At 44.3% G+C, this 245,006-nt stretch overlaps 3 protein-coding genes across 38 annotated transcripts; 2 read left to right on the forward strand and 1 right to left on the reverse strand.

The window, feature by feature from the left end:
- Nucleotides 1-10,760: 10,760 nt before the first annotated feature.
- On the forward strand, nucleotides 10,761-139,283 carry CDC14B (cell division cycle 14B). Of its 36 annotated transcripts, none has more exons than XR_010581662.2 (15): nucleotides 10,761-11,082; nucleotides 66,776-66,866; nucleotides 67,410-67,485; nucleotides 69,494-69,586; nucleotides 80,110-80,186; nucleotides 89,933-89,999; nucleotides 92,685-92,747; nucleotides 97,270-97,357; nucleotides 97,650-97,880; nucleotides 108,969-109,107; nucleotides 109,274-109,433; nucleotides 110,082-110,179; nucleotides 115,948-116,091; nucleotides 116,890-116,946; nucleotides 128,313-131,922. XR_010581662.2 is itself a non-coding variant. In XM_045372894.3 (15 exons), the coding sequence occupies exons 1-15, from the start codon at nucleotides 10,923-10,925 to the stop codon at nucleotides 128,347-128,349; spliced, it is 1,563 nt and encodes a 520-aa protein (XP_045228829.2). In that variant the 5' UTR covers nucleotides 10,776-10,922; the 3' UTR covers nucleotides 128,350-131,922. The 36 variants fall into 36 exon arrangements, 27 of the variants coding, with proteins under 27 accessions (XP_005582385.1, XP_005582382.1, XP_005582381.1 ...); XR_012424940.1 differs by lacking the exon at nucleotides 116,890-116,946 and adding an exon at nucleotides 122,256-122,372; XR_012424941.1 differs by lacking the exons at nucleotides 116,890-116,946; nucleotides 128,313-131,922 and adding exons at nucleotides 122,256-122,372; nucleotides 122,551-122,705.
- Nucleotides 139,284-140,771: 1,488 nt separating this feature from the next.
- On the reverse strand, nucleotides 140,772-182,214 carry HABP4 (hyaluronan binding protein 4). Its single transcript, XM_045372893.3, has 8 exons — nucleotides 181,730-182,214; nucleotides 175,526-175,688; nucleotides 167,207-167,368; nucleotides 166,927-166,995; nucleotides 161,353-161,436; nucleotides 147,617-147,788; nucleotides 143,996-144,181; nucleotides 140,772-142,278 (listed from the first exon to the last, which is right to left on the reverse strand). The coding sequence occupies exons 1-8, from the start codon at nucleotides 182,079-182,081 to the stop codon at nucleotides 142,222-142,224; spliced, it is 1,245 nt and encodes a 414-aa protein (XP_045228828.2). The 5' UTR covers nucleotides 182,082-182,214; the 3' UTR covers nucleotides 140,772-142,221.
- A 30,350-nt stretch (nucleotides 182,215-212,564) lies between these two features.
- On the forward strand, nucleotides 212,565-243,629 carry ZNF367 (zinc finger protein 367). The gene is made up of 5 exons (XM_065530865.1): nucleotides 212,565-213,296; nucleotides 230,724-230,874; nucleotides 234,658-234,777; nucleotides 237,053-237,191; nucleotides 241,095-243,629. The coding sequence occupies exons 1-5, from the start codon at nucleotides 212,880-212,882 to the stop codon at nucleotides 241,315-241,317; spliced, it is 1,050 nt and encodes a 349-aa protein (XP_065386937.1). The 5' UTR covers nucleotides 212,565-212,879; the 3' UTR covers nucleotides 241,318-243,629.
- Nucleotides 243,630-245,006: the final 1,377 nt, after the last annotated feature.

Here is a 245,006-nt window from a genome sequence, read left to right on the forward strand (position 1 = left end):
TTTGAGACACAGTCTCGCTCTATCACCCAGGCCGGAGTGCAGTGGTGTGATCTTGACTCAATGGAACCTCCGCCTCCTGGGTTCAGCTAATTTTGTATTTTTAATAGAGATGGGTTTTCCCCATGTTGGCCAGGCTGGTCTTGAACTCCTGATCTCAGGTGGTCTGCCCACCTCGGCCTCCCGATAGAGAGAGTCTCACTCTGTGGCCCAGGCTGGGGTGCAGTGGGGTGATCGTGGCTCACTGCAGCCTCAACCTCCAGGGCTGAAGCGTTCCTCCCACGTCAGCCTCCTGAGGAGCTGAGACTACAGGTGGACACCACCACGCTGGGCTAATTTTTAAAATTTTTTTGTAGAGATGGGGTTTTGCTGTGTTGCCCAGGTTGGTCTCAAATTCCTGGGCTCAAATGATCTTCCAACCTCAACCTCCCAAAAGGTATGTAATATTTAATAATGCACAAACTAAAATAATTAATATATTAAATGTGAAAACAAATTGCCTTTCTTTAAATTGTTAAATATTCATTTGCTTCTATTTCTAAAAGATGACTGCCTAAATAAGGGGCCATTTCAGCCTTCTTCACTTTTTAAATTTTATATAGCCCCTAACTTTGGATAAAATAATTCACTGCTCACTTGAATCTGCATTTAAAAATGGAAAGAGGAAATTAATAGAGAATCCAACCTAATCTGCCCAAATGTATGCTCTGGTATCACTGAAGAGAGAAAAACAATCATGAATAGAGAAAAATGTCCCACCATATGAGAATTTAAAACTATAGATCTGTGCATTTTGGTCATTCCTGATCTCCTTTTTCCTAAGGAGAACTTTAGTTGAGAGTGGGAACCCAGCACGCTAGGATTTTGTCACATACGGAAGAATTTGTAACAAAAAGAAAAATGACCCAATATATTAGAATTGGTTGCTGGTTCTCTTCCAAAACCAGAAAAGTCATTGCAAGAAATTTTCTTTCCAGCCACAACAGGAGATAAAGAATATATTGCTTTTACCCTTCCACAACTACAGAAGTGACTTGAAATTGATGCCTTTAATTTACTTCTAATTGTGTGGATAAGGGGAGAGTCAGACAAGGATGTCTTTCTTGTCCTGAAATGATTGGAAAGAAAACCGTGTAGAGAGGATAAAGGAGGCTGTTAGCTACCTCAGATTACCTGATGATCTCCATTGATTATAGCTGTGAAGCAGGCTCTCTGCTGCCTTTCCCATTCCCCTGAGGGAGGAGACCTGGGGGGTGAGCCTGGCAGCGGGGGCCAAAGGCAGGGACAACTTGGATCTGTAGCAAATGTTGCAGAGCCCAAGAGAGAACAGCCAAGTTCTATCTGAAGAAGAGGACCAAGACTCCAGCCAGCAGAGCCTGTCCAACTCGGTCAGAGTAAGCAAGCCAGAGGTTTCCGGAGAGGTCTGGTGCCAAAGAGGTGTCAGAGATGGACAGCGGTGAGAGATGGAGAGACATAAGACAGATGGAGAGATGCCAGAGAGATGGAGAGCGGCAAGAGAGATGGAGAGCGGTGAGAGAGATGGAAATATGCGAGAGAGTTGGAGAGATGCGAGAGAAATGGAGAGACGTGAGAGAGATGGAGAGATGTGACAGAGATGGAGAGATGTGACAGAGATGGAGAGCAGCGTGAGAGCAACAAGAGGAGAGGATGCAGCAGGAGATAGTCAGGAGAGAGGGCTGACCAGGAAACCATCCTTAGCTTTGCATGGATGGCTTTTTTTTAAAAGGCCTGTTGCTCCTATATCTTCTTTTTGGACCGTGATTATACAGGTGTATATAATTTTAAAACTCATTGCACTAACACTGAAGATCTTTGCTTTTGTATGTCAATTATACCTCCATTTTTTTTTTTTTTTTTTTTTTTTTTTGAGATGGAGTCTTGCTCTGTCACCTAGGCTAGAGTGCAGTGGCGTGATCTTGGCTTACTGCAACCTCCAACTCCCGCGTTCAAGCGAGTCTCCTGACTCAGCCTCCCAAGTAGATGGAATTACAGGCACACGCCACCACGTCCGGCTAATTTTTTGTATCTTTAGTAGAGACAGGATTTCATCATATTGGCCAGGCTGGTCTCGAACTCCTGCCCTCGTGATCTGCCCGCCTTGACCTCTCACAGTGTTGGGATTACAGGCGTGGCGTGAGCCACTGTGTCTGGCCGAATTTTTGTAATTTTAGTAAAGATGGGTTTTCACCATGTTGGCCAGAAACTCTTGGCCTCAAGTGATTCACAGCCTCGGCCTCTCAAAGTGCTGGGATTACAGGCGTGAGCCCCTGCACCCAACCTGTTATACCTCTTTTTTTTTTTTTTTTTTTTTTGAGACGGAGTCTCGCTCTGTCGCCCAGGCTGGAGTGCAGTGGCGCGATCTCGACTCACTGCAACCTCCACCTCCCAGGTTCAAGCAATTCTCCTGCCTCAGCTTCCCGTGTAGCTGGCACTACAGGTGCTGGCCACCACACATGGCTAATTTTTGTATTTTTAGTAGAGATGGGGTTTCACCATGTTGGTCAGGCTGGTCTTGAACTCCCAACCTCAGGTGATCCGCCCGCCTCAGCCTCCCAAAGTGCTGGGATTACAGGTGTGAGCCACTGCGCCCGGCTTGCTGGGATTACAGGCGTGAGCCACCGCACCTGGCTTCTTTTAATCTATCACAAGTCCCCTCACCCACTTGGACAAATTTTTTTCCATGACATTTACTTGTTGAAGAGACAGTTTATAGAAAATCCCACATTCAAGATTTGTCAGATTGTTTCCTTATGAGTCATTTAACGTGTTCTTCCACCCCCTGTATTTCCTGTAAACCGAAGTTAGATCTCAAGGCTTGATTCAATTCAGGATAAACATTTTTGGATAGAATACTACTTTATAGGTAATCCAGGGTACATCATGTTGCCTTGCATCAGGAAGCATCATACCTCTCTTTCTCTTTTTTTTCCTTTTAGACTGCGTCTCGCTCTGTTCCCCAGGCTGGAGTACAGTGGTGCGATCTCAGCTCACTACAACCTCCACCTCCCAGGTTCAAGCGATTCTCCTGCCTCAGCCTCTCGAGTCACTGGGACTATAGGCACGCACCACCACGCCTGGATAATTTTTGTATTTTTTGTAGAGAAGGGGTTTCACCATGTTGCCCAGGCTGGTCCGAACTCCTGACCTCAAGCGATCCACCCTCCTCGGCCTCCCCGAGTGTTGGAACTACAGGCGTGAGCCACCACTGCACCATCCAGGAAACATAATATCGTGGTGACTCATTCTAATGAGGCAAAGTTTGACATAAGGTGGTGATAGCCATATTTTGAGTATTGTTGGAAAATAAAAATATTAAAATAAAATACGTATCATTCCTAGAAGCCTCAAAAATTGGTAAAATGTATTTGACATTAAAATAGATAAAACTGGCCAGGCTCGGTTGCTCATGCCTGTAATCCTAGTACTTTGGGAGGCCAAGGGAGGACTGCCTGAGCTCAGGAGTTCAAGTCCAGCCTGGGCAATATAGTGAAACCTCATCTCTACAAAAAATTAAAATAAAAAAAATAGCTGGGTGTGGTGGCATGGGCCTATAGTCCCAGCTACTCGGGAGGCTGAGGCAGGAGGGCCACTTGAGCCCGGGAGGTCCAGGCTGCAGTGAACCATGATTGTACCACTGCACTTCAGCCTGGGTGACGGAGCAAGACCCTGCCTCAAAAAAGCAAAGCAAAGCAAAACAAAACCATAAAACTTCTGTAAACCAATGTGAATAGAGCAGCAAGACAAAGAGTAGATATGCGGGCATTATCTGCAAAGGGTGAAGGGGTGATATCCATAATATATAAAAAGCTGCCATATATCTACAAAAATGAAATCAAATACAGCTGGGCGCGGTGGTTCACGCCTATAATCCCAGCACTTTGGGAGGCTGAGGCGGGCAGATCACCTGAGGTCGGGAGTTGGAGAAAAAACTTGAAAAAAAGAAAGCAAATACAAAATAGGCAAAGGGCAGGAATAAAAAATTCTTAGAAAAAATACTGCAAACATCTAATGAGAACTTTATAACATGCTCAACTTCACTAGTGATCAGGAAAATACAATGAAACTAATAGTGAGAATTTTTAATTCTTAAAACTTAAAAAATATTTGTTGTATCCAGTGATTTTAAGGATGTGGGAAAACGGGATTCCTTTTTATTTTATTTTGTTCTGAGATAGGGTCTTGCTCTGGAATGCAGTGGGGTAATTACAGCTCACCACAGTCTCGACCTCCAGGCCCCAAGCTATTTTCCTACCTCAGCCGCCCGGGGAGCTGGGACTACAGGTGCACACGGCCATGCCCAGCTAATTTTTAAATTTTTTGTTGAGTCAAGGTCTTCCTATTTTGCCCAGGCTGGTCTGGGACTCCTGGGCTCAACCCATCCTCCCACTTTGGCTTCCCAAAGTGCTGGGATTACAGGTGTGAGCCACTGCACCCAGCCAGCTCCGCTATCCTTAAATATTGTTGGTATCAATGAAAAATTAAAAAGTGAGTATATTTGATTCAGCAATTCCACCTCCTGTGGATTGCCATATGTTAGGGTATTCATTGCAGCACTGTACATAACAGCACTTTTCCTTCCATTCCCCATGCAACCTAACCATCCATCCATCCATAGGAAAAGAAAGGATGGAAAAGATACAAGGGAAAACTATGCAGCCATTAGCATGAATGAGGCTGGTCAAAAGGACTGAAAAGGAAAAATTTCAAGATTCGATATTAACAAATCTGGAAAAAAATGCAGTATTATGTGACAAAAAGCATAGAACAATATGCCAAGTATGAAGCATTTTATTTTTAAAAATCTGTTTTTTTGTTTGTTTGTTTTTTGTTTTTTCGGTTTTTTTTTTTGAGATAGAGTCTTGCTCTGTCGCCCAGGCTGTAATGCACTGAGGCGATCTTGGCTCACTGCAACCTCTGCCTCCGGGTTCAATAGATTCTCCTGCTTCGGCCTCCCGAGTAGTTAGGATTACAGGCACCCACAACCATGCCTGGATAATTTTTGTATTTTTAATAAAGACGGGGTTTCACCATGTTGGTCAGGCTGGTCTCAAATTCCCGACCTCAAGTGATCCGCCCACCTCGGCCTCCCAAAGTGCTGGGATTACAGGCGAGAGCCACCGTGCCCCGCCCCAAAATCTGTGTTTTTGTGTAAACACAGATCATTAGCAGCAGTTATCTATGAGCATAGGAGGATTGGGGTGGGAAGGTAAAGGAGAACTTTTAAAATAAATAAATATATGTATTTGTTTTTTACTTAAATTTTTAAAAAATATAATCACGTGTTCATGTATTATTGTGGGACAAAACCAAAGAGAAAAAAATTCCTTATGCACAAATCTTTGAAGTAAAATTACAAAATAAGACCTAGATTTAAGAAGTGAAGTCCGGGCGTGGTGGCTCAGCCTGTAATCCCAGCACTTTGGGAGGCCGAGACAGGCGGATCACAAGGTCAGGAGATCAAGACCATCCTGGCTAACACGGTGAAATCCGGTCTCTACTAAAAACACAAAAAATTAGCCGGACGTGGTGGCGGCGCCTGCAGTCCCAGCCACTCGGGAGGCTGAGGCAGGAGAATGGCGGGAACCCGGGAGGTGGAGCTTGCAGTGAGCCGAGATCTCACCACTGCACTCCAGCCTGGGCGACAGAGCCAGACTCCGTCACACACACACACAAAAAAAAAAAAAAAAAAAAAGAGAGAAGCGAATAGTGATGAGGGTGAATAGAGAGGAGACAGCATTCAGTAGCACCGGTGGAAACATTTAGCCAAGAGAGCATGAACTTGTGGAGTGTTGTTTCCCATTTCTCCCATATTATTAAATTCAACTCTAGAGACATACTGACTACCTGACAGTATGTAGAATGCACGTCAGCATCTTTGTTTTTCTTTTCTTTTTTTTTTTTTGACACAGGATCTCGCTGGAGTGCAATGGCGCGATCTCTGCTCACTCCAACCTCTGCCTCCCGGGTTCAAGCGATTCTCCTGTCTCGGCCTCCGGAGTAGCTGGGACTACAGTCACATGCCACCACGCCCGGCTCATTTATCAGCGTCTTTCAAAAGGTAACGCAAGCCAGGTGTGGTGCTCACTCCTGAGCTGAGATCGTGCCACTGCACTCCAGCCTGAGGGACAGAGCCAGACTCCCTCTAAAAAAAAAAAACAAAAAACAGTAATGCTAGAGGGATATTTGGGTATCATTCAGTCCGTTGAGGCTCAGGCCTCTTTGGCTTTCAGGTGAAGGCTACTTCGATCATACTCTGAACACAAGACTTAAAATAACCAGAATTCTCATCGTCCCCTACCCCTGCCCCCTGGGGTTTCATTATTATTATTTATTTTATTTACAGTCATGTACCACATAACGATGTTTTGTTCAACAGACCACACACAGGACAATGATCCCATAAGGTTTTAATACCATAGTTTTGCTGTAACTTTTCTATGTTTAGATGATGTTTAGATACATGAATACTTAACCACTGTTATAGTCACCTACAGTATTCAGTACAGTAACATGCTGTACCTGTTTGCAGCCTAGGAGCAGTAGGCTCTCGCGTACAGCCTAGGTGTGTAGTAGGCCAGACCATGTAGGTTTGTGTAAGTACTCTATGATATTTGCACAACGATGAAATAATCTAGTGACACATCTCTTAGAAGCATTCCCTTCGTTAAGACATGCATGATTGTAGTTATTTTTAGCAGGAGTGTATATAACCAAAAAACAAATTAACAGCAGAAATATTGTTTTAAAAATCTACAATACTAATCCCAGCACTTTGGGAGGCCGAGACGGGCGGATCACGAGGTCAGGAGATCGAGACCATCCTGGCTAACACGGTGAAACCCCGTCTCTACTAAAAAATACAAAAAAAAAAAAAAAAAACTAGCCGGGCGAGGTGGCGGGCGCCTGTAGTCCTGGCTACTTGGGAGGCTGAGGCAGGAGAATGGCGGGAACCCGGGAGGCGGAGCTTGCAGTGAGCTGAGATCCGGCCACAGCACTCCAGCCTGGGTGACAGAGCGAGACTCCGTCTCAAAAATAAATAAATAAAAATAAGAATAAAAAAATAAAAAAATCTACAATACTACGGTGTGGTCTGAGGTCCAAAGAAGTTCATCCAAATTGCTGACATTTTACACAACTATACTTATTATTTAATTTCAGAAACCCACCTGCAAGGAGGATCCCTTTAGACCCTGCTCTTGTCAGTGAAAAATGATGCCAGCCCCTCAGTACTTGAGCCACATGTGGTTCTGTATCCTGGGTTTCCAAACCAAACTGATTTAGTGACCTAGGATAACTGCCATGACCTCTCAAATGAGAATACCACGCAACAGGGCATGAGAATGAAGCCCCTAGCAGTGTCCAGTATTTGGTGGTAGCTCAACAAACATTCATTCCTTCCATTTTTATGGTTCTAAAAGATTTTCATCTTAAGGGGCATGAACATGGCAGACTTCAGATTAATGTTGGGATTGCCAGGATATCCAATGAAACAAAACCAACTCTTTTTCTTTTTTTTGAGCCGGAGTCTCACTCTGTCACCCAGGCTGGAGGGCAGTGGCACGATCTTGGCTCACTGCAAGCTCCACCTCCCAGGTTGGAGCAATTCTCCTGCCTCAGCCTCCCAAGTAACTGGGATTATAGGCACGCATCACCATGACTGGCTTATTTTTGTATTTTTAATAGAGACGGGATTTCCCCGTTGAGCAGGCTGGTCTCGAACTCCTGACCTCAGGTGATCTGCCTGCCTTGGCCTCCCAAAGTGCTGGGATTACAGGTGTGAGATACGGCACCTGGCCCAAAACAACTCTTTTTATACATGAGAGTGAAGACTTCAGTGTGTGCCCATTTTCCCATATGACTGACACCTAAGCCCTCTAGTTTTATGGAAATTTAACTTTTTATGGAACATACCATATTTATCAAATTTAACCTTTTATGAAATTAACCAACTTATGGAAATTGACTTTGTACAAATTATTTATCTTCACATAATTAAAACTGTAATTCACAGATTCTGAAACTTACATTATTTGAAATTCACATCACCTATCTATCAACCAGTTGCTACTGATTTTAGTGTAACATTTCACATTTTCAGAATATGATCTATCTGGAATATACATATAAGAAAATGTTCCACAATTGTTTTCATTTCAGGGTGAATTTACCTAGGAAAGAGGAATATTTTAGAGAGTCCCTCCTTTTTTTCTTTTCATTGTGCTGCCATAATGTTGAGAATCAACCAGATGCATCTGTTCCCTAAGCTCAGCAGTTCAGGAAAAGACAACCCAGATTCTAGAGAGTTTTGGTTCCCACTCTAGCCACTCATCTGGGTCCCCATGTCCTCACTGTGAAAGGATAGCCTTCGACCAAATATTGTCTAAGGAGCTTTCAAGCTCTAAAATTCTATGATGAGTTGTCAAGCAATGAACAACCAACTAATCAGGGAAGCAAACTAAAATACATTTCCTGTGGCCAAATTCTCAGAGCCCAGGGATCAACTTATCAAGAGGGGGAGGAGTCAAACTGTTCAAGAGCAGAGCCACACACACAAAACAAGTATCAGCTAGGAAACAGCACTTTTCTGCCTCTATCTAAACATGACCTAAAAACAAAAGATAAATAGGGTTTAAAACTTTAATGTGTATACTCAGCACACAGACTTCCTATTCACAAGAAGGAAAGATACTTCTGCATAATTACAAAGTCCTATACTTTGTCTGTTCATACTATACAAAGCATAAAATTATATACTTGCAAAGTATGAAAATATTTAAAATGATATAATTATCTGTATTTATGACACTTTTTTTTTTTTGAGACGGAGTTTAGCTCTGTCACCCAAGCTGGAGTGCAGTGGCACAATCTCGGCTCACTGCAACCTCTGCCTCCCAAATTCCCGACATTTAAACAACTTACTCTCAAAAGACCAGAATGTCATGGAGATATTTGTTTTTCTGTACTTCTAGGGAGCCACACGGACCACTCCCTTGTAATATCTATTCAAAACAAGACCCACTCCTTTAAAATCCCTGGTAGTCTGGGAAACTGGGTGGCTTTCCAAGGCTGAGCCCCTGGGCCAGTCTGAAAGGTCTCCTCCTCTTCCTCCACGTCAAAACAAAGGGCTGTGACCTACCGTTTCTGCTCTCTAAGACAGCCTCTCACTCTCTAGCTTTCTTGGCCGCCCCTACAGACAAACATGTAGACCTTTTTAAATTTAAGGCCTTCACTGATGTCCTTAGGGGAAACAGAGGAGGAATGAATAGGAGAATCAACCTTAAGAAAAAGTGCTTACGGAGCTGCTCATCTCTAGCTTCAGACACAACCCCCCTACTTCCTTATTTAGCAGTGCTTAAGGCAAAAGCCCACAACAATTGAAGTCAAAGAGCCCCTTCCTGAGGTGCTCTATGAAAATTTGCATTTCTGAGAGGCTTCCAAGGGGACTGACTCAAATTCATCTTTCTTTTCCCCAGGCTGGCAGTTAACTGCGGAACTGCAGGATAAAACGTTCAAGTGCTGGTGAAAAATAGGGACAGCTTGCAGATGTAAAATTGGGGGCCATGAAATCTTAACACTGCTTTCCAATCTTCTCACCCTTTTAGATGCTACCATGGACGTTTGTTTAAAGGCCCTCCAAAATGACAGTTTTTGGTTAAGTTCCAGGAAGATAGGGCATTATTTTAATCCAGTAGAAAAAGAAGAGGATATGACCCTACAGTGTGACAGATAAAAAATTCAAGGACTAAATTTGCCCCTTGCGTCAATCCTTCACGATATAATCGGACGTGTCGACACCTCGGTATACACAGCAATGAGTGTATAAAATTACTGAATTAATGTGGGTGCTGGATTCCGAGATGAGAAACTGAGGTGCAAACCACCACGGTATATTGTGGTTCCACGGAAGTTTTATCGGGTCCTTAAGAAGCCCTTGCTTGGCCTCTTTGAACATAGGTCGATAAATAGAGCGTAGTTGTTTAAATAGTTCTACTAAAGTTCTGCAATTAACTCTACTTTAAATGTATACAGCTGCAGGTAATGTACTCAGGCCATACTCTCCCAAGCAGGCAGCCATGGCAAAAGTCCCTTTCTCTTGGCGCGAATTACAAGGAAATTCAAGAAATGCTTTAAGATATATACATGCCAAAGACCTGGAGTTAAGTTACTAGGGTGGGGCTGTGTAAATGTTTGGTGACTCACTAAAGGAAGTTGGGATGTGGGGTGCTGGCACCCGGAGCACACTGAAGAAACAGAAGTTGGGGGGCTGGCGAAGGTCGCTAGCACACTTTATCTCTGATTGGCGGAAGCCCTCAGAGTTTTCTTTATGGCGTCACCGAGTACCTGCCTGTAGAAAGGCCCCGTCTCCGTGACGTCACGCCGCGCTGGCCAATGAAAGGCCTCAGTCTGCGGGCCCCGAGGAGGGTTGTGGGCCCTTTTTTGTGAATGAAGCGCCACGGAACAGCCCTCCTGGGGTCCCCACGAGCCGCGTCCGGCTGTGCCCCGGCGCCTACGCAGCAGCGCTCGCGGCCGCGGTGGGCACGCACGGTTACCCCGGGCAGCCCCAGCCGCCAGCGGCAGCCCAGTCGCCTCGGCCGCGCCAGCAGGCTGCGGGCACCTGGGGGCGGGCTGGGGGCGCCGGCCGCGGCAGGAGGCGCTGTAGAGAGGGCTGCGGCGCGGGTCCCGCGGCGGCCGCGGGAGGGAGCGGGGCAGGCGCTGTGGGCCGGGCTCCTCCTCCGGCTCCTGCGCGACCGCCTCCCGCCGGGCTCCGCCGGCGCCCGCCGTCCCCGCAGCGCCGCTCTGCGCCCGCCGCCCCGAGCGCCCGCGCGGGGCTGGCGGGAGCCTCGGCGGGCGCGCGGGCGCGCGGGGCCATGGTCGTGGCCCCCTGACGGGCCGCGGCCGCCTCCATGAAGCGGAAAAGCGAGCGGCGGTCGAGCTGGGCCGCCGCGCCCCCCTGCTCGCGGCGCTGCTCGTCGACCTCGCCGGGAGTGAAGAAGATCCGCAGCTCCACGCAGCAGGACCTGCGCCGCCGGGACTCCCAGGACGACGTGTACCTGGACATCACCGGTGAGCCGGCCGGCGGGCGCGCGGAGGGCCCCGGACGGCCGCACCCGGCGCGGGGCCCTGGCCCACCCCTCCGGGCTGCCCGGGGCCTCCGGGGCCGGGCCGAAACACTTTCGCCCCCACCCCCTTAAACGCCCCGGCCGCCACACCCCCTTTGGGAGCCTGGCTCCTGGGGAGCGCCCCCCGCCCCGAGTTTCTAGCTGCGTGGGCTGCGAGCTATAACTTTAGCCGGTGCACCCTCCTCCACCGGCAAGATGGACCGAGGGTCACCTTTCTAAGTTACAGGCGTCAGCCTGGCGTCTCGAACCTGCCGCTCCTCCCCGCGGGCTGCTTCTGAGTTCCTGTGGATTCCGCCTCCAGGGGTTGCGAGTCCGGTTGGCCCTCGGGCGAGTCACAACCTCTCAATCAGCCCCAGAGGATTCCCCGAGCGCGCTGACCGCGCCTGGCACGGGAGCTGCCCCTTTTTGGCGTTGGCCAAACCCCCGCTGCTCCGTAGCCTTGGGACCTTGGGGGCGCCGCGTTGCCGGTCCGGCGCGGAAGCCCGAGCCCCGCTCCCGGGCCTCCCGCGCCCCGCCCCCTAGCGCGCCCCCGCGCGCCTCCGTCTCCAGGGGTCTGCTCCCCGCCGGGGCCTCGAGAAGGAAGGTGTCACGTTGATGGCATTTGAGCCAGCCGGCAAGATGAATGCCCGGGTTGTCACTTTTGAGAAATCCCAGCCAGCCAGAGCAGGTAGCCAAGCAGCCCTTCGATAACTGTTCTGTTAGTGCTGATTCGACCGTTCTTGGAGACTCATATATCCAATTTGGCAGCTGTTAGGTTTGCTGGGATTGACAGTGACGCGTGTAAAGGCATTAAATGTGATGATGTATGTGCCAACGCTGTGTAAACAGCAGAGCTGTCCACGGTTTTGAGGGAATTGGCAGTCTGTTTTCAGTGGCGGGGAATGTGCCAACCTCGGTGCGTGGCGTTAATTAGAACTGTTTCCCGCCCCTAGCCTTTGATAAACCAGGTAAGCTGGAGTGGCGAGAACATTAAGTTGAAGTGTTGAGACAAACAGACGTTTAGGAGAAATAATATTCTAGGTTCATAGACACTCTGGAAACTAAGGTCCTTTTGAAATGAAGCTGAGAGCAGAGCAGGTTTTCTCGGCTTTCGTGGATGGCCCTTGGGAACCAGAGCGGGCAGAGGAAGGGGTTGCCCTGAGTACCCAGTCCCCCCCGCCGATAGCTACGGGGGGGTGTGCGGGAGGTGAAGCCTGCTGAGGCTGAGAAGCCAGGTCCCTCCAACGTTGTGCACTTCCCAGAAGAAGGCCTCACCGAGGACGGGTGGGGCTGGGAGCGGGTGGGCCTACACGTAGTTTCTGCCCGTTATTATTTATACCTCTTCAAAGGATCTGTGTTGAATGGAATTTAATTTTAAGACAATTAATGCATGTGCATGGTGCAGAACTCCAATTCTAAAGGTGCACAGGAGTACTTACAGAAAAGTTGGTCTCACAGCCTCCAAGTGTCCTTCTCTAGAGGCAACTACTCTTCCCAGTTTCTTGTGAAGCCTTCCAGAAATAGACTGTGCATGCATCTATATATGCTATATATTCTTTACCATACACGTGCGAGTAGCACACAGCATGTTGTGTTGCACATTGTTCCATTTTCGTAGTGTTTCTTATTAGAATGATTGTTCTGAGTTGGTGCATACAAGACTGGCTTGATTTTAATTACCGCTTAGGCCAACGTACATACGGTTTTATGAATGAAACCATTAACGAGTACGTATGGATTTAAATGTATATGTAGATTTAAATTTTTTTTAACCTATTTAGACAGTCCCTGTTGATGAACATTTAGGTTTTCAATCAGAAGGTTTGTGACGGCAAAGTCATTGGAGTAAATATTTCTCCTTGATGGAGATCAAATATGATGTGGCTAGCCTTTGTCAGGCAGTCACCAATTGATTAACTTCAGAAAAATATAACCAAGCAGAATACTGAGGAGAGGTGCATTATATGAAATAAAAATGCTATCAGAGGACGGGCAACCCTCTTGGGTCCCCTTCCACGCTGTGGAAGCTTTGTTCTTTCACTCTTCACAATAAATCTTGCTGCTGCTAAAAAAAAAAAAAAAAAATTCCTATCAGATTGCAAGCCCTAATAATGGAAGAGTCCAGCTTTAATGTAACGGAGCTCCAGGGGAGTAAAGGTTATAGTCACCTTTCCCTGTGACTTCTCTAGGTCACAGTGATAGTCCTCAGTGATAGTCTGCAGTGTGATATACAAGGCCAATTAAAGTATCTTCAGATACAGAGTTTAGATTACTTTTTATAGGGCTTTTGGGGGAAGGCTTGAGGCCTGTCCTCAGCAAATGGCAACTGGTCCTTTCCTTCCCAATGTGTTTTTCCCTCTATTATTGTTTTCTTAATTTAAAAAGCAGTGCATGCACACTTCTAAAAAGTCAAACATTGTCAAATGAGTTTTTTCTTTTTTTTTTTTTAGACGGAGTCTTGCTTTGTTTCCCAGGCTGGTGTGCAGTGGCTCAGTCTCGGCTCTGCCTCCTGGGTTCAAGGAATTCTCCTGCGTCAGTCTCTCAAGTAGCTGGGAATACAGGTGCCTGCCACCACGCCTGGCTAATTTTTGCATTTTTAGTAGAGACGGGGTTTCACCATATTGGCCAGGCTAGTCTTGAACTCCTGACCTTGTGATCCGCCCGCCTCGGCCTCCCAAGGTGCTGGGATTACAGGTGTGAACTTTCACCTGGCCTATCAAATGAGTTTTATGGAATCTCCCTCCCTTGGTAATGTTTTTCCTCCTTCAGTTTTCTGTGCACATTCAAGTTTCTGGAAATTGTGCCTTATCAGCAAGATTAGTTCTCTTTTTTTTGAGACGGAGTCTCGCTCCGTTGCCCAGGTTGGAGTGCAGTGGCGCTATCTGGGCTCATCACACCCTCTGCCTCCCAGGTTCAAGCAGTTCTGCCTCAGCCTGCTGAGTATTTGGAACTACAGGTGCATGCCCATGTCCAGCTAATTTTTGTATTTTTAGTAGAGATGGGGTTTCACTATGTTGGCCAGACTGGTCTTGAACTCCTGACTTTGTGATCCTCTCCAGCCTAGACCTCCCAAAGTGCTGAGGTTATAGGCGTGAACCACTGTGCCCGGCTGATTATCTTTTGATGGCTGCCATGTATGGCCAAATCATGATTTATTTAGTAGTAATAAATAGATGGTTATTTGGGAGTTTTCCAGTCCCTATTGCAAATGTCTGCAGTAGCATCAATGTATGTGTCTGTCTATATGTGTGACTGTATCTATAGAATGTATTTCTAGAAGTGAAAATGTCAGGCCAGAGTACATATGGACTTTATCCATTCCTCAGTGGACTTTTTGACTATTAGGAATAATGCTGCTGTGAGCATTCATATACACGTTGTTGCATGGACATGTTTTCAGTATAACACCCAGGAGCAGAATGGCAGGATCACATGGTATCTCCATGTTTAATGTTTTAAGGAACCGTCAGACTCTTTTTGCAGAGTGGCTGCACCACCAGCGTTCCTGTAAGCAGTGTACCAATTATTCCACATCCTTGCCAACACTTATTATTGGATTGACAAGATTCTTTCACAGTGGAGTAGGTTTGTAAAAATTAATGCATGTTGTCACTTCTGTCCACCCTGCCCTTCAATACATCATTTTTTAACTTAGCCCCTTGACATTTTTATTGCAGCCTATTTAATCTGTAAATTGAATTCCCATAGATCCCAGGATACTTCATGTGTGTGTATTTAATATAGGATGCTTAATGCCTATTTTTTTTCCTGTTGTCATTTGTTATATATCACTATTGTTTAGTATCTAGCCACCCACACCCCTATACTGGGCATTTACTCTTACTAGGAGCAGACTAAGGGGTTTAATTCTCATTCCAATCCCATCCACCTCTCACCGAGCCATTCATTCACCTCTTGCCATGTGCAATGACATGAATTTTTTTACTTGAGCTGTACTGCTAGTTCAGTTTCAGTCTACCATGAAAACAAAAGGTCATAAAGACAATGTAGGCCGGGCGCAGTGGCTCATGTCTGTAATCCCAGCACTTGGGGAGGCTGAGGCAAGTGGATCACCTGAGGTCAGGAGTTCGAGACCAGCCTGGCCAACATGGTGAAACCCCTTCTCTACTAAAAATACAAAAATTAACTGGGCATGGTGGCATGTGTCTGTAGTCCCAGCTACTTGGGAGGCTGAGTCAGGAGAATTTCTTGAACCAGGGAGGTGGAGGTTGCAGTGAGCTGAGATTGTGCCACTGCACTCCAGCCTGGGTGACAGATTGAAACTACACCTCAAAAACAAAGCAAAACAAAACAAAACAGGCAGTGTAAACTGTAAGCGTTAATGCTAAAAAGATGCTGAGTACAGATCAGAATGAGCTGTTACCAGTCTAGGAAACTGGAGGAAGTGGGGAGGTTGAGGAGGGTTTTCAAGGAAAAAATACTAGATTTTTCTATGAACCTCCTTAATGTCAGAGGTCTGAATCTTTTTTTTTTTTTTTTTTTTGAGACGGAGTCTGGCTCTGTTGCCCAGGCTGGAGTGCAGTGGTGTGATCTTGGCTCACTGCAAGCTCTGCCTCCCGGGTTCACGCCATTCTCCTGCCTCAGCCTCCCAAGTAGCTGGGACTACAGGTGCCCGCCACCACGCCCAGCTAATTTTTTGCATTTTTAGTAGAGACAGGGTTTCACCGTGGTCTCAATCTCCTGACCTTGAGATCTGCCCGCCTTGGCCTCCCAAAGTGCTGGGATTACAGGCGTGAGCCACTGCTCCCGGCCCAGAGGTCTGAATCTTTATCTCTATTTTCCCATCCCTTAAATAGGGACCTCCATTCATGGCAGTGTACTTTTTCCTTTCCACAGGAAAAAAAAATTGAAAGACTCTAACAGTATTGCATATATCTATGTTTGATAATTTATAAGATGTAAGAGTTGGTGCAGCACTTCAATTTATTTTACTATTTTTATTTTTTAAATTTCTGATTAGACTGGGAGCAGTAGCTCACGCCTGTAATCCCAGCACTTTGGGAAGCCCAGGTGGGCAGATCGCTTGAGCCCAGGAGTTCAAGACCAGCCTGGCCGACATGGCAAAACCCCTACTCCGGAGGCTGAGGTGGGAGAATCACTTGAGCCTGGGAGGTCAAGGCTGCAATGAGCTGTGTTCGTTCCACAGCACTCTACCCTGGGCAAAAGAGACATAGTGAAACCCTGTCTCAACAAAAAAAAAAGGAAAGAAAGAAAAGAAAAATTCGGATTAGTAAAGAATATTGGTGCCGGTGTGGTGACTCACGCCTGTAATCCCAGCACTTTGGGAGGCCAAGGTGGGTGGATCACCTGAGGTCAGGAGTTCGAAACCGGCCTGGCCAAGATGGTGAAACCCTGTCTCTACTGAAAATACAAAAATCAGCTGGGGCTGGTGGCGGATGCCTGTAATCCCAACTACTTGGGAGGCTGAGGCAGGATAATTGCTTGAACCCAGGAGGCGGAGGTTGCAGTGAGCCGCGATCGTGCCACTGTACTCCCTCCTGGGCGACAAGAGCAAAACTGTGTCTCAAAAAGAAAAAAAGAATATTAGTAATAGCTACTGGGTCTGCCATGATCTAACTTTTAAAGACTGTCTGTATTATCACAGCAAATAATTTTATTGGAGAAACACTAATTGAGGTCAAGATTGTCATTTTAAAGCACTGATTAATGGTGATATATTGGATACTCATCAAATAAACAAATACGGTGTTGTCTCCTCCCTCCCTCCTTTTTAGGATCTTTAAAATTCACAGCAGACATTAGACAGGGAAAATTTATTCATTAATTCAAGAAGTATTTATTGCATGCCTACTATGTAAAATAGTTATGCATATTCATTGCAGTGATGGAAGTATATTTTTCTTGATAGAAAAGGAATGCTGTTATGTAGAACACTGAGTCAAGGAGAAAAATTGCTTTTTCTTCAAGAGTTTTGGGTTATAGTAGATTATTCGGTTTCAGGAATCGAAGCCCGTCATAGTGTGTAGTGTGCGTTTTTCTTCTTGCCTGTGTCTTGGTTCTCTACTTACACTTAAATGTGTCTGTAATGTGAATTTGTTTTCTTGATTTCTGTGCTTGCTTAATTCTTCAGCGTCTTCACTTCTGATACTCATGTTAGTCATCTGCTTTAACTCTAATCCTTAGGCACTCCAACACCACATGCAGGCAACGATTTGACAGTTTCAAATGTCACTCCGTACTTAAGTGGACATACGGAGTAGCTGGGCGCAGACATGAAGGGCAGGTGGAATAATTGTGTTGCAGAAATGGCACTGATGCCAGGGAGTTGCCAGTCAGTGCAAATGGTAATTGCTCTGTGCTTTTGAATGAGAAGGAATGTCCCCGGTTTCTGTTAGGGTTAGGAAGAGCTGGACTGAAACCACACTGTGGATATTTAGGATGGAAGAAGGGCATTGGCGCACAAGTGACATTTCTTGGAAGTTTCTGAGATAGTCTGTGGGAATCACTGAATTGATAGGACAGATGTTTTGCTTTATAGGGGAAAGAATTTCAAGAGATCAAAACCCTCCACTCTCCCCTGTGAAGAAGCCAAAGGGCCCGAGATAAAATTGGGCCACATTGATGTAGTTTCTTTCTGGCAAAGCCATGGCTACCTGACTTTTACTGTTGCCAGCAGAGAAAGCTGCTTCACAGAGTTGTACATAAATGATTTATTGGACATCCCCTAGTTAGTCCCGTGCTACTTAGGCTAGGAGATGAATCATTACCTACTGAATTTTAGGAAAAGGAGCAAAACAAGTACATCATTCAGGTCTTCTGCAGGTCATGCTGTTTTCCAAATTGACTGTCATTAACAGCCCGTTTTCCAGATATTTTATTCATTCAACAAATGCATAATGAATTTGTGCAAATGAATACCTACTCTGCCAAGCTTTCTTCCCCCTTCAAATGCTAAAAATAGAGCACTGCTAGAGATAGTCCCTGCTCTCATGCAGTTTATGTTTCCTGTGTTAATTGGGAAAACAACACTGGGAGGGTCTGAGGGAGAACTAGCATATAGAGTAACCATGTCGCATATTGTGATTGAAATCTTTAGGGAAGAAAAACTTTACTCAAAGAGTTTTTGAAGAGCCAATTCTATGAGGCCAACTACGCTAGCTGCTAGACACGAGGACACCGTGGAAACCTGGTCTCTGCCCCATCCCAGGGTTGAGCACAGGCGGGTTATCAGGAGCCTTTTGGAGGCTCGATGCTCTCATGGGCCACAGATTTGTTGTGAGAATGAAGTGAAGGGGATGCTTGTGAAGTGCTTGGTTTGATGCCCATTGATGGCCAGGGCTGCATCAGTGTTCTCTCCTGTCACACGCGTGACAGCAGCCGCGAGGACAAAGGGCAGGCTGAGGCACAGTCATCACGCCTGGAAGGGTTTCAAACTAAGAAGCAAACATTCCTGTGTACTTGCACAAAAGGTCCAGTGAATCAGCACAGTGGAAATGCAATGTGTTCCTGTCTCTGCTTCTGAGAGCGAGCTCAGGGCAGAAAAGCTCCAGACGAGGCTGGCTCCATACTTGTCAGGGCAGCGGAGGAGGTTTGGCGCCGTGGTGATCATCTTTTCTGCCTTGGGAGAAACGTTACAGTTTCTCTTGAGAAAGATGCCCTATAAGAGGAGGAATAAACCAAAGCTGTTACTTCATTCTTGAGGCTATTGTTATGTATTTTCCTTCTCCTGAAGACTTATATTGCCTAAGATTAAATTGCAGCTAAGTTTATTGTTGGGGAGGTCTTCTTAAAGATGGGAGTCCCCTCTACCATGGGAGAGCCTGAGATAGAAAATAAAACAATATATGAAATTATTTACTGATAGAATATAAATTTTCAGAGTGGTTAATTTAAAAAATGCTGTTCTTGTATATGTTTTAAAATAGTGTTTCACAGACAATTATCCAAAAGATTTGAAACTGATGGTGCATATTATTGGCAGACAGGGCCTTTGTTTGTTTGTTTGTTTGTAAAACAAATTGCCTTTCAAAGGACGTTTCCATGCTTAATGTGTCGCAGAGACACAACTTATTTGGAAAGGTTGGGAGTAGGATATAAAGAAGAAATTAGATCTTTAAATCTATTTTTTATTACCCTGGGAAAAGTGAATTTTAGTAGCCAGTATTTTTTGTTTTCCTTCCCATCTTAGCTTCTGAATATTTTTATTACCTAAGTAAATCCTTCACATTAAAATTGTTATAAGGATTTGTAAGTTGACATGAAAACATAGCCTATTTGAACATGTCAAAGCCATGCCTCCTTTAGATCAGGCGCCTTTATGAATGAGGGAAGTAGGTGCGGGGTTGTTGAGGACAAATGTGGAAGAGATTGTATTAGAGACAAACAGACTAGTTCGCAGGAACTAACCAATCTTCAAATATTCTTTCTTTCCACTGTTTCATTTTTAGCTTCCAAAGTGAGTCATTTGATTTCTAGCGTTATAAGAAGAATTGACTTCCATATTAGGCAGGGATTACTTTTGAAAACTTTTTCCAAAATTGATGGTAACCTTCCTAAACTCAAGGATATTGAACTGGAATGTGTACATCTCATCTGGACTCTCTAGTTTATATGAAAGTTTTACGCCCTTTTCTCTCTTTTTTTTTTTCTATAGCTTTTCATGGATACTGCTCCAACAAAGGTATTCAGATCATTGACTACTTTGCAGTTCTTTTATATTACTTTAAACTGTAGAATTTCATCTGTTAGTTGTCGTTCTTGGTTCCGTGCTTTCCTGTTTGCTTGTCTTAATCTTAGGCAGCAGGTCAGTTTTCTGGAACTGTAGAGCAGCGTTGGCATGTTTATGACTTAAGTGGAAATCTGTCTTTATATGAAAGGTTTTGTTGGTTTCTGTGATGGTTAATACTGAAAGTAGTTTCTGTGATATTTTATTGGATTAATATGAATACCAAGTTTTGGGTGGTAGATATTTTTTGGTAATATTCAATTTTTCTTTTTAAATTGAATCTCACTTTTGTAGGCTCTTGTGGAAAGGGTACTCACAGTGAGTTGTTATAACTATAACAGCTACTCCTGATTTTTTTTTTTTTTTTGCGGTCATTTAGTTCTTTCTAGACATTTATTTGACTAATAGATTTATATCCTATTTACTGAGTTTGGCAAGAGGGAAATGTCATGAAATGCTAACTAGGGGAACAGGGTAGTGCTTCTGTATTCTTTTTTTAATTTACAAAGTATTCTTGCTGGGTGTGGTGGCTCATGCCTATAATCCCAGCACTTTGGGAGGCTGAGGCGGGTGGATCACAAAGTCAGGAGATCGAGACCATCCTGGCTAACATGGTGAAACCCCATCTCTACTAAAAATACAAAAAAGTAGCCGGCCGTGGTGGCAAGCGCCTGTAGTCCCAGCTACTTGGGAGGCTGAGGCTGGAGAATGGTCTGAACCTGGGAGGCAGAGCTTGCAGTGAGCCGAGATTGCGCCACTGCACTCCAACCTGGGCAACAGAGTGAGACTCCATCTCAAAAAAAAAAATAAATAAATACATAAAAAAGTATTCTTATTCACTTTGACTTTCAAATGCCTCAGATATGGGCAGTAAGCACAAAACAAATCTGAATGGGCGTGGGCGTGTGTGTGTGTGTGTGTGTGTGTGTGTGTGTATGTATCTATATATCTTTCCGATTTAAAACAATTCTAACTTTAATCTTTTGGTCTTTTATACAGTTTCTTTAATCTCAGCATTGTTTATATTCTAGAGGAGCAGTTCTCTTAGAGAATGCTTCATTCACCAGTTGGTTCACAAATTTGGTCCTATTCATTGTCTTTGAGTCTGAAAAGCTGAAGAAGCTAGGCTGGATAAATTAATTCTAGTTGCATAAGATCACATATCAACTTCATTTCTCAGGTAGTTCAGTTTTATACTATTAAAATTTGGTTGGCAGTGTACTTTTTACAAAATAAAAACATCTTGTTCCTGATGTCTGTGATATTTATTGTTCTTTCAAGTTCTCATTTGAAAGTAAAATTACTTTCTTGGCACTGCTTTGTGGTTTATGACGTTGATCTTTTTATATCCAATCCATAATGCAATACTATCATTACAGATTCTGAATTCTGCAAAGCCTTCTCTCAATTTTAGGACCGTGTCAGCTGAATCATTCTTTGGGTTTTGCTCATTTATTATTTGTATTTATGTGAATGGTGCTATAGAATTAATTAATGTATCCATTCAACAAGTATTTATTGAGCAACTACTTGAATTGGGCCAAGTGTTACTAAAGAACGGAGGGGAAGGGATGTGAAGATTTATACATGCCCCTTTTCCCTGAAGACTGAGAAAGAATACACTCTTAAATCATCATCTCAATGAAGACAGGTAATGAAAGAATTAGTCATTATGTAGTTTTGCTCTTTTCTTCATTTAAATAGCATCAGTTTGAAAGAATTGTGTGTTGGAAATGTCACTCGATCATTCCTATACAAAATGAATAATTTGGACTGGGCGCAGTGGCTCATGTCTGTAATCCCAGCACTTTGGGGAGGCCATGGCGGGCGGATTACTGTAGGTCAGGAGTTCAAGGCCAGCCTTGCAAACATGGTGATGCCCCGTCTCTACTAAAAGTACAAAATTAGCCAGGCATGTTGGCATGCACCTGTAATCTCAGCTACTCAGGAAGCTGAGGCAGGAGAATCGCTTGAACCAGAGGTTGCACTGAGCAGAGATTGCACCCTGCACTCCTGCCTGGGTGAAAGAGTGAGACTCCATCTCAAAAATATATATATGAACGAATAAGTTTTCCAATATCTGGTGAAAATAATCTGTCTTATGGTGTGTCTTTTCTTTGTGTGTGTGTGTGTGTGTGTGTGTGTGTTTTAACCTTTAAAAGAAACAATAGGGAAAAGGGTCATTTTGGTATGTAACTGATCATCTATAAGTATATGTTAATAATTCACTGAAAACCCTATCTCTACTAAAATATATCTAAAGGAAAAGGTCTACATTTCAATTAATTCTACGTCTCTAATTTGGATCTCTAGCTATCCCAGAGGATATAATTTAAAATAAGATTTCTTGTTTATTCTCGGTAAGAAGTAATTACAGAGCACCTTTAAGATGAGTATTGCTTCTTAAATTGAAGGCACTAAAGATAAAGATTGCTAAATATTTCGGGAACTAGATTTAATTGTGTGACTTGAACTGAAAAGCATTCTAATTTTCCATTCATTTATGGGTGCTGGGGAAGAACTGCTTTGACATGAATGTATAATAGAATTTGAATGTCGGTCTTAAATTTTGGGGAGTTGTTCTCAGTTTGCTCTTGGAATTTATTATTGTAATACTGTCATTAGGTAGCTTGTTGGAAGCAGCTAATATGTGAAAGTGAAGCATCTTAACATGTATCTCTTTTCTGACAATGAACTGTCAAAAAAGCTTTGAGTGTAGCTAACAAACACAACTGAGGCTGGGATTTTTTTTTTTTTTTTTTTTGAGACGGAGTCTCGCTGTGTCTCCCAGGCTGGAGTGCAGTGGCGTGATCTCGGCTCACTGCAAGCTCCGCCTCCCGGGTTCCCGCCATTCTCCCGCCTCAGCCTCCCAAGTAGCTGGGACTACAGGCGCCCGCCACCACGCCCCGCTAGTTTTTTGTATTTTTAGTAGAGACGGGGTTTCACCATGTTAGCCAGGATGGTCTCGATCTCCTGACTTCGTGATCCACCCGCCTCGGCCTCCCAAAGTGCTGGGATTACAGGCTTGAGCCACCGCGCCCGGCGAGGCTGGGATTTTAACTCCACTATTAATATATTCTAATTTTAAACTACTGTAACTGAAAGGGCGTACAGCACTAATTCAATCCAGATACGTTTGAGTGCGTTTGATAGTCTCATCCTTGCAACAGCTGCTGAAAAAGATGTGGTAGAGATTTCAGACTGGACCACTGACGTCTGGGAATTGACACTAGCACGCAGACTGGGTCAGGCAAGGTATAGCCTGGTGCCGCCAGCTGGTTTGCATGGAAGACCTTATCCGTGAAAGTCAGAGAGAGTCAAACAAGATGGGTGCCTCTGAATGAATGGGATCCTTGGAAAGGAGGTTTGAACTAGGTTTTAAAGATCCTCATATTTTCCCCTCCACAACCAGAAGGAACCGTTCTGGATCACAGCAACGTAAGAGTCTGCTTTCTGCTTCTCGACAGCGCCATTGCCCCTGTGGTGGCAGTTGTGTGGTGGGTGATAGCTGGGAGTGGGAATGGACTCTACTCCAGCATGAGGGAAAGATTCTTTTCCAGCTTCCCCAGATCCATCCCACATTGCTCTTGTATTCTGCCACTAACAAGCATTAAGATATCACATTAAACCTGAAGTAAGGAACAGCTTTGCTCCAAAATGAAAAAAAAAAAAATTTAATGAAATCTGTCTTACTGAGGAAGGCAGGAAAAGGACCTCAAAGCATCCCTTATCCATGGGGGCCTTTTCAGGTAGCATTGATCAGATTTTTAGAGCTTAAATTTATAGATTCAGAAGACAACCATTTCCTGCCACAGTGCTAACAGAATTTTTTCTTAATATGAGAGTTTTGGGAGTTCTGAAAATAAAGATATGTGGGATATTCTGAAAGCTAACCAGTAATTCCCAATAAACTCAGATCTTTTTTTTTTTTTTTAATCAAAGCTCTGGATTAAGAATTCTTATTTAAATTTTTTTTTTTTTTTTTTTTGAGACACAGTCTTCCTGTGTTGGCCAGGCTGGCATGCAGTGACACAGTCATAGCAGCCTCCATTTCCTGTACTTGTGATCCTCCTGAGTAGCTGAGACTACAGGTGCACGCCAACCTGCCCAGCTAATTAAAAAAAAATTTTTAGTAGGCAGGACACGGTGGCTCACGCCTGTAATCCCAGCACTTTGGGAGGCTGAGGCGGGCAAATCATCTGAGGTCGAGAGTTCGAGACCAGTCTGACCAACATGGAGACACCCCGTCTCTACTAAAAATACAAAATTAGCTGGGCATGGTGGCATGTGCCTGTAATCCCAGCTCCTTGGGAGGCTGAGGCAGGAGAATCACTTGAACCTGGGAGGTAGAGGTTGCGGTGAGCCGAGATCATGCCATTGCACTCCAGCCTAGGTAACAAGTGCGAAACTCCATCTCCAAAAAATAAAAAAAAAAAAAAAGCACACAAAAAAGCTTTTTTTTTTTTCCCCCTGAGACGGAGCCTCGCTCTGTCTCCCAGGCTGGAGTGCAGTGGCGCGATCTTGGCTCACTGCAAGCTCCACCTCCCGGGTTCACGCCATTCTTCTGCCTCAGCCTCCCAAGTATCTGGGACTACAGGCAACCGCCACCACGCCTGCTAATTTTTTTGTATTTTTTAGTAGAGATGGGGTTTCACCATGTTAGCCAGAGCAGTGCTGGGATTACAGGCATGATCCACTGCGCCCGGCCCAAAATAACTTTTAGTAGAGATGAGGTCTCACTCCGTTGCCCAGGTGGTCTAGAACTCCTGGGCTCAAGCTATCCTCCTGCCCAGGCTTCCCGAAGTGCTGGGATTACAAGCATGAGCACTGCACCTGGCTGGAACTCTTGGTTTAAAATGATTTCAGAGAACAAATAATATTCTTTTTTTTTTTTTTTTGAGATGGAGTCTTGCTCTGTTGCCCAGGCTAGAGTACAGTTGTGTGATCTTGGCTCACTGCAACCTCCGCCTCCCGGGTTCAAGCGATTCTCCTGCCTCAGCCTCCTGAGTAGCTGGGATTACCACATGTCACCACACTGGTTTATTTTTGTATTTTTAGTTGAAATGGGGTTTTGCCATGTAGACCAGGCAGGTCTTGAACTTTTGACCTCTGCCCACCTCAGCCTCCCAAAGTGCTGGGATTACAGGCATGAGCCACCATGCCCGGGTAACAAATATTATTTTAATATGGAGACTTATGAATGTAAATATTAAGTTTTGTCCTTTAATGGTATAAAAGCTATTTTTTAGAAAAAGCTGATTTTTTGGGTACCTGTTACACATCCCATTGAACGTAACACAAGCAGTGCTGCTTTGTTGTAACTATTTGTTTTTGAAAAAAAATTCTTTTTGAGGCAAAGTTTCGCTCTTGTTGCGCAGGCTGGAGTGCAGTGGCTCAATCTCGCCTCACTGCAACCTCTGCCTCCCGGGTTCAAACGATTCTCCTGCCTCAGCCTCCCGAAGTGCTGAGATGACAGGCGTGAGCCACCGCCCCTGGCCCTTGAAATATTTTACTGAAACTAAGTAGGCACATATATGTCTGCAGTCAGTGTCTTGCTTTGCGTTCCCCAGAACAGATGCTGAGTCAAGGGTCCAGTGCAAGTACTTCCTTGGGGAGTGATCCCAGGAAGCACTCACAGGGGAGTGGGGAAGTGAGATGGTAAGGAAAGGCTAGCCACAAATGGCTCATTATCAGGCAGGTGACTACTGTGGGAATGGAGTTAGAGGCTGCAGGGGAATCCTGGGAGCCAGTATAGGAGACATGCTGCAGAGTTATCCTCACTGAGGTGTGGGATATTTATATGCCAGTCACTTACCCCTGCTTGAGGCTTGGCTAGGGAGTGGGGAGTGATCATTTTCAAGTCCTGTGACAGGAGGCAAAATGGACTCTTTAGGCCAGAGGAAGCCCTGAAAGAAATACTGGTGCAATTGGAAATTGTGCTGCAATTGGGGAGGAGATAAGACTGGTTCTTAATAGCACCTGCTGCATTCCATTACGTTATTGTTATTTTTTCCCTCTGTGCTCTTAGTGCTATTATTGTAAGTTCTTAGCTGGTTCCCTCTCAACCATTATCCCTAAATTGGATGTGTTACTGTCACTATGTTGTGTCCTGGTAGGGCATTTTTGACAGTGAATGTTGAGAAAGCATATGCATGTGACAGGGCGGATTTGTTAGAAGCAATGGAAAGGTGAGTACTAAACTGACTGTTTAAAATGCAAGCCTCGGCCGAGCACGGGGGCTCACACCTGTAATCTTAGCACTTTGGGAGGCAGAGGTGGGTGGATCACCTGAGGTCAGGAGTTCGAGACCAGCCCGGCCAACATGGTGAAACCCCATCTCTACTAAAATACAAAAAAAGTAGCCGGGCATGGTGGCACGCGCCTATAATCCCAGCTACTTGGGAGGCTGAGGCAGGAGAATTGCTTGAACCCGGGAGGCAGAGGTTGCAGTGAGCTGAGGTTGCGGTGAGCTGAGTTTGCACCATTGCACTCCAGCCCGGGCAACAACAGTGAAACTCTGTCTCAAAATAATAGTAATAATAATAATAATAAATAAATGCAAGCTTCACGAGGCCTTTTCAAGGAAATGTTTAAGGAAACCAGGTAAAGATAAGTATGCAATTAAGGACTGTTGGAAGTTGTGTGATTTTTATGAAAGGCTTTATAAACATCACCGTACTTGGAGGTTTGACTAACAGTTGTGTGACTAGAATTATGGCCAGTGACAGGTCCTGACTTCAGTGAATGCGGAGCGACTGGAAAAGCTGAGCCATTGCCAGTGTAGCATGCCAGGAAAGGATCTCCACAGAGACTGCGGATTCCGTTCAAGTTCCATTTCCAGGAACTCCTCGTCCTCAGCTAGACAGAGTGTGTGCCTGTAAATTCGACCACTTTAAGTCTTTTATTTCGAACAAGGGCAGATAACAAATACTTAGGTACTCCTGGGAATGTTTCAAGGTGGATCTACTGGTTTAATTGTTTCAGGGTTTCTAATCTGTGTGTCACATGCTTACACGAAGCTAGGCAGTAGGGAGATCACAGGTTACCACGTGATATCACTCGGTGCTGTTTACTATCAGTACCTTTTTGGATGCTTTCCTCGCTATTAAAATCTTGTGCAGTGCCTTTTCATTTTTTCTTCAGAGATAATTCAGTCTGTTCTAGTGAAGGGGAAAAATAAGTCATACTGCTAATCTTGTAAGAAGTGGAATTTAACATGCTCAACTTTCACATGGGATCAAGATTCAATAATAAAAGCCTTGACATTGGAAGCATAATAATTTTAGAAATAATTTTTCTGCAGTTTCTCGAATGTCCGTGGGCAGCATTTAGAACGTCTTTGACTAAGTAGTGCCGGTCTTCCTCCCTTTTAAGCCTGCACTTGTGGTGCAACCAGGTTTCTAGTTTCATGACGCATTTATCATTGGCCTATGCCTGGCCCTTGGTTCAGCTTCCTGTATTTTTCAGACGTGACCAACTAGACAGCACTATACCTCTTCACCTAGAGTTGCTTTCTTTTTCTAAGTTTTTCATTTCATTTTATTTTTTTAATAGGTAATGTATGCATGTAGTTTAAAATTCAAAAGATTTACAAAAGAGTAAACAACATAGACTAAGGCACTTTCCTGTTTTCCCTCCCCATAATCTGTCAATATTACTAACGTCTTGTGTGTCTTACCAGAGATGTTCTGTGTATTTACGTGTGTACGTGTGTATGTGTGTGTGTGTGTGTATGTTTCCATCTCCTCAAATTACAGCACATAATTCTCATTGTTCTGCATCTTGGCTTTTTCACTGCTCTTAGGGTTACTCAGTGAGCACAGAATTGGAACAAAGGGAGATGGACGATCTTAACGGATGGTTAAGCTGCTGGTTTCCATCCAGTAGCTGGCTGGAGGCTGATGGTTTCAAGCTGCTCTAAGTTGAGATGTGGTGATAATAGCCTTGGTGTAGTCAGTGTCTCTTCAGTGCTAAGGCTCATGCTAAACCTGTGTCTCTCCCTAGCCCACAAATAAAGTTTCTATGATATAGGTGCTCATTACTTTTAAAAAAAGAACGCAGAGAGGAAAAAAAAAATCATCAGTGATCCTAATAGCATAAAATAGCTAACTCCAGTAGTTAGGTTAGACTCGGTTGTGTGGTGATATAGTTTGGCTTTGTCCCCACCCAAATCTCATGAATTGTAGCTCCCACGATTCCCACGGGTACTGGGAGGGACCCCGGTGGGAGGTCATTGAATCATGGGGGCAGGTCATTGAATCTTTCCTGTGCCGTTCTCACGATAGTGAATAAGTCTCATGAGATCTGATGGCTTTATAAAGGGGAGTTTCCCTGCACAAGTTCTCTTCCCTTGTCTGCTGCTATGTGAGACATTCTGCCACGATCCTGAGGCTTTCCAGCCACGCGGAACTCTGAGTCTGTTAAACCTCTTTCTTTTGTAAATTACCCAGTCTTGGGTATGTCCTTATCAGCAATGTGAAAACGGACTACTATATGTGTTAATAAAAAATAAGACCCCCAGATCTCAGCAGCTGAAAATACAAATGTAATTCTTGTTTTTTGCAGAGGTGCTGTGCTTCAGCAGGGAACTGTGCTTGTTGTGACTGCTTGGGGAACATGGGCTGATGAGCAGCATCTTCTCAGTATTACCGGTCCCTGTGCAGAGGGAAAAGAGCTGTGGAAGGTCTGGAATTAACATTTAGATGCCTTTTTCCACTCATAGCTCACTGGCCAGAAGTAATCAAATGGCTCCACCCAATAGGCAATGTGCCTGTTAGGTAGGGAGCCAGAAATATTTGGTGAACAGCACTAATGACTACCACAGTTAGGTTTTTTTTTTTTCTTTTTTTTTTGCGACTGAGTCTCGCTCTGTCACCCAGGTTTAAGTGCAGTGGCGCGATCCCGGCTCACTGCAAGCTCCGCCTCCTGGGTTCATGTCATTCTCCTGCCTCAGCCTCCCAAGCAGCTGGGACTACAGGTGCCTGCCACCACACCCAGCTAATTTTTTGTATTTTTAGTGGAGACGGGATTTCACAGTGTTAGCCGGAATTATCTCAATCTCCTGACCTAGTGATCCGCCTGCCTCAGCCTCCCAATTTTTTTTTTTTTTTTGAGACAGTGTCTTGCTCTGTCACCCAGGCTGGAGTGCAATGGCGCGATCTCGGCTCGGGGGTTTAAGTGATTCTCCTGCCTCAGCCTCCCGAGTAACTGGGACTACAGGCACCCGCCACCACACCCAGCTAATTTTTGTAGTTTTAGTAGGTAGGGTTTCACCATGTTGCCCAGGCTGGTCTCAAACTCCTGACCTCAAGTGATCTGCTGCCTTGGCCTCCCAAAGTGCTGGGTTTACAGGTGTGCCATGCCCAGCTCTTTTGTAAGTTTTTTTTTTTTTGTTTTTGAGATGGAGTGTCTTTCTGTCACCAGGCTGGAGTGCAGTGGTGCAATCTCGGCTCACTGCACCCTCTGTCTCCCGGGTTCAAGCAATTCTCCTGCCTCAGCCTCCTGAGTAGTTGGGACTACAGGTATGCACCACCACGCCCAGCTAATTTTTGTATTTTTAGTAGAGACGGGGTTTCACCATGTTGGCCAGGATGGTCTCAATTTCTCTACCTCGTGATCTGCCTGCCTTGGCCTCACAAAGTGCTGGGATTACAGGTTGTGAGCCACTGCACCTGACCCCACAGTTAGGTTTTTAGATTGTTCAGAGCATGTTTAGATACACAGCTATGTGTATAGAGAAATACACTTACTTTTTTTTTTGAGAAGTCTTGCTCTGTCGCATACACTTTCACATCAACAAGATAAATATTCCAAGTACTATTATATCATTACTTTTTTCCTATTTCATATAATGTAGTGGAATATTTTATTGTCATAAACACTTCTAAACATGGATATCTTTTTTTAGTGGATGCATACTGTTCCATTATATGGTTGCATAATAATCTATTTCCTTGTGTGTCCTCTACTGAGCAAAATGTACATAAATTCATTTGCATAACATTGGGTAGAAAATTTTAGGAGTTGTGGACACCATCCCTAGCCAAGCCATGGCTTGCTGTTACAGTTTATAGGTTATAAACACAAGCGCTAGGCCGGGTGCGGTGCCTCATGCCTGTAATCCCAGCAATTTGGGAAGCTGAGGTAGGTGGATCACTTGAGGTCAGGAGTTTAAGACCAGCCTGGCCAATATGGTAAAACCCTGTCTCTACTAAAAATACAAAAATTAGCCGGGCTTGGTGGTGCACACCTGTAATCCCAGCTACTCGGGAGGCTGAGGCGGGAGAATCGCTCGAGCTTGGGAGGCGGAGGTTGCAGTGAGCCAAGATCGCACCATTGCGCTCCAGCCTGTACGACAGAGTAAGACCCCATCTCAAAAAACAAAAACAAAAACATAAGCTCTGTTTAGAATACTCTCTCCTTATCCCATTAATCTCCCTCATAAGATACCTTTTAATAACTTTTTACACTTGATATTTTGGTAGGTAAATAAATTCACATGGTTCTGAGAATAAGTATAAAGTGAACAGCCTCTCATCAGCCCCTCCTTGTCCTCATCCGTCCAGTTCTTCTCACTCCTGCTATCCCTCACAGATTTTAAGTTTTCATTTCCCTCCAGAGTTTTTTTTTTTTTTAATGTATTTGCATAAAATAGATAATTTTTTTTTTTTTGTAGTAGAGATGGGCTCTTGTTATATTGTGCAGGCTGGTCTCAAACTTCTGGCCTCAAGTGGTTCTCCCACCTCAGCCTACCAAAGTGCTGGGATTACAGGTGTGAGCCACCATGCTCAGCCAAGATTCTTTAAAAAATTATTATTTTACCCTTTTTATTTTGGGATAAATTTAGATTTATAGAAAAGTTACATTTAGAAATAATGGCCGGGTACGGTGGCTCATGCCTGTAATCCCAGCACTTTGGGAGGCCAAGGTGGATGGATCACAAGGTCAAGAAATTGAGAGCATCCTGGTCAACATGGTGAAACCCTGTGTCTCCTAAAAATACAAAAATTAGCTGGGTGTGGTGGTGCGCGCCTGTAGTCCCAGCTACTTCGGAGGGTGAGGCAGGAGAATCGCTTGAACCTGGGAGGTGGAAGTTGTAATAAGCTGCGATCGCACCACTGCACTCCAGCCTGGCGACAGAGAGAGATTCCGTCTCAAAAAAAAGAGAAGAAAAGTTACAGAAATAATACAGAGAGCTCACCCAGTTTCCTGAAATGAAAACATCTTATGTTGCCATAGTGTATTTGTCACAACTAAGAAGCTAACATCATTGTGAATTATTAGCTAAACTCTAGATTTTATTTGGATTTCCCCAGGTTTTTCATTAATATCTTTTTTCTGCTCCTGGATACAGTCCAGGACACTACATTGCATTAAACAGATTCTCTTCGAATTGAGAGATAGCTTGTGCTCCACATGGCTCTGCACTTACTGTTCTCAACTGATGATGTCATAATTCATTGATTCCAAAATCCAATATAATGTTACTATTATTTTTGCTTACTTTTTTTTTTTTTTTGAGACGGAGTTTCACTCTTGTTGCCCAGATTGGAGTGCAATGGCGTGATCTCGGCTCACCACAACCTCCGCCTCCTGGTTCAAGTGATTCTTCTGCCTCAGCTTCTCGAGTAGCTGGGATTACAGGCACCCACCACGATGCCTGGCTAATTTTTTGTATTTTTAGTAGAGATAGGGTTTCACCATGTTGGCCAGGCTGGTCTTGAACTCCTGACCTCAGGTGATCCGCCCACCTTGGCCTCCGAAAGTGCTGGGATTATAGGCGTGAGCCCCCACACCCAGCTTTAAGTACTTCTAAGAAAGGAGAAATGCTGCCAATTATAATTGTAAGTTACTGGTTATAAGATATGGCATAATTTCAGAGATATTCAAATGTGAGAAAAGTACATTTTAGATTTGATGGAATATGATACATCTTGGAAAGATTTCAACTTTATTTCACAGAATTTTCTCATTATTTTTGTACCTACATAGAATTTCACTTTATAATATACAAAAGATCTTTAAGCAATCCCTTGTTGATGCTCATGTGGATTGTTTTCTGTCTTTAGGTATGAAAATGCTGTATTTAATAATCTGGTACCTATATGTCATTTCACATATATACAGATGTGTATCAGAGTGGCATTCCAAAAGTGCACTGCTGAGTTAGAGGTATATGTATTTGTAATTTTGATGGAAGATCTACCAATTTACAGTCCCACTAGCAATGTATGAGAGTACTTTTTTTTTTTAATAACGTCACAAATAGGCCAGATGCAGTGGCTCACACCTGTAATCCCAGCACTTTGGGAGGCCCAGGCAGGTGGATCACAAGGTCAGAAGTTCAAAACCAGCCTGGCCAAGATGGTGAAACCCCATCTCTACTAAAAAATATAAAAATTAGCTGGGCGCAGTGGCAGGTGCTTGTAATCCCCACTACTCAGGAGGCTGAGGCAGGAGAATTGCTTGAACTCAGGCGGCAGAGGTTGCGGTGAGCCAAGATCGTGCCACTGCACTCCAGCCTGGGCGACATAATGAGACTCCATCTCAAAAAAAAAACTTCACAAAGTGTGTTACCAAACTTTTAGATTTTTGTCAATCTAATAGGTAGAAAATTAGAGTCTCATTTGTATTTCATTTGTATTTTCATTTGTATTTCTCTTTTGAGTATAGATTGAGTTTCTGAAAACTGGCCATAAATATTCTTTGTGCATTGTTCTGTTGGGCTATTGGCTGTTTCCAATTTTTATGTTATTATCTGTGATGAATTACAAATGTATTTTCTTTTTGTCGTTTACCTTTTGATTTGCTTATACTTGGTTAGTGCTTCGTGTTTGCCACACAAAGTTTATAGCTGACTCTGTTACTCTTTTCTGTTACGGCTTCTGGATTTTAAGCCATAATTGTACTCAACAGATTTATTGAGGAGTTCCTCTATGTTTTCTTCCATTTCTCCCATCCTAGCCTTCACACTATTGTCCTCATGAATTTTACTTTTACATATATCATAAATCTGTTACTTTTGTTAATTACTTTTGTCAAAATAATCGTCTTTTAAATGAGGACAATACTTAAACATTTGTCCACGTAGTAGTTAGCATTTCTAGGGCCATTCATTCCATGGTATAAATACAGATTTCCAGCTGGCATTTTCCTTCTACCTGGAAGACGTCTTTTAACATTTTTTAGGGTGTAGATCTGCTAGTGATGAACTGTTTCCTTCTGAACATCTAAAAATGTCTTCATTGTGCCTTTGTTGTTGAAGATTTTTGTTTAGTGGTGAACTCTAGGTTGACATTTTTCATTTTTTTTCTTTCAATACTTTAAAGATGTTTCTCTCCTGTTTTTTTTGTTTGTTTGTTTGTTTGTTTTCTTTCCAAACAAGGTCTTTCTTTGTTACCTTGGCTGGAGTGCAATGACACAATCTCGGCTCACTGCAACCTCTGCCTCCTGGGTTCAGACGATTCTCCTGCCTCAGCCTCCTGAGTAGCTGGGGTCACAGGCATGTGCCACCACGCTCAGCTAATTTTTGTGTTTTTAGTAGAGACGGTTTCACCATGTTGGCCAGGCTCATCTCGAACTCTTGACCTCAGGTGATCCACCTGCCGCGGCCTCCCAAAGAACTGGGATGACAGGCATGAGCCACTGCACCTGGTCCTCTCCTGTCTTGTCGCTTGAATTGGTAGCAACAATAAATCTGATAGCCTTCTTTGTTTCCCTGTGTGTAATATTTTTTTTTTCTCTGACTGCTTTTAAGATTTTCTCTTGTTGGCTTTGAGCAGTTTGTGATGTGCATTGGTGTGGTTTTCTTTATGTTTCATGTGCTTGAGATTGGTTGAACTTCTTGGATCTGTGTGCTTACAGAATTCATCAGTTTAGAAAGCTCTCAGCCATTATTTATGTAAATATTTTTTCTGCCTCCTTCTCCTTAACATACAAATATCTGCTTATTAGACCATTTTTACGTTATTGTACAGCTCACTCTTATGCTTTTTTTTTTTTTTTTTTTAAAGATAAGGAAGGTCTCCCTCCGTTGTCCAGGCGGCAGTGTAGTGGTATGATCATAGCCCACTGCAGCCTCGACCTCCTGGATTCAAGTGATCCTCCCACCTCAGCCTCCTGTAGCTGGGACTACAGGCACACGCCACCACTCCTGGCTAATTTTTGTATTTTTTGGTAGAGACAGGATTTCACCATCTTGTCCAGGCTGGTCTCCAACTCCTGGGCTCAAGCAATCCTCCCTCCTTGGCCTTCTAAAATGCTGGGATTATAGGAGTGAGCCACTATGCCTGGCCTTCACTTTTTTGTATTGTTTTCCCCTCTCTTTTCATTTGTATAGTTTCTAATGCTGTGCCTTTAAGTTCACTAATCTTTTCTTATGTCTTATCTGCCATTAGTCCTATCCAGTGTATTTTTCATCTCATAATTGTAGTTTTTATTTTCAGAAAAGTTCAGTTTGGGCCATTTTTATATCTTTCATGTCTTTTTTTTTTTTTTTTTTTGAGATGGAGTCTTGCTCTGTCTCCCAGCAAGCTGTAGTGTCATAGCGCAATCTCGGCTGACTATGACGTCCGCCTCCTGGGTTCAAGCAGTTCTCCTGTCCAGCCTCCTGAGTAGCTGGAACTACAGGTCTGCACCACCATGCCCAGATAATTTTTGTATTTTTAGTAGAGACAGGATTTCACCATGTTGGCCAGGCCAGTCTCAAACTCCTGACCTCATGATCTGCCCCCCTCAGCCTCCCAGTGCTGAGATTACAGGCATGAGCCACTATGCCCAGCCTTTTTTCTTTTTTTTAATAGCAGCTCTAATTCATATACCATGCAGTTCACCAACTTAAAATGTATATTTCAATGGTGTGTTTGTTGAAAGTTATATTTTACATAGTATTCAAATGTTATTTAATTTTAAATATTTTTAAAGCTTTTTCAAATAATAGAATATTTGTAGAGTTGTGTACCTGTTACCATGATCTGATTTTAATGTATTTTCATTATCCCCTCAAAAATGCTTATACCCAGTAGCAGCTGTTCCCTTCCCCTCGCCTCTCCCAGCTAGGTGCAACTACAAACCTACTTTCTCTCACTACATGTTTCCTATTTTGAATATTTCATATAAATGAGATCTTACTATTTGTGTTCTTCTGTTCCTGGTTTCTTTTCACACAGCATGTTTGTGAGGTCCACCTATTTGGTAGTATGTATTAGTACTTACTCCGTTTTATGGCTGAATACTGCATTGTATGATGGTATCATATTTTGTTTATCAGTTGATGAACATTCAAGCTGTTTCTCCGTTTAGGCTATTATGACTAGTGCTGTTATGAACATTCACATGCAAGTTTTTATGTGGGCGTGTATAGGTAGATGCCTATCTTACTGAATATATGGAATAAGTTACAGTAACTTTTAGTGTGTTTCTCTGCTAATTCCAACTGTGTATCAGTTCTGTGTCTGTTTTGGTTGATTATTTTCTTCTTTACGGGTCATGCTTTTCTGCTTCTTTGTATGCCTGGCAATCTTGGATTGGATGCTGAATTTTACTTCATGGGTGTTAAATATTTTTGTATTGTTATAAATCTTGAACTTTGTTCAGAGACGTAGTTAAGTTACTTAAACAGTCTGATACTTTCAGATCTTGCTTTTGTGATTTGTTAGGCAGACCTGGACCAATGCTTAGCTGAGGGCTAATCTTTCTTTTTTTTTTTCTTTTGAGACGGAGTCTCACTCTCCCTCCAGGCTGGAGTGCAGTGGTGTGATCTCAGCTCACTGCAACCTCCGCCTCCCGGGTTCAAGCATTTCTTCTGCTTCAGCCTCCTGAGTAGCTGGGACTACAGGTGCCCACCACCACACCCAGCTAGTTTTTGTATTTTAGTAGAGACGGGGTTTCACCATCTTGGCCAGGATGGTCTGTGTCTCTTGACCTCGTGATCCGTCCACCGCAGACTCCCAAAGTGCTGGGATTACAGGCGTGAGCCACCGCGCCTGGCCAAGGGCTAATTATTATTTATTTCCTGAGCACTCCATCCAGTGCCCCATGATGACTTAGGAGTGCTGAGAACAAGCGCTTATCAGAGCCTGTATGATTCTGCTGTAATTCTTTCAGATGATTCTCTCCTGGGTTTTTTGTTTTGTTTTGTTTTGTTTTTTTGAGATAGCCTTGCTCTGTTGCCCAGGCTGGAGTGCAGTGGCGCAATCTCGGCTCACTGCAACCTCTGCCTCCCAGGTTCAAGTGATTCTCGTTCCTCAGCCTCCTGAGTAGCTGGGATTACAGGCATGCATCACCACACAGTGCCAATTTTTATGTTTTCAGTAAAGAAGGGATTTTTACATGTTGCCTAGGCGGGTCTTTTTTTTTTTTTTTTTTTTTTGAGACGGAGTCTCGCTCTGTCACCCAGGCTGGAGTGCAGTGGCCGGATCTCAGCTCACTGCAAGCTCCGCCTCCCGGGTTCACGCCATTCTCCGGCCTCAGCCTCCCAAGTAGCTGGGACTACAGGCGCCCGCCACTTCGCCCGGCTACTTTTTTGTATTTTTTAGTAGAGACGGGGTTTCACCGTGTTAGCCAGGATGGTCTCGATCTCCTGACCTCGTGATCCGCCCGTCTCGGCCTCCCAAAGTGCTGGGATTACAGGCTTGAGCCACCGCGCCCGGCCGCCTAGGCGGGTCTTAAACTCCTGGACTCAAGTGATCCACCTGCCTTGGCCTCCCAAAGTGCTGAGATTACAGGTGTGCACCACTGCGCCCACCCTCTTCTGGGTCTTTAGTAGTTTTCTCACTTGCATATTCTATGTTCTCTTGAATTCTGTTGGATACTTTGGACCCCTTGCAAATCTCTAGGGTTCTCTATTCTGTGCAGCTTTCTTCTCTTTGGTTACTCTGTCCTGGGAGCTCTTGCTGCCTTGATTTTCCCTGGACTCAGCTCCATGTCCTTAATTCAGGGCATCTGCCAGGTTCTGCCTCAGTTTACTCTCCGTGCAGCAGCGGTAAGCTGAGGCAGTTGCAGGGCTCACCTTTTTGTTTCCTGTGTCTCAGGGATTGCCTGTGTCCTTTGTTGCTTGATATCCAGTCTTGAAAAACATATAATGTATTTTGTTTTTTATAATTTAAGTTGCTTTTTCCGGAGGAATAGTAAATCTGGTTCCTGTCGCTCTATCTTGTCTAGTAGTGGAAATCTTGTGTTTTCTTATAGATTTTTTGTTTTTATTTTCTTACATCTAAATGTTTTCTTCATTTTAAGTGTACTCAGCTGTGAGGTCATAGAGTTACTTTATTTATCTTTTCAGATTGCTACCTGATACCATTTATTTACTTGACATCTAGTTTATCATCTTTATCATTTTTTACATTCCTGAATGTGTTCAGGTCTATCTTAGGACTTCTCTTGACTTCTCTTCTTTGTGTATGTCTGTCGGATGCCAGCAACTCTGTTTTAGTAACAGAGGCCTTTCAGTATCTTTACACATCCAGGTGTGCTAGCGCTTTTTAGAGTTTTTTTCCCCCCAGCTTTCTCTCAAACTCTTGTTTGTTCTTGCTTATTCTTCCATATGAACTTTAGGATCCACTTGTCTTCCATGAAGAAACACAAAATCCTGTTAATTATTTACATGAATTAGCCTAGGCAGAAAAAAATATTTATAATGGCTTGTGTGTTCACAAACATGGTATGGCTTGCCTTTTTTTTTTTTTTTTTTTTTTTTTTGAGACCACATCTTGCTCTGTCACCTGGGCTGGAGTGCAGTAGTGCCATCTCAGCTCACTGCAGCCTCTTCCTGGGTTCAAGAAATTCTCCTGCCTCAGTCTCCCAACCAGCTGGGACTACAGGCGCACGCCACTACGCCCAGCTAATTTTTGTATTTTTAGTAGAGATGGGGTTTCACCATCTTGGCCAGGATGGTCTCTATCTCTTGACCTTGTGATCCGCCTGCCTCGGCCTCCCAAAGTGCTGGGATTACAGGCATGAGCCACCACACCCGGCCATGGTATGGCTTTTTGACTGCTGAAGTCTTCTTTTGGGTCCCTCAGTAATATATTAAAATTTCATACCTGTCTTGCATATTACATGTTAAACTTTTTCTTAGATATTTAGGAACTACAAATGGGATTTTTATATTCTATTTTATTTCACGTACGAACCATTTTCTGAACAGTTAACTCTTACAGCAAACATTTTAATTTTATTTAACTTTGACTCCTCAGTGTTTGGAAATTAAAGACTGAGGAGTTATTGTAACCTCCATAATGCTACATTTACATTGTAGGTGAATACCAAATGGCCTTGTTTTTTTATTTAATAAAATTATAGGAATTAACCTTTCTGATCTTGTAGGTATTTTATCTTATTATAGCCCTTATAAATAAGACTTTATTAATATTCTTGTTTAGCGCCTGTTTTTTTGTTTTTGTTTTTGGTTGTTTGTTTTTGGTTTGTTTTTTGTTTTTGAGACAAAGTCTCACTCTGTTGCCCAAGCTGGAGTGCAGTGGCGTGATCTGGGCTCACTGCAACCTCCACCTCCCAGGTTCAAGTGATTCTCCAGCTTCAGCCTCCTAAGTAGCTGGGACTACAGGCACCTGCCACCATGCCGACTAATTTTTGTATTTTTAGTAGAAATGGGGTTTCACTATGTTGACCAGGCTGGTCTTGAAATCCTGATCTCGTGATCCACCCACCTCGGCCTCCCAAATTGCTGGGATTCAGGTGTGAGCTACTGTACCCGGCCGGCAACCTGTATTTGAAAGGTAAGTTAACAAAGCTGATGGTGAACATATTTCAGTAAATAGATTTCTTTGCTCGATAAGTACATAGGAATTTGCTCGAGAAGCAAAACAGCTTTTTAAAAACTGAAGGTTTGGCTGAGTGTGGTGGTTCACACCGGTAATCCCAGCACTCTTCCACACAGAGGCAGGTGGATCACTTGAGTCCAGGAATTCAATACCAGCCTGGGCAACATAGTAAGACCCCGTCTCTACAAACAATGTAACAATTAGCTGGCTGTGGTGGCATGTGCCAGTAGTCCCAGCAACGTTGGAGACTGATGAGGCGGGATCGCTTGAGCCGGGGAAGTCAAGGCTGCAGTGAGCTGTGATTGTTCCACTGTACTCCAGCCTGGGCAAGAGAGTGAGACCCTATCTTAGAAAACAAAAAAACCCTTAAGGTTTTACATTGCTGAAAGAAATTAAAGACACAAATAAATGGAAAGACATCTTGTTGCTTGTGAATTGGAAGACTTAATATTCTTAAGATGTTAATAACCACCTAAAGCTATCTGCAGATTGAATGCAGTCCCTATCAGAATCCTAATGGCATTTTGTGCAGAAATAGAAAAATAATCCTAAAATTTATATGGAACCCCAAAGGACATTGAATAGCCAAAACAACGTTGAAGAGGGGGGAGGGGGCGGGAAGCTAGAGGCTTAAATTCCTGATTTCAGAATATATTACAAACTCACAGTAATCAAAGCAGTATGATACTGGCATGAGGACAGACCAATGGAATAGAATAAACAGCCCAGAAATAAACCCTTATATATATGGTTAAATGATCTTTGGCAAAGATGCCAAGAATTTGTGTCTTCAATAAATGGTTTGGGAAAACTGGATATCCACCTGCAAGAGAATGAGGTTGGACTCTTACCTTACCCTATATACAAAAATTAATGCAAAGTATCTTAAAGACCTAAACATAAGACCAGAAACTATAAAAGTCTTAGACAAAAGCATAGGAAAATGCCTCATGACATTGGGTTTGGGAATAATTTATTGGATATGATACCAAAAGCACAGGCAGCATAAACAGAAATAGACAAGTGGGATTACCTCAAACTTTGAAACTTCTGCTCAGCAAAGAAAACAGCTGAGTGAAAAGACAGCCTATAATGGAAGCAAACCATATCTCTGATAAGGAGATAGCACAAGGGGCTAATGTAGAGAGTATACACACAACTTCTGCAACTTAGCAAACCAAACAAACCAATTAAAAAATAGGCAAAGGACTTGAATCAACAGTTTTCTAAAGAAGATACACAGCTGACCAACGAGCATATGAAAACCGCTCCACAGCCAGAGCTGTGGCATGCACCTGTATGTAGGCCCAGCTACTTGGGAGGCTGAGGTGGGAGGACCAGTTGAGCCCAGGATTTTGAGGCCAGGCTGGGCAAAAGAGACCCCATCTCTAAAAAAGAAAAAAGGTGCTCACTGACACTAATCTTTAGAGAAATGCAAATCAAAACTACACCTTTTAGGAAGGCTGCTGTCAAAGGAAAAAAAAAAAAAACAGGAAATAAATGTTGGCGAGGATGTGGAGAAATTGGAAGTCTTGTGCACTGTTCATGGGAATGTAAAATGGTGCAGTTGCTATGGAAAATAGTATAGAGGTTCCTCAGAAAACTAAAAATTATCCAGCAATCCTGCTGCTGTTTATAACACCAAAAGAATTGAAAACAGGATTGCCCAGTGGTACTTTCACACTCATGTCCAGTCTAGTTCAGCATTTTTCACAAGAGCCAAGAGGTGGAAGCCACCTCAGTGTTTATCAACAGATGGATGGAAAAAGAAAATGTGGTGTGTATGTAACAGTGGAATATTATCCAGCTTTAAAAAAGAAAGAAATCCTGTCACATGCTACAACATGGATGAAGCTTCAGGACATTATGCTACGTTCGTTAAGCTCGTCACAAAAAGACAAATACTGCATGATTCCATGTATATGGGGTATCTAAATTAGTCAGACTCCTAGAGACAGAAAGTAGAATGGTGCTTTCCAGGAGCTTTGGGGGATGGGGAAAAGAGGAGTTCTGTTCAGTGGATATAGAGTTTCAGTTTAGCAAGGTGAACAACTTTTAGAGATGTATTGCACAGCAGTGTACTTACAAGTTAACATTATTATCCTGTGCTCTTAAAATGGCTAAGATGGTAAATTTTATGTTGCTATTGACTGCAATTTAAAAACTTATTTATTTATTTATTTATTTTTTGAGACAGAGTCTCGCTCTGTTGCCCAGGCTGGGGTGCAGTGGTGCAGTCTTGGCTCACTGCAAGTTCCGCCTCCCGGGTTCATGCCATTCTCCTGCCTCAGCCTCCCGAGTAGCTGGTACTACAGGCGCCCGCCACTACACTCAGCTAATTTTTTTGTATTTTTTTAGTAGAGACGGGGTTTCACCGCGTTAACCAGGATGGTCTCGATCTCCTACCTTGTGATCCACCTGCCTCGGCCTCCCAAAGTGCTGGGATTACAGGCATGAGCCCCCGTGCCTGGCCTAAAAACTTACTGGTTTTCAAAGCTCAGTGTTACATCTATTTCTATTTGCACACTAATCTTAATGTTCTATTTGCGTAGCTTTTCTTTCCTGAATTACATTAGGCTCCTGAAGATCAAGACTCCAGATTTCAAAGAATATTTTACTTGTACCTTAAGCAAATAAGTACATACACCTGACAAATGAAAAGGTTACTTTTAGGAATGGAATGGAAATATGAAAGTAGAATTGTTTAGGACAATTTAGGCTGTGTGATTAAGCATAACAGAATGCTTGCATATTCATTCAAATTAAACAAAAAACCAAATATACTTACTAGGCGTAATTTTTCTTTTTTTTTCAGACGGAGTCTCACTTTGTTGCCCAGGCTGGAGTGCAATGGCGCAATCTCGGCTCACTGCAACCTCCACTTCCCAGATTCAAGCAATTCTCCTGCCTCTGCCTTCCAAGTAGCTGGGATTACAGGTGCATGCCACCATGCCTAACTAATTTTTTTGTATTTTAGTAGAGGTGGGGTTTCACTGTGTTGCCCAAGCTGGTCTTGAACTCCTGAGCTCAGGCAATTCATCCGCCTCGGCCTTCCAAAGTACTAGGATTACAGCATGAGCCACTGCACCTGGCCACCAGGGTACTTTTAATCAAAATGTTTAATACTTTATGAATTTCGTTCTACAGAAATATTTAATTCCTGCTTTCTAGTGGTGTTTTGTCTATTATAACTATCCAAGTGATACTACAAAATTTAAATCTATTTCATAGTTACAAGCTAAACATCACTTTGTTATAAAATAGATAAATATAATTCAGTATTGACATTAAAATTCCCAGATTTTTTCTGACTTCTTCTGAAACCGCCCTTTTCATGTAAGAAAAGGCAGTGTTTTAAAAACTACAAATTTGGCTGGGTGCAGGGGCTCACGCCTGTAACCCCAACATTTTGGGACGGTCACTTGAGTCCAGGAGTCCAAGACCAGTATGGTTAACATAGCAAGACCTTGTCTTAGCCAAAAATTCAAAACTTAGCTGGGTGTGGTGGTGTGTCCCTGTGGTCCCAGGGACTTGGGAGGCTCAGGCGGGAGCATTGCTTGAGCCCAGGAGGTGGAGGCTGCAGTGAGCCTTGATTATGCCACTGCACTCCAGCCTGGGTGACAGGATGAGCCCTATCTCAGAAACAACAAGAAAAGCCCTATAAATTTAAGTACATTTCCCATTCTGGATAAAACTAACTCAAAATTTTAATGTCAATTTGGGAAACTTAGTGAGCTTTTTGCCCTGAACATCAAAGTATAAGGAAATTTCTCTTAAAATCCTTTGGCTTCCGGTGGAGCTGCTGACAGGCTGTGCACTGCAGTGGGCTGCTGCAGAGAGCTGAATGTTACTGCTGTGCAAATGTGTTGTTGTAAAAGCTGGCTTGGAAGTAAAGGCAGCACACTCCTTTGCTGAAAGCCCTGCGTGGGTTTATAGGGGGCTTCCAGTGAACAGCCCACTCCTCCTGCGTTTCCACACAGTTCTGCTGCTTCCTGCCCCTTCCCCAGGACCCCCAGAGTGTTTCTTTTGTAGTATGGCAGCCCCCACAAGAAGCAAAGCTTTGAAGGGAAGTGAACCTTTCTATGATGTGAGTTTCAGGGTTTTTCTGGTTTTCCTTTCTGGAAAAGAAAAAATTAAATCTTAAAAGCCATATCGTATAAAGTAGGCAGTCTGGAAGTCACTTACCTGAGTCACTTAATTATTTTTCCGTAGGCTTTTCCTTGAAATAACACTATGATATAATAATGAGTAATTGTGGGGGTGGGGTGGGGAGTTGGTGCCCTTTAAAGAAATAGCTCTAGGGCAATTGTTGATACATGTGCTCCTTCATATTTGTTGGTTCGGAATACATTGGCTACCTATGTTCATATATCACTCTGTGGTCACAAGCCCTGTGCAGGCTACTTACTCTCCCTTGGTGCTGCCTCTTCCATTCATAACATTAGGGTGCTCAGACCTAGATCATCAGACTGGTGAAAGGTGAAGGAGATCACATGTGTAAAGTGCCTAGACTAAGATGTACTCCACAGAGCCCTGCCTCTGTGTTCATATTCACTTGTTTATGAAACAGGCATCAGCTGAGTGCCTGGTGTGAACTCAGCAGTACAGGGCCAAGCGTATCTGCCCGGGGGTGCTCTGATGCCTGGTGCTGGGATCAAGGCTCTTGGCAGCAAAGGCCCTCGAGGCAGAAGGAACACTATTTGCTCCTTGCCTCCATGGAGGCCTTTTGTCTGTCAGGATCCCCCTTGTCAGAGGCTACAGATGAGAAACTGCTGGGTGTATTTCCTCCATCTGTGCTGCCCGTTGCAGTGACCACTACCCACATGTGGCAGTGGCTCCTGTCCTGGACAGAGCAGGTAGAGACTTTTCCCCTCTTGCAGAAAGTTGTTTTAGATGATGATCTAGGTGGTGAAAGAGCTTGACCTAGTCACTGTTTTCTCTCTTTTTTTTGAGACGGAGTCTCACTCTGTTGCTTAGGCTAGAGTGCAGTGGTACAATCTCGTCTCACTGCAGCCTCCGCTTCCTGGATTCAAGCGATTCTCCTGCCTCAGCCTCCTGAGTAGCTGGGATTACAGGCACACGCCACCACGCCCAGTTAATTTTTATATTTTTAGTAGAGACAGGGTTTCGCCGAGTTGGCCAGGCTGGTCTTGAAAGTGATCTGCCCACCTCAGCCTCCCAAAGTGCTGGGATTACAGGCGTGAGCCACTGCACCTGGCCTGTTTTCTCATTTTAAATCCGGTTTATTTTTATTTTTATTTTTAAAGTAACGGGGTTGATAGAATATAGAGAATGGCAGATAATCTATTAAAGATAATTTAGGCCCTATTTCCATGAATTTTCCTTTGTGACAATTTTAGGACCTGAAGAGCTACCTTTAAAAAATTTTAAAATATGGGCTGGGCATGGTGGCTCAGACCTATAATCCCAGCACTTTGGGAGGCTGAGGCCATAAGCTTGCTTGAGCCCATCCTGGGCAACATGGCAAGACCCTATCTCTACAAAAAAAAATTTAAAAATGAGCTGAGTGTGGTGGTGCACACCTGTGGTCCCAGCTACACAGAAGGCTGAGGTGGGAGGATCGCCTGAGTCCAGGAGGTCAAGGCTGCAGTGGGTTGTGATTGTACTACTGCACAACATCCTGGGTGACAGGTGACCCTGTCTGTAAAATAAAATTATTTCAGTGAACAGTCTTTTGCAGACTGAAGAAGGATACAAATACTATTTCAAGAATCTTTGAAAGAATTTTTCTGCTTAACCACACTTATCTTTTCTGCTAGGTCTTTTAAAGTTGCAGTGTCATGTACTGTCAGCAGTCTCTAACAGATACTAAGGTCAAGATCATTCTCAATTATATTCTTTACAGAATACTTCATTAATTCTGTAGCCTTTTCATGGATCTGTTTCAGTTAAGAGTTTTTGGGTGGCCTTCCCTCCTCCCACCCCAGCTTTTAAAAAAAATCAAGTGTAATTTGCATACAGTAAAATGCATGGATTTATGTGTGGTTTGAATTTTAGCAAGTGAACAACTACACTAAAGTTCCCTGCGTGTTTCCTGTCATCCCCCTACCCCGAGCATCTGCTGTCTGATTTCTGTCACTATCGCTTAGTTTTACCTGCTCTTGAACTTGATGCATATGGAATCATAAAACATAAACTCTTGTGTCTGTCTCCTTTTGCTGAGCATAGCGTTTCAGGGACACAGCGTGTTCTGTGTGTCAGTACTTCACTTCTTTGTTACTGCGGAGCGGTGTTCCCTTGCATGAGTATATGTGGTCTCTCCATTGTCTTATTGATGTACATTTGGGTTGCTTTCAGTTTTTAGCTTTTATAAAACTGCTGCAAATACTCATCTGCAAATCTTTTTGTCGACACACATACTAATCTGCCTTAGGTATATACTTAGGAGTAGAATGTCTGGGTCGTAGGGAAAGCCTAAGTAACTTTGTAAGAAACTGCTCAATTTTGCCAGTGTCTTCGTACCGGTTTACTTTCCCATTAGCAGTGTGTGAGTTCTGATTGTGCTACATCTGCTCCAGCAATTGGTGGTGTCATTCTAATTTTAGCCATTTTAATGGGTGTGAAGTGGTATTTCATTGTGGTTTTAATTTGCATTTCCCTGATGTTGAATGCTTTTTTTTCATGGGCTTATAGGCCATTCCTATATCTGCTTTAGTGAAATGTATTCAAAACTTTTGCCCTGGTTCCCATTTTAAAAACTTTAATATGTACCTTACAATGAGAACAGGGACGCAGGGAGGGGAACGTCACTCACTGGTGCCTGTCGCGGGGGTCGGGGGCAAGGAGAGGGAGAGCATTAGGACAGATACCTGACGCATGTGGGGCTTAAAACCTACATGACAGGTTGATGGGTGCAGCAAACCACCATGGCACATGTATACCTATGTAACAAACCTGCACGTTCTGCACATGTATCCCAGAACTTAAAGTTTAAAAAAAAAAAAAAAGTGCCTTAATCCCTTCTGCACCATTTTCTTTAAAAATACAACAATAGTGCAATTGGCATGATAATGCTTTTTAAATCTCTCTGAGAAGTCGTTTTCTAAAGAAAGAATTACTTACTATGTTGAGTGGCCTAGAATGGTGCATGTCCTAAATAATGTTAAGAAGGATTTGAAATATCATTGGAGATAAAATATTATGAATAATATTTTGCTTCTGATAAAGCAATTATATATTCAAAATACGCACTGAAGTAAGTCTTGGCTGGGCGTGGTGGCTCATGCCTGTAATCCCAGCACTTTGGGAGGCCAAGGCAGGTGGATCACCTGAGGTCAGGAGTTCGAGACCAGCCTGACCAACATGGTGAAACACTGTCTCTACTAAAAAGACAAAAAAATTAGCAAGGCATTGCGGCACGCACCTGTAATCCCAGCTACTTGGGAGACTGAGGCAGGAGAACTGCTTGAACCTGGGAGGCAGAGGTTGTAGTAAGCCAAGATTGTGCCACTGCACTGCACCCTGGACGACAAAGTGGGACTCTGTTGCAAAAAATAAATAAATAAAATAGTCTGTTTTATTAACTGCCAAGAAATTTGAAATGATATAGACACTTGCTTATCTTTTTTCCCCTTTGAAATGCTTATTTAGATGGAAAAATTAGAATGTAACCTATCAGAGTTCTTGGCTTATGATCCTAGAAGAATGTCTGTCTGCTGAAAGTGAATGCTTTATTCCTCTGTGCCTTCTCTTCTCTGGGTCAGGAGCCTGACTTTCTTGACCATGATCCAAATGTTTTAGGGCATGTTAGTGATACCATTTATAATCTAATTCTTTGTACCATACTGCTGGAAACTGACCTGAGCCAATCTGGTCGTACCCCGTAGGACTTTTTGACAGGTTACAGTCACAACCAAAAAGACTTGAGGTAGATGGAGTTTAGCTGCTCCTGCACAACACTGCTACCAAGTTATAATAAAAGCTGGCCTCAGATGAAAAAGTCTGCCACTCAACAGTCATTTATTAAATGTGTATTTATTAGCAAGCAGGCACAAAACAGATGATGCGTCCTGTCCTGAAAGCTTAACTCTTGCATTTTGTAGGTACTCTGACCCCTCCTTTTATGAAAAGCTTACTTGAAGCACAGGTACAGGATTTGTCATGCTTATAGTTCATCCCAGTCAATCAGAAATCCTCACAATCAGGCCAGGCTTGGTGGCTCACGCATGTAGTCCCAGCACTTTGGGAGGCTGAGGCAGGCAGATCACTTGAGGTCAGGATTTCCAGACCAGCCTGGCCAATATGGTGAAACCCTGTCTCTACTAAAAATACAAAAATTAGGCGTAGTGGTGCGTACCTGTAGTCCCAGCTACTCTTGAGACTGAGGCAGGAGAATCACTTGAACCCGGAAGGTGGAGGTTGCAGTAAGCCCAGATCACACCACTGCACTCCAGCCTGAGCTACAGAGCAAGACTCTGTCTCAAAAATAAATCAATACTCACAACCGGTAGCTGGATGGTGGCGCTGGTTTATGCATCCAGACTGAAGTATCAAACACTATCCCTGAAGAACAGTCTCGTTAGATTCCTCTAATCTGTTCATGCAAATGTGGGGTGTATCTGTAAAATATTTTATGCAAATTTGCATATGTGGATGGTCACTCATTTCACCAATGAGAGCCCCTTTCTAACAGGGATTATTCTGATGAACACACCACTGATTTTACCAATAAAAATATTTTTGGTGCCCAGTATTTGAATTATAAATTTTCCAGAGGTATGGATAACCGAAGAGCTACTGTATTACTTCTGGAATGTGACTTCCTGCCTTAATAATGGCCATCCATCTCTGGAGCGTAAGTTTCTCATTTGAGCAGCTGCCGCCAGATCTGCCTGATCGACTCCCTGGTGTAGCTTAAACCAATCACATATGTTTTGTCCTTGTCTCTGAAGTTAAATTAATTAACAACCCAGGCACATTATATAAAATTAGTAAGCAGAATTCATCTGGATAGTCCATACTCTCTCCTGATCAATTTAATTAGTAAATCTGGTGAAAGTCTCAGATGATAGTTTAATTACACAGCATCCAGTGACAAAGGAAACTAAGGTCTTGAACTCTTAATTTTGCTTTTGTGTTGTTTGAAATGTTTGTTCCTTGGTGCCATAAAGAAGTAGCACTTGAACATTAATTTATTTTAGCAAGGCCATTTTTACTGCAGAAAGGGTACACTCACCAGCAGTTTTGCCACGAGAGTACACCCAACAAAGAAGACAGGGTCATTTATAACCTGACGGACCCACCCTGCTGCTGTGTCCGGTTTCCATTGGCTGGAGCCGTACCTTACATTCCGTATTTGTCCCGATTGGCTAGCAACTTAGAACTTTTTAAAAGAGGCAAAGGTAGAGTGGAACAAAGGAAGAAGGAAGTAACTTGTGGAATGCTGAGAAAGGTAAAAACACTTTTAAATAAGGAAGGGGAACAGGCTGTGACCTAATGCTTGGACCAGTATAAGCATGCCAGGGCAAATACTTAGGCTAAATTGTGGGAGCTAAACACATAAAGTATATTGATTTTTTTATTACGGCTAGCAGATATTTAAGAATGTTAGCACAGGTCTTTGGATAAATTTTGCTTCTAGGAGAAGTTACTATTCCTAATTAGACGGGGAGGAAAGTCTTTGAAGAGGAACCTCTACTTTACTTTTTACAGTGTCATATTGACGGACAGCATGTGGGATGGGGACTGGAGAGGTTTTTTCCAGTGACTTATGTTTCAGGGCCCCTTGTCGGAAAACAGAAGGAGAAGCAGAGAGCTTGCTGATGGAGCTGTCCCTCTGTTCTCCCCGGGAAGCGCACTGGGAGTCAGCTTTGTGTCTCCAGCCAGGGCTGCAGGGGATAACTAAGATAAGGAAGGATGATGATGAAAGGCAACTGGCTGGAGTTGTTATCGCATCTTTCCATTTCAGAGTGCTAGCTACCGATTCTGTGTTTAACCTTGTGTCTGTGCTGGGAGGGTGGATCTTGTCCTGGCAGGAAATAGCGGTTGTTTGACCACACTGAACAGGGATGCAGAGGACACTAAGGTTGAGGGGGACATAACTGTGAAAGGTGAAAGGCTTCCTCCTCATCCTTCCCTCACTCCCCAGAGGAATATATTTTCACTTATGAACTAACACCAACACGTTCAAACCCACGTAATACTCAAAAAGTGAAAGCTTCCTTCCCTGCCCCCAAATCCCAGTTCCATCTCCTTGGTAACCACTGTAATTCTTCGGTGGGGGCATTTTTCTGTTGCCTTTCTGTTTATTTTTTGATTAATTTAATTTTTTTAGGGATGAGGTCTCTATCGCCCAGGCTCGAGTGCAGTGCTGCAATCATAACATGCTGTGACCTCAACCTCCTGGGCTCAAGTGATCCTCCTGCCTCAGCCTCCCAAGTAGCTGGAACTATAGGTGTGAGCCACTGTGTCTGGCCCTCTGTTTATCTTTATTTTAGAAGATTGTTTATTTATTTATTTTCTTCTTGTCCTTCAGTGGATACAAATCTGTTATTTATTTTTTTCGTTTTTGAGACGGAGTCTCCCTCTTGTTGCCCAGGTTGGAGTGCAGTGGTGCAGTCTCAGCTCACCTCAACCTCCGCCTCCCGGGTTCCAGTGATTCTCCTGCCTCAGCCTCCTGAGTAGCTGGGATTACAGGCATGTGCCACCACGCCTGGCTAATTTTTGTATTTTTAGTAGAAGATGGGGTTTCACTATCTTGATCAGGCTGATCTTGAACTCTGGGCCTTGTGATCCTCCTACCTCTGCCTCCCAAAGTGTTAGGATAACAGGCATGAGCCACCGTGCCGAGCTTAAATCTGTTTATTTTTATACATATAAATTTACCTTAGAAATAAGGCTTAGTTTTGATTTATTTTGTTTACATATATCATGCAATTAGGTTTTTTAAATACTTAGTTGATCCTTGTATGACTGTGGAAAGATTACATATTGATCTACTTTATTAACTTTAAGTGATAGTATGACTGCCATAGTTTAATTATTGCCCTATTAATGACAGTTATTTCCATTTAGTCTTACTGCAGACACTGCTAGAGTGAACACCTGTCAATTGCTTCTTAGTACTCCTATGCCAGGATTTGTCTCAGGTCGATTTCAAGAGAGGGATTGGCTGGGTTACCAGTTAACAGGCATAACAGATTCTGCCAGATTGCCCTCCAGAACGCCCCCATCTATTTACAGCCTCACCGTCTTTGTAAAAAAGTGTCAGTCTAGCCAGGCACAGTGGCGCGCGCCTGTAATCCCAGCACTTGGGGAGGCTGAGGTGGGTGGATCACCTGAGGTTGGAAATTCAAGACTAGCCTGACCAACATGGAGAAACCGCATCTCTACTAAAAATACAAAATTAGCCAGGCGTGGTGGTGCATGCCTGTAATCCTAGCTACTCAGGAGGCTGAAGCAGGAGAATCGCTTGAACCCGGGAGGCGGAGGTTGCGGTGAGCTGAAATCAGGCCATTGCGCTCCAGCCTGGGCAAAAAAAAGAGGGAAGATCTCAAAGAAAAATGTAGCAATCTTCCCACAACCTTTGCCTAGGATTGCTATCAATATTTTAATTTTTTCCCAACTGGATGACATGAAATGAAATTTCATTATTTTATAATTTTCATTTTTCTCATTACTAATCAGGCCAAATATGTCACATGGTTTTTGGTCATCTGTATTTTCTGGTTTGCCTTTTTAATATATGATTATTTTCATTGCACTGTGTATAATTTTAAGATTTTTATAGAAATAGTTTTATATTTATATCTATTCCTTGTTATGGAAGCTACAAATAGTTTCTCCTAGTCAGTTGCTTTAAAAAAAACAAAAAAGCTTTTAGAGTTACAGAAAAGTTATAAGAATAGTAGAGCATTCCTGTGTCCGCCTCATGCAGTTTCACTTTTCTCTAGTGTTGTCATCTGTCTTCATCATCTAGGGCTGCTGTGACAGAATATACTATGCATAGTCTGCGTGGCGTAGACAACAAACGCATTTTGTCACAGTTCTGGAGCTTAGGACGTCCAAGAACAAGGAGCCAGCAGGATTGGCTTCTCCTGAGGACTCTCTCCTTGGCTTGCAGACTACCGCCTTCTCCCTGTACCTCCACATGGCCTTTCCTCTGTGCATTCAGTGGGGGAGAGTGCTCTGGTATCTCTCTCTCTCTCTCTTTTTTTTGAGACGAAGTCTCACTCTGTCCCCCAGGCTGGAGTGCAGTGGCACGATCTCAGCTCACTGCAACTCCGCCTCCCGGGTTCACGCCATTCTTCTGCCTCAGCCTCCCAAGTAGCTGGGACTGCAGGTGCCCACAACCGCGCCTGGCTCATTTTTGTAAGAGATGGGGTTTCACCATGTTAGCCAGGATGGTCTCGATCTCCTGACCTCGTGAGCCACCGCGCCCGGCCCGTATCTCTCTTCTTATAAGGCTGTCAGTCCCACCTGTATGACCTTGTTTGACCTTGATTTCCTCCTTAAAGGCCCTATTCCCAGTAGTCACATTGGGGGTCAGGGCCTCGGCATAAGAATTTTAGGCGCACAATTCAGTCCATAACATCATCTTACATTACTGTGGCGCTTTAAGAAACCAGCACTGGGCTGGGCGCGGTGGCTCACGCCTATAATTCCAGCACTTTGGGAGGCCAAGGCAGGCGGATCACCTGAGGTCAGGAGTCCAAGACCAGCATGGCCAACATGGTGAAACCCTGTCTCTACTAAAAATACAAAAATTAGCCAGGCATGGTGGCGCATGCCTGTAATCCCAGCTACTTGGGAGGCTGAGGCAGGAGAATCACTGGAACCCGGGAAGCAGACGTTGCAGTGAGCCGAGATGGCACCACTGCACTCCAGCCTGGGCAACAGAGTTAGACTCCGTCTCAAAAAAAAAGAAACCAATACTGATATATTATTATTAAGTATACTGTAGACTTTATTGGGATTTCACCAGCTTTCCCATGAACCTTTCTCTATTCTGAATTTCAATCCACATTGCGTTTAGCTGTCATCTGCCTAGCCACCTAAGGTCTGTGAAAGTTTGTCAGCCTTTCCTTGTTTTTCGTCATCTTGACAGTTTTGAGGAGAACGGGTCAGGTATTTTGTAGAATGTCCTTCAAATTGGGTATGTCTGCTTGTTTTCCTCATGACTAGACTGGATTTTTGGCATGAGTACCACAGAAGGTAAAGTGCCCTTCTATCACATCTTGTCAGAGGTACATGAAATCCACATGACATCACGGGTTAGTCACAGTCATTTGGTTAAAATCGTGTTTGCTAAGTTTCTCTTCTGTAAAGTTACTGTTTTTCCCTTTCCACACTGTATTCTTCGAAACAAGTCACCTAAGTCCAGTCCACACTCAAAGGGGCAGAGGGGCTAAGCATCACTTCTTGGAGAGAAGTAGCTACGTATATATAATTTGGAATTGTTCTGTGAGGAAGATTTGTCTCCTCTGCATTTATTTACTCAATCACTTATGGCAGTATGGATTCATGCATATTATTTTACACTTTGGATTAAAATCCAATATTGTATACTTATTTTGTTGCTCACATTGTTCTTTCTCTGACTGTTGGAGTTTTTCAGGTTGGCTCCAGTATCACACTTTTCTCCCACCCTGTTTTCTTTAAAAATATGCTTATAGTGTGTTCTGTACATTTAACAGTCTTTTTTCTTAATAACTTTTCCTTTTTGTGTCTAAGTTTTAAACCGTGTATCAGTTAGGCTAGGCTAGGCTATGTTGTGATGGCAGCCCCAAAGTCTTAGTGGCATGTGACAAGCAAAGATTTTTTTTGCTCATGACACATGTCCATCACTGGTTAGGTAAGAACTATTACTCCCGCAAACCAGGCTGGTGGAGCATGGCTACTTCATCTGTAACTTTTTATTGAGCGTAATGTAAATGAAGTCATATTTATTTTATAATACATATATGTAGATATATCTGTAATGTGTGATACATACACACACAGAAATGTGCACAGCTCTGTAAACACCTTGTGAACGTCCTGGGTAAGTAAGTAGCAGATGGATGGAGAAACAGGACATCACCATAGGCCTGGCACGATGGCTCACACCTGTCATCTCAGCACTTTCAGGGGCCGAGGCAGGAGGATTGCTTGAGCCCAGGAGTTCAAGACCAGTCTGGGCAATACAGGGAGACAAAAATTAACCAGGTGTGGTGGCACGCATGCCTGTAGTCCCTACTACTCAGGAGGCTGAGGTGGGAGGATCCCTTGAGCCCAGGAGTTCAAGACCAGCCTGGGCAACATGGTGAAACCCACCTCTACAAAAAATACAAAATTAGCCAGGTGTAGTGGTACGTGTTTGTGGTTCCAGCTACTTGGGAGGTTGAGGTGAGAGCATTGCTTGAGCCTGGGAGGCAGAGGTTGCAGTGAACTGTGATTGCATCACTGCCCTCCAGTCCAGGTGACAGAGGTAGGCTCTGTCTCAGAAACGAAAGTATCATCACACGTCAGGAAGCACCCTCTGTGTCATTTCCTGGTGACCACCCCCTTCAAGGACAAACACTACCCTGATTTGTATTGCCATAGATTTGTCTGGTTTTGAAATCTATATGAATGGAATCATACTGTATTTACTCTTTTTTTCTTCCAGCTTTTCACTAAATGTTTGTGTGCATTGGTTGTGATGTGTGTGGCTGTAGCTCAGGCACGCTAATTGCCATGTAATATTCTACTATAAGGAAGCACCCAGCATTCGATTCTATTGTTTCTAGTCATTTGGGTTGTTTTCAGTGTTTGCCTATTATAAATAATGATTCTAGGAGCTTTTAAAAAATACCTTTCTTGGTGAACATGTGTATGAATTTCTGTTGTATGTAAATCTAGAAAATCTAGAGCTGGAATTACTGAGTCAGAAGATGTGCTCTATTTATTTGTTGTATGTAAATACTGTCAGCTTTCTAAAACGGTTGTACTGCCGCTGTCATCTTAAATGCTGCAGGATAGAGGGAGAGTTCTGTGGGGTTTTGCACCATGGATTAGTGGTCTGGCCTGGGAGTAGCATTCTCACCTCTGTTCACTTAACCCTGAAGCAGTCAGCACAAGCAGTCCCACTGTGGTCTGGGATGTGGAGAGCCAGAACTATTATGTTCAACTTTTTAATCCAGAAATAATTAATTTTTTTGTAAATGGTGTGATAGAGGGAGACATTTTTAGACAAATAGTTTTCCTCAGATTTTTGTTTGCCTACGTTCCGTAGATTTAAATAAGAATTCTTACTGACATTACTCTTCAAGTAATTTGTGTTGAATTTTCTTTGAATGCCCCATTATTGCAAGGTTATTTAGAAATGGGTTTTAAATGTTTCCATATTGATAGATTGATAGATTTTTTATGATCTTCTCCTCTAAACTTTTTTTTTTTTTTTTTTTTTTTTGGAGATGGAGTCTCGCTCTGTCACCCAGGCTGGAGTGCAGTGGTGCGATCTTTGCTCACCGCAACTTACACCTCCCAGGTTCAAGCAATTCTCCTGCCTCAGCCTCCTGAGAAACTGGGATTACAGGTACACGCCACCACACCAGCCAATTTTGTATTTTTAGTAGAGACTGGGTTTTACCATGTTGGCCAGGCTGGTCTCGAACTCCTGACCTCTAGTGATCCACCCACCTCAGCCTCCCAAAGTGTTGGGATTACAAGCGTGAGCCACCGTGCCCCGCCAAAACATTTCTGTTATTGTATTGTAGTCATTGAACATGGCCCTTGTGTATGGTTTCTGCTTTCCAGAATTTGTTGAGATTTCCTCGTGACCTAACACATGACAACTGAATACCCTATTTGAAAAGTTTATGTGTTCTATGTTGAAAACAGTTCTATCTACTGGGTCATGCCACTAATTACTTATTTCATTTTTTTGAAGTGTGTTTAGTCTTCTATGATTATGGATGTACTAATTACTCCTATTTTCACTTGTTTTTGCTTGATAGATTTAAAATCTGTCGTTATGTGTGATGGTTATAATCTTTTGGTAAATTATATCTTTCTTTTTTTCTTTTTTTTTGAGATGGAGTCTCGCTCTGTCGCCCTGTTTGGAGTGCAGTGGCTTGATCTCAGCTCACTTCAGTCTCTGCCTCCCGGGTTCAAGCAATTCTCCTGCCTCAGCTTCCTGAGTTTACAGGAATTCTGGGATTACAGGTATTCCCCGCCACCATGCCCAGCTAATTTTTGTATTTTTAGTAGAGAAGGGGTTTCGTGATGTTGGCCAGGCTGATCTCGAACTCCTGACCACAAGTGATCCACCTACCTCAGCTTCCTAAAGTGCTGGGATTACAGGCATGAGCCACCACGCCTGGTGATTATATATCTTTAAACATTAAACACCTTTGTCTTTTAATTGCTTTTCATTGTGAATTCCTTTTTTTTTTTTTTTGAGACGGAGTTTTTGCTCTATTGCACAGGCTGGAGTGCAGTGGCGCTATCTCAGCTGACTGCAGCCTCCGCCTCCTGGGTTCAAGCAATTCTTCTGCCTCAACCTCCCAAGTAGCTGGGATTACAGGTGCCCGCCACCATGCCCAGCTAATTTTTGTGTTTTTAGTATTTAGATGACGGTTCACCATGTTGGCCAGGCTGGTCTCAAACTCTTGACCTCAGGTGATCCACCCACCTCGGCCTCCCAAAGTGCTGGGATTACAGGCGTGAGCCACCGAGCCTGGCCTCTGAAATCTGTTTTATCTGATGTTAATATTGCTGCTTTCTTTTTTCCTAGCAACTGTATAGCATACCTTTGTCTATCCTTTCATTTCAATTTCTTCTGTAAGGCTTTGTTTTTATTGCCTTTATTAAACATATAGCCTGAGGACTTTTTGGGGTTTTTTGGTTTGTTTTTGGTAGAGATGGTATCTCACTTTCTTGTTCAGATTCAGGGGATCCTCTTGTCTCGGCCTCCCAAAATGCTGGGATTATGTGAGCCCAGCTTAGCTTGAATTTTTTAAACTCATTTTGAAAATCTTGTCTTTTAACAGGTGAATTTTGTTTTGCATTGTAAAATGATAGCTTGTATGTTTGGACTGATTCCCACCATCTTATTCGGGTTTGTTTGCCATAATATTTCTTCTTGTTCTTGGGTGCCTTGCTAACATTTTCTCAGTTTCATTTTCTCTCTTGGTGTAGTGATTTGGAAAGTATGAAAACTTACATAGTTCTTCTAGTGCCGCCCTTAAAAAAAAAAACTCATTTATAAAGTATTTCAGAGACGCAAATGAGTATGGAGACTAACATAATGTTGGGGGAGATGTCTAGGGCTTCTGTAGATAAGATTACTTTTTTCTACCTTAGTTCCAGACCAGCTGATTGAGAAACACAGGAGTTAAGCAGACAAAGATTAAAATTACCACGCTTGGTTTATCTGTGTGGGCATTTAGATCCGAAGGCAACTGGAATTACTTGCGCAAGCAGTCACTGGCACGTCGGACAACCACAAGGACAAATTCCAGACAGTGCGTCTGCAAACGGGGTAGAGCCTTCGACACCCCGGATCCACGGGTGACTGTGTAGAATAGTGCCTCCTCCACCCTCTTATCTGCGGGGAACATGTAGCACCGGCAAGAAGTAAACATCCGTTATAAATCACATCCCTAAGATTTCAGGGTTATTTGTTGTCACAGCTTATTCTGACGAATGAACTCAATTCATCACAGGGTATAGAACCAGAACCATACTAATTGTAGGTTCGGTCAGTCTGAAAAAGGAGCAGAAAGGATAGTTAGCCTTCTTCATCTCGTGCATTTCTTATTTCACTCTCTGCTCACGGTATTGACTGGGGTGTTAGCTTTTTCCTCTTTGATGTATGGTGCTTTGTAAATTCTAAATACTGACACTTTCTTAGTTTTATACATTGTATGTTCTTCTCCTAGTCTGTGAGTTATGTTTTTAAATTTTGTTTCTGGGCTCCTGTGTTGAACAGAAATATTAAATCTTTGTGTGTGTGTGTGTGTGTGTGTGTGTGTGTGTGTGTGTGTGTGTGTGACGGAGTTTCGCTCTTGTTGCACAGGCTGGAGTGCAGTGGTGCCAGCTCCCAGCTAATTTTTGTATTGAAACACTAAATCTTTATGTAATCAAGTTTCTCAATCTATTACTTTACAGTTTGGGTGTTTTTTGTTTTGAGTAAAAAAGAAATCCATCCCTGTTTCACTAAGCTGAGTTATTTTCCCATATATTCTTATACAACTTTCATATCTAGGTTTTTAATCCACTTGAGGTTTTTTTTTTGCCTTTGGTGGGTAGTGGTGTATGGTATGAGATAGGGATCAAATTTTTTCCCTCCCCCACCCCCAACAACAAGGACACCAGTTGTCTCACGTGTACTGAGTATTCTTCATCCATCGATGTGTAATGCCCCTAATGTCACATGTGATGTTTCCATGTATATGTGGCTCTCATCTTTGCCTGTTATATCTGTGCCAGTAGTACACTGTGCCAGTACTGCTTAAATTCTTGTAAGTTTTATTTATTTATTTATTTATTTATTTTTTGAGATGGAGTCTTGCTCTGTCACCCAGGCTGGAGTGCAGTGGCCGGATCTCAGCTCACTGCAAGCTCCGCCTCCCGGGTTCACGCCATTCTCCGGCCTCAGCCTCCCGAGTAGCTGGGACTACAGGCGCCGCCACCTCGCCCGGCTAGTTTTTTGTATTTCTTAGTAGAGACGGGGTTTCACCGTGTTATCCAGGATGGTCTCGATCTCCTGACCTCGTGATCCACCCGTCTCGGCCTCCCAAAGTGCTGGGATTACAGGCTTGAGCCACCGCGCCCGGCCGTAAGTTTTAATATATGGTAGAGCAAGAGCCCCCTTCTTGTTCTTTTTTTTTTTTTTTTTTTTTTTGAGACAGAGTCTCACTCTGTCGCCCAGGCTGGAGTGCAGCGGCACAATCTCGGCTCACTGCAAGCTCCGCCTCCCAGGTTCACGCCATTCTCCTGCCTTAGCCTCCCAAGTAGCTGCGACTACAGGCGCCCACCAGCATGCCCAGCTAAGTTTTTGTATTTTTAGTAGAGACCGGGTTTCACTTTGTTAGCCAGGATGGTCTTGATCTCCTGACCTCGTGATCCGCCCACCTTGGCCTTCCAAAGTGCTGGGATTACAGGCGTGAGTCACAGCGCCCGGCCTTCTTATTCTTTTTCAAAATGTTTTTGGTTCTTCTTGGCCCTGTGATCTTCTGGATTAATTTATATGTATTAACATGTCATATTTAATGTAATTTATTACATGTAACATGTAAATTTATTACATTTAATCCATACATTAGCATGCAATTTACATGTATTAGCATGTCAGGTTTCATGAAAAGACCTGTTGAGATTTTGATCAGAATTGCATTTCTTTTGAGGGAAATGACCATCTTTATGATATTGAGTCTTCCTGTTGATAAACCTACTTTATTTCTCCAGTTATCCATAAGGGATATGCACATCTTTTTTTCTCTATTACATTTCATAATTGCTTATTACAAGTAGATAGAAAAGCTGTTGGTTTTTGTATTCAGAAACATTGCAAAACTTTATTATTTTATTTATTTGAGTAGTTTGCCGATTCTCATCTGTTTTTTTTTTTTTTTTTTCTTGAGACAGAGTCTTACTCTGTCACCCAGGCTGGAGTGCAGTGGCACGATCTGGTCTCATGGCAACCTCCGCTTGCCAGGTTCAAGCGATTCTCCTGCCTCAGCCTCCTAAGTAGCTGGGATTGCAGGTGCGGGCCACCCACACCTAGTTAATTTTTTGTATTTTTAGTAGAGACAGGGTTTCACCATTTTGATAGGGCTGGTCTCGAACTCCTGACCTCAGGTGATCCACCCACCTCGGCCTCCCAAAGTGCTGGGATTACAGGCGTGAACCACTGCGCCCAGCTTCTTGTCTGTATTTTTTAGATAGACAATCGCCTGCAAATAAGGACAGTTTTGATTCTTCCTTTCCAGTTTTCTCTGATTTCCTTTTTGTATCTTGATGTCAGCTAGCACTTCCAGTTATTACATTGTTAAACAGAGGTAATGATAGTGGGAAGTTTTTCTTGCTTTTTATTTTATAGGGATGCTTCTAAAGTTAAGGTATGAAGTGTGATATTTGCTGTTGCAACAGTCTTTATCAGCTTAAGGAAGTTCTCTTTTAGCTCCATTGTTCAAAGACTTAATTGGAAATGAGTGTTGATTTTAATGACTTCCTTTTCTGTATTTAATGAGATAATCATGTGACTTTTTTCTGTAATCTGTTCATGTTGATAGGCTTTTTTTTTCTTTCTACGTTGAATAAGATTAATTTTCTTTTCATATGCTGTTGACCGTTTGTATTTCTTTTCTGAATTGAGTGTTCATAGCCTTTCTAGATTTTTTTCTCTTGGGTTGTGTTAGGGAAAAACTCAAACTGTTTTTCTGCTGTCACACCAACACAGCAATTATCAGCACAAAATACCTCTGTAATATGTGTGGATTTCTGTGGCAGACACCAGTTGGGTGTCCTCCCATTCAATTTTGACACCATCTACCTGGAGATAGCATCAGATCTCACAGGTTGAGGGTTCAGTCCCCAAAACTACCCCCTTCTTCCCACAAGTCACAAGTCTGGGCCTCAGCAACTTCTGACTGACTGGCTTCAAGTTGGGGTTCCCGGGATCCCCTCTTTGGGTTCAATTAATTTGCTGGAGGAATCAGGGAAACTCGCTTACTAGTTTATTATGAAGGCTATTTTAAAGGATACAGATAAACAACCACAGGAAGAGATGCACCAGGTGAGGTCTGGAAGGGTCCCAAGTGCAGGAGCTTCTGACCCCGTGGAGCTGGGGTACACCACCCTCCGGGCATGTGGATGAGTTCTCACTCACCTTTCTGTCAGCCTCCATGGTTCAGCTCTCCAGAAGTCCTGTGAACCCTGTCCTTTGGGCCTTTAGTGGAGATTTCGTTGCTTGTCCATGATTGAAGGATGGGCAACTGTGTTGAAATTTGATTGGACAAAAAGGGTATAATCTACATGCAGCAAGGCCTGTCTGTTCAGATTCTTCCAGCCTCTCAGGGCAGCATGCCTTCCTCCAGGGGATGGGACGGGATGCTTTGTGGAATGAGGGTCTTACAGCTCACAATCATATTAGAGCCCTGCCTTGGGCTGGGGAGAGGAGAGCAGGAAACGGTCAGAGAGATTCTGTTTCCCAAGGCTGGCTTTCTGAGGTCCACAGCACCCAGCATATAACAAGATATTGTAACAAAAGTTATGGGAGTTGGGAGCTAGGATCTGTGGATCAAAACCAATAGGTATATAATTATAATATCACAGATGGTGATACTGCTTTGGAGAGACATTTTATCTGTTGTGATAATTAACTTTTATTATAGGTGTTTTCCCCCAAGGCTCTCCTAGTTTTCCCCTTTGTGACTTGTTTTGTGTCACACTTTAAAGTCCTGCGCGTTAAATTATAAAATCATTCATTGTTATGAATTACGTTACTTCCGAATTAGCCAGGACAAATAAGAGGAGGAAGATGAGGATTAAAATTCATTTATCTGGAATATTTTGTATGAGTTCGTGAATAAAACTTGGGAACCAGAAGAAAAATAAAATAAAATAATTCATTATAGCCTGGGCACGGTGGCTCACACCTGTAATCCCAGCACTTTGGGAGGCCGAGGTGGGCGGATCACGAGGTCAGGAGATTGAGATCATCCTGGCCAACATGATGAAACCCAGTCTGTACTAAAAACACAAAATTAGCCGGGCGCGGTGGCAGGCGCTTGTACTAGGGAGGCTGAGGCAGGAGAATCGCTTGAACCCAGGAAGCGGAGGTTGCAGTGAGCCGAGATTGCGCTACTGCACTCCAGCCTGGCAACAGAGGGAGACTCCGTCCCCCCAAAAAAAAATCCATTTTAATTTTATAGTTATCTGATAGCTTTTTCAAAATTATTTCCTCTGTGGTGTGTTTTATAAATATGTGATATTAGCATCTCATTTTCTTTTCATACGTGTAAACACCTGCCCCATATTGGATAAGGCCTTCTTTGTTACTGAATTGAAATAATCAGTTTTCTTATAAGTGTTCATATATGTCTGGGTCCAGATTGTACATTGCTGTGCTAAAATCCTATTGTTTTAGTTACTGTTGACTTACATTTGGGTGAGTCTTTGAGGCTAGGACTTAATCTTATGCTTCAGATCCAATAGCCTGTGTTCAGATCCCAATTCTGCCACTTCCCAGCAAGCTTTGTGACCTTGTGCAGGTTAGTCACTCCACCTCCTTAGGGCTAGTTGACCCTGGTAGTACTAACCTCACGGGGTATAATGAGCTGAATACAATACGTGGCTCTGAACTCTCCATCATCTGAACTCTCCATCATCGTTGGTTATCATTGTCATTTGAGTGGGTAATGCTGCTGCTGCTGCTTTGTTAATCAGTACTTTCATGAACATTTGTTCCTCTGCTCCCCATGTTCTTTCCTTCCCTCAAAAAACAAGCGACTAATACAGATGACAGCCTAATGTCTGTGGTCCTGTCTCTGAGGGGCAGTCTGTGTTCAGGTGGAGCCTGTTCTCTCCTGCTCCCTAGCATGTCAAATCTCCTTTCTGCCTGTCTGTGGTAACTTAGCAGAGGTTGACTTCCCCCAGCTGTAGGGAAGCTGTCCGTTTCTCCATTGGCTCTGCCAGGACCTGTGAAGGCCGTCCACCCAGTTCAAGGGGGAAACACAAAGTGGAGAAAGTCCACTGTGTCTCTAGGTCCAAATAGGGCTCTTTAAATCTTTCCTATTAACAAGCACATACTTTATTATAATTCCCACGAACTCCTACATATTTCTCTGTTTTATGGTTAATTATCCCCAAATACCTATAGCTATTATCCAGGAAAATGTTTTTCATTTCAAATTTAACAGATAGTTGCTAAAGGAAAAGGCAGTCAACCTGGAAGCCCAAAAGTCAAATCAAACCTACAGACACATTAGGCCCAAGGATGGATTTTAAGTTTTTTTTTTGTTTGTTTTTTGTTTTTTTTGAGATGAAGTCTCGCTCTGTTGCCCAGGCTGGAGTGCAGAGGCGCGATCTTGACTCACTGCAAGCTCCGCCTCCCGGGTTCACGCCATTCTCCCACCTCAGCCTCCCGTGGAGCTGGGACTACAGGCGCCGCCACCATGCCCGGCTAATTTTTTGTATTTTTAGTAGAGACGGGGTTTCACCGTGTTAGCCAGGATGGTCTCGATCTCCTGACCTCGTGATCCACCCGTCTCGGCCTCCCAAAGTGCTGGGATTACAGGCGTGAGCCACCGCGGCCGGCCTAAATATTTTTACCAACATTTTTAAATCATGAGATTTTGTTTCCTTCTCCCATATCATATTAGTCAAAGAAGCAGGAATGATGATGTGGTGCGACAGGGACGTATAGGCAAAAAGATGACTGCTGCTTTCTGTTTCTGACAACAGAAACATCAATGGGGGGATACATGGATTTTTAACAGGATTATAAAGTTAATCGTCAAGCTTTAAGCAAAACTTTGTAAAGAGCCCTATTTCGGCTGGGCACGGTGACTCATGTCTATAATTCCAGCACTTTAGGAGGCCAAAGCGGGTGGATCACTTGAGGTCGGGAGTTTGACACCTCTACTAAAAATTAGCTGGGAGTGGTGGCATGCGACTGTAATCCCAGCTACTTGGGAGGCTGAGGCAGGAGAATCGCTTGTGCCTGGGAGGTGGAGGTTGCAGTGAGCCAAGATTGCACCACTGCACTCCAGCCTGGGCGACAGAGCGAGACTCCGTCAAAAAAAAAAAAAAAAAAAAAAAAAAAAAAAAGCCCTGTTTCTGGTTCCAGGTCCTAATAAATGACCCTCAACCCAGCACCGTAGTTTCTGTAGTACTTTATTGGTGTGTTACTCTAACAATAAAATATTGGCATTATGTAGAGATAATTGCACATCAGAAATAAGTGATTTTCCCCTGCCTGTAATACATAAAATACTCCTTAGGGAATTGAACTTAAGGTTTGGGCTGGGAGGGAAAATTTCTTCCCTTTTCTATCTAGCTACTTTTCTAGTTTAAATTGGGCTTTTTGAAAGAAACTGGAATTGCAAGAGATAGGTAGAAACCAAAACATGTTACTAACCAGTTCCCTTGTTTAAATGCGCGCAAAGGATATTTTCCAGGTTGCCTCCTACTGTGCTCATTAGATGCTTCCTATCTTGATCAAGAGTCAGCTTTGGAAAAACACTGTTAGCCTGCAAGTTGACTTTTTTTTTTTTTTTTTTTTGAGACGGAGTCTCGCTCTGTCGCCCAGGCTGGAGTGCAGTGGCCGGATCTCAGCTCACTGCAAGCTCCGCCTCCCGGGTTCCCGCCATTCTCCTGCCTCAGCCTCCCAAGTAGCTGGGACTACAGGCGCCCGCCACCTCGCCCGGCTAGTTTTTTGTATTTTTTAGTAGAGACGGGGTTTCACCGTGTTAGCCAGGATGGTCTCGATCTCCTGACCTCGTGATCCGCCCGTCTCGGCCTCCCAAAGTGCTGGGATTACAGGCTTGAGCCACCGCGCCCGGCCGCAAGTTGACTTTTTAAAAGCGGTGTGATTTTGAATAGGTAATACATGTTACAATGCAAAAGCTGTAAAAAGGCATAAATCTCTCTTAACATTCCCTATTTGCTACCCATGATTTCATCTATAATCGTATACATGCGTATGTAGGATTTAAACTCACACATAGAAGTGGTAGTACTTAACAGTCCATCTTGGCTATCTTTAGTTTTCAGTTTTCAGTTTTTTTTTTCTTTTGAGACGGAATTTCGTTCTTGTTGCCCAGGCTGGAGTGCAAAAGCGTGATCTTGGCTCACTGCAACCTCCACCTCCCGGGTTCAAGCGGTTCGCCAGTCTCAGCCTCCCAAGTAGCTGGGATGACAGGCGTGCACCAACACGACTGGCTAATTTTTTGTATTTTTAGTAGAGGCGGAGTTTCACCATGTTGACCAGGCTGGGCTCGAATGCCTAACCTCAGATGATCCATCCGCCTTGGCCTCCCAAAATGCTGTGATTACAGGCGTGAGCCGCCACGTCTGGCTAGTTTTCAGTTTTCAGTCTTTAACATTTCTGCCGAACTTCCCATTTGTTGGCTCCATGGAGGTGGCTCAGTTTGTATTCCCACCCACAGGCGATGTATGTGAGTGCCCTCGACCTCCCGACATGCCGCAGCACCTTACCCAACTCTCTTGAGTTTTGCCCGTCTGAGGAAAAAGTAGTACCTCATAGTGGAACTTTGCATTTCTTTTGTGATAACGTAAAACTGAAGTTAGGTATCTTCTCGAGATGAATTTAAAATATTTTTCCAGTTTATCTCTTGATTTCGTTTATGTGTCTTTTGCTGTGAAAACTGCTTAAAAATGTGTTTGTGGCTTTTAGATTTTGTATCATTTAGCAAGGTCTTCCCCAGTTGGAGAGTATAAAAAAGAATTCATGGGTTTAAAAATATATTTTAAGAAGTCTTTGATCCATCTGGAATTGTAGAATAAGATTAGGAGGTATGCAGGTTTACTTTTGAGGCAAAAGTATGTATAAAGTAACACTTTCCTACAGAAAACTTGGGAAAACACAGGAGGGAATGAAAATGAACCCCAGTCCCAGCACCTTGGTATCTGTAACAACTGGGATCATGCTTATGCTGGATTTCAATTTTTTTCACTTGAGATTAAAATACAAACACAGGTTTAGAATATATTTTATTTAATGTTTAATTTTTGTGGGTACAAGTAGGTGTATATATTTATGGGGTGCATGAGATGTTTTGATACAGGCAGGCAATGCACAATAATCGCATCATGGAGAATGGGGTATCCATCCCCTCAAGCATTTTTTTGTGTTACAGACACTCCAATTGTACTCTTAGTTATTTTTAAATGTACAATTAAGCTATTGTGGACTATAGTCACCCACACCCTGTTGTGCTGTGAAATGCTAGGTCTTATTCATTTGTACTGTTTTTTTTTTTTTTTTTTTGTGCCCATTACCCCCACACTACCTTTCCCAGCCTCCGATAACCATCCTTCTACTCTCTATCTCTACAATCATTTTAAATGGTTGTTTAAAACGGGCGTCAACATTTCTGTCTTTAAACCATTCCAAACCGTCCCTTTAAAGGAACGCATGACCAGAGGGTTGCCTTTAAATCTTGCACAATTAAAAGAAGAGCGTTTTCTCTGAGGCAGCTGATCTCAGGAAATCTTGCACGATTTTGAAGATGCCTGTTTTCCATCAGACCCGGCCCTGCTGGGTCACTTGGCGGGTCTTGGCGGAGCGAGGGTGCGCTGGGCCCTGCTCCGGGAGAGCGCCCTGCAGGGGCCCGGGCCTGGCTCGGCTGCAGCACCTCCTGGCGGCAGGACTGCGGCGTGGGAGGAGCCAGGAGGCCCCCGCCCCGGCCGGCGTCACCCTCGGGTCTGTCCCTGGTCTGGGACCGAGCCCTTTTGCACGAAGTCCTTTAATCGCTAAGGAGCTTTCCCAGACGCTTCCCGGGCAGGCCCGCTGGCGTCTGACCCACGTCCCGTCTGCGGGGTGTTTGGGACTCGAGCCCTGGCAGGCACAGGCCGCCCCGCGTTCCCCGCTGGGGAGGGAAGGCGGGCGGCGAAGCGGCGGGGCGGGGGCCGGGGGAAGAAAGTAGGAGGTGGGGCGGGGTGCTGTCCCTCCCCGCGCCCTCGTCGCCCACCGGGCTGTTTCCAGGAGTGGGGGACTTCCGGGGTTGCGCTGTCGCGTCCGGCCGTTGGGCCGCCGAGGGGTGTCGCTGCGCCCGCTGCCCCGCGCGGCCCTTTAAACTTTGTTTTTTAAACTTCGGGGGTGTGGTCGCGGCGCCTCCCCTCTCCGCGGCTGGCCGTCCTTGCCTCTCCCCGCCTTCCAGATGCTTTGGAGTCATGAGCCGGGAGGGCGCGGGGGCCGCTCTGGTGGCCGAGGTGATCAAAGGTGAGCCGGGAGGGCGGGGGCTTCCCGGGGACTCAGGCACCCGCGCTGGGACGGGGCGGGCGGCGCTGGCCGGGAGGTGCCCCTAGTCTGGGCCCCGGCCGCCTCTGTCTCCTGCGCGTGGGTGGCCTCGGCACTTGTCCTCAGGCTCTGGGCTTCAGCGCTCGTGGGCGGCTGTGACCCTAGCGTGCCTGCATCTGAGCCTAGTAGGTGAGCTGCACCTCCCCACCCGCGGGAGCGAGATCCTTGGACTCTGTCACAGGGATCAAAGGTCCTTGTGGTTGGAAAGGATTAAGCCCTGTCACCCGTTTGAGTGTTTGTGGTTGCAAGAAATTTTAGCTGAGGAGTTTACAAGGAAATAAACGCAGCAGTTGCATGAGTTGAATTGCAGATCCAAAAAAAAAAAAGTTTACCATTTGGGGAAAGGGTGCCAGCTGGCTCTGCTGAAAGTATATATGTTTTAAAGGCTGTACTTGATTTTGCCACGTTGTGAGTGTATTTTCTTAGCACCACTAGTATTACTATTAGATATTGTGGATGATTTTATTTCACCCGAGGATTTTTAGGCAAGGAATAAGGGTGGAGCCTCCTGAGCCTTACTACTCATTACCATTCTTGCTAACCTCACAGCAGCCTAACTGCTTTTATGCAACACAGATTCATCTCAGACCCATCGTGCAGAAACCTCTCATTGCTTCTGTTTTAATGGTAATTTGTCTAATTGTAAAAATACCGAAGTAGTGATTCCAAGTTAGAAAGAAGTGATCCCTGAGAACAGTTGGAGAAACATATGGTTTGTTCTATAGCTGTAAGTGATAATTTTGAAGCAATTTTGAAAGCATTCTTTCTCTTTAAGAAAAAAAAAATAGTTTCTTACTGAAATGACTTTTTAGGATGTCTTGAAAAACGTAGTGAAATTCATCTAGAAACTTAGAAGGTTGATGCTAGCCATCATATGCATGCTGCAATTTGCTGAAATGTCTTAATCCAGGCGAGCTAAACTTTTACAAAAATAGGTTTGTTTAGAAATCATGTCACTACATGAAAATCACCACTTTTGAAACTTACGGTTAAAGGCAGTTTCTCTTTTAAAAATGTGCTCATTGATTATTACCCACCCAAATAGCCAGAATATTTTGTAATTACCCATTACCACTCCTACCATCTGAAACGTGCATGAAATAAAATGAAAAATGGACTTCATCTGAAAAGAGTTGTGTCATGATATATGAAACGTTTTTTGTAACCTGCAGGAAGGAACATTGCAATTTTTCCATTTCAGATCGCCTTTGTTTTGCCATTCTCTACAGCAGACCAAAGAGTGCATCAAATGTACATTATTTCAGCATAGATAATGAACTTGAATATGAGAAGTAAGTATTGCTCTTTCAAAGATTGTAACTTTTTTTTTTTTTTTGAAGAATCTAAAGGTATGGTTATAAATGGGACAGCCTGGGAAAATTATAAATCTGTTGGTTGCTAATTACAGGATACTTGTTTTTCACCTGTAGTAATAACATAAACCTTTAGAGTAAAAATAAAAAACCTCCCTAAATTTAAACTTTTAGATTTGCTAATCTAATATTTACACTACAATGAGATATAAATGTGTACTAAGTAAGATACTGTGGTTTTGCCCTTGGAAATGTGTGTGGAAAAACACCCTTTTTAATTTAGAAGGTATGTTCATGTTCATTGAGGTTACATATAGGCGTTGTAGCACTTGTGGTATTTTTGAATAGGCATTATTTACTAGAATAGTCTTCCACTAGTAAAACAGTACCTTTAAGTTGTATTGGCCCATAACTATTTGGTATATGCTTTCTCATCTTAATTTGATCTTATAGACCCAAAAAAGGCATTTATATTCAGAGCATCTAGAATGTACATCACATTTTTATTTTTCATTTTTAAAGCTTCTACGCAGATTTTGGACCACTCAATCTGGCAATGGTTTACAGATATTGTTGCAAGATAAATAAGAAATTAAAGGTAAAGTCTTTATTTAAGATTTGACTTAAGTAATCATTGTTAGCTTGATATGGGGGACGAAAGTAAGGAAAACATCTCTTTTTAAAAACGAAATGCCATGTTTTTCACTGCGGTGGTGTTTGGGACATGCATATGTTTTTTTTATTGTATAAGGTCACAGTGTATATATTTGTTTTCTAGAATTTTGAATGGACAGTTTGAGTCATTTGGTTCTAGTTTGAGTTAGTGATGCCCAAATACTTGAAAAGCCAAAGTGGGAATCAGTTAATTAAGTGAACCGTGTATTGTCTGACCTAATGGAACTGAAACCTAACAAGAGAAACTCTTCCCTTGCTCTGGCTGTTGTTCTTTCTGCCTTCATTTTGATGGGGAGTGATAGCAAACTAACAAGAAAGATGAACTCATCTTACTTTCTCTCCTATTTTGAAACTCCCGTGATACTGTACTACATAATCCTTCATACATACAATTAAGGGGCATGAGAATCTAGGGCAAATAGTACGTCATTAAGGCTGTATCACTGAGAGTTATGCAAGTATATTTGTATTGGTTTGAACTTGGACCACATTTGTGTATGTAAAACACTGAATTGTTGGCCATGCACGGTAGGAAGTTATGTATGTACTGCTTACTAGCAGTTCCAAATCAGTCACTGTAAATTCTCAACTAGAAAATACTGCTTTGTGGGACAGGCACTGAAAAAAAACTTTAATGGAGTACAGAGAGGAAATAAAATTTATTTTTAATTAGAATTTTAACATGCTTTAATTAAAAATTTATGGGTAAGGCAGATGTTTTTCTTTGACCATCAAAGCTCTGTTCACTACATATTGCTACAAAGCTGGAGACTCTTCTTTTTTGCCTTTCTTAAATAGGAGTATAACTATTTATGGCCTTGTGCATTTGAGTTCCCCCTCCTTTTTCCAGTTGCCAGTAGCAGGTCTTTTGTTTCATGCAGGGCTAGGAAGCTAAAAATAATTCTCTCTTCCCCCAGCATTTGTTCCTTTGCTTTAATTTTGGAAATTTTTTTTTTTTTTTTCCTGTACTCAACCATCTGTGGACTTTTAGTCTTTGGGTCAACCAAAAATGTTTCAGTCTATTTTTTCTTCTTCCTTTTCTTTTTTTTTTTTTTTTTCTTTCCTGAGACAGAGTTTCGCTCTTGTTGCCCAGGCTGGAGCGCAATGGATCATTCTGGGCTCACTGTAACTTCCACCTCCCTGGTTCAAAGGATTCTCCTGCCTCAGCCTCCTGAGTAGCTGGGATTGCAGGCGCGTGCTGCGCCACCACGCCCAGCTAATATTTGTATTTTTAGTAGAGATGGAGTGTCACCATGTTGGTCAGGCTGGTCTCGAACTCCAGACCTCGTGATCTGTCCGCCTCAGCCTCCCCAAGTACTGGGATTATAGGCGTGAGCCACTGCACCTGCCAGAAAAATTTTAACATATAAATAGAAATATATACACATCATGGATGTAGAGCTCGGTAAACTTTCACAAATGGAATATACATAGATGATTATCTTGATCACCAGGTCAGGAGCAGTGCACTGGCGGCGCCTCACAGCAGCCCTCCATGCTGTCTTCCAGTTCCTGTCTCTGCACATGCCTCCCCTGGTTATTCACTGCCCTGGCTTATAACACTGTAGACAATTCTGTAGACCTTTTTATTTTAACTTTTTAAATTTCTTTAAAAACCAAACAGAAGGAAAGGTTGTCTTTTCTATCACTCTTGCTTTGTTCTTTTAGAGGCAGCCCGTGCTTTAAGCATATGTCCATTCATGTCTCCTCCCCTCTTCTCTAATTGTATGTCCATTCTCATCCCAGAATGTGCCTTTTTATGGGAAGGTATATGGTATTTGTGGGTATCAATCTTCATCTTTTCAAAGGTCTTGCTAATAATGCGAATGGTTATACATTGTGGGATTTGGAATTAATCTTCATCACAAAATGAAATTGTGGAAGACTTGAAATTAAAAAGAAAATGCTAACAGCTATTTATTTTTATGCAGTCCATTACAATGTTAAGGAAGAAAATTGTTCATTTTACTGGCTCTGATCAGAGAAAACAAGCAAATGCTGCCTTCCTTGTTGGATGCTACATGGTAAGTATTTGTTTTCCTAATGTATTCATAAAAATGCACACAACAGTGCTTCTTGACATTTGCAGTCAGAATTTTGAAATCAAGATAATGTCTTGATTTCTCTCCAGCAAGAACATGTATTGCTTTTAAAAAATTGACCAACTCAAGGAAGCTGTGCTTATGTGGAAGGAGCGGGTAGATGAGAGATCTCCTGTACCTTCCACTTAGTTTTGCTGTGAACCTAAAACTGCTCGGGGAAAAAAGTCTATATTTTTTAAAAAAGTGACCAACTACTTTGGCCAAGGTTTATGTTATATGGCACTTAAGTGTGGAAAATCGTGCTGCAAAGCATTTCTATTCACTTGTGATCCATTTAGTGAGTTGTAAAATCATCTTACTGGGGTCAGGACCCCACTATTAATTTTCTAAACATTTTTAAGAAAATTAAAGCACATCACTTGAGTGCTTTATAAAATTTGAATCTAGGCATTTTTCCCCTAATTAAGGTCATCTCCTTTCTCATCAAAACATCTAGCAGGAGGCCATGGGATGTCAGTGTTGTCGGAAGATGGGTTACATACCGCATGGATTACATACACATGCCATCAGGTGCTCCATTTGGATCATTGGAAACGTGCTTGGAATAGCAGTATTTACATAAGAGTTGTGAATTTCATTTATTTGTAACTGTGATGGAAACGATTTGTTTTTTGAAGAGTCATATTTTGTTTGGCACCCAGTGGATTCATCTGCAGGGGCCCTGAAAGCTGCCATTTTCCAGAGCCAACTTAGAGTTCCTCCAGGGCAGTACCCCCATGTGTTTGGTGGTAGGAAAGCCAGCCACTCTGTTCAGTGGGGAGTGGCCAGGGGATATTTCTTCCGCCCCCACCCCACCATCAGTGGAATAGTTACTCTCTCCTAGACTTGAAAAAAAGGGTTGCTTTTGGAGCTCTTTAAGTTCTTTCTTCTGTACTTCTAGCTTGCTCCTTATCTCTGGCATGCCTTACCGGACCCTTTTAAAATTATTTTCTGGAGTACAGTTTGCTAATCTGGAATTTACAAAGACTAGTCCAAAAGTTGGTGATACTAGTTGAAATTGTACCTCAAGATTTAATAATTTTCCTTTTTATGTTTAAGGTATATCATTAACAGCAGTGATTAAGGTCTTTGTTTTGTGTTCTTATTTATGCTTACAAAAGTAGTTGAATTAAATGCTTCTGATTGGGAGGCCGAGGCAGGCAGATCGCTTGAGGTCAGGGTACGAGATCAGCCTGCCCAACACGGTGAAATCCTGTCTCTACTAAAAATACAAAAATTAGCTGGGTGTGGTGGCGCACGCCTGTAGTCCCAGCTGCTCAGGAGGCTGAGGCAGGAGAATCCCTTGAATCCGGGAGTTGGAAATTGCCCTGAGCTGAGATTGTGCCACTGCACTCCAGCCTGGGTGACAGTGAGCGAGACTTTGTCTCCAAAAAAAAAAAAAAAAAGTTTCTGAGAAAACTTCAAAATTTATTATCATCCCTGAAAGTATGAAACATAGGTTATAGATTCTGTCTATTAAAATTTGGTTTCATAAGCGTACCCAGATGTATTGGTGTTTTCCTTTCCCAGCCTCTCTTGGTGTTTCTTGTGCTTGCAGCAAAAGCCTGAAAAAAAGAAAGCTTTAGTAGTTTGGCGGGCGTGGCGGCAGCGCCTGTAGCCCCAGCGACTCGGGAGGATGAGGCAGGAGAATGGCTTGAACGTGGGCGGCAGAGGTTGCAGTGAGCCGAGATCGCACCACTGCGCTCCAGCCTGGGCAACAGAATGAGACCCCATCTCAAAAAAAAAGAAAAAGAAAGAAAGAAAAGAAAGAAAGTCTGTGTGTCACCCCAAGAAAGAAAGAGAGTATGGAGAAGTGGGTGTTTTAACTGGGACATTTGGTCTTATTACTTGGCCAGTCAGTGGGGAGAGGAGCCTCCTAGATTAAAATAAATCATGACAGCTTTATAGAAAAAGGGATTCAGCCAGAATTCTTGAGATTCATGAAATATTAAAGGGAACCCTGGAGAAGGGTCCTTGTTGTGACAGAAAAAGTTCCCTCCCTTCTTTGTGTGTCTTGCCTTTACACTGCTCTAGACAAAGTCTGGATGGCTGAAGTTCCATCTAAGTGCTCCTGAGCGGAACTCCAAAGCAGAGGGGCCAGGCCGGGCTACTTCTGGGTCAGTCACTGTCTCTGGTCAGATGAGATGTCCCTGAGATGGTAGCGTCTTGAGGAGCCAGGCACAGGGACTGCAGTGTGAAGAACCCCTCTGAAGGTGGCGGTGGGCATGGTGGCAACTCAGTCAGGGTGGTCTTAAAAACAGAAACAGAACATGTGATAAGTTTATGTTTATAAATAAGAACGCACTCTTTTTAAGTCTTGTTGCTGTTGTTTTTAAACTACTAGTGAACAAACCACAACCCCTTGACGTACTTACTGAAATTTTTTTGGCGTATTTGTTTCCAGTTTTATGTTGGCCTTTTGACTTTGTTTATGGTTGTATTTTGGCCCACAGAAGCTTATTTTTCTATAGTTAACATAGGTTTAGGTTTAGAAATCCTTCCAGAATTTCACACCTTCAGGTTAGTATTGATTTGATTGGTTAGGGAAGTGCCAGGTAAGCAAATTTGGATCTTCACTCGCATTTATTACTCTACCCAGTGAGGAGCTAGCTTGGCAGGAGGATTATAGCTCTTGGCTGTGACAGAAGCCTTTGCAACCGTAGCTGGCTGCTAAAATAGGAATTGGGAACTGTAGTGTTGATAGGCAGGGAAGCAGGAGAAAAACTTCCAAGAAAAGGAAATGTATTCATAGTAGAAAAGCAGTGTCAAGATAAAATATGGACACCTCAAAAGATAAAACATCAAAGCAAGTGAAGCTTTGATCTGGTTAAAATGTATTAAATCCTCTGGTTAAAGATTTGTAGAGATGAGTGACAGTTCCCTATAGATCGATCCGCATCCTTGCTAACGTTTTCTGGAGTTGTTGGGAATTTTGGAGAGTGTTTGACTTGGCATGGTAATGTTAAAACAAAACCAAAAAAATCTGGAGGAGGAATCTTTAGGAAGGAAATATTCCAGATAGACTGACTGTTTATTTTTATCAGTCCTTTTTACATTCAGGGCTTCTGAAAGGAACCATGTTTCCGTCATGCTTGTGTACACAGAAAGACCTAATGTGGGATGGGCAGAGAGTGTGAGATAATCCTTTATGGCATGGAAATAAAGTGTTATATTTATTTTTTATCTTAAAAACAGAAGAGGTGAGGCTTCACAAATGTGTAAAATATGAATTGACATGCCCACAGTCAGTCCTTTTGACAGACGGTCAGGCGTCACGTGTGTGTTACAAGAAGTGAGAAGAGCGAGTTGAGAACTCTTGTCTTTATTGTGTTTCGAAGTACTGCTCTTCATGTGGCCCGGTAAATGACTTTCCCGTTCAGCTATCTGAATGGTAGACTCTTAGGTGACAAATTAGAAGCTAAAAATCTTCTGCACCACTGTAAGAGCTGAAAAATATGAAAGATGACTTGAGCTTTTGTTTGTTTATTCACAAAAAGGTAAACATACTATATTGTTTTAAAAATAAGTTTGCTGCCCTGTTTAAGCCAGTGGTTGTGACCTAGCCAGATTGTGGGGTAATGATACTTAACCTGTCATTTCAAAGTAAAGGTGAAATTTTAAGGGGAAATTTTTAAGTGCTTTTCAAAACAAATTCATAATAAAAAAGATCCTTTTGGAAAGAAAAGTTGGAAATTTTGTTTTGTTAATTTTGTTGTAAAAATGTCATACACAAAATCCATATTTGTACTTTTGAGAAATGTAGAAAAATCTTTTAAAAAGAAGCTTTTATATTTATAGAAATAGGACATGTGCACGTGTGTGTATATGTACAGATGGGTGTTGTGTACATATATGTTTTATGTTTACATACAATTTTAAACTTTTTTATTGATACATAATTGTACATATTTATGGGGTACATGTGATAGTTTGATAAATGCATATAATGTGTGACAGCAAAATTAGGGCAGTTGTGGTATCCATCACCTCAAACATTTGTCATTTCTTTGTGTTGAGAGCATTTTAAATCTTCCTGTTTCGAAATACACAGTAAGTTATTGTAAACTATAGTCACACTACTGTGCTAACACTAGAACTTGTTTCTTTTAACTGTACATTTGTACCAACGAACCAACCTCTCTTCACTCCCCCTGACCACACAATGCCCTTCCCAGCCTCTGGTAATTCTTATTTTACTCTTGGCCTCCATAAAATCAACTTACTTAGCTCCTCCATGTGAGTGAGAACATAATGGTATTTGTCTTTCAACTTTGGTTACATCTTCCTGCCACAGCAGTTAGGTTTTCTGAAGATACATGGTATTCATCTCTTCTATGGGTTAAATGTACTTTTGAGGGCTAGCCTGGGAAATTAACCACCATTTCTAACATCTTTCTGTGTGTAAAATAAATGCCAAGCATTTTGTGTATAAAATAAATGACACAAGCAAACTTTTGGCACATAGCTTACAAATTTGCTTTCCTCTAATGTTTAATAGATTACTTTGGTGGAGCTAATTGTAACATGTAGGTTCCCTGTTCAGAATTTATCACTGCATATTATTATTTTTTATGTTTAAGCAGTTCGTATAGCTGTAAGAATGGCTTACCTTGTAAGCATTTGTGTTGAAAATGATGATACTAAATTAAATTTAAGAATATAGTAACTCAGCAATCTGTGAGTAGAATTCTAAATTGCAGTAAATTTGAGATTGCCTCTATGGTTATGATAAGAGCTCAAGGACTTTGTTATTTAATGATGATCTTTTGAATCTGTGGTCCCACTTTTTAAATGATTTTTCTTGGACTCAGAATAGCCAGTGCTGGGTTAAGCTGCCTGCAGGAGGAAGGGATCAGTTGGGAAGTTAAGACAAGGGAGCAGAGAATGAGGATCCAGACGCCTTGGCTAAGAATCCAGTTCAACAAACAGCTGCCCAGATGGGACAGCAGAGGCTGGAGGACAGAATGAGGTCATGACACCCTTCCTGGGCGTCTGTGAAAGGCAGGGCAAATAGCACGAGGCAACTGTCAGTAGCAGCCAGGCCCCAGCTAGTGTAAGGCGAACGGGCTGAGCAAAGGGAGGGCACAGGCCCTCAGTGGGAAGCTGGTGTTGCCTTGGGAACCGGCCCCGTGGGAGGCAGCTGGCTGCCCTGCTCACACTGCATCACAGTTTGACTTCCCTTGCCACCCGAGGGCTCCTGACAGGCGTTTGCACTGCCTGTGGTGCTCGCTGGGTGCTGTTAACTTGGGGAAGAAGTGAGGAGAAAAGGCTTTCTGACGGCTTCAGATCCTTGACTGCAGATCCGTTAAGCTTTCTGGAATTCTGGGTCCTGTCCTTGTTCCGGCCCTTGTTTTGGATAGGATGAGTTCCTGTCCATAGTAAAGCCCGAGGAGCAGGCCCTCTTCCAGCAATAATAGGCAGTGTGATCTTGGATAAGCAGTTGATGCCAAGGTCTGGAAAGTTGTAGCCTGCCAGTTTTATGAAACTCACAGAGCATTATAAATAGTTGTGGATTGTTTTACTCTATGGTTAAAAATTAGGAAATTTCATTTTTTAAAAAAATCAAGATTATTTACTTTGTCTTTAAAAAATGTCCCTACCACTCAAATGTGTACTAATACCCAGGGCCAATTCACTATTTTTATTAGCAGAGTTGGTAGATACGTGTTTGCTACTCTGAACTTCCAGTTTCATTTTGTCGAAATTGAGCATCATTATGCTAACCTACCGTATATATATATAAGTAAAAGTAATTTTAAAAGTTAAAACTATTGAAATGTAAGTTCATCCGAGGTTTTTTTTTTTTAACGACAGTTTTTTTCTTAACCAGTTTTGTGCAGGAGCTATGAAAGTGATTTTCTTTTATTTACTTTTTTATTCTCTGTGTTCTTTCCCCTGCTCACCTTTTTTATTGAGCAGTTGAATGTGTGAGCCTGTCTTCAACTTGCATTGATTTGCAAGCATTCTTTGTTAATCTGGAGAGAATGATTTTTTTTTTTTATGATCAATCAAATTCTTGGCATAGGAAAGACTGTATCATCTGGCTGACATGAAAATAGTCACAAGAGTCTTGAAGTGCTGGAAACATTGTGACATCTCTCCAGGATTTCCTGGTTACTCAGGCTGCCACATTTGTTGCTGGAATTTCAATATCCTTTGTGGCTCTCAGCTCTGGGATGCACTGACTTGTGTGACGTTTGGGTTGTAAATTGTACCGAGGCTCTCTAAGTATATAAATAAAGCTTCAGAATCCTGCACATACTAGTAGAAATAGGAAGCACATGTCTAATTGGGTTTCCGTGATTTGTCCTGTCAGCATTGAAACACTGAAAGGAGAAGTAATGCAGTTGGGATCCTTTTGCCTCAGTTGCTTGTTCTTCCATCACTGCTAGTTCAGTACCTCCCAGGTTTTGAAACGTATGTCAGTAATCAAGGGGTCCAGCGTCCTCACAGGGACTCGGGCGTGCAGTGCAGATGGTGATTCTAGAAAACGGGGGTGGTGGGAAGTCCTGGGAATGGCTGAGGTATTGTTCAGCAAAAAAAGAACTTTGTACCATGACTTTGAAAACCACACCAGTCTCAAGCATTTTCAACCATAGTATTTGTGTGTGTGTGTGTGTGTGTGTGTGTGTGTATGATATTTGCTCGTTCAAAGAGTCTTTATCCTAGAGAAACAAGGTATTACTGATGCTTCCTAAGCTGAGTCTCTGTGCTTACGCCTCATGTATTTGTTTATTCACTTTTAACAAATGGAAATGGCCATTTCCTTACTCACTGAGTGTGCTGCTGCACACTATTGCTGCCCAGCGAATTACCGCAAAACGTTGTGACTTAAAACGACAGTACACATTGTCTCAGACCATGTCTGTGAGTTAGGCATCTGGGAGTTGCTTAACTTGGATGGGTCTGGTCTGGTTCTGGGCCGTGTCTGGGCTGCACTCACCTGGAGGGTCCACCTCTAAGGGGGCTCAGTCACATACCTGGCAGGTTAGTGCCAGTTGCTGGCAGGCGGCCTCTCTTCCATACCACGTGGACTGCTTGAGTATGCTCCCAAAATAACAGCTTGCTGTACCCAGAGCGAGGGTTCTAAGAGAAAGCAAGACAGTAGCTGCCTCTTTTATGATCTGGTCTCCGAAACCACACCCTATTACTACAGTATCCTGTTCGTTACACGGGACACCCCGTTCGCTGTGGGAGGGGACCGCACAAGGGTGGACATGCCAGCAGATGAGATTCTCTGGGGTTGTCTGGGAAGCTGGCGATCACAACTGGTCAGCAGCTCTCTCGGTCATCATTTGTTGTTTCCTGTTCTTAACCAGCACTGTGGAATTAGAGTGGGCATTCTATATATATTGCTTCTCATGAAAATATATCAAAAGAATTTGAGAAACGCCAAGTGTCCAGACTGCCAGAAGCACGGTGATAGATCATAAGTTGCATCCATTTAGAGTTTACTAATCTGAGAATTTGTGTTAATGTAGGAGTCATTTACAGGATTCTTCTTTAGTCACAAATTTAGAATGATTTCATTTGGGAAGGCCTTTTGAATCGGCAAGATGAGTAGGTGTAAAAGTAAAAGTTACTTCCTTCATGCCTGGCCAAAAAAGAAAAGAAGGTAAAAGTTACAGATTGGCAAATATGTCTTCGATAGTTACATAAGTGGAATTATTCTGCATCTGTAAACTTCCTTCAGTTTATCTAATTATGCTTGACATTATTTTTTATGTGCAGGCATTCCCCAACTGGATTTTTAAATTACAGTCTTTTAAAGTTCATCATCAGGAATTTAGGGTTTTTTCCCCCACAGGAAAAAATGTTACATTGTTCTTGCGGTTCTTTGAATCAAACTAGTGTTCCAAGGCTAAACCACAGTCCTTAATGTATTAGAGACTATTTTTGTTTTGAAAGTTAGGAGAAAGTAATACCATTGCAGTTTTACTAATTAAAGAACCCAAAGAACAGCAATTGCAAGTAGGAAAAATTATCTTAAACTGGTGCTTAAGGAAAAATTTGTATAAAATTTGAGAAAAGGCCTTAGAAATTTAGAGAAATTCCTAAACGGGTCTCTAGATTTCATTTTAATACACAAATGAATCAAACCCTATTCTCATTCTTACTGGCTTCGAGGTGTTTTTTTATTTGGTTTTGTTTTTTGATTTTAGGATTTTGTTTTTTTGTTTTTGTTTTTTGAGATGGACTCTTGTTCTGTCCCTGAGGCTGGAGTGCAGTGGCACAATCTTGGCTCACGGCAGCCCCTGCCTCCTGGGTTCAAGCGATTCTCCTGCCTCAGCCTCCTGAGTAGCTGGGGTTACAGGCGCCTGCCACTGTGCCCGGGTAATATTCTGTATTTTTAGTAGAGACAGGATTTCACTGTGTTAGCCAGGATGGTCTCCATCTCCTGACCTCGTGATCTGCCCACGATGGCCTCCCTAAGTCCTGGGATTACAGGCATGAGCCACCACACCTGGCCGGTTTTAAGTTTTGTTTTTTTTTTTTTTTTTTTTTTTTAATCTGCTAGGAAGTCTTAGAATGGAGAAAATGAAAGACTTTACTGATGTTATCTGGTAAGTGTTAGAATAGGCATAGATGCATTGGAGACTGGAAGGGAATAAGGGAATTTGGAAAAAACAAGCTGGATTTTAAAAATATATTACTTTTCATGACTTACAAGCTGATGCTTAGAAGATCTGTGTGTAGGCCGGGCATGGTGGCTCATGTCTATAATCCCAGTACTTTGGGAGGCCAAGGTGGGCGGATCACCTGAGGTCAGGAGTTTGAGACCAGCCTGGCAAACATAGTGAAACCCCATCTCTACTAAAAATACAAAAAACTGGCCAGGCGTGGTGGTGCACGCCTATTGTTCCAGCTACTCGGGAGGCTGAGGCAGGAGAATTGCTTGAACCTGGGAGGCGGAGGTTGCAGTGAGCTGAGATCGCGCCACTGCACTCCAGCCTAGTCAACAAGAGTGAAACCCCATCTCGAAAAAAAAAAAAAACAGAAACAGACTAGTCATTGGGAAAATTTTCCGTTTATGAGTCTTGAGTCAGAAAATTGGTGAAATGCCCTTTGAAAGCTGAGTCAGTGCTTATGACTAGTTTTAGGATATGTCTGTTTCTCAGTTTTTAAGATCCTTGCTGGATCTTTGAGTTTTGAAAAATTTCTCTTAGTCCAGTGATACTTTCCCATTGATACCAACTTTTATTAAATATTTAAAATGTTCCTAACTATTGTAAGTAGATTTGGGTTCAGCTAAGTAAATCAGTGAATCAGATTGGTGTGTAATGAAGCCGTGAGACATGAGTCCCAACTTCAGAATGCTTCCCATTTGGTTGTGGAAACAGGTCACATGTATCATGTTAAATAATGGAGATAAAAAAGTTTGCAATTAACCTTTTTTTTAGTGATTTCTTTTTTTTGTTAGTGAAATTTAAAATCTATTTCCCCAAAGTAATCTTTGGAGTTCAACCTAATTTTGGTGATAATATAAGTGCCAGATTTAATGTTGTGTCTCCTCCCCACCACAACCCCCCCAAACTCCCACCTTCCATACATTAGTTGAAAGGGCCCTGCAGGAAGATTCTGAAGTCCCAGGCAAATATAACAGGGGGTAGGGAGAGGACTTATTTAGAGAGATGGTGGTGAAAGTCTCAAACTCCACATTTCTAGAACAAACAGGTTACTTGTAAGGAGCAGTCAGAGATACTTAGACCAGTAAAATACTTCTGTAACACTAGAAGTGAGAAGACATGGGAACATTATCTAGAAACTATCGAGAGGAAATGACTACAGACCAAAAATCCTACATGTAGTAGTCAAATAATAAAGGTCAAGGGGAAAAAAGGAATGTTTGGAAATGCAAGGAATACCAACTATAGACCTCAAATGCTGAAGAATATACTTGAGGTATTCTCCCAGATTAAAGTCAAAGCATAGCATACTTCTAAGGACAAAAGAAGTCAATGAGCGTCAAAAGCAAGGGCAGTTGGATAATCAACTCGTTCAGTATTGCAAGCCCTTACACCTCCATGGACAGAGTTAATCACGTCTGTGTTCTGCTTTTGTGTCTCTTTCCACTTCCCCCCATTCTAACCCTGCCCCCATCTCCTACACGCTGCTGAGCTGTCATTTCAGTGCACTTGCAGGAAGGAGGGGAGGTAAAAGCATGGGATCGGTCTAACATCTTGATTCGGAAAATCTGTTTTTAAAATACCGTGCGTCTTACCACAAAAGGTTGCTGTGAAGAGTTGTTGGTCAGGGCTCATGCTGCAAACAACAGAAACCAGCAATGGAGGATTTAAACAAAAAAGAAACCTGTGGACAGGATTCTGGGTGATTCCTGGGCTCCTGGGGAAGGCTGGAGAACCCGGCTCAGTTGGTTGGAAATTGGACAAAATTGACTTCACAGTGACAGCACTGTACCTTCACTTAGAAATAAATTGCCTTTTTCTTCTTTTTTCCAAACATAGGTTATATATTTGGGGAGAACTCCAGAAGAAGCATATAGAATATTAATCTTTGGAGAGACATCCTATATTCCTTTCAGGTAAATATAAGAGTGATGTGGTAGATTCAGGTAATCAGATCCTTGCCAGAAGTATCTTGATAGTTGTTTCTGAAAAAAGAAGATCTGGTAAATAGTCATTTTAGGAGGAGCACAAATAACACCACAGATCTGGGTGTTTCCACAGTGACACTGCTCACCTTTTGTCGTGGGGGCTATCTTGTGCATCGTATGATGTTGAATGGCGTCCATGGCTTCTGCCCACTAGATGCTGGTAAAATCCCCACACCCACTCTAATTGTCAAAACTCAGAATGTCTGCAGACGTTGCCATTTATTCCTGTAAGTGGCCTTGGGGGATGGAGAGCAAAATCTCCCTACATTGAGAACCACTGCCGTTGATGAAAACTAAGCTTTGGCTGGGCACAGTGGCTCATGCCTGTAATCCCAGCATATTGGGATGCCAGGGTGGAATGATTACCTGAGTCCAGGAGTTCCAGACCAACCTCGGCCACAAAGACAGGCCCCATCTCTACAAAAAAATTAAAAAAAAAAAAAAAAAAAAAAAAAATTAGCCAGGCATGGTTGCGTGTGCCTGTAGTCCCAGCTACTTGGGAGGCTGAGGCTGGAGGATTGTTTGAGCCCAGGAGTTCGAGGGTGCAGTGAGTGAGCTATGGTCACACCACAGCACTCAAGCCTGGGCAATAGAGAGATAACTTGTCTCAAAAAAAAAAACAAAAACAAAATCCCAAAACCTAGGCTTTGTACTCAGATGAGAATCCTGGGCTGTGGTACTCAAAACTCCCACTGAAGAGTGTGGTTCCTGAGAAGTGAAGAAATGTTTCCAATAATCAGTAGTTACTTTCTGGGACCAAAATGAACCCCTTTTTTTCTGGGGACACAGTAGAGACAGCCAGTAAGGTTGCTAATGCAGTACCACTTCCAGAAAAACCAGTCAAGTCCCTGCGTCCCAGAGGTGGTAGATAGTGATGTCTACAGGAATGGATGACATCCTCATCTCAAGCTTAGCATGCGATTGTGTTGAAGATATTTCGAGAAGACTGGTGCTTAAATCAAATTAAGTTGTAAAAATTTTTCTGCTTGTTTATCAAAATACTTGACATAGCTCTATAATGTAAATACTTGTATGGTAGGTACTTAATGGGTAATAAATGTGTGAAATAATTTTACTCATTGAAGACTTTGATATTTTCGAAACTGCTTGTTCTTCCATTCACAAATTAGTTCACTGCTTGTACAATGAACTAATAACTACTGCTTATTAGTTCATTGTTCAAACTAATTAGTTCATTAGTTTATCGTATTAGGACTGTTACATATACCACAAATGCCTGATTTTAAATGTATGGCCCTGACTGTAAAAAAGGAAGTTTGTGAATCTGACTTCATTTTAGATGAGCTTTGGCATAGGTACTTGGAATTATTGGCAGAATCTCCTTTTCAGATAACTTTATAGGCCCGCCTGTGGACTTACTCCATGAAATCACAATTTCTCAGGGCAGTCCGAAGACTTCAGGAATACACTGCATGAAAGATTGTGAAGATCGGTGATTTAGCAAATTAGAATTGGCTTGAACCCAGTATCATCCCTTTCTGCTAGGTCATGGCTCATCTTAAGTATTCTTTTATTTGAGGTGGGTAGGAAGAGAAGCGGGGAGATAAAGATTATTTTCTTTTTTTTTTTTTTTTTTTTTTTTTTGAGACGGAGTCTCGCTCTGTCGCCCAGGCTGGAGTGCAGTGGCGCGATCTCGGCTCACTGCAAGCTCCGCCTCCCGGGTTCCCGCCATTCTCCTGCCTCAGCCTCCTGAGTAGCTGGGACTACAGGCGCCCGCCACCGCGCCCGGCTAATTTTTTTTTTTTGTATTTTTAGTAGAGACGGGGTTTCACTGTGGTCTCGATCTCCTGACCTTGTGATCCGCCCGCCTCGGCCTCCCAAAGTGCTGGGATTACAGGCTTGAGCCACCGCGCCCGGCCAAAGATTATTTTCTAAGCTGGAAAATTCTTCTTCTCAACCTATAACATAACAGCAACCACATTCTTCCTTTAAAAGAAATGCTTGTATTTTTGGTCTTGAGTCACAGGCACCTTGGTCATCTCCTGATGTAGTGACATTTGTTCTGTAGAACTCTTCTTTATAATGATAATCCTTTGCAGTGCCACTCTTACATTTACAGCACAAGGTCCTGAAATAGGAACATGCTCACACATTTCACACAGTGTGGCACTGTTGATGTGAAAAAAGACGTTTTGAGTTAATTTAAATACAGGTGCCAAAAACAGAATAAGCATTGCTTACTGCCTTGCTATGTTTCAAATTATTGAAGTTTGGCACTGAGAAATGAAGTTAGTTCCTTGTGGTCTCAGAAGCATCAGTCAGTAATTCTCCAAAAGACAAGACTCAACTAGAAACCATTCAGGTTTGTGAAATTTGAATCTCTTCTATCATAGATACTAGGTATTTGATTTATCTAGACAGTTTTTTTTTTTTTTTTTTTTTTGAGATGGAGTCTTGCTCTGTCACCAAGCTGGAGTGCAGTGGTGTGATCTGGGCTCACTGCAACCTCCGTCTCCCAGGTTCAAGTGATTCTTCTGCCTCGGCCTCCCCAGTAGCTGGGACTACAGGTGCCTGCCACCACGCCTGGCTAATTTTTGTATTTTTAGTAGAGAAAAGAGTTTCACCATGTTGGCCAGCATGGTCTTGATTTCTTGACCTCGTGATCCTTAAGTGTGGCCTGTGAACTGGTGCTGGTCTGTGATGAGATAAATACAGAAGTTGAGAGTAAGATTTTAGAAGCATTTATAGGTTATTGAATAGAGCAATTTTATGTCTGTAGAATCAAATAGTAGAAGAAATTTGGACTTGTATTTTTTTTTTTTTAACTTTCATTTTTCTAGTAATTTATTCACAAAAATAAGATTACTGCGTTACTGGGTATGTAATAGTACAGTACTAATGCATTTCATATTTATTTTACAAAAGTGTCAACCTATGATTGACTTAAAGTTTTTAAATTTAGTGCTTCCTTACATAGTGTTCTATAGAACTTATCAATTAGAAAGTAGTCCAATCAGAATTAATAAAGCCTGATAATATTTTGATAGAAATGACATTATATTCTTTGTATCTTGCCACTTCAAGTACATAGAATAAATGTAACCAACAAAGTATTGCTAATAAGACATTGTGCAAGAATGGCATTCATTTATAGTAAATAAGTTATTTTATGTTACATAGCAATGTTTTATTTAATTAGATTTAATTCAACTTAGATCAAATTCTCTTTTATTTATTTATTTTTTTTGAGACGAAATCTTGCTCTGTCGCACAGGCTGGAGTGCAGTGGCACAATGTCGGCTCACTGCAACCTCTGCCTCCCAGGTTCAAGCAATTCTCATGCCTCAGCTTCTAGAGCAGGCGCCACCACGCCCGGCTAATTTTTGTATTTTTGGTAGAGACAGGGTTTCACTATGTTGCCCAGGCTGGTCTCAAACCCCTGGCCTCAAGTGATCCGCCCACCTTGGCCTCCCAAAGTGCTGGGAATACAGGGGTGAGCCTCGGAGTTTTAAAGTGCTTGTGTATATATGATTTCTTACTGAGTTATATTAAATATTTCTCTGTGTCTGGTCTGCATGATTAAATAGTATAAAATATAGTTTAATTTTTTTAAAATGTCATAGGATCATTGTTATGAACAGTGTGTGTTTCTGTTCTCTGGTATTATCTCTGCTTCTTAGAGTTTTTGTGTGAGGGGGCTTGCCTCTGCTTCCTGTTTTCTCGAGAGGTAGTATTGTGTTTTTGTTAATAGCTTGACTTGACATCAGATGGGAGTTTTGCTGTCAGCTCTGCTACTGATATCTCTGTGGTCTTTTACAGATTTGAGCCTTGGTCTCCTAGTCTTTAAACAGAAACAATAATAAAATCTCCCTGAGGGGGTTGTGAGGATGAAGTGACATCCTGCATATAAAACACATAGTATAGGCTGGGCATGGCGGCTCATGCCTATAATTCCACCACTTTGGAAAGCTGAGGCGGGAGGATGGCTTGAGGCCAGGAGTTGGAAGACCAGCCTGGGCAGCATAGCAAGACCGTTTCTCTTTGGGGGGAAAAAATTAGCTGGGCATGGTAGCATGTTTCTGTAGTCATAGCTACTTGGGAGACTAAGGCAGGAGGATCCCTCAAGCCTAGGAGGCTTCAGTGGGCTTTGATTATGCCACTGCACTCAGCCTGCACAACAGAACAAGACTGTGTCTTTTTTTTTTTTTTTTTTTGAGACAGACTCTCCCTCTGTCACCCCAGGCTGGAGTGCATTGGTGTGGTCTTGGCTCACTGCAGCCTCCTCCTCCCAGGTTCAAGCAGTTCTTCTGCCTCAGCCTCCTGAGTAGCTGGGATTACCGGTACCTGCCACCATGCCTGGCTAATTTTCTGTAGTTTTAGTAGAGACGGGGTTTCACCGTGTTAGCCGGGATGGTCTCCATCTTCTGACCTCGTGATCCTCCTGCCTCAGCTTCCCAAAGTGCTGGGATTACAGGCGTGAGCTACCACGCCTGGCCATTTACCTACATTTTAAAAAAATCACTGTCTTGGCTGGGTGCAGTGTTTCACACCTGTAATTCCAGCACTTTGGGAAGCTGAGACAGGCGGATCACCTGAAGTCAGGAGTTCGAGACCAGCCTGGCCAATGTGGTGAAACCCTGTCTCTACTAAAAATACAAAAATTAGCAGGGCATGGTGGCGCACACCTGTATTCAAATCCCAGCTACTTGGGAGGCTGAGGCACAAGAATCACTTGAACCTGGGATGCAGAGATTGCAGTGAGCTGAGATCGTGTCATTGCACTCCAGCCTGGGCGACAAGAGCGAAACTCCGTCCCAAAAAAAAAAAAAAAATTATCTGTCTTCTGGAAGATTCCCTCCTACCCCTTTCCAGTCAGTCATCACCCCCAGCTAATCATTGCTCTGACTTCTATCACTATCAGTTTTGCTTGCTTTTGAACTTCAGATAACTGGTATGCATTTTGGGGAGCTGGCAACTGGATTTCACATATGTAATGTCTATGAGATCTACCTGTGTTGTGGCAGGTATCAGTAGCTCATCCTTTTTTTTGCTTTTGTGGCATTCCAGTCTATGAATATACCACCATTTATTTGCCTGTTGTCCTTTTGATGGATATTTGGGTCATTTGCAGTTTTTGGCTGTGGTGAATACGAGCTGTTATGAAAGTTGCCATTCTTTAAAACTAGTATTTGACATTGTTGTGCAGTTTCCAAGCAGTGCGCCTTTATTGATTCTTATGTGTTTTCCAAATTTGTTAAATGATCTTGGTGACAAGGATCCCTCCCCACTCTCCAAGGCTTATAAACCGAGCCTCAGAGTTGCTGTTCTGCCTATTGGAAGAAGACTGAATGCTCGGTGGGAGGAAGATGTGATGTGGGTGTGTCTAAAATTGGAGGTGCTAATGAAATAAACTTGAGTGAACAAAGATTCTTGTCGTATATTCAGATTCTATGATGTATGAGGCAGGACTTCAGCAGGGCCCAGATGAAAGCTTGTGAAATCATCACAGATTGGAGTGGGGCTGTGCCCCACAGTAGGTTCTCCAAAAAAAAAAAAAAGAAAAGAAAAAAGAAAAGAGAAAGCGTTGAAGAAATTTGTCAAAATGTCACAGAGGCTGAATCAACACGCCTTTAACTTGATTGGAAAATAATTATCAGTAGGTTGAGAAGATAATCAGGCCGGGCGCGGTGGCTCAAGCCTGTAATCCCAGCTCTTTGGGAGGCCAAGGTGGGTGAGTCATAAGATCAGGAGATAGAGGCCATCCTGGCTAACAAGGTAAAACCCCGTCTCTACTAAAAATACAAAAGAATTAGCTGCGTGTGGTGGCGGCTCCTGTAATTCCAGTTACTTGGGAGGCTGAGGCAGGAGAATGGTGTCAACCCGAGAGACGGAGCTTGCAGTGAGCCAAGATCACGCCACTGCACTCACTCCAGAGGGAGACTCTGTCTCAAAAGTAAAAGAAGATAATCAGTCCTTCACAGAGGAGACATGGTTAAAATCATTGGCATCCAACTTGAGGGTTTACCCCATTTCCGTTGGTAATTTTGATTTGATTTAGGCTAAACTACTCCATTTTCCTGCCTTAGTTTCTCTACCTAAATGGGTTCTTTATTCCATGAACACCCTATTTCTACAAAACCAGGATTTGTGTTGATTTGTAGGTCAGTGGTTCATAAACTTAAACACAATCACAGACATCTAGAGGGCCTGTTAAGACACAAATTACCTGGTCCTACCCCGAGAACTTTGATTCGGTAGATGTGAGGTGGCCCTGAGAATTTGCATTTCTGATGGGTGGGGTGGTCCTGGTGCTGCTGGCCTGGGGACCACCACTGCAAGTCCTTTTGTTTTTTTTTCTTTCTGAATATTGCCAATAAGGTGTTGGGAAAGTCATGGTCTTTTAAGTTAGATAAAGACCTTTTCTAGGATGTAGAAGAGAAAATTTTCAATTCAGAACCTTATAGAACAAAAATGGTGTGTTCTAAGACCTTGTGTCGGCAGAACGCAGTGGCTCACACCTGTAATCCCAGCACTTTGGGAGGCTGAGACAGGCAGATTGCTTGAGCTCAGGAGTTCAAGACCAGCCTGGGCAACATGGTGAAACCCCAACTTTACCAAAAAACATAAAAACTTAGCCAGGCATGGTGGTGTGCACCTGTGGTCCCAGCTACTCCAGAGGCTGAGGTGGGAGGATCGCTTTAGCCCTGGAGGTCAAGGCTGCAGTGAGCCATGATTGCACCACTGCCCTCCAGCCTGGGCAACAGAGGAGACCCTGTCTCAAAAAAAGAAAACAAAACAAGACCCTGCATTCTGTCCTCATGAAGGTTCTCATAGCTCAGTAATTCTTTTTTTTTTTTTTGAAATGGAGTCTCGCTCTGTCATCCAGGCTGGAGTGCAGTGGTGTGATCTCGGCTCACTGCAAACTCCGCCTCCCGGGTTCACGTCATTTTCCTGCCTCAGCCTCCCGAGTAGCTGGGACTACAGGCGCCTGCTACCACGCCCGGCTAATTTTTTGTATTTTTAGTAGAGACGGGGTTTCACCGTGTTAGCCAGGATGGTCTCCATCTCCTGACCTCGTGATCCACCCGTCTCAGCCTCATAAAGTGCTGGGATTACAGGCGTGAGCCACCGCGCCCGGCCATAGCTCAGTAATTCTAAGCAGCTCAGTCAGTAACATTGAAGACGATTTTAGCTGAAAAGGATGCCTTTTCTTTCCCTCATTGCTGTATTCTTGGCCCTTAAGGTTTGAGCAAGAATTAAAAGTTTAAAATGTGGTTTAATTTTTATTCTAACATTTGTTGAATATTTATTTTTCCCCTTTTAAGTTAATGTATAACTTCACAGTTTTTAACAAAAACTAATTTTTTTTTTTTTTTTTTTGAGATAGGAGTCTCCCTCTGTCACCGGGCTGGAGTGCAGTGGCGCGATCTTGGCTCACTGCAACCTCCGCCTCCCGGGTTCAAGTGATTCTCCTATCTTAGCTTCCCAAGTAGCTGGGACTACAGGTGTGCGCCACCACACCCAGCTAATTTTTATATTTTTAGTAGAGACAGGGTTTCACCATGTTGGCCAGGATGATCTCAATCTCTTGACCTCATGATCCACCTGCCTCGGCCTCCCAAAGTGCTGGGATTAGAGGCGTGAGCCACCGTGTCCGGCCTCAAAAACACTAATCTTAAGTGTGCAGCAGTAAGGTTTTACATATATGTATGTAACTGCCTCACAGTAAGAAGTATTACAGTGTGAAGGCCCAGATAAGGTGGGGAATTAGTGATGGCTCCACCAGCAACCCTGTTTCCCCAGAAGCAAATGAGTACCATTCAGACAGGCACAGTTTTTCTGCACGCCTAGCTTAATCATAATTAAATTAATTTTTATGTTGCCTAATTCCAGAAAATTTCATCTTGTAATGGCTCAAGGTAGCCAAAAAGGAGAAGCAGGTAGGGGTCAGGGGTGCGTTATTTCTCTGGGTAAAACCTTACTTGATATTAAGAGATTCATATAGTAAGATTACTGCTATGTGTTGATGCAGTGTTTAGGTGGATGGAGTTGTCTGTAAAGTAATATAAGAACTTTCCCAAAACTAGAGTGATCCTGTGGAAGGTAGTTGACTTGTTAGTTCCTGTGGTTTCATTGGTCTTACTACTGTCCTTTAAGAATCAGGAAGAAGGCAGGGCACAGCAGTGTACACCTGTCATCTCAACACTTCGGGAGGCCAAAAAGGTGAGAGGACTGCTTGAGGCGAGGAGTTTTGTTTTTTGTTTTTTGTTTTAAGATGGAGTCTTGCTTTGTCGCCCAGGCTGGAGTGCAATGGCGCAAGCTCCGCTCACTGCAAGCTCCGCCTCCGGGTTCCCGCCATTCTCCTGCCTCAGCCTCCCAAGTAGCTGCGATTACAGGTGCCCACCACCACGCCCAGCTCATTTTTTGTATCTTTAATAGAGACAGGGTTTCACCGTGTTAGCCAGGATGGTCTTGATCTCCTGACCTCGTGATCCGCCTGCCTCGGCCTCCCAAAGTGCTGGGATTACAGGCGTGAGCCACCACACTTGGCCAGTTTTTTTTGGTTTGTTTTTGAGATAGAGTCTCACTCTGTCACCCAGGATGGAGTGCAATGGCGTGATTTCGGCTCGCTGCAGCCTCCATCTCCTGGGTTCAAGCAGTTCTCTGCCTTATCCTCCCGAGTAGCTGGGATTACAGGCACCCGCCACCATGCCTGGCTAATTTTTATATTTTTAGTAGAGACAGGGTTTCACCATCTTGGCCAGGCTGGTCTTGAACTCCTGACTTCGTGATCCACCTGCCTTGGCCTCTCAAAGTGCTGGGATTACAGGCGTGAGTCACCATGCCCAGCATAGGCCAGAAGTTTAAGACCAGCCTGGGTATCATAATGAGACTCCCTCTCTACCTTTAAAAAAAAAAAAAAAAAAAAAAAAAGGAAGAAAAAAGTTAACTAGATGCAATGGTACATGCCTGTGGTCCTTGCTACTGGGGAGGCTGAGGTGGGAGGATCACTTAAACCCAGGAGTTTGAGGCTGCAGTGAGCTATGATTACACCACTGTACCCCAACCTGGGCAACAGGGCAAGACGTTATCTCTATGAAAAAGTTAAAAAACCCGGAAGTTATCGAGTTACGTGGGTAAAAGTCTTTAGTATAATGATAGGAACAAAATGCTTATGACCTTCTACCTAGTGTTTTAAATATGACCTTGATTTCTCAATATTTCTGTCATACTTGGTTGGAGACACACACACACAGATGCGCACGTATACTTAGACACACATACACACATATGTTTATTACAGGATCAAAAAGCAGTCTTTCCCAGTAAGATTTTCGTATGGTATTTTCCAGTTTAAAGAAAAAATTCAAATGCTTTGCCCTTTTAGGGGGAGAGATAGGTATTGATTTGTTGAATTCAAGAAGGTAGCTCAGCTATTAGAGCCAAAAATAATCCAGAGAGAACATTTGAAATTTAGAAAGTGGTCATTATTGATCCAGGCCCATGAAACAGTACCTATTGGAATAGGTAGAAACTGCAGTGAAATTTGTAATTGATTTATCTTTTATTTAAAAAGTCAAAAGACAAGATTTTTTTCTTTTTGATAATGGTTCTGAGTATACCTTTGATTTTAAATTCTAGTCAGCTTTGTCTTAGGTAAGTGTAATTGCAGAAAATTAACTGATCTATATTTTATTACTTTTGGGTTTCAGAGATGCTGCCTATGGAAGTTGCAATTTCTACATTACACTTCTTGACTGTTTTCATGCAGTAAAGAAGGTAAGTGACATGTAGGATGCACCCAGTGTTGTGTTGAGGAACTAACATGTGGTCCAAGAAGACTAGGCCTTCTTCCCGAGATCTTTTTGTTAGCGTTTCTTCCAAGATGTATATGGTGACAGAGGTGTACGCATTTCCCAACTAATGTCAGAATGAGACCAAACCAGGAAACGGTTTATTCTGAATTTCTGAGTGCTTCTGTGTATGAGTTGGGGGAAAAGTCACTTAAGAAACAGGGAAAATAAGAGTTATACAACTAGGTTCTAGATCCAGAATTGGTTTTGAGTATATTGTGATCTAAAAGAACAAAAGTAAGGATGACTGGTTTACTGGTAATTTCTCTTTGATTTGTGTATTCTACATACCTGATTCCCGCCAATACGATTACCACAGACGTAACCCAGTCACTGTCAAACACTTCCTTTTTGTTTCCCCAGGCGTTCAGTTTCTAGTTCAACAGAATTTGAATGCCTCATTTAGTTTGTTATACGGTTTTCGATGAAACTAAGTGGGTCACGGCTGCTTTGTCAAACTATTTCCAAGTGATTTCTTGGGGTTATGACCAGGGCCGCTGTGTCGATTCTAGGGGACATGCCCATCACGTTCTACGTGAACAGGGTCCCCGGGGGTTACACAGTGCAGCAAGTCCTGGTATTAATGTCAGGACAGCACAAGAAACTAGAATGGTAAATCAGTAGCCCATAGATCAAATAAGCCTTTGACAGCATCTCAAGTTTTCTGTAACTTGTGCTTTTAGAGCCAAAAGGAACCCAGGTTTACTTTCTTGTATAATGAAACATGGTGGCTTGCTGGGAACTGTGACCGACATGTCTTAAAACGAGAGGACTAATCAGCATACAAATTCAGAAATAGTATACTTTTTTTCCTGTATCAATCAGTGAGGTATGGGAACATAATTTGTTTGGATTTGAATCCAGTGCCTGTGGGGTATGGAGCTGATTGGGGTAGTTGCCATGGGCTCTGAGGCGGCTCCATGGGCCCTCAGTGTGGGCAGGTATGGGCCACTAGTGGAAATGTGGAGACCAAAGGGCAACAGGGGTAAATGGTACCTTCTGGTTGCAGTTGCAGCCCCTGCCAGGTGGGCTCGTGCAGGTAGGTACACTCACCTTTAAAAAGAGAAAAGCAAAGCTTTGAGGGCTTTGGAAATGATCTATTATTATAACACCATATCGCAGCTTCTATTGTTATGTTTTGGCTTTTTTTTTTTTAATTGGGTATTGCACCCGAAGTCAATTAGCTGGTATGATAGGTCAAAGATTGCCCTTTTCCTACTATATTTTGGGTTTTTAAAATTATTTTTATTTTTTCTGTGATGCTTGGCTAATTTTTGTTTTTTTTTTGTGGAGACGAAGTATCACTATGTTGCCTAGGCTGGTCTCGAACTCCTGAGCTCAAGTGATCCACTCACCCTGGCCTCCCAGAGTACTAGGATTATAGGCGTGCACCACTGCACCCAACCACTATATTTAGTTTTATTTAAGGGTCACTAGCTTCTGATTTTCAGTGTCAACATTTTTTATTTGTGACTGACTTTGAATATTGCATATATGAAGAAACATGCATCAATGTAATTATGTTTTCAGCGTGATCCACTTCCAATAAGATCACCTCGTGAAATTCAAAGGAAAATAGGAATTCCTTATAAACTACTTTTTTATTGTTTCATTCTATCAGGAATAGCTGTAGTCCAAAATCATGAAATATATTGAAGTCAAGGAAATAAATTTTGTGATTGACTTAGTCTTGGGATTAGTGTTAAAATAACTCTATTAGATGAAGACCCTTTTAGTTGGTATTCTCGCCTTCTTATTTTACATTTGCATTTCAGTAGTTTACATTTTGAAAACTGGGTGTACAAAAGCCCCCTCTTTGAACCAAGAATACCTTGTGGATCAAGAGTTCTTGCTTCCCTGCTGTTTGTCTCAGTGATCAGCAAGCTGGGAGGACATTTCTCAGAGGCCGCCAGCTCTGTTTGTCCTTGTCTCAGAAAATAGACAGTCTGCTTATTTTGGTTAGCATACTCTGCGTGCTGTCACACAGAGTGAAGCTATAGGATAGGACAGAAAATGTTTTGTTTTATTCCTATGGAAAGAATAACTTTTTTCCTCAAAATTTTTTATTTTAGTGTTGATGTCAGAGCTGTGTTTAGTTTAGGGAACATTGATTAAAGACTGTTCAGAAGTTGAAAATGAAGATATGGATGAAGTATGAGGGCTTTGTTTGGGATAAACTAGCCCATGGATTCTCTCCTCTTTCTTATTGATGTAGAGACCATTGGGTTGTATATTATATTTGAATCCTAAACTTCTGAATTTTCAACCAAGGGTGGTGGTGATCTGGTAAGAGAAGAGGATTACTTTCAGGGCACGATTACTTAACAATGCATGGATAGGGTGATTGGCGAATGAAAGTAAAAAAAGCACATCTCACAAAATCCAAACAAAACACAACAAACTCATTATATATAGTTATAACTAATTGCCATATAAAAGCAGCATTTAGAAGATGCCTCCCACTTCCTTTGAAAGCTGTTCAAGGGAAAGTAATCTGATTATGACAATACTTTCTTGGGGGGGCCCCCTGATATTTAGTATTCTGAAATTGGATAGGAAACTGTTTTCTTACTTGCATCCTTGTTCTTAAAAGCTTTCTTTTGGATTTTAGGCAATGCAGTATGGCTTCCTTAATTTCAACTCATTTAACCTTGATGAATATGAACACTATGAAGTAAGTCTTCAAGGATCATGTTTTCAACTCTTTCCCGCCTCCCCCCCCAGCTTTATTGAGGGGAATAATTGACAAATAAAACTTACATATACTTAAGATGTACAAAGTAATGTTTTGATATATGTATCACCATGAAATGATTACCTAATCAAGCTAATTAGCATATTCATCACCTCACATAATTTAGTCTTTTGGTGTGTGGGATGAGAATACCTGAGAGATACTGTAGCAGATGTCAGGCATACAGTACACACATTAGATCTCCAGAGTTTACTCATCCTCTTATGGTTTGTACTCTGACCAAAATTTCTCTGCCTGTTTTTAATTTTTCTTTCTTAAAATTGAAAAAAGAGAGAGAGAGACCAAGTCTCGCTCTGTTACCTAGGCTGAAGTGCAGTGATGTGCATGGCTCACTGCATGGCTCCCTGCAGCCTTGAACTTCTGGGCTTAAATGATCCTCTTTCTTCAGCCTCCCAAGTAGCTGGAATCACAGGTACGTACCACCATGCCTGGCTAATTTTTTTATTTTTATTTTTGTAGAGATGGGGTTTCACTTTGTTGCCTGTACTAGACTCGAACTCCTGGCCTCAAGCACTTCTCCCACCTTGGCCTCCCAAAGTGCTAGGATTACAGACATGTGCCACTGTGCACGACCCTGTTTTTAGCTTTCTTAATCACCCGTTTCACTTACAGAAGCAATATTCTTGTTTTGTTTTAGATGTGTATAGAGTGAAAAAAAGTCAAGTCTTCATCTTCTTATCGCTATTTCTCCAGTCCCAATTCTCGGTGGGAATTTCTGCATTTGATGCACAATTCCAGAGTGAATGAGTGTGCCGCTGTATGTTCTTTATACTGTTCAGTTTAAATGTATTTTAGTATTGATGACTGTCGCACAGTGACTGAGATGCTTTTAAAACCCTTAGCGTAGAATATGATGAGATGAATAGTCATTATACACCTAATTATCTCTGGAAAATATCTTTGTCTTTACCATACCTTCTTTTTGTCAGGATGCTTCTGGTTGCAAGTTACAGAAAGTAAACACAAATAACTTAAATTAAAAAGGAAAAATTTGCCAGGCACAGTGGCTCATGCCTGTAATCCTAGCATTTTGGGAGGCCTAGGTGGGCGGATTGCCTGAGCTCAGGAGTTCGAGACCAGCCTGGGCAACATGGTGAAACCCCATCTCTAAAATACAAAAAGTTAGCCAGGCGTGGTGGTGTGTGCCTGTGGTCCCAGCTACTCAGGAGGCTGAGGCAAGAGAATCACTTGAACCCTGGAGGCAGAGGTTGCTATGAGCCGAGATTATCTCACTGCACTCTAGCCTGGGTGACAGAACGAGATTCTGTCTCAAAAAAAGGGGAAAAATTTACTGGATTACATAATTAAAAGTCCAGAAACAGGTTTGGCTTCTAGCATACCCCTTCAGGTGCTCAGACACTTAATCAGAAATTGGACTTGAAGCTAGTTTTATTCTCAGGCCAGCCTCTCCAGCAGTGGACAGATGGCCACCAGCACCTTTGATCTGCCAGTTTGGCAAAATGATCAGAAAAGTGTGATCTTAGCTCCATTAGAAGGCCCAGGAATGCCTCTCACTGACCTGACTTCCAGCGTGTGCCCATCTCTGCAGCAGCCTGTGTTCTTTGGCAGGGCAGGGCTAAGGAATACTCTGGCCAGCCTTAGTTCTCTGGCCATCCCAGGAGCCTGGGACACGGGGTCAGCGCCATCAAACCAGCCGGACCAAAAAAAATTTGTTTTCTAACAGATTTATTTTATTTTATTTTATTTTTCTTTCTTTCTTTTTCAGAGACAGGGTCTCACTCTGCTGCCCAGGCTAGAGTGCAGTGGTGCAATCTTGGCTCACTGCAGTCTCAACCTTCTGGGGTCAAGTGATCCTCTCACCTCAGCCTCCCAGTAGCGGGGACTACAGGCACACGCCACCATGCCCAGCTAATTTTTAAATTTTTCGTAGAGATGGGATTTCGCCACGTTTCCCAGGCTGGTCACAAACTCCTGCGCTCGAGGGATCTACTTGCCTCGGTCTCCCAAAGTGCTGGGATTACAAATGTGAGCCACCGTACCCAACCACACAAAATTTCTTAAAAAGATAGGACAGGGCCAGGGAGAGATAAGCCAGGCAAAACCACAGGTGTGTTCTATGTTTTTTAACATATATATGTATTTTTAAAAGAATAAGTAATTTGATTCTACAGCTTCATCCTCCAAATAGGGAATGAGTAAGATACTGTGCTAAAGGCCTGTTCAGCCCAGAGCAGTTGTAGCCTCCTGTCGTCTTAGCCTGCTGTAGTTACCCTGAGCAGACTTGCTCCCCAGCAATGGGGAGGCGATTCCTCAAACAGCAGCACTTCATGTAGCAGCATCTTCAATCCTCAGAGAACTCTTTTTCACAATGTCTGAAGTAAATATGATTTCAAACTCTTATGTATAACTGAACTATTTTTTCAATTTCAGGTAATAGTGACACTCAGTTGTTACTGTGATGTACCAAAGATGTAAGAATACATTGTAGGATTCATTAGGGCCAACCCTGTCTTTACTTCTGATAGCAGTCCATTTCTAAAGTGCAATGTATGTTTAACTAGCACCTTAAACTTACAGAATGTAGCTAAATTAGTAACACCTTTTTTGTGGTTGTCCTTTAAAATTTGAAACAAGTTACTTTGTCTAGGTAAGCAAAACTGCTAAAAACACTAGTTGGTATTTGTTCCTTTTGCAGTGATGCCTTTGTATGCTGTTAATGAATAATATAGGCACTAAGTAACTCCCCTGTCACTACTGTAGAGATTGGAGGGTCCGGGCTGGGGGGTAGCAGGGACACGCCACAGATGTCTTCACCTCCATGAAGCTGTGTGGTAACACAGGGAACTGTTCAGGTTCCCATACACCAGTTTTGTTCAGTTATTATAGTGTATTTAGAAATTGGGGATAGTGTCTTTCATTGATTCTGCAATGCCCATTTTTTCCTGTTTCAGCTCCTCCGAATTCAGGATGTATCTTAATTAATGGCATCAGCAATTCAGTGAAATCTAGTTGTTGCCAACAACTGATCACGAGTTTCTTATTTAAAAGTCCGGATTTCTGATTTCACTTTAAAATTGGAATATCTGGCAACAGCTGCCCTCATTCCTGCTTTGACCTTTTCTTTTCTTTTTTTTTTTAAGAGATAGGGTCTCACTATGTTGCCCAGGCTGGACTCAAATTCCTAGGCTTAAGTGATCCTTCTGCCTCAGCCTCCCAAGTAGCTAGGACTACAGGTGCACGCCACTGCACCCGGCTGCTTAGACCTTTGTATTATGGAACATGGGCTGACTGATTCCCCATGTTGATCATTAAGTCCAGTAAGCTGGTGTGGGGTTACCTGCCTGGTCCCTGAAGATATTCAAGAAACTCTATTACTTAACTCATTTTTAGGTACATGTAGAAACACCCCAATTGCAAAGCTAATTTATCTGTTGTTTTTAATCACGAGTTGTCTCCTTCTCCACCATAAAGCGTCTTCTACTTCCTGCTTAAGTATCTCTTGTCCGTTTCATTCAGAGAGAAGTTTCTATTATTGTTCAATTTGAACTATATCTGTGTTATAATAGTAATGGTAACTCAATCCAAAGGACCTAATAACAGGAAGTAACATGTCTTATATATCAGTTTATATTTGTTTTTTTGTAGGGACATACTGTGATCTCGGTGTAGTTGTAATTTTGAGTTTCCTGGTGGGTTTAGTGAATTTATTTATTATTTTTATTATTTTTATTTTTTGAGACGGAGTTTCGCTCTTGTTGCCCAGGCTGGAGTGCAATGGCACCATCTCGGCTCACCACAACTTCTGCCTCCTGGGTTCAAGCAAGTCTCCTGCCTCAGCCTCCCAAGTAACTGGGATTACAGGCATGCGCCACCATGCCCAGCTGATATTGTAGTTTTAGTAGAGACAGGATTTCTCCAGTTGGTCAGACTGATCACGAACAAATGAACTTTTTAAATTGGTTACCTTATTAAATAGCTAGGAAAATAGTGGAAAGACAGTCTCTGTAAGTAGGTAAGTAAGTAAATATTGGGAAGCCAGAAACCTAAGTAGTCTTTCAAAAATCCTTTGTTTGTGGAGTCAAGATTACTCATGTTGGAAACCAGTTAGTCATTCAGGAAAACAGGGAAGTTCCCAGATTCCTTATACTGGAAAAGTTTGCTTGCTTGCTTATTAATTAGCAGCAATGAAATGAGAATCGATTCAGATAAAATAGCCAAATAGTGTATTTGTATGACAGCAGTCAGCTCTGTATTCCAAGGGCTGATACCCTAGCAATGAAACACTGTTAAAAGAACGTGATTAGGACCAGGATATATGTCCAGTAGCAGGGCAAATTGAGATTCGTGTCTCATGGCAATTTGTAAACAGCTTTTCCGCTAAAGCAGATGAGTTTGAAGTACTTCAGAGACTTGGGCTTGAGTAGAGAGGTTGTGGGGAGATTACGTTTAAAAATGAATTGTGCTGGTCTTCCTCTTACAGAAAGCAGAAAATGGAGATTTAAATTGGATAATACCAGACCGATTTATTGCCTTCTGTGGACCTCATTCAAGAGCCAGACTTGAAAGTGGTATGTGAAATTATGGCATCAATCTCATTTTGTTATTGAAAGTATCTGTCCTGTATTTTCTTTTGAAAGAGTTACACCAAGCTTGACCAAGGGTTAATTATTTAAGCATACTTGGTCATTTCAGTACATCATTCTGACTGGATTTTAACTTTTTGTTTTGTTTTTTTACAGTTATAATCAATTTGGTATTTAATTCCCAGTCCAGATACTGTGTCCGCTCAATTACAGGTGAAACTATTAGCCATTATTTTCTTTATGTGTTTTACAAGATCTGGTGCATTTCTTTATGTAGGTTACCACCAACATTCTCCCGAGACTTATATTCAATATTTTAAGAATCACAGTGTTACTACCATTATTCGTCTGAATAAAAGGATGTATGATGCCAAACGCTTTACGGATGCTGGCTTCGATCACCATGATCTTTTCTTTGCGGATGGCAGCACTCCTACTGATGCCATTGTCAAAGAATTCCTGGATATCTGTGAAAATGCTGAGGGTGCCATTGCAGTACATTGTAAAGGTACGTTTCCAGGGGTGGTTAAATAATAGTATACGGTATGAGTATATGAATGTGTAGAAACAGACCATATTCATTTAGTTTATGTGTCAGAACACGAAACTGCCTTTATTTTTAGAGTGCCATTAAACCTTTGATTTAATATGAAAAGTATAGTAACTTATTTTCATAAGTAATTCTACAAAGACATCACATTGAAATGCATTTATTTATTTATCAAATATTTATTGGGTGCATACTATATAGTTAAGTTCTAGGATACATCAATGACTAGCGTAAACTGTAAGAGCCTGTCTTTATGGAAACTATTCTTAACAAGTTGCTCTGTTTTCAGCAATTATAACAGTGCCTGGCACTTAATAGATATTTTTCGAAGAAATGAATGACTATACAATAATACATGGTATGAAGGTAGTGGGATTTATTTAACTCTCTTTGTTAGTTAATTAAGAAACAAGGAGTATAGTTTTGTTTAAAAAAATCCAATATTGGATAAAAAGCTCAGCAAGCCTTGGGGAAAGGGGGAGACTGATCTCCAGAGTTACTGCTGTATTTGTAGTTTAAAATATAATGACAAAACATCACATTTCAGTTTTTATTGAAAAATCATAAGGTATACAAAGAAACAGGGAAGTATAGCCTACACAAAGGGAAGAAATACATCCAGGCCGGGCACGGTGGCTCACTCCTATAATCCCAACACTTTGGGAGGCCAAGTTGGGTGGATCGCCTGAGGTCAGGAGTTTGAGACCAGCCTGACCAACATGGTGAAACCCCATCTCTACTAAAAATACAAAGAAATTAGCTGGATGTGGTGATGGATACCTGTAAGCCCAGCTAATTGGGAGGATGAGGCACAAAAATCACTTCAACCCGGAAGGCAGAGGTTGCAGTGAGCCGAGATTGTGCTACTGCACTCTAGCCTGGGCGATAGAACAAAAAAAAGAAGAAGAAATAAATTCACAGAAGCTGTCCCTGAGAAAGATCAGATTGTGGACTTGGTAGGCAAAAATTTTTAAATAACCATCTTAAAGATACTCAAGAGTTAAAAGAAAATGTGGGAAAAGTCAAGGAAACAATCTATTAACAAAATGTTAATAACCAGTTATAAAAAGAACACCAAAAAGAAATTCTGGAAATGAAATGTACTATAACTGAGATGAAAAATTCACTGGAGGGATTCAGAAGCATATTTGAGCAGGCAGAAGAATCAGTGAGTGTGAAGCTAGAACCATTAAAAAAACTAGCAAGTCTGAGGAACAGGAGGAATAAAGAGCATAAGATAAAGACATCACATTGAAATGCATTTATTTATTCATCAAATATTTATTGGGTGCATACTATATAGTTAAGTTCTAGGATACATCAATGACTAGCGTAAACTGTAAGAGCCTGTCTTTATGGAAACTAAACAGAATCTAAGGGACCTCTGAGACATACCCAAGTAGACCAAGATACAGATTGTGGGAGTTCCAGAAGGAGAAGAGAAATAAAGGAGCAGACAGATGATTTGACTGAAAACTCCCCAAATGTGATATATGCAAGAATATCCAAGAAACTCAACACACTCCAAGCAGGATAAACTCAGAGGCCCACGTGAACATGCATTATAATCGCACTGTAACGACAGAGACACTCTTGAAAGCAGCAGGAGAGAAGTGACCTGCCACATACAGGGGATACATCCACTGAGATTGTCAGCAGATCTCTCATCAGGAACATTGGAGGCTAGAAGGCAGTGGGTTGATATATTCAAAATGCATAAGTGGGGGGAAAACCTGTTAAGAATTCTACATCTGGCAAAACTCCTTCAAAAATAGTGGAGAAATTAAGACAGTGCCCAGGCAATCAATTTGCCTTTCTGATAAAGGCAAATACATGGACCATTATAAAAGCTAGTATTATCGTAGCAAGGTAATTTGTAAAATATTATTACTGTGACTTGTAATTATTGTAACTCGCAAAAAACAAATAGAAAATCTGAATAAACCCCTAACTAGTAAGGAGATTAAGTAATCAAAAACCTCCTGAGAAAGCAAAACCTTGGACATAGTAACATCACCAGTAAATTCTACCAAACACTTAAGCGAGAGTTTTTCATCCCTAGATCTGACCTGCAAGAAATACTAAAGGGAGTCTTATAGGTTGAGATGAAAGCACACTAGACAGTAACGCACAGCCATTGGAGAAAAGGAAATAAAGATTTCTGATAAAGGCAAATACAGGGACCACTATAAAAGCTAATATTATTGTAACAAGATAATTTGTTTTTTTTGTTTTTTTTGTTTTTTTGTTTTTTTTTGAGACGGAGTCTTGCTTTGTCACCCAGGCTAGAGTGCAGTGGCCGGATCTCAGCTCACTGCAAGCTCTGCCTCCCAGGTTCACGCCATTCTCCTGGCTCAGCCTCCCGCGTAGCTGGGACTACAGGCGCCCGCCACCTCGCCCGGCTAGTTTTTTGTATGTTTTAGTAGAGACGGCGTTTCACCATGTTAGCCAGGATGGTCTCGTTCTCCTGACCTCGTGATCCGCCCGTCTTGGCCTCCCAAAGTGCTGGGATTACAGGCTTGAGCCACCGCGCCCGGCCGATAATTTGTAAAATATTATTACTGTAACTTGTAATTATTGTAACTTGCAAATATTATAATATGTAAATTATTGTAATTTGTAAAATAATTTGTAGTTTGCAAGTAGTATCATTGTATATTATTGTATACAAAAATTGCAAGTACTATATTACTGTAATTTGTAAAACAGAGAGTAGAAAACCAGTAGAGAAAATCAACAAAACCAGGGGTTGGTTCTTTAAGAAGAATAACAAAAATGATAAACCTTTAGCTAGAATGATGAAGTATAAAAGGAAGAAGATTCAAATTGCTAAAATTAGAAATGAAAATGGCGTTACTACTGATACTGTGGAAATAAAACTGATCAGTAGTGTAAAAATGTTCAGTATTATAGGACAACAAATTGGATAATCTACATGAAATGGACAAATTTCTAGAAAAACAAAATACCAGAACTAAATCATAAAATCTGAACAGACCCCTAACTAGTAAGGAGATTAAGTATTCCAAAACCTCCTGAGAAAGCAAAGCCCTGGACATGATAGCATCACCAGTAAATTCTACCAAACACTTAAAAGACTAAAACCAGTCCTTCTCAAACTCTTCCAAAAATGTGGGGGAAAAAGAACACTTTCTAACTCAATAAGGCCAGCATTACCCTGATACCCAAAACAGAAAGACACTGCAAGATAACTATAGGCCAGTATCCCTTACGAACGTCGATGCAAAAACCTTGAACAAAATACTAGCCAATGGAATTCAGCAGCATATTTAAAAGGGTTGTGTACCATGACCCAGTAGGATTTATCCCATGATTACAAGAGTGGTTCAACATATGAAAATCAATCAGTGTAATATACCACATTAAGGACAAAAACCACACGATCATCTCAGTGCACAAAAGCATCTGACAAAAGTCAATACCCTTTTGTGATAAAAAACACAGTGCAAACTAGGTATAGAAGGAGATTACTTCAACATAAGAACCATATGTGAAAAGCCCACAGCTAACATCATACTCAGTGGTGAAAGACTGAAAGCTTTTCCTCTGAGCCCATGAAGAAGACAAGGATGCTTGGTTTTGTGGCATCTGTTTAATACGGTAATGGAAGTTCTAGCCAAAGCAAGTAAGAAAAAAAAAAAAAAAAACATTGAAATTGAACAGAGGGAAGTAAAATTATCTCTTTGCAGATGAGATGACTTGTATGTATTATAGAAAACCCTGGGCCAGATGCAGTGGCTCATGGCTGTAATCCTAGCACTTTGGGAGGCCAAGGCTGGTGGATTGCCTGAGCTCAGGAGTTCGAGACCAGCCTGGACAACACGGTGAAACCCCACCTCCACTAAAATACAAAAAAAAAAAAAAAGCTGGGCGAGGTGCATGTGCCTGTAGTCCCAGCTACTTTGGAGGCTAAGGCAGGGGAATTGCTTGAATCTGGGAGATGGAGGTTGCAGTGAGCCAAGATTGTGCAACTGCACTCCAGCCTGGGGGACAGAGCAAGACTCTTGTCTCCAAAAAAAAAAAAAAGGAAAAACCCTCAAGATTACACACACACCCCACCAAGCCCCTGCTAGAACTAATAAATGAGTGCAGCAAAGAAGTGGCAGCATATAAAATCAACAAGCAAAAATCCCTTGTTTCTAAGCCCTGACAATAAAAATCTAAAAAAGAAACTAAGAGTACAGTTTCATTTGTAATAGCATCAAGAAGAATCAAATATTGGGGAATTAACCAAGGAGATGAAAGATTTGTTTAAAACATTTTTGAGAAAAATTAAAGAAGATATAATTAAATGTAATAACATCACATTTGTCCACTGGGTGACTTAATATTGTTAACATGTCAGTATTGCCCAAAGAGATAGACAGATTCAATGCAAGCCTGTCAAAATTCCAACATTGCTTGCAAAAATAGAAAAATGATTCTGAAATTCATTTGGGAATCTCAAGGGATGCCAAATGGCCAAAACAATCTTGAAAAGGAATAAAAAGGTTGGAGGATTCAAAACTTCATCATACAGGTTGGGCATGGTAGCTTAACACCTGTAATCCCAGTACTTGGGGAGGCTGAGGCAGAAGGATTACTTGAGCCCAGGAGTTTAAGACCACCCTGGACAACATGGCAAAACCCCATCTCTACTAAAAAATACAAAAATTAACTGGGCATGGTGGTGTGTACCCCGTAGTCCCAGCTACTTGGGAAGCTGAGATGGGAGGATCCCTTGAACCTGGGAGGTTGAGGCTGCAGTGAGCCATGATTGTGCGGTTGCACTCCAGCCTGGGTGACATAGTGAGACCCTGTCTCAAAAAAAAAAAAAAAAAAAGCTTGGTGCAAAGCTACATCAATCAAGATTGTGTGGTACCGGCATAAAGACAGATATAAAGACCAGTGAGATAGAATAGAGAGCTCAGAAATAAATCCTTGTGTATATGGTCAAATGACATTCAAGAAGGATACAGACACCACTCAATGGAGAAAGGACAGTCTTTTCAACAAATGGTGCCGGGAAAAGCTGATATCCACATGTAAAAAATAATACCATGTACAAAAATTAACTCAAAGTGGATCAAGGACCTAAATATAGGACCTAAAACTATAAAAGTCTTAGAAGAAAAAGAGGGTGAAAACTTCATGATATTAGATTTGGCAGTAATATGATACCAAAGGCACTGACAATAAAAGAACAGCCAAATTGGGCTATATAAAATTTAAAACTTTTGTGCACCAAAGTGTACTATCAGCAGAGTAACAAGGTAGCCCATGGATTGGGAGAAAATATTTGCAGATCACATCTGATGAGGGATTAACATCCAGAAGATACAGAGAAAACTCCTAAGAACTGCAACAAAACCCAGTTCATAACTGGGAAAAGGACTTGAATACACATTTCTCCAAAGATATAAAAGACCAGTAAGCACATGCAAAATTCTTAGCATTTTTGACTTGTAGGGAAAGTCAAATCACAACCACAATGAGATACCACTTTACACCCATTGGGATGGCTATGATCTAAAAGAACAAAAATATCACTACCAGAAAATTACAAGTGTTAGTGAGGATATGAAGAAATTAGAAGCCTTGTGTACTGCTAGTGGGAATATAAAACAATACAGCTGCTATGGAAAATGGTGTGGCAGTTCCTGAAAAAATTAATATCATTCAGCATAGGTGGTTATATGCCCAGAAACAATTGACAGCAGGGATATGAACAGATATTTTTACACCCATGTTTATAACAGCCTCCTCCTTCTTCTTCTTCTTCTTCTTCTTCTTCTTCTTCTTCTTCTTCTTCTTCTTCTTCTTCTTCTTCCTTCTTCCTTCTTCCTTCTTCCTTCTTCTTCCTTCTTCTTCTTCCTTCTTCTTCTTCCTTCTTCTTCTTCCTTCTTCTTCCTTCTTCCTTCTTCTTCCTTCTTCCTTCTTCTTCCTTCTTCTTCTTCTTCCTTCTTCTTCTTCTTCCTTCTTCTTCTTCTTCCTTCTTCTTCTTCCTTCTTCTTCTTCTTCCTTCTTCCTTCTTCTTCCTTCTTCCTTCTTCTTCCTCCTTCTTCTTCTTCTTCCTTCTTCTTCTTCTTCCTTCTTCTTCCTTCTTCTTCTTCTTCCTTCTTCCTTCTTCTTCCTTCTTCTTCTTCTTCCTTCTTCTTCTTCCTTCTTCTTCTTCTTCCTTCTTCTTCTTCCTTCTTCTTCTTCTTCCTTCTTCCTTCTTCTTCCTTCTTCCTTCTTCTTCCTTCTTCTTCTTCTTCCTTCTTCTTCTTCTTCCTTCTTCTTCTTCTTCCTTCTTCTTCCTTCTTCTTCTTCTTCCTTCTTCTTCTTCTTTCTTCTTCTTCTTCTTCCTTCTTCTTCTTCCTTCTTCTTCCTTCTTCCTTCTTCTTCCTTCTTCTTCTTCTTCCTTCTTCTTCTTCTTCCTTCTTCTTCCTTCCTCTTCCTTTCCCTTCCTTCCCCTTCCTTCTCCTTCCTCTTCCTCCTCTCCTCCTCTTCCTCTTCCTCTTCCTCTTCTTTCCTTCTTCTTCCTTTTTTTTTTTGAGATGGATTTTCACTCTTATTTCCCAGGCTGGAGTGCAATAGTGCAATCTCGGCTCACTGCAGCCTCCGCCTCCTGGGTTCAAGTGATTCTCCTGCCTCAGCCTCCACAGTAGCTGGAATGACAGGCACGCACCACCACATCCAACTAGTTTTTGTATTTTTAGTAGAGACAGGGTTTCACCATGTTGGCCAGTCTGGTCTCAAACTCCTGACATCAAGCAGTCCGCCCAACTCAGCCTCCCACAGTTCTGGGATCACAGGTGTGAGCCACCGCACCCAGCCAGCAGCATTACTCTTAATAGCCAAAAGGTGGAAGCAATCCAGGTTTCCATCAGAGGAAGGCTAAAGAAATGGCTAAAGAAAATGTGCTATATCGGCCGGGCGCGGTGGCTCAAGCCTGTAATCCCAGCACTTTGCGAGGCCAAGACGGGCGGATCACTAGGTCAGGAGTTCAAGACCATCCTGACTAACGCAGTGAAACCCTGTCTCTACTAAAAAAAAATACAAAAAACTAGCCGGGCGTGGTGGCGGGCGCCGGTAGTCCCAACTACTGGGGAGGCTGAGGCAGGAGAATGGCATAAACCTGGGAGGCGGAGCTTGCAGTGAGCTGAGATCCGGCCACTGCACTCCAGCCTGGGCGACAGAGCGAGACTCCGTCTCAAAAAAAAAGAGAAAATGTTCTATATCATACAGCAGAATATTTTGCATCCTTAGAAATGAAGAAAATTCTGACACATGTACTGCAACATGGCCGAACCTTAAAGATAATAGGCCAACTTAGGTCTGCTAGTCAGAAGAGGGCAGATAATGTATGAATCCACTTGTATGTGATACTCGGGGTAAGAGAAAGTAGAATGGTGGTTGCCAGGGCCTGAGGGGAGGCAGGGATTGGTAGTTATTGTTTAATGGGTCCAGAGTTTCCGTTTTGCAAGATGAAATATGTTCTGAAGATGGATGATGGTAATGTTTGTACAACAATGTGAATGCACTTAATGCTACTGAACTGGACACATAAAAAGTGGTTAAATTGATAGAAACTGACAGTAAGGAAATGTAAGTTTCTGAATTAACTGATACAGGATTTAAAATAACTGTCTTAAACATGTTCAGTGAGTGAAAAGAGAATTCAGACAACTAAATGAAATCAGGAAAATGATACATGAAGAAAAATGGTAAATTTTATGTTATGTATATTTTACTCCAATTTTTAAACATAATTAAAACAAAATCCAGCATTGCTTATTTCATTTTTTAATTATAAAAAGCAGTTGAAGTTATTCTTCACCAGGGTCCTTTCGCATCCCAACCCCATCACACACCCGACATTTGACAATGTGCGGAGACCTTTTTTGAGGGTTGGGTACTACTGGCATCCGGTAGGTAGAGATCAGGGATGCTGCTAAACATCCTACAGTGTACAGGACAGCCCCTCACTATAAATAATTGTCCAGCCTCAAATGTCAGTACTGCTGAGGTTGAGATACCCTGAAATACAATGATGACCAATTAAAAGCCTAGAGAGGCTCTTGTATGATTGCATCTTTGTTTAGAGAGGAAAAATGATAACAGTATGAAAATTGGGCTGTAGGTGAAAATTGAGAGTCATTAAGAGGTGTATTAGTCTGCTGGGGCATATCACCGGCTGGGTGGCTTAAACACCAGAAGTTAATTCTCTCACAGTTCTGGGGGCTGGAAGTCCAAGGTCAAAGCACTGGCAGGGATGTTTTCTGGGAAGGCCTCTCTCCTCGGCTTGCGGATGGCTGTTGTCTCTGAGTCTTCTCATGGTTTGTCCTCTGTTTGCACTTAACTCCTGCCGTCTGTTTCTTTTTCTTTCTTTTTTTTTTTTTTTTTTTTTTGAGACAGAGTCTCACTCTGTTGCCCAGGCTGGAGTGCAGTGGTGCAATCTCGGCTCACGGCAAGCTCTGCCTCCTGGGTTCATGCCTTTCTCCTGCCTCAGCCTCCCGAGTAACTGGGACTAGAGGCTCCCACCACCACACCCGGCTAATTTTAGTAGAGACGGGGTTTCACTGTGTTAGCCAGGATGGTCTCAATCTCCGGACCTCATGATCCGCCCTCCTTGGCCTCCCAAAGTGCTGGGATTACAGGCTCGAGCCACCGTGCCTGGCTCATCTCTTTCTTTTCTTAGGAGTACCCCAGTCCTGTTGGATTAGGGCCCCACTCTGTGACCTTATTTACTTCCATAAAGGCCTTATCTCCAAATAGTTGTACTGGGAGTTAGAACAACATACGGATTAAGATTAGGGGAGACACAATTCACTTCATTATATTCTGCCCTCTGACCCCCCTCAAATTTATGTCCCTTCACTTCAAAAATACATTCACCCCCATCTCAACAGCTCTGAACATCTCAACTCATTCTGGCATCAACTCCAAGTTCAGAGTCTCATCTAAATAGCATTCAACTCAAGTATAGGGGAGACTTGAGGTATGATCCATCCTGAGACGTAATTCCTCCCAGCTGTGATGGTAATTCCTCCCAGCTGTGATGGTATAGGCACTGGATAGATATTCCCATTCCAAAAGGGAGAAACCAGAAGAAAGTGCTTCTAGACAAGTCCAAAATCTAGCCAGGCAAATCCCATTATATCTTAAGCCTAGAGGATCATCCTCTTTGGCTCCACGCTGTGCCCTCCACGCCCTCTTCACCCTCTAGGGTGGTGGCTTTGCCCCTGAGGGCTGTGGTCAGAGGCAGCTGGGTTCGCTGTAACTATCAGAGGTGGCCCTACCCTGTGAATTCAAGGAGTAGACAGGCTTGCCCTGAGCTTATATACTCTGTGTCTTGGTGGCAGTGGCAGCACTGGGGGTCTCTAAATTGCGCTTGGGATCATCCTTCCTTTTCTTGAAGAACAAAGAATGTTTGCATCCAGGTAGCTCTGCTTTCAGAAGTCCAAAAGCCTTACTTTGTTTTATTCCATGTCCATCCCCTTTACTGCAAGTTGCCAGTGTCTCTACTGGTATAATCCCATCTCTCTTCCTGGCTTCTGCTGAGAGGGCTGATTAAGTCCTGGGAATCTCTTTAGAGGGGAATGTTCATCCACACCCTTGATTTTTCTCTCTGTAACACTCTTATTTTTTGCAATATGGATAGCCTGAGAATTTTCTGACTCTAGTTCCTGATTCCCTGTTGCTTAACAATTTCTTCTTTAATTTGTCTTTTTCCTTTTGCATTTTACTGTAACCAGTTAAGGAGAAATCAGGTTGTATCTTCAACACTTTCCTTATAAATCTCCTCTGCTAAATATCCAAGGTTGTCACCCACAAAGCCACTTCTCCATTTCTATTTAGTTGTTACAGTGACACCCACCTCATAATCCAAATCTGTTTTATTTAGGGTTCTCCAGAAAAACAAAGCCAGTAGGATTTTTTTTTTATATGTAGGAGATTTATTAAAAGGAATTGGCTTATGCAAGTATAGATTCTGGTGAGTCCAAAATATGCAGTGTGGGCCAGCAGCCTGGAAACACAGGAGAGCTGATGGGACAGATGAAAGCCAAAGGCAGTCTCTTGCTCAGGAAAGTCAGTGTTTTTGTTCTGCCCAGGTTTTCAGGTGATTGGATGGGGCCCATCCACATTATGGAGGGAACTGTGCTTACTGAAAGCTCACCAACTTAAATGTTAATCTCCAAAGATTCATTCCGGATTGACACATAAAATTAACCATCACTGGAGGTAATAATAGTGTAGATAAGACAGGCCAGCACCAATAGAGGTTTAAAAAAATCTGAGTGAAAATATAACAAACTAGAAAATATAATTGGATGTGGGAGTAAGTGCAAAATTGCAAGCCTTTGTTTTTTCAAAGATGGTGGTACCATTTTTCTAAAATGCCCAGGGCAGAAGACACTGCACTTACTAGAATGATTGCTTAGAAAGTGATTCTCCACCTCGGCTACACATAGAATCATCTGGAAGATTTTAGGAATCTCTTTGTCCAAGCTATGCTGCACACCAGTTAAATCTAAATTCTGGGCGTAAAGCCAGGCGTGGTGGCTCAAGCCTATAATCCCAGCATTTTAGGAGGCCGAGGTGGGCGGATCACCCGAGGTGAGGTGAGTTTGAGACCAGCCTGGCCAACATGGTGAAACCCTGTCTCTACTGAAAATACAGACATTAGCCAGGTGTGGTGGCACACACCTGTAATCCTAGCTACTTGGGAGGTTGAGGTAGAGGAATTGCTTGAGCCTGGGAGGTGAAGGTTGCAGTGAGCCGAGATCACGTCATTTCTCTCCAGCCTGCTGGGCGACAGAGCGAGACTCCATCTCAAAAATAAATAATTAAATGAAACAAATAATAAATACATTCTGGGCATGAGACCAGGCATCAGTATTTAAAAACCTCCCTAGGTGATTCCAGAGTGTAGCCAGCCTTGAGAACTGCTGTTGAGAGAAGCAGAGTCATGAGAAGCCTTTTACAAAAATTCTACCTGCCCGACAAAATCCTGGAGCACATGAGCCCAAGTTTCATTTCTGTGCTGCTTTCTTTTCCTAGCTGGCCTTGGTCGCACGGGCACTCTGATAGCATGCTACATCATGAAGCATTACAGGATGACAGCAGCCGAGACCATTGCGTGGGTCAGGATCTGCAGACCTGGCTCGGTGATTGGGCCTCAGCAGCAGTTTTTGGTGATGTAAGTAGTAGCGTACGTCTATAGTTCCAAGGGAACAAGTGGGGTTGGAATCTGATGGGGACTGGAATTTCCCTTAGTTTCCAGTAACAACGGATAGTCTGGTAGGAAGAAGTTGTTCATGTGTCTTTCTGGAAAGCTCTATTTTGATGATATTTAAATGCTCTAGGAAGCAAACAAGCCTGTGGCTGGAAGGGGACTATTTTCGTCGGAAGTTAAAGGGGCAGGAGAATGGACAACACAGAGCAGCCTTCTCCAAACTTCTCTCTGGCGTTGATGACATTTCCATAAATGGGGTCGAGAATCAAGACCAGCAAGAACCCGAACCGGTAATGAAGCTGTTTCTGTTGAGATGTTGTTACTGCTTTAACTGCTGTTGAAACCTTGTCAGGGCATGGAGAAATCTGTAGGTAAAATAATAAAGCAGTTCTTGGATGATTGTCAGTTTTTTATATTTATAACCCTCTCTAGGCACTTTTTACCCAAAATAGTGGAAACGAGGTTGTGCGTCCATAAAACTATAACTCGGCAGGTGCGTAAAAGGTTGTGAAGTGAGCTCTTTAGCCAGATCTACCCCTGCCCCTCACCCCTTTTTGCCATTTCACAACAGCCGATTTAGAAAGGCAATCAGTCTCAAATGGAGAGCTTTTAGCAAATCAAGGGCTTAGGGGGCAGCAGTACCACATTAAGTGGTAGTAAGTACACTGTGAGATTTTAAAAAGAATGTTTTCAAACGTGAAAGCCCATTAACCGTCTTCACTGTTGATACATTCTATAATGAGTGCTGGGCTGTCTCTGAAAGTCGACTTTGGCTGTCTTAAAATGTGATCTGTAGCCTGATTGTGAAAGGGAAAAATATTTTAGAGTTTGCAGAAACGTGGACTGTCTGTGTTTATGTGGATAAATTGCTGCTCTGCTTTACTGCATTAATAAGTGCAATTTAAACCATTAGCTCAGTGCTTTTTTTACTTACACAGTACAGTGACGACGACGAAATCAATGGAGTGACACAAGGTGATAGACTTCGGGCCCTGAAAAGCAGAAGACAATCAAAAACAAACGCTATTCCTCTCACGTGAGTCTGGGTTCCTTTGTTGTGGTTGATGTTTCTTTATTTTGTGTGTGGGGTCCTTGGTGAGGGTTTTTCCTGTACATTTTTCTCCATAGTTGCAAGCCCATGATGCCACTTTGAAATGTTTGCCTATGTTATTTAAAACCTAGGGGTGCTGGCCTTGGAATCTCTCAGCTGGCCCTTGTTTACCTTGGTCCTCATGAGCCTTTATGGGTGGGAAGGCGACATCAGGGATACTTTTTCTCCATGAATAATCAGCACGGGGCACCCTCCAGAGCTCAACAGCAGATGGAAAGCCCAGGATGCCAGACCTGTCCATAGTTATAAACTAGTCTATTTCTTTACATTCGCCACGTAGCAGATCATTTGTTTTGATCAGCGTGACATGACGGCTTAATGACATTACGTTGTTTTTGGGGCAACAGTGAACTGGTCTAAACTATATTTTGGGTTTTTTGTTTGTTTCTTTGGGGAATGATTTTCTAATTATAGAGGAAGATTTAGCCTGAGAATAGTAAGTGTTGCAGTTACTGAGTGTATGTGTGTCCGTGTGTACATTCTCGTGAACGTGTGTTAGTTGGGATGGAACCTGATGGAGCGTCCAAGATTATTAGAAGAATACGCAGAAGCAAACTGCATGAGCGTGGTCTTTTTTATAGGCTGCTCTTCAGTAGATGGTCCCACCTGTTTGCCACTGGATTTCTTCCTTCTAGTTACTTCCTTTTTCAGTGTGGGGCACCAGATTTCCAACCTTCTTTTTTGGGGGAAGGGAGTGTGATGGACATAGATCATTTATTCAGTAAGCATCTTGTAATATGGTAAGGAAGTATGATATAATAAACCATTTGTATTGGCAGAGAACAGGTTTTCTTTTTAACTGAAGGTAATTCCTCACTAGTATCTCGTCATAAAAATCCTGAAGTAGAATCACATGTAAGGCATGTGTCATTGTGGGCTGCTCCTCTGGGAGGTTCTTCAAAGACCCAATGCAAAGAGTTGAGTTTTGCAGTATGCAGTGTTATGTGATGTAGGGCATCCATTGTGATGCCCTTGCAGTATGCAGTGTGACGTGAATGCATGTAGGGCATCCATTGTGATGACAAGCATTTATGAAGATTTCTTTTGCAGCTTAGTGGTACTGTAGTCAATTAGACTGCTTTAAAAATGGTGCCTTTGGCCAGGCATGGTGGTTCACACCTGTAATCCCAGCACTATGGGAGACCAAGGTGGGCGAGTCACCTGAGATCAGGAGGTCAAGACCAGCCTGGGCAACATGGTGATAGCCTGTCTCTACAAAAATACAAAAATTAGCCGGGCATGATGGTGCGTGCCTATAATCCCAGCTACTCGGGAGGCTGAGGCAGGAGGATCGCTTGAATCTGGGAGGCGGAGATTGCAGTGAGCTGAGATTGCGCCATTGCAGTCCAGCCTGGGCGACAGAGTGAGAACAAACCGAAAAACAAACAAAGAAAATGTTGCCTTTTGTATAATTTATTTAACTCTGAATGTCATTTTGTTTTTAATTTCCTTATTAAAAGTCTTCATCTAAGGCCTTCATGGTTTTTCTTTGGCAGTATTGTGGTGGCTCCAGGTAATCATCCAGATACTAACTCTGGATGTGGCGGAGGCAGGCAGTGCCCTCGAGCAGTGCTCCTCTGACTTAAGTGTGCATGAGGCACCCGGCACTTGTTGAAATATGGGTTATGATTAGTGGGGTGGGGGCAAGGCCCAAGATTTCACATTTCTAGCAGAGGCTGCTGGTCCAGGGACCACACATTGAATTGCAAGCCCTAGGAAACTGATGCTTTTGTGGGTTGATTTTAGCTGTGTCCAGGTTTTTTTGTTTTGTTTTTCAGAATCAGCATCATCGTTTATTTTTTAATATTTTGTTGCCTGCTGTTCAAAAGTCAAGTTGAGAGTCAGGGGATACAAATCCTGCTTAGTCAAAAGTTTTTGTTAAATAGGCAGTTTCCTTTAGTCACCCTCTAAATCTGCTACCCTGATTAACATGAGTTCAAATCTAGCTGGGCATGGCGGTGTGCACCTGTAGACCAGGCTATGCGGGAGGCTGAGGCGAGAGGACCACTTAGCCCAGGAGTCTGAGGCTGCAGTGAGCTCAGGATTCCTTTTGTTAATATCCTAAAAACAATATATAAAAATAGCCCCACATAACACAAATAACAAAGTTTTAGGCCACACTTTCAAAGAAGAAAGCAAAATGCTAGTTTTTCTAAGCTCTGAGTTATGTGTATAAACCCCGGGGGATTTTTGATGAGTCTCAGCAAATCTCCTTCCTCCTCCGTTACAACATTTTGCGTATCCCTTCTCTGCTTTTTCAAACCCTCTCTGCTATTATTTGCGGCTTTTTGGCCCTAGAAAAGATGAGTCGAAGGTTTCTTTCTTTCCCTCTTGTGTCTTTGTAGTTATTTTAGGAATAGAAGTCCCTGAGGGACTGTGTTCAACAATGGCTTGGGTTGAAAAATACAAAATCAATTTCTTCATCCCAATTTTGACTCATTGATTTCTGTGAGCAAGTTATTTTGCTTTAACATTGGCACTTAGCCTTATGAAAATACAGTACGTGCAAGAAAGAAAGTTAGTGAGAAATACACAAGTACTAGTCACTCTTAGGAGAAAGTTGTAGTACATAAAATATTATTCCAATGATTGGTTTCTCTCTCTCTTTTTTTTTTTTAAGACGGAGTCTTGCTCTGTTGGCCAGGCTGGAGTGCAGTGGTATGCCCTCGACTCACTGCAAACTCCGCCTCCCGGGTTCCAATGATCCTCCTGCCTCAGCCTCCCGAGTATCTGGGATTACAGGTGTGCACCACCACACCCAGCTAATTTTTTGTATTTTTAGTAGAGGCAAGGTTTCACCATGTTGGCCAGGCTTGTCTCGAAATCCTGACCTCAAGTGATCCACCCGCCTCAGCCTCCCAAAGTGCTAGGATTACAGGCATGAGCCACCAGCGCCTGGCCGGTTTCTCTTTTATAAATGGTCAGTTTTGGGGGAGAGTTTAAGTTTTTTATCAATTGTAAAATGGCCATTTGCTCAGCCTGTCTAATCCTGACTACAGTGATGACAGTAAACCACGTGGCACCATTGACATTGAGCTGATCTTCAGGACGTGATGACAAGTATATTGTCTGTGCTAAAATGGATTTGGTAGATTTCATAACTTGAGCCATGAGGCCTGTCGTTCTGCATACTGATGGTTTTGGCAGGTTTGGAGATGGGTGTGTGTGTTAGCAATGGAAAGTAATTCTTTAGCCATGAGGTTTACTAGAGGAACAAATAACCATCTATAATGCTGACACCTGGACATTCAGGCTGTTCTGCCTTTAAGGAACTGAAAGTGAAGCCTGGGATGGGTAGAGAGTTTTCTAGTGCTCTCAGGCCATTTATTCATTCCGTTTAAATGTTCACCCCTGTGATCTTAATATATATATTAGTAGGCTTGTTTTTTTTGTGTGGGAAGATTAAATAAGATGGTGTAGGTATAACTTGTGGGGTGAGGTTAGCTTGTATTTCGAGTTCACCCTTTAGTCTAATCCCTTTCTACAATATAAGATGCCTGGCATGTACGTTTTTTTTTTTTTCCGAGACAGAGTCTTGCTTTGTCACCCAGGCTGAAGTGCAATGGCGTAATCTTGGCTCAGTGTAGCCTCCGCCTTCCGGGTTCAAGTGATTCTCTTGCCTCAGCCTCCTGAGTAGCTGGGATTACAGGCGCCCACCATCACGTATCGCTAATTTTTGTATTTTTAGTAGAGATGGGGTTTCACCATGTTGGCCAGGCTGGTCTCGAACTCCTGACCTCGTGATCTGCTCCGCCTCAGCTTCCCAAAGTGTTGGGATTACAGGCGTGAGCCACTGCACCTGGCCTGACATGGAATTTTTAATGATGACAGTGATGAGGTCAACAATAAAAATGACATGATAAGCCAAATCAGTCGCTTCCAAATTGATCAGCAGTACCACGCACGTGGCACATGCTCAGTAGCGGCTCTAGTATTTGGTCACAGATGTATCCAGGTAACCATGTGGAAGTGCAGTCACTGGAAGGAGCTTCTGCCCTTCTAAACGGGAGGAGGTTTCCTTCCTTGCTGCTAGAACCCAGATCAATGGATTGAGAAACACCAAGCTGAGGCTGGACACAGTGGCTCATGCCTGTAATCCCAGCACTTTGAGAGTTCAAGGGCAGGAGGATCACTTGAGCCCAGGAGTTGGAGACCAGCCTGGCCAACATAGTGAGACTCTGTTTCTACAAAAAAATTAAACAACAACAACAACAAAAAAAAACTAACTGGGCATGGTGGCATGAACAGGTAGTCTCAGCTGCTACTCAGGAGGCTGATGTCGGAGGATTGTTTGCACCTAGGAGTTGGAGATTACAGTGAACTATGATAACGCCACTGCACTCCAGCCTGGGCAGCAGAGCAGTACCTTCTGTTTCTTTCTTTTCTTTTTTTTTTTTTTTTGAGACAGAGTCTTGCTCTGTCGGCCAGGCTGGAGTGCAGTGGCATGATCTCGGCTCACTGCAATCTTCGCCTCCCGAGCTCAAGCAGTTCTCCTGCCCTAGCCTCCCAAGTAGCTGGGATTACAGGCGTATGCCACTACACCTGGCTAATTTTTGTAATTTTTTTTAGTAGAGAAGGCGTTTCACCATGTTGGACAGGCTGGTCTCGAACTCCTGACCTCGGGTAATCCGCCTGCCTTGGCCTCCCAAAGTGCTGGGCTTAGAGGCATGAGCCACCGCGCCCGGCCGACCCATTTCTTAAAAATGAAAAAGAGGCCAGGTGCAGTGGCTCATGCCTGTAATCCCAGCATTTTGGGATGCCGAGGCAGGTGGATCACCTGAGGTCAGGAGTTTGAGACCAGCTGGCCAACGTGTTGAACCCCCATACTAAAAATACAATACTTAGCTGGGCGTGGTGGTGCACACCTCTAATCCCAGTTACTCAGGAGGCTGCAGTGGGAGAATTTGCTTGAACCTGGGAGGCGGAGTTTGCAGTAAGCCAAAATCACACTATTGTACTCCAGGCTGGGTGACAGAGCAAGATTCCATCTCAAAAAATTATAATAATTAAAAAATAAAAAACCCCAAGCTGAAAGCCAACTAGTATGAAGAAAGTGAGTGCAGAAAACAACTAAGAAAAATCTATAGTATGCATACTTCAGTGAAATTTTGCTCATTTTGTGCTGCCCTTGGTTAAATGTGAACCGTATTATAAAAATGTGCCATTCCCTTAGCTTCCTGGATGACTCAGGAGTTAGTGATTCCATTGAAATGAGATCAGTTCTGCTGTGTTACGTTCATTTTTAGTTGTGCCTCCTGTGATTTTGTTAACTGGTCTGGGGTTTTGTGTTTTTTGTTTGTTTGGTTTTGGTTATCTGGTTTTGCCTCCTTTGCCCATTATGGTTTGGTTTAGTTTTCTGTGTGTGCACATCTTGTGCTTTTTGAAGAACCTCAATCATTTATCTGTGACTGATTTCAGTATCATAAAGTTAAATTACCATGGGGTAGTTATGTAACTAGTGACTGAGTCCCCAAGTATCAAACCTGTTTAAACACAGCATTTTGTTCTCCAACATAAAATGGCAAAACTCCATCCTTGTGGACCGCCCCTTTGTATCCCTGTTGCTGTCTTGGGCTTTTAGGGTGTCTAAAATTACATATGGCTTGATTGATTGATTGATTGATTGATGATTGCGTAATTTATTTTGGCTTCCCAATTTGAACATCTGTTCTTTCCCCTTCACCCCTTTCCAGATGTCCCCTAGCTGTGCTGACCTCTGCACTGTGTAGTGTTGTCATCTGGTGGATTGTTTGTGACTACATTCTTCCCATCCTGCTATTCTGTCTCGATGGTTTCAGAACACAGTAGCCATCAGGACCCCCTGACAGATAGCTGCTGTAAGTGTCCCGTTCTGTTTCTCTGCCGTTGCTTACTTCTGGTGCCTAGTGTGGTTCCCACAATGCATGTTTTTCTCCTTGTCAGCTCCTAGCTTTGTTGGTTTGCCTATTTTCAAAGGTTCTTTTTCTGAATCTTTTCAATTAATGGGATGGTGGTGGGGAGGGAAGGTGGGCTTCACTGTTCCTCTATAGAAAGGATATTAAAAGTAACATATCTTGTTTTAAAGTTATGCTTATCCTTAACAGATATTTCAAAATAGCAGTTGATAAATGAAGACACTGAAACAGGTTTTCTTCCCTATCAAAAGTAGTTAGTTAGCTTGGGATAATTGGGGTGGTTTTATTTTTGTTGGTTGGCTATACAGTTTTCCTCTAGTTGTTTCTGTGTCTTGAGTATGTCCTTCCCAATCTAGCAAGGAAGCATTTTCCCCACTGATCTACTTTCATTAAATATGTGATTTTGTAGCCTCGAAATCTGCCGTTGTACAGCAGCTCTCTCATAAGTCTTCTCTCTAGTGTGCAGAATGTCCTGCTCTGTCTCATTTTCCTCCTCCCCTTTAGGGAATACAGTAAGTACAGTGTGTAGCACTTGATACTAAATGAAGGTAGGAGGTCGGAGCTGAGGCCGCCTGTTGAAGTTGGTGCATTCCCATATGACGGTCATTGCTCCCGCTTTTCTCCTTGCCCAAACATAGCCAGAATGCCTTTATTAGGCTGATAGCAGCAAATTTGTATTCTCTTGAGATCTTTTATCTTTGAAATGAAGACCTTAACAGCGAAGAGGCTTTATTTCTGCAGAAGAATGTGCAAGAGGCCCACTTGGGGAGCAACCTGTTGAAGACCCCCAGAAGGCGGGTATGTCCTGCGTCACGGGGTCCACCGCCACCCTCCTGTGTCTGAGCTGCATTCTTCCTTCTCTCAAGCTTTCCCCTTAACTCATATTTTAAGAATTTCTTCTCTTTTCTCCTCTTGGACTTGGAAGTTATGAAAGAATGCAAAAGTTCCTTGCAAGATCTCTTCCAAAGAAAAATTCCATTGCAACCAACTCTGGTACTTTGTGGTTTCATTGAGTATTTTCACATAGCTGAGAAAGATTTAAAAATCAAGCTGATTTCACTCTTCAGAATTAGGCAAAACCTGCTTAACTTGCTCCTATTGATGGCATTTTCTTGAATATCTTACAAATAAAAGCTTATTGTCGCGCATTCAGACCTGCTGTATTTCTGAGATAGATCAACCTTTTGGGTGTTTTCTCCTTTACTTCTCTTAGTCAGCTTTGATTGCCACATATTCTGACTCAAAAGCATCATGCACTACTTAGATTTATTCTTCTCAAACTGTTGCAAGTGGCAGAGATGTTCCGAATGGGTGGAACAGTTGCTAATAATACTTAGGCACTTTGTGGTTGAATGATCATTCCCAGGGTAAGTTTAAAAACGGTCTCTATCAGGCTCTTTGCTTTCAGTATTCCATGTAAACTATACCTCCTGTTATTGTTGTTAATGACGTTTGCCGTGGTATTTCTAGACCCAAGCAGAGTATTCAGTTTAGCCTGACTAATTATTTGGAATTTTCAGAAGCAAAAAACTTGTGACAGGCCGGGCGCGGTGGCTCAAGCCTGTAATCCCAGCACTTTGGGAGGCCGAGACGGGCGGATCACGAGGTCAGGAGATCGAGACCATCCTGGCTGACACAGTGAAACCCCGTCTCTACTAAAAAATACAAAAAAACTAGCCGGGCGAGGTGGCGGGCGCCTGTAGTCCCAGCTACTCGGGAGGCTGAGGCAGGAGAATGGCGTGAACCCGGGAGGCGGAGCTTGCAGTGAGCCAAGATCACGCCACTGCACTCCAGCCTGGGCGGCAGAGCGAGACTGTGTCTCAAAAAAAAAAAAAAAAAAAAAAAACTTGTGACAGTTACAGTGGTGTTAATCAGTATCATCTTTGTAGCACCCCATGACTTTCTTTCCAAAGGGTTTCATTTGTAAGTTGGTGACTCCTGAGTGCCACCATCCACCATCAGCACCACCCACCTCTGCTGGCAGCGGACGCAGGTGGCATGGCATCGTTTGATCAGTTGTTTCCAGTGAAAAGCTCCCGTTATGCGGCATGCCTGGAGAATTAGGCCATAACAACACTTCAGGCTCCTGAGTCAGACCCGGAGATAGTGGGAAAGGCTTGTCTGAAGGCAGCAGGGCCTCAGGGTCACCTTTGTGCATGCTCTTGTAGTGTCCGGAGTGGACAGCCAGTACATAGTGCATAGTTGTCCTGATGGATTGTTTTCTTGGAATTGGACATTTATGTTCCAGACCTGGCTTTTTAGTTTTTGGCTTGGCTGTGTTCCTCGGGTTGCAGATTTCACTGTATCTGAAGTCTCAGAGTACCGAGGCTCCAAGGATGCTGCAGAGAAGGTGGTGAACTGCAGTACAGGCAAGAGGTAGGTAGGACAGAGGATTTTGTCAGGGGAGATGGGAAGGAAGAAATTGCATCTGCTGCATGCTGCTCTGCAAAGCCATGCCTGGCCTGGGTTGGGAGGCAGAAGGCAGCGAGTGCCCGGGTTCTCTGTGGCAGAGGCAACGCGTCACCCTCTGGTGCCTGTCAGGTGGTGTGCACTGTCACTGGTGATAGCTCAGTGGAGTTCTACCCCCACCCCGACTTCATCAGTGCGTAACCTGCAGTTAGGATAAATACTGTGTTGTCAGTGCAAATAACTGGAATCTTCCCTGGTATGATTAGCACACTCAAGTTCTATCATTCTCTTGGTTTTAAAGTTCCACAGAAATTACTAGCTGTTTAATATTGTTATTATATTAGTTCACTTTACACTAATTTTATAGAGAAATAAATACTTTTTAAAAGATGTTTTCCAGCAGCCTAAGAATGGCTGCACGATTGAGCCGTAGTGTCTTGTTTTGAATGCCATTTCAACACTTCAGTCTTAGTTAATTTGAGAAATCAGGATTCAGATTTCCTAAGCAGGCAGTGTATCAGCTCTTGTGTTTTCCTCAGATTAATTATTTTGCAGTGTGATTGTTGTCTGTACTTTTGGCCAACCATGGCCTCAAATAATTTGAGAAGTAGGTGTTGTATTTCAAAAAAGAGCCAACAGGAGTCTCGTTTTCCCCGTGCATGAGGCAGCGGCCCAGGGGAGCGTGAGAGCTGTGGCAGTGCCAGTGCTGGCCTGGGCTTGGGAAGTAGCAGTGAAGCAGCAGCGGTTTGTTTTGTTTCATGCAAAATTCTATATTCAGATTTTTAGCAGAGATGAATAAATATTTTCCCTTCACTTTATATAAACAAATAATTTTTAGGGATGGGCAGGCTGACTCATACCTACAAATCTCAACACTTTGGAAGGTCGAGGCAAGAGAATCACGGAGGCCAGGATTTTGAGACCAGCATGGGTCACATAGCGAGACCTCCATCTCTATAAAATGAAAACTAAAAAAGTTAGCTGGGTGTGGCGACATGTACCTGTAGTCCCAGCTACTCTGGAGGCTGAGGTAGGAGGATCAGTTGAGTCCAGGATTTGAGGCTGCAGTGAGCTATGATTGCGTCACTGCACTCCAGCCTGGGCAACAGAGTGAGACCCTGTCTCTTAAAAAAAAAAAGAAAAAAAAGAATTTAAAAATAATCCTTTGTTTTTAGAAGTAGAATTCACAAGCCAGGGTAATAGTTGCCTTTAATCCTACAATTAAGTCTTCACATACACTCTTTTTTTTTTTTTTTTTTTTTAAATACAGAGTCTCAATCACCCGGGCTGGAGATCGGTGACACAAACATGGCTCACTACAGTCTTGACCCTGAGAGGTCAAGGTCAAGGTGATCCTCCTACCTCAACCTCCCAAGTAGCTGGAACCATAGGCACGCCCCACCACGCCCAGCTAATTATTATTATTATTATTTTGTAGAGAGGACGTCTCACTATGTTTAAGAATTTGGGCTTCTTAATGGTGTCTTGTTTCATGGCTGAAAATCTGAGAAGCTACTTTTACTTTTGAACACAAAGATTTGTTTGGCTGGAGGATTTCTTTGGTGTAGGAATTGCTTAAAATGACCAGGCTGGTCTCGAACTTTTGGCCTCAAGTGATCCTCCTGCCTTGGTCTCCCAAAGTGCTGGAATTATAGGCATAAGCCACCACACCCAGCGCCTTTGTCTGTTGTGTTAGAACATGCAACGTATCAGATGATCACACTCTAGGAGAATTTCTGAACCAAACATTGGCTGATTTATCCAGGATTCACATCCCTCTGTGAGACAGAAAGCTAGTTTCAAGGGTCCGTCAGAAATCCGGCATGAGTAAAGTGAAACAGTGGGGAAAACTGCCCCGCCTTCTCCCCAGAAGGCTTGGACCGCTGGCCCAGACAAGCTCCAGGTTCTGCTCTGGTTGCTTTTTTTCTTTTTTGAGATGGAGTCTCGCTCTTTGGCCCAGGCTGGAGTACAGTGGTGCAATCTTGGCTCACTGCCACCTGTGCCGCCCGCGTTCAAGCAGTTCTCCTGCCTCAGCCACCTGAGTAGCTGGGATTATAGGCACCTGCCACCACACCCGGCTGATTTTTGTATTTTTAGTAGAGACAGGGTTTCACCATCTTGGCCAGGCTGGTCTTGAACTCCTGACCTTGTGATCCACCCGCCTTGGCCTCTCAAAGTGCTAGGATTACAGGCGTGAGCCACCATGCCCAGCCTCTTGTTGCTTTTTCAGTGATGAGACGTTTAGCATTTCACTAAGTGTTGGATATGCTTTGGTTTGGGTGATGCTAAGGTTGTAGAAATGTATTAATCTTAGCATATTTTAAGGCCCTGTCTTTGGTATATTAGCCAGCATGGTGGTAGCTGAGGCCTATGAGGTGGGATGCCCACTGATTGGTAATGGTTCCTTTTTACTCTTTTGAGCTGGGTTCTCATAAGTTGTTACTGGCTTTCTCACCTTTATGTTTTGAATAGGAGAGAATAAAGCTTAAGTCAGTGTTTTCTCTTTCAGAAAATTAAAAGTTGGTATCTATAAATGTGTGTGTATGTGTTTAGTTTGTCATTGATTATCTCTTGAAGAAAAAAGTTGCATATAGGCCTGGCGTGGTGGCTCACACCTGTAATCCCAGCACTTTGGGAGGCTGAGGTGGGCAGATCACCTGAGGTCAGGAGTTCGAGACCAGCTTGGCCAACATGGCAAAACCTCATCTTTACTAAAAATACAAAAATTAGCCAGGTGAGGTTGTGGGCGCCCATGGTCCCAGCTACTCAGGAGGCTGAGGCAGGAGGATCGTTTGAACCTGGGAGGCGGAGGTTGCAGTGAGCCGAGATTACACCACTGCACTCCAGCCTGGACAACAGAGCAAGACTCTGTCTCAAAAAAAAAAAAAAAAGAAAAGCATATAAAATCTTTTGATGTCTTCTGCTATTTTCCCTATGACAATTTAAAGAAAAAAAAGTCAGAGGACCATCTGCCTCTAAAAGGACATTCCATGTGGCCTTTATCTCAGGGTGTTCTTTTCTGATTCATCGTGTACTTCCTCCTGGGCAGTCTACTCTCATAGGCACCAGTTTCTCAAGCTTTTTAGAGTTTAATTAAGGCAAGCTTTTCAAAATTTAAGTGTTTTCACTTTCATTTTAGTGGCACTTGGAGATTTAGTAAGTGTTATAATCCAGACGAAACTCATATTTTGCTTAAACACTTTCTAAAATTTTGAAATGTTACACAAAATTAGTATTGATTTAGTGGATTATTACCCATACTTACAGCTTTGAAGAGTAAATATTGTATAGTTATTTCCTGACTTTATGTTCCTATTCTTTAGAATTTGGGCTTCTTAATGGTGTCTTGTTTCATGACTGAAAGTCTGAGAAGCTACTTTTGCTTTTGTTGGGCAGAAAGATTTGTTTGGCTGGTGAATTTCTTTGGTGTGGGAATTGCTTAAAATGCCAAGTCATTCACCTTCCAGAAGCAAAGCCCTCCGGTTATCTTTGTGTAGCCTTCAAAGAGAAATGAGATGCTTCATTTTAAAAGGCCTTGATGTAAAAATGTGTTTCACCTTTTTTTGGTAAATGTGTTGATGGAAAATCCTCTCAATTCTCAAGATAATTTGCACTAAAGTGCAAAAATACTTTCCTCTGTCAAGTATTTGCAAATGGTTTCAGTGAATGTAATCTTATTTTTTTCCAACTATTTTCAGAGTAATTCTTCAATCCAGTGTTCAGAGCTGTAAAACATCTGAACCTAACATTTCTGGCAGTGCAGGCATTACTAAAAGAACCACCAGATCTGCTTCAAGGAAAAGCAGTGTTAAAAGGTGAGAAAAGAATCCTACTCTTCTGAAAAGTTGCAAGCATTGGCTTTCCAGTTTAATATTTGGGCCCTACCTCTGAAGACTGACATGAAATTAGGAGAAAGTAGAGTCTGTGTGTTACTTGTTCATTATCTAAGAAAATCTGGACCATTTTAATGTAGGCTTTCGTTTTGTATTTCAGAAGTAATTCTCGACACTGGAAATATGGTGTCTGGGTCATGATATGGGAAAGTTTTTAAATTAAGAATTTCCAGAGCTGGCTGTCAGGACTTGGAGGACATCATTCTAGTGCATATCAGACACAGCATCATTGCTGGACGATTAGCTGAAATGAGTGTGATGGTGGACATGACACAGCATCATTGCTGGACGATTAGCTGAAATGAGTGTGATGGTGGACATGACACAGCATCGTTGCTGGACGATTAGCTGAAATGAGTGTGATGGTGGACGTGAGGTAACTCTAGAGAGTCTGAGGATCCTTCTCTGCCTAGTGACTCTTTGTCCTCTTGGCCACAGCCCACACGTGAGGCACTAGTTCTTTCACTGTCAGCACTGCCTTCAGTAAGTGGAGGCAAAATTTCGCAAAACCAATGTGTTCTGTGACCACGTCGGTGACTCTGTTGTCTTTGGGTATTTCTCATGAAGTAGACATGCCATTTTTAAAGTATTCTGATAACAGATCCCATCTGAAGAGAGAATAGATAGCCCAGGAGTGGAAGTGGGGATAGAGGGCTCAGGAGTAGAAGAGGGCATCTTTTCATCTTTGCCTGGTGTTGGCCGCCCATGCAGTCCTGTTTCTGTTCTCCTGGTAAAAACGATCTCTTCTAACAGACGTGAGCGACCTGAAGATAATCAGAACCAGACTTTAAAATGTCCTGCACATGTGCCCCGCTTCTCTTCGGCTTCCCTGCCCTGTGTATCTGAGGCTTTGGGCCTCAGGGCCTTATCAGTGTAAAATTAGTCCCCAGTGCAAAGCAGCCAGTCTCCCGAGGGACCCTTGGCAGAGCTGGGAGCTCTGTGTGCTTCGCATTTGGAGGACTTGTTCAGCTCTGCCGTGTTTCCTCGTCACTGTCTGTTTTGCACAACCTTACTGCACACTTACACTCACATGAGGACGCAGCAGTGCCCCGGCATGAGGATTTGAGGACTGTCAGGCACTGACTCATGATTCTAGGATTTAAAATTTTTCATTAGAAATGTACCAAATATTCCTATTTCTTTACTCTTTGATTCTACTTGAGAAGAATATTAGAGAAATACTGACCAAAGGTCAAAGATTTAGGTACATTGGAACAGCGGCGGAGTGTTATCTCTAACAGTGAGAAACAAGAAGTGGGCTCAAGATTGTTACATTATGCCAAATGAATTGGGAGTCATACAGTTTAGTGCACGAAGCAATGAGTGAAAAGAGCCATGCATAACAATTCTGAAGTATGGGCCGGGCGCAGTGGCTCACGCCTGTAATCCCAGCACTTTGGGAAGCCGAGGTGGGTGGATCACTTGAGGTCAGGAGTTTGAGACCAGCCTGGCCAACATGGTGAAACCTCATCTCTACTAAAAATACAAAAATTAGCCGGGCGTGGTGGCGGGCACGTGTGGTCCCAGCTACTCGGGAGGCTGAGGCAGGAGAATTGCTTAAACATGGGAGGCGGAGGTTGCAGTGAGCCGAGATCGCGCCACTGCACTCCAACCTGGGTGAAAGAGCGAGACTCTGTCTCAAAAAAAAAAAAAAAAAAAAAAAAATCTGAAGTATGACTGTAATTTTGTAAGTGTAAGTATACTATGTAGTATAGAAATACAGAGATGTATAAATATTTATATACCTACAATACATCTGTATTTATAGATGAATAAGTGTCTATATATATAGAAATAAGACAAAGGAAAATATGCTATGATACTAATAAAAGTTCTGGTTGGTGGGACAGTTGGAATTTTTTTTTCTTTTTTATCATCTTATTTTCCAATTTTTTTACAATAAATGAAGGGAAATGGGAGTGTTTCAACTGACACTTTTAGGTGAGCCAAACTATTAATTCAGGCCAGGTGCAGTGGCTCATGCCTGTAATCCCAGCACTTCGGGAGGCCAAGGCAGGTAGATCATGAGGTCAGGAGTTCAAGACCAGCCTGGCCAAGATGATGAAACCTCGTCTCTACTAAAAATACAAAAATTAGCTGGGTGCAGTGGCGGGTGCCTGTAATCCCAGCTACTCGGGAGGCTGAGGCTGGAGAATCACTTGAACTTCGGAGGCAGAGCTTACATGAGCCGAGATTACGCCATTGCACCCCAGCCTGGGTGACAGAGCAAGACTCCGTCTCAAAAAAAAAAAAAAAAATCAAATAAAAAGCCTATCGTTGATGACAGTTAATTAGTTAATTTTGACATGTCTTGAAGGGGTGTATCCTTTTTAGGTATGAGTGCATGAGTACTCAGGCTTTTTGTTTTTCTCTCTTTGACATGGAATTGCCCAGGCCGGAGTGCAATAGTGTTATCTCGGCTCACTACAACCTTCGCCTTCCGGGTTCAAACCATTCTCCTGCCTCATCCTCCCAAGTAGCTAGGATTACTACTTGTGGGTGGCATGTACCACCACACCTGGCTAATTTTTGTATTTTTAGTAGAGATGGGGTTTCACCATTTTGGCCAGGCTGATCTCAAACTCCTGATCTCAAATGATCCACCTGCCTCAGCCTCCCAAAGTACTGGGATTACAGGCATGAGCCACCGCGCCTGGCCGCTCAGGTTTTTATTACAGCCTGGTGTGTCTTGCACATTTAATTCTGCTGTTTGCTTTTTTAGATTATGCTTTTTAGGTTACAGAGGAGTAGAGTCCGGGAGCCTGGCCGGTGCTTGCCAGGTCATACCGTCTTCCTTTGAGGAGGAAGGGCTGGCCTTGCCTCTGTTTTTCTATCTAGGTCTTGTTGCGTTTCCATGTTAGTCTGGTGACCTGAACTCCTGCCTCTCTGGAGAAGTGGTTCCTGGTTGCAGCAAGCATCTGCCTGAGGCCCCTGGCAGGGATGATATGAGGGTCCTAAGGGAGATTTCAGAGCCAGTGATCTGGACTGAATGTTGAAACGGCCCAAAGCAGTTTCCAGGAATTTTGGATAGTTCTGAAAACCAAAAAGACTTCCTTTAAATTCCAGAATGGACTTTCAGAGATGATGTGGAGAGCAAAAGGAGCCTAACAGTGAGGATTAACTGGGGCTCACCTTCCTCTAAGCGGGTTCTTTCTTTGTGCCTCTTTTGGGGCTTCGGCCTGTGTGCACATCACCTTACCTGTTATCCACCTGCAGCTTACAAAAGAAAAGCAAATAAATTATGTATAGTTTTTAAGAATTGGAGTCAGCCAAGCTGTAGCCTGGAGCTTTTATCCTACTGAATACTGTTGATAATATCCTACTGAATCGTATTCATTTCTGGTTGGAGGGTAATGAGGGAGTTAGTATGTTGGTGCATGGTCTGATTCTGGGCACAATAGTATGAGCTAAATTTGAATAAATTTTTGAGGGAAATCTTTAAACAGCAGTGGAAAAAAAAATAGAGCACCCTTTTGGGGTCCTTTCATCCCTACAAGCTGCAAGGCACCAGGGTTGCCAGTTCCTGCTGGCTTGTCATCATCTCTGTGGCTCATAGGAACTTGACCTCCCCTTTTCATGTTCCTTGGCATCCAGGATGAAGACTCCACCCAAACTCGCTTTGCACTTAATTGGCGCTTTTGATTTTTGGGTTTACTGAGAGGCTCTTCAGCTTTGGGGAACTTTTTCAAAAACGTCAAAAGAGCAATTACTTGCAGCAGCTGAAAAAATAGGAGTGATGTCTTCACTATTTGTCTTTGGGAAAAGGTGCCGCAGTTTCTCACAGAAGGTGACTATCCCCTCGTGTATCCACTTGAGGCTGTGCCCCATCGAAACCTAAATTTCATGTGGCCACAGGTCTGGGACGGCCGCCAGACAGCCTGTGTGGCCCTCGGTCCTGCCAGGGCTCTCTGTGGCACCTTCTCATTCCCTTCCCCGAGTCTGGAGAGGGAGCGAGTGAGCTTCTCCACTTCCCACTTCCTGGTAGAGCTACAAATCCATGCTAACCTTTCTCTTTTAAGAATTAATAAATCCAGTGAATAATTGGCTCCGTTGAATTGGCCTGTTTTCAGTGTTCTCATGTGACCTCTGTGAAGAGCTGTCTTAGAACAGTCTTGGAAATTTCATCGTGCTCCGAGTGAGAGCCTGCAGCCACCTCATTTGCTCGAATTCACTCATGTCTTCACGCAGCCCTTCCGCCGGTGCGTGTTTGTTAGCTTATGCAGTTTCTTTTGGGCAGGCTCTTTTTTTAAAATGATAACCTCATTCATTTTCTAAGAAACCGTCATGTACAAGTTACTTTAACTCTTGAGTTGCATCACTGGGAGCCATCACTTTCTGCTGCAGCTGCCAAACCAAACCTAAGGTCCGGACTTTGGGGTGCTCTGTACCTAATTCTTCATGTTGCGGGGGTTGGGGAGAGAAATGCTCAGCTTCTTTCCTTAGCCTCTTTTTTTTTTTTTTTTTAAATGAGACAGAGTCTCTCTCTGTCACCCAGGCTGGAGTGCCATGGTGCGATCTCAGCTCACTACAACCTCCACCTCGCAGGTTCAAGCGATTCTCCTGCCTCAGCCTCCTGCATAGCTGAGGAGGGAATACAGGCGTGCACTACCACGCCTGGCTAAAAATTTTCTTTCTGTATTTTTAGTAGAGATGAGGTTTCACCATGTTGGCCAGGCTGGTCTTGAACTCCTAACCTCAGGCGATCCACCTGCCTCGGCCTCTCAAAGTCCTGGGATTACAGGTGTGAGGCATCGCGCCCGGCCTCTTTCCTTAGCCTCTAAAACCACGAATGTTTTCAGGAGCCCTTCAGTTGGGAGCAGCTGCATCTAGGACCTCTGACTTCTTCAGTGTTCTCGGGTGTCTTGGCCCGTGTCACACTTGCCACTGCCTCTTGACCCTCAGAGCCTCAGATCTGGGTGCCTGTTCCATTGCTTCTGGGCGTTAACTTTTGGTTACTGCCGTTGTCTCCAAAGTCCATCAGGAGAGGAGTCCCAGAAGGTTGTCTCTAAATGTTTCTTGGTAAAATGCTGTTTCTCTCCAGTCTTTTAAAATATTAGTGATCCTTTGAAATTCCAGATATCTTCCCACTTGTCTCACCAGCTGACCTGGATCTTTTGGCTCAGTGCTCTGTTGGGATCTCTGAAAATGAAACAATCGATTCAAACGCTCCTCCTTGAAGAGCGCAGCAGCAGCATCGGGCGAGGGGCCCCTCCAGATTGGAAGTGGTTTTTCTGACTCTTCTTTTGGTTTCGTTTTCTGAAAGTTGTTATGGACCTGAAAGTGTAGCGTCATAAACTGGGGAAGGAGAGAAGAGAGGCAGGAGGAGAATCATGGAGTGCGGAGGCAGGTAGCCCGTGGGGTGTCTCCTGTGCTTGGCGGCGCTGGAAACCGCTTAGGTGCCAGAGCTTTTTCTGTGACCAAATTCTGGCTTTTGAAATAACCCAGTAACAGTTCTCTGTCTTTTCATTCTGCCTGCTCCTCCCACAGCCTGGTTCCTCAGAGGGAAGGAAGGAGAACGAGTGCTTTGCAGCACGTGCCCCTGGCGGCATCATGGTACTTTCCTGGCCCTGCTGCCTCTCTGCCCGTCCGTCTTTTATGATTTTTATTTACTTGTATTGGTTTTTTTAAATTTCTATTTTTTGCAGAACTGAACCTTTTTCTGCCCTGCCTTTCTCCTATTTGTCTTTCCTTTGTGGTTGATATTGTGTTGTCTTCTCCAAAGTATTTGTCATTAGAAACTCACAGCAAGCGTATACTTTTTAGCATGTCAGCACTTTTATTATGTTGCCCTCCTTGTCTTTGATAACTGCCTCTGGACGCTGTGTAAACTTCATGGTAAAAATCCTTTTTTTTTCCCCGTAGTCTCTCCATTTCAAGGACTAAAACAGTCTTGCGTTAAGTAAAAACCTGTGACCAGAGCTGAAGGAAGACTCTAGGAACTGAAAACTGCAACAGAAATTAGCACAATTTGAAAACAAAACAAAATTGCAAAAGCCTTAGTTGCTTTCCACCTAAGAAGTTGATCAATGGAGAAAGTGTCCGCTGGAGTTTCAATAATGAACTTTGAGTTTGGGTGCAAGCGAATGACTCAGAGAAGGGCCCAGGTCTCAGGCTGAATGACAAAAATGCTGTTGTAAATTTAGTCTCAGGTGTAAATACCCAAGCCCTCTGGTTCCCAGGGAGCGGGTTGCTCTGTGGTGCACGTGTGTCTCTGTGATGGCAATCATTGTAGTTGCTGGCCTTCAGAAGAGTTGAGGATCTGATGGAGGTTTTTTATGTATTTATTTTCTGTTCACCTTGTGACCCTGTGTCAAAATTTATAAAGATACAAAAGGCATTACTGAGATGGTACTTTCTGTAATTTGATACTATTTGGCTTAATCATCTTCACCTATTTGTAATACTGTTGTAATGTTAACTCTGTTAAGTACCCAAGCTGCTTGTCTTCCACCAAAGAGTGCTTTATTAACAAGAATCTGTGAAAACCACATTTAAATACTGTTGCATGTTGTAAGACCAGGTGGTACCTTGGTAACCTAAAACTTGCAAGAGAATATTAATGGTAGTTTTAGAAGACTCAGGAGGAGAAACTGACTTCAGAGTTGGAAGATGTTGCAAGTCATTGCTTTTTCTGTCCTTTAGGGACTGAAGAACTGGGACGTTGCCCATTGTTTGGTTGCCAGTCATACAAATTAAAATCATATTTCCTTCCTTGCATGGAGGAAACACACTGTCAGTTATTCCCCTTGGAAACAGCAATCCCAAATAATGTCGGCTTAAAAAGTTACCGCTTTTTTAGAGTCCTTCTCTGTAACATTGGATTTTTTTTTTTTTTTTTTTTTCCTTATGAGATCAGCCTAAGGCCATTGACGCGGCCTGCGATCTCAGTGACGATGATCTGCTTCTGGATCTCACTGTTGCCTTTGGTTAGGGAACACAACCAGTAACTCTGCAGAGCGCCTTCTCCCCCACCCTACTGGAACACAGCAGAGTCAGCGCCATGAAGCAGTCACAGAAACAGAATTGATTTGCTGCTTAAAAAAAAAAAAGCAGGGGGGCAAAATAAAAGAATATTTAGTACTCACCTCAGTTCCTTCCACAAGCAGTGGGTGGTTTAATGATTGTTAACCCATTTTTGCCTGTGCTGGGAGCATGGAGGGCCGAGATGTTGACAGCGGTAAGAAGCAAACGCTCTCCTAAGCCACAAGGCGTGCGCCAGGTCTAGTAGGCAACTCCATTTTACGAAGCTGCCTTTTTCACAAAACTTCAAGAAATTAAAGCAGTTGGAAGAAACAAGTTAAAGTCTTTAATGCAGAAAGGAATTGAAAGGCAGTGCCTCCATTTTGGTGCACTTTCTTGGAAGAAAGTGTGAAAACAACCGGCATCAGGAGAGACGGAAGATGCCGTGTTCTCAGCCAAACAAGCGACTCTCCCTGCCAGGCACTATGGGGTGGGGTCACGCCAGCTTTTAAACACTGGGGACTGGATCACAGAAAAACAGTGGCTTTCTGTCCCTGGAAATGAATAGGCACAAAGACCCACTTGGCTGTGGGAAGACCACTCTTCAGTAAGATGTGGGTGGGAGGAGGTACATTCCTTTTGCTGTTTTGAGCTGAGACAATATAAATATTCAAACTGTGCCATGCATAAAGCATTGAATTCTCAGGGCACCTCTTCTTCCCCTTACCCTTTTTAAGGCCATCCGTTCCATAAATAATAATCCAGGTAGTTGTGAAAATCGCGCTTCCATCTGATCCCTTCTTAGTTTGGCTTTTCGTCCCGTCAGAACAAGTAAATGTAGGCGCCGCAGCTCTTGTGAGTACTGCCTCCCTCACGGCGGACACGCCTCCTGGTGTTTCGTCCAAGAAAAGGAAGGGTGTCCGCGGAACCGCATTCCTTCTTCATTTTATAAACTGCCTCTTCATGTTGCCTGCTCAGGTTTCCACCTATAATTGCTATCACTGTGGCTCTTTCTAAAAATCCTTCTATTTAACTGGTTCACTGAAATTAGTCATAGAAAACTTGTGATTTGGTGAAGAAGCATTCCTTGTAATAACCAAATGACTTGGGAAGCTGTGCATAGCAACAGTGTTACACTTATGGGGACCGTCTCTAGAATCCAGGAAGTGTCGGTCTGAGGGATGGAAAGTTCTTCCTGCTATGAATGAGAGTGGATGCTTCCCCTCTTCCCCAAATGAAACCACAAACACCCAGAATCTTCTGGGGTTCTGACTTAGAGTCCTTGTTACAGAAGACCTTGTTGCTATGGAACATGAAACTGTGTCTGTCTGATGGAGAGATTCCCTTAACTTAAGAGCCTTAAATAGCCCTGAAAGTACACCGGGACAGTTTGCAATGGAATTAAAATTAGAAGTGCATATTTTTAGGTGCCCTTGAAGCTTTCTGGGGACTCAAAATTATCAAGAGTCAGGGATGGTCCGGAGGAAGAGCATCTGCAAAACTGGGTTCCTAGAAGTACGGACGGACTTGGCTTTTTATAGAACTTGGTGGGGAGCGGCGCCTCGCGAGAGCAGAATGGCCTGGCGTGGCCAGTGCTTCCCGGCAGAGCCCTGCCGGCCTCCAGAACTCCCCCGTTCTGAGCTTGATGCCCCTAGCCTGCCCCCTACCTCCTTCCTCCCCTCCCCTCCAGCCCTCTCACAGGGTGATTGCTACCTCTCTCTTGGGCCTAGGCAAGTTTTAGAGGAGTTCCCAAGCATTGTCATGCGGCCAGTGTGCCCACTGTCCTGAGGCATTCCCTTTCCCCGTCACCGTCCGAGCCACAGAGGCAGTGCACTCATTGGATGTCTGTTCTTAACATGGCTTCTGTTTCTACATTAAAAAAAAGAATCATTATTGCATTCTGGAAAGCAGTGCTCATCAAAAGCAACTTTTAAAACCTATTTTATTGTTCCTTGAAATGTTCTCTCCCGCTGAAACTGCCCTGGAGAGGCTGCTGCCCTTCCGTTTCCCGACATCAGGGTATTCTCCACGTCATTGAGCGGAGATGACCCCAGATGTGCTTAAAGACTGGACAATTCACCTATACTGTGTAGGAAATTACCTCCTTAATTACCTGGTAGAATTGTCAGCAGACATGTTCATCCAATGATAGTACTGCAGTTTTCTATTAATAATTTGCAGACTTTTATCTAACCTGCACTCATGTACAGATTATTAAAAGTTTTAAAATGTAACTGATCAGTAGTGATCAATCATTGTCTTGATTTTTTTTTACAGTGTATATTTCTAATCATATTTTTTAAAGCCAAGAGAACTGGTTGAATGAATGTTTATTTTCCTGAAGGTATTTTTAAGATAAAGCTTCCTAATGGCCTGTAAACTTTGCATATGTGTGTAGTTTGATACATATTGTCACATTGGAAAATCTTGTGAGTTGTAACTGGTTTTATACAAAATATCGAATAGTGGAAATTGTATAATTACAATCATGTAATTAAAAGTATTAACCCAACAGCCTTTTTGTTCACTGTGTTACTTACCAGGCATTTTGAATTCTGGTAGGCAGTGGGTTAGAACATAAAGCAGAGGTAACATGGCATCTGTGTAAGTCTTCTAGGACGGCCGCCCAGACTGGATGGCTGACATAGAAGTTCGTTTCCTCACAGTTCTGGAGGCTGCATGTCCACGATCAAGCTGTGGGTGGGCTTGGTTTCTCCAGCGGCCTCTCTCCTGGGCTTGCAGGCACTGCCTCCTTGCAGGGCCTCTCTTCAGTGCCTGCGGGGCCCTGGTGCCTCTTCCCCTCCACTCCCCTCTCAAGAGGACACCAGTCAGATTGGATTGGGGCCCACTGATGGCCTCATTGTAACTTGACCACCTTGTTAAAGGCCCCGTGTCCACATAGAGCCACATCTCAAGGGGCTGGGGTTAGAGCTTTAGCGTTTGAATCTGGAAGTTAGTCCAGCCCCCTTCTGTAGGTAAGGTGGTGAACTGGAGGCGCTCCTGCTGCCAGGCCATTCCTCACACCCTGGCACAGCTCACAGGACACAAAGCTTTGACTTTCTGGAGGCCTCTGAGGATAAGACTCAAGTCAGGCCCTTGGGATCCTGCAGGGCATTTTGCCTGCCAAGGTCAGGCAGCACCGGCCCCAGCACCCTCCCCAGCTTGCGGTCCAACCCCAGATGCCAGCCCCCCGCTCTCTACTTGCCCTGCCTCTGGTGCCGGGCAGGACCCCAAGGGCCCATTGTCCATACCTCACACACAACTCACTGCTGAGACTCAAGACCCTGTGTTCTGTTGAGTTCTATCCAGTTCTCCCAAGGAGCTGTGCTTGAATTCACACTGGGATACAAGTGTCCAAAGTAAAAAACCAGAGACTGGCCTTCTCACCCCTCTCCCGACTCCCCACCACACATGACCCTCCAGACTGTGTATTTGCAGACGCTGGCTCTGTGGGAGCTGTGGCCTCTCCCTGCCCCTCCACGGCTTCCCCTGAGGCCACTAGAGCTCAGGCAGCTGGCGCCACCACACTGCTCCGGGAAGTCCCTGAGTGCTGCCAAGGGGCTGGCTTGGAGGCAGTGCTTGAGAGGAAGCCACGAGGCATGCCTGTTCCTCCTGGGGGGCTTTGTCTTCCAGGCCTGTCGGGGGGAAGCAGCAGGCTGCGGGGACCCCAGGTCCTTAAGAGACTTATCTCCTTCCCTGTCATCTACAGCCAATCTGACCGGAGCCCAGCCATCATGTGTGGGATGTGCCGATCCCCTCTGCTTCCATTGCGTAAGTGAAATGGAAATGAAAAGAATTCCTACCTTCGCAGTTAGTATGGGAGTTAAAATAACAATTGGAAATTGCTTAAAACAGTGTCGGGGTATGTCTTTAAATTCACTACTTTGTCATATATTTTAGGTCATTTTCTCTAGAGAATTGGGGAAAGAATGATAGCAGATTACGGTCCCTCAGTTTCTGATATTTTTGGTACCTGCAGCATAATTTTATGCATGGGTAATGGTGTAAACATTTAAAAAGAGGTCACGTAAACTGTTTTGCCTTGAAGCGGGGACCCACGCATTGAAGGTAAGTCTCGAGAATCGTTGTTCAAAGGCAAACCTGGGTCATGGGAGAGGAGATTCAAGGGCCCCTGTCTGCGGCCTCTCAATGGACTGAAATGCAAGTTGCTGTGGAAAGAGAAAGTCCCACTGGGCGTGTCTTGCCCCAGCTCCGCCACTTCTGCGGCCTTGGGGACCCTTGATCTACTGGCCGAGCCTCACTTGGTTCAGTGTTTCAGTTGGACTAGTGAGCGCCTAGCATTTGATTTAACAGAAGTACATGGCTGTGCCTTAGCTGGGGGAGTGTGACACCCACTCTGCTGTCTCCCTCCTCCGTGTGTCTAATGCAGCTGTGGGCGCATTGGAAAGGAGCAGCTAGGGAGGAATTCTCCAAGAACACGACCTTTAGCTCCTCTGCAGTGTGCCCTGACTAGCTGTCACGCATTCCCGGCTGTCGGCCACGCACCGCATCCCTGTTCTACAGAAATTCTTCCTGGGCGGTGCTGGCTATTTCCTTAGGATAAATTCTTACAGAGGGGATTTCTGGGTCAAAAATTTGTAAGATGTTAAAGCTCTTGCTGCACACTGTGAAAAAGCAGCGTCGGTAGAACTGTTGAGAGCGTGCATTCTGGGCCCAGGCTGTTGCAAACCTGAGCGCTGCCACTTCGATTTGGGCGGAGTGATTTAGGCTCCCTAAACCCGTTCCTTCTCTGAAGTGGGGATGGCAATATCCATCTTACAGGGTTGTGTGAGGATGAAATGAGTAGTTAATATTTTTCATAGCTGAGAACAAGTGTCTGGCACACGCTAAGAGCCATATATCTTGTGCCTGATAACAAAAATGTCCAGGAGAAGTGAAAATGCACAGTCGCCGCTGCCCGCTCCTCTCCCGTTAGCCGCTGTTGTGACGCCGGTGAGCTGTTAGTTAAGAGCAGGACGCGGGCCTCAGCGCCGTGGGTCGCGCTCACTGTCCTGCGTGTCGTCCTGGCTTCAGCTTTTCCACATTGATTTGGGGCATTTTTATCTTCCAAGCGGTTGGCACAGCCTGCCCTTCCGTCCGCGCCTCACCGTCCCTATCCGTTTACTGGGGGAGAAATGGGTCCCCCCGAGCAAAGCCTCCTGGGTTCCTCCCCAGCACCTCGGGGGTCCCTGGCCCGCGTGGGAGTGGGGGGCCTCCCGCCTCTAACCCCGCCTGACTCTGGCAGCCGGTCTGCCTGGCTTTGCCGCCTTCGGGACGAGCGTGCTCTGTCCACACCGAAATCCCGGGTGAGGGGCCCCGGCCGGCCGCGGGGGCTCTGCGGGGCCACGTCTGTTTCTAAAGGGGGAAGGACTCGGCGCGGGAGGGCGGCCGCGGGCTTTGTAGCGGTGGGACTGGGAGGACAGTGGCTTCTCCTGGCCCTGGGCGTGTCTCTGTATTAACCAAGATGTCTTTTCAGGCGGGGCCGCTCTCCCGGGCGCGGGACTCCGGGGAACGCGGCGTGTCTGGGGTCCCCGCACCCGCCGACTCGGTGCCAGCGGACGGTCCGGGCCCCACGCGTGTCCCCGGCCCGGGCTGCTGCTGCCCCCCGCCGGGAACGGCTCCCTCCTCCCGGGCCGCTTGTCCTGCGCAGCACACGGGACAGAGAAGCCGCCACGCTGCTGTCTCTGGGGCCGGAGGGCAGAGGAAGGGGCTTCTCGGAGAGACGGGGTCCCCGGAGCGGGTCCGCCGCGCCTCCTCCAGCGGGGACTTCAGGGTGGCCGGGGCGGTGGAGCCTGCGGGGTCCCCGGTGCCTGCGCCTGCAGTGCGGGGTCAGCCGGGACCCCGCCGGAGCGAGACGCACGGAGCGCCCTGGCAGCCCCGCGGGTGGCACGTCCTCGAGCCGCCGCTGTGTCCGCTCAGCACTCACTGGCCAGGCTGGAGGGTGACGGCTCGCGGCCGTTCTGGGCCCCAACCCAAGTTCGCCTTGCGGTTGAGAGTTAGAGGCCAGCGAAACAAGCCCTTGCCGTCCACACAAACTCAAGCCCGGAGGCAGGCCCTGTGGCGGCGGTGAGTACAGCCCCGTCCGTCTCCTCCCTTTTCCAGCGATGGTTGGCTGTCCCAGGCTGTCACCTTTCTAGACCGGCTTCTCATCTGGCTGGGGATCCACAGGGACTAGATCTGAGGGGAAGGGCTCTCCTGGACACGCCCGTGGCCCACCGCAAGTTCTCTCCGGTGCAATTGAGGCCTCGCAGCAGGTGTGTCTGCCTCGTTCTTCCGCTGGGCGTTGAGCCGTCAGCCCAGGGCCTTCCTGTAGGTGGGCCCGGGCGTGACTGAGTTGGGAATGGCCAGGCTGACACCCGCCCTGGTTTGGTAGCAGGCCCATTCCAGGCGCAGAGGGCCGTGCTGCTGACACGTTCTTAGGCTGGGAGCCCCTGTGAGATGGTCTGATGGACGCTGAGGCCCCTCCATCTCCCCAGAAAAGTTCGCACCAAATGTTTGAAGGCTGCATGGACAGGTCAACTTACTGGCTTGCTGGCTGTGGCCACACACCCCAGGTGTGCTGTGTGTACAGATGCTGTGTGGAGGGCGCCCCTGGAGGTGTGCAGTGAAGGCAGGGTCTATTCATCAATCAGCAGCACCCCCGCAGCCTCACCCTGCCAGGGAGCCTCCGTAAAAATTCCCGGGGCATCTTTCTACCTTGGTCACAGCGACCCGCTTCCCCAAGCATGTCCCTCAAAGGCCACATGGCGTTCCCATGTCTCCTGCTTTCTTTCTATCCACCTTCCCTCTTCCTGAAAACTTCCCCAGCATCACCGCTGGCTCCACCTCCATCCTCTCACCAGCAAAACATGCAAGTTGTGGTCAGTTCACTTAGAACTTGCCTCGGATACTTTTGTTTTCCTCACTGTTGCTCTGCCGCAAGACCAGTGGCCGGTATCCATGTGGGCCGCCAGGACAGTTGTGCAGGTTGTTCATCGCACAACTTGAGTGCCAGGCACACTGAAGTCAATGTGAGTCAGCTCCTGGGGGGTGGGCAGCACACAACACGGGTGCCCAGATAGGGCAGCCTTGCTGGAGGTGCCGTCAGTCCCTTTGCACGGTGGTGGTTCTTGAGGAGAAACGTCTTACCCTACCTCAGTGTCTGAGAACATTTGAGACTCTCAGAAGCCCTGTGGGGTTTACGTACAAGTTGATGCCACACGACAGGCACTCCTTACCTTACAAATGGCTTTGAGCTCCCAGAGTTATGTAATTCCGCCCTCTGGGATTGGGCACAGGTTTGTAAAGAAACACTGCTCAGGCCGGGTGCGGTGGCTCACGCCTATAATCCCAGCACTTTGGGAGGCTGAGGCAGGTGGAACATGAGGTCAGGAGATTGAGACCATTCTGGCTAACACAGTGAAACCCCGTCTCTACTAAAAATACAAACAATTAGCCGGGCGAGGTGGCAGGCGCCTGTAGTCCCAGCTACTTGGGAGGCTGAGGCAGGATAGTGACGTGAACCTGGGAGGGAGGAAGGGAAAGAGAAAGAAAGAAAAGGAAGGAAGGAAGGGGCCGGGCGCAGTGGCTCAAGCCTGTAATCCCAGCACTTTGGGAGGCCGAGACGGGCGGATCACAAGGTCAGGAGATCGAGACCATCCTGGCTAACACGGTGAAACCCCGTCTCTACTAAAAAAAAATACAAAAAAACTAGCCGGGCGAGGTGGTGGGCACCTGTAGTCCCAGCTACTTGGGAGACTGAGGCAGGAGAATGGCGTGAACCTGGGAGGCAGAGCTTGCAGTAAGCTGAGATCCGGCCACTGCACTCTAGCCTGGGCGACACAGCAAGACTCCGTCTCAAAAAAAAAAAAAGAAAAAAGAAAAGGAAGGGAAGGAAAGGAAGAAAGAAACAGTGCTCAGACGGCAGTGGTTCCCTGCTGCTCCCCACAGAGGCCTGATTGGCCCAGGTGTAGCTGTGAGGGGTGCGAGAACCTTTTGCAATCTGGTTAGAGAAATTCTTGTCATCTGGAGTCCAAGGAAACTTTGTGGCCCAGGCAGAGGCTTTCCAGGAGCAACAGGAGATGTGCAGAAAAGCTGGACTGGGCAAAGCAGGCAGGAGCCGCTAGGCCCTTAGGCCTAAGGAGCCAAGTTTTAGTCCCATCCCGTTTGCATGGAGAATACCTGAGGGGGGCCCCTCTGCACTGCTGTGGTGTGCAGTACCCTGCTAGGCACCATGGCCATCTCCACATGGCTCGGAAAGTGACTGAGCACAGAGGCACACGGCAAACACTCCACATCTCCTTTCATCCACTGCTGAGGTACAGGCGTCCCTTTTCCTGTCCCCTCTCCTAACAGCTTTGCCCAAGGGACTGGTCCTTTCACTGGAAATTTCAGGAGTGTGTAGAAAGGACGTGGGGCTCAGGGACTGAATCTCGTTTCAGCTTCTACCTGCCCTAAATAGTAGCCAGGCAGCAAGGAAGACAGCGTCCTTGCCTGACTATAAAATGACAAGGCATGACAAGACAGGACTCCCAGGCTGTCAAGCAAATGCTCTGCCCCTTCGGTAACCAGGCTTTGCCATAGGTGCCGGGAGAAAGCGGGTGGGTTTGGTAACCAGGCTTTGCTGTAGGTGCCGGGGGAAAGCGGGTGGGTTCGGTCACCAGGCTTTGCGGTAGGTGCTGGGGGGGAGCGGGTGGGTTCGGTCACCAGGCTTTCCGGTAGGTGCCGGGAGAAAGCGGGTGGGTTGGGTCACCAGGCTTTGTCGTAGGTGCCGGGGGAAAGCGGGTGGGTGGAGGAGCATCCTTCAGAAGACTTTTCTTTCAAAAGGCAGCACTGGCGTGGAGGGGAGCACCTGGGGTCGTGGCGGGGAGTGACTGGGGACAGCGATGAGGTGGTGGGATGAGGTGGTGATCAGCATGGTCCACGTGACCAGGCTTTGGAGGAAAACATGGTTACAAGGCAGTTCTGCACTTTAAGAGATGAGGTTTTTCTCTGTCACCCAGGCTGGAGTGCAGTGGCATGATCGTAGCTCACTGTAGCCTCAAACTCCTGGGCTCAAGCCATCCTCCTGCCTCAACTTCTCGGCCCCTTCCCAGAGTAGCTATGACTACAGGTGTGTGCCACCCACCTAATTTTAAAATTTATGGTAGAAACACCGTCCTACTGTGTTGCTCAGGCTGGTCTTGAACTCCTGGCCTCAAGCAATCCTTCCACCTCAGCCTCCCAAAGTATTCCAGGCGTGGGCCACCATGCCCAGTCTAGTTTTGGACTTTTATCTGTATCCTATTTGATAATAACAAGGTTTTAAAATATTCCTGTGTTTTTCCTTCCTCGTTCCCTTCTCCACACCTCCTCATCCTCCACAACACAGGCCCCTGTGGGACACAGCCAGGCCAAAGCCTCCCATGCCCTCAGCCCACCCCAGGTTGTCTGAAGCACCCATGAGTGTCCGGGGGGTTCAGGGAAGCTGTTCACATGGGCCATGATCCTTGCAGAAGGCGGAGAGGAGACAGCAGCAGCCAAAGGAAACGAGCAAATCTATGTTCCGCATCTACAGCAGAGGCCGCAGCGTGGAGGGCAGACAGGCCCAGTGCTGCTGAGAACAGGGCGGGCACAGGCAGCTCCCGTGCTGCCTTTCCCAGCTTCGGAGACACAGGCCCAGCTGCTCCAAAGCACCTGCCAGCACCGTGCAGTGCAGTTTCAGAGGATGGCAACGTCTTTCCCATGAAGCTCGCGTGCACTGGGATGACGTGGACTTGCTGGTAACGGAAGGAGATGGTCTGGTCTGACCAGCACAGGGAAGGAGGGTGGCTGGCTCAGAGGGGCCCGCCTTGCGTGGAATGAAAATGCCAAAGGCTCATGAGCAACATTAGGCTAGCGGGCTCTTGTTCAAAGCATCCAAATCTGACTTCGGAGGCATTCCCAACCGGCAGCAGTGTGTCCAGCTGCCTCTTCCCAGACTTGTCAGACAGGCAGCTTAGGCTTTCATCCCAAGTCGAGTACTGATCCCCTCCCTCTCGGGCAGCACCTCCCTTTTTATTTTTTTTTTTCTTCCAAAGACAGAGTCTCACTCTTGTTGCCCACACTGGAGTGCAGTGGCACGATCTCGGCTCACTGCAACCTCCATCTCCCGGGTTCAAGCAATTCTCCTGCCTCAGCCTCCTGAGGAGCTGGGATTACAGGCACCCGCCACCACGCCCGGCTAATTTCTGTATTTTTAGTAGAGACGGGGTTTCACCATGTTGGCCAGCCTGGTCTTGAACTCCTGACCTCAAGTGATCTGCCTGCCTTGGCCTCCCAAAGTGCTGGGATTACAGGCGTGACCTACCCGCCCAGCCAAGCACCCCCATCTCTAGAGGATCTGGTTCCTCAGCCCAGTTACTGCGGGGCGGCTTTCCCGGCCTGGTGCCAGGCTGTGCGCAGCAGCTCCAGGACCTCCCCCTGAGCTAAGTCTTCAGGAGCTGCCCTGGCGGCACAACTCAGACACCCCTGAGGCCCAGCAGTCAACTCCTGGTTCAGACATGATCCAGTCCGGCCTGGGCCTGGCTAACCAACTCAAACTTGCTTGACCTCCACTTTTCAGAAGACTTGGGGACGACAACCCTCATGGGCGTCCTTCATGGGGTTAATCTGCTTGAGTCTAAGTCGCCAGAAACGTGGTGCCCAGGGTGCGCTGCCCCAGGACATGTCCACGCCCACGTCACAAGCTCCTCTGACGGAGGGGTCTGCCGCGGCACTGTGGTCCAAAAGGTCCTGCCACCTCTGCATCTGACTGTGCCTACGGCATGCTGCTGACACCCCCTGCCCATCTGACTGTGCCTACGGCATGCTGCTGACACCCCCTGCCCATCTGACTGTGCCTACGGCATGCCGGTTACACCCCCTGCCCTTCGCTTCTGTCTGCCCTGGCTTCTCTGGGCACCTGGGGCTACGTACAACCTGGCACAATCCAGAAAGAGCGCAAACAAAACCCCTACATCCGGGCACAGGACCAAGTCAGCAAGAGCTAGCCCTGGTGAGCAAACATTGCCCATTACAGGTTCAGAACATGCACCGGGTTCCCCAAAACCGTCTTCAGTCACATGACTCAACAGCTCTATTCGATAGGAACTGTCAGTGTTTTTGCAACTGCAACATTAAACCAAATGCTATGGGCTTTTCAAGTAGTATTCACAACACTGACGGAAAGTTTCTTCAAAGCGAGCTCTGGCTAATCTTCAAAGCCACGGTTAGGCAAAATGACAGTGTGACAGCTTCAAAGCCACTGAGTCATGACCCAGCCCTGATGTTGTACCAGCTAGGTTCAGATTTTGGAAATCAGGGCGCTTGCATCCATTGCCTTTTCCAGGAAAAGGAAGAAAACACTCAGTTGATAAACCTTAGTACTCAGATAATAATTTAATAAGAGACCAAAAGTAGGCTGTCACCCAAAGCAAACATCCTTAACTGACCCTACCGTGTACGGATTCAGCTTTGATTACTCAACAAAATCCTGACTGACTGCTGTGGCCTGAGAGTAACCAAAGGACTGTTTTCTCTACACAAAGTCAGGAGCGAATACCAACCTTTATTTGCACTTGGCTTCCAGTTCAAAGCCACCTTAGATAGTGTCGCAAAGTGAGAAAAAGCACAGATCCTGGGACCGAGGTTCAGATTCCATCTCAAGCGAGCATATGAACTGTGTGACAACAGGCAGACAGTACCTGTGGTGTCTATGAGAAAGCAGGGAGAGCAACACCCCAGCTTCTAGCAGCTCTACAGCTGCCTGGACCTGCAGGCCCTCCTAGGCCTCCTTCCTCCCCAGCACAGTGTGTGCTTTTGGGCGTGTGGCTCTGGGTCCAGCTCTGTTCAGCGTGGGACTTCAGGTGGGTGAACTACTGAACCTCTGAGGTGTACCCCCAACCCCAAACTTTCACCAAAAGTCATAGAGAGGAGCTCTAGAACTGGGGCCAGGACTGAGGAAAACTGCTCACAGTGCTTAATAAATACCAGTTATCTACAACAGTGCCCGAGCCGAAGGCGGAGGCCTTTGCACACAGCTGCCGACCTGACTCTGCTTCTGCGGAAGAAAAGGATGCGATATTTGCTTTTGCCACGATCCCTTTCCATTTGACTGGCAGGTTGAATAACATGGTTTTTAAAGTCATAGACTTAATCTTCTTTCTAGAAACCACCCAAACACTAGCTGTGTGCGCGCACACACAGAAACCAGGAGGTAGTTTAAATCACAATGAAAAATCAACACGTTCTCGGATTCTGTGTCACAGAGTGGTGGCCAGTGGCTACACGATAGCGATTTTTAAATGACTGGTTAAGTGAAAACCAGAAAGGAAAATATCCCAGGAGAGTAGATAACATTTACCAGTAAACAGTAAGTACAATTGTAGTTTAATTTCTTGGTCTCTGAAATCTCAGCTGTGACTGCTTTCCATGAACAGTTCCGGTCCTATGTGTTTCCTCTAACGCTAAAGGCACAGCCTCCGGGAATCTACGGCTTCCTAAGAGTCTGCACAGAGTCTGTCTGCCGACCTCCTTTCCCTCCGCGCTCGCGCCGAGGAGTCTATACTATCTCTTATGTACACAGTGTAAACATTATTCCTGGACTTCATCTGAAATTCCTTCAGTAAACACAGTCACCATTCTTCACCTGCTGGGGAAAGGGCCTGCTCTCAAGCCTCTGGAGAAGCCCCTCTAACAGCCCAGCCTGAAAAAGTGCGACAAATTCACACAACATGGGAAAAGCAACATCTATTGTTCTCAGACTCTGACTCTCTCGGCCCAGCTGGAAAAGTCTCCACGGGTGCAGCTCCGCGGTGCCGCGATACGGGCGCTTTCAAGACAACGCAGGGAAGTCTTCAGGGTCATCCGGGTTGGGGGCGACATCTTGCATCTAAAGAAGAAAAGACATGCTTTGAAATCCACTGCCCCTTCATCCATTCCCAGGGTCCCAGTGGGATAACAAGGGCCTGGCACCAACGCTGAGGGGCCTGCATTAGAGGCAGGATCCACAGTGGGAAGGGGAGAGACACAGGTCACTGCTAACCCAGGAAAGCACAGCTCCCCTCCCACACAGGCCTCCGGTCTCCTCGAAAAAGGAGCTGCCTCCCTTCCTATGTCCTGCAAGCTCTTACTGGGGGGCTCTGCACGGGCACGTCCTGCATCGAGTAAATGGAACGGTTACTGCGTGCCAGGCACTGGAGGGAGGAGGAGGGGCACAGACAGTGCCTGTCCTCGGGGAGCTCATGGCTCTGGAGAAACGGACCATCGAGTCAGGAGCTTCACTAACACGTCCTGGGAGGGAGGGGCCACAGGAGGGCCGTCCAGTGCAATTTGATGGCGAAGTGGACGCCAAGGTCAGGCAAGGTTTTGTGGGAAGAGAAGGTTCTCCCTGGGATGAACCTCAATGGATAAGCAAAGGGAACAAGGACCCGGACTGGGAAACAGTGTGGCCTGATGGGGGCAGGGGTGGCCCTGAGGGCTCTTCTGAGGTGGGGGGTACACAGCTTGTGGAGGTGGGGACAGATGCCAGTGAAGAGGCGGGTGGCGCTGGGTCTCAGAGCGGTTCCCAGCACACGCCCCGGAGTGCTGCAGGGGCCAGAGTCTGCGACAGGAAAGGCGTGAGGATGTGCTTCCTATCTCAGAATAGACCCTGTTTCCAGCCTGGCCCCAAATACACCCCCACCCCCACCCCCCAAAAATTGTGTTTTTGCTCCTGCTTAAGCAAAACCAAACCACAGATACCGCTTCCAGGGGCTGCTCCCTAGAGCGAGGGAACTGGGCAGCCAGAGGAGCACTGCCAAGACCAGCCACAGACAAGGGGTCTGTGCCACAGGGCCTCAGGGCTGACTTCCGATGAACAAGTGTCACTAGCACATTAGGAAGCACCTACTGCATGCCAGGCACTGCATGGCACTGCATAAACTGATAATGAGCAAAAGCAGCCGCTGACTAATAGCCACACCAGTGGGAATACAGTCACACACGGAGATCAGGCTTCAATGAAAAGAAACTCCTTTGCTCCGAGACCTTGACCGGTCTAGGAGATGTGATCAAAGAAACCTGTGAGGAAGTGAGGTTGGAAGGATGAACGGAGGCCGCAGGCAGAGGCCAGGGGTAAGGGGCATGCTGTGTCGAGAGCTAGAAGCAGGCAGCCTTGGCTGAGGACGGTGTGAGGCCAGTGAGCTGGGGAGGGGTTGAGGAAGGTCCCCTCACAAAGGGCTTGAGATCTTAGGAAGGATTCTGTTCACTCTGACAGCATCACTTGAGCCCAAGGTATACAATCAGGCCACAGTAAGCAAGATGTCAGGTGCTCCAGTTCAGTCCCAAGCCTGGGGATCTTGTCTAATGCAGATGAGAGGGAGTTTTTCTTGGATCCCGGGAGTGCCCTCACAGCAGACCCTGGAAGCCAGGGCTCCAGAATGGTCTCTAGCCAAGATGTCCATGATGCTGCAACACCGTCCAAATCCCCAACCTCAGGCCCACGCTAGCTACAGGAAAAGTCACTGCAGAAGCCGATGACCCTCTGAACTAGACCATCCTGGGCCGGGACACTGTCCTGATTCACTTCCTTCAGCAAACCATTCGGGATTGATAATGCAGACACCTACCACCACTTCTGCTCTGGGTCCGTAGTTCTCTGCCCTCCTGATCCTTCCCCGGCCTCCCCGGGTGCCTCCTCTGGCTCCGCGCCCGGGACGAGGGAGGTTGCCAAAATTAATCTCCAGCTGGGATGTGATGTCATTGGCGGGTTTCCGGAAAACATGGGAATCGTCCTCATAGTCATCTTTTACCATCTGAAACACAGTTACAGCATCCAACATGCACAAGTCCATAGCCATCCCCACACTCATCTGGCTTAGTGGCTGCCATGTGCTGCACAGGAGCTAAAGCACCGTCAGGGGCTAGACAGGGCCACGCTCTGGAAGCGTCTCTGGCCCTGGGCTGCAGAGCTGGACACAGGAGGACGGCACCTGCTGTTCCAGTTCCAAGACAGTGAGTTCCGTGTGTTTGCAGTCCCACATTCTTGCAATTACAATCTTAATCCAAACATCTTGGAACTTAGGATTTCAAGTGGGACCAAATTTCTTTTTTTTTTTTTGAGACAGAGTCTCGCTCTGTCGCCCAGGCTGGAGTGCAATGGCCGGATCTCAGCTCACTGCAAGCTCCGCCTCCCGGGTTCACGCCATTCTCCTGCCTCAGCCTCCCGAGTAGCTGGGACTTCAGGCGCCGCCACCGCGCCCGGCTAGTTTTTTGTATTTTTTAGTAGAGACGGGGTTTCACCGCGTTAGCCAGGATGGTCTCGATCTCCTGACCTCGTGATCCGCCCGTCTCGGCCTCCCAAAGTGCTGGGGTTACAGGCGTGAGCCACCGCGCCCGGCCTCAAGTGGGATCAAATTTCTGTCACCTGAGCAGGTTAAGATGTAAGATTCGGCATGACTAATAATAGCAAACAATATACATGTTTTATATCTATTTTGCTGAGATAAAAAAGTTTTCATTTTTGCTTATTTTCTGTCTTATCTGTTCACAAATGCTTTGATAAATAAGGAAATATCTCCGTCCCAGAATTTAATAGAGAAATCCCTTTCAGCATGGGTGCTGGCTCTAAATACCATGTGCTAGAAATCACATGATTTATAATAAACAAGTCTCACTCAAAATAGAGAAATTTTATAAAAACAACAAAGGATGGTTACCTGAGTGTTCTACCAACACTGCACAAAGTCAAGCTGCTTTTTAAGAACTGCTTTCATTAAAATTCTCTATCTTGTGACAACTATATTAATTAATTAAATCTGATCCAAATTTGATTTGGCTTCAACTCATAATAATGGATAACACACACACAAACACACACACAAAAAAAAACCCACTTTAAGTAAAATAAAAACCTACAGAAAAGAAAATATGTCAGTGATCTCAGATGAGAATCTCCAAAGTGCCACAACATTAAACATTACTACAACCAGGAAATGGAACCAAGTTTCCACAAGCACATCCACACCTTTAGGCCATAGGCTCATGGCAGCCTTCACGCTTAACATTTGTGTCCCCTTTAAGGTCTCAGGTTAAAATAAAGCAGAGGCTTTAGGTAGTTGGATGCTTAGTGCTAAAAAGGTGAAGAAAAACAATCCAGGAGCACTGGCACTCTGTAAAAAGAAACACACAAAAAATAGTGACAGGCAGAATCATCAACTCTTGCCTCGTTTGGCACTCAGCAGGGAAGCCCTGGGAAGGTCTCCTGGGGGCCCTGCTTTGAGCCGCCTCCCACTGCAGGAAGGGGCAGGAAGGGCCTCGGGAGAGTGGAGCAGGGAGTGGACACACAGTCTAAGGACATACGAAGGCTTGGGCTCCACTCGCAGCTCCAGCTGGCCCTGGCCAAAGTGCTTTAACTGCCCAGTGCCTTACACCGGGTTGTGACTAGGTCCGAACTTTGCTAGGTATTCTAGTGCTTTTGTCTCTTCGCGTGTCCAGAACAAAGTAAACTGATGAACCCAAGATCAGGCTTGTGTTGCTTTAAGAACAATTCCTAGCTAAAAGCTTCAATCCTTTAAGATTAACAAGGACCAAGATGTGTGCTTCACTGAGACCAAGCTCGATGACTCAGCTAACCCACTTGCTTCAAATATTCTGGGAGACCTCTGGAGCCAGGGAGGACGAATCTGGTGTGGATTAAGAAAGAGCAGCTTCTATTTTTACCTAACATGTCAGCTGCACATTTCAATCCTGACAGCACATTTGTTTTTGAGAAAATTTTACTTACAATGCCTAGAACAAAAAAGAACAAAGGAAGTGGACAGGCAAAGAACCAACCCAGCTAGCTAATGGAATTAGAAAACACCTCCCGGAGATTGCCAAGGAAATAAAGCTCTGGCCACCTATGTCTACAAAAAGCCATTTCTTGTGGAACAGCTCAAAACTTACTAGTAAGGCCTCCTACAGCTTGGACTGACCAAAACAAGAGGATGGGAGAGAATCCTGTATCTTTTTTTTTTGAGATGGAGTCTCACTCTGTCGCCCAGGCTGGAGTGCAGTGGCGTGATCTGGGCTCACTGCAAGCTCTGCCTCCCGGGTTCACACCGTTCCTGAGTAGCTGGGACTACAGGCGCCCGCCACCACGCCCGGCTATTTTTTGTATTTTAAGTAGAGACAGGGTTTCACCATGTTGGCCAGGAGGGTCTCAAACTCCTAACCTCAGGTGATCCACCTGCCTTGGCTTCCCAAGAACCCTGTAACTTAAATGATCCCCTAATCAAAGTATTCACTCAGAAAATGAAACTAACCAAAGTGTAAATGACAACTCTACAACAGGATCACATTCCTGAGATTCCACATGAAAATCAATGACTAATACCCCACAGAGGAAGAACCCGCTCACTCCCACCTCGACACAGCGACTGGTATCAAGCTGTAACGGAACGATCCAGATTCAAATCCCATAATGAGAACGCTTCAGTGGACCTTGCCTTAAGTTCAATAACTTAAGTAGGAGACTCAATGACCCAGTGGCATCCCTATCAACACATGCTGCTGGATGTTTCCCCGACACCTCTCCCTGCAAAACTGAAGCTTCTGAGAAGAGCCGGATGGAAGCCGTGAGCAATGAGGCCTCACAACACGGAGGAGCTCCCTGCAACCCCCGCAGCACACTGGCCGCTGTCGCCTGACCAAGCAGCCAGGCAGTTCGGGGCCTCATTTCCTGCCACCTCTGCAGTTAGGCAAGGGGCGCATCGCTGCTGAGCCAACACGGGAAAGGCGTCAGAAGAGCATGGAACCTCAACCACAGTTTAAAACGTCATCAACTACTCATAGTGAAACGCTCTCATCAAAAATCAGAGTTGAAAGTCAAGTAAACTGATCAGGGAAAACAGAGTGTAGTTATCCTTTGAATAACTTTGAACTGTACAAGACACAATCTGTAACTCTCGCTTGAGAAAAATGAAATACAAGGAACACACAGTATGTGTACAGTCCCAGCACAGCCCCAGGGGGAGTAGAAGACACACTGTTCCTCTAACTGCTCTGAGCTGCTCTCAATACATCAAGTTTCAATTCCTTTTCTTAATGAACAATAAAGATACAGTAAAATTAGGCATAGATCATCTCTGATTAGAAACAAAAGCGCCAATTACTAACGTTTCATTTTCAAGATAGAAGTGGAAAGGTCCATTTCACTTCCAATAAGGTAAAAGTAAATATTACCTCTACATACGAAATGTAATGCTTACATCATCTCTATATTTTGACTTGTGAATCACCACTGCTTTGGAAGGAACAGTGGATTCTGGTTTCCGGATGTTAAACTCAGGCTTTGGTCTGGTCTGTTCTTGAAGATTTTTCCATTCATCTAAAGTCATCTCTTGAACTTGGGTTTCTTCTTCTACCTCCAACTCAGGAATTCTATAAAGAGATGTATAATCGTAAAGAATAATTTTTGATGGTATAAAAATGTCTACGTTATTAAAGAAAAAGTTATAACCATTTATTCTGCATATTTTTGTGGTACTGCATTTCAAATGCAAGTAAGGTAAGAAAATCTTTGACTCACAAACTTCCATATTTCATTTTCAACATTTTATGTTATCACTGCCAACAGAAAATACTTCCTATCTGTGTTCAAAGCAATCTTTGAAAAATGGGAACATCACCATCCTGATGACATTAACGTTACACTTCACCACTCCATGACAGACAAAACGAGGTAATTATGGAAAACGAGCTGAAATAAAATACAGGAAACCATAAACAGAAGTTTTAAAGCAGTGGCTCATAAATGCATACTTTTGTAAATATCCTCTTTAATGAATTTTAAAAAGAAAACAAAAGACAGAAATATAGATCGAGAGAAAATAATTCAGAGTCCAGAAATAAACCCTCACATTTATGGTCCATTGATTTTTTTTTCCAACCGTGGTGCCAAAGACAATTCAATGGGGAATGAAAAGTATTTTCAACAAATGATGCTGGGACAACTGGATATCCACACCAAAAGAAAGAAGCTAGACCTCCTTCACACCATAAATACAAGAGCTAAAATAGAAAACTCTTAGCAGAAAACCTAGGCAGAAACCTTCTTAACCCTGGATTCTGCAATGGTTTCTTCCACGACACCAAAAGCACAAGCAACAAGAGTACATACGTCGAACATCAGCAGACACTTTTATACGACAAAGGACACCATCGAGAAAGTAAAAAGACAGTCCACAAAATGGGAGAAAATATTTACAAATGATATATCTCATAAGGGACTTGTATCTGGAATACATAAAGAATCCTTTATGAAGAGCCAGGCGTGGTGGCTCATGCCCATAGTCCTAGCTACTCAGGGGGCTGAGGTAGGAGGATTGCTTGAGGCCAGATGTTCCAGGCGCAGTGAGCTGTGATCACATGTGTGAATGGCCGCTGTGTTCCAGCCCAGGCAACACAGTGAGACACTGTCTCTTTAAAAAAAAAAAAAAAAAAGAATGCTTTAGGAATTCTAGATACAAGTTGTCTTTAATTAAGACAAATGAACACCCTCCCCTCAAAAAAGGCAAGGATCCGAATAAACATTTTTCCAGAGAAGATATACAAATAGGCAGTAAGATGTTGCACATCATTAGCTATTAGAGAAAGACAAGTCAAAACCACAGAGCTGCACCATTCCACACCCAGTGGGATGGTTAGAATCAAAAAGACATTTGACAAGCGTTGGGGAGGACATGGAGAAACTGGAACCCACATACACTGCCAGTGGGAATGTGAAATGGTGTAGCCACTTCGGAAAGCAGTCTGGTGGTTCTTCAAAAATCTAAGCTGAGTTAGCCTCTGACCCAGAAATTTCACTCCTAGGTTTATACCCAAGAGAAATGAAAACATACATCCACATGCAAACTTAAACCCAAGTGTTCACTGCAGCGCTATTCATAATAGCCAAAAAGTGGACACAACCTAAATGTCTATTAACTAATGAGTGGATAAACCAAATATGGCAGACTTTTTGGAATATTATCTGGCAATAAAAAGAAACAAAGTATTAATACACATTACAACCTGAACAAACCTTGAAAAAATGATGCAAGTGAAATAAGCCAGGCAGAAAAGACTTCTGTGTATGATTCCATTTACATGAACTATTCAGAGGAGCCAGGTTCACAGACAGGAAGCAGATGAGCGGCGGCCAGGGCTGCAGGGAGGGAGGATAGGGCGTGATGCTGAATGGGCACGAGGTTTCCTTTTGGGATGATGACAGCGTTCTGGAGCCAGATCATGGTGATGGTTGCATAACACTCTGAATGTACTAAATGCCACTGAATTGTACACTTCAAAAGGATTAAATTGTAGATTTGAAAATCACCAAAAAATACGCAAAAAAAAAAAAAAGGAAATGAAGACTGGCACATGCTACAACACGGATGAAACTGAAAACCTGATGCTAACAGTTAAAATAAGCCAGGCACAAAAGGAACATTGAACGATTCCACTTAGATGAGGCACCTAGAATAGGCACATTCATAAGCACAAGTAAAATAGAGGTTACTACATGCTGAGGGGAAATGGGGAGTTAGTGCTGAATGGATATAGAGTTTCTGTTTGTGATGAAAAAGTTCTACAAGGCCGGGCGTGGTGGCTCACGCCTGTAATCCCAGCACTTGGGAGGCCGAGGCGGGCGGATCACAAGGTCAGGAGTTTGAGACCAGCCTGGCCAATATGATGAAACCCTGTCTCTACTAAAAAATACCAAAAAAATTAGCCGGGCGTGGTGGTGGGTGCCTGTAGTCTCAGCTACTCAGGAGGCTGAGGCAGGAGAATCGCTTGAACCTGGGAGGTGGAGGCTGCAGTGATCCTAGATCGAACCACTGCTCTCCAGCCTGGGCAACAGAGCAAGACTCTGTCTCAAAAAAAAAAAAGTTCCAGAGATGGATGGTGGTGATGGTTACACACAATGTGAATGTTACTGAGGCCACTAAACTGTATATTTTCCACTAAATTGTATATGTTAAAATAGTAAAAATGGCAATTTTTATGTTATTTATTTTTACTGCAATTTAAAAAAATTAATAATGTAACATACCCCAAACCATTCACCCATGCATTCATTCGTTTATTCATTTATTTGTCTGAGACGGGGTTTCACTCTGTTGGCCAGGCTGGAGTGCAGTGGCATGATGATGGCTCACCGTACTTTCAACCTCCTGAGTCCAAGGATCCTCCCACCTCAGCTTCCTGAGAGCAGATGGGACCACAGGCATAAGCCATCAGGCCCAGCTAATTTTTACAATTTTGTAGAGACAGGGTCTCGCCATGTAGTCCAGGCTGGTCTTGAATTCCTGGCCTCAAGTGATCCTCCTGCCTCTGCCTCCTGAAGTGTTGGGATTACAGGTCTGAACAACCGCACCTGGCCTATATACTTAGAGATTTGAGTGCTATAATATGGTAATTATATCTCGAAGGTGTTTAAAGGAAAAAAAACAGGCCAGGCGCGGTGGCTTACGCCTGTAATCCCAACACTTTGGGAGGCCAAGGCGGGTGGATCACAAGGTCAGGTGTTCGAGACCAGCCTAACATGTAGAAACCCCATCTCTACTAAAAATACAAAATTAGCTGGGCATGGTGGTGCATGCCTGTAATCCCAGCTACTCAGGAGGCTGAGGCAGGAGAATCACTTGAACCCGGGAGGTGGAGGTTGCAGTGAGCCGAGATGGCGCCACTGTACTCCAGCCTGGGTGACAGAACGAGACTCTGTCTCCAAAACCAAACAAAAAAAAAACAGTAGGTGGAGAGTGGGGAGAGAATGAAATCTGTATCTTCACTGAAGAGCTGATGTAATTTAAGGTTCTGTTATAGAATTACACAGATCAATGTTATGAAAAATATAAGCAAAATCAGTAGAGAAGCCTAACCACAGAGCATCCAAAGAGACAAATTTGCAGTGACTTTACAATACCAGGCCGATGGCAGAAAAAACATCAAAGAAAAAGTAACATGAAGGAATATGAAGGAACTTTCTGGCGTGATTGATAATGTTCTGTATATTGACAGGAGTTTGGATTCCACAAGTACATGCATTTATCAAAACAGTGAATTACACTTAAGATTTATACATTTCACAGTATATACATTTTATATCAGAAGAAGAAACTGTAAACAAATATTAAGTTCTATTTAGTGATATGCATGTTGAACTATTTAGGGGGAAGTATATAGATGTCTACAATTTATTATGAAATGTGTCAAAAAACATGGTGGATTAATGATGAATACTTACATAAAATGAATATATAAGATATAAATGGTAGTATTTAGGTAGTGGTAAGTATAGATGTTCGCTATAAAATTCTTTAAACTTTGCTGTGTTTTGAAATTTTCAGAATAAAATACTGGAAAAATACCAATATCAAAACAGAGATCTCAAATAGATATTGGCAAAAATATTGAAAGATACTAAGACGCCGGAACAGCAAATCAATGGAGCCACCCAAACCGATCCAGAAGAACTTGGTGAAAAATTCTAGTATAGCAGCTAAGAAAGGAATGAGGACTACCTCCATACACTGCCATGGAGCGCCTTCCAGAGTGAATGAGAAAAGCAAGGAGGGGTGTGCGGTACCTTGGAGACCACACAAATACATACGGATAGCACAGACGGAGATAGAGAGGGTTTTTTTGTTGTTTGTTTTTGAGACAGGGTCTTACTCTGTCACCCAGGCTGGAGTGCGGTGGCGTGATCTCTGCTCACTGCAACCTCCACCTCCTGGGCTCAAGGGATCCTCTCACTTCAGCCCTCAGAGTAGCTGGGACTACTACAGGCATGCACCACCATACCCAGCTAATTTTTGTATTTTTTGTAGAGATGGGGTGGGGGAGGGTCTCACCGGTTGCCTAGGCTGGTTTCAAACTAAGCTCAAGCAATTCACCCACCTTGGCCTCCCACAGTGCTGGGATTACAGGCATGAGCCACCACACTGGGCCATTTTTTTTAAATTGGAATGTAAGCCAGGAAAAGAACAGGGATAAAAGCTATTTGAAAATATCATGTTTTGGTTGGGCATGGTGGCTCATGTCTGTAATCCCAGCACTTTGGGAGGCCGAGGCCAGTTGATCACTTGAGGTGAGGAATTCGACACAGGCCTGGCCAACATGGTGAAATCCTGTCTCTCCTAAAAATGCAAAAATTAGCTGGGCATGGTGGCAGACACCTGTAATCCCAGCTACTCAGGAAGCTGAGGCAGGAGAATCGCTTGAACCCGGGAGGCAGAGGTTGCAGTGAACTGAGATTGCACCATTGCACTCCAGCCCGAGCAAGAGTGAAACTCCATTTCAAAAAGAAAAAAAAAAAAATCATGTTTTTCAGACTGAACTTTGGAAACATGTAAATATTTTACATAATTATAAAACAGATTTAAATTAAAATTCAATCTCTAAAATTTGAAAGTAAAATGAATCAAAGTAACCTAAATGTTTATGAAACTGGTGATATAACCATCAAGAGAAACTATTTCAAATGATTTTGAAATACAAATTTGGTTACTCATCTCCCTCCTCGACATAGCTTTTCAGTAACTGTGTTACTGAAGGTAGTGTTGGTAATGCTGTGACTGTTTTATGTGCAACGAATGATTAAAAGCACAATGTTACTCAGAACTAGAATTTTCAGTATGTAAGAAAAGGAGAAACAAGTAGTCTAGGTAAAAATCTCGTATTGCAACTTTGAATTGGAAATATTGAATGAACTCATATTTTATCTTCTAATGTGTGTGTGTGTGTGTTTCCCAGCTCTGTCCACCCAAATGCCCTGGAAACAAGTACCTGGTGGCAGTGGTTCTTTATCAAAGTAGCTTTACTAAAGAAGAAATACAGACGGGAAATACCACGCAAAAAATGTTCAACATTGTTAGTCATTAGGGAAATGCAAATTAAAACCACAATGAGGCTAGACACAGTGGCCCACATCTGTAATTTCAGCACTCCAGGAGGCCGAGGCGGCACTTGAGGCCAGGAGTTGGAGACTAGCCTGGGTACCAAAGCGAGACCCCATCTCTACAAAAAAGTAAAAAATTAGCTGGGCATGGTGGCGCTTGCCACTCAGGAGGCTGAGATGGGAGGATCATTTGAGCCCAGGAATTCGAGGTTACAGTGAGCTGTGATCACACCACTGTACTCTAGCCTGGGTGACAGAGCAAGACCTTGTCTCTAAAAAAAAAGAAAAAAACAAATGATGAAAACAAAAACCCATAATGAGCTATGTACCTATTAAAATGACTGGAAGTTGTAAAAACTGACCATACCACATACTGGCAAGGATGTAGAAGTAAACTCTCACTTATTGTTGGTGAGAAAGTAACAACAGTACAACCCTTTTGGAAAAGAGTTCAGCAGCTTCTTACAAAGTGAAATATACGCATACCATTTGGTCCAACCATTCCACTCCTAGGTATTTACCCAGGAGAAATGGAAATGTATATTCATATAAACACTTGTATATTAAAATGTTCAGGCCGGGCACGGTGGCTCACGCCTGTAATCCCAGCACTTTGGGAGGGCGAGGAGGGCGAATCACAAGGTCAGGAGTTCGAGACCAGCCTGGCCAACGTGGTGAAACCCCGTCTCTACTAAAAATACAAAAAATTAGCTGGGTGTAGTGGTGGGCGCCTGTAATCCCAGCTACTCGGGAGGCTGAGGCAGGAGAATCACTTGAACCTGGGAGGCAGAGCTTGCAGCGAGCCGAGATCGCACCACTGCACTCCAGCCAGGGGTCAGAGTGAGACTCTGTCTCAAAGAAAAAAAGTTCATAGCAGCTTTATAGCAAAAACTGGAGACCACCCAATGATCACCACCAGGTAAACAGATAAATGGTGGTCTACCTGTGTAACAGACTACCAGACTACTACTCCGCAATGAAAAGGAATGAACTGATACAAATCACACAGTAAGTATGCTCAGAAAAAGAACACAGACCAAAAAAGAACACAAGCTGCATGATTCCATTCATATAAAATTATAGCAACTGCAAAGAAATCTGTAGTGACAGAAAGTAGATCACTGGTTGCCGAGGGGAAATGGGGCGAGAGAGAGGGCCTACAAAAGAACGCTAGGAAATGTTGTGGGGCGATGGCTGTGCTCATGATTTTGCCCATGGTGATACTTTCACAAGTGTACACATATATCAGAGCTTGTAAAACTGTACATGCTAAATATGTGCCATTTATTGGATGTGAACTATATCTCAAAGCTGTTTTAAAAACAGACAAGAGACTAACCAATTGACATGTATATTTCAATATTGTTTCAAACGAATTATCTTTCTAAAAAAAGTTTTGAGACAATCGGAAACTGAAGAAGTGTCTTGGTATTAATGATATCAAGGATATTAAAAAAATTTTAATGGAGTAATAGTATTCCAGTTATGTTATTTAAAAAGAGTAGTAGGTATAACACTGCGAAACATTTATGAGTGGCAGATGATACCCTGGGGGAGGCAGAAGTTAGCAGAAATATGCATGAAACAGGGATGGCCGTGGTTTGGTAACAGTTTAAGCTGAACAACTTACTTACAAGTTCTTTATACTACTAAATTTGTATAATTTTCCATAATATAAATTTTTAATACAGAGCTAAAAATAAATATTAAGGAATCATAATCTTCTTTAACCTACGTTTGACAAAATTTTAAAAATCAACAGAACTGAATGCTATAAATTTGGTAATTCTTTCATACTTAAGATGACCTAATAAAACTTCATAAATTCCAGAAAATTCAATTCTAGAAAGAATAGATTTTACATGAAGGCCACAGAAGTACTTGTTATTAACACACTTCGCTTATTTTAAAGGACATCATATCTAAACAAAGAACTAGTACAAGTTATATATTAAATGCAAGCTTGAAATTGTGTGTAGACACATAAAGCATATAGTGAAATTCAGATTAGTTACAAGTTACAGCCTCCTTCAGCAGTATCAGCCTGAAGCTCTTGACTGGAATGCACCTCATTCAAGAATACAGGCATGGATGCCCCATATCCCTCCCTGCTTATCAGCTGCAGTTTCAACAAGCCACATCGAAAGCAGCATAATATCACCAAGGACAGGCTCCTTAACCTGATTTCCTACCCACTAAAAGTTATGAGCAAACACACATGGTGACAATCCTGTGACACATACCCCATTTCCCATTTGATTGGTTCTGAGTACAGTTTTACTGGCAGTTTTAGCAATGACTAAATATTCAACAGGAAGAGATGTATCCTTCGATTCTAGGAAGGGCTCATGCGGGTATATTTCTAACAACTAAGAGCCTCATAACTGCTATTGTTTTAACACCCCCATTTTTGAGTAATTCGAAGACCTTCACAATCCTTGGTTTATTATACAAAACTTTTGGGAGGGAATTTTCTATGAAAGTGACTTATGGATATAAGGTGGTCAAATCTATGGTAATGTGAATAATGCTATATACAAATTTGATAGTTATATATTTGTTTCTCAACATGTGAAACTATAGAAATCACACTGCTTTAACCACAGTTCCCTTTATTTAGAAATGAATGAGACTAGCTGACACTGTACACTCACCATGTGCCGATGCTATTCAAAATGCTTTATATTAATTATTTCATGACATCAATAGTTAGATATAATTAATATCCCATTTTACAGATAAGAATACCGAGGCAGAGAGAGGCCACATAGCAAGCACACAAACAGAAGAGGCAAGTTCCAATCCTGTCATTGCGTTTCCAAAGCCCACACTCAACCTCTGTGCTCCACCGAGATGCAGGGAATAAGGGAGCAGAGAAATATACCTAGATGGAAAACAGTCATGATAGGCACAGAGGAAAGATACAAAACATCGATTCAAATGTCCACGTTTCCATCCATGCAATACCTTTTCACCTGAATATCTGAAAGAGTGCAGTGAATCACAGAAAGCAGGTTCCAGAAATAAAGCTTTACTAGTTGGATATTTAACTGGGACAAGTGAATTTAACCTAAAAAGTAAGAAAATCTTCATTGTTTAAGCAAATACGCTAGGAAACTGATTACAATAAAAAATTTGTTGCAGATAGTTTGTATTACTGCTTCCTCACAGTTTCTTTGAACAAAGTATTTTTCAGGAAGGATGGGAGGTGATGCTCCATATTCCTGAGTCGGGAAACGCTCAGAGATCCCGGCAGCTCTTCCCTTCCCCTCTCCCGAGTTCCCAGCAGGTATTCTGAACAGCACTTTTTGCTGTTCCTACCACTCGCTAGAGGAGCACGAATGCCTATGCATCTGCCCGGTTCACATTCCGGCTCTGCACGTGAGCCAGGTGACAGGTATTGAGCCTCTGTCCCAGTGTCAGAATAACAGTAGCTCCTCCTTCATGGAGTGGCAAAGAACTGAACGCATTAAGACATGGAAGCATTTACAGCAGTTCTTGGCACACAGCAAATGCTCTAAAAATGTTAGAGTTATTCTTTTTCTTTTTTTTTTTTTTTTTGAGACGGAGTCTCACTCTGTAGCCCAGGCTGGAGTGCAGTGGCACCATCTTGGCTCACTGCAAGCTCCACCTTCTGAGTTCATGCCATTCTACTGCCTCAGCCTCCCAAGTAGCTGGGACTACAGGTGCCCGCCACCACGCCCAGCTAATTTTTTCTATTTTTAGTACAGACGGGGTTTCACCGTGTTAGCCAGGATGGTCTCAATCTCCTGACCTCATGATCCGCCCGCCTCGGCCTCCCAAAGTGCTGGGATTACAGGTGTGAGCCACCGCACCTGGTCAATGTTAGAGTTATTCTTAAAATACAAGGAGTCATCACAGGTATCGTCGGACACTAGAACACCATGCGACAAGGAACAGTTAGTACTTCTGTAATGAAAGGAAGAAGACGGAAGGATGGAAGGGCACTGCACATATAATTATCAGTAACATACATCCTATTTGAGGAAAATGGAAGTACACTTTAGGTTGTGTGTTTGAACATAAGTGAGAGTACATCAGATTCATCTACCAAGACGTTCTAGAACTGAGAGGTACACTGAACGTACATTCAGGCTAAATGCCAGAAGCCAGAGTGCAAAACCAACACTCAAACAGGGCTGAGACCAGAGAACATCGCTGTCACTCAATGTGTTCCTCGGATACCAGCCCAACTTTTAGAGTCTCAAAAAATTATAACTGTATTATTAGAAATTTTAGTAATAATGTTAAAATTTGACAAGGCAATGCAGAAAAAAGAATGTCTCCGCACGGTCACCCAACACCTGCACTGCACTTGCAATCCCAAATAGAGGCTCACTTCCCCCCCAGTCAGCAGAAAAGACAGAGAAAGATTTTCCAGCTAGCTCTCCTGGGATATTGCAGACAGAAAGTCAACAAGCTTTATTTTCTTTCAGAGTGACTAAATATTTTTGTCTAATATTATGAATGCTAGAGTATCTCAATCAATTCTGTAGATTAGAACAATACTATAATTTACTCTCTATTATTCTGCCTTATATTACCTGAATTTGTATAAATGTTTATTGGCTCAAAAAGGATATAATGTTCTCCTGAAGGTATCCAGTTAACTTTCTCAACATTCATATGAACTGTTAAACGAGTTCCTTAGTTAGCTCACTGTCTAAATATTCATATTAACTGTTAATCCTATTTCTTTTTTTTTTTTTTTTTTGAGACGGAGTCTTGCTCTGTAGACCGGGCTGGAGTGCAGTGGCCGGATCTCAGCTCACTGCAAGCTCCGCCTCCCGGGTTTACGCCATTCTCCTGCCTCAGCCTCCGGAGTAGCTGGGACTACAGGCGCCCGCCACCTCGCCCGGCTAGTTTTTTTGTATTTTTAGTAGAGACGGGGTTTCACCGTGTTAGCCAGGATGGTCTCGATCTCCTGACCTCGTGATCCACCCGTCTCGGCCTCCCAAAGTGCTGGGATTACAGGCTTGAGCCACCGCGCCCGGCCAATCCTATTTCTTTAATGAAACACATTTCTCGTTTTGAATAATACATTGAAATTGTTTTGAATTGTAAATTAACAGCTTTCACAATCATCAATCACTGTGGCCTTTCGCTCTTGCAATAAGTAACAATAAAAACAGCAGATGATATTAATAAAGCACTAGCTACATGCCAGGCATCACTCTAGGACGCGGAGACACACACACACACATACACACGCACACACAATCTTTACAAGAACCCTATAATGTAGGGATGTTATTATTCCCATTTTACAGATGAAGAAAACTGAGCCACGGAAAAAGAGAAATTAAATAACTTGCCCAACTAGTAAGGGGCAGAGCTGGGATTTCAACTCATCACACCGGTTCAATGTCTGTGCCTTTAACCACTAGACACCCTGCCTTTTGGCAGCTGAAGGATGAGTAAGAGATAGACAGGTAAAGAGTAAAGGGGGTTTGGGAAAACAAAGCAACAACAGTTGTGAAAGCTGTACGGCAAGTGTGAGGGCAGGGGCAGGATAAAAGTATGTTTGAGAACATGAAATAAAGGCCTCATGGTGAACCTAGAGAAGGCACAGGAATATCTGAACTTGAGGGTTTTGCAGGGGCCAGACCACACAGGACTCGGCAGGTCAGGACAGGGGACAGAAAAAGGACAGGAAGACATCGGGGGGTCTTACGCAAGGGGTGGGGGCATGACAATCTGAATGCAGTGTGAACACCACTTTGGCGTAGAAGGTGAGGATACAGAGAGCCCTGTGAGGGGCTCCAGCGGTGGTCCAGATAACAATGGCTTAGACGATGCTGGTGAGCGGTGATGCTCAGTTTCTAGGGGTACAATCGCCAGAGCAGAGGGAAGGACTGGGTTTTGGAAAGAGGAGGGTCAAGAAGACAGAAGTTCCAAGGATGACTCGTAGGTTTCTGGTTTGTACAGCTGGATGGAAACACCAAGTGAGGACCAGAGGTATGGGGGGGCGGTCAGCTCAGTCTCGGTCAGGCTGGGCACAGCAGCATCTGGAATGTCCCAGGGGAAGCGTCCAGCAGGCAGATGGACCCACAGGCCTGGAGCCCACGTTGAAGGTTGGAGCCAGAGACACATATTCCAGAGTTAGCATGTAAATGACAATTTAAGCCACAGAAGTGCGTAAGATCCTATAAAGAAACTCTATAGAAAGAGAAGGCCTAAGGCAGGGCCCTGAAGGACTTAACGTTTTAAAAAACCAGAAAGACAAGGATGAGCCTGCAAAGGAGATGCTGAGAGGCAGAAGGAAAACCAGAAGAGCAGAGTGATCACAGAAACCAACAGGAGAGCACGTTTATGAAGAAATCAATAAAGTCAAATGCTTCTGAGAGGTCAAGAAAGACGCAGACCGCAGCATCCATTAGATCCGGAGACATGGTGACTGTTTCAGAAGGGCAATGAGGACAGAAGCCAGGCCTAGGCTAAAGTGAGGAAGAAGTGGAGGGGAGGAAGTGAAGAAGGCCACACACAACTCTGAAAGAGGCAGCTGACGGAGAATGTGGGGTCCAGAGGACACTTACACAGGAGAAACTGAGCATGTTTAAATGCTGACTGGAAGACTAGTCAGGAAGGAGATGAATATACCAAAAAAGGAAGGAGCTAACTGACGGTGTGAAGTTTTCATGAAGTCAGTAGGAGAGAGGATCCGAAGCGTGAAGAGGTCGGGGGGGATGGCACCCCAATGGTTACCATGAGGGAAGGAGCCCAGGAGGTGTGCAGGTGTAGCAGTCTTGTATCTTTGGGAGTGGGAGGATGAGGAAGTTCCCACCTGATGGCTCCTAATCACTCTGTGACATAGAAGGAAACGTTGCATCCAAAAAATGAAAGAGGACGATGGGGGAAGGGTACAGTGGGAGGCAGTGTCAGGGTTTTGAGGAGAAATTAAAACAGTCATTAGAGAAGGTGGGAGAGTGAACCCAAGAACCGGGATCGCCCAGGCCTGGCTTCAGAATCTCAGTGACCGGGAATTTACAGGGTTCTAACCGGGCCCGCGATGTGACTTGTATTGCTTAGCTTGTGGAACGCGCAGAGAGAAGGCAGATAGTGGAGTCACCCAGGAGGGGCTTTGCTAGCAAGTTACAGCAGAAAGTCCAAAGGGCCAAAGAGTTGAAGGTGCATGGGTATTTAAGAACTTGTAGGCCAGGCGCAGTGGCTCATGCCTGTAATCCCAGCACTTTGGGAGGCTGAGATGGGCGGATCACCAGAGGTTGGGAGTTCGAGACCAGCCTGGTCAACATGGAGAAACCCCATCTCTATTAAAAATACAAAGTTAGCTGGGCGTGGTGGCGCATGTCTGTAATCCCAGCTACTCAGGAGGCTGAGGAGAAGAATTGCTTGAACCTGGGAGGCGGAGGTTGCAGTGAGCCAGGATCTAAGCTACATAATAAAGAGAGAGGGAGGGTGGACTGGGAGAGCGCAGAGGGGACGAGGCACTAGAGGTCCATCTTAGAGTCAGGCTACTCCAAGTCAAGGAGTTTAACAAGCTGCTGGAAAAGAGTTTGTAGGCAGAGGACAGAATGCCTAACTTTCACCAATTATCACTGATATTCATTAGGTTATTTGAACTAATTATTAATTAGTTTGATCACCAGTCATTAATACATTAAGGTCAGCCCTCCGTGATAGGATAAGGGGTTGAGATTCCTAGTCTGTGAAGAGCTCTTAGAAATCATCAAGAAAGGCCAGGTGTGATGGCTCACCTGTAATCCCAGCACTTTGGGAAGTTGAAGAGGGTGGATCACTTGAGGTCAGGAGTTCGAGACCAGCCTGGCCAACATGGTAAAACCCCATCTCTACTAAAAATGCAAAAATTAGCCGGGTGTGGTGGCACATGCCTATAGTCCCAACTACTCAGGAGGCTGAGACAGGAGAATCGCTTGAACCCAGGAAGTGGAGGTTGCAGTGAGCCAAGATCGTGCCATTGCACTCCAGCCTGGGCGACAGAGCGAGATTCCATCTCAAAAAAAAATAAGGAAATCATTAAGAAGAGAACCAACACCACAATAGGGAATGAATGAAACGCCCTACTTGGCTGGAGACTCCTCTTCCGGGGCGCCCTGGGCCTCCTCCACCACTGTGGGTTCCTCCATCAGTGCAGTCGGCTCCACGTCACTGAAAAACAGAAAGACCCTCTCTAGTCACACAAATACGTTCACACCAATGCGTTTGCATGTTTAAGATGGAGAAAACATTGTTTTCTGTTTTGGTTTGGTTTGTTTGTTTGTTTTTTTGAGACTGAGTCTCATTCTGTCACCTAGGCTGGAGTGCAGTGGTACAATCTCAGCTCACTGCAACCGCCCTCCCAGGTTCAAGAGATTCTCCTCCCTCAGTCTCCTGAGTAGCTGGGATTACAGGTGTCCACCACCACGCCCAGCTAATTTTTTTGTGTGTTTTTGGTAGAGACAGGGTTTCGCCATGTTGGCCAGGCTGGTTTCAAACTCCTGACCTCAAGTGATCCACCCACCTCGACCTTCCAAAGTGCTGGGATTACAGGTGTGAGCCACCGTGCCTGGCCTATTGAGGGCTTTAAAAGTAAGTTTTTTTTTTTAAAAAAAAAGTAACCATAAATTGAACTACAATAACAGAAAAGACTTTTACAATTTAAATAATTATTAAATTCTCAACTCCAAGCTTCTGTAATCAATTTTTTAAAAACTCACTCTTTAAAACAAAACTTGAATAATTAACTTTTATTTTTTAAAATGAAGGTTCCAGGCCGGCAGGGTGGCTCTCGCCTGGGATCCTAGCACATTGGGAGGCCAAGGAGGGTGGGTCACTTAAGGCCAGGAGTTTGACACCAGCCTGGCCAACATGGTGAAACCCCATCTCTACTAAAAATACAAAAATTAGCCAGGCATGGTAGCAGGAGTGCAGTGGCACCATCACAGCTCACTGTGCTCTCAACCTCCCGGGCTCAAGGGAACTTCCCACCTCAGCCTCTGGAGTAGCTGGGACTACAGGCACACACCACCATGTCTGGCTAATTTTTTGTATTTTTTGTAGAGATGGGATTTCACTTTGTTCCTCAGGCTGGTTTTGAACTCCTGGACTCCAGTGATCCACCTGCCTCAGCCTCCCTAAGTGCTAGGATTACAGGCATGAACCACAAAAAAACTGAGTATTTCTTAAACTTCAGCAATTAGCTGATTTTACAGAAAATAAAAATCACAGATGTCCCCCCCGATGATGACCTAAATTATTTTATAAATGAATATAAAATATTGTGCCTACAGCTCTTATAGAACCCTATGATCAAAACTGAAAGACAATTAAGTTTCAAAATTAGCCACAATTAATTTGGCAGGTTCTGCTATTTTGTTGAAAGTAAATCAGCCAGGCACGGTGGCTCATACCTGTAATCTCAGCACTTTGGGAGGCCGAGGCGGGCAGATCACGAGGTCAGGGGATTGAGACCATCCTGGCCAACATGATGAAACTCCATCTCTACTAAAAATACAAAAATTAGCTGGGCGTGGTAACACGTGCCTGTAGTCCCAGCTACTTGGGAGGCTGAGGCAGGAAAATCGTTTGAACCCGGGAGGCGGAGGTTGCAGGGAGCTGAGATCGTGCCACTGCACTCCAGCCTGGCAACAGAGTGAGACTCTGTCTCAAAAAAAAAAAAAAAGGTAAATCACCAATGTTGGATTTATCAGAAGAAAGATATAACCCCAAGGCCCATGTCTATATTTGGACTTCAGTTGTACTGGTGCAGAAAATCCCTAGTTGTGCACGTATGTTCCATAAAATGATGTTACACATTTCAAGGCTTTGTTACCTAGTTCAAATTTAATCAGACCTCACACTTAATCAAATCTCTGACAACAAACAGATTTTCATCAAATGTTGCTTTGAGAACAAATAAAACTGTCTTGCTCTTCACAATAAAAGTTGAAAGGCAGCATTACTGAAAACTGCATTCATGGGTGTCTATTCCCATTTTAACAATAATATCTGATACACTTTTTAAATTATTGCAGATGGAAAAATTCTATTCCAGCACAGATAAATAGAAAAAATTCTATTTTAGCGCTGTCAAACTGTTGAAGAAAAGCATTATTACTGAAATGGCGCAGTCATACCAGTTTGAAGGCATTTTGTCCTTAAACCCAGTTATTGCTGTCAGTGTCTTCAAATAGGAATACTAAACTACCGCAAAGCCCTTACACCTTTAATACACGGCGAAGCACTTGGGCTTTGCCAGCCACAAACCATTACTTACTGTGTCAGGCTCACCTCCACTTTCTTCTCACTAATCTAAAGTAGCACATAACTCCTTCGCACTGCATCATTTTCATGACCTCAAGCTGATTTATTAAGAAATAAATTTCTTACTCCATTTATTAAGAAATGTACGAAGTAAATGTATAAATAAATAAAATTTATCTCTATTTATTAAGAAATTAGTTTTATCCTAAGAAAAGCTTTCCATTACAAATTCTAACCACCTAAGAGCTTTGACTAGCTGGGTGTGGTGGCTTACGCCTGTAGTCTTAGCTCTTTGGGAGCCAAGGCAGGTGAACTGCTTGAGCCCAGAAGTTTGACACCAGCCTGGGAAACATGGCAGACCTGCATCTCTACTAAAAATACAAAAAAGGCCGGGCGCGGTGGCTCATGTCTGTAATCCCAGCACTTTGGGAGGCTGAGGCAGGCGGATCATGAGGTCAGGAGATTAAGACCATCCTGGCTAACACGGTGAAAGCCCATCTCTACCAAAAATACAAAAAAAAAAAAAAAAAATTAGCCGGGTATATTTGCATGCACCTGTAGTCCCAGCTACTAGGGAAGCTGAGGCAGGAGAATCACTTGAACCCGGGAGGGAGAGGTTGCAGTGAGCCGAGATCATGCCACTGCACTCCATCCTGGGCAACAGAGTGAGACTCTGTCTCAAAAAAAAAAAAAAAAAAAAGCGCCTGTAGTCCCAGCTACTCGGGAAGCTGAGGTGGAAGAAATCAACTGAGCCTGGGGTTTCAAGGTTATGGTAAGCCAAGACTGAGCCACCATCCTCCAGCATAGGCAACAGAGTCAGACCCTGTCTGAGAGAGAGAGGGGGAAAAAAAAAAGAGCTTTGACTTTCTAACTCACAAACCAATTCAAAATGAATGCCATGGGGCACATGTCATTTTAACAATGAGACATGCCAGCCTGCCAGGGGCACAAGTGGTCACCTCTTAACATTACAAGGCCAAGGCTGGCGCTCCAGGATAAGTAACCACTTAGAGCCAAAATGATTTTAAGTTCAAAGGCAAACGGAAATGAAGTGGTGGTATTGGATAAGGTGGTAAATCTGATGATTAAGAAAGAAGGTGCCCAAGCCAGGCATGGTAGCTCATGCCTATAATCCCAGCACTTTGGAAGGCCGAGGCAGGTGGATCACCTGAGGTCAGGAGTTTGAGACCAGCCTGGCCAACATGGTGAAACTGCATCTCTACTAAAAATACAAAAAGTAACCAGGCGTAGTGGCGGGCACCTATAATCCCAGCTATTCGGGAAGCTAAGGCAGGAGAATTGCTTGAACCTGGGAGGTGGAAGTTGCAGTGAGCCGAGATCACACCACTGCACTCCAGCCTGGGTGACAGAATGAGACTCTGTCTCAAAAAAAAAAAAAAAAGCCGGGCGCGGTGGCTCAAGCCTGTAATCCCAGCACTTTGGGAGGCCGAGGCGGGCGGATCACGAGGTCAGGAGATCGAGACCATCCTGGCCAACCCGGTGAAACCCCGTCTCTACTAAAATATACAAAAAGCTGGCCGGGTGAGGTGGCGGGCACCTGTAGTCCCAGCTATTTGGGAGGCCGAGGCAGGAGAATGGCGTAAACCCAGGAGGCGGAGCTTGCAGTGAGCGGAGATCCGGCCACTGCACTCCAGCCTGGGCGACAGAGCGAGACTCCATCTCAAAAAAAAAAAAAAAGAAAAATAAAAAGAAAGAAGGTGGTGCCTATATTACTTTTTAAAATATATTATCAAAGTAAAATAAAACAAAATGAAAAGATCTGTCATCAAGATCCTGCAGAACCCCAGATAGAGAAACACTCAACAAGTTTCTCTTCTTTTCAAGGAGAACACAAATGAGCAATGGTAGTAAATCTAACATTGTTACATTTGGTATTAGTTTATACATTTGTCTTTAAGGACAACAATTTAAGAAAAATAAGTTCATGTAAAAAGCTTATATTCTGGCCAGGCATGGTGGTTCACGCCTGTAATCCCAGCACTCTGGGAGGCCAAGGCGGGCGGATTACCTGAGGTCAGGAGTTCGAGACCAGCCTGACCAATGTTGTGAAACCCACTCTTTACTAAAAACACAAAAATTAGCCGGGCATGGTGGCATGCACCTGTAGTCCCAGCTCCCTGGGAGGCTGAGGCAGGAGAATTGCTTGAACCTGGGCGGTGGAGGTTGCAGTGAGCCGAGATCACGCCATTGCACTCCAGCCTGGGTGACAGAGCAAGACTCCGTCTCAAAAAAAAGATTATATTCTTCCAAGTGGAAGCCTGAAAAGTGGAAGCCTGGATCCCCTCAAGCCTTTGCGCTAGCGGGCAGCCTGCCCTGTAGCACTGCTCACACTGCCCTGCCTGCCGCGTGCCCTACCTCTTCTTCTGCAGATACCAGGAAGGCATCATCCCTCCAGCTGTGAAATAAAACAGAGCAGAACCACGTATCCACTCGAACTAGCAGGACTGGCACACATCGAAGGCACCATGAAGCCTCAGAGAAATGTCCAACTTGAGCCTCAGGTGAAACCTGTCACTAAGCTTCAATCTACAAATGATTTTATAAAATGAAGATGTGTCAAGGATCCACATGAACTTTGAAAGGTAAAAACATATAGAATATCCAGGAATTTAAAAAGCATTTCAGGCCGGATGTGGTGGCTCATGCCTGTAATCCTAGCACTTTGGGAGGCTGAGGCAGGAGGACTGAGCCCAGGAGTTCCAGACCAGCGTGGGCAACATAGTGAGATCCTGTCTCTATTTAAAAAAATAATAAAATTAAACAAAACAAAAAACCTTTTTTTTGTTTTTTTGAGATACTGAGTCTTGCTCCGTCATCGGGGCTGGAAAGCAGTGGTGCCATCTCGGCGCACTGCAACCTCCGCCTCCCAGAAGCAACTCTCCCACCTCAGCCTCCCGGGTAGCTGGGACTACAGGCGCCCACCACCATGCTCAGCTAGTTTTTGTATTTTTAGTAGAAATGGGGTTTCACCATGTTCTCCAGGCTGGTCTCAAACGCCCAACCTCAAGTGATCCACCCGCCTTTGCCTCCCAAAGAACTGGGATTACAGGCGTGAGCCACCGTGTGCAGCCAACAAAAAGTATTTTGAGGCATGTGCAAATGTACAGTGCCATATGTTTGAGGCATCAGCAAATACATGGTCATCTGTCACAAATATGTTTGGCTACAGAATTTTAAAAGCAGTTTAAATCTAACTGCAACATAGCAAACCTGTTTTAAAAAGTTACCTCACTAAACAAAAGCCTAAAGTCAGTCTCTAGTTAGGGGCACAGAGGAATAAAGCACAACACGGAAGACATCATTTTCAAGAAAAGCAAAGATGCAGAGATTTCCACTTAACTGCGGGTTCTCAGAGGGCACACACTTACACCATACCTGGTATCTTTGCCTGATCCCCAGGTTCGAACTCCACATCCACCCATGTTGTCTTCAGTTCTGACTGCTCTACGGAAAGAAAGAAAAGTCCCGTAAACCAGAAGCTAGTCTCCAGTCGATCTCCACATCAGAAAGAGTGGTTCATGAAAATCCCAGGATCAGCTTCTCACAGGAATAACAGCACAGTACGAGAAAGTTAACTGAATATTAACGCAGAATAGATTCATACCATGTGCTGCCAACATCTTCAAGTGAAAACAGCATTTACAAAGTCACTTACATTTTGTCATTCCCACTGTATCTTTCAAATTCTCGCTTTCCTCTCTGGTCAAAAGCGTCAAAAACTCTGTTGCCGGGGCCACCTCTGCCTCTGCCGCGCATACCCCCTCTCGGGCCTCCACGTCCTCTCAGCGGTCTGTCTCGATCAAACCTATCACCTGGTCTAGGAAGAAATGGATATAATAAAAACTGGTAAATTAAAGGTCTAAGTCTCCTCCGGAAAAAAAATTCTAAAAGAAAATCACGGTTATAATAGACTGGAAAGAATGGTGGCTCGAATCATAAATTGATAGGGAAACTTTAGTGAGCACACACTGTAGACTATATACCGGCATTGTTCTGAGCACTTTACATATAGTAACCGGATGCTCGCAGACAAATCTTTCATACACAATTATTGCCTACAGAGGAGGAAACGGAAGCACAGAGTAGGCTAAGTGGTGAGGCCAGCCCATGAGAGGCAGGTGCTAGACAGGCCCCAGTACTAATCCGAGTGGGGCATTCCTTTCTCTGGATCTAGTTTCCTTACTCAAAAAATAAGGATGTTAGACAAATAAACTCTAAAGTCCATTCCTGTCCTAATACTAAATCTTTAAGTTAAATTTGGAATGTTTTGTATAAGAAAAATGGTTAAACTTCAAATTATGCCCCTTCCCAAATCTCCCTCCTAAACACACAACCAGCCGGTACTGGAACTGTGAAAGCCTCAACCTGCCTCCCACCTCCTCACTCCAGAAAAACGGCGAAGGGCAGCTGAAGACCACTTTGTTAAGCCCAAGAGCAACTTCTGTCTTCGTGTGATTTGACCCGTGTCATGTGACGCTGCTGGCCACCAATCTTCCTGACTTTTCTGGCTTCTCTTTTCTGCCTGCCCTTAGAAAATTATTTTTAGAATAGGTAATACCCAAACATGGTACAAAACCCACACTGTTCCTCAGCCACGCAATCCCCCTTCTCAGAGGCAGCCAATTCAAGATGCAGAGAACAGAAAAGCTCTCCGCCTGCCTCTCGTGCCTAACCATTTGTCTTGGTGCTCTACACGGATACCCATCTGTCCTCATCCTTGTTGGCCTCCCACTTCCCTTTTGTCTGTTTTATGAGAACCCTACTTTACATTTCTTTCTTTGAGGCAGGATCTCGGCTCACGCCACATCACCTGGCCTCCATGCTAATGCTAACTGGCCCTGTGTCTCTCATCTGATTGCAGGACATGAAGCCAGTTACTTCCTAGACATCTCCACCTGGACATCCCCATGTCAGGCACACACATGCCCAACATGGAGCCCTTATTCCTCCTGTGACCCCCAACTCACAACATGAGCAAGAGTCCAAGCCACCCCTCCCTCTTCTTCCTCTGCCACATCAGAGCCTGGAGCCAGGACCTGATTGCTCACCCACTCCTCCCTGCACCGTTGCTGGTCACCATCACTCTTTCTGAGGACTCGTCTCTCCTTCACTAAGCTCTAAGCTCTTTTTCACCATTGTAACACTGGTTTAATAAGAGAAATGTTTTCTAATTTGGCAAGGCTTTTAAAAACATTTAAAATCACAAGAAATTACTTATTTAATAGACGTCCTGGCATCAAGAAACCTAGTGGCATTAGTGGCTCGAACACCAGCACTAGAGGTATGTTACAACCTACTTTTATGGCTAAAGTGTTACATTAAGAAGCCGCTAGGCCAGGCGCAGTGGCTCACGCCTGTAATCCCAGCACTTTGGAAGGCCGAGGCAGGTGGATCATGAGGTCAGCAGATTGAGACCATCCTGGCCAACACGGTGAAACCCCGTCTCTACTAAAAATACAAAAAATTAGCCGCGCGTGGTGGCGGGCGCCTGTAGTCCCAGCTCCTTGGGAGGCTGAGGCAGAATGGCGTGAACCTGGGAGGCGGAGCTTGCAGTGAGCCGAGATCGCACCACTGCACTCCAGCCTGGGCGACAGAGCAAGACTCCATCTCGGGGGGGAAAAAAAAAAAAAAAAAAAAGCCGCTACACAATAGTGGGTAAAAAAAATACAAAACTCACAATCTTCCTCACTCAAAAAATAAAGAAATACAGAAGTACTGATCATTAATGTTATACCAGTCTCTTATAAGAAACACCAACCTCAACACATTCTCCAAGTTGGCTTTTCTGTCTCCCACCTCCTCTAACCAAAAATAGAAATCTTTGCAAAACCTGACTCTTGATTCTAAACTATAGCAAATATTTAAAGCAGGCTGGTCTTGGTGGCTCACGCCTGTTGGCTCACGCCTATAATCCCAGCACTTTGGGAGGCCAAAGACGGGCAGATCACTTGAGGTCAGGAGTTTGAGACCAGCCTGGCCAATATGGTGAGACCCCAACTCTACTAAAAATACAAAAATTAGCCAGACTTGGTGGCGGACGCCTGTAATCCCAGCTAGTTGGGGGGCTGCAGCAGGAGAATCGCTTGAACCCGGGAGGCGGAGGTTGCAGTGAGCTGAGATGGCGCCACTGCACTCCAGCCCGGGCGACAAAGCGAGACCTTGTCTTAAAAAAAAAAAAAAAAAAAAAAACAGAAAAAAAAGAAAATCTAAAGCAGGCTGGGAGTGGTGGCTCACGACTGTAATCCCAGCACTTCGGGAAGCCAACGCAGTTGGATCACTTGGGCCCAGGAGTTCCAGACCACCTTGGGCAACACGGCAAAACCCCATCTCTGCTAAAAAATGTAAAAATTAGCCAGCCATGGTGGTGCATGCCTGTAATCTCAGCTACTCAGGAGGCTGAGGTGGGAGGATTACTTGAGCCCAGGAGTGCAGTGAGCCGAGATCCTGCCACTGCACTCCAGCCTGGGAAACAGAGCAACACCCTGCCTCAAAAAAAGAAATCTGAAGTATGGCTCTAAAACAAACAAGAGAAAAGTAACAGTAATTTTTTTTCTTTTTTTTTTTTTAAAGACAGTATCTCACCCTGTTGTCCAAGCTGGAGTACAGTGGCCCAATCACTGCTCACTGCAGCCTTGACCTCCAGGGCTCAAACAATCTTCCCAGGTCAGTCCCCAAGCAGCTGAGACTACAGGTGTGTGCCACCACACTCAGCTAATTTTTGTACGTTTTGTAGAGATGCAGGTTTCACCATGTCACCCAGGCTGGTCTAAAATTACTGGGTTCAAGAGATCCGCCTGCTTAGGCCTCCCAAGTGCTAGGATTATGGGTATGAGCCACTGTGCCCAGCCAACAGTAAACTCTTTTTTTTTTTTTTTTTTTTAGAGACAGAGTCTCGCCTGTCACACAGGTTGGAGTGACATGGCGTAATCTTGGCTCACTGCAACCTCCACTTCCTGGGTTTAAGCAATTCTCCTGCCTCAGCCTCCAGACTAGCTGGGATTATAGGCGTGTGCTACCACACCCAGTTAATTTTGTATTTTTAGTAGAGACATGGTTTCACCGTGTTGGCCAGGCTGGAATCGAATTCCTGAGCACAGGTGATCTGCCTGCCTCTGTCTCCCAAAGTGCTGGGATTTCAGGTGTAAGCCACTGTGCGCAACCTATAAATTCTTTTTTTTTTTTTGAGACAGAATCTCGCTATGTCACACAGACTAAATAGAGTGCAGTGGTGTGATCTCAGTTCACTGCAACCTCTGCCTCCTGGGTTCAAGCGATTCTCCTGCCTCAGCCTCCCGAGTAACTGGGATTACAGGCGCACCCCACTAATTTTTGAATTTTTTTTTTTTTTTTTTGAGACGGAGTCTCGCTGTGTCTCCCAGGCTGGAGTGCAGTGGCGTGATCTCGGCTCACTGCAAGCTCCGCCTCCCGGGTTCACGCCATTCTCCCGCCTCAGCCTCCCAAGTAGCTGAGACTACAGGCGCCCGCCACCACGCCCGGCTAGTTTTTTGTATTTTTAGTAGAGACGGGGTTTCACCATGTTAGCCAGGATAGTCTCGATCTCCTGACCTCGTGATCCACCCGCCTCGGCCTCCCAAAGTGCTGGGATTACAGGCTTGAGCCACCGCGCCCGGCCTTAATTTTTGAATTTTTAATAGAGGCAGGGTTTCACTATGTTGGCCAGGCTGGTCTTGAACTCCTGACCTCAGGTGTTCTCCCTGCCTCAGCCTACCCAAAGTGCTGGGATTACAGGCGTGAGCCACCGCATCACCGACAGCGTCTCTTAGAGCACTTTCCCCAAGCTTGAATATGCTGAATTACAATTTGATATTTGCTTATCTGAGAGTGAAAAAGGGTGTCACCTTGAGTTTGATACCTACACGTTTATTGGACAGAATTATAGAATCTTCATAATCTCGAAAGATTATCTAAAATCAGCCCTCTCCATTTTTCAATGAGGAAACAGACCCAGAGTTTCAGCAATGTGTGCAGTAGTCTTGTCACAGCCAGCTGACATGGACTTCTGTTCTGCCTAGGCAGAGCGCGTTTTCTTCCCAAGGAAGCAACGTCATAAGCGGTGCTGGGATTAACGGGCATGTCTCCGCCCCCGAGATCTGCTATATCATGTGGAGCACATATTCCGGCAGTAAACTACTCTTTTTAATAGCAGTAGGAATTTTTCCTTAGGCTCCAAATGAACTTAACTGAACTCTTAGAACACAGACTGTTAGGAGATTAGTCTGCCTCTGTCTAGATGAATTCTGGCTCTTCCTGTCTGTAGTTTACTGGTCATTTAAAATCAATTCCTGTTCTGAAAAAAAAAATCCCTCAGATGTTGACCCTCCCCCCACTATTAACAAGCTTTAAACAAATTGTGGTAAAATATACATACCATAACATTTACCATTTTAATCATTTTTAAGTGTTCAGTTCTGTGGCATTAAGTACATTCACATTGTTGTGCAACTATCATTGCCATCCTTCTCCAGAACTTTTTATGTTTTCAAAATGAAACTTGGTATCCAAACTGAACTCCTCATCCGTAACTCCACAGGCTCCAGGCTTCCCACATGTGAAACAAGTGTCATGTCTACTTGCTAGGATTGTTGTAAGACAGTGAATCACAGGGTTTTTGTATAAAGCAGGATGCTTGGCCCGAATGTTATTTTCCTTCTTTTGCTTGTGAGTTTGTCAGACATAAAACTTTCTATGTTTTATTTATTAAGAGTATTATTTAGGGCCGGGCGCGGTGGCTCACGCCTGTAATCCCAGCACTTTGGGAGGCCGAGACGGGCGGATCACGAGGTCAGGAGATCGAGACCATCCTGGCTAACACGGTGAAACCCCGTCTCTACTAAAAACTACAAAAAAAACTAGCCGGGCGAGGTGGCGGGCGCCTGTAGTCCCAGCTACTCGCGAGGCTGAGACAGGAGAATGGCGTAAACCCGGGAGGTGGAGCTTGCAGTGAGCTGAGATCCGGCCACCGCACTCCAGCCTGGGTGACAGAGCGAGACTCCGTCTCAAAAAAAAAAAAAAAAAAAAAGAGTATTATTTAAGAAACTAGGCTGGGCGCGGTGGCTCAAGCCTGTAATCCCAGCACTTTGGGAGGCCGAGGCGGGCGGATCACAAGGTCAGGAGATCGAGACCACAGTGAAACGCCGTCTCTACTAAAAAAAATACAAAAAATTAGCCGGGCGCGGTGGCGGGCGCCTGTAGTCCCAGCTACTCAGGAGGCTGAGGCAGGAGAATGGCGGGAACCCGGGAGGCGGAGCTTGCAGTGAGCCAAGATCGCGCCACTGCACTCCAGCCTGGGCCACAGCGTGAGACTCCGTCTCAAAAAAAAAAAAAAAAAAAAAGAAACTAAGAAAATGTTTTCTGATATCAAGATTCAAATTTCCTCGAAAATGAAAATTCCCTACATATCTGTACTGTGACGCACTGAGAACACGTTACTTCTGTGGCATTCCTGCCAAAAGTGCGCAATCTCGTTCCATGAGGAGACATCAGAAAAACTCAAAATCTGAAACATGTTATAAAATAACTGGCCCATGCTCTTCAAAATGCCAAATTCATAAAGACCAAGGAAGGCTAAGGAGCTGCTCCTAATTAAAGATGACTAAATACGACGCATTTACTGGAGTGGATCCTGAACCAGAAATGTTTTCTCTTGTGTTAAAACACATCACTGGGACAATTGGTGAAATCTGAGTAAAGTCTGTAGACTAGTAATTTAGACAATTAGATAACAGTATTGTATTCATTTTAATGAGTTTGAAAATTGTATCATGTTGTTAGAAAATGCGTTTAAAGTATTTAGGAGTAAGGGGACATTCCTACACCGTATTCTCAAATGACAAGAAAAGGCTGTGTGGTGCGGTGGGGCATGGATGATAAAGGAAATGTGGTAAATAGTGTGTGGGGAGTCTTGAAGGGCAGATGGAAATTCTTTGTATAATTCTTAAAACTCTTCTGTAATTCTGAATTTATTTAAATAAAAAAAAAACCCTCCATAATTCCATATCCCACCTTACTCTTCCATATACGTATTATTTCACTTAATAGCTATCTTTTCATGTCACATATAAAGATCTATTTTATCCTTTTTAAAGACTACATAGTCTTGCTACGAAAAAAGGGGGGAAACATGGGTTTGTGCAAGTCAACTATAATTTCTTCGTTTCCACAGAATCCCTGAAGTGAGGGGAAAATAAATACCCAAATGCTTCCGAAAATCAGCAGCTCTGCTCCCGGAAGCTTTGCAGAAGCAAGTAGACTGTGCTTACTACACAGCAGATCTGAAGTAATCACCAAAAAAGGGGCAAAATTAAGCCCTTCTGTAAGTTTCTCCCTCCAACATGGTTGCAGACAGACCATCTCAATGTCTTGAATGTGTAACTTCTAGGTGAACAGTTCTGCGTGAGTCATCACCTGCTCAGCCCACCCAGGCTAAGTTACTCTCTGCTGGACTGTTGTTTTGTTTTGTTTGTAATAGGCCCTGTAGTATAGTTTTACAAAGCCACATGTTTTGGTTAAAACTTGTAGCCACAATCCTAAATGGAATGGAATTAGCAGTCAAGAAGCAGAGTTTGGAAAAATGGCTCCCTTGACATTTCACTGTTCACTATTCTAGCCTTCCTTAGCCTGTTTAATTTTCCTTGAAATGTGATTCACTAGTTGTTTCTGTTTAACATAAACAGGTTAAATGATTAAACAGGCCGGGCGCGGTGGCTCAAGCCTGTAATCCCAGCACTTTGGGAGGCCGAGACGGGCGGATCATGAGGTCAGGAGATCGAGACCATCCTGGCTAACCCGGTGAAACTCCGTCTCTACTAAAAAATACAAAAAACTAGCCGGGCGAGGTGGCGGGCGCCTGTAGTCCCAGCTACTCGGGAGGCTGAGGCAGGAGAATGGCGTGAACCCGGGAGGCGGAGCTTGCAGTGAGCTGAGATCCGGCCACTGCACTCCAGCCTGGGCGGCAGAGGGAGACTCCGTGTCAAAAAAAAAAAAAAAAAGATTAAACAAAGGCTTTAAGCAGCAAGTACCCACCCTGCTAGTGCCAAGCATAAGACACAGCTCTGTTGTTCAGGTGGAGTGCGGCGGCCACCACACTGCCGCATCACTCAGCAGCCATGCAACACTCCACCAGCCCACGACTTCCATCCGTGTTAGGGGACTTCCGAGAGCAGCCATGCCTGCCAGAAACTGGTATTACACATCACAACAGAGTCTTCTTCAAATTTCACCGTGGCAGCCTACTGACCTGACCGTGGAGCTAGGAACTGACTTCAATCCATTGAGCAGTCGAAATTGGTAATGCGAAATCAAAAACCATAATTATATCCCTAGCCCAAAATTGTGTCTCTAATCTACAACTTCAAAACAAAACTTTACCAGTTCAACACCCTCCTGTGTAATTTCTTTTTAAGAGTGCTCTTCAGTTACCAATAAGCAATTCATTGTTAATTGTAAAATCATTTCCTGAACCAAGGCGTAAAGGAAAAAGGAAGATCCTTCGCATCATCTAAGGTAATATGAATTGCACATAAATTAGTAAAACATTCCCAGGACTGATAACACAAAAAGCAGTAGCCAGTAGAAAGTAGCATTTTCTGGACCAGGCATGGTGGCCCACTCCTGTAATCCCACCACTTTGGAAGGCCAAGGCGGGCGGAACCTGAGGTTAGGAGTTCAAGACCAGCCTGACCAATATGGAGAAACCCCATCTCTACTAAAAATACAAAATTAGCCAGGCATGGTGGTGGGCGCCTGTAATCCCAGCTACTCAGGAGGCTGAGGCAGGAGAATTGCTTGAACCTGGGAGCAGACGTTGCAGTGAGCAGAGATTGCGCCATTGCACTTCAGCCTAGGTGACAAGGGTGAAACTCTGTCTCAGAAAAAAAAAAAAAAAAAAGAAAGTAGCATTTTCTAAACACCTTTCTGGTTCCCCACCCGCCCTGCCGAGGACTGCAGCACGTACTTTTCATCTGGAAACTTCTCAGCTGTGAAGTCCGCCTGCCTCTCGGTCTCATAGGGTCGGTACTCCCTGTAGGGTCTCCGCTCAGCTCTTTCAAGCATCCCCTCTGGCCCACGGCTGTCATTCCATCCTTGCTGCTCCCCTCTTCTAGGAGTCCGCTTCTGACCTACCAACAGAAAATCAAAGCAGAGTTGGAACACAGCATCTGCAACAGCACAGTATTCAACTTTACAGTACTTGTAAATTTCATTTTTCTAGAAATCAACGTCATAGGAAAATTCAGGAAGTTTAGAAAACCTCAAAGAAAAAGCTGCTGATGCTACAACTGCCCACAGTCTACGACTTTTTAATAGAATGTTACTATTAAAGCACGCTTTCCCTATATCCTAGAAAGCATATGACAAACTAAGCTCCCCTATAATTACAGGCCTCCCAATAACTGTGACAGCCATGGGTATATTTTACTAAAAAAGCTACAGTTGACAAAAGCAGTCTTACAAAAACACAGTGTGTAAGCCCTATCGAGAAAATGAAAGAATGCCCTGTATTTCAGACTATGCTTTCAGAATCCCAACTGCACATTACATGGCAACTACGGCTTATCACTGGCTACTAAGGTTTTTATTTTCTATTTTATTTATTTATTTATTTACATACTTAAAATAAGTCTCGCTCTGTCACCCAGCCCGGAGTGCAGTGCAGTGTGCAATCTCGGCTCACTGCAACCTCCGCCTCCTGGGCTCAGGCAATTCTCGTGTCTCAGCCTCCCAAGATGCTGGGATTACAGGCATGCGCCACCATGCCCAGCTAATTTTTGCATTTTTAGTAGGGACAGGGTTTCACCATGTTGGCCAGGCTGGTCTCGAACTCCTAGCTTCAAGCAGTTCACCCACCTCAGCCTCCTGAAGCTCTGGGATTACAGGCGTGAGCCACCACACCCGGCCAAGGTTTTTGCTTTTAAAGTTTATAGTGCTTATATTTTTACTTTGAAAACAGATTTTCCTGCTATTCTATGAGATATATAGACTTGCAATGATAACTTACTGAATATGAACCAAACACTGCTAGTTGGCAACTTGCCCAAGAGTCAGTCAGTACCTGAGGGCATCTCTTTGTCCACTCAGAGTCCAGCACTTGGACACTGGGCTGGGACCAGAGACTCTGGTTTTATTCTTGGGGTTTTTTTTTTTGAGACTGAGTTTCACTCTTGTTGCCCAGGTTGGAGCGCAATGGCCCAATCTTGGCCCACCGCAACCTCCACCTCCCGGGTAGAGATTAGCTGGGATCACAGGCATGCGCCACCATGCCCAGCTAATGTATTTTTAGTAGAAACAAGGTTTCTCCATGTTAGTCAGGCTGGTCTCTAACTCCCGACCTCAGGTGATCCGTCCTCTTCGGCTTCCCAAAGTGCCAGGATTACAGGCAAGAGCCACCGCGCCCGGCCGAGACTCTGGTCTTTTCCTCTATACTGTCACCTTGCTTTACTCCTCTTTAATTTTAACGCTTTAAACATCTTAGGCAAAGTCTATGTTTGAAGCCATCTAATACTTGGTAAATACATTGTGGATCTTTGTCACGTCTTTACTCTTCAAAAACAGTCTATCTTTTTTTGTATACATTTAAAAGATCTCCTCTCACTATGTGCAACTTTTACTAAAGTAGCTTCAATTTTTCTTGGAACAAATTACTCTCCACATTAGTTGTATGGCTATAAAATATGACATTTATTCAAGTTAATGGATATATATATGTGTGTGTGTGTATATATATATATATATATTTTTTTTTTTTTGAGACGGAGTCTCGCTCTGTCTCCCAGTCTAGAGTGCAGTGGCGCAACCTCCCAAGTAGCTAGGACTACAGGTGCCTGCCACCACGCCCAGCTAATTTTTTGTATTTTTAGTAGAGACAGGGTTTCACTGGGTTAGCCAGGATGGTCTCGATCTCCTGACCTTGTGATCCGCCCGCCTCAGCCTCCCAAAGAGCTGGGATTACAGGTCAGGAGATTGAGACCATCCTGGCTAATGTGGTGAAACCCTGTCTCTACTAAAAATACAAAAAATTAGCTGGGCATGGTGGCAGGTGCCTGTAGTCCCAGCTACTCAGGCTGAGGCAGAAGAATGGCTGAACTCGGGAGGTGGAGCCTGCAGTAAGCCCAGATCGTGCCACTGCACTCCAGCCTGGGGGACAGAGGGAGACCCTGTCTCAAAAAAACAAAAATAAAAAAGAGTTCAGAACGGGAAAAGGCGTTCACAACGTAAGGTAGAAAAAGCCACTATGAAAGTTAATTATCCAACAAGCTGAAAATTATAATAGATCATGACATAACAGTCATCAGAAAATTTGTCAGCAGTAACAAAACTTTTCCATACTTTTACGTCAGTGTAAAAAGAGTTAACATAGTTTCAGATTTCCTATTTCCAACCCATAGTTTTAAAAATATCTTTTACTATCTCCACTCGACTACAGAACTACTTATAGGTGCTTATCCCACCTTTCTGCTTCCTCCAAGTTACTTTTTAATTGTGTCAATTAAATTTGCAATTCATCAAACTTAAAATAGGACATTTACTGTACACCATATTAAAGCCTTTTCGAACAGTATAAACTGAAAACTGTTAAGTACAATGGGCTACTTATTAGAATAATTATCAATATCAAGCAAACATTTCATTTTCCCTCTCAAGCCCCCCAAAACAAAGATAATTAGAATAATTATCAGTTTTGGGCAAACATCTCCATTCTCCCTCCCAACCCTCCCAAAACAAAGATAATCAGCATCCAATTTTTTCCCCACAATTTAGTACTAAAAGATCAACACTGCCACGAATCGGGCTTTTCGGTGCTGGATCAGCAGCTCCAAGTGGAGAATGCAAGCACTGCATTTCACTAACCTCGCCAAGAAAAGGCTGGCACATGCATTCATCACCATCTAAACCAAGCCCAGGTAAAGAAACAGAATACAATAAAATTTACAGTAAGATTTCCCACAAAATAAAGTTGAGCTGTTTCAAAGCACATAATTCTGAAAGGCTAGAAAAACCAAAACTGAAACAGCCTCTCATGACTTTAAGAATGAACTTATTAGGCCAGGTGTGGTGGCTCACACCTGTAATCCCAGCACTTTGGGAGGCCGAGACGGGCGGATCACGAGGTCAGGAGATCGAGACCATCCTGGCTAACATGGTGAAACCCCGTCTCTACTAAAAAATACAAAAAACTAGCCGGGCGAGGTGGCAGGTGTCTGTAATCCCAGCTACTCGGGAGGCTGAGGTAGGAGAATGGCGTAAACCCGGGAGGCGGGGCTTGCAGTGAGCTGAGATCCGGCCACTGTACTCCAGCCTGGGCAACAGAGCCAGACTCCGTCTTAAAAAAAAAAAAAAAAAAAAAAAAAAAAGAATGAACTTATTGAGCAAGGCTCACCCAAGGGTTTATATATATTGCTAGACAGATAGACATTTAAAAATCTACATTTTTGGTCGGGCATCGTGGCTCACACCTGCACTTTGGGAGGCTTAGACAGGCGGATCACCTGAAGTCAGGAGTTTAAGACCAGCCTGGACAACATGGTGAAACCCCATCTCTACTAAAAATACAAAAAATTAGGCCAGGCACGGTGGCTCACATCCCAGCACTTTGGGAGGCCAAGGCAGGCAGATCATGAGGTCAAGAGATCGAGACCATCCTGGCCAATATGGTGAACCCCTGCCTCTAGTAAAAAATATACAAAAATTAGCTGGGCATGGTGGCGCGCGCCTGCAGTCCCAGCTGCTCAGGAGGCTGAGGCAGGAGAATCGCTTGAACCCAGGAGGTGGTTGCAGTGAGTCAAGATCATGCCACTGCACTCCAGCCTGGGCGACAGAGCAAGACTCTGTCTCAAAAAAAAAAACAAAACAAACAAACAAAAAAACAACCCTTTTCCATAGGAAAAGCTTGTGACTTCCACATTCTTTCAGGATTAACATTTCTATGATATGTCAAACATGTTTTATTTTTGTCTATGCTAAGCATTCACTTACAACATTCTAACTAAATCAAAAATTTTGAATGTTAGAAAAGTACAGTGCTTCATATCAACTAGGGCTATAAAACCTTGAGAGAATAGCTCTTTGACACCCATTATAGATAAATTTAGTACAGTAACTACATAAATGGAAATTAATGAGCTGTTTGCTCCTGAAATAACACATACTTGAAAAAGAACTTGAATGATAAAATTTCCATTCTAACTACAAAATCAACTAAATACCTTTGATTTCAAAAGCCAGATCACTTAGACTGAACAACTGACAGAAAAAAAAGTTATAAGTGTACTACATGACAACATTAAGTGCAGGAAACAGGTTGCAACCCAGTTTATATCACTTAAGTTTAGAAAGAAAAGAAATAGCTCTGTGCATTTATGTATATAAATGCAAAGTGTTAACAGTAGGAAAAATAAGAGGATTTTCACTTAACCTCATACATTTTGGAATTGCTTAAAATTTTTAATACAAAAATGCATGACAATTTTTAAAAGGCTAAAAATCAATGTATTAACAGCACTAACTCGTCTCACGTTTTTCTGAAGAACAGAATACGTATTTTCTTTTTCTTTTTTTTTTTTTTTTGAGACGGAGTCTCGCTCTATCGCCAGGCTGGAGTGCAGAGGTGCGATTTCGACTCACTGCAAGCTCTGCCTCCCGGGTTCATGCCATTCTCCTGCCTTAGCCTCCCGAGTAGCTGGTACTACAGGTGCCTGCCACCGCGCCCGGCTAACTTTTTGTATTTTTAGTAGAGACGGGGTTTCACCGTGTTAGCCAGGATAGTCTCGATCTCCTGACCTCGCGGTCCGCCCATCTTGGCCTCCCAAAGTGCTGGGATTACAGGCGTGAGCCACCGCGCCCAGCATTTTCATTTGTGAAAAAATAAAGGGTGAAGAAAAGCTTAGCCTTCCTCAATTCTTTTATTATATTCATGTAAATAAATTTAAGAGAAAAACATAAAAAACAGGATATAAAATGCACAATGTATCTCCAGTCTGTTTAGATAATCTGCTCAGAAATTTACTGGCCTATCAAAGGCTCGTGAGATAGTCAATAACTTTTTTTTTTTTTTTAAATCATTTTCAACATCTTTATTGTAGTGACTTGATTCTCACAAGTGATGACTCTGGATTTAACTTTTCACAAACAAAGGTAAACATTACCCAGCTGCGCATCAAAGCCCCAATACTGAAACCTGAGACGTTTCCTCAGGGCTGCGATGCACAATTTTTATCAAGCAAGGAACAAACCAGCAAGCCACGCTGCACACTCCGCCAAGCGTTGGCAGGAATGGTCAATCTACACATCTCACTCCTAACGCTCTGCAAACCTTGGGACCGCTGCCTCATTTCAAGAAAACAGAGGAAGCACAGGTGGAGCGTTGCTGGCTCTGCCACTGACGCAGTTCAGGTGAGAGCACGAACTCCCTCCCCGTCCGCAGGCAGCAGGACACCACGCTGCGCACTGGCTTTTCTTGCTAAACAGAGAGTGGGGAACTCCGGATATTCTGGCTGGAAAGGTTAAAAACGCTTTTCTTAAAGCAGCCTGGAGCTATTTATAAGTTGCACATCCCATCAGCACCACAAGAAGTACTGAAATACGATGCCCGCTGCCTGCTGGAAGCTACCGGACGGGGAAGGGGCGAAGGCGCCAGGCCGGACAGCGCCGAGGACCCGCGCCCGGGCCCCGACGTCACAGGCCGCCCCGCGGTCGCCCAGGCCGCCCGCATCACAGAGGCCCCCAGCCCCGGGACCGGGCGCCCTCCTCCTCCCCACCGCGCTCTCGGGTGGCTCCGACCTCACTCCCGCAGAGGCGGGGCTGGAGGCTGGAGAAGGTCCCCGCCAGGTCTGGATGCGGGAGTCCCGGAGTAGCGACCTCAGCGTTCGCCCCCACACGCCACCCCGGCAACCTCCCTCAACTTCGTCCAACTTGCCGTAGCGGCTCCGAGCCAGGGTTCGGGGGCCCCACCCCCCCAAGCCAGCGTTTCCCCCGGGGCCCCGCACGCGGCCGGCGAGGGTTGGAAGGGGTGTGACCCCCGCCCCGCTCCTCCTACCTTCGGCGGCCACCGGGACCCTCAACTCTCCCGGCTCCTCCCGGGTCCCCCCTCCTGGAGCCGGCCCCCGGGACCCCAGTCTCTCCGCAGGGCGAGCCGTGGCCCGCTACCCCCGCCGTCCCCGCGTACCCGGCGCCTGCAGGCCGCCCCCGGGGCTGTCGGGCCGCTGAGCGACGGGCGCCGGGAGGCTCTTGCGCTCCTTCTGCGACTCCCTCCGGCCGCCCGCGCCGGCTCTGGGGCCCGAGGCCCCGGCCGGGCTCCTGCCGCCGCGGGGACCGGCCCGGGCCGCCGCCGCCGCCGCCTCGTCGCGCCTCTTGCGCTGCAGCTGCTGCTGGCGCCGGCGCTCGGCCTCGCGCAGGATGTCGAACGGGTCCGACTCGTCGTCCAGCAGCTGATGGAAGCGGTTGGCCACCACGCAGCCGAAACTCTCCTGCATCGCGGCGCCGGCGGCGGCCACGGGGCTCCCCAGGGCGCCCTTCATGCCGCCGCGACCACTGCGGGCCCGGGAGGGCAGCCCACGCGAGCGCGTCTCAGCGAAGCCGGCGGCGAGGACCCATGCCGCCCGCTCCGCCGCCGCCGCCGCCCTCCGGGCCCTACCCGGTCCGGCCCCTCCCGCCGCCCGCCCCCGCGGCGCCGCCGCCGTCCGCCCCACCGCGCCAGGCAGCCAATCAGCGCGCGCGGGCACGCCCCCTTCCCGAGACGGCGCGCCTGGAGACCCAATCACCGACCGGCTGCTGTCACGTCACGCGACCTCTGAGCCCCGCCCCCTCCGCTCAGCAGGGAGGGGCGGGGCCCAGGGGCGGAGCTACTGGCTGGTCCAGGCGGCGCGGAGTGGCGGTGGTGTCTCGGCGGTGTGTGCCTTCTCCCGTGACTGCGTCTGTATTTGCTCTCGGCCACTCTGCTTTGAAGCTTATGTATACATTTAGCCGTGCAACAGCTGCATATTGCGCACTTACCGTGTGCCAGGCGTGATGTTGTAGGAAATACTAGCTCCGTGTTGTCACAGATCTGAGTCTGTGGATGGAGAAAAAGTGCCCTGAAGGACAGGCGCAGAGCTCTCCACGGGCTGCAGCAAAGGGACCTGACCTAATTGGGAAGTGACAGTTAAGCCGAGGGAGGGGGGTGACAAGGGGTCGGAGGAGGAACAGCAAGTGCAGCAGTCTTGAGGTGGGATGTGCACAGTCTGTTCAAGCTCAAAGTGGTCTCTAAGAGCCGTGGGAAGCAAGTTTTGAGCATGAGCGGATTTGGGTTTGAAAAGGCCACCCTACCTGCACAGTGAACTAATAGTTTGGAGGGAAATACAAATGGATGCTGGGAAGCCAAACGTGACTGTTGCGAAGCTCCAGGGAAGAGCTGATAATGACTGGGATTAGGATGGTGGCGGTGGAGGTGAAGAGAGTAGATGGGTTCAAAGACTTGGTGATGTGCTAGATGTGGTGATGAAGAAGAAGATATAGTGACTCTTATTTTCCTGGCTCCAGCATCTGAATGGTAGTATTAGTCACCACTGGAAGACACTACTTTAACGAGAATCATGAATTCAGTTTTGGACACGTTGAGGTTTGGATATTTGTTTTCTTTTGAGATGTTCAGTTGAGGCCTGGAGCTTAGAGAACGCTGGACTGGACTTCCTCCAGGAAATCTTGCATAGGCACCAGTGGAGCTACGCTTGGCTGCCTATCCTACAGCCATTCTTTCCCTCTTACATTTTTCCAGAGCCTGTATTATGTTCCGGCATCATATTCCCCAGGGGAAGCAGGCCCCTTCCAGCCTCCAACTTGATTATAATTCACTGCACCTGATTCCAATTCCTTGCCAATAATTGGCTTAGGAATAGGCTGTGGGGCAAATCAGGCAGAACAGATCTGAGGAGAAGTATTCTGGGGAAGTTTTTCTTGCACCTAAGAAGGGATTGAGAAGGGATCTGCCCCACTTCCGTTCCCTGGTCCTTGTTCCATAAGAAGATATGATGCCTGAGGTTGGCTGTTCCTTAGTGTGGCCATGAGGATGGCAGAGCAGGATGGAGAAAGCCTAGATCCTTGATGATGTTAAGCTGCCAACTGGACCCACTTGGGAACCTCCCCGCTTGAGGCTTATGATGTAAGATAACAGATTGATTGCGCTTAGTTGTGTTTGCTTGTTTCATCTGAAAGCATCCAGTTAGAGCATCTTGCCAGGTGCTCTGTGACCAGCTTTTACTTTCCTTTAATAGCAAATAGAAAAGGAATTCCTAATCCTAAACGCGGCAAAGTCTGTGTTTTACTCACTTACTGAATTCTGTGTTATTCCCAAGGAGGACAGGGATGATGCCTGTCTTATTCATTGCAGTATGTATTATTCCCAGTGCTTGGAGTTCTAGACGGCTATAGAGTAGGTTTTCAGTAAATATTTGTTGAATGATTGAAGAATTTAAGATATTTGGTCACCTCCTTTTGAGTGAGCAAAGATTAATGCCTATACTTTCTACCCAAAAGAATTAAAAGCAAGTGTTCAAACTAAAACTTGTATATACATATTCACAGCAGCACTACTCACAATAGCCAAAAGGCAGAAACAACTAAAATATATGTCACCCGATGAATGGATAAATAAAATGTGGTACAAAAAAGTATTATTTGGTCATAAAAAGGTATTGATACTTGTTACAACATGGATGAACCTTGAAAACGTAGTGCTAAGTGAAAGACGGACAATAAGGGCCACACGTTGTATGATTCCATTTATATGAAATGTCCAGAATCTATAGAGACAGAAAGCAGATTGGTGGTTGCCAGGCGTGGGGGTCGGGACTGTTGGAAAGTAACTGCTTAATGGGCCTGGGAGTTTCCCGTGGGGCGATGAAGTGTTCTGGGACAAGATAGTGGAGGTGGTTGCACAAAATTGTAAATTTAGTAAATGTCACTGAGTTATACACTTTAAAATTGTAAAAATAGTACATTTCATGTAAAATTTAGTAAAAATAGTAAATTTTTTTTGTAAAAATAGTAAATTTATCTCAATGAACCAGAATCACTCCACGCACCAGAGACCACACTTTGAGAAGCCCTGCTTCAAGCTAAAGTTATCTTTGGTATCTTTAAACTGCTCACCAAACCACAAAACCAAGGAATCATGGCCATGTGAGAGAAGGGCCTGTCGTCTTCCCACTGGGCATCTGGAGTTAGCCTGCTCCCCCGTTTTCTTCTTATCTTCCTTCCAGCATAACCAGCCACTGTAAGTTCTTAAAGCATGCCCTGTGAGCACTGCCGCCTCATTTCCAAGTCACAGATGCCCCAAACAGTTTTAAGACAGCCAACTCTTGTTGCTTCAGGATTCAGAACATCTTCAGAACCACTGAAATAAAGATGAGTAATCTCTACCTGGTATTAGCTGGCCATAAGTTTCTTTCTTTTGCGTGTGTGTGTGTGTGTGTGTGTGTGTGTGTTTAGTAGAGACAGGGTTTCACCATGTTGGTCAGGCTGGTCTCAAACTCACGTGATCCATCCACCTTGGCCTCCCAGAGTGCTGGGATTACAGGTGTGAGCCACCGTGCCCTGGCCATGGCCATGAGTTTCTTATGGGGCTATTGACTACTGCACAATTTACTGAGAGTAACATTAAGCAGCCTCATATTTTTTACTGACCATTATTTTCTTCTGGGAGATTGCATCCTTAAATGCATTCCTAAAATACAACTCTACCACATTAGCATAAGTTATTCACACATTGTGTTTAATGTGGTCAGTCTAATAGACTGATCTTTCTCATAATCTGATATACGAAAACAGCCTTTAGTAATCATAATACCAAACAAAAACACACATCCGTATAGCATAGAAAAACAAAGCACATCAAAAAAGCAGTGAAGTGTGGATGCTGAATAATACTACCAGCCCTTCATGGTTATTATATATATTCCAGTGGTTATTTATTACCACCAATGGAAATGCAGTGACACTTAACTGTATACAAGATGTAAATTACCTTGAATTACTTAATAGAGGAGTCCCATTAGGAATAATAAAATACACTAACATCTTCCAGATTGACTTGGAATTCACAGAACAATTAATTGAGAGTTTAGACACATGTAGCTTCATTACTTTCAATTACATGCAGGGAGCAACACCTGGGTGAGAGCCAAGGCGGAGAGGCCAGGTCAGGCTGGTGAGGATGTGAGTTCTTGTTAATTACCAAAGCACTGCATTCCATCTGCTCTGTTTTGCCACTGGATTCCTGCTGTCTCTCTCTCTCCTTACCTTTTTCTTGTCTCTCAAGTTAGGATGATTATAACCCGTCTTGCATTCGTCATATAGTTAAATGGAAGACAAGACCAAAGAAGTCAATTGAAAAAGGTACGAGACCATCCTGGCAAACACGGTGAAACCCCATCTCTACTAAAAAATACAAAAAACTAGCCGGGCGCGGTGCCGGGCGCCTGTAGTCCCAGCTGCTCGGGAGGCTGAGGCAGGAGAATGGCGTGAACCCGGGAGGCGGAGCTTGCAGTGAGCTGAGATCCGGCCACTGCACTCCAGCCTGGGCGACAGAGCGAGACTCCGTCTCAAAAAAAAAAAAAAAAAAAAAAAAAGAAAAAGGTAAAAATAAATCTCACTATTTTATAATTGTTTCTACTTGCATAATGTATGCAAGAACAAAAGTGGTTTTCCTAACTCTAAGAGGATCTGATCTTTTATGCCAGTTGAGTCAATTATGACAGGATCAATGAAGTTACATAATAGTTTCTGGTTTCACTATTCCAAGAGTGATAAGTGAGTTCAAATTCAGTTTCCCGCAACAAATGAATAAAGCAAGTAGCAAGTACATAGGCTCCAAGTCAGGAGTTGTAGAACCATAAACCATTAGTTAACAATCAGGATGCACCAGGAGAACTTCTAGCAAGTGGAAATCCATTCACAATGATCAGATACACAATGTTTAAATCAGGAAATAATTTCCCCCATCTGCTAATATTATTTGTATTCTCGGTGTCATTGAATGTCTTTCCAACTTGCTTTCTTATGACAAGATGTTACTGGATAGCTTAGTGCTTTGTATCCTCAAAGCAATTGTGCCAATAGAAAATGTTATTCTCTCAAGTTCCTACTATTAAAAGTTTGAGCTCTAGTTGTAACTTTAATCAAGGCCAAATAAATAATTGGGGATTTAGAACGTTTTATTTCCTCATTTATTCTAGATCATTCAAGTTGTGAGCAACAGAAAACCCATCTGGAATAAGTGAAAACCCATCTGGAATAAGTGAAACCAAGGACTTTGTTGGTTCAATTAAAAAAAAAAAATCCATCAGGAACGGTGGCTCACTCCAGAAATTCCCGACCAGCCTGGAACTCCTGAGCTCAGGCAATTTGCCTGCCTTGGCTTCTCAAAGAGTTGGGATTACAGCCATGATCCACCGTGCCCAGCCAACTTGACTTTATTCATTTATTGAGATGGAGTCTTGCTCTATTGCCATGGCTGGAGTGCAGTGGCGCAATCTTGGCTCACTTTAACCTCCACCTCCCAGGTTCAAGTGATTATCCTGCCTCATTCTCCCCAGTAGCTGGGATCACAGGTGTGCACCACCACACCCAGCTAATTTTTGTATTTTCACTAGAGACAGGGTTTCACCATGTTGATCAGGCTGGTCTCAAACTCCTGACCTCAGATGATCCACCTGCCTCAGCCTCCCAAATTGCTGGGATTACAGGCGTGAGCCACTGTGCCCAGCGGACTTGACTTTAGTGCATGCACAGAAGTCCCAGAATTGAATCATAGGCCTATGTCTTGGGTCATGCATACACCACTGAACCCAGTTGTTGTACTGAAGGGCATTTAATTCTCTGATCATCCAGGCTTGATTACCAGCCCAAGCTAGATTCTGATTGAAGTCAGCAACCCCTGAACCACTGGAACTGAGAGTTGAGGGGGTGGTTCCCTGAGGAAAATAAGGTTTCTAAACCAGCAGATAGGAATAGATGCTTGGCAGGTAGCAAACAGAATTCCTCGCATGTGATGATGAGTGTGAACGTGGTATTGCTGTGCCTCTTGTCGTACTGGATCATTGGCCTGTGTTATAGTTCTTTGTCCTTATTTCTCCTCCCTAAGGTTAGAAATAGTGTCTAATTCATTTCTGAATCCCTTCCTTCCCTTCTCTCTGGTTTCATCTTCAGTGCCTAGAAAGACACCTTTTATGCAGGAAATATTTGTTGTTTGGTGAATGAATTTCTTGTTTATACACAGGTACTTATGACAAGTAATTTTACATGTGTTAAAAATAAAGTAAAAATGTGGCTGGGGCCGGGCGCGGTGGCTCAAGCCTGTAATCCCAGCACTTTGGGAGGCCGAGACGGGCGGATCACGAGGTAAGGAGATCGAGACCATCCTGGCTAACACGGTGAAACCCCGTCTCTACTAAAAAATACAAAAAACTAGCCGGGCGAGGTGGCGGCGCCTGTAGTCCCAGCTACTTGGGAGGCTGAGGCAGGAGAATGGCGTAAACCCGGGAGGCGGAGCTTGCAGTGAGCTGAGATCCGGCCACTGCACTCCAGCCTGGGCGACAGAGCGAGACTCCGTCTCAAAAAAAAAAAAAAAAAAAAAAAATGTGGCTGGGTGTGGTGGCCACATTTTTACTTTAATCTCAGCACTCTTGGAAGCCAAGGCGTGAGGATCACGTGAGCCCAGGAGTTTAAAGACCAGCGGGGCAACACGATGAGACCCCATCTCCACAAAAAATTTAAAAATTAGCCAGCTGTGGTGGTGTACACCTGCGGTCCCAGCTACTCGGGAGGCTGAGATCAGAGGATCGCTCGAGTCAGGGAGGTTGAGACTGCAGTGAGCCATGATCATACCACTATACTCTAGCCTGGGCAACACAGTGAGACTCTGTCTCAAAAAAAAAAAAAAAAAGTAAAAATGCAGCAAATTAATTAATAGATGAGAAGCTGATAAATGCATATTACAAGACAAATAGATGTGATACTGTTTTTTTCTGAAAGATTCATTATATGACACATTTGCAGATGTGAGCCACCGCGCCCGGCCTCATTTAATTCTTACAACAACCTGATGAGGTGGATGTTTTTGCAGTCCCACGGTACACTGAGATGAATGCCTCAGCAAGTGGAAGAGTTGAGCTCATGAACACGTCTAACCATCATGCTCTACTGCTAAGCATCGAGCTAAAACATGGGGTGTTAGTAGGACTAGTCTCTCTCCTTAAAGACCTATGCAAGCCGCCGGGCGCGGTGTCTCACACCTGTCATCCCAGCACTTTGGGAGGCCGAGCCGGGTGGATCGCGAGATCGGGAGATCGAGACCACCCTGGCTAACACGGTGAAACCCCGTCTCTACTAAAAATACAAAAAAAATTAGCCGGGCGAGGTGGCAGGGCCTGTAGTCCCAGCTACTCGGGAGGCTGAGGCAGGAGAATGGCGTGAACCCGGGAGGCGGAGCTTGCAGTGAGCCGAGATCGTGCCACTGCACTCCAGCCTGGGCGACAGAGCAAGACTCCGTCTCAAAAAAAATAAAAAGACCTATGCAAGCAGGAGGCAGACATCACTGTGTATATAAAGCACTAGTTCTTAGAATCACTCTAAAGGGAACCAGGCACAGTGGCTAAGCCTGTAATCTCAGCACTTTGGGAGGGCAAGGCGGGTGGGTCATTTGAGGTCAGAAGTTCAAGACCAGCCTGGCCAACATGGTGAAACCCCATCTCTACTAAAAATACAAAAATTAGCCAGGTGTGGTGGTGCACTCCTGTAATCCCAGCTACTTGAGAGGCTGAGACAGGAGAATTGCTTGAACCCAAGAGGCAGAGGTTGCAGTGAGCCAAGATTTCACCTTTGCACTACAGCCTGGGTGACAAGAGTGAAACTCCATCTAAAAAAAAAAAATCACTCTAAAGGGGAATTGCGTGTAAATCCACAGCTAGATCACTAATAGAAATGATTTCAAGACCAGCCTGAGCAACATAGTGGGACCCTGTCTCTACCAAAAATTTAAGAGTTAGCCAGGCATGGTGGCATGCTCCTGTGGTCCCAGCTACTTGGGAGACTGAGAGATGAGAGGATCACCTGGACTCAGGAGGCAGAGGCTTCAGTGAACCATGTTCACATCACTGCATTCCAGCCTGGGTGACAGAGTGAGACCCCGTCTTAATTAAAAAAAAAAAAAGAAAAAGAAAAAGAAAAAGAAATGATTTGAGGATATGCTTACTGAGGCCCTAGTGGGGGCAACTGGTATACACAGACACAAAACGTCATTTTGCAGAGTGAAAGTTATACTGTGTCTGTGCTAACATTGGGCTAAGATGTTGAAACAGGGCTGTTCTCCTATTTAGACTACACTTCAGAAGTGTGTTCAAAAATAAGCTAACACCTCACTTCTTTAAGGATGGTCTGTGGACCAGCGGCTTCCACATCTGAGAATTTTTTAGAAATGCACAATTTCAGGCCTATCCCAAAGCTACTGAATTAGAATCTACACTTTACAACATGTGTAGGAGATTCCTGTATACGGTAAAATTTTAGAAGCATGGAGCTAAAGTAAAGATACACGGTCAGAAATTAGTTCTGTCAGTATCATCTGGATAGACACCCAATTGTCCTTTGTGACTGAGGCCATTTGGCCTTATCCAGCAGCTGGTCCATTTAATGTGTTCAGCCCAGGACCCAGGCACATAATTGAAAAAGATAGCCTGACTACCATATAGGGACGGAGGTCCCTTGGCTGGTGCACAGGCCCCGTGTGTTCTGGGGCTCCTGGTTATCCTGCCACTACTGCTTAAATTGAAAACTGGGAAAAGTAGAAGCCTAGCATACTGTAGAGAAAAAACCACCTGGGGCCAGGTAGTGAGAAAAAAACTGTGCTCTGCAGGAGCCTGGCAAGCAAGCTACCCCAGATCTCAGAAAAGAAGTATTCTTTCTCTTCCACCGTCCCTCTAGCTCCCTCTACTGACGGGGCTTAACATCCAGCTTCTGGCAAAGGAAAACAATTCGAAAGGCCCAGCCAGATACATTTTTCACAGTGCAGGCAATAAAGGGTGAGTTTGGAGCTGCCAGGCAATACCTTAATAACTTGCATACTCTAATGTACTTAACTAGTTTCCTAGTAGTGGACATGTTGGTGTTTCCCATTTTTCACCATTCTCAACAATGTTGCTATGAGTGACTGTAGGCGTATGTATTCTCACACTTGAATGATTATTATACAAAAATTTTAAATTGAGGAGAGGGACATGAAGAGATTTGCATCCCATTCTTGGGTTAATCAATCAGAGTAAGTCCTGGGATAAATTTGACTGGAGAAAATGTGGAAATCAGCAGTGGCCTGGATTAGTTAGAGATATCCAAGGGCTTTGTTTAGAGTTGACCACAGTTGCTTTCTTAAGAATCACTGTAGCCACTAGGAAAAAATGTCTGTTTAAGAAGTCTTTAGGCCAGGCACAGTGGCTCATGCCTGTAATCCCAACACTTTGGGAGGCCGAGACGGGCGGATCACGAGGTCAGGAGATCAAGACCATCCTGGCTAACATGGTGAAACCCCGTCTCTACTAAAAAATACAAAAAACTAGCCGGGCGAGGTGGCGGGCGCCTGTAGTCCCAACTACTCGGGAGGCTGAGGCAGGAGAATGGCGTGAACCCGGGAGGCGGAGCTTGCAGTGAGCCGAGATCCGGCCACTGCACTCCAGCCTGGGCGGCAGAGCGAGACTCTGTCTCAAAAAAAAAAAGAAGTCTTTAGGCCAGGCACAGTGGCTCATGCCTGTAATCCCAACACTTTGGGAGACTAAGGCAGGAGGATCACTTGAGCCTATGAGTTTGAGACCCGCCTGGGCAACATTGGGAGACTTTGTGTCTACAAAAAAAAAAAAAAAATTAGCAGGGAGGCCGGCCGCGGTGGCTCACGCCTGTAATCCCAACACTGTGGGAGGCTGAGGTGGGTAGATCACCTGAGGTCAGGAGTTCAAGACCAGCCTGACCAACATGGAGAGACTCCATCGCTACTAAAAATACAAAATTATCTGGGTGTGGTGGCGCATGCCTGTAATCACAGCTACTTGGGAGGCTGAGGCAGGAGAATCGCTTGAACCCAGGAGGTGGAGGTTGTGGTGAGCCGAGATTGTGCCATTGCATTGCAGCCTGGGCAACAAGAGCAAAACTCTGTCTCAAAAAAAAAAAAAAAAAAAATTAGCAGGGCATTGTGGGACATACCTGTAGTCCCAGCTACTCAGGAGGCTGAGGTGGGAGGATTGCTTGAGTCCAGGAGATTGAGGCTGCAGTGAGCCATGATTGTACCACTGCACTCCAGCCTGGGTGACAGAGTGAGACTTTGTCTCAAAACAAAATAAAAAGAAGTCATTATAGGCTCAAGGATTCACTTCCTATCTCTGAATGGTCATCGAAGCCCAGGCTCTTAACCAATTGAGCCTCTCCCAGTGTAACACACCCCTACCCAGCCACACCCAGGACCATCAGAGCTCTTTCAACTCCTTCAGGTTTATTTAATACCTGAGGAGCTGAATTTTTACTCTTAGATTAGTTTATTCCCCTCAGGAATATTTTAAAAATTATATTATCGTATTAGACATAATATTTATAGATGTTTGTAAACGGAACTAAAAGCTGTTGGCCAGGTGCAGTGGTGGCTCATGCCTATAAACTCAGCACTTTGGGAGGCTGAGGTGGGCGGATCACCTGAGATCAGGAGTTCAAGACCAGCCTGGGCAACATGGTGACACCCCGTCTCTACTAAAAATACAAAAATTACTCAGGCGTGGTCCAGGCATCTGTAATCCCAGCTACTCGGGAGGCTGAGGCAGGACAGTTGCTTGAACCCAGGAGGCAGAGGTTGCAGTGAGCTGAGATCACGCCATTACACTCCAACCTGGGCAACAACTCCATTTCACACACACACACACACAAAATATGTGTAGAAGGCCCCTTCTCTGTATAAGGCTTCTTTTTCCTGCTCACCCCCTCCCCAGTTCCTACCTACAAATTCCTCAGTTCAGCCTATTGGTGTTCACTTCTTGAAGACATATCTTAATCCATTAATCAAGTGAGCACTCACATTATGCCAGGAAATCCTTACAAAGATCCTGGAAGACTAGTGTCATGATCACCATTTTATACACAAGGAAACGTATGGTCAGACACCTACATGATTTGTCTGAGGTCACAGAAGTAGCAATTAGTAAAGCTGGAAATTGACCTCAGATTTTCCAAGTCCAAGTCAAAGCCACTGCCATGTTTTAAAACATATATAGGCCAGGCACGGTGGCTCGCGCCTATAATCCCAGCACTTTGGGAGGCCGAGGTGGGTGGATTGCCTGAGGTCAGGAGTTCAAGACCATCTTGGCCAACATAGTGAAACCCCGGTCTCTACTAAAAATACAAAAAATTAGCTGGGCGTGGTGGCATGTGCCTGTAATCCCAGCTACTCGGGAGGCTGAGGCACAAGAATCACTTGAACCCGGGAGGTGGAGGTTGCAGTGAGCTGAAATTGCACCACTGCACTCCAGCCTGGGCAACAGAGTGAGACTCTTGTCTCAAAACAAAACAAACAAACAAACAAACAAATCCACCATATATAGTCTATGGGGGAAAGACCCAGTAGACTTGCTATCTTCTACATTGGCTTAAAAGGCCTCACCATGTGCTGTGGTCCCTGAAGTCCCCTATGAAAGCCCCTCCCTATCTGTTCTAGTCCTGGTGGTCCTTCCTTCAGGGTCCCTTCCCACAAACATCTGAACACTTCTTCACACATACAGAGCCCCCTCCCAAGTCTTTGCCCCTCTGTCCTTTGGAGTTCTCAATACCAGCCAGGTCTTGCTAATGAGCGGGCAGAGGTTGCTTCTGAGGGGATGAGCCCTTGCCTCCCAGCATCTTTCGGAGCCATGACCCAGCTGAGAGATTAGCAAGCAGTGAGGATGCTGCCGACTTTTATGGAGCATCAGCTGAGAGTTAGGCCTTTCATGGGCAGAAGTACAGGATGCGGACCAACTGCCCTTGTGTTTGATTATTGATCCCCAGGAGCTGACCACCCTTTTGTTTTCTTACACATTTTTTTTTTCTGATTACAAATTTACATAGGCACACACACACGTAAAAAGAAATTCAAATGTTATCAAAATATGTAACCAAATATCCTTGTAATATACCCACCCCCATCATTATTAACGGTTTAGCATATTACTTGTTCTGCATTTTAAAAAACTGTAATAGACTACTTTTAGAGTGATTTCATATGCACAGCAACATTGAACAGAAAGTACAGAGCCCCACAGGCCCCCTGCTTCCATTCACAGCCTCCCCACTGCCAACGTCCCCCACCAGAATGGTGTACGTGTTACCATCACTGAGCCCACATCCATGCATTGTTCTCACCCAGAGTCCGTAGTTGGCACTAGGGCTCACTCGTGGGGATGCACATTCTGTGTGTTTGGACAAATGTATAATGACATGTATCCACCATTACACTATCACACAGAGCAGGGCCGCTGCCCTAAGTATCCTCTGGGCTCCACCTCTTCATCCCACCCTCCCCATCAGCCTCTGGCAACCACTGATCTTTTTACTGTCTCCTTAGTTTTACATCTGGACATATCCTTCCAGAATGTCATGGAGTTGGCTGGTACAGTATGTAGCCTTTTCAGACTGGGGAGCAGAAGAACTTGCCCAAGGTCACCCATGATGTGACATCAGGCTAGACAACATCAGGCTCTACTAAAATACAAAAATTAGCTGGGTATGGTGGCATGCACCTGAAATCCCAGTTACACAGGAGCCAGCTAATTTTTAGTAGAGACGGGGTTTCACCATGTTGGCCAGGCTGGTCTTGAACTCCTGACCTCAGGTGATCCACCAGCCTTGGCCTCCCAAAGTGCTGGGATTACAGGCATGAGCCATCACGCCCAGCCCAGATTGGCATATTTTAAATAATTTTTTGTCCTTAAGTATACATGATTCTTTATTTGCTTATTAATAATTAAAAAGAGATAATGGCAAATATATTGTTCAGCACCCTTCTTCAGGTAACACTATCTTGGCTATATTTTCTTGTCAGTGTATATAAAGTATAATGATAGTAATAATAATAACTAATCTGATTGAATATTCATGATGCACCACGTGCTGTTCCACTGTAAATGTTTTCTATGTGTGTTATGGGCTGAATTCGACCCCCCTAAAATTCGTATGTTGAAATCCTGACCCCCAGCACCTTGAAATGTGACTATATGTGGAGATGGGGTCTTTCGAGGAAATTAAGTTAAAATGAGGTCATCAGGGTGAACCCTAATCCTACATGGCTGTTGTCCTTATAAACGGAGAGTAGGGCCCAGACATGCATAAAGCGAAGGTTCTGTGAAGACAGAGGGAGACGACAGCCAGCAGCAAGCCCAGGAGAGAGGCCTCAGAAGAATCCAGCCCTGCCAACACCTTGATCTGGGACTTCCAGCCTCCAGAACTGTGAGGAAGTAAATTTCCCACGGTTAAGCCCCCCAGCCTATGGGCCTTTGTTATGGCAGCCCAAGCAAACTGACACAGTGTGTAACTCAGTTCTTCTCACCAGAGTCTTGAGAGGTCGGCACTATTGTCCCCATTGTACAGGTGAGAAAACTGAGGCGCAGGGGAGCTGAAGAACTTGCCCCAGGTCACCTGTGATGTAACATCAGGCTAGACTAAGATATTCGATGGGCCGGGCGGGCGCGGTGGCTCACGCCTGTTATCCCAGCCAAGGGGAGGCCAAGGCAGGCGAAATCACAAAGTCAAGAGATCAAGACCATCCCGGCCAACATGGTGAAACCCTGTCTCTACTAAAAATACAAAAATTAGCCTGACGTGGTGGCATGCACCTGTAGTCCCAGCTACTCAGGAGGCTGAGGCAGGAGAGTGGTTTGAACCCAGGAGATGGAGGTTGCAGTGAGCCAAGATCACGCCACTGCACTCCAGCCTGGCAAGAGAGCAAGACTCTGTCTGGAAAAAAAAAAAAGAGATATTCTGTGGCAAAGAACATCCGACATCTCAGCAGTTTCACACAACAAAGTTTATTTCTCACGCAGGCAGCAAGTCTGGCAAGGGTTGGGGTGGGCACATGTTCCCTGCGGTGACTCAGGGGTCTAGGCTGGTGGAGCCTTCATCTCAACACCCTCTCCGCTCCCTGAGGTAGAGGAAAGGGCCTGTGGTGAATCTAGCATTGAGTCCCGAAGCTCTGCTGCTCAGCGGAGGCATGTCACGAGACCACACCTGTCTTCAAAGGGTGTGCAAAACACAGTCCCACCAAGTGTCCTGAAGAAGAGGAGAACCAGGCCTCACAGCGACTAGCGACCACACAGGGCAGGCAAACCCAGACACACTCCAAAGCCCGCACTCCTAACCTGTATTCACAATGCAGCAGGGTGCTGTGCGGCGCACAGTTCACTTCCCACGAAGAGAGGCCTAGTCTTTGTGTGTGTGGCTACTGGGAGGTGACTTTGGGGTCCCTGGAATGTCCCGCCTTCTATTTATTTATTTGTGTGGAGAGCTTTTGCAATCAGACAACCCTAATCATGTGATTTCTGGTGGGGGTTTTGGGACATGCCCTAACAGTCGCGACCTCCAGGGGGACGGAGACTAAAAAGGTCAGCCACGCAAACAGTGTGATCAAGTCCCCGTAAGCACGAGGACACCAGAGGCTCAGCTTCCTGGGCTGGCAGTCCTCGGTGCATTGCCACACGTGGACACCAGGCCGGTGGCCATTCCTGAGGACAGGAGCGCTGCACATGGGGATCCACTACGGTTTTCACTTGTCTCTTCCTTTGGCTGGTTCTGAGTTGTAGCCTTCCACTATAATAAAGCTATAACCATAAGTATAACACTTTCCTGAGTTCTGTGAGTCATTCTAGTGAATTATCAAACCTGAGGGTGGTCATGGGAACCCTAATTTGCAGCTAGCTGGTCTGAATGAGGGTGGCCCAGGGAGCCCCCGAACTTGCAGCTGGTGTCTGACTTGAGGACAGCCTTGTGGCATCTATCTGCTCTGACTCACCGTGGCTGTTGTCTGCAGTCTTAGGCAGACTTGGCAGTCTGAAGGACTGTGCCCTTCACCTCGAGCTTGGCTAACTCATTTTCAGATATAGAACCTTTATCTTTTTTCTCTTTTGTTTTTTTCCGTGTTTTCATTCATGCATGCATTCTCTCTCTCTCTCTCTTTTTCTCTCTTCTCTCTCTCTTTTTTTTTTTCCATACAGAGTCTTGCTATGTTGCCCAGGCTGGCCTTAAACTCCTAGGCTCAAGCAATCTCAGCTTCTCGAGTAGCTGGGACCACGGGCATGTATCCCCATGCCTAGCTATACTTTCGTAATCATATGACAGCTTTCCTCTCCAGTTTTTTCCACCACCTTCTCCACCCTCTCACATGATCCTTAAAGGACTGTGTTCTGCAAACATCCCTGGCTCTTTCATGCCTCAGTGACCTCACGTATGCCGTTTCCTCTGCTTGATCCGTTTCCTCTGCTTGATTTACCCTCCCTGAGCTCCTCAGGGAGACTATTCGCCATTCAAGAGGAAGCTTGGAAGCCACTTTTACTTCAAGGTTGTTCGTTCCCCCACCAGAAAGTGTTAGTCCTTCCTTTTACTCTGCCTAATACTTCGTACCGGCATGTCCTGTGGCCTTTCTGTGTGATTATCCAACAAAAGTAAATATACATAAAGATAATGCAAATGAGGTGTTAGGACTGTTCTGCAGAGATGGCTCACAACGAGGTGCGCCTCCCAGTTCTCGTGTGTTTGTGCAGTCACCTCCTTCATTGAATCTGGACTGGCTGTGACCTGTGCTACCTAATAGAATGTAGTGGGAATGACGCTGTGCCAGTTCCGGACCTAGCATTTAAAAGAAATGGCAGCCTCTGCTTTCTTTTTCTTGGGATTCTCCTTGGACCCAGCTGCCATTCTGTAAGGAAGTCCAAGCAGCCACATGGAAAGGCCACTTGGAGAGGAGAAACCCTAAAACTACATGGGGAAGGAGAAAGACTTAGCCATTCCTTTATTACTGGCAAACTCCCAGATCACTTTAGCCCCGTTGGCCATCTGACTGCAACTGCCAGAGACATACAAAACAAGACCAGCAGAATTGCCTAGTTGAGTTCAGTCAACCCACAGAATCATAAGAAAATGAAATGGTGGTTGTTTTAAGTCACTGAGTTTCGGCCTTAGAGATCCTTAAGCTGGGAAGTCAGTAACACGAAGATACCCAATATTCTGGATATTTCCGTAGTATAGGGAAAAATCCAAGAGGATGGGAGATGAGCATCCTGAGCAAGAAGTGTGCTTTCTGTGACACAGAAGGCAGTTCAGTTCAACAAATGTCCAGCTAGAAAGGCATCTCTTCTGGTTGTTCTTCCCTGGCCAAATAAATTTTTCAAGCGCTTCATGATGTGTAGCTTAAGTAAACCCTTTAGGTAAAAATTCAATTTATTGAAGAAAGACAAAATTGTCTGCATGGTGAAGACACAATGGTAAGTAGAATAAATAAATAAATAAATAAATAAAAAGATCAATATTTCATTCTCAAAAATATTTGACATACTTTAGGTAACAGAGGCATATTAGCTTTTACTATCTATTAGAAATATGATTTTATTTTATTATTATTATTTTTTGAGACAGAGTCTCACTCTGTCACCCAGGCTGGAGGGCAGTGGCGCAATCTCGGCTCACTGCAAGCTCCGCCTCCCGGGTTCACGCCATTCTCCTGCCTCAGCCTCCCGGGTAGCAGGGACTACAGGCGCCCGCCACCACACCTGGGTAATTTTTTGTATTTTTAGTAGAGACGGGGTTTCACCGTGTTAGCCAGGATGGTCTCGATCTCCTGACCTCGTGATCCGTTCGCCTTAGCCTCCCAAAGTGCTGGGATTACAGGCGTGAGCCACGTAGAGATATTATTTTAAATAAAAGTAATCACGTAAATACAAGACATTCTTCTCACTAACTCTAATATTGGGGGGAAAGTTGAGAGTTATTGGCCCTCCTCTGGATCACTGGGGAATGAGAGAATTTGTCTTCTACATTTTTTTTTTTTTTTTGAGGTGGAGTTTTGCTGTTGATGCCCAGGCTGGAGTGCAATGGCACGATCTCCGCTCACTGCAACCTCCGCCTCCCGGTTCAGGTGGTTCTCCTGTCTCAGCCTCCTGAGTAGCTGGGGTTACAGGCACCTGCCACCATGCCCGGCTACTTTCTACACTTCTAAGAATGAAACCCACACCTATAATCCCAGTACTTTGGAAGGCTGAGGTGGGTGGATTGCTTCAGGCCAGGAGTTCGAGACCAGCCTGGGCAACACAGTGAGACCCTATCTCTACAAAAAATTTAAAAATTAGCCAGGTGTGGTGAGGCATGCCTGTAGTTCTAGGTACTTTGGAGGCTGAGATGGGAGGATTGCCTGAGCCTAATTCAAATTTACAGTGAGCTGTGATCATGCCCCTCCTTTCCAGCCTGGGTGACAGAGCAAAACCCTGCCTCTTTAAAAAAAGAGAGAAAGAGAGAGAGACAATGAGAGAATTTTTTCTCCTGTCCCAGGGCCTTTCTACTGTTAAAGGATGTTTCTACTTGCTGTCTGCTCTGCTTGGAGCCAAGTTTCCCTAATATGGCTCACTCCCTAAATTCTTTTAAGTCCCTGCTCAGATGTCTCCTAATCAAAGAGAACTTCCCTGACCAGCTTTTCTTTTCTTTTCTTTTCTTTCTTTCTCTTTCTTTCTTTCTTTCTTTCTTTTTTTAAGACATGGGTTTGGTTGGGCATAGTGGCTCACTCCTGTAATCCCAGAACTTAGGGAGGCTGAGGCGGGTGGATCACGAAGTCAGGAGTTCAAGACCAGCCTGGTCAAGGTGGTTGAAACCCCGTCTCTACTAAAAATATAAAAATTAGCCGGGTGTGGTGGCACTTGCCTATAATCCCAGCCACTTGGGAGGCTGAGGCAGAGAACTGCTTAAACCCAGGAGACGGAGGTTGCAGTGAGCCAAGATCACGCCACTGCACTCCAGCCTGGGCAACAGAGCGAGACTCCATCTCAAAAAAAAAAAAAAAAAAAAATGGGTTCTTGCTCTGTTGCCCAGCCTGGAGTGCAGTGGCACAATCTGCAGCCCCAAACTCCAGGGCTCAAAGAATCTTCCTGCCTCAGCCTCCCTAGTAGCTGGGACCATAGGCGCACCCCACCACACCCAGCTTCGGACCAGCCTCTCTGCCCCATTTTCCACCTTTTCTTCCTCCATAACATTGTCCACTGTGTGTGTCCATTTGTTTGTTTTCTGGTCCCCTCTACAAGAGTTTGAGCTTCCTGGGAGCAGGGACTCTTGCTCACTGCTGTATTTCCAGTGCAGAGAATAGAGACTGACATTCAACTGCCACTTAACAAATATTTGTTGAATGAATAGGGGGTGAAATATGTGAAAACTCTTACTTCCAACTAAACAGAAATGCTGAGCAATACAGTATACTTGATTATTTTGCTTAGCATCCAAGATCATTTCTGCCATTATAGGAAGTCTTCAAAAGCGGCTGGCTTTTCTAAATTCATTATATAATTACCCTCTTAAGGCTGAGTGAGCACTTAAAAATGCAATTCCAAAATTGTTTTTGCCTACATAATATCTCTGCTATTGATGTTATCATTTATCAAACACTGTGACGGGACATATCATTAAAACACATCTTAAGGAAAATTCAGGCTCTGATAAGCACTATGGCATAAAGCAAAGAAGAGTGGACTTGTGCCAGTCTTAGCCCTACCCCATGTGAGCCATATGGCCTTAGCAAAGCCAGTTAATCTCTTTGGTATTTTTCTCTTTAGCTATAAAATGCAGATACTCTGCTAAGTCAGCCTGATAAGAGATGTTGTGAGGGTCGAATAAGAAAATACAGAGAAGTGCTTTGAACACCTGAAAACCATCATGAAGGGTTATGATTATATCAAAATAATAGTCAGTCATTAACTTTTGAGCACCTGGTAGAGCCAGGAATTCAGCAAGAGCTCTGGAACCATCTTTATCTAAACTCCCAGACAAGCTTTCCATGGAGGTGGGGGGATGGTGAATAGTATGCACATAAAATACGTGCTCATCTTGGCCTGGCACAGTGGCTCACTCCTGTAATCCCAGCACTTTTGGAGGCCAAGGGGGGAAGATCTCTTAAGGTCAGGAGTTCAAGACCAGCCTGGCCAACATGATGAAGCCCTATCTCTACTAAAAACACAAAATATTAGCTGGATGTGGTGGTGCACACCTGTAATCCCGGCTACTCGGGAGGCTGAGGCAGAAGAATGGCTTCAATTCAGGAGGCAGTGAGCCAAGGTCATACCTTGCATTTCAGCTTGGGTGACAGAGCAAGAGTCCATCAAAAAAAAAAAAAAATTTGCATTTGTATCTAATGATGCATCATTTCTAAAATGTACCTCAGATAAAAATGTAATTCTTTTTTTTTTTTTTTTTTTTTTTTTGAGACAGAGTCTCGCTCTGTCGCCCAGGCTGGAGTGCAGTGGCGCGATCTCGGCTCACTGCAAGCTCCGCCTCCCGGGTTCACGCCATTCTCCTGCCTCAGCCTCCCGAGTAGCTGGGACTACAGGCGCCCACAACCGCGCCCGGCTAATTTTTTGTATTTTTAGTAGAGACGGGGTTTCACCGTGGTCTCGATCTCGTGACCTTGTGATCTGCCCGCCTCGGCCTCCCAAAGTGCTGGGATTACAGGCGTGAGCCACCGCGCCCGGCCAAAAATGTAATTCTTGAGAACTGGCTGACTCAAACTGTATCTTGGCATGCTAATTTATATCAAAGGGGACAGACTGAACCATAGACCCTATGTAGTAGACACCTACCAATTAGAGACTACCCTTTTGTGTGAGTACGTGTGTGTGTCCCCTCTAGGCCTTATTCTTTTGCCCATATTGCTTTTTAAAAATTATATAGGCTGGGTGCGGTGGCTCACACCTGTAATCTCAGCACTTTGGCAGGCCGAGGGGGGCACATCACAAGGTCAGGAGATTGAGACCATCCTGGCTAACCAGGTGAAACCCCGTCTCTACTAAAAATACAAAACCCCATTTCTACTAAAAATACAAAAATTTAGCCGAGCGTGGTGGCCTGCCTGTAGTCCCAGCTACCCAGGAGGCTGAGGCGGGAGAATGGCATGAATCCAGGAGGTGGAGCTTTCAGTGAGCCGAGATTGCGCCACTGCACTCCAGCCTCAGCAACAGGGCAAGACTCTGTCAAAAATCCACATATATCACATATATTCATCACAAAGCACTCAGGAAGACAGGAATTAAAAAATACATTCTTTTTTTTTTTTTTTTTTTTTTTTTTGAGACGGAGTCTCGCGCTGTCGCCCAGGCTGGAGTGCAGTGGCCGGATCTCAGCTCACTGCAAGCTCCGCCTCCCGGGTTCACGCCATTCTCCTGCCTCAGCCTCCCGAGTAGCTGGGATTACAGGCGCCGCCACCTCGCCCGGCTATTTTTTTGTATTTTTTAGTAGAGACGGGGTTTCACCGTGTTAGCCAGGATGGTCTCGATCTCCTGACCTCGTGATCCGCCCGTCTCGGCCTCCCAAAGTGCTGGGATTACAGGCTTGAGCCACCGCGCCCGGCCAAAAAATACATTCTTAACATAATTGAATGTATATGCCTTATTCCTAAAATTAGTTTCTTATTTAATGGGAATACACTATAGGGAATTCTAGCATTGGAAATAAGGCAAGGATGTTCACTATCCACTACTTTTCAACATTGTATTGGAGGTATTAACTAATATGATTAGATGACAGAAATCAATTACAGGTTGAGCATCCCTAACCTGAAAATCCAACTTGAAAATGCTCCAAAATCTGAAACTTCTTGAGTGCTGACATGACGTAGTAAATGGAACATTCCACACCTGACCTCATGTGATGGGTTGCAGTCAAAATGCAGGTGCACAACCTGGTTTATTCAGCATCCCCAACAGAAAAAAGACCCTCCCAGCCCCTTTCAACTGTGGTATGTCTTTTCTGTGCATGCCCAGATTACCCCCCAACAAGCGTGCCTGTAAAGAGTAATAAAATGGCACATATGCAGGGGAACCAACCAATGGTAGGTTCCCCACAATGCCCCATATGGGGCCAAGACCTATGTGCATTACTCACTGTGGTTTTCTTTTTTTTTTTTTCTTATTCTGTGCTCTGTGTTTAAAGACATTGTTGGAAATGCCAAAAAGATACCCCTATGGGTAACAGTGATAAGAAAAAAAAGAAGCACTTATGTTTATCTATAGCACAGAAAGTCATGCTGTTGGAAAAACTGGATGGTGGTGGAAGTGTGAAATGCCTTACAGAACAGTGTGGTGTGGGAATGACCACCATATGCGACCTGAAGACATGGATGGATAAACTGTTGAACTTCTGTGCTAAAAGTGATGAACAGAAGTTCATGAAAAATAGAAAAATACTGCAAAGCTGAAAATGAAGATCTTGATCATGTATTGAAAGAGTGGATCCATTAGCACTGCAGTGAGCATATGCCACTTAATGGCCTGCTTATCATGAGATAAACAAAGATATATCACAATGAACTGAAAATTGAAGGGAACTGTGAATATTCAGCAGGCTTACTGCAGATTTTTTTTTTTTTTTGAGACGGAGTCTCGCTCTGTCACCCAGGCTGGAGTGCAGTGGCGCGATCTGGGCTCACTGCAAGCTCTGCCTCCAGGGTTCACGCCATTCTCCTGCCTCAGCCTCCTGACTAGCTGGGACTACAGGTGCCACCACCATGCCCGGCTAATTTTTTTTTCTATTTTTAGTAGAGACGGGGTTTCACCATGTTAGCCAGGATGGTTTCCATCTCCTGACCTCATGATCGGCCTGTCTTGGCCTCCCGAAGTGCTGGGATTACAGGCGTGAGCCACCGCGCCTGGTCTGATAAATTTTTAAATAAAGTCGTGTGATAAAAATGTTATGAATGAAGTTAAAAGACAACTGACGACAGCTTGGGAGAAAATATTCACAACATATACTACAGACAAAAGGGCAATATTCTCAAATATATAGAATTCTTAAAAAAAAAAATTAAGAGACAGCTTGGCACGGTGGATCATGCCTATAATCCCAGCAGTTTGGGAGGCTGAGGTGGGTGGATTGCTTGAGCCGAGGAGTTTGAGACCAGCCTGAGCCACAAGGCGAGACCATGTCTGTATCAAAAAAGATGCAAAACTTAGCCGGGCGTAGTGTTGTGCACTTGTAGTCCCAGCTATTTGGAAGGTGAAGGTGATAGCATCGCTTGTGCCCGGGAGGTTGAGGCTGCAGTGAGCCATCATTGCACCACTGCACTCCAGCCTGGGCAACAGAGTGAGACCCTGTCTCAAAAAAGGGGCATCACACCCGTTACGATGGCTATCATCAGACACACAGCAAGTACTGGCAAGGATGGGAAGAAACTGGAAGCCTCATACAGTGCTGGCAGGAACGTAACGTGGTGCCGCTGCTTTGGAAAAGTTAGTCGGATCCCCAAAATGTTAAACCCACGGCTGCCCTATGACCCAGCAATTCCACACCTAGGTATAACCAAAAATAAAAATTAAAAAAAAAAAAATCGACATAAAAACGGACACACGAACATTCACAGCACCACTCTTCATAATAGCCAAAGAGTGGGAGCAACTTAAATATCCATCAACTGATGAATAGACAAGCAAAATATAGTATAGCGATACAATGAAATATTATTTCTCCGTAGAATGGAATGAAGAATGATTTACAATACAACATGGAAAAACTTTGAAAACATGCTAAGTAAAAGAAGCCTATCACAAATCTAAGCTGAGGAATGTTCAACAAAGTAGCTGATCAATTCTCCTCAATTGATCAATTCTAATCAATTCAGATCAGTTCTCATCAATTTCTTTTCTTTTTTTTTTTTTTTTTGAGATGGAGTCTCGCTCTGTCACCCAGGCTGGAGTGCAGTGGCGCGATCTTGGCTCACTGCAAGCTCTGCCTCCCGGGTTCACGCCATTCTCCTGCCTCAGCCTCCCGAGTAGCTGGTACTATAGGCACCCGCCACCACACCTGGCTAATTTTTTGTATTTTTAGTAGAGACGGGGTTTCGCCGTATTAGCCAGGATGGTCTCGATCTCCTGACCTCGTGATCCGCCCACCTCGGCCTCCCAAAGTGCTGGGATTACAGGTGTGAGCCACCGCGCCTGGCCAATTTCATAATTCTGAGCAATTCAGAATTATGAAAAACAAGGGGCTGGGTGTGGTGGCTCACGCCTGTAATCCCAGCACTTTGGGAGGCTGAGGCAGATCACAAGGTCAGCAGTTCGAGACCAGCCTGGCCGATATAGTGAAACCGCGTCTCTACTAAAAATACAAAAAATTAGCTGAGCGTGGTGATGGGCGCCTGTAATCCCAGCTACTCAGGAGGCTGAGGCAGGAGAATCGCTTGAACCCGGGAGGCAGAGGTTGCAGTGAGCCGAGATCGCGCCATTGCACCCCAGCCTGGGTGACAGAGCGAGACTTTGACTCAAAAAAAAGGAAAAACAAGGAGCCACTGAGCCACTGAAGAACTGTTACTCACTGCAGGGGACTAAGGACAAATAATCCCTAAATGCTATGTAAGATCCAGACAGGATCTTGGAACAGAAAAAAAGACATTAGTGGGAAAAAAAAAAAAAAAGATCAAAATAGAACAAGGAGTGTAGTTTAATAAATAGTATTGTACACATGCTAATTTCCTGGTTTTGATACATGGTTGTGGTAATATAAGATGTTAGCCTTAGGGGAAGTTGAGTGAGGTATACGTGAAAATTTTACTATTTTTGCTACTTTTCTGTAAGCCCCAAATAAATTCAGAGTAAAAAATGAAAGACAGAATATCAGAAAAACAACAATAATTGTACTGACAGCCCACTCTCCAAAGTTGAACTCTGACACATAGAAGTGAGGAGGAATAGAATTTAAACTAAATATGTATACGTCCTTACTTACCTTAATTAAATAGCAATAAACATGATGAAACACCACAACGGAAAGTCTCCCTGGGATCAAAACGTACTGTCTACCTGTGGTACAAGCTCACAACGAGGCCGCTCGAGACACCCACGGATCCTAAGTGTGATAAAACGGGAAACTGTCCCAAGAGTCAGTTCAACGACCTCCTACGAGATTTAGGTGCTTCTTGGAAGTATTAGGAATCAGCTGCCCTGATTAAACTGCTTCATTTAAATCTACTTTGGGTTTTATTCTAACAAGTCAAATTCGTGTAATTTACCCGGTAGAGCCACAGATCATTTTAAAGTTGATTCCATATTCGGCTGACAACGGATCATTGTGGGTCTAAGATAATGAAACTGATGTTTTTGTGGAGCATAAAAGAACCAACATTAGTACCTCACAGTCACTCAGTTACTTTTTTCTCTTTTCTTTTCTTTCTTTTTGAAACAGAGTCTCACTCTGTTGCCCAGGCTGGAGTGCAGTGGTGCAATCTCCACTCACTGCAACCTCTGCCTCCTGGGTTCAAGAGATTCTTCTCCTTCAGCCTCCCACATAGCTGAAACTACAGGTGTGCGCCACCACGCCTGGCTGATTTTTGTATTTTTAGTAGAGATGGGGTTTCACCATCTTGGTCAGGCTGGTCTTGAACTCCTGACCTCAAGTGATCAGCCTGCCTTGGTGTCCCAAAGTGCTGGTATTACAGGCAAGAGCCACTGCGTCTGGCCCACTCAGTCACTTTCAAGACTACAGAAGCGTCAAACTGTCAAACCTCCAGATCCTTGATGACAGTGGGGGTGTCAAGGAGAGTTTAGAGGATGGGTCAGTCCTCCAAATCACCACCTGAGTCACCAGAAGCAATTCCAGAAGTGGGCAGTAACAGTAGAATTCATTTGTAGGAGTGACAGAAACTTTCTCAACCTTGTGTAAGGTTTGCAAAACTATTTACTATTTACTATTTTGTATTGATGTGTAACTTATGCTTTAAGTAAAAACATTGTGCTTGTGGTTAGGCTCTATGGAGTCCCAGCAACTTAGGAGGCTGAGGCAGGAGGATCGAGGCAGGAGGATCGCTTGAGGCCAGAAGTTTGAAGCTGCAGTGAGCTATGATGTGCCTGTGAATAGCCACTGCACTCAGGCCTGGGTAACATAGTGAGTCCTCATCTCTTAAATTAAAAAAATTATATATATATACTTGCTATGGAAAGATAGTTTCAAGGCAAGTCCTTGGGATGGCCTTCTGAATCGGACTGTCATTCCCAAGCTGTCTCACTGACAATTCTGGAGGCCCATAGTCCCTATATTACTAGGAATGTGGTGATCTCAGATTGAAGGTTTGGTAGGTTCTCCCTGATGCGGTTAAGCAGCTAAAAATGATTTGTCTATAGTCAGTCATCTGTCAGCCAAGAAGCATTTTCTGTGCTCCCATGAGGGGAGATTATCTTTCCCGTGAGGTTCATGTGGGCCCCATGTTTAAAGTTGGTGTGATGTTGTAGTCCTCTGGTTACAATATGACTTTTGTGGGACTCAGTCACATAGCAGGGCCTGTGCAAACTTGCAACTGTGCCTTGGAGCAGCGGTCCCCAACCTTTTTGGCGCCAGGGACTCGAATTGTGGAAGACAATTTTTCCACAGATGGAGAGGGCAAAGGGAATGGTTTCGGGGTGAAACTGTCCCATTTCAAATCACCAGGCTTAGATTCTCAAAAGCAGCGTGCAACCCAGATCCCAGATCCCTCACCTGCGCAGTTCACAGCAGGGTTTGTGCTCCCATGAGAATCTAAAGCCACCGCTGGTCTCACAGGAGGCAGAGCTCAGGCAGTTACGCTTCTTTTCTTTACCGCTGCTCACCTGCTGTGTGGCCGGTTCCCAACAGGGGTTGCAAACCTGTGCCCTGGAGAACATGTCTTTCAGCATCTCTTCAACATGTGGTACTGGAGTTAACAGCCTGGCACCACAGGAGGGCATCCACACACCCACACTGTGAGGGTGTTCATGGCCCAATTATTCACCCTCCCTTGTATGCACACCCTCAGCCAAATAACTTTGCAGTGTCCTTCCACATAACATCAGGGCATAATTCTCCAATCTTGGGCTGAGCCACGTGGCTTGTTTGGCCAATGGGATGTTAGCTGATGTAAAGCAAGCTGCTAGGAAGGTATCGTTTAGTCCTAGTTGAGTGGGGGAGAGATAAAAATTAGGTTGAGGACTGCCTATAATCCAGTGCTTTGGGAGGCTGAGGGAGGAGGATTGCTTGAGGCCAAGAGGTGGAGACCAGCCTGGGTAACATAGTGGGACCCATCTCTATAAAAAATGAGCCAGGTGTGGTCATGCATGGCTATAGTTCTAGCTGCTCAGGAGGCTGAGGTGGGAAGATCACTTGGTCCTCACTTGAGATTGCATTGTATCTCTCATCAATAAAACCAAATGCTGGGGCCGGGCACCGTGGCTCACGCCTGTAATGCCAGCACTTTGGGAGGCCAAGGCGGAAGGATCACTTGAGCCCAGGAGTTGGAAACCATCCTGGCCAACATGGTGAAACCTCATCTGTACTAAAAATACAAAACTTAGCTGGGTGTGGTGGCACATGCCTGTAGTCCCAGCTATTTGGGAGGCTAAGGCTGGAGAGTAGTTTCACCTCAGGAGGCAGAGGCAGCAGTGAGCTGACATCTAGCCACGGCACTCCAACCTGGGCGACACAGCTAGACTCCCTCTCAAAAAAATAAAAAAGAAAAATGGGCCGGGCGCGGTGGCTCACGCCTGTAATCCCAGCACTTTGGGAGGCCAAAGTGATCCGCCCAGCAAGATGGGCGGATCACAAGGTCAGGAGATCAAGACCATCCTGGGTAACACGGTGAAACCCCGTCTCTACTAAAAATACAAAAAAAATTAGCCAGGAGTGGTGGTGGGCCTGTAATCCCAGCTACTCGGGAGGCTGAGGCAGGAGAATGGTGTAAACCTGGGAGGTGGAGCTTGCAGTGAGCCCAGATCGTGTCACTGCACTCCATCCTGGGCGACAGGGTGAGACTCCATCTCAAAAAAATAAATGTGTAGATAGATAGATAATAAAATAAAAAATTAAAAATAAAACAAAGTGAAACAAAAAACCTTGCTATTTTTTGTTGTTGTTGTTTTGAGATGGAGTCTCAGTCTGTCGCCCTGGCTGGAATTCAGTGGCACGATCTCGGCTCACTGCAACCTCAGCCTCCTGGTTTCAAACGATTCTCCTGCTGCAGCCTCCCCAGTAGCTGGGACTACAGGCGTGTGCCACAATGCCCCGCTAATTGTTTTTGGATTTTCAGTAGAGATGGGGTTTCACCATGTTGGCTAGGATGGTCTTGATCTCCTGACCTCAGTTGATCCATCTGCCTTGGCCTCCCAAAGTGCTGAGATTACAGGTGTGAGCCACCACCCCTGGCCTGTTATGTTTTACATAGACTTCAATAACTGCTGCTTTATCTTACTTCAATTTTATCTTGAAAGTTTAAAATATATTTTTTAAAAAGGGGGTTTGAGGTTTATATCTTTATCAGAAGGGGCCTATATATATATATATATATATATATATTTTTTTTTTTTTTTTTTTTTTTTTTGAGACAGAGTCTCGCTCTGTTGCCTAGGCTGGAGTGCAGTGGCGCGATCTCCACTCACTGCAACCTCTACCTTCCGCGTTCACATCATTCTCCTGCCTCAGCCTCCCGAGTAGCTGGGACTACAGGCGCCCGCCACTACACCCGGCTAATTTTTTGTATTTTTAGTAGAGACGGGGTTTCACCCTGTTAGCCAGGATGGTCTAGATCTCTTGACCTTGTCACCTGCCCGCCTCAACCTCCCAAAGTGCTGGGATTACAGGCATGAGCCACAGCGCCCGGCCCAAAGGGGCCTATATTTTTAACAGTTGAAAAGACTACTTTAGTAACATAGTAAGTATCCTGAGATAGGTTTCAGTAGTTTTGAGTTAGTATGTATTGTTGTTACCCAAAAGGGGTCCAGATCCAGACCCCAAGAGAGGGTTCTCGGATCTCAAACAAGAAAGAATTCAGGGCAAGTCCGCAGTGCAGAGTGAAAGCAAGTTTGAGAAAGTAAAGGAATAAAACAATGGCTACTCCCTAGGCAGAGCAGCCATGAGGGCTGCTGGTTGCCCATTTTTATGGTTATTTTTTGATGATATGCTAAACAAGGTGTGGATTATTCATGCTCCCCCTTTTTAGACCATATAGGGTAACTTTCTGACGTTGCCATGGCATGTCAGAACTGTCACGGTGCTGGTGGGAGTGTAGCAGTGAGGACGACCACAGGTCACTCTCGTGGCCATTTTGGTTTTGGTGGGTTTTGGCCGGCTCCTTTACTGCAACCTGTTTTAATCAGCAAGGTGTTTATGACCTGTATTTTGTGCTGACCTCCTATCTAATGCTGTGACTTAGAATGCCTTAACCGCCTGGGAATGCAGCCCAGTAGGTGTCAGCCTCATTTTACCCAGCTCCTGTTTAAGATGGAGTTGTTCTGGTTCACACGCCTCTGACATTAGGGGCTGTTAATGATATCTGAGAAAGAACAAAGACATCGGGAATGTGATCCACACACTTCAGACAGCCTCCTCACTGCATGAAAATGGAGCCAAACAAGCAAAGATCTGGTGTGACCTCAGCTTTGCTCCTGGAATCACCCTCTGCCCAGTTCACACATTCCTGGCATGTCTTTCATTCTCTTGGGGAAGAGAGCAAGTGGAGTTGCCAGGTTACTGTTGATGAAGGGCAATTTTTAGAAGCAGAAAGTCAGCATCCTGTGCTGGATGATTCATCTTGCCCTCTGGGGCATGCTCTGGATGTTAAACAGTAACTATTTGTTGGTGATTAATCTGTTGGATTTTGCTCAACCCCTAATTCGAGTGTCCATGATGGATAGATCACTTTTTTCTTTACACTACCTGTCAAGTATAAAATAGATGGATAACATTTCCCTTCCAAATGATTCAGAGAAATATGTTACAATTATTTGGTATTAAACTAAAAACAAAACGAACGCTTACTGAATTAGGTGAAAGTAGAGCTGAACTTTCAGCTTTCTAGATCAACCATTACACTATGGAATTTGCCGCTAACCTCCGAAAGTTTTGGAATATGAGAAACGGGACTCAGAAATGTGAGTCCCATTTTTCAGCCTTTTCCTTCTTCTGCTCAGCAGACACTGAGATATAATCCACAGGCAGTACAGACTCATTCTTCCAAAGGATTGATTATGTAACCTTGTACAAGCCTCAACTTTTCTCATTTATAAAATGGGAAAAATATCTTCCTTACCCAATTGTTGAGTGAACTGTGAAACATCCGTATGTATTATTGTGTATCAGTACATATATGCTATTTTTGTAGTAAGCCTCCAGAAAATGGAGGCTATATACTGTTTCATTTCTTAAAAGGATACTTTCACTTGGTTCAAAGTTCAAAAGATACAAAGAGTTTATGTTGTATTTCTTGAAATCTTTTCACTTCTGTTCCCAGCCACATAATTTCCCTCCATGATCCATTAGTTTCTTTTGCATCTTGCCAGATATTTTATGTAAGTCTAAAAGTAAACACGTGTATTTTCCCCAGTTTAACAATTTTACATAAAATTACACTATTGCTTGTTTTGCCTTTTAAAATAAAAATACATTTTTGAAATTGTTCGTATCAGCACACAAAGAGTTTCCTTTGTTTTTAAACAATTGTGCCTTAATTTAGGCATAGCTGTGCATTTCTGTGTGTCTTTCACAGAGAAAAGCTATTCAGCTTAGTTATCGGTTATTATGCAGTCGTGTTCTAACTTAATTACCAATTCTAACCCTTAACCACTGGATATTCATTCATCCATTCAACAAATATTTATCGAGCCCCTACCGCGAGTCAGGCGGTGCCTGGGAATCTGTATTCACAAGAACAAACCGCAGCTCCCCAGTCCACATCTAGCGGGTAGGAAGCTGGGCACCCCCTCCGGCCGGTCCCTCCTCTGCTGCCTGCGAGCCCCACCCGGGCCGCGGTCGGCGCCCGCCAGGCGGGGCTGGGAGAGGACGCCGGGGCTCCGCGCGTCCCGGCGCGAGTACGAGGACGCGGCCGGGGCAGGTGGGGGCAGAGCAGAGTGGGGCGCCGCCCCGACCCCCGGAGCAGCCGCTCGGCAGGGCGGGGTCGCCGGGCTGGGGGGGATCCCCGAGGCGACTTGGCGGCATCAGTCCAGAGAGCGGACACTCGCCCGGCTCTCGTGGCCTCCGCGCCGCCAGCGGCCCGCGGGGACTTCGGAGGCCACTTCCTGGACTCTCCCCTTTGCACAGACAGGGAAGCGGAGGCCCACTATCGGCCGGGGGAAGTCGGGGCGGTGCTGACAGGGCTGGTTCACAGCGCGTGCAACAGCTGAGCGGACGGAACTCGATTAAGAAACCAGGCACGCCGGGTGCCCACCAGCACCTCCGGCAGCAGAGACTCCAGCGGCCCGGCGGGTGGTGGGACCCAGGGCGGGGCGGGACGCGCGGCGGGGCCCCAGCCCTTTAAATGCCCTGCGCGCGGGAACCGCGGCCCAACAACCAACGGCGGGCGGGGCCGAGCGGGGCGCGCGCCTCCACCGCCCAACGATCGCCCCGGCCCCGCCCCGCCGCTGTCCAATCAGCCGCCCGCCTGCCGCCCTCCCCGCCGCCCAGTCGCCCTGGCCCGGACGAACCACACGGAGGGACGGCGGGGCGGGGCGGCAGGCGGGTGTGTCCGGGCGAGTGCCGGCGCCGCGCGCTCCGCTGGAGTTTCGAACGCTGTTGGCCCTCGAGACAGAAAAAAATACAAGAGCGGCGGCCAATGGCGAAGTGGGAAGGACCCGCGCGCAGACCCGGCCCCGCCCCGGCCGGCTGGAAAGAAGGCCCGGCCCGGCCATTGGCTCCCGCCGCCTGTCACTCGCCGGTGCGGCCAGCGGGCAGCGGCCTCGCGGCGACTGGTTCCGCCCAGGCGCGAAATGTAACGCGGGAAAAGCCGGGGCAGGCACCGCGGCGGCAGGTTGTTATTTTTGGGGGCTCAGCGCTGCGCGTCCTGCTTTCCTGTCACCGCGAGGGCCGGGCCGCCCGCCGCTTCAGCCTGCGCCGCGGAGTACAAAGAGCGGAGGGCGCGCTCGCCTGGGGCTGGGGTCCAGCCCTGCCCGCCGGTGCCGGCCGCTCCCCTCGGTAGGTGGCTGCTGCGCAGGATTCCGGGAAACGTCCGTCTGCCATGAGCCGGCAGGACTGAGCCGGCGACTCGGAGCAGAGCGAGCGGGGGCAGAGCGGTGCTCAGGGGTGCGGCCCGGGGCCGCCGGAGCTGCGGGTCGGGCCGGGCGATGATCCGGGGCGTGGAGGCGCCCATGGCGGAGAACCCGCCGCCGCCGCCGCCCGTCATCTTCTGCCACGACTCCCCGAAGCGGGTGCTGGTGTCGGTCATCAGGACGACCCCGATCAAGCCTACGTGCGGCGGTGGAGGGGAGCCGGAGCCGCCGCCGCCGCTCATCCCCACCAGCCCCGGCTTCAGCGACTTCATGGTGTACCCGTGGCGCTGGGGCGAGAACGCACACAACGTGACGCTCAGCCCCGGGGCCGCGGGGGCCGCCGCCTCTGCCGCCCTGCCTGCCGCCGCAGCCGCCGAGCACTCGGGGCTTCGTGGCCGGGGCGCGCCCCCGCCCGCCGCCTCGGCCTCCGCCGCCGCCTCGGGAGGTGAGGACGAGGAGGAAGCGAGCAGCCCCGACAGCGGCCACCTCAAGGTGAGCGGCGCGGGCGGGCGGGACGCGGGGCAGCCGGGGCCCGTTAACGGCGCGGCGGGCGGGGCGGAGTTGAAAACGCGAGGTCGGTCTGGCCGCGGCGGGGGCTGCGGCTGACAGGATGCTGACGTCACTGCCGCGCGCCAAAAACCGGCCCCGGCCGGGGGGGGGGCTGTCACGTGACAGGCGGGAGCGGCGCGGGAGACAGTCCTTGCGGCAGGTGCAGTGTGGGCGGGAGCGCGGCCCGGGTCGCTGGGGAGGCCGGGTCAACGGCCACTGCCATCCTCCTGGCGGGCTGCCGAGTCCCTGGTTCCGAGAGGAAAGGAGGGGGGATGAGGGCCTTGAGTTCCACCGAGTGCGAGAGGGAAGGGAGCGCACAGTGTCTGCTCCATTACTGCAGATCGCCCTGGCCCTGTTAAAAGATGCCCTGCAGAGACAGCCGAAGAGCAAGAAATGACTTCTGGGCGTGTTCTGCGGCTGAAGTTGTGCCTTCACTGCCTTTCATTTATCCAGCATACTACTTGCTAGGTGTTGAGAGCACATGGTGGAATGAGACGCTAAAATTTGCTTGCAGTCTCCGACTGCTTAAAGCTGGGAAGGTTGTGACCACGGGTTCAAACCTACATTTTACAGATCAGGCAGCTGAGGCTTAGAGTGATTAGTGAGGCGACCTCCCAACGATCGCACAGCTCAGTAGTGGGAGAGCGGGGACTAGGTCGAGGTTTCGTGGCTCTTAGTCCTGCATGTGTTTGGGTGTCTTTCTGCTGACTTATACTGAACTCTGTAGACTGTAAGCTCCAGGAGAGCCAGGAGTATTTCTATCTGGAAGACTATATGAGTTTAATACCTTACATTCTGTAAATGCTCAATAAAGGTGCTCAAAATATATTCGTGTAATGAATAAATGGTGCTAACAGAAGGGTAATATCCAGGTTCCATTTGTTACGTGGCTGTATAAGATAAAGCAATTTGCAAGAGATATAATGAGTAAATCACACAGTGGATAAGCATCTGTACCAGCACATAATGTATAAGTTGAAATGAGTTTGATCATTTTACATGCAGTCACAAGGATGTTGAAACTACATTGTTTGGGTTTTGAGGAAATTGATACATTTTATATGGCATTATTATGAAGTAACTATAAAGTTATAAAACTATAGGTTTTTATACACTTCAACTCTTGAAACTACACCTCAGTAAACATTTGAAAGAACAGAACCTGGGCTGGGCGCGGTGGCTCACGCCTCTAATCCCAGCACTTTGGGAGGCCGAGGCGGGCGGATCACAATGTCAGGAGATCGAGACCATCCTGGCTAACATGGTGAAACCCTGTTTCTACAAAAAAATTAGCTGGGCGTGGTGGTGGGTGCCTGTAGTCCCAGCTACTCAGGAGGCTGAGGCAGGAGAATGGCGTGAACCCGGGAGGCGGAGCTTGCAGGGAGCTGAGATCAGGCCACTGCACTCCAGCCTGTGCAGCAGAGCCAGACTCCGTCTCAAAAAAAAAAAAAAACAAAAAACAACAAAAAAAACAGAGCCTGGTGAGGTGGCTCGTGCCTGTAATCCCTTCGGGAGGCTGAGGGTGGGGAATCACTTGAGGCCAGGAGTTCAAGACCAGCCTGGGCAACATAGTGAGACCTCATCTGGCGGCCTGCCCCTATAGTCTCAGCTACATGGGAGGCTGAGGCAGGAGGATCACTGGAGGCCAGGAGTTTGAGGCTACAGTAAGACATGATAGCACCACTGCGCTTAAGCCTGAGTGACAAAGACCTCAACTCTTTAAAAAATATTGAAGAAACTTGCCGGGTGCGGTGGCTCACGCCTGTAATCCCAGCACTTGGGAGGCTGAGGCGGGTGCATCACCTGAGATCAGGAGTTTGAAACAGCCTGACCAACATGGTGAAACCCTGTCTCTACTGAAAATACAAAAATTAGCTGGACGTGGTGGCGGGCGCCCAGAATCCCAGCTACTCAGGAGGCTGAGGCAGAATTGCTAGCACTCGGGAGGCGGCGGTTGCAGTGAGCCGAGATCGCGTCATTGCACTCCAGCCTGGGGGACAGAGGGAGACTCAGCCTCAAAAAAAAAAAAAAAAGAAAAAAAATTGAAGAAACTAACGATAGAAGTGTTGATAATATTGCTGAGTATTACTGAAGGCTGCAGTTACTGTTGGGCTGCCTCTAGGTAGCCCTTAGTGAGATGTAAGATGAATGGGTGTCTGCGGGTGCGGTGGCTCACACCTGTAATCCCAGCACTTTGGGAGGCTGAGGAGGGCGGATCACAAGGTCAGGAGATCGAGAACATCCTGGCTAACATGGTGAAACCCCGTCTCCACTAAAAATACAGGGAAAAAAAAAAATTGGACGGACTTGTTGGCTGGCGCATGCAGTCCCAGCTACTTGCGAGGCTGAGGCCGGAGAATGGCGTGAACCCGGGAGGCGGAGCTTGCAGTGAGCCGAGATCGCGCCACTGCACTGCAGTCTGGGCCGCAGAGCGATAGACTCTGTCTCATTAAAAAAAAAAAAAAAAAAAAAGATGGATGGGTATCGTAGATATTTTTGTGTTAACGATTTATAAGTTTTAGTCTTTTTTAAGAAACGCTATATTAGATTATGTAGTTGAACAGTATAAAGGCATACATTCATAAATTCTTGTGTAAGATTTTGCCTTTATGGTTTTATTCTTACGGATTAGTCTAGTTCTGGATCACCCAAGAAGATTGTTATATAGATGAAATCTATAGGTACGTTGTTTTTGGCCTAAAACAGACTTATCCTTACCCAGACATTTTATAAAAGTTGCTAACAGTGGCCGGGCGTGGAGGCTCAACGCCTGTAAACCCAGCACTTTGGGAGGCCAAGGCTGGCGGGTCACGAGGTCAAGAGATCGAGACCATCCTGGCCAACATGGTGAAACCCTGTCTCTACCAAAAATACAAAAGTTAGCTGGGTGTGGTGGCACACGCCTCTGTAGTCCCAGCTACTCGGGAGACTGAGGCAGGAGAATCGCTTGAACCCTGGAGGCAGAGGTTGCAGTGAGCTGAGATCATGCCACTGCACTCCAGCCTGGCCACAGTGAGACTGTCTCAAAAAAAAAAAATTGCTAACAAGATGCATGGGTTTGAATTGTATTTCCATGCTGTACACCTCTTTTCCGAGGTAAAGTATACCAACAGTTGTAAAAAACATGTAAAAGTGAAAAGGCTGTTTTATATTTCTGCTTTTTTCCTTTCTCATGTAGTTTTTCCTGTTGTAACTTTCATAAATTATTTGGTAAATTGATTTGAATATGTTTTTCTATTGATGAAGCAATCCACATGCAGCTCCAAAAATTCATTTATTTAGCATTCCCACCATAAGAGAGAAGGGTCTGGAATATACCTTTATTTAAGAAAGTTGCTAGAGTAAGCTTTGTGGGGGCAAGAAAGAAAAAGAAAAAAATAAGGAAGTTGCCTAGTTTGATTTGTGGTCAATACACTCAACTACAAAGATAGGGAGTCCCAGCCCGTTTTACTGCTTTGCTTCTTTAAAGTACTTGTAGTTCTTTATCTCCACGTGCATCATCGGTGAATTGTGCTGAGTCTGCTCATTTTTGGGGAAGACAGGAGACAAGTTTGTAATGTAGCCAGTGCCAATAACGTGCTCCCAATATGCCACATAGAGGCACTAACAGCTGTGGGATTGAGAACCACATTTGCGTTCATTTACTGTCTATTCATTGCCACTGCTCCCAGGGGAGGTGTTAGCGTCTGAGTCCTGCACACCCTGTGTCAGCTTTCTCTTGCTCTTTTGTTTGTTCCTGCCCAACACTGTCTTCCTCGCCTGTGGGAACACCTACCAGCTTATTTTGGCTGCTCATCACACAATTGCTTAGCACTGTTGGCATATAATTATATATTGTCTTCTTCTGGATTGTAGAATTCTGAGAGGGAAGAAAGCAGGTCTAACTGCCTTCGGCCACGGGTTGTTCCAAGGCTCCCCACCTTGTCACTGTGCCCTCTACTCAGACTGCATTTGAAGTTACTTCTTCACTGGGACTGGTGGGATCTGGCTTCTCAGATACTATACACCCTGCAGGAGCTACCGGCTGCCTATGCTGCTTCCCCTTTCTGTGTCACCTGAACACTTCAAAACCTAGACTGTGCATACTGTTTCGAATAGCTGATTTTTAAATACTTTATACATAATATATAAATTCATACTATTTATGAATAGTAATGTTTGAGCACTGTGTTAAACCTAACGTCATGTTAACATAGTAGGCACTATTTATTGCCTGGCACAGAGTAAGCATTTCATAATGTTAGCAGCAAACTGCTGGGCTCTGTTGAGCATTTTGAATTTTTTAATTCATTTTATCCTGTTTACCTGATGAGGAATGAGAAATAAGAGTCCCCAAGACAAAGTCTAGTTAAGATCATATGGTAAGGTGGCAGAACTGATTGGAACCTTTCAGTAGTCCCCGTTCTTAGTCCCTATACTATACTGCTCCTGGGACTATCACATGTAAATGGACTTCAGGGGTTTATTTTTGTTTTTTAAATATTAAGCTGATATAAGTAGACATAAGAAATGCATACTATTGGCTGGACATGCTGGCTCATGCCTGTAATCTTAGCACTTTGAGAGGCCAAGGTGGATGGATCACTTGAGGCCAGGAGTTTGAGAGACCAGCCTGGCCAACATGGTGAAACCCTGTCTCTACTACAAATACAAAAAAATTAGCCGGGCATGGTGGTGCACGCCTATAGTCCCGGCTACTCAGGAGGCTGAGGCATGAGAATCACATGAACCCAGGAGGTGGAAGTTGCAATGAGCTGAGATTGTGCCACTGCACTCCAGCCTGGGCGACTAAGCGAGAGCCTGTCTCCAAAAAAAAAAGAAAAAAGAAAAAAGAGAAAAGAAATACATACTATGTGTAGCTTATCTATATCTCAATTGAGATGCTTTATAAGAGTCCACTCAATTCAATAAACTGGAATTAAAACTTGAGAAGTTGTGAAGATGAGTCAGGATGGGAAGTAGGGTTAGGAAGCATGTATGCAAGTCATGGGAAGTTTGTATCTAAATCTGAATGTGAAAAGGTTCACACACCTCCGTCTGAGACCTATTTTTGTTTTCCTTCTAGGTTGTGCTTGTGCCCTTTATTTGAATTCTGCTTACAAAAATGTGTCAAGGACTTTTAGGTTTTTTAGTTGTCACATGACTAACCACTTTCAAAATCACTAATCTACCTTCTAGAGGTATGGAGATTGTTTTTAAAATTGTATTTACTAAGGTGTGCAAAAGTTTTTGGCAATTTAATAATTTTGTGTTGCGAATCGTCAACAGACTTGACAAGATCTGTTCTTAGCCTAGAGGTGCACTTGGCTGCTGAGTGTAATACTCTTAATTGTCCGAAGATGCCTAGAAACAAGGTTTTCTCATTGATAAGGCCAAAAGGAAGAGGGTCCTCTTTAAATAACATTGCTTATTTTAGTATATATTGTTAAAAGATGGTCTTTATTCATTTATTTAGGGCATTATATGATTATTTGTTTCGTCTTAGTTTTTGAGCTAAAAGAATGCACTTAATTAGCTGGGGGTGGTGGCGCATGCCTGTAGTCCCAGCTACTTGGGAGGCTGAGGCAGGAGAATCGCATGAACCCGGGAGGCGGAGGTTGCAGTGAGCTGAGATCACACCACTGCACTCTAGCCTGGGCGACAGAGCAAGATTCCATCTCAAAAAACAAAACCAAAACAAAAAACCTCAAAGAATGCACTTAGTGAACCCTTCCCTGTATATGGCCAGTATGTTGTATTATGCTGTATATTTCAGCACTCACTCCATTTTTCTCATTTGGAAAATATAAATGTGTTGCTGGTGGCAGAAACAGTCTCTTAGAGTTGCTGGGAGGCAGCCATATGGTTCACGTTTTTTTGTTTTTTTTTTTTTTGAGATGGGGTCTTGATGTGTCACCCAGGCTGGAGTGCAGTGGTGTAAATCTCTGTTCACTGCAACCTCCGCCTCCTGGGTTCAAACGATTCTCAAGTCTCAGCCTTTTGAGTAACTAGGACTACAGGTGTGCATCACCATGCCCGGATACTTTTTATGTTTTTAGTAGAGATGGGGTTTCACCATGTTGGCCAGGCTGGTTTCGAACTCCTGACCTCAGGTGATCTGCCCGCTTCGGCCTCCCAAAGTGCTGGGATTACAGGCATGAGCCACTGCGCCCGGCCAGTTTTTGGATTTTTAGTAGAGACAGGGTTTCACCACATTGGCCAGGATAGTCTCGAACTCCTGGCCTCAAGTGATCTGCCTGCCTCGGCTTCCCAAAGTGCTGGGATACAGGTGTGAGCTACCACGCCTGGCCCACATAGTTAACTTTTAATGTTTCCCCACTGTTAGACATGCTTATTAATAGTAATGGTTAGTCTTAAATTTTTAATGTTAACTAACCAGTTACTTCAAATTGCAAGAGTCAGCAGTATGTTCTTGCATATTTATTTGTTTACTTATTTTTTATGTTTTGGAGACAAAGTTTCTGTCACCCAGGCTGAGCACAGTAGCACTGTTAGGGCTCACGGCAGCCTTGAACCTCCCACTTTCAAGTGATCCTCCCACCTCAGCCTCAAGCAAGAGTAGCTGGGACTTCAGGTGTGTAACACACCTGGCCTTTTTTTTTTTGTAGACGGGGGTCTTGCTATGTTGTCCAGGCTGATCTCAAACTCTTGGACTCAAGCAATCCTCCTGCCTCAAATTACCAAGCGTTGGGATTACAGGCATGAGCCACTGTGCCCAGCCTTTCTTACATATTTAAAAATACTAGGAAAGGGATCCTTTTATGGCAGAAGACTTGTATCACTAAGGTTTTTTTTTTTTTTTTTTGAGAGAAGATCTCATTCTGTCGCCCAGGCTGGAGTACAGTGGCACAATCATGGCTCACTGCAGCCTTGGCCTGCCAGGTTCAAGTCATCCTCCTGAGTATGGGACCACAGGTGTATGCCACCACACCTGGCAAGTTTTTTTTGTAGAGATGGAGTCACACTATGTTGTCCAGGCTGGTCTTGAATTCTGAGTTTAAGTGATCCTCTTGCCTTGGCCTCTTAAAAGTGTTGGGATTACAGGCGTGAGCCACTGTGGCCAGCCACTACGGTTTTTTTGTTTTGTTTTAAGACGGAGACTTGCACTGTCGCCCGGCTGAAGTACAGTGGCGCGATCTCGGCTTACTGCAACCTCTGTCTCCCGGGTTCAAGCAATTCTTCTGCCTCAGCCTCCCGAGTAGCTGGGACTACAGGCGTGTGCCACCACGCCCCGCTAAATTTTTTTGTATTCTTAGTAGATACGGGGTTTCACCATGTTGGCCAGGGTGGTCTCGATCTCTTGACCTTGTGATCCGCCCGCCTTGGCCTCCCCAAGTGTTGGGATTACAGGCATAAACCACTGTGCCTGGCCTGTGGGTGTTTTTTTGTTTTGTTTTATTTTGTTTTTGAGACGGAGTCTCGCTCTGTCACCCAGGCTGGGGTGCAGTGGTGATCTTAGTTCACTGCAAGCTCTGCCTCTTGGGTTCACGCCATTCTCCTGCCTCAGCCTCCGGAGTAGCTGGGACTACAGGTGCCTGCCGCCATGCCTGGCTAATTTTTTGTATTTTTTAGTAGAGACTGGGTTTCACCGTGTTAGCCAGGATGGTCTCGATCTTCTGACCTCGTGATCTGCCCAACTCAGCCTCCCAAAGTGCTGGGATCACAGGCGTGACCCACTGCACCCGGCCAGGCCTATGGTTTTTAATTGACCTGATTTCATGTTCTATTTCTTTCTTAACAGAATCAGCTGCTATTTTTATTGATCACAGATGCTATATTCTTTTATATTTATTTTGTACTTATTAAAACACTTATTCATGATATGACCATAACCAGCAATAATCCATGAAATTATTGTGGCTTAATAAATGATGGCAATAAACATTTCACTCCTGTGTAGCTCCTTCTGTCTGACTCTGGGTTAATAATTTTAGCAAGCAAGACTTGAGCTAAATGTGGCTACTGAGGATCACAGCCCAGGAGTGAAGATGAAAGAATTTGTTGATCACCAATAATGGCCACGAGTTGGTTTGTTAATTTGTACTTTAATGATAAGTCATGGTCCATTTAGGATCTTGCTAATTCCTGCTTCATTATACATGGGAATTTCTTGAGGAATTAAGTAAGGTTGATGAGCTTTTTGTTTCATCAACAGATATTTGTTACTAACACACTAAGTCAGTTAGCTTAGGCTAAAAAGCAGGCTGCAGAATGCAACTTCAAGATGGCAATCTCAGCCTCAGCATGGCTCATGTTATATGTCCTGGGAGGGTTGACCACTGGTGTGCTCCACATTCCGTTCATTCTAGGATCCTGAAGGAATCTCTCCAAGCTGGGACAGATGGGTCTCAAAGCAGAGAGAAAACAGATGGTAGAACCACATGTTGTATTAGTCCATTTTACATTGCTATAAAAGAATACCTGAAGCTGGGTGATTTATGAGAAAAATAGGTTTATTTGGCTTATAGTTCTGCAGGCTGTGCCAGAAGCTTGGCACCAGAATCTCCTTCTGGCGAGGGGACCTCAGGGAGCTTCACATCATGGCAGAAGGTGAAGGGGAGCAGGTTTCACATGGTGAGAGGGGGAACAAGAGGGAGGGGAAGAAGTGCCAGGCTCTTTTTAACAGTCAGATCTCATGGTAAGAATATGAGCGAGGACAGCATCTGGATGTTCATGAGGGATCTGTCCTTATGACCCACACACTTCCCACTAGGCTCCGCCTTCAATACCGGGGATCAAATTTCAATATGAGATTTGGAGGGAACAAACATCCAAACTACACACTCTATTTTCGCCTTTTATTGGCCAAAGCAAGTCATGGCTAAGTTGGACTCTGGACCCACAGTGAAAGGGGCAGGGAATGTTTTTGCAATAATATCTGCCACAGTGCCTTCTCACACATTTTAAAAATTGTGGCAAAAACCCTGTAATATTTACTACCTTAACCATTTTTAAGTATACAGTACAGTATAGTAGTGTTAACGATATGTAAACGGTTGTGCAGCAAGTCCCTAGAATTGACTCATCTTAAACAAACTCTATAACTCACTGAACTTGCCTTTCCCCCTCCCTACTCCCTGGCAACCACCACTCTTCTGTGAGTTTGATGACCTCAGATGCCTCATATAGGTGAAATTATGCAGCATTTACCTTTTTGTCACTGGCTTGTTTTACTTAGCATAGTTTCCTAAAAGTTCATCCATGTTATGGCATATGGCAGGATTTCCATCTTTCTCAAGGCTGAGTAATACTCCATTGTTACTAACACACTGAGTCAGTTAGCTTAGGCTACACTGTATATAGCACTATTGATCCATTCATCAGTAGGTGGACATTTGGGTTACTGTTGATTGTGAATAATGCTGCAATGAACACAGATGTCCAAATATCTCTTTGAGATCCTGTTTTCATTTCTTTTGGATATGTAGCCTTCCCATATCCCAATAATTAATTAATTAATTAAAAAATTCGCATATCCCAATAAATAAATAAATAATTTTTAAAAAATTCTGTTTTTAAAAAATTATTTATTTATCTATTTATTTATTTAATAATAGAGATGGGGTCTTGCTGTGTTGCCCAGGTTGGTCTCTAACTTCCGGCCTCAAGCGACCCTGTCACCTCAGACGCCCAGAGTGCTGGGATTACAGATGTGAGCCACTGTGCCTGACCCCCACTTTCTGAATCATTAAAAAAGTTAACTGGAATGGCTAATGAGAATTTATACTACCAACATAAAACACATTTCTTCAGTTATTAATAATTTTTAGGTGTTCCTGTTGAGTATACTGCCTGTATGACTGAAGGAAAAATAGGTGGAGACTTCATTAAATCTTTTGAAAACTTTCTGTAGACTTTTAGAATACAAGTAGTAAGTGTACAACTAATTTGAATATTCATGGTATAAGACTGAAATCAGGTCATTAAGTTGTGCTGAATATAGATTTTAATATCTAAGGATTTTCTTAAAACATGATTTATCCTAGAAGATAACTCATCCATGTAGGGATCGATCTTTTCTTTCAATGTGAAAATTTGATTGAAGGGAATTTTGCTGTAGCTTATTACTATCCTTCAAGGTTTCAGGCTGATGTTTAAGCTTTTGGAAGGCTTTGAGTTTTGATATTGAAAGCCCTAAAAGCATCTTCATTTTAGATGTAGTTGTATGTGATCTTTTTATTATTTTTTTTCATGTAACTTGTATGTGTGAAAGTTCACTTAACTGGGAAACAAAGTTTCTTTCAAGTAAATGTTTATTTTATATTAGTTTTAGCTGTATAGAAAAGCTGTGAAGATAGCACGGAGAGTTCCCATAAACTGCATACCCAGCTTTCCCGTTAACATCTTACACTAGTGTGGTACATTTGTTAAAAATTAATGAACCAATATTGATGCACTAGTATTAACTGAAGCCCATAGCATATTCAGATTTCCTTAGGTTTTTAATCAACGTGAAATTACATAACATTAATCATTTTAAAGTGTACAATCTAGTGACATTTAGTACATTCACAGTGTTGTACAAGTTCCAAAACATTTTTATCACCTCTAAAGAAAACTTGATCTATTAGGCCATGACTCCTTGTTCCCAACGACATGCAGACCTTGGAAACCAACAACCTACTTTCTGTCTCTGTGGATTTACCTATTCTGGATATTTCATTAAATGAAATCATATAATATGTTGTCTTTTGTGTTTGGCTTCTCTTTTTAGCATACTGTTTTTTAGGTTCATCCACTTTGTAGCACACATTATTTTCATGGCTGAATAATTTCATTATATGTATATATACATATTCCATTGTGTATGTGTGTGTATATATATATGATATTGATACAAAACTATCAAACTTTTCCACAGTGGCTGAGCCATTTTACATTCTCATCAGTAGTATATGATGGTTCCAGTTTCTCTACATGTTTTAGAAAAAGCTATTTCCTACTTATTTTCCCTTTTTCTCCCAGTATAGTATAACCTAGTTGGTGCGAAGTAGTATCTCATTGTGATTTCAATTAGCATTTTCCTAAATGATGAATAATTTTGAGGTTTTTTTTTTTTTTTTTTTTTTGGAGACAGTTTTTGCTCAGTTGTCCAGGCTGGAGTACAGTGGCGCGATCTTGGCTCACTGCAACCTCCGGGGTTCAAGTGATTCTCCCTCCTCAGCTTCCCGAGTAGCTGGGATTACAGGCACTCACCATCATGCCCAACTAATTTTTGTATTTTTAATAGAGACGGGGTTTCACCATGTTGGCAGGCTGGTCTTGAACTCCTGACCTCAGGTGATCTACCCACCTTGGCCTCCCAACGTGCCGGGATTACAGGTGTGAGCCACTGCGCCTGGCTGATTTTGAGCATCTTTTTATGTATTTGCTGGCCATATAACTGCATTTGTTGGCCATATAACTGCTTTGGAGAAATGTCTCTTCAACTCGTTTGCCTATTTTTTAATTGAGTTTTTTGTGTTTTTTGTTGTTGTTGAGTTCTAAGAGGTCTTTTTATATCCTTGATACTAGGCCTTTATCAGATGTATGGTTTGCAAATAAATATCTCCCATTCTGTATGTTGGCCTTTCATTTTCTTCATAATGTCCTTTGATGTACAATAGTTTTACATTTTGATTCAGTCCAATTTATTTTGTTGCTTAGCTCTTGGTGCCATATCTAAGAATCCATTAAAAAATATAAAGTCATGAAGATTCATCTCTATGTTTTCTTTTAAGAACATTACAATCTTTTTTGTTTTTGTTTTTGTTTTTTTTTTGAGACAGGGTCTCACTCTGTTGCCCAGGCTGGAATGCAGTGGCGTGATCTTGGCCCCCTGCAACCTCTGCCTCCTAAGTAGCTGGGACTTCACGCACGCTCCACCCTGCTCAGCTGACTTTTTGTGTTTTTGGTAGAGATGAGATTTCACCGTGTTGCCCAGGCTGGTCTCCAACTTTGGTGCTGAAACAATCCACCCGCCTCGGCCTCCCGAAGTGCTGGGATTACAGGTGTGGGCTCCCATGTCCAGCTAAGAGCTCTCGAGTTCCAGTTCTTCCGTTTAGCTCTGTGGTACATTCTGGGTTAGTTTTTGTATATAGTGTAAGGTCAGGGTCTAACTTTATCCTTTGGTATATGGAAATCCAGTCACCCCAGAGCCATTTGGTAAAGAGGCTGTTCTTTCTCCGTGAACGTTCTTGGGTCCTTTGTTGAAAATCAATTGGCCTTTCATGTATAGGCTGGTTTCTGTACTCTAAATTTTATTTCATTGGTCTATATGTCTTTCCTTATGCCATTACCACACTGTCTTAATTGCCAGTGCTTAGTACGTTTTGAAATTGGGAAGTATGAGTCCTCCTGTTTTGATCTCTTTTTCAAGATTGTTTTAGCTATTTGGAGCCTCTTATTAAAATTCCATATGAACTTGAGGATAGCCTTTTCCATTTCTGCAAAAAAACAAAAAACAAACACAAAAAAACCCCTGGAATTTTAATAGAGATTGCATTGTGGCTGTAAGATTGCTTTGGATAGCATTGCTGTCTTATCAATTTTAAGTCATCTAATTCCTGAATTGTATCCTAGTAAGTTTGGTATGTTGTGTTTTTGGTATTATTTGTGTCAAGGTATTTTCTTTTATCCCTCGTGATTTCTTCTTTGTCCCATTGGCTATTTAAGAGTGTGTTGGGCTGGGCATGGGGGCTCACGCCTGTAATCCTAGCACTCTGGGAGGTCAAGGTGGGTGGATCACGAGGTCAGGAGTTCGAGACCAGCCTGGCCAACATGGTGAAACCCTGTCTCTACTAAAAACACAAAAATTATCTGGGTGTGGTGGCGCACACCTGTAGTCCCAGCTGCTCAGGAGGCTGAGGCAGGAGACTCACTGGAACTCGGAAGGTGGAGGTTGCAATGAGCCGAGATTGTGCCACTGCACTCCAGCCTGGGCAACAGAGCAAGACTCTGTCTCAAAAAAAAAAAAAATGTGCTGTTTAATTTCTATATATTTGTTCCTGTTTTCCTTCTGTGAAGTTTCATTCCATGTGGTCAGAAAAGATACTTGGAATGCTTTCAGTCTTTTAAAATTTATTGAGACTTTTTTGTGGTCTAACATATGGTCTATGTTGGAGAATATCTTTGTGGATCTTCTGCCTAGTTGTCGTATTTATTATTGAAAGTAGGGTATTAACTGGTCACAGGGGCTCACGCCTGTAACCCCAGCAATCTGGGAGGCCGAGGTGGGCGGATCACGTGAGGCCAGGAGTTCAAGACCAGCCTGGCCAACATGGTGAAACCCTGTCTCTACTAAAAATACAAAAAAAACCCCACCAAAAATTAGCCACGCGTGGTGGCGGGCACTTGTAATCCCAGCTACTCGGGGGGCTGAGGCAGGAGAAAGGAGAATTGCTTGAACCCGGGAGGTGGAGGTTGCAGTGAGCTGAGACTGCACCTCTGCACTCCAGCCTGGGCAACAAGAGTGAGACCTTGTCTCAAAAAAAAAAAGAAAAGAAAAAAGAAATAAAGGAAGTAGGGTATCTAAGACTAGCTGTTTTTGAACTATTTCTCCTTTTAATTCTGTCACCTTTTGCAGGGGGCTCTGTTCTTAGGTGTATATGTATTTCTAAATGTTATATGTTTTTCTGGCCTTTCACTGTTCTTTCTGTCTTTTTTTCTTTCTTCCTTTTTTTTTTTTTTTTTGGAGATGGAGTCTAGGCTCTTTCACCAGGCTGGAGTGCAGTGGCATAATCTCGGCTCACTGCAACCTCCACCTCCTGGGTTCAAGCGATTCTCCTGCCTCAGCCTTCTGAGCAGCTAGGACTATAGGTGCGCGCCACCACCCCCAGCTAATTTTTGTATTTTTAGTAGAGTCGGGGTTTCACTATGTTGGCCAGGATGGTCTTGATCTCTTGACCACATGACCTGCACACCTCGGCCTCCCAAAGTGCTGGAATTACAGGGTGAGCCACTGCGCCCGTCCTTTTTTTTTTTTTTTTTTTTTTTTAAAGAGATAGGGTCTTGCTCTGTTGCCTAGGCTGGAGTGCAGTGGTGTGATCATAGCTCACTATATTCTTGACCTCCTGGGCTCAAGTGATCCTCCTGCCTCAGCCTCCTGAGTAGCTGGGACTATAGGCACACACCACTGCACCTTGCTAACTTAAATTTTTTTTTTTGTTTTGTGTTTTTTTGAGACTGCGTTTCACACTGTCTCCCAGGCTGGAGTGCAGGGTGCAATCTTGGCTCACTGCAACCTCCACATCCCAGGTTCAAACGATTCTCCTGCCTCAGCCTCCTGAATAGCTGGGATTACAGGCATGCGCCACCACACCTGGCTAATTTTTGTATTTTTAGTAGAGGCAGAGTTTCGCCATGTTGGTCAGGCTGGTCTCGAGCTCCTGACATCGTTATCTGCCCACCTTGGCCTCCCAGTCAGCTGTTAATCTTATCAAGTACCCCTTTTACATGATGAACCACTTTCTTTTCCTTTTGAGACCCCGTCTTGTTTTGTCCCCAGACTGAAGTCAGTGGCGTGATCATGGCTCACTGCAGCCTTGACCTCCCAGGCTCAGCTGATCCTCCTTCCTCAGCCTCCTGAGTAGCTGGGACCACAGGTGTGTACCACCACACTCGGATAATTTTTAAATTATTTGTAGAGATGAGGTCTCCTTGTGTTTCCCAGGCTGGTCTCAAACTCCTGGATTTGAGTGACCCTCCTGCCTTGGCCTCCCAAAGTGTTGCGGTTGCAGGCTTGAGCCACAGTGCTTATCCAACTCACTGCTTTCTTGCAGCTTTAAGATTCTTTTTGTCATTTGACAGTTTGATTACAACATGTCTTGGTGTGGATCTCTTTATTTTTCTTGAAGCTTATTGAGCTTCTTGGGTGTTTAGATTTGTGTCTTATCAAATTTGGGAAGTTTTCCATCATTATTTCTTCAGATATTCTTCCCTTTTCTCTCTTGCCTCTACAACTCCAGTTATATGTATGTTGGTGTGCTTGATGGTTCCATAGGCATCTTAGACTCTGTTGATTGCCCTTCATTCTTTTTTCTTTCTATTCTTCAGACTGGATAAATTCAACTGACCTATCTTCAAGTTGGCTGATTGTTCTGTCAGTTCAAATCTGCCATTGAAATTCTCTAGTGAAGTTTTTTTTTGTTTTGTTTTAGTTATTGTACTTTTCAGCTCCAGAATATCTATTTGATTCTTTTTTATACTTTCTGTCTCTTTGTTGGTTTTCTGTTTGTTGAGACCTTGTTCTCCTGGTTTCTTGTCATTCTTTTTCCTTCTTCTTTTCTTTTTCTTTTTCTTTTTTTTTTTTGAAACAGGGTCCCGCTCTATTGCCCAGGCCGGAGAGCAGTATTGTAATCATGGGTCACTGCAGCCTTGACCTTGCAGGCTCAAGTAATTCTCCCACCTCAGCCTCCCAAGTAGCCTGGGAGAAGTGCCACCATGCCTGGCTAATTTATTTTTATTTCTTGTAGAGAGGGGGTCTCGCTATGTTACCCAGGCTTCTTGTTATTCTTTCTCCATCGTTTCCATTAGCTCATTGAACATATTTAAGACAGTTGATCTAAAATCTTTGTCTAGTAAATCCAATGTCTATTCTTCTCAGTCTCTTTGTTAATTTCTCCTGCGTATGTACCATACTGCTTTTATTTCTTTGCATGTTTTGTAACATTTTGTTGAAAACCGGATGTTTTGAATATTATCATGTGGTGACTCCGGAAATCAGACCCTTCCTTCTGAGTTTTTGTTGTTTGCTGTGAGTTGTAGTTGTTTAGTGACTATTCTAAACTCTTTCTAAATTCTGTGTTCTTTGTTGTGTTTGTTCTCTAAAGTCTCTTTCTTAGCCTGGTTCAGCTGATGCTTTTTTGTTTGCTTTTTGTTTTTTTGAGATGGAGTCTCGCTCTGTCATCTAGGCCGGGGTGCAGTGGCGTGATCTCAGCTCACTGCAACCTCCGCCTCTCGGGTTCAAGCAGTTCTCCTGCCTCAGCCTCCTGAGTAGCTGGGACTACAGGCGTGTGCCACCACACCCGGCTAATTTTTGTATTTTTAGTAGAGGCGGGGTTTCGCCATGTTAGCCAGGCTGCTCTTGAACTCTTGACCTCAGGTGATCCACCGGCCTCAGCCTCCCAAAGTGCTGGGATTGCAGGTGTAAGCCACCACGCCTGGTGCTTTGTTTTTTGTTTTTTAGAGATGGGGTCTCACTCGGTTGCTCAGGCTATAGTTCAGGGGTATCAAAACTCACTGTAGCCTTGAACTCCTTTGCTCAAGTGATCCTCCCACCTGGGTCACTGGGATTACAGGCTGAGCCACCACTAGTATTTTGCCAGACTTTTTTGAATACCTAGAGCCTCCCTCCACCATCCCCCAAAAAAGAGTAGAAAGAAAGGAGGACAACCACCTTCTTCCAGTCTATGCAGAATGGCTGTGTTGGGGGCACTGTCATTGCTTAGCCCTGCTGTTTACAACTCTACTCTAGCCTCATTTCCTGCTTGTGCTGAGCCTACAGTTCAGCTAGAGGGTCTTTTCAGATCTTTTCTGAGCATGCTTCCTGCCCTGGGCATATATGCGTGACTTTCTAAATTCCTAACCTTAGTGTAAGTGGACATTGTTGAATGCCCTAATTTCTAAAAGAAACTTCCTCCCAGCTTTTCCTCTCAGGCTGTTGGTGTGTCTGTTTGCCTCAGCTGAAATCTTTTGCCCAAGGTGGCTGCAGATTGTTATTTGCCTTACAAGGTTTTTGAGCAATACCCTCTGAGGAGACACCTCTCTGACCTGTTCCACGTTAGGGAAAACAAAGACCGACACCTTGTGTCAGTCCTTCAGGTAACCCGCAAGCTCAAAACAGGCAAGCGCAATTCTTTCAGAATTTCTCCCTCTGGAAGCAGGGACTGAGGGAGTAGGTTCCCAGACCGGGAATGCAGGCTGCTGTCTTCAAGACTGCCACTGGGGAAGGGAAAGAGAGGGCAGGTCAACATGCTGCAAAGCTTTTCCACTGTTTCAACTTGCTTTCTTATTGATTCAATTTGCTGAGTTGCTATAAATGTATTTTCTGGTTTGTGACAAAGCCGATTCTGACAGTTTTTGCTTGATTTTTCAGTCATCTGTGAAGGGATGGGCCGTTGGAGTTACCTGCTTCACCATTTTTACTGATGTCCCTTAAGAAAGACTTTTGCTTTGTTTTTAGAGACAAAAGGAAAATGTTTTGTGCTATGTTGCTTTGAACCCTGGCCTCAAGCGATCCTCCTACCTCAGCCTCCTAAATAGCTGGGACTATTAAGTGTGTGCTTCTGTGCCCAGCTCCCAAGAAAGATTTTTAAAAGTTATATTATGATATGTTGCTTTAATAAGTAGAGTTAAAGAAATTGTATTAATGTTTATAAAAATTATCAACAGGATGGAATCCGACGTGGTAGGCCCAGAGCAGATACTGTCCGTGATTTAATAAATGAAGGAGAGCATTCATCCAGCAGAATCCGTTGTAACATCTGTAATAGGGTGTTTCCACGGGAGAAATCGCTCCAGGCTCACAAAAGGACTCATACAGGTAAGTTGAGCAAATTTTATAGAGACTGTCAGAAGTAACACTTTTTTTTTTTTTTTTTTTTTGAGATAGAGTCTCGCTCTGTCTCCCAAGCTGGAGTGCAGTGGCGCCATCTTGGCTCACTGCAAGCTCTGCCTCCTGGGTTCAAGTAATTCTCCCGCCTCAGCCTCCTGAGTGAGTAGCTGGGATTACAGGTACGCACCACCATGCCTGGCTAATTTTTGTATTTTTACTAGAGACAGGATTTCACCATATTGGTCAAGCTGGTCTCGAACTCCTCACCTTGTGATCTGCCTGCCTCAGCCTCCCAAAGTGCTGGGTGTGAACCACCGCGCCCGGCCAGAAGTAACACTTAACTGAAAGCTCGTTTGATACTGAGTAATAAATTACCTTTTTAGTTGCCTTATATTTTCTTACATTAACACTATTAGTTGTGAAGTTTTTTAAAAAGGCAGTATAGTCAGTTTCTTTTTGGTGGAGAATAGTGGTTTTTTGAATACTGGTTACATGTGATTTCTAAAGTTATCATGGTAATTAACCTAGATGTCATAGTCATGTTATTGGCAAATTTAGTTTTACCCCCTACCTGCCTGAATTTTACTTGATATACTTTTATCTATATAATTGTTAAAATTCATCTGTACGCCAAAAACTGTAATTGTCAAGTTTTTAATATAATTTTTAGAGTCCTCAGTGTGCTATCAGTACATCCGACCTAAGCATTAAATCTGTGGTGAACTATGGTAGGCAGCTATCCCAAGATTATGGTATATCTGTATTTGCATATGGAAATTATATTTGCATTTAAATATCATTTAGAGGGCCAAAAAAAAAAAAGTATAGAGGTCCCTTGTTCTCGCTATAAAGTTGGCCCCAAAGGAAGGAATCTTATAGTTCATCTAATAGTTTGCAGGTGAGGAAACTGAGGTGCCAAAAATCCAACTACTGCTGGCTTACAATCAGTCTCTCATACCTCTAAGGCTAGAGCCACACCACCCCGAACAGCAGCTACTGTGACTCCTGAGCACTTGAAATGTGTGTAGTCTAAATTGAGATGGGCAGTAAATATAACATACACTTAATATGAAAAAAAGAGTGAATAATTTTTACTGTTGATTATGTATTGAAATGACACTTTTAGATAAATTGGATTAAATAAAATATATTATTAAAATTAATTTTACGGCCGGGTGGGTGGCTTATGCCTGTAATCCCAGCATTTTGGGAGGCCGAGGCGGGCAGATCACCTGAGGTCAGGCATTCAAGACCAGCCTTGCCAACATGAAGAAACCTCATCTCTACTAAAAATACAAAATTAGCCGGGCGTGGTGGCAAATGCCTGTAATCCCAGCTACTCAGGAAGCTGAGGCAGGAGAATCGCTTGAACCCGGAAGGCGGAGGTTGCGGTGAGCCGAGATCGTGCCATTGCACTCCAGCCTGGGTAACAAGAGCGAAACTCAATCTCAAAAAAAAAAAAAAAATTAATTTCACCTCTTTCTCTTTACTTTTTCTAATGTACCTTCGAGAAGTGGTTCATACTGTCTTTCACTGGGCAGTACTGGTTTAGAACTTAAGCTCGTAACCCTCAGTCCCCTATTTTTTTCCACCATGTTTACGGTGCTCGCCTGTTTCTCACTTTTTTTTAACTTGCGGTTTTTGAAAATATATATTTAAATGATACGATAGAAAAGAGGTTTTTTTTTTTTTTTTTTTTTTTTTTTTTTTTTTTTTTTGAGACGGAGTCTTGCTCTGTCGCCCAGGCTGGAGTGCAGTGGCCGGATCTCAGCTCACTGCAAGCTCCGCCTCCCGGGTTCGGGCCATTCTCCTGTCTCAGCCTCCTGAGTAACTGGGACTACAGGCGCCCGCCACCTCGCCCGGCTAGTTTTTTGTATTTTTTAGTAGAGACGGGGTTTCACCGTGTTAGCCAGGATGGTCTCGATCTCCTGACCTAGTGATCCGCCCGCCTCGGCCTCCCAAAGTGCTGGGATTACAGGCTTGAGCCACCGTGCCCGGCCAGAAAAGAGGTTCTTTTAAGTTAAATCCCTGGAAAGGGGTAATGTTTGAATTTTGAATCATTGTAAACTAAGGTGTCTAGAAGTTTTGACTTTAGATACCATTAGTAAAATGATTACTTAATGAAACATTCTAATTTTGAGAATTTTTATGTATTTTTTTCCATCTGAATATTCTAAAATATCCCCCGGATAACTGGTTTGCAGGCCGTAGAGTTGCCAGTGGGGGTAAGATTCAACACTATGTGGGTGAATGAAGAAAGGGCTGACTGCCGTCCTGATCACCACTGCCTCACTGTGTCACCCGATACCTCACTGTGTCACTCGATACCTCACTGTGTCACCCGATACCCCACTGTGTCACCCGATGCCTCACTGTGTCACCCGATACCCCACTGTGTCACCCGATACCCCACTGTGTCACCCGATGCCTCACTGTGTCACCCGATACCTCACTGTGTCACCCGATACCCTACTGTGTCACCCGATACCCCACTGTGTCACCCGATACCTCACTGTGCCACCCGATACCCCACTGTGTCACCCGATACCCCAGGCATCAGCCTGGACATCTGTACATCAGGGAACTGAAAGGAGGATCCCTAAGGGGTAGTTGAGCCCTATTAGTATATTTTGTAAAAAGCTTTTCTGTTACTATTTTAAACAATCTCCCTATATCTGTGTTTTATTTTAACTTGTATTCAACTATCACAACCGCTTAGTATGTCTTTAAGTAATGAGAAATTTAGGGAGAACTTGTTATTGTTCTTTGAGTTATATTGGAAAATGCAAACCAATGTATAATTGTTGATTAAATAATGTTTTTTTCAATAAATAATGTTTAATTATCATTGAACAAAGTTTTCAGCACTTGAGCCTAGCACTGTGTTGTGTATAGGAATTTAAGTGAAGTATAAGGTGCTAGGAATCTTTGCAGGAGACTGCCATGACACATAAACAACACAGGACCCCAAGTTAATGAAGGTATACAAAGTTCAATTATTTGGAGGTAGATAGGAAGAATTCAGTTATTTGGGGAGATAGGAAGAATCTTATTGAGAGCCTACAGGATTGGGAAGATTTGAATGGGCAGAGAAACTTGGATTTTCAAGGATGAGAACAAGATGAGGAACTGCTTCCTGGCTGGAATGATTCTCCAGGAGGGAAGTAAGGATCAACTCTGCCCCTTAACCCCTGTAGCTAATGACGTTGCTGAGATTGCCTAGAGCGCCGATCTTAGAGGACCATTTAAAAGTCAGCAGATAATTTTTATTTGTTCAAGGTGTGTAATAGGATTTGTGGGTGGTTCAGGGGCTACTTGGTATGACAAAAGCAGACTTCTATGCCAGCTACTCTGGGAGTGCTGTGCAGGGGGAGAAACGAGAGGCCGGCCAGGAGGCTGTCGGAGGGTTCATCCTAGCGGGAGGGCTGCCCGTCTGACCAGGGGAAGCTGAATGGGAAGGCAGGAGTGGGTGGAAGACATAGTGAAGAACCAGTAAGATCTAGTGATTTGGAGTATGAGGGAGAAAAAGTCTGGGATAAACTCAAGATGATAACCTCAAGGCCTAAAGAATAGATCGTGTTCCCCAGCAGATAAGGCGCTTGATGCCACCCAAGGGCTGCCATTAGCATTTCCACCTGCGGCTCCGCAGGGACCGTGACATGTTTTATTGTGATTGGGAGTCAAGACCTATATAAAGGCTGATTCTCTCCCATCCCCCTGCTCTTCTGGCCTTATTATCTCAGATACCATATCTAACATCTGTCTCCTTAGGTGAGAGGCCCTATCTGTGTGACTATCCAGACTGCGGAAAAGCCTTTGTTCAAAGTGGACAGCTCAAGACACATCAGCGTCTCCACACCGGAGAGAAGCCTTTCGTCTGTTCAGAAAATGGTATGGTGTTCGAAGTTAAGTTTATGGAGTAACTAGTTGTGACGTAACAGTCAAAATATCTTTTCCTTGAATTTTTTTGAGGGGAAAGATTTTTTAATATAAATTTTATAAAACTTTTTAAGCTTTCTTCTTTGATAATTGCGATACATGCTGAATTTCTCAGAAATGACTGATTTTAAAAATGTGTTGGTTTTGATTTTTGTGAGTACATAGTAGGTATACATATTTATGGGGTATATGAGATACTTGATACAGACACGCAGTGCTGAATACTGACATGGTAAATGGGCTATCCACCCCCTCAAGCATGGGTCCTTTGTGTTACAAATCATCCCGTTATACTCTTAAGTTATTTTAGAATGTACAGTTAAATTATTGACTATAGTCACCTTGTGCTATAAAATACTAGGTCTTATCCATTCTTTCTATTTTTGGTACCTATTAACCATCTCTACCTTCCCTTCATCCCGCAGCTCCCCTTCCCAGCCTCTGGTAACCATTGTTCTGCTCTCTATCTCCATGAGTTCAATTGTTTTGATATTTAGATCCTACAAATAAGCGAGAACAAGTGATGTTTGTCTTTCTGTGCCTGGCTTAAGAAATGATTGATTTTAAAATACGGTAATCCTTTTTGATGAAAACTTAAAGGGCAATTAAACATACTATATCCAGTTGTAGGCAGTAGAAAAATCTGTAAAAGTGAATACAGCCTTTGGAGCAACATTTTAAACTTTTTAATTATTAAACTGAAGTAAGCATATTATCCTAAGTGATTTTCTTAATCTTTTATCAGTTTCTAAAGCTGCACATTTGTTTGCAGTTACAGTATATTTGAAGTTCAGTGCAGTCTGTCCTGTTGCTCTGTAATTTTCTTGATTATTACACGTGTTGCAAAGGTCTGCAAACTTTTCATCTAGCAAGTTTGCTTAAGCCTATACACAATGGTTTCCTCTATGTGGAATAATGAATATTTATTTATTTTTTGAGGCAGAGTTTTGCTCTTGTTGCCCAGGCTGGAGTGCAATGGCGCCATCTCAGCTCACTGCAACCTCCACCTCCCGGGTTCAAGCGATTTTCCTGCCTCAGCCTTCCGAGTAGCTGAGATTAGAGGCATGCGCCACCATGCCCAGTTAATTTTGTAGTTTTAGCAGAGAGGGTTTCTCCATGCTGGTCAGGCTGGTCTTGAACTCCCGACCGCAGGTGATCTGCCTGCCTTGGCCTCCCAAAGTGCTGGGATTACGGGCATGAGCCACTGCGCCCGGCATTTATTTATTTATTTATTTATTTATTTTTATTGTTTTGAGACGGACTCTCACTTTTCGCCCAGGCTAGAGTGCAGTGGCACGATCTCAGCTCACTGCAACCTCTGCTTCCCAAGTTCAAACAATTCTCCTGCTTCAGCCTCTGGAGTAGCTGGGATTACAGGCGTGTGCCACCGTGTCCGGCTAATTTTTGTATTTTTAGTAGAGATGGGGGACCATGTTGGCCAGGCTGGTTTTGAACTGCTGACCTCAGGTGATCCACCCGCCTCGGCCTCCCAAAGTGCTGGGATTACAGGCATGAGCCACTGTGCCTGGCCTGAATATTTGTTTTTTAAATGTTCTTGTTACCAACAAAGCTGACAGGAATGTTTTCACACTTGTAGCTTTGTTCATCTTTTGGGATGCTTCGTTATGATAGATTCCACAAATGGAATTCCCAGGTCCGAGGTTTTGAACTCCACCCCACCCCCGCGACGGAGTCTTGCTCTGTCACCCAGGCTGGAGTGCAGTGGTTGATCTCCGCTCACTGCAGCCTCCACCTCCCAGGTTGAAGCCATTCTCCTGCCTCAGCCTCCTGAGTAGCTGGGACTACAGGCAGAGGCCACCACGCCCGGCTAATTTTTGTATTTTTAGTAGAGATGGCGTTTTGCCATGTTGGCCAGGCTGGTCTCTTAACTCCCGACCTCATGATCCGCCTGCCTCGGCCTGCTAAAGTGCTGGGATTACAGGCTTGAGCTGCTACACCCCCCTCATTTTCAACATTTTGAACTCATGCTGATAAATCACTTTCCAATGGTGTTGGACACACATGGCCATGACCGAAATGTGCCTGTCTTCCCGTCCCCGCTCTAGCATGAGACTGCGCTGGTTTGATTGTTTTCTCCTGCAAATTGTAAATCCTAAATTTCACTGTATTAATTTACTTTTCTGGATACCAGTGAAACTGAATGTTTTCCACATGTTTGTGTGCTGGATGTCCAGATCCTGACAGGTGTTAACCTTGTGTTTTGAAGGCTGCCTGAGCAGATTCACCCATGCAAACCGCCACTGTCCGAAGCACCCCTACGCCAGGCTGAAGAGAGAGGAGCCCACGGACACACTCAGCAAACATCAGGCTGCCGACAACAAGGCCGCGGCCGAGTGGCTGGCGAGGTCAGGAATGCTGCCTTTAGTCCACCGTGAAGAAGCGCAGCGTGGGCTTGGGCTATGTTAGGGACTTGGACACTCCTCTCATTTTAAATAAGCTGCATTTATACATACTTTATAACATAATTAGAAATGACCCCTGATTTTCTATAAAATTGTTATGAATGGTATTAGGATCTTAGGATCTGTGTGTGATAGACAATTACAATATAATTGGAGTGCCCAGACCACAGTTTATTTTAAAAGGAAGAGTTTTCCCATTTTGAAAGAATGTTTTATGTGTATTGTATTTCATTTGTCATGAATGCAACCCCTCTTCATTTTCTTTATGTTAGCGTTAGCTATGTGCCAATTAAAATAGGGATAGACTGCCAAGGAGGGTGGATCACCTGAGGTCAGGAGTTTGAGAACAGTCTGGCTAACTTAGTGAAACCCCATCTTTACTAAAAATACAAAAATTACCTGGGCAGTAGTGGTGCGCGCCTGTAATCCCAGCTACTCAGGAGACTGAGGCAGGAGAATCCCTTGAGCCTGGGAGGCGGAGATTGCAGTGAGCCGAAATGGCCCCACTGTACTCCTGTACTCCAGCCTGGGTGACAGAGTGAGACCCTGTCTCAAAAAACAAAAAAAAACGAAAACAAAAACAAAAAACCAGGAATAGATGTTAGTGGTTCTTCTTAGGTGAAGTTCCAAAAACACCAATTTAATTTTTTCCAGTGGCAACAAGGGGGCCAGTATAAAAGAATTTCTCTAAGGATATTTTGGTTGAAGGACCTGTCTGCTGTACACAAGCCAGCAGCAGCTGCTCAGGCCTCTTCCAAGCCTTCACTGGCTGCTTAGGGTAAAGTCCAGGATTCCTAGCTGTGCTGCCGCAGCCCTGCCTCCCTCTGATAAGGCAACTGTCCCCTGCCATGCTGGGCTGCGGGTTTCTCAACACAGGTGCCTTTGTGTCAGGGCCTGTGTGCACCCTGCTTCCTCTGCCTGCAGCACTTGCTCCCCACTTGGCTTAGCCTCTTGCTCACCTTCATCTCTTACTCAGGAAGGCCTCCCTGACCCGCTCAGCAACAAACGGGCTGAGACCCACTTAACAGATGCTTTCATTTTCCTTTTCAAAACATCCATCACACATTTATATGTTTGTTATATACCTTCCCTGCCAGACGGAAAGCTTCCCGGGGCAGGGGTATTTATATTTGTCTTGTTTATTACGGTAAGCCTAGGGCCTAGCATAGCTTCTGGGCCTTGATAAATATTTGAAGGAATAAACTCTGTTTTGTTTGGATAAAAATACATAAGAATTAGATAATGGAATCTGGAAATACTACTTGATTATTCAAGTCCAGGGAAATTTGTTAGCACTGTCATAGAAATTGTCTGTTTAGATGGGCTATTCTAGGGGCATCTTAAACTAAATATCTCCATCACTTCCTCCCCTCCTCTTTCTCCTGGTTGGCTCCTACTGCCCCATTATTTCTAATTGTGCCCCAGCCAGAAGCTTACTGATCATCCTTGTCTTTTTTTTTTTTTTTTTTCCTGAGACAGAGTCTTACTCTGTTGTCAAGGCTGAACTGTAGTAGCAGGATTGAGCCTCGACCTCCTAGGCTCAAGTGATCTCACTTCAGCCCCCTGAGTAGCTGGGACCACAGGTGTGCGCCACTACACCCAGCTAATTTTTAAGTTTTTTGTAGAGACAGGGTCTTGCCATGTTGCCCACGCTGGTCTCAAACTCCTGGCCTCAAGTGATTCAGCTGCCTTGACCTCCCGAAGTGTTGGGATTACAGGCATGAGCCACCGCACCTCGCCTCCTTGTCTTTCTCCTGTCTACTCAGTGATCAAGTTATGACATCTACCTCCTTACTAACTCAAATTCAGCCACTTGAATGCTCTCAATCCATTTTCCATGCTGCTGCCAGAGGGATCTTTCTAAAATGTCAGTATGATCCTCAGTCTAAAGCCTAAACCCTTTATTATGGAATTCAAAGTCCTTCATTACCTGGTTCCTCCTGACTTGCTGAACTTATCTTTTGCATTCTCCTTTTCTAGTCATCCTTCGAGTCATGCTACACAATTTGCACTTCTTTTTTTAGACCTCTGTGGGCATTGCCAAAACTTTTCCACTTTGAGTAGTCTGGATTTCCTGAAATTTGGTAGTTGTATTATTATTTTTTGTATGTCATTTTAAAAACAGCTTTGTTGGGGCTGGGTGTGGTGGCTTACGCCTGTATTCCCAGCACTTTGGCCGAGGTGGGTGGATCACCTGAGGTCAGGAGTTCAAGATCAGCCTGGCTAAATGGCAAGACCCTATCTCTACTAAAAATACAGGCCAGGCATGGTGGCTCATGCCTGTAATCCCAGCCCTTGTAAAACTCACCTGAGGTCGGGAGTTTGAGACCAGCCTGGCCAACATGGTAAAACCCTGTCATTGCACTCTAGCCTGGGCAAGAAGAGTGAAACTCTGTCTCAAAAAAAAAAAAAAATTAGCCAGGCATGGTGGTGGGCGCCTGTAATTCCAGCTACTCAGGAGGCTAAGGCACAAGAATAGCTTGAACCCAGAAGGCAGAGATTGCAGCGAGCCGAGCTTGTTCCACTGCCCTCCAGCCTGGGTGACAAAAGTCAGACTCTGTCTCAAAAAATAAAATAAAAGTAAATAAATAAAAACAGCTTTGCTGGTATACAAGTAACATATAAGAAATTATGGTACATTTAAAGTGTATAATTTGATACATTTTGACATGTATATACTGTGAAACCATCTCCACAATCAAGATGGTGAACATATCCATCATTTCCAAGTTTCCTCGTGCCCCTCTGTGCACTGAACCACACATTCCTCCCTGTCCCCCTTCCCCCCATACAACACTAATCTGCTGTCACTATAAAATAGTACTTTTATACAAATGTAGTTTGTTTATTCACTCGTTGATGGGCATTTGGGTTATTTTTAGCTATTACATATAAAGCTACTACAAACATTAATATACAAGGCTTTGTATGGACAGTTTTGTATGATCTGTTACTATCATTTAAATATGCATTTCTTTTTCTTTTTTTTTTTTTTTTTTTTTGAGACGGAGTCTTGCTCTGTCACCCTGGATGGAGTGCAGCAGCCCAACTTCGGCTTGCTGCAACCTCCGCCTCCCGGGTTCAAGTGATTCTCCTGCCTCAGCCTCTGGAGTATCTGGGATTACAGGTGCCTGCCACCACGCCCGGCTAATTTTTTTTTGTATTTTTAGTAGAGAGGGGGTTTCGCCATGTTAGCCAGGCTGGTTTTGAACTCTTGATCTCAAGTGATCTGCCCACCTCAGCCTCCCAATGTGCTAAGATGACAGGCGTGAGCCATTGCGCCAGGCCTAAATATGCATTTCTTTAGTTACCAAAGAGTTGAGCATTTGCATTTTCTCTTGTAAATCATCAGCTGGCCATGTAATAGAATAAGGGCAGTGTTTTTAAGTTTTCGAATAAACACTGTGTCACAGATGTTAATCACTTTGTCATAGTTTGTGGGTTGAATATTTTACAGCGTTAATGCTGTCAGAAGTTGCCATCCCTCTGTAGATAGGATAAATAAGTTTCTAAAGACTTTTTTTCTACTATTTCTGTATTTTACTCTAGTCCGTTTCACACAGGCTTTTTAAGGCAGCGATAGTTTAATGGCAAAAACTATGTGATTTGAGAGTGAGTAAAAGATCTAGAACTGCCAGGTTTATTATGGAAACCCGAGCATGTCTCTTAACCTCGTTGAACTTCAGTTTCTTTCCTCTATAAATAAGATGTATGTTAAATCACTTTATAACTTTATAAACTGAACCACATAAAAGTAATACTGTGGTTCGGAACTTTTTAAAAGAAAAGTAAACATTTGGAAATTTCATGTCTGCCACGTAACTAATGTGGATGCATTTCACATAGGTATTGGGAAATGAGAGAACAGCGCACCCCCACCTTGAAAGGCAAGCTGGTTCAGAAGGCTGATCAGGAGCAGCAGGACCCTCTGGAATACCTTCAGTCTGATGAGGAGGATGACGAGAAGAGAGGGGCCCAGCGCCGGCTGCAGGAGCAGCGGGAGCGCCTGCACGGAGCCCTCGCGCTCATAGAGCTTGCCAACCTGACTGGGGCACCACTCCGACAGTAGCCTGGACACTGACTCTTCCACTGTACAAAAGTACTGCCCAGCATACTTAAAAAGTAGATCCTTGGGCATAAGCTAAGCACCTTATTTGCTTATCATAGGCTGCTATTCTGTAGAAATGTATGAAGAATGTCATTGCCCCAGAATATGGGGTGAGAGAGAAATGCACTTTTTTTATATGGAAATGAATTTGTTGTAAAGTTTAAAATATTTTGTAAATATGGATTGCACAGTACAGGGTAGAAAACTACATATTGTGGGAAGCTAGATTTTGCAAGTTTAATGCATTCATTGGAAGCAGTTCTCACAGGAAGCACTTTCTGAATAAGACACTTGTTTGAAAAACGGAATGGTACAAATAGCCAAAGAAAGTTGAAACAGATTATTTATAAGATCATTTTTAACAATATATATTAGTATGTTTAACAATACTGTAAACACTGAAGCAAGCAAGAAAGTATAAAATATGTAAGATAGATAATTTTAATTGCAAAATACTGTGCCCACTAAGGCTAGAGAAATGGGGGGCTGACTATTTTGGAAGATGTTCTAAGTAATGGACTTAGAAGAAAATAGGTATTTGAGGATCTTGGTAAGATGCACAATAGGTCAGAGTTTTTGAAATTGGAGCAAAATCAGTCTTATTCTATCTTTCTGGGGCTTTACAACTCAGTATAATGTTTAAGTTTGAAAAGCACTTGTCATCCCTAGCATGATAACTTGGGAACTTTTGCACATTTCATATTTCTCATTTGCTGAAATTGAGTGATTAATCTTGCAAAGTCTAGGTAACATAGTAATTGGTAATTTTAAAAATACATATTAAGGGCCCTGTAATGAGATTTGGCACTTGGATTTTTACTAAAGGGACACCTACAGGGTTGTTTTGTAGTGAAATGTTTTAGATCTTTTATTAGCAAACACTACATTTTAATTTTACTGCTTGTTTAGAATTATTAGCAAATGGAAGCCTCCATATTTATATTTTCAGTGCATAAAGCCACCTTCTTGCTTTACTTCAGAGTAACATGCCAAGCTATTTTGTGTTCACTAAATTTAGCTATCAGTTAAACACTGCAGAAAATATTAGCTACTCAAATAAGTAGGCTTCTGAAATAGTTTTAACTGCAAGTGTGTTAACTTGTGTGGTGGTTTTAAGCCATTTTTCCAAATAAAGTCATTAAACACCACTTTATGTACTGAAGCATGAACAGAAAAATCAAGAGCTGAGCAGAACACCTCGTTTATGTAGGCAAAACTTCCATCATTTTGGCTTTTGTTCTAAACAGAACTAAATGACATGCATAGCATGGTAATTTACAGATTGCTTAATTGGAGTAAAACTCAGAGTAATAGAGGGAAATACAGGCTCTTCAGTGCCTTTTTAGCTTTTTTGAGTTGAAGGGGTTCCTACAGATGTAGTTTAAACATTAGAAAGTAGGCTTCTTTATCCAAAAATCCCAATGTGTCATAGTACACAGATAGTTTAAAATATGTAGCCACGGGGAAGGGGAGGCATGTAAATGTCTTGAAGAGGAGAAAAAGTATGAAAGAAGATACGATAGTTACAAATAATGTGTATGACGAGGACATACTTTAAAAATGTAATTCCTCTGTACAGTAAATTGCAAATCTTTAGGGATTTTTTTGTAATAAGAGAATTTATATTTGTAATGGTCTAAGAATTTTGTTTGTAATGTGGTATATAGAATTTTAATTTGGAGCACTTACAAGCTGGTAAGAGAGACTATAGCATCTGAATTATCTTGGTTTATGTTTCAGCATTTCCTCTAGAATGTTTGCTCTCAAATATGTGATTTAATGAACTAAAAACAACACTCATCAGTCTTGGGAAATTTGAACTCTGATCAACTTAACTAAAGAAGGAAGGGTAGTAAGAATTTTTCAAATACAAATATTTGCCAATTCACAGATGATAACATTTAAAGCCTTCAAAAGAAAGGGTTTTCCTTGTTTCTCCAGTCAGCTTTTGTCAACTCTAATAGTTTTTTCATAAACATTTTTTATTTGTATAATTGCAACAGTTTAAGAAATTATTACAACTATTTACCATAGAAACATTTAAAATGTTCTTTTTTGATATAAGCTATATACTTGGGAAAATACATTGGTATCTAAAATTTGAGGTGTGTTAAGACTGCTTTTTGTTTTAAAAAATGTGGTTTACATTCAAATTTTTGAAGTGTTTTATGCTTCATATGGCTGAGTTGTAGTTTGGCAGAGTTAACAGCATAAGAATAAACATGCTGTAATTTTAAAAGATGCTTTGAATAAAAATTTATTTTAATTTAAAATTTAAAGTACGCAGTCATTCTTAAAGCCTTTATAATTTGTTTTCCTATCAAAAATATAATAACCATGATATAAAAAATCTTAAAAGACAGAAACATTACCTACAGCCTTATATTCAGCCATCAGTATTATTTCAGTACATGTTTGCGTAGTTGTAAGTACAGTGTGGATTGCTTTTTCTTACTTAAATTATGGCCTTTAAGGTTATGGATATTTAACTTCCTCATCTGGTTCATTACTACAGTGTTAAAAATATACTGCTGTGGATAGGTATTGAACTCTTGCCACCCCATTCCCAGGCCTTAAATTAGGGTAATAAGGAACTGGGATTTCATTTCACTTACATTTAGGATGGGTTGACTCTGGGCTCACCTCCTCAAGAATCCACTTAAAGCCTGTGTACTTATCTAAGAGTATAGCAAATTGGTTTTCTTTTTTCATCAGTTATTTCTGGTAGATCTTTAGTTGTGTGTTTGCAATGGCAAGGGTCAGCCTGTCCTACCCTTGTGCAGAAGAATATCGCAAGCAACTCCTTAGCGTGAGTTGCTATTTAAACAGGGTAAGGATGGGATTTTGACAGCGAGTTAAGGTCCTGGAAGTATGTATATACAAGCAAACTAAATGCAAGTATGATGAAGGCTGTCATTAAGTGACTTCAAAGTATTCTTTTTGCAGTCAAAATATTTGGAGACTCACAAGAAAACTGAATGTTCTGAGGAAATTAACCAAAATGATTTCCTGTTCAAGTTGAATAAGAATTCATTTTCTCTTTTAAAACGGACTTAACATGTTTTTCTTTCTTGTTTTGGGTAACTTGGGCTCTTCTGGTCTTTTTAATGCTAGCTAATTTTCACGAGTTCTGCTTTAGTTCTTATCAGGGCTGAATATGTTTCCCAGTTTTCATTCTCCTGGTTGTTTAGTGCCTAAGAGTAGAAAAACAATTCTCTGCGCATCTATATAGTTGGGCCCCAACTTTTATTTAACTTGAAATCTTCAGTTTTTCTAAGAAGCTAAAAGTTCATATATATATATATATATATATAGTTGTTGTTGTTTTTAAATTAATTAATTAATTTTTTTTTTTTTTTGAGACGGAGCCTCGCTCTGTCGCCCAGGCTGGAGTGCAGTGGCGCGATCTCAGCTCACTGCAAGCTCCGCCTCCCGGGTTCACGCCATTCTCCTGCCTCAGCCTCCCGAGTAGCTGGGACTACAGGCGCTGCCACCGCGCCCGGCTAATTTTTTGTATTTTTAGTAGAGATGGGGTTTCAGCGGGTTAGCCAGGATGGTCTCGATCTCCTGACCTTGTGATCCGCCCGCCTCGGCCTCCCAAAGTGCTGGGATTACAGGCGTGAGCCACTGCGCCCGGCCAAAAGTTCATA

This window comes from Macaca fascicularis, chromosome 15 (genome assembly GCF_037993035.2).
Source record: "Macaca fascicularis isolate 582-1 chromosome 15, T2T-MFA8v1.1".
In the NCBI taxonomy this organism is placed as follows: domain Eukaryota; kingdom Metazoa; phylum Chordata; class Mammalia; order Primates; family Cercopithecidae; genus Macaca; species Macaca fascicularis.

Bases quoted from the DNA above. Each gene is read 5' to 3' on its own strand.
- CDC14B (XM_045372894.3), top strand. From the start codon at position 10,923: ATGAAGCGGAAAAGCGAGCGGCGGTCGAGCTGGGCCGCCGCGCCCCCC. The intron at 97,881-108,968 runs GTACGTTTCCAG...TTCTTTTCCTAG, and splicing joins CATTGCAGTACATTGTAAAG to CTGGCCTTGGTCGCACGGGC. The intron at 128,004-128,312 runs GTACTTTCCTGG...TTTTCCCCGTAG, and splicing joins GTGCCCCTGGCGGCATCATG to TCTCTCCATTTCAAGGACTA.
- HABP4 (XM_045372893.3), bottom strand. From the start codon at position 182,081: ATGAAGGGCGCCCTGGGGAGCCCCGTGGCCGCCGCCGGCGCCGCGATG. The intron at 167,369-175,525 runs GTACGTGCTGCA...ATTTCTTCCTAG, and splicing joins GAGAAGTTTCCAGATGAAAA to ACCAGGTGATAGGTTTGATC. The intron at 147,789-161,352 runs GTAGGGCGTTTC...ATCTCTTTATAG, and splicing joins GAAGAGGAGTCTCCAGCCAA to AATTCCTGAGTTGGAGGTAG.
- ZNF367 (XM_065530865.1), top strand. From the start codon at position 212,880: ATGATCCGGGGCGTGGAGGCGCCCATGGCGGAGAACCCGCCGCCGCCG. The intron at 234,778-237,052 runs GTATGGTGTTCG...TGTGTTTTGAAG, and splicing joins TTTCGTCTGTTCAGAAAATG to GCTGCCTGAGCAGATTCACC. The intron at 237,192-241,094 runs GTCAGGAATGCT...CATTTCACATAG, and splicing joins GCGGCCGAGTGGCTGGCGAG to GTATTGGGAAATGAGAGAAC.